The sequence below is a fragment of the Lutra lutra genome, chromosome 5 (assembly GCF_902655055.1).
Source record: "Lutra lutra chromosome 5, mLutLut1.2, whole genome shotgun sequence".
Classification (NCBI taxonomy): domain Eukaryota; kingdom Metazoa; phylum Chordata; class Mammalia; order Carnivora; family Mustelidae; genus Lutra; species Lutra lutra.
Genome location: NC_062282.1, coordinates 84,200,109 through 84,488,466, shown reverse-complemented (window position 1 = coordinate 84,488,466; position 288,358 = coordinate 84,200,109). Strand labels below are relative to the sequence as shown.

At 40.4% G+C, this 288,358-nt stretch overlaps 3 protein-coding genes across 8 annotated transcripts; 1 reads left to right on the top strand and 2 right to left on the bottom strand.

The window, feature by feature from the left end:
• Window positions 1-63,846: 63,846 nt before the first annotated feature.
• Window positions 63,847-65,179, bottom strand: POU4F3 (POU class 4 homeobox 3). The gene is made up of 2 exons (XM_047731335.1): window positions 65,060-65,179; window positions 63,847-64,743 (listed from the first exon to the last, which is right to left on the bottom strand). Exons 1-2 carry the CDS (start codon window positions 65,177-65,179, stop codon window positions 63,847-63,849), a joined length of 1,017 nt encoding a protein of 338 aa, XP_047587291.1.
• Window positions 65,180-115,085: 49,906 nt separating this feature from the next.
• Window positions 115,086-193,094, bottom strand: RBM27 (RNA binding motif protein 27). 5 transcript variants are annotated; one of them, XM_047730041.1, is made up of 21 exons: window positions 192,847-193,093; window positions 179,648-179,766; window positions 178,059-178,183; window positions 170,121-170,212; window positions 169,261-169,454; window positions 168,270-168,533; window positions 165,362-165,655; window positions 163,772-163,906; window positions 155,374-155,538; window positions 153,566-153,715; window positions 150,003-150,147; window positions 149,161-149,314; window positions 146,325-146,621; window positions 144,913-145,053; window positions 138,282-138,401; window positions 137,276-137,350; window positions 136,968-137,132; window positions 134,986-135,090; window positions 134,676-134,867; window positions 119,600-119,710; window positions 115,086-118,372 (listed from the first exon to the last, which is right to left on the bottom strand). In XM_047730041.1, the coding sequence occupies exons 1-21, from the start codon at window positions 192,903-192,905 to the stop codon at window positions 118,289-118,291; spliced, it is 3,186 nt and encodes a 1,061-aa protein (XP_047585997.1). In that variant the 5' UTR covers window positions 192,906-193,093; the 3' UTR covers window positions 115,086-118,288. The 5 variants fall into 5 exon arrangements, with proteins under 5 accessions (XP_047585997.1, XP_047585998.1, XP_047586002.1 ...); XM_047730042.1 differs by having other exon boundaries at window positions 168,270-168,530; XM_047730046.1 differs by lacking the exon at window positions 155,374-155,538 and having other exon boundaries at window positions 168,270-168,530; window positions 192,847-193,094.
• A 14,738-nt stretch (window positions 193,095-207,832) lies between these two features.
• On the top strand, window positions 207,833-280,070 carry LARS1 (leucyl-tRNA synthetase 1). Of its 2 annotated transcripts, none has more exons than XM_047729727.1 (32): window positions 207,833-207,997; window positions 218,650-218,768; window positions 221,657-221,744; window positions 222,109-222,189; window positions 224,184-224,321; window positions 225,197-225,358; window positions 225,900-226,012; window positions 227,034-227,097; window positions 229,118-229,185; window positions 229,285-229,510; window positions 232,470-232,557; window positions 232,640-232,716; window positions 235,340-235,393; window positions 236,175-236,315; window positions 238,126-238,203; window positions 241,875-241,960; window positions 242,060-242,125; window positions 242,228-242,310; window positions 242,722-242,860; window positions 243,202-243,414; window positions 245,328-245,385; window positions 248,383-248,446; window positions 259,135-259,318; window positions 260,358-260,448; window positions 261,799-261,939; window positions 262,950-263,090; window positions 263,339-263,449; window positions 266,252-266,362; window positions 269,499-269,603; window positions 271,150-271,245; window positions 274,475-274,607; window positions 279,671-280,070. In XM_047729727.1, the coding sequence occupies exons 1-32, from the start codon at window positions 207,992-207,994 to the stop codon at window positions 279,874-279,876; spliced, it is 3,531 nt and encodes a 1,176-aa protein (XP_047585683.1). In that variant the 5' UTR covers window positions 207,833-207,991; the 3' UTR covers window positions 279,877-280,070. The 2 variants fall into 2 exon arrangements, with proteins under 2 accessions (XP_047585683.1, XP_047585682.1); XM_047729726.1 differs by lacking the exon at window positions 207,833-207,997 and adding an exon at window positions 210,303-210,321.
• The last annotated feature ends 8,288 nt before the right edge of the window (window positions 280,071-288,358 follow it).

Sequence of the window (288,358 nt, the reverse complement as noted above, 5' to 3'; positions counted from 1 at the left end):
AACTTTATTGATAACTTCAGTTGTTATTGGCTTAGCAGCAACTCTCCTCAATATTTAAGTTAAGTAAAACATGAGAATGCAATGATTTAAGAACTGGTGACTAATTTGGCATTACCACCGTTAGATCACAAGTTATGTAAAAATCCTTTATAACAATGTAATTAGTAATTTAGCTGAAATAAAAGATGTGAAAAAAATTGAATTTAGGTAATAAGTCATAGTAATGTGTGGATTATGCATGTGTTTATTACAATGTATTCAAACATCAGGCAGATAGCAGAACTCCCAGATATGTGTAAAAAAAGTAAAGATTGGTCAGCTTTCAAGTTTGCTGATTTTCAGTCATACAAAAATGTTTTCTAGATCTCAGGTTCAGTGTTCTTATCACAATAAAATAATTTTTGTTTAAAAAAAAGGACAAAAAAAAGCTGTATTCAATTGTGTTATAAAAGTAGAGGGATAGAACATATTTTATTATATTTAACAGTTTGTTAGCTTGTTTATAACTTTTTTTAAAGATTTAGATGCTTCCCCATTTATATGTTTGCACCAGGTCCACAAATTTCAGGGGTGGATATGAGTGAGGACGTATTAATTTTATATTTAATGCCAATAATAACTAGTATTTATTAAGTGCTTATTATGAGCTAGGCACTGAGCTTGTTACCGCTTATAGGATGGCTCACAACACCTCCATGAGGTAGACATTCCAATTTCACTTTATAGCTAGGGCTGTAAACTGAGGCTCGGAGAAGCACAGTTGCTTGCCCAGTTGCTGTCAAAGCTGAGTCAAGTGCATAGTCACTGTGCCCACCCCGATGGGGACTGGCTGCTAAGGGCTGATGGAACACCAGGGAATGCAGGGCCTCTCCTAGGAAATCTCTCTCTCTCTCCCCCTGAAAGGCCATCATTAGGCACTGATGGCTTTTTGTTTCAAAGACTTCCCAGTCTACAAAAGAAACCAGTGAAACTAGAAATACTTCCAGGGGGCCCAAGATGATAGCATGTAAAGCCAGTAGTATTTCTCGTACTTTTTCCACCAAAATAACCCATCAGACCAAGAGTGAATTCTTAATTCTTTGGATTCAGCCCAAAAGATCTGATCAATTTCTGATCAATTTCTTGTGCTGTCTCCTTATAATCATACATAGATTTTTCTCCATTCTGTGTATGTGTGTGCATGTATAATGTTCTCCTTCAGATCGTCAAGTAAAAATGAGGCTTTAGAAGGGATTCTATGTTCGTCTTAGAGCTCAAGGACTCCAGCATTCTGTCTGCTCCTCCAGTCTGAAAGGCAGAGCCCTCAGCGGCTATCAGTGGCTACCTCAGTAGGGTTTACTTGACTGTTAAGTGAGCTCATAACCCTGCAAAAAGGGGAAGCTAGATTAACTCTTTCCCCGTTTAGTTCAGGACCTGTCCTGTTTGTCTTTTACTCCAATCATCCTCCTAGTCTAGGGGCGCCTAGGTGGCTCAGAAGATTGGGCCCCTGCCTTCAGCTCTGGTCATGATCTCAGGGTCCTGGAATCGAGTCCCGTGTCGGGCTCTCTGCTCAGCAGGGAGCCTGCTTCCCTCTCTCTCTCTGCCTGCCTCTCTGCCTACTTGTGATCTCTGTCTGTCAAATAAAGAAATAAAATCTTTAAAAAAAAAAATCATCCTCTTAGTCTACCTCTGGCAGCTTTGAGGCAAAAGTGAACTCCCTGCCCTTACAGTTGTCCAGCCTGCTTGCTTGGAAAGCTCTGGTGGGTAAGGCATTGAGCAATGAATGAAGGAAACTTTCGAATTTGATATCCTATGATCCTGTAATTTTCTAAGTCTTCTGCAGCAGCAATTTCAAGAAAAACATACCTGAATCAGTAAACACTTACTCGGCTCTTTTTAAAGGGCCAGATATTATGTGAGGCAGTGATGAACAGGGCAGTCTTCTTGAAACTCAGTTTCCTAGGAAAGATATGAACAACCAGGTCACTATAACACAGCTCTCACAAGAGGAGCTCGGAAGCTCTGAAAGCTCAGAGGAAGGCCACCAAGCCCGGAACAGCGGAGATGGAGCCCAGCAGGCTTCTAGGAAGAGGTTCCAAGAGGTTTGAAGAATGAGCAGAAGTTTGCCCAGGTCCTTCTGAAAGGCCCTGGAGCTGGGATCCATTTCAGGGAGTTTCGGGTCCCTTCTCTGCCTGCTGCATTCTGTTTATCCATTCTGCTGGTCAGCTAGGATATCTGGAAACAAAAGTGCTAACTTTTTAATTATCAGTTGTAACCACTGAGGTGAAGAGAGAATAAAGAGCCCATCCCATTACACAAAACTCCATGAGAAAGGGGGACCAGACTCCAGGTTTTTGGCATCAAGGTTACTGGGCAGATCCTAAACTCGCTTTAGCCATTCACAGCTGTTTAACCGAGGGAAAGAGAGGGGTGATTCAGGCTGCATCTGCCTCCTATGAACACGAAGGGAAGAAAGTATCGTTCAGGGAAGAAGCAAGCTTCTTCTAATAGTACGTTTTTTGGTCATCACGCAGCAGACAGCCAAGCCAATAATCCAGCCTGCAAAATTGCCAGCTCAAAAAAACCAAATCCTTTGTAGTGGCTAATGAATACACTCTTTTTAACTTACTCCGATCTCATTGCTGAGAGCTGTGCAGTCGCTCCTGGGCAGAAGTTTCACTAATGTAGGGATGTTGACTGGCCACTGCATCAAATATTTATCAAGTCACAGATGGGAATCTACAAAGAGTTTGCAGAGAGGTTTAGTGTCTCCCTTCGGTTCTCGGGGAAGCACGTCAGCACCGCAGAATGCAAACCCACAAACACACAACTTTAAGCCGGTGCTGACCATGGCAGACCCATTTTAACCAGGTGACATGAAGCCCCACTTAAAGAAATCACTGTTTTTTCTTAAAGTGAAAGTGGTATATCTTCACTGTCACCATCTTTACAGAATACCTTGACATCATAAGAAGAAAAGAGAACTCACCCATAGCTTCACCATCCAGAAGTCTTGTGCCTGTCTTTTTTTTTTTTTTTAATTTATTTATTTGATACAGAGAGAGAGATCACAAGTAGACAGAGAGGCAGGCAGAGATAGGAAGGGAAGCAGGCTCCCTGCTGAGCAGAGAGCCCGATGCAGGGCTCCATCCCAGAACCCTGGGATCATGACCTGAGCCGAAGGTAGAGGCTTTAACCCACTGAGCCACCCAGGAGCCCCTTGGGCCCATCTTTTAAATGAAACAAATGATACTGTAACCAATGTTTGAACCCGTGTCACTGTTCCGCTTTTCTTGTTTAACAATAGATTCTCAGCATCTTTGCAGGACATTGAGGGCTTTTCTACGGAATGCTTTTATATATTTATACAATAATCTAGTGTATGAATGTACCATGATTAACCCAACCAACTTGGGGTTGGCTATTTAAGTTGTATCCTGCTTTCTGCTATGGAAGCGATGGTTTTGCTGAACATCCTTCTAATTAATTATTTGTACCCAGTGATGAATTTTTTTTCCAGGCAAATGAGTGGAAAAGGAATTGCCAGGTCAAAGAGTTAGTCTGTAATGCTAGTGGACGTTTCCAAGATCGGAGTTTGAGAGCCGGTGGGGCTGGCACTTTCAGGGGGCTGTCAGCTCACCCGTCTCAAAGCAGGATGGTCTGTGAGGTCACTGAGAGCTACGAATTGGTCCAGGAGTTTGGGGGTCAGTCGGTTTTTACATTTGTTTGTTTTTGTAACTGCCTCCTTGCAACCTAAACTTTTTTCCTCTTTAATTTAACAGCTATCGTGTTTCGCTAATCTCCCATCTTTATTTAGTGACACTGGAGAGAAAGAAGGATCTCTTCAATGATAAAGAGCACAGCTGGGCTCAGCAAGGAGTTATGGCTGGCTGTTCTGCATTACTGTCAACCACAGTTATTATGCTGGGTCCATCAATATCTTTTTCCTCTAACAATAGAAGGCAAGCTGTTTCCTGCAATTGAAGTCTCCCGGAGCAGAGGTTCAGCCATGTGTAGAAAAGAGTCAAAGGAGTTGTTAAAATAAAATTGCCACCTTTTTGTTTGGCCAAATTAAGATATTAACAATAAACAATGGCCATTTATTATCATCAAGTAACACTAAAGAATGAGCATTTAACATCCAGGCTCTTGAACCAAAAAAAGGAGGATGAGGAGGGAATTCCAGGATAAAGTGCATTCTTCCCTAGGACTGAGCAACTGGCATTCTTGCACTGATACTCACATGGTCCTTATTTTTCTTCTCACGGAGGATCTGGAGACAGCCTTTTGGACTTGCATCAATCTGTGGACCCTGGTTTGAGAACCTGGTGACCATGTCTGCTACACAGAGTGGGGTCTGACCCAATCCTCTTCCTCCCTGGACAAGAGAGAAGGGTGAGGAGCCCTCTGTTCCTTCCAGGAGTCTCTTCCTCCTCGCTTGGTCTATGTGGCATTAACTTGGGTATCATTTTCATAGCTTCTGCATCTCCACAAACCGCCTATGTTGTTACTTATTTAGCATTTGTTTTAAATCAATACTTTTGTAACTTGAAAAATAAATTTTTGGATAAAGAAACTTCACGAACGTTAACACCAATATCATTTGTCTTCAATAAAGTGAAATGATGTTATTAGATTCTAGATCTAATTGGCCTGCCAAAGATTCTGACATTGAGTCCTATACCTTCTTGGTTTCAAAAGAGAGAGAGCAATGAAAAAAGAGAGAGAGATTTACTAGCACGTGAAAGGTGTTAAAGATAAATTAGCACAGATATGAGACTCGGCCCTTGGCACAAGTACAAGCATTGAAGGAAAACTGGAATGGAAGTAAACTTCTCACTACGCGAGGTCATGTATTCATGGATACTCTGTGTGACACTAGTAGGTGTCCCACAGTTTAGAAAGTACCAGTGAAGGAGAAAGAGAACCAGATTTGGTTTTGAGCCCTAGCCTGGCTGTTTGCGGACTCTAAATCCTCAGGTGAATCACGCCAACTCTTCTTAAAACCTCAGCTTTCCCAGCTGTAAAATGAGATGATAATAATCATCGCCATCGGGGATATCTCGAGAATAAAGCATTCTGTAATCTCTAAAATGCTATACGTCATGGAGGATTAGCCTCACTTTTGAGAGCATTTTTATTTATAGGAATCGAATCTTTTCTCCAGAGGCCCAGAATACATTTCCAGGCTAAACATGTCACTATAACCTAAAAGAAGTAAGTGGATTAAAGCCTTTAAAAATGAGATACTGGATCCTGTATGATGTGGGATAGTCCCCAGTAGGACTGAACTAAGCTTTCTTAGGAATTCTGATGACTTTGCTCTGTGGCTCGAATCAGGAGGGCAGGGACCAGGCCTGTTTCTTTCACTTCTATGTCCCTTGCACCTCGTTCAGTGTGTGGCACGTCCTGAACACTCAGTACATAGGCGAGTGCATGGATGAGATAACATCCCTATGTGACACTTCGGTCTTCGCAGTAGATATCTATGGCTTTTTGCCACCCAGCAGAATATTAATCATGTTTTAATTTTCTGTATTTTATGTTGCTTTGCCATCTTGGGACCTTGCAGACCCAGCAAGGGACTGCCCCTCCCAGGGGTAGCTAATTCCTAGAATTAATGAACAACTTGCCTGTGAGCACCCCTTTAATATGCAGACAAATCCATATACCCCCTCTGCCTCTTTTTATCAGGCTTCTTCAGTGGATACCATCTCCCTGCCCTATGTTAGCTAGGGACCACCCCTGTAGCCCAGAGCCCACCAAAATAATTCCATTATTCCAACTACCCAGTCCCAAACCAGGCCAGCTGTTGACCCTTTCCTGCCCATTCCTTCCCATGAAAACCACAACCGAGGCTTTGGCCCCAATTTCTTTTCTTTACTCTTGCCTCTGCTCCAAGGCATTTCCTCCATGTGACCCCCCTTGGTGTGGCTGGTCCCCTCCTCTTGGGAACTGTGGATAACAAACTATCTTTTCAGTAGCCATCCTCTCTTGCTGTGTTGGTCTGGCCTTATCACAATAAGCAACTCCAGGTACCCCCCCTTTTTTTTTAAAGATTTTATTTATTTATTTGAAAGACAGAGTGAGAGAGAGCAGGAGTGTGGAGGAGAGGGAGAAGCAGGCTCCCCGCTGAACAGGGAACCTGAGGCAGGACTCGATGCCAGGACTCTGGGATCATGACCTGAGCCAAAGGTAGACACTTAACTGACTGAGCCACCAGGCGCCCTCCAGATACATTTCAAAACAAAGATCAACCTTGAAAACACTCCAGTCTCAATTCATGGTTAAAGGGAAATTATTCTCTCCTCCTACTCAGGGAGGAGCATACGGCTCATGGCTCACGTCTGAGCCAACCAACTCTTGGCATCAGGATAGTCTCAGAGATGAACACACGAGCACATTAAAGTTGCAACGAGCATTTTGCTAGGACAAAACCTCTTGATTTTTTTTTTTTTTTTTTTTCCCTGCTGGATTAGAAACTGGGAAAGCTTTAGGTCTGGAGCTATGCAGCCATTTTGCTAGCTGGAGGCAAAGAGCCTGTTTGAAATGGGGCCAAGCTGGGAAAGCGGGGCCAAGAGAAGAGAAATCATTTCCTCTCGGCATTGTTCGAACCAACCCCCCTCCTGCACTTTCTAGCTCACTGTTTTTAAGCCAGTTTAGACTGGGTTTTCTGTGCTTACAAATAAAAGCATTTTAACTTACAGGGTTTTCTTTCCCCTCTTCTTGCTACCCAAAGCCACATTCGGGGGTATTTATAATTGCAGTTGAATTAATTAAGTTCCACAGTCAGTGCATGCCAGGCAGTGGGCTGGGCCAGGGTACCACATCTACTAGAAGACCTTCAGTGTAGAGAGGCGGACAGACATGTGAACAACCAGAGGACAGTGGGATGAGAGCTCTCACAGAGGCACATGCAAAGACTGCGGAGCAGGCAAGGAACCATGAAATCTGCCCAGAGGTTCTCCCTCTTCTGTCCTGTATGAGTCACAGCCGTGACTCCGCCCAGTCTTGCGGGGCATGTCTCCCACTCAAGGAGCATCAGCTCTATGGAATGCTAATGCTGAGCGAGGGCTTCCTGCACCACTGTGCCCGTGCCCGTGTCATCGTCCAGTCGCTTTCTAGGGCAAATAGAATCTCTATTTTCGCGACAAAGATTCCTTTCTTAAGGGGCTTACCTAGGGTGAACAGCCCTAGTCAATGCCGCAGTAGAACCCAAACTTACACGTGGACTGTCGCCCCCCGACCCCCACCAAAGGCCATGCACTCTATTGTCAACCCACTCAGTATATGCCCGCCAGGCTCCTCCCAACCCATAATTATAGAAGAGCTTTCCAAAATCATTCCCTATTTTTACAACAGAATTTGCTGTAAGATTAGTTTATATTATAGTACATGAAAAGAGGTAGTCCGTGCAGACAAACCTTGTTTTCCCCCATGTTATTTTAAGAACCCCAGCGAGTGAGTAAAATGAGGTGCGCCTGTGGATGGGCACATCCTTGCTCAAGACCCCAAACTCTCACTTGAGATGTCTCTGCCTGGCGGTCCTCTGAGAGGTGGAACAGCCAGATACAGCACTAAGTGGAGAGGAACTCCCTGGGCCCCAGGATCGGGACCGCCCGCGGTTGGAAGGGTGAAGCGGGACTTCCGACTGCCACCGGTCAGCCCATGGTGTCTTTGCTTCCGGCAGAGCATGTAGGGCTTTGGAGAGTTTCACTGTGCCTGATGGAGGCACCAGAGGCAGCCGGAGCCCCAGGCATATCGGCCACCTTGGCAGATTTCCTTTTTAAGCTTCATGTTGGCTTGTCAGCCTCATCATCCCAAAACCAGTTAAACAAACAATTTATTAGAATGGCAGCCCCTCTGGATGTTGCAACTTTTATCAAAGGGACTGTTGGCTTTGCCACTTTCAACTACACTGTAACAATTTTCTTTCCCGAGGAAACAGGGTGGATCCTTCCACTTGGATGAGAAGGGTTTATTATATGGATAGTAGATATGGACTTCATACACAGGCTATGAATATGCACAGGCTTTCCTAGACATAACACATCAAATCTGTGCAAGGGAAAAAGTATTTCACTTTAAAATCAAAGCTGAATAGGATGCTTTTAAATCATCATTAGGTTCCTATTATAAGTGAATGCATTTACATTAAATTTGGATTCGAGTTAGGAGTAATTCACACAATGCATAATTAGATAACTCGCTTTCTTCCCTTCGTGGTATTTCTCAAAGATCTCTTTATGATCATTTAATTTTGAGTCTTTTGAAATAGATGCGAATAGACACCCTGGATTTTGTAACGCATTACTGCCTCCTTGATTTCAAAATTGCTATTTTAGATTTCTTGACAACTAAGAATGGCCTTATTTCTTTCTGACAGTTTTTCCAATGATTGGCCAGGGTGACTGGGATTTCACTGCCCTGTTTCATTTTATTTTATGTATTCACAGATCTCCTTGCAATTCCGTTTTTACGCCTATGAAATCCCAATTTTATTGTTCATTTTACTGTTCGCAAGAAACGTACAAGTCTCCAGAACGACACTAACTGCCATCTGCCCGAGCTTCCTCCATGTCCTTCACTGTGCCGTGTCTGTCACAGCTTGTCCACCCCTCGGAACAAATCGGGGAGCAGTATCCCATTTTCTTTTCACATTAGAGCTGGGGAAACTGCAGCTCCAAAAGTTCAAGATATCTTGCCTTCAAAACTCTGCTTATGAGAAAAGGACCCGGATTATCCGAAAAGCTGGCGCAATTATCCTGCCCACTGGTTCTTTGGTTCCTCACACACCTGAGCCCCTCCAGCTCCCAGCCACCATTCTCAATCCCGCAGAGACAGTGGGGAGGAGCGCTGACGGCTTGCAGGCTCCCCAGCATCCCGATCAAGGCCGAATCATAAATGTGGACTTCCACCTGCACGTGAGCTACAAGGACCATGTCCCCAGCATGCCGGTACTCCCCCGGCCGGTCTGAACCCTCCACTGCACCTGCCTCAGTTTGGGGCTGGGATTTATTTCGATGCTAGTTCAGTGTCTACATCAATCCAAGTTCTTAATAAATATTTGTAGTTGCTGTTGGATATTTGGGGCCTCTGAAAGAGGGAGAGGGAGAGTTGCTTCAGAGGAAAACACTTTATTTGAATATCCCTTTAAAAGGGTTCCCGCTTTGATTTTCATGCTGACCTGAATTTGCTGTCCTTCTGCCTTCCCTTGCAAGTGCCTGCCAGGACTCTGAGGATGGCTCAGAAGGCAGGGACCTCTCCCGGCCAGGTGGCCAGGCGCACAGGAGCCTCTCCATCCTTTCAGAGGACCAGGGCTTCCCTCCCTCTGGCCGGATCCCTCCCCTTCTGAGGCTGCCACCTTCCAGGGGCCTGGGTGGCTTCCCACCCCTTGGGGTCTCCGGAAAAAAAACAAGAGGGGAGAGAAGGAAGGGGGCTGCTACAGCGCCTGCCTCTTGATGAGCAAAAAGCGGGAGATGAAAAGACCCGTCAGCCCCGCCCGCCCGCTTCTGTCTCTGTCAGAACTACTTCTTTAGCCTCTAAAGCACTGGGAGCTTTCCCACGGCAGGAAACTAAAATGCTTTTTTCCCAGACATGATAGCCGAGGTTCTTCCCAAGCCGTGGGACCTGTCTGTCTTCCGCTGGAATCTTTCATCTTCGTTTCCATTCCCTCCTTTTGAGTTTCTTCAATAATTGATGGCGTTCTGAGTGGCACAGCCGTGGCATCTGCGTGGCTGAGTCGGGCTGGGCAGGATGGGGAGGAGGAAGGTGGCTCTGCTGTGGCACCCTTCTCCGCACTCCTCCTCCAGCTCCTGTGCCCAGCGGCGTCCCCGAAGAGAGTCCACTCAGATCAGGAGGTCTAGACGCAGAGGCCGAGATGGGGATTCTTGTGCAATTGACTTCTTGAGGGGCCGCTTTCAGAAGAAACCTTCGTGTAGGAAAAAGGGGAAGAGAGAAGCGGGGCGGGGGGAAGTGTCGGACAAAGATGGGACTTAGGAAAAGTCTAGCCTAGAGCTGATCCCACCCCCCACACCCTCAGCCCCACTCACCCCCCACCCCATTCCCCCACCCCCAGGAGCACTGCAGGATAAACTGCATCTCACAGGTGATTCTTCCCAGGTAAAGGGGCTGGGCTGTGATGGTCCCTGCATCAGTCCGCCAAATGCCACACCTGCCCTTGGGATGGGTATGAACTCCCAGGTGTGCCCCACCAAGAGGCTCTCTGCAACCGAAAACAGCCCTTTTGTGACAAGTCCAGATATGTGGGACAGTAGCCTCCAACAGGTGCCGCAGCTGGGGTGGCCGGCCGGTAAAGGGCCCCAGGCCGGGTACCACCAGCAGCTGCTCCAGGGCTCAAGAATTAGTTTCTAATGATGTGAGGATGACTGAGCAGTTCCATTCACGCTGGAGATACCTGGGCTCCCTCTCCCCTTCCTCCTTCCTCCTTCCCTCCTCCCTTTCTAGTTTCCTTTCTTCCTCCCCTCCTTCCTCCCCTACTACCCTCCCTTCCTCCTCTCCTCTTCCTCTTCCCCCCTTGCCCTTCCCTCCTCTCCCAGTGAACCAGTCCTCAGGGAGCTTATAGTCTCTGTAAGGAGACAGGCAGTGGACAAGCAAATGAATAAATACACAAAATAATTCCAAACTGAGATCACTGCTCTGAAGGAAATAGAGTAGCGGGCGAGAGGATAACAGACAAGGCAGGGAGAGACCCATTTTGGGTTAGGTAGTCAAGAAGGCTTCTCTGAGTAGATGACTTGTAAGCTGAGCCCTGAATTTAGAGGAGGGCCCAGTAGCGAGAACAAGGGGCGAAGGGGGTTCCAGGGAGGGCAGGCAGCGATGCAAGTCCACAGGAAGGAGGTGCGTGTGCTCTAAGACATGACACAAGGCTGGAGAGGACCTGGGGGAGTTCGACTTGGTCCAGATGATGCCACGTCTTGTAGGCCATAGGAAGGGGGCCAGAAATGACTTATTTGCAGTTGGAAACCTAACTCGGCTCTCTTCAGATGTGCAAAGAAAATGTAGTCTCTTTAGTTCCTCTCATGGATCCAACCTTAAACTTCTCTTAACTCCAGTAAAAAGCTGACTTTTCAATATTGTATCTCACGCTCAGAAAATGCCAGAATGCACTTGTCCTCTTCCTTCTGAAGATGGCCTCTGGGCCATGAGCTTACACTTGGATCCTCGTGATGGCGGGGGAGGGCCTGGGACCTAACGTCGTGTGTCCTTCTGCAGGTCTCAAAGTCTTTTCTAGCCCCCTGTAGCACAGTGCTTGCTCTCCTCATAGGACCTCCCTGCTGCAGAAGGCCATAAATGCTGAGCATTCCTATTTTATCCCTAGTTATGTTCTCCATCCTCTTAACACCCCAACCTTGATCTTGCTCATATTGCAGACCACAGCCTACCCTTGACTCCCATTCATCCCTGGACTTGGGGGTCAGCTTTGCATCCTCAGCTTTTCGGAGGTCAGTCACCTTTCCAAACATCTCTACCACATCCCTCCACAGCATCCATGGAAGCTTCTGGACACCTTCCATGCTATAAGGGACCAATGCTAGATTTTTTGTGATTTAGCTCTTTGCATTCCATGACATCAGTTTTACTCTGATGTGGCAGTCTCACTGGATGGAACCCTGCAAAGTAGGGGCCCTCCCAGGGTCCAAATCAGAATCTGGAAGCTACGGATGAAAATGTCATGAAAATGTCCCATCAAGCTACCTAACAGGGGAGATCGAGCACACGTTTTACCCTCTCTGCCCCCTAATTCCTCCCATGTGGATTTCCTGCCTCACTTTTTCTTTCCTCCAGAATTGACATCACCATTCAGTCTTATACAGAGGCCACAGTAACAGATTAGTTCTTGGAGACAGTTCTCCACGGAGAAAAGAATGATACCTTGGTTTCATATTTTCACATTATTATTCCTCTTATAAGTGGTATAAAAAGATCACAGCAGTTGCAGTATAGAAATCCAAGGGGCCAAGGATAGAGACAGAGACCAGAAGCCAGTATGCAGTTCTCCAGGCCAGTGTTAGCAGCCTGAGCAGGAGTTGTAGGCAGTGGAGGGAAGGGAACAGGTGTGATACATTGTTAGGGTGTAGACCAGGCCGACAGACTACCTACCTAACAAGCATCTACTGAGCGCACGCTCTGAGGAAGGCCCTGGAAAGACACAAAGATGAAGAGGACACCATCTCCGCACTCAAAATGCTTGCAAAAGAATAGATAAGAAAAGCAATTAATGTCACACTAGGTTGGCACTGGAATCGTGGGTAAGGGAGATGAGAAATAGGAATCTGTAAAAGTCAACTCCGTAGGCCAGGTACTGGCTAATGCATTTCAATACCATCATTTCCATAATAGTCATGTGACCTTGCGTAAGTTACTTAACTTGTCTAAGCCTCCATTTCCTCCAGCCACAAAAAGACAAAATCAAACAAAGCATTTAAAAAAGGGATGCAGGGGTGCTGGGTGGCTCAGTGGGTTAAAGCCTCTGCCTTCCGCTCAGGTCACGATCTCAGGGTCCTAGGATCGAGCCGAGCCCCCCCCCCCCCATTCAGGTTCTCTGCTCAGCAGGGAGCCTGCTTCCCCCTCTCTCTCTGCCTGCCTCTCTGCTTACTTGTGATCTTTCTCTCTGTCAAATAAATAAATAAAATCTTTTAATAAATAAATAAAGGGATGCAACAATGAAGTCTACTGCATAGGAGTGTGCGAGGACCCAGAGATTGTATGTAAGGCACTTAGTATATCGACTGGCTCATAACATATATTTTCTTGTCATGCAACAACTTAATCGAGCACCTGTATTACTTCACTTTCCTGAAACGCACTTCCCTGACTGTATACCTCCCTTCATCCATGGGAGGGCTTCCAGATGGTGCACTCTTCCATGGCAAAGACAATGGTAATCAGCCACTAGTGTCCCCTTGACACTTGTACGGAACATGCCTAACACTTGTACGGAACATGAGAGCAGACCCACACCATTGGAGTCTCTGATCTGATAGGAAAGATAAGGCATAAGTGTGCGAATAAGGCACAAGACAAGACAGCATTTGAGTTAGTGATTCATACAAGAGATCATTTTTGAAGACACACAGAGTGATAGGAGACTTACTCAATCCCCCCAGATGCCCTCCCAGGGAGGCATTATCAATCTATTTCACAGATGAAGAAACCAAGGCTCAGGAAGAGTAGGTCATTTGCCTAAGATCACACAGCCAGTAAGTTACAGATGTATGACTCCGTAGCCCACTCTTACACGTAAGTATCATCAGCCAGTCCATAGCTACCTCTTAAATGCCAGCAGTGTCCCGAGCCACTGTGCTGAGTTCAAATGTACTCGATTTGGACTGGTTGCAGACTGGTTATAGCCCTTGCAGAAAACAGAAAGGTTAAACATGTGCCACCGTGGCTAGGAGGAGCAATGGGCATTGAAGGGGCACAAAAGAGCCTCTTCGCTGTATGAAACTTGAGGCAGGTCTCATGACTTCTGTTTACTCTTCAGTAGCTTTGGTCACTTTAATTTCTAAAACGGTGCCCCGGGACACCTGGGTGGCTCAGTCAGTTAAGCCACACTGCCTTCAGCTCCAGCCATGACCCCAAGGTCCTGGGATCGAGTCCCGCATCAGGCTCCTTGCTCAGGGGGGAGCCTGCTTCTCTCTCTGCCTCTGCCTGCCACTCTGCCTGCTTGTGCTCTCTCGCTCTCTCTCTGACAAATAAATAAAATCTGAAAAAAGAAAACAAAACTGTGCCCCAATTTGGTAATTAAAATGGCCAGCCCCCATGTTTTAATAAATGTGTCTAATATGACTTAAAGTTAAGTGTTGCTGCCCCCTCCCCCTTGTCCCGGAGCTGGGGAATAGGATGTGATAGGCTTCTGTAAGTACCTCTCATTCTCCACTCCCCACCCCAGCTCCTGCAGGGCCCGGCAGGCTGAGGAAGAAGAGGTAACAGAAGTAACATCCTCACTCTACAGTGCTAATGTTAGACTTGGCAGAAGTGTAAGGCTGACTCTCTTGAGGGGCTTTCAATGTGTTCTTCAGAGATTCCATCAATGTAGGCTGCTCCTTCGGTTTCCTTGAGTGAATGAATGTATTCCTATTCTGACTGATTGCTTACAGCTCCCTCCATAGCCCTGGGTATCCTGGATTCCACTTCCTGCACCAAGCTCCCGTTGCTTATTTTGCTGGTCCTCTTGGCCAAAAGTCCAAGATGGTCCCACACTGAGGCTCTTTCAAATGTGGTCCATATCCGATCACAAAACACTCACACACTCCACTGCACTCTGGGAGAGAGATTACTTCCCACGTTTCAGCCCTCCATTCAGCACCAGAGGCCACTTCAGCCAACCTCAGGCTTTTAGATTTCTTGGATATGGCTCATACCCATCCACTGTACATCAGAAGCAGCAAAAAACTCATTTTAAACTCTTTGAGTGGTCTCCTCGTAGTCTTTTTCCTCGTGCTCAGATGAAGTGCAGCCCCAGCCCTCCCCTTGGGGTGAAGAAATCCTCTTCAAAAATCCTCTCATCTGGGGCGCCTGGGTGGCTCAGTGGGTTAAAGCCTCTGCCTTCGGTTCAGGTCATGATCTCAGGGTCCTGGGATCGAGCACCGCATCTGGCTCTCTGCTTGGCAGGGAGCCTGCTTCCCCCCCCCCCCCCCCCCGCCACCCCTGTGCCTGCCTCTCTGCCTACTTGTGATCTCTCTCTGTCAAATAAATTTTAAAAAGAAAAAAAAAAAAAAAGAATCCTCTAATCCCCAACTAATGGTGCTCGTATCCCCTTGAGGTAAGTGGGGAGTTTCTCAAGCACCTACTTTGAAAATGTTTGTATCTGGTTCCAGCGCCTCACTTTAGAATGTGCCTTAGCCAAAAGTTTCCTTTTAATGTCTCATTACACTTACAACTCAGTGAATGAGCTAATGACTCATTCTCCCTTGGGCTGGGTGGGAAGGCGCCCTTAAACAGCCATTACAAGCCCTTGGTTGTTCTTCTGACCTCAGCCCGGTTCCTCCAGGTGACCTTGGAGCAGCCCTCTCGTTGCTCTGGGTCTCAGCTTCTCCTCTCAGTGAAATGGAAATCAAATCTCTGTTCTCGCCCTCTCTCCAGGGAGGTATTGTGAGGAATAATAAGGCAATGCCTATAAAGTGCTTTAAGTACTTCGGGGAAAGACGTTGGCTAAATACCAAATGATAATAATAACACCGGCATCATCCTCCACATTATTATTCATGGGTCGAGAGGAGAAAGTGGTTGCTGATGGTGTCTTTGCTCTGTGGGAAGGAGGACTTGAGGCCCCAGGATGCACCATCAATAAGTCAAATCCAATAAACCCAGAGCCCGGGAGGTGGGAGTTATCATAAAGCCTGAATGTACATACCCATTTGTATGTGAAACGACAACAACCAGCTCCATTTCTCACTTTTTTATTTTTATAGTTAGTACTCAGAGCAGCTAGAGTTGAGAGGAAATTGTGCTCCTTTTCTGGGAGATGAGGGAGCAAAGAGACTTTTTTTTTTTACAGCTTCAATTTTGCTACTCATCCTTCTTCTTAACATAGCTTTTACACACACACACACACACACACACACACACACACACACACACACATTTCCCTCAGCTCTACTCTCCATCCCACTCATTTCTGAGCCGAAGTTTGAACCAGCAGGCAGGATGTCAGTCTGGTGGGAGATAAGGAGCAGAGAGGAAGAGAGGACCAGAGGTGAGCCTTACAGACAACCAGACCCAGCATGGGCAAAGGAAAGAAGGTTGTTCCCTAAAGCTCCCCTAGAGCTGATCTGAGTTCATTCATTCTTTTGTTCCTCAAAAAAAAGTGTCACAGTGTATCAGGCAGTGCCATATACACACTCAGTGCCATAGCCACACCCAGAACAAGGGACAGCCAGCCCCTGCCAAAATTTCAGTCCCTTAGAATCCTGTGAATCTTCCCTGGAGGTCCAATAGGACAGCACAGTTCGGTGAACATCAGCTCTTTACCCAGGAGTGCATCTAACGGGGGCCGATAAGGCATGACCCTCAGAATCCTTCGCCCCAAATGATTCCCGAGTTTACACTTCCGGTCCTAGTCCGGGAGGAAAGTTTCTTTTACACCACCACCCCAATGAGCAGGGCATGTTCAGGTTTTCACAAGATGGTTCCCAAATGCACACTTAAATCTTAAAGTATGGGGTGTTAGGTGTGGTGGACTTCCAAGTCTGAAGACAAGCTTTCAGTCCAAGGCGACCACCCACCTCCTAAGCTCTCTGAGTCTCAGTATCTTTACATGCAAATCGAGAAAAAAAAACCAACAAACGTGGCTGCTCCGTATACCTGCCCAAGTTGCTGTGAGATCACATGAGAGGACGAGATCGCTGGTGAACAGTGCAGCTCTATTCAGAGGGAAGCTGCGGTTACTGAGCTCCCCGCTCACGATGTACCCAGCACGCTGCTGAGTGAGCTCGCCCCTGAGCCCCAGACAGCTGGGCATTTGAGCAATCAGCCCAGCTGCCCAGGCATTTGAGGACTTGTTATTTTCAATTCTAGGAATCTGTGGGCTCTGAGGGGACAGGAACCCAGCTGTGCTACCCTTTAAAAATTTTTGAATTCTACTTAAATAACATTTTAGGGTTTATAAAATTATAGGATCTTTGAAAAAAAAAAGTCAGACAACAGAGAAAGACATAAAGGAAAAATTTTAATACGATATAATCTTACAAGTATGAATTTTAGGGGTATAGCCTTCCAAACTTTTTGCTGTGCATTCACACACATCCTTTTTTCCAAAGATAGCACCTTTTAGATACATAGTTTCACAAACTGCCTTTCTGTCACTGAACTTCGCACTGAACAGAACTGGACAGTTGTCCACCGGCCTTTGTTTAGAAGGCTCTCTGGAGGTCTCTTCTGGAGACGTAACATCCCCTTTGAGCTCCTTCAGCGTCCCTGAGGGCCCCTTTCATGCGGTAGAATCACTTTCACAAAAAACGAGAAAGTGATAAAACTTCCCCCCTGCTCAAAGCAATCCGGATTGGGTACATTTACAAGCCCTACTTGCTAGGTTCCAAGACATTGACATCTTGTCATTTTCCCCCTCTTTTTCAAATTTCAAGTTGAAGTTTGATGTTGAATTAAAAATGTTGCCAGGGGCTGCCTGCAGGGCCCTCAGGCTAAAACAGTGGCAGCATCTGCCAAGGGAGACCCACAGGTCCTTCTTCGGACCATGGCAACCTACAGCTGGCATCTGAGCCCAGCAGAGGAGGGGAGAAACGTGCCTATGAAGGGAAATTCAAGGATCACTACTTTTTAAAAAGCCAATCTTGGCACGTGCTTCTCCACTTTATTTGGTTTTTAGGACTAAATACCTGTGAGACGTTTAATGATTTTTCCAAGAAAGTGGAGAAGGAGCAGTGACTTGTGGGACAAATGCCAGACCTTATTCACTGTCTCAGGGCCCTGGAGGAATGCCGTGAAGGGGACACACGTGGAGCTGATCAGTAGATTTCTCTCACACAGTTGGGCTGTTTGCTGAGAGATCAAAAGAGAAGGGCGCTGTGCTCTGGAAACAAGAAAATCCTCTACAAATGGAGGCTTAAATCCACCTTGGTGCCATTTTAAGCAGAGAACTGAGTGCAAGCACTCAGAGAACTCGAGAGCAGAGGTACCTCTAGAAAGAGGAACGGGGAGACTAGAGAGGGATAGAAACTTACTTTTCACTCCAGATCCACCCTTCCCCTTTTAAATTTCATATCATGTACCTGATTTGCCTTTCGCCATCAGAAACAGACTGACAGACTCAAAGGAATCTTGGTTCTTGGGACCCATCCATGAGCAAAAATACTCCTTGGTAAGGCCAGCCTTTCCTTCTCTATGAAATTATGCTAAAGCCCACAAAGTGTTTTTGCTGAACAGAACTGAAGGCCCCATTCTTTCCTACAGAGTAGTCTTCCTTTGAAAATAGAAAACAACACTCAAATCAAAGAACCAGCAAAAAGTCTAATTATTATTGTCTTCATGATTTGGTGTATTCTATATTTTCTGATTATGGGGAAAAAACTGATAGCTCTCAACTAAGGAGACTGACTTTTGCATGGGTCTGTGATTATACTATCTTACTATCCCTATTATTTATAAGTAATGTTATGTGTAATATACTCGTAATATACTTAAATTACTATACTTACTATATCGTTTCAGCTCATTCTCAATCCCAGCTGTGTCACACTGGACAAATTACTTAACCTCTCTGAGCCTCAGTTCCTTCATATGGAGAATGGGGGCTAACAATAGGACCAGCCTCCCAAGGTTGTCATGAATTAAACGATAGCATATTAGGCCTGGCACATAAATGCTCAGCAAACATTATTCTTATTATTAATATTTTCTTTATTACTAGTATTTTAGAGAGAACCAGCTGTTGAAACTGGTTCCTAGGTATATTGAGAAACAAAGATGGCTGTAAAAAGGAAATGGAAGCAGTGTGGGAAAGTGCTAAGTGTCCCAAGATCTAGAAATCCCACTGAGTATATCCACACAACTCTCACAGACAGTACTTTCCTCGGCACCAAGCCTCTCAGTGTGTCTTTGTTCTGATGCATCATTTTATTTTACTACCCTTAACTTTATACCTTTCTCCGCCACATGCCATCTTGCACAAAAACAATAATAGTGTCAGCCATGGAGTCCTTCACGTGCTCAAGATTTAGCTTTTCCTGCTCTAGAGTGAAAGCTTATCCTGGTGATGCCTATCGTGAACTATAAATGCTGGGAGAATCCAGGAGAAATAGATGTACCTAAAATTCCTCATCTTTTCTTCCTTTCTTTCAACAAATAATCATTAAATGTGGCAAGTACTCTTCTAGAACTGTGGTTCTCTGCTGGGGACTATATTGCCCCCCAGGGGATATTTGGCAATGGCTGGGGACATTTTTGGTTTTCACAATGAGGAGCTACTACTGACAGCTAGTGGGTGGGTCCTGCTAAGCATCCTACAGAGCACAGAGCAGCCCACATCCCAAGGTTCTGCAGCTCAAAGGTCTTAGTGCTAAGGATGAGAAACGCTGCTCCAGAGGTTTGGGAAAGTTACATCCCCAAAACAGACGATGATCCTTGCCCTTTAGAATGTAAATTCTACAAGGAGTCAGAAAATAGAGTATAAAAATAATAAGTAAATTAGAAAATTATTGATACTTTTGGAAAAAAGACAAAGTTGAGCCAGGTAAGGAGAATCAAGAACAATGGGTAGGGAAGTATTGTACAGGGTGGTCAGAAGTTGAGTGCGTGGAATTTGAGTAAATCTCAGGGAGGGGAGGAAGACGGGCATGGAAAATAATAATAATCATGGAAATAATAATCATGGAAAAAGCATTCCAAGCAGAGGGATTAGTTATAGCAAAGACCCTAATTCAGAGTGGCCTGGCATGTTTGCCTTACTAGGGAACAGTGAGCCAGGGAACAGTAGTAGAGGATGAGGTCAGGGAGGCAGCAGGAATCTAGATCATGCAGGGCCCTGTGGGCCACTAGGAACATGGATATTTACCCCGAAGGAACAGTTTCGAGCACAAATGTGACGTGAGCTGACTTATATTAGCAGTTTTGTTGAGAGTGGATGACTGACGGGCAAGGGTGAACACCCTTTTGTCTCACCTTTTTGTTCCTTTTACAACACCCAGGGACACCCATTTGTCAGGAGGCTGTTGTAAGACACAATGACAGCCTGGATCAGGGCGGTAGCTGCGGAAGCCATGAGAAGTGGGCAGAGAGACTCTGAGGGAAGAGCGAACCAGATTTGCTGATGAATTAAACTGAAGAATGGCTCTGAGGTTTTTGGCCTGAGCAACTGGAAGGATGTAATTACAACATACTGGGATGGGGAAAGCTGGGCTAGAGCAGATTTAGTGAGGAAGATCAGGAGCTCAGCCTTGCACAGATTAAGTTTCAGGTGTCTCTCTGACATCTGAGTGGGGATGTCAATCAGCAGCTGGACATAGAAGTCTTATAGAAGCTCAGGAGAGAGATGAAGGCTGGAAATGTACACCTGTGCATCACAGAACTGGGTTGGGCTTTGATGCGATGACCAGGAGAGTGCATGTCGATGGAGAAAAGGTCCAAGGCACTACAACGAAGAGCTTAGAGAGAAAAGTAGAAATCTGCAAAGGGCACTGTGAAGGATTAGCCAATGGTATAGGAGAAAAACAAGAGAATGTGCCGTCCTGAAAGCAAAGTGGGAAAGTGTATCAAAGAGAAGGGAGCAATCAACTGGTCAAACACCGCCAATGGGTTTAAGATGCTGAGAACTGCTGGGCGCCCGGGTGGCTCAGTGGATTAAAGCTTCTGCCTTCAGCTCAGGTCATGATCCCAGGGTCCTGGGATCGAGCCCCACATCGCATTGGGCTCTCTGCTCAGCGGGGAGCCTGCTTCCCCTTCTCTCTCTGCCTGCCTCTCTGCCTACTTGTGATCTCTGTCAAATAAATAAAATCTTAAAAAAAAAAAAAGATGCTGAGGACTGCTTAGTAACCACAGAACTTAGCCAAATGGCGGTCACTGACAAACATGACAGAGCAATTAGTGTAGAGTTTGACTGAACCAGGTTTTAGAGAACCTGAGAGAAAAGGAATTGAAGACAGGAAGCACAGACAACTCTTGAGAAGTTTTGATGAAAAGGGAAGCAAAGAAAGGGGGCCTTAGTAGCTGGTGAGGGGAAAGGGGTCAAGAGAAGACTTTTGTAAGATGGGAACAATATGTTACAGAGAGCAAAAACTGATTGTGTGAGGAGACAGGACAAATTTGCTGGAGTCATGTCTTGAAGTAAGTGAGACAAGAAAGGATTTAGTCCAGAAGCAAAGGTGTTGGGTTTAGGTAACAGCGTAGAAAGTTCATCTATGGAAACAAAAGGAAAGTACATGAGGTGGGTGAAAGAGTTGGGAGGTTTAGGTTTGGTTGCAGATGACTTCAGTTTTCCTACTGACTTACCAGTTGAAAATGGGGGGTTGTAGAGGGGGTATTAGAGACTTGGAGAGGACAGGTGTGAATGAATTGTCTACGTTATAAGAGGATGAATGGACCAAAGACAAGCACTGTGGTTGCCTGGGGGCCACGTGAGTTTCAAAGTCACCCTTTGGAAGTGAGACTTTGAAGTGTGTTTAGGGGGTTTTCACTAGCACATTCTGCTACATGGATATGGGCTCAGAGTAGGTCGGCATTAGAAGGAACCAAAACTATAGTTTTCACTGAGTATGATGAAGTGGAAGAAGAGTAAGGGAGTTGAGGATATATGAAAAGGAGTAATTATAATAATTCCTCTCAGAATTTAAGCTATTCACCTTTTAATAATATATGTCTTTATAATGTAGATATAATCTTGTAACACTTTGTTGAGTCAGCCAGATTTCAAATTTGGCAAGTTTTTTTAATGAATTTGAATGTCTAGAGACATCATCCAATCCCTTTTTCTGCCTGCTTTTCTTAGCGAGAGAATTTTCTATTTTGTATCTCTCAAGGAGATGTCACCTTTCCCACAGAGGAAGCAACACTAATGTTTACTAACCCAAGTTTACAGAAATATTTCCCAAATAGCTTAATTAGACCCTCCTTGCTCCCATTTAAATATTTCTCTTCTTGCATTCTTGGTAGTAATAAAGAATGATTTGCCCACTTTTCTTATTCTCTTTTACGTTATTACTTCATTCATTCATTCAAGAAATGTCAAATGAGTACTGACTATGAAGTAGGTGCTGGCTGTAGAATGGTGGGAAACCATGGTATTTTATCTCCCAAAGACACAGTCATGGGCTTCAAACAGGTGATTTCAATACATTGTAATAGGAGATATGATTGAAGAGAAACAGAAACTTACATGAACATACAGCACCGAGTTAGAGGCACTATCCCAGTCAATGGGAAGAAGGAGGAGAGAGGAAGCTCATGGAAGCCTTTCAAGAAGAAGAGATGTGGAAGTTGCGTAGGGGAGACAAAGTAGGAGAGACAAAAAGTATTCCAGGCAATGCGAACATGTGCGGAAGGCTGATGGAGAAAAGGAACAGAATGCGGGAATTTCACTGTGCAAGGAGCATAAGGGAAGCAGGAGAAAACAAATAAAATTGGAGAGGCTGACAAGAGACTATAAGGAAAGGCTAACTAACCATTTGTACCAAGAATTGGGGCATTATCCTAAGGGAAGTGGAAGCATTGATGGGTTTTAAACAGAGGAGAGAGATCATCAATTTGTACTTTGAAAGGTTGGTTCTGGCTGCCTGTTATGGGTAAAGAGCTTCAGGATAGCATAACTATCCAGAAGACTATGGTAGCCAAGGAGTGAGAAATGATGGTGGACTAGACTAGAGACATGGCAATGGAATGGGAGAGAAATGGATGGATTTAAGAGATATTTTAGTTGTTTGAGCTAATAGGTCCTGGTGACTTATTGGCTTTGGAGAATCAATGAAAGGGAAGAATCACGGAAGACGCTCCAGGTTCTGATTTGAACACTGGGTGGGTGGTGTTGCCATTTGTTGAACTATGACACACAAGGGAATAAATCAGTTTTGGAAGTGCTGGGTTTGAAGTGCCCATGACATAGCCAAGAGAATAGTCTTGAGGGATGTTATATAGAAGGATCTGGCACTGAGCGAGTGCTGAAAGAGAAAGAGAGAGAGAGATGCACTTTTAAGAATTATCTGCCAAGAGACAGTAATTGAAGCCATGGGAGTAGATAAAATAACAATCACCTCCGTGGAACATGAAGAAATGAACACCTAATTCAAACCCCTGAAGACACGCAGGTTTAAGGAACGGGCCCAGGAAGGGTCTCCAAAAGAAGCGGAGAATAATCAGCCAGAGAAGTAAGAGAGAAACATCAGGAGAATGGGGAGTCACAGAAGCCATAGCAAGAAAGTACTTTAAGAAGGAAGGAGTGGCCAACAGTGTCCAACACAGCTAAGAGGCAGAGGTAAAATAAGATCGGGAAAAGGCCCATTGGATTTGACTCTGGCAGCCATGATCCCAGACTGCAGGGAATGGAAAAGTGAATTGAATAGGGAAGGAAGAATTGTAGATGACAAACAGAGACAATTCTTTGCAAAAATTTGTTATGTCTACATGCAAAAAAATAAAATGGAGCAGTGGGTGCAAATCTGCACCTGAATTATCTCAAAAGACACACTGGTCCGAGGTGTCATCTTCTTTAAAAGCATAGACTCACTCAAAGACAACTAACTTAGCTCAAATTTCCTTTCTTGGGACAGAGCTGTATTTCCTTAAGAAGGCCCCACATATCCATCACCTGCTAATCATTCTTAGGACTATCCTCACAATGCCTTCCAAATTCTTCAAATTTCTCTTCAGTCATGGAAACATCATAAAATGGGAAATTTAAACAGCAGGGAGTCATCAGCTAGGTGAAAGAAACTGACTGGTTAACTTAAGGAAAAAAATGGGGAGGTTTTATCAGAAGGCTATGGAGGAGCCCATATAAATACACAAAGCTAAAGAACCAAGAAGGACAGAAACCAAAGCAGCTTCGTATGTCTATGTAGCAGGAAGTGATAAGAACTATCTCTCAACTGAGGGTTGTGGGGGGGGTGGGGAGAGGTGGTTGGGTTATGGACATTGGGAAGGGTATGTGCTATGGTGAGTGCTGGGAAGTGTGTAAGCCTGACAATTCACAGACCTGGGGCTATAACCTGGGGCTAATAACACATTATATGTTAATTTTAAAAAAGAAGAAGAAGAAGAAGAACTATCTCTCAAGGGTAGCGCTCTCAGTGTGCAGTGTGGCCCACTTTTGGCCAGGAGGAGGAAGAATACCTTGATTGACAGTCCCATGGGAGAATGGATGCCCAACCCCAAGAAAAACTGGACATTTACTATATATATGTGTATATGTATGAATTCCAGGCCCCCTGGAGTGCCTAGCTGAATACAAGACCTATAGCTGAGCCCTGAATAATAATCATTCAACCCGAGATTCACTACAGTGTAGCTTTCCCCACCAGCAACATTCATTCTTTGGCTATGATTTCTATTTGGCTCTTTCTCTTTCCCCTTCATAGGCTTAACCATATAGACAAACCTTCGTGCACTACAATAGACCATGCTGTTGCCATCTTTCTGGCCAATCTTCCTTCTTCCTCCAATAGAGTTTCAAATCCCAAAATTCAGCCTATGACATTGATGGATGGGGCATCTGAGTTCTACACCTCCCTTACCTGCCCATTTGATTAGTGGCAACAGCTCAAATAGAAAATTCAGACCCCGAAGTATGTTTTGAGTCTAGATGATTCCATTTGGCTGAGTCCCCAGACAGGAACTGGAGAGCTATCAAATACCCACTTTCCTTTGTGCTGGGCACATGCAGCAGGCTGAGAATCCTAATGCCTTTACAGTAAGTAACCTCACACCCTTCATCCTTATCCCAAGCTACAATTGTCCTTCATGCATCCTGTCATCACTTTATCATGTATGAAAAAAAAAAATGTCAAGATCTTTCTCTTTTTAACACAATCATAGAGAAATAGTTGCTGACCAAAAAGGTTATAGGGATATGTGACACTTCCTGAATAAGAGTATTTTTTTAAAGATTTTATTTATTTATTTAACAGAGAGAAAGCACAAGTAGGCAGAGAGGCAGGAAGAAGCAGGCCTCCCGCTGAGCAGGGAGCCCAATGCGGGGCTTGATCCCAGGACCCTGGGATCATGACCTGAGTGGAAGGCAGACCCTTAATGACTGAGCCACCCAGGCAGTCCCCTGAATAAGAGTCTTATTTTGCAAAACAGATGTGGTTTTTGGAAACATACATGTAAATGACTTGGGGATTTGTTTTATTTTGTTGTTAGATTGATTAATACCCATTTCTCCCACTGGCAAATGAGTTCAGAATGGCTTCATTTCCAGCTAAGCTTTAGTCTTTAGAAGTATGACAATATGGCAGTTCAGTGTTCTTGGCTTGTGAAGAAACCAACCTGAGTTTGGATTCAGACTTAATGTTTTCAAATTCCATTTTTTATAACTGTTACAATGGAGTCTGTCCTTCTCTCAAGTGAGTAATGCAAGACAACACATGGTGCTTGGCACAAAGTAAAAACCCAATGAATTGTAGCAGTTATTATTACTTTGAGCTCTTCTTGAAATTTCTGATAAACCCCACTTGAAAACAATTCTTTTTTAGAAATTTTCTACTGTAAAATTAGAAAATGTCTGCTGTAGAAAATTTGAAAAATGTAGAATAAAAATAAAGAAAAACATATGCGCAAAAAATGACCCTTGGAGGTGCCTGGGTGGCTCAGTAGGTTAAGCATCCAACTCTTGGTCTCAGCTCAGGTCATGATCTCCCGGTTGTGAGTTCAAGCCCTGCGTTGAGCTCCACACCGGGCGTGGAGCCTACTTAAAAAAGAAACAACAACAAAAAAACCAACCTAGTCCCACTTCTCATAGATAACCATCCCTAATATTCTGATGTTATCTATGCATACAAATGCTTTTTCTTTTTTTCTTTTTCTTTTTTTTTTAAAGATTTTATTTATTTATTTGACAGAGAGAGATCACAAGTAGGCAGGCAGAGAGAGAGAGAGAGAGAGAGAGAGAGGGAAGCAGGCTCCCCGCTGAGCAGAGAGCCCGATGTGGGACTCGATCCCAGGACCCTGAGATCATGACCTGAGCCGAAGGCAGCGGCTTAACCCACTGAGCCACCCAGGCGCCCCGACAAATGCTTTTTCTTGTACTCAGTTCTTCAAAGTACTAAAAGAACCATCAATTAAAGGGACCCTGCTCATAAGTGTGTATCTTTTTTTAGATTGGGATGTAATTCACACACCATAAAATCCACCCTTTCAAAGTGTACTCTTCACTGGTTTTTAGCACATTTGCCAAATTATGCAATAATTACCACTATCTAATTTCAGACCATTCAGACCATCACCTCCAAAAGAAACCCCATACCTATTAGTAGTCATTCCCTATTCTTCACTCCCTCCAGCTCTTCGCAGCCAACAACCTACTTTCTGCTATAAAGATTTGTCTACTCTAGACATTTTATATAATGAAATCAGACAATATATGACCTTTTGTGTCCGGCTTCTTTCATTTAGCAAAGTATTTTCAAGGTTTATCCATGCTGAAGCATGTATCAGTACTTCGTTCCTTTTTATGACTGAATAATATTCCATTGTATGGGTATAATATAATTTGTTTATTCATTTGTTAGTTGATGGACATTTGGGTTGATTTCACTTTTTGACTATTACGAATAAAGCTGCTGTGAACATTTATGTACAAGTTATTGTCTAAATATGTGATGAATATTTTTAAGAATAAAAACTTTTAAAAATCTAGATCTCTAAGATGCTTTCTAGAGAGAAGCTTAAATTTATTATTAAATATTTCAGAGGTGCCTAGGTGATGCAGTCAGTTGAGCCGCCAACTCCTGGTTTTGGCTCAGGTCGTGATCTCAGGGTCGTGAGATCAAGCCCCAAGTCGGGCTCTGCACTCAGTACAGAGTCTGCTTGGGACTCTCCCTACTGTCCCCACCCTCTCTCTCTCTCTAAAATGAATAAATAAATCTTTTTTAAAATTTTTGATCACAGGGGCGCCTGGGTGGCTCAGTGGGTTAAGCCGCTGCCTTCGGCTCAGGTCATGATCTCAGGGTCCTGGGATCGAGTCCCGCATCGGGCTCTCTGCTCGGCAAGAGGCCTGCTTCCCTCTCTCTCTCTCTGCCTGCCTCTCCGTCTGCTTGTGATCTCTCTCTGTCAAATAAATAAATAAATAAATAAAATCTTTTAAAAAAATTAAATTAAAAAAATAATAAAAAAAATTTTTGATCACAGAGAAAAGCACAGAGAATAATATGGTAAAGCCAAGGACCTACCACACAAATCAGCAAATTGTACTATTTTTTTTAAAGATTTTATTTATTTATTTGACAGAGATCACAAGTAGGCAGAGAGGCAGGCAGAGAGAGAGGTGGAGGCAGGATCCCTGCGGAGCAGAGAGCCCAATGAGGGGCTCGATCCCCAGACCCTGGGATCATGACCTGAGCTGAAGGCAGAGGCTTAACCCACTGAGCCACCCAGGCGCCCCAATAAATTGTACTATTTTAACATACTTGTGCCAGACCTGAATGTTACACTGGGCATGACCTTTGAGCTCACCTCACATCCCCTTTCCATTCAGGCCCCCTGAAGTAATTACTGAACTAAATTTAGTAGTTTTTCTATAAAAGTATCCTCAATACTGTATTTTTAAATTTTACCTGTGTTGCTACAGGTTGCTGTGGTGCATTTATTTAATCTGCTGTCCAGAACCTATAATAGAGTTATCCATTCTCCTACTGCTGGAGTTTTAGGCTGTTCCCTGGGTTTGTTAACATAAATGATGATGCAGTGAATGCGCTGTGCATGTCTGCTAGTGACTCTAGACATGAACTGGCTGTATTGTAGGACAGGCACACCTGTCCTACCTCAACTGATTTTGCCAAATCGCTCTCCAGGTCATCTTTTTGGGATACAAGGCACACTTGTATATGGTCCGGCTGTGTCAGTGTTGTTTACATGGATTGTAAACTCCTTGACTGCAGGGCCAATGCAGTCTTTAACACACTGAATGGGCAAAACTGGTTTGTGTATTGTGGGAAAGTACAGAAAGAACACAGTTGACACTGTTATGGGTTGATTTGTGTCCTCCAGAAAGATGTTGAAGTGCTAAGCCCCTAATACTGTGAATGTGACCTTATATGGAAGTAAGAGCTTTGCAGATAATCAGGTTAAGGTGACTGTGTTCTCACCACAAGGGAAAGTCTGCACACAGAGACACAGACACAAGAAGAACACCGCCATGAAGGCAGAGATGGGAGTGACGCGTGTCCAAGCCAAGGAACACCACGGATTGCCAGGAAACCACCAGAATCTAGGAGAGGGGCCTGAAACACATTCTCCCTCCCAGGCTTCAGGAGGAATCAACCCTGCTGGCACCTTGATCTAGGACTTCTAGCCTCTGGAACTGGGAGACAATGAATTTCTGTTGTTCAAAACACCCAGTGTGTGGTAGTTCATTATAGCAGGTCCGGGAAACTAGTATACATGGGAATGAGTCATCTTGGCATCCAAACTAGGTATCAGTGATGCCAGGTTGCAGATATCTGCTTTGACATCAATTTCTCTTCTTCTTGTCACCCTAGATGGTTGCTTTCTGATTTTTGTTTTGCTTTATCTTTTTTAGCTCTTTCCTGTGGTAATTTTTGTTCTTGAGGCTAATACCACACATTGAGCCCTTGAATTTCCTTTGATCTTAAAACATTGGTACAGCTCTTCCGTGATTAGCTAATATTCAATATAACTGAGAGCACTTCCCTTTTCCCTGCTTAATATGTAAGACTGTTTTTCCAATTTGGGTACTCAATAATTTATGTTGCTTATAAGGAAGATATATTAGGCTTAAGAGACACCCTGATTCCAAGGAGCCCCTGGGTTCAAGGGGAGACTCTTAAGAGAAAACTTTCCTACAGAATGTGTGCAGGAAGAAAGTTTTGGTCAAGTATTTTTTTTTTTTAACTTCCCATGCCGAAGACATGTTGATCCAGTGAGAAAGATACTTCTGGGGGTGTGGTGTGGGCTCCTTACTAGAAATTTGATAGAAAAGTCCATAAAAGAGGGGCACCTGGGTGGCTCAGTGGGTTAAGACCATCAGTGGGTCATGATCTCAGGGTCCTGGGATTGAGCCCCATGTCGGGCTCTCTGCTGGGCAGGGAGCCTGCTTCCCCCAATCTCTCTCTGCCTGCCTCTCTGCCTACTTGTGATCTCTGTCAAATAAATAAATAAAATCTTTTAAAAGAAAAGAACTTAAAAAAAAAAGAGTGGAGGGGAGAACAAATTGATGGTTCTCAGAGGGGACAGCTGATGGAGGGATAGGGATGTAGGTGATGGGGATTAAGGAGGGCCCTTGTGATGAGCACCTGAGGCATGGAAGTGTTGAATCACTATATTGTACACCTGAAACTAGCATTACACTGTATGTTAACGAAGTGGAATTAAGATAAAAAACTTAAAAAAAAAAAAAAGGAAGAGTGGAGGCAAGTTCAGACAGAGTAGGGCCACGCAAAACAGCAGAATTAGAAAGGCCTAATTATCATATATTTTGAATAGCTATAGAAGATTGGGAAAATGGGCTATGGGATTCTGTACGGCAACTCCTAAATGAGCCAGCTTGGCATGAAGCAACACGGATAGATCTCAAAAACATAAAGTCGTTCCTGGATACTTAACAGCACAACACAAAAACCGTGTTTGTAGTGCGCACCTGTACATTTCAGGTAACTGCAGCATAGGGGCCACTTCTGAGGAACCCCAAGAGCAGACCGTGAAGGTGGAATTTGGAGGCACCTGGAAAGGGTTAAAGGCTCTGTGCTGACCAACAACCACACACTCTGTTGGGTAAATTTATGTCCATTATTCCCGAATATCCCAACAATCTCAAGAGGGAGATAAGATTATCATCTCTGTTTTACAAGGGAAGAAACAGAGGCACCTATCAAGTAGTAAGTAGGTGTCCAGGATCTCACGGATGCTGAGTCCCAACTCCGGAGCCCGCGCTCTTGAACTCTGCACCGCCAGGCCCTGTACAAAAGTCACAGAGTCTGAACCTCCTGCCCTGCGAAACAAGAGAACGGAGAGGCTTTCCATTCTTCTGCAGGAAACTCCTTCTCGGGAAGGATGAGATGCCCACTTGAACCTCAAACAGCACACTTGGCTGGCAGGACAGCTCAGCTCCTCCATAAAGCCAGGAGAGGAGGGGTAAATGGCAGCATTTAGCTTTTGTGACTGAACTGTGGGGGCCTTGGAACCCTTCCACCCACTTGAAAAACGGTCGCCCATCTGACATTAATAGAAAAAGACCATTAAAAAGCTTTATGCTATTCTATTCTCCTGGTTCTGGTCCCTCTTTGCCTTTGTTGCTGCTGGCATTTTATAAATTATGGATGCGCCTAGGTGCTGCTGGTCCCCCGTTTCCTCTGTAGTGCCGCTCGCTCCCCGCGCCTGCATCGCATCCTTCCTCTGAGCAAAGGACCGCGCGGCCCAGACCCCACATCAGTGTAATTAGCGCGCCGCACACAGCTCGGGTGTCAGGACCGCTTCCACTCACTGCCAGCCCGCCGCCAGCCCCTGTCACTCACCGCAAAGTCAGCCAGGGGGCCCCACAAGGCCAGCGGCGCGCATGTCCGGGCTGCGGAGAGGGAACGCTCCGGGTTGGTGGGGGCGGGAAGCTCGGGCCCCCACCTCCACGGCCACCTGGGTCTGGGGATATCTCTGGGGGTTGGCAGCAGCCTCGGACCATCTCTGATCACAAAGGCAGACAATGTGGAGAGGAGGGGCCTTCGTGTCTGCCCCTTGACTGGCTACGGAAGAGGTTGTGGAGCAGGTGAGGGAAGGTGGGTGGCAGGCTCCTAAGGAATGACAGCTGGAAGGGTTTTGGGAGGGAACCACTGGACGGACCAGTGTTTTCCCAGAGACGCCGCAGGGGAGATGTGTAGCGTGGGAGTAGAGAGTATGTGGGGTGGTATGCGAGGGAGAACTTTTTATTTAACGGCTTTGGGTTTGTTTTTGGTTCTGTTGTTGTTGTTGAAGTAGGTAGATAAGTAGAGAGATTTGCTAGAGAGTATCTCGCTCCTCAAACCCACACTCACAATTCATGGAGACTGTTGCTGACGTATGTATCCTCTTACATCCAGTTTTAGTTTAGAGAAAAATTGTGCACAGGTGAAATGCAGATATGGCAAATAGGACAAAGGGCATACAAGTGACTGAGGTCTGGGAAGAGATGCAAGAGGGCAGGGAGGGATTCTTGGTTGGCTGGAGGACCACGGATCCCTGTATGAACTTGGTGAAAGCAAAGGACTCACACCACTCAAACACATACACAGCCTCACAAAGTTAAGTGCAAAGGAAAGGGTTTTTTAGGTGCTCTGCTCCTTGACCTTGAAGGGACACACGGACACCAGGCGAAGACCCTCAAAGGGCTCCACGGTGAACTCCTCCCAGGCAGGAACTGGGCCTCTTCTCTCACAGCATCACACACAGGGGCTACACAAAAATGGTTGCTGGAGAGGTCTGTGAGCTCTAGTACAAATCCTCATTTTCCCCCCCAGAGCCAGAAAGATCAATGGATTTGCCCAAGATCACAGAACTAAAGGCACAAACCCATGCTTCTGAGCCCCAGCAGCTTCGCTACATGTTCCTGCCTCCCATCCACCTCTGTTCTCTCCTTAAGCACCCCACTACTTCTTCTGCCTCTTGTCTGTACCCACTCCTGAGGATCCAATACTTGGGGATTCCAGAGACTGAAGAAACAGTAGGAGGTAACAAGAAAAGGGTCAAAGATGGTGTCAGGTTTAGCCCTGAGCCCTGCCCCATCCTCCCTGGCCAGTGGCTGAGGAAGGGCCTTACTGAGAGGGCGGTGGCCGCAGGGCAGCCCTCTGTGCCATTTGTCAGTGATGGCAGGGAGGAAGGAGACAGGCGTATAGATTTAATTTCCTTGGAGTGCTCTACCTAAACCCCTTTCCCGGATGGTTATGAGATGCACAAAGTTTACATAAGAGATCCGTTAAATGCTCTGTCTCTGGGGTTAATATTTAATTAGACAGTTTTAAAAAGTGCACACTATTACTGCTTCACTGCTTGTCTCTTTCCTCTGGGATGCAGTGCACAGACACAGAATTCTGAGCCCCTCGTGGTTTCCATGGAAACCCTCACTACTGGTGACTCCCAGCCCCACACAGGGGCCAGCAAAGGCCCAGCGAACACCCCAGACATGGAGGACTTACAAAGCTCTTGAATCTCCTCCAACGGTTTGGTCAGAAACCATCCTGCTGACTATACATACCCCAGGTCAGGGACCTCACGTTCCAAAGGCAGCCTCTACAATTTGGGGGGCATTCTGATGGTAACAGACATCTGACACAGACTAGGATCAAACTAGTACTGAACTAGTGGCCTTAGCTCAGTAATTTGCAGCCACAGGGACCAAATTTAATTCCTCTTTTCTGTAACTTTCTAATTATCATCATAATTTGTGCTCTTATATGTGGGTAGGTACCGTGTTAAGCAACTGACGTACACATCTCATTTGCTATACACACAACCATGTGATGTAAGGATCATTAGCATTTTCATTTTACAGATAACCTGACTGAGCCTATGCAGCAAGTTAACATCAGAAGGGGAGTCCACCCAAGGCAGGTGTGTCTGACCCTCTCTATACCATCTTCTCTCCACCACATGCCACACTGCCTCCCACTGCTTCCCCTCAAGAGCCTTTAAGACATTTGAAGTAAGCACTCATGTTCCCCCCACCCCCGGCCTCCTTCTTGGCTAAATACCCTCTGTCCCTCTAGCCCAAAGTATGTGATTTGTGCCTCTTCCCCACTGGGGCCAGCCCTGGTGGTTCTCCTGCACCCACGTTCCACCTGGTCTATGTCTCACTTGGAGGGGGTGCCCACAACCTAGCTCAGCACCACTGCTGGCTAGTTCAGAGTACGTGGGCCTTTTATCCTGCTTCTTCAATGCACACATTGCAGTGCAAGATGGAATAAAATTTCCATTGGTTCATATTTCAGGTTTAGTGTTAACTCAAACCCAAGTGTATTCTATCGCATGAAATTTTCTCTGGTTAAGTCACGTTTTCCAGTCTTTTGCCTTTGCCTTTGTTTGGAGCAATGTATACATTTTTAACTTTCATTTCTCATTATTTAAATTCTATCTTTAAATGTGATCTGTCATTCCAACCTCTTGAGATCTGTAAGAACTTAGTACTCATTGCATTTGTCCTCAATTTCCAATTCCCCGTTATTCTCAATTGTGAGAGACCTGCCTTCCAGGTTTCCACTCTGAATGGAGCAGGGAGGGAGCCTGGAAGTTGAGACATGTTTGAAAACCTCAGCGGCCTGGCGTGCCCAGCCCGTGCCCTCTGCACCCCTGTTATCAATGCAGTGCTGGATCGCTCCATGCTCACAAGAAGCGTCTAGCAACCCCTATGCCATCTCTCTGCTAGTCTGCCTCCAGACCTCTCCAAGGCTGAGGATGGCCACTTAACCCAGGCACAGCCCAGCGGGGATGCTGGGGAGAGTCCACACTTCCAAGAGCAACCCTCAATTACTGGGGATAGGAGCCAGTGGCTAAGGGGCCAACTGGCCTCCCGTCTTTCAGAGGGGCAGCTCAGCAGAGACACAGATCACGTGGTTCTGCAGAGGCTGCCCAGTGAGGCTGTGCTCCAGTCGCTCCGGTGGTGAGCAGCTCACAAGGGCACCCCAGGTGCATCAGCTTCTCTTCCCGGTGTCTCATCTTCCTCATTCTTTCAGCCGGCCTTCCTAGGGTCTCCTCCCAAAGAAAAACCCTGCACCCAAGCTCATGTCTTGGTTGTTGCTTTCGGGAAGCCTGAACTGAGACAGATATTGGAGCTCGAGATAGCAAAGAGATAGAAGATGGGTCATTCCTGTTGTACTTCAGGATACATTTTAAGGTGTTTTATGTTTAAATTTTTCATTAAGAAAATAATGTATCAAAAAAACAGAGGGGCATCTGGGTGGCTCAGTCGGTTAAGCATCTGACTCTTGATTTCAGCTCAAGTCCTGATCTCAGGGTTGTGAGATCAAGCCCCGCATTGGGCTCCATGCTCAGCAGGGAACCTGTTTGAGATTCTCTCTCTCCCTCATTCTCTCACTCTCTGCCCATTCCCTGCTCATGAGTGCAGGTATGTCCTCTTTCTCAGATAAATAAGTCTTTTTAAAATTTTTTTTTAAAAATTAAAAAATAGAGAAACTTTGGGAACTAGAGAACAGAAGGGGAAAAAAATCTAGCCATAATACCCCATCTTCATAAAATTATAGCTGTCGTTTTTATATACTGTATTTCTTCTCAGACCTTTTTTGGGCATATTTTAACATTAAGAGAATTATATTCTATTTGCCACTTTGTATCTTACACTTTCAACTTCATATCTCTTTATTTTTTCAATTTTACCAAATAGTCCTAAAGCCATTACTTTCAATAGTCCTATTTAATAGTGATCTCTAGTTGTCAGTCTCCCCAGGGGTTTCTGACCTCTGACAGGCTGGGTCTATGTCTTGCTTATCTTCTTCAGAGCATTGGCTCAGTGCCTGGCTCATGTTAAGCGTTCATTAAGGCTCATTAAATTGATGAGATGACACACTATAGACTACTTTGGCATTTTTGTATGGCTGCATGTGAATCATTTTCAAATTTCCAAGATTGTTGTTCATGAGATTGTGAACATGTGGTATTTAGAACATCTTGGATTTTCTATTACCCCTTCTCTCCCTGCATCCATGGTGGCCTTATTCCTATAACAAACTCTGGCAATCCTTTTCAGATGAAAAGTTGTGAAGCAAATGTTACCTATTTCAATGGCCCTGCAGCTTACAAGCAGGAAGGAGTTCAATGTAGAGAAATAAGCCAGGCAGGTAACACTAAACTTAACCATCCTTATTGGAAATTTCCATTAAGGTTATTCCAAGGAGTAGTACTATTCCAAGGAGTAGTACTCCAAGGAGAGGCACATTTTAATTCCTTCCACTGGTCACAGACCTGAGCATGTCCAATTTATTTACCTGCTGCCATCACCTACTTTTCAAACAGCTTCCAAACACTACACCAATGAATAAAAGATAATTCAATAATAGTAACGGGCTGAATTTATTTTTCACCTCTAATGTACCAGGTACTTTACACGTGTCATCAACCACATATAACAGTCACAGAACAATCCTCTCAGGAGGGTACTACTATTATCCCTATTGACTAAAGGAAGAAATGGGTATTCAGAGAGGTTAAGTGGTTTGCCCAAGATTGCACAGAAGAATAAAGATAAAATATAATTCCATTTCATAGAATAAAATTTTTTTTAATCAAGAATGAAACATTAAACTGCTACAACTGGTTTTATGCATGGGTGGAAAAGTCACCTGCTTGACTGGTATAGCCTGAGGGCTATTAAAATGGTGTCCTGGGGAGCCTGGGTGGCTCAGTGGGTTGGAGCCTCTGCCTTCGGCTCGGGTCATGATCTCAGGGTCCTGGGATCGAGCCCCGCATCGGGCTCTCTGATCAGCATGGAGCCTGCTTCCCTCTCTCTCTCTGTCTGACTCTCTGCCTACTTGTGATTTCTGTCTGTCAAATAAATAAATAAAATATTTTGAAAAAATAAAATAAAATAAAATAAAATGGTGTCCTGACCCCAAAACTTTATCTATCACTTTATCCTGCCACAGGGCCCTAAGATGCAGCTATGAATTTTCTTTTTGAGTTAATGGCATTGCCTGCAAACAGTCCTAATTAAAGAAAAATAGGACTGCCCTATCTGGGACAGTATATTAAGACAGTTGTACCCACTGGCATAGCAACTCAAGTTAGACTATGCCACGGCTCTCAACCCTGGCTGCACATTACAGTTATTGTTTCTGGAGACCTTTAAAAACTACAGTTGCCGAGACCTCACCCAGAGCCCCTGAGATTCAGATTCATGTGACCTGAGCGGAGGCCCAAACAGGCTTGAGAATCCCTGAGCTAGCTAGTTGTTTTACAAGACACTGAAAAAAATGAGATGTAGAACAAGCAAGGTTTGTAGAGAATGTCTGTTATGATCCCAAGTAAAAGAGCAACGGGTGAGTTCAATATTTAAGTGGGAAACACTTGGCAACAACAAAATGTGGGTTGGAAGACACTGAAGATAAATTTTCTCTCTGTATTTGCCTCAGAACAACCTGTTTGGGGGTGCCTGGGTGGCTCAGTGGGTTAAAGCCTCTGCCTAGGGCTCAGGTCATGATCTCACGGTCCTGGGATCGAGCCCCGCATCGGGCTCTCTGCTCAGTGGGGAGCCTGCTTCCTCCTCTCTCCCTGCCTACTTGTGATTTCTCTCTGTCAAACAAATAAATAAACTCTTAAAAAAAAAAAAAAAAAAAAAAAAAAAAAACAGAAAGAACAAGCTGTCTGGTTGGAGCTTTATCTTGGAATTCCCAGTGCTGTCTTTCAGCTTCTGCCTGATAATTCCTTTGATGACAAGTGCGGTCTTAGGCTCCATCCTTAGTACAAGGTTCTAAGCCTGGGCTGAGTGCGAAGTGGGTACAGTATTAGTCAGAGATGAAACTGAGACCAAACCAAGCAAATTATTCTATTCAGGTCTCACCGTGAAATGGGCAATCAAAGAACTCGAAATTTGGCCTGAAGGAGCAGGATAGGAACTGTAGAATCTGGAATGGCGGGGGAGGGGTTGAATGGGAAACAGGAGGAATGGCCTGGAAAGTTACCCTGGAGCACTGACAGATGACAAGGAGGGCTTCTGTAGACACCTGTGCTATGACCTCAGGTCATTGGGAGGGAGCCAGGGTGGTGGAGAATTCTCCCATCCTCACAGGAAATTCAGCCTGGCATCTGAAGAAACAATGATTCCCTTTGGGTCCTTTTTTAAAAGATGTAGCAATGAATCCTACTATAGTAGCAGTGTTGGAAATCATTAATTTTTTGATTGCCTACTTTTTTGTTACATAGCCTTAAAATCATTTTATTACCTTATTTAAACCCCACAATAACTCCATAACATCATTACTACTCTTATTTTCTGGCCTGGATATGTTAAGTCAGTACTCAACGTCAATCTCCATCTTCTTTGCAGTATCCTTAAGCTTTTAAGAGGCTGGAAAGTTAATAGGTCATTTCCAGACTCCCTTGCAGCTAGGGTTCTAGATGTGAGAGATATTTCATAAAGTAGATGTACTCGAGCGAGTTTTGGAAGGCAGAAATGAAGTGAAAGGTAATCTTCTGCTATGGCTGCTGTTTTCAAATGGTCAAGAAAAAGTATAGAGATGCTAATGTCTCATCTCCGTCTTCCAGAGGTAGTGGTAATGGCAGTGGTCTTAGTGGTCCAGTGTTCGGACTGGACACTACATTGGCAGTGGAGACCTTCCTGATCTCTGGATAGCAGCCAAGATGGTATGTTCTAGACTTTACTTCTTCCAGAGGTGAGCTGCCCGATTATGACAAAGGCCATAGCTTCCATAATATCCTGGTGTCATTCCTACATGCTCAACTACAGTCCTTACAACAATTCTACAAGTACTTAATTCCCAATAGTAGATCCTTGTGCTTCAAAATTGCTAGGGTGATTTTAGTTTGTACTAAAACCTTTCTAACGGATAAGGAAATTGAATGGATAAGAAAAATTATACTCTCTTAAGAGAATATAAATAGATGTACAAGACTGCATAGCTAGTAAAAAATAGACCCAGAATTCTATACTTCATTAGACAAAAAGTACTCCAGAATTTAGAACAGGAGTGAGGAAATCACGGGCTATATTTCTAATAGATCTGACAAAGCGAAGTACTGCAAAGCCAAGTTCACGTAAACTCTCTTCCCACTTTTAAACCTATGAGCTGCAGTTGTGATTGCGGTAAGTGCTTAACTTAATTGGTTTGCATCCATGCCGGGACCTCTGGGATGCCACTTACATAACTCATCCACAGGAGTCTGTCTTGCCAATAAGTACTTGCAGAGGCCCTCACTCAATAGCCACATTAAACACAGAGCTCTGTTCTCTGTAACTAGCTACTATGCCTACCCCAGTTCTCGGGGGTCAAGGGAACTAAGGGCGAAGGAGTAAGAGCAGTTGATACATATACATACTGAGCGCTTACCCTGAGCCAGGCATTGTTCTGCTACACCATGTTATTTTCTGCTGAAATCCTAACAACCACCGTGGGAAGTAAGCATCATAATTATCCATGCCTTCAAGGGCAGGAAACTGAGGCACACAGAGATGATGCACTTGCCCATGGTCCCGCCAGGGAGGGGCAGGACTTAAAGACTAACCCAAGTGCTCTCTTATCTATAACGCTATCCTGCCTTCTGTCATGCTCTGAACGCTTTGTTTAATTTTATGGACCCCAGCGAACAGCCTGAAATCTTCCCTGTAGTAAGGTCAGCTCTACATAAAACCACGCCCAGAGCGATGAATTAGTTCCTTTGTGTGAGATCAGCCCTCAGGCCCCTTGCCTCACCCCATCCCTGTTTTTCCCTGGTGCAGCGTCTTCCAGGTGCTGTTGAGCTTGTGTTTCTAGCTGCTCCGAACCAGCCAGACCAGGCACGCCAACCTTACTAGGAGAGTTAAGGTGGCTACCCTGGCTGGCTCCTCCGTTCGTCTTTCCGGCAATATGCGACATTTGCCACACGAGCAGTGGCTGTCCTCTCCATGGGCATACGGGGCACAGATGTGTCTAGTTAGAGCACCAGCGTGTGGGCGCAGAGAAAGAAATCAGAGACAGTACTAGAAGCTGGTCAGAACTCACCCTCAGCAGTCTCATGAAAGTTTAAAATCAGAGTAAACACAAGGCTCTCTAATTAGACAGTCCTCTCTCTCCTGACCAGCGTTTCCACCCGACTCCCATTTCTCCTAGAAATAGATCATCATGAAGGCGAACACCTTTTTAAAATTCTGTGCTACAGAGAGCCAGACTAAGATGGTTCTGTCGAAATTACAAAACACTATACTTTCAAATAGCTGCTGAATTATTTAGTGACTTTACACTGTCCAAATGCTAGGCTCTTTGGGTAGGCTATGTCTTGGTTTTCCTCCTATCTCTTTTGTTATGACATTCAGTAAATGGAGAGATATTGCTCTTCTTAATAATTTATAAAATAATAATCCACATTAAGGATCAAGCTCCTCTGATAGATTTGGGGTTTCAAATCGGGGAGTCAAGAGAATGAGCAGCTCAAAATTCTCTTCTAGTTAAGTGTTTGGTCCTGGCATACCCCTGCTTAACTTTGCAGCACTCGCTTCCTTCTCATGTCCACTTTTTCTCCTTCCTGTAACTTTTCCTTTACCTTATTGTGATGGCTTGGTCTGTAAACTGCACTTGCTCTCTTCTTCTTCAGAGATATCTGATCTGGTCTTATAGTAGAATATGTCTTCTTAGAAGCAGAAAGCAAGACAGTGTGTTTTTATCATGTACCTGATATTTCAAAGCTTCCCATTCACTTTGGCAAAGCCAGTTTTTCCTCAGTTGTTCCTAAAAGAAAGGAGGGAAAGAAGGAAGGAAAGAAGGGAGGGGGGGACGGAAAGAAGGGGAGAGGAAGTAAGGGAGGGAGGAAGGAAAGTGGGAGGGAGGGAGGAAAACATTCAAGATGGGGATGGGCTTGTGTGTGTAAACTGTACTTGCTCTCTTCTTCAGGTCTATCTGATCTGGTCTTATAGTAGAATATGTCCTCTTAGAAGCAGAGTAAGACAGTGTTTTTATCATGTACATATTTCAAAGTTTCCCATTCACTTTGGCAAAGCCATTTTTTTCCCTCACCTGTTCCTAAAAGAAAGGAAGGAGGGAAGGAGGGAGGAAGGAGGGAAGGTTTCTTTCCTTCCTTCTTCTTTCCTTCCCTCCTTCCTTCCTTCCTTCTTTCCATCCATCCTTCTTCCCTTTTCAAATGGTCAAGAAAAAGTATAGAGATGCTAATGTCTCATCTCCAGCTTCCAGAGGTAGTGGTAGTGGCAGTGGTCTTAGTGGTCCAGTGCTCGGACTGGACACTGCATTGGCAGTGGAGACCTTCCTGATCTCTGGATAGCAGCCAAGATGGTATGTTCTAGACTTCACTTCTTCCAGAGGTGAGCTGCCCGATTGTGACAAACACCATAGCTTCCATAATATTCTGGGAGTCATTCCCAGGAAGGAAGGAAGGAAGGTGGGAGGGAGGGAGGAAAACATTCAAGATGGGGATGGGCTTGTGTGTGTGTGTTGTCTTCTCTCAAGGGCACATACACATTCCCTCACCTCTGTTCACTGCACGGTCCATGTGAATTCTGGGACATCAACAGAAATTATGAAAATGACCAAGTGCCCATTTTTTCCAGAATCAGAGAATTCTAATAAATCCTGCAAGTTCCTTGAGAGTAGGGATCCTGCTTTTTTTTTTTCCCCATCGTTTCCCTGACCGAGTTTAGGGTAGTATCTTGCATGTCCGTCCAGTAAATAGTAACTCAGAGCTCCCAGTTCTCACTGAGGATACACAGATGAGTACGCACTGACAAGAAGCACAGAACCAGATCTGACTTGTGTGGTAGGCGCTGTATAAACGGGGTGTGGTGTGGAAGAACACAGGAAGGAGCTACTGACGGAGTCCGCATAGGAGCACAGGGAAGCAACACAGAAGTAGCATCAAGGGAGGACTTGAAGGATGATGGCGTTTCCCAGGCAGAGGGGGAGCGGGTGAAAGTTATGGCGCTGGGAAATCGGAGGACATGATGGGAAACACTGGTACTTCTGAATGTTTGGGACACAGTATCCATGAAGATGCCCCGGGAGGGTGGGCCAAAGTGAGGGAAAGAGGCGCTCTCTCGTGCTACCGCTGGCTGCGTTTGAAGAGAGCAAATTGGCAATATCTAGCAAAAGTAAAAGTGCACATCCCCTTCGACCCAGCAATTACACATCAGTAATTGATTCTAGAGATGTATTGGGAAGTTACACATGTACCTCGTCACTCATCACCACTGTGCTCATAAAAGCAAAAGTCTGGGGGAGAAAAAACCCAATTCCACTCACAGTGATGGGTCAAATAAATGCTGGTACATCCCTAGAATGGAATACAGCGGGCAGCTGTTAAAAAAAGCAAATCCTTATCTCCTGACAAACCCCTTATCTACTGAATAAGCATAAGGATATATAAGTATAATATGAGAAGTGTAGACCTGTATGCATAGTCTGCTACCATCTTGAGAAAAAAAGAACCCATGGAGATATATATACATAAATACATATTTACAAGCACATATATATGCTTATAATTGATAAACCTTCCCTGGAAATATATAAAAGAAAGTGATCCTCTGCTGGACAGATGGGAAGAGAAAGCAAAGGAGGAATGCTCACATCTTCGACCTGAGCCATGTGAACGTACCACCTTGTCAAAAAACTGAATACCAGGAAAATTGATGACAACAACCAGAAAAAGGTCTGACATCATCAAACATGCCTTTCAGAGAGGGGACAACTATGAGGAGCGAGGACCAAAGAGAAGAGGCCGGAAGACTAATTAGGAGCTATGGCCCCTGGCCAGTCACAAGACAGCGAAGCCCTGAAGGCAGCGGAAGTGAGCATATGGCACAGATTTCAGCTGTCATCAGACAGGGTGACTCTGCCTACCTTAGTTTTTTTTAAGATTTTATTTATTTATTTGACAGACCGAGATCACAAGCAGGCAGAGAGGCAGGCAGACAGAGAGGAGGAAGCAGGCTCCCCGCTGAGCAGAGAGCCCGACGTGGGGCTTGATTCCAGGACCCTGGGATCATGACCTGAGCCGGGGGCAGAGGCTTTAACCCACTGAGCAACCCAGGCGCCCCTGCCTACCTTATTCTAAGTACTTACTGTATGCCAGCCTCTGTATACACATAAAGTAGTGTATCCTCTCCTACCAGCTTTAGAGATTTTGCCTGGCCCATTTTACAGATGAGGAAACGAAAGCTCAGAGCGATGGAATGACTTGCCAAGAACCGTACAGGGAGAGCCCAAGGGAGAACCAGGATGCAAAGCCCTCTCCCCATGCCATTCTGGGGGCTTTTGTCCCACCAGAGTGAGTGACCAGCTCTGGGCGCATCTTGCTGAGAAAAGAACAAGGGAGGAATCTCAGACAGGGCATGGCCGCCTTTTTGACATCTCCGAAAGCCCTCTGGAGCTCCTGAGGCCAAGGACAGCTCCGGAAAAGTACAAGGGCATGTACCCAGGTTGGGTACATAGAAACCGGGCTGATCTTGGAGAGGCAGATGGTTCCAATGCCCCGAGGTGGACTCTGAAACTTTGGAAGAAGCCCAAACCTCACTAAGACCCAGGAAAGCCAAAAGCTCCATAAGACACCCCACTCCTGGTGCTCTCCCCAGGGATTCAGCAGACTGGCTAGGGCAAGATGTGCCTCTCCCTCCCCAGCAGGAAGTGCTTGGAAGGGGTTCCCTGGGGGGCCGTTTAGCTGGAAGAGCCTCCATATTTTCCTCTCCCATCTCCCTACGGTATCAAGTGTGTGACTATTGATTTCCTCCCTGCATTTGTTTTTGTTATCCATTATTTATGGGATCATTTTTCCATCCTTCGTGCATGAAGGCAAATTTTGTGTAAAAATCAATTGAGCAAGCGCCGCCGATGGCTTGTTGCATTTTCTTGGCTTTCATCTCTAAGGCACCGGTTCTCAGGAGATGCTGAGCAGGATATCAGGGAGCACACCAGCATAGGAAAGGGAGCTGAGGAGAAATGCAGGGTTCAGACACCTGTCTTAAGAGACCTAGCCCATCAGTCGTTTTTGGCCCTGGAAGAAAATGCTCTGTTGAGTTCACCTGGAAATCCAGAGAGGGATTAATGTCTTCCTGCCCTGATCTGATCTCTATTTCTTACCCATTTGCTGGCCTGCAGTCAAGAAAGGGGTAGATTCTTCCATTTCACTTACATTTATTTCAATGTAGAAATCCACAGGACTCTCCAGGATAAAGGCTTGGGGGCCCGCTCTCTAGCAGCTTAACTCTCAGATTCCAGGAAAGTCACCCTGAAGGATTCCACTCAGAGGAGCGGGATTCCAAGGGAAGGACTGACATTGATAAGCACCTACTAGATGTCTGAGCATATTTCACTTGTGTTCTTACTCGAGCTTCAGCCTACCTGGTAAGGTAAGTAGGGTGTAAAGGAAGGAACAGGGGATTTGGTGTCAGAAGGTCCTAAAGTCCCTAATGGCCCCTTCTTAGCTGTATGCCTTTAGGTAAGATACTTAGCTTCTCTGTGCCACAGTTTTCTTACTTCTAAAATGTGGATAACGTATTTATCTCAAATGACATCACACATTTAGGAAGAGTAGGTGATTGGCTCATGGTAAGGATCCAGTAAATGAAAACGTCTTCAGCTGAAGTATATTTCCACATTTTACCCCAAGTAAAGGGTTACTTCCAACCCTGGCAGTTACTGTCTGTCATACTTTTCTGCCTCCATGAGGACCGACATCTCGCCGGTCTGCCCAGAGCCTGGTAGAGTGCCGGCATGGCACCTAGCGGATATTCAATCGTGTTAGTTACTGTTTTCCAGATAGAGGCAGAAGGGCTAAGCCACGGTACCTGCCTAAGGTCACATAACTACTATAGCATAGCTGGTGTTCAAGCCCATCTTCCTGATTCCAAAGCCTATGCCTTTCCCACTCTCTCCACTTTCAAGGTCATGAGGTCAAATTCAGGTTAGCGGCTGGCAGAACTGTGGCAAGGTTATCTGCTGTGGTGCTGCCTCCTCTATCCGGCCTGCTGCCTATTTTTGTAAACAAAGTGTTCTAAGCATGCAGCCATGGCCATTAGCTGGTGTATGATGTCTGCCTCTGTACAGGGATGACAGAGTTAAGTGCCTACAACAGAGACTGTATGGCCGCAGAGCCTAAAATACTTACTTTCTGATCTGTAGGGAAAAACTAGGCCATGTTGTTTCCCAACTAGGTTCTAAGCAACATCCCTCAAAACAGTGGATGCCCTGGAGAAAAAAAAAAAAAAAAGGACAGGAGTCCTTCCTTCTTACAACAGGTGTTAGAAATGCTATATTCTACACCCTTTTCCTGGAGATTCACATTCATTCTGACTTATAAGAGACTCTGAAAAGTTCTGCAGTTAAACAGCAACAACAGAGTTGTTTGAAAACTGTCCAAACTGATTTAACTTGTCAGTGGGATACTTCTTACTGTGAAACCACATGAGTGACCAGTGCTATGTGGAGCACAGTTTGGTAAATATCCATAAAGATCTTTGATTCCCAAACTTCAGTCATTTGCATGACCTCTATGATAACTGCCTATGTATATACCCCCTAAATACTATTTATTAAATATGTTTACTAAAAATGTTTCCTAAACATTTTTCTTAAATGTACTGCCTTTTTAAACTTGATCCCAGCCAGGCAACTGTAGCCATGAAATCATGGGCTCAGGGTGTGTGTGTATGTGTGTGTGTGTATGTGTGTGTGTGTGTGTGTGTGTGTGTGTGTGTGTGTGTGTGTGTAGGGATGGGTGTAGCTACAAAAATAGACATTTTTCTCTGTCATAATTATCCACATGCCACCCACGAAGGAAGACATAATGCATGTTGGGATAACTGGTCCATCCTGCCTGGCCCAGTGTGGTAGCCAGTAGCCACAGGAAGCTTTCAAATTTTAATTAAGCTAAAAATTCCCTTCTTCGGTTGCATTAGTCTCATCTCAAGTGTTTAGTAGCCACATGTGGCTACTGGCTACCATACTGGACAGTACAGATACAGAAAACATTTTCATAATTAGAGAAATTTTATTAGAGAGCACTGGACTTCCCTAAAATATCTTAAAACTACACAGCAGTGTTGCCCACCCAATCTCCACCCACCCTATCCCCCTATTTTGTATAACTCCTTCCATCAAACTCTGAGAAGTAGAGCTACTGGGGCCAAAACCAACTCTGTCTCTTCATCTTATCTCTTCACGAGAGTCTTGCCTTCCTTCCTCCTACACTCGGCCTCCCTTTCTGTCTCTCCCTCTTTCTTTCTCTCTTTTCCATACACACACACACACACACACACTCTCTCTCTCTCTCTCTCTCTCTCATGCCACCAGTGTCCACCTTTTATATAGGAAGACCCAAGGTTCCCCTCTGAGATCCAAGAACCAATCTAGATCCTTTTCTTGGGCAACAATGACATGGAAACATCCTTCTTCTGGGCTCCCAGTATGCCAAAGAAGATTAGAGCAGAGGAGATACCACAAATTTGTGGTCTGGAAGTTAAATCTGGCCTGAATATGTGTTGAGGTGGGTCTCTACATGATTTTTTTTAACTTTTATTTTAAGGAAGAAGAGACAAGTAGGTATCGTATCACTTTGTAGAAACCTAGATTTCCAGCTTCTCTTGAAAAACAGATTTGCTTACTTGGGGCTCATTTTCCCACACAGCAGTCATGGGCTATGCTGGGTACCTTCTGCCCCTTTCAGGCCAGACATGTGCCCGCCGGTTCACCGCCATCTGCACCACTCTCTGCCACCCTGTGGGTGGCTCATTTTCTCATTTACTTGACTTTCTGACATTTGGGTCTGTTACTCTGTAAGAATCATCTCAAAGGTTTCACCAGTTACTTTCTGCCTCTGATTTTTTAACATGTCTCAGGCATAATGCATGGTTCTTAGGACCCAGACAACAACTATGAGTAGGAATGAATTGGTCTTCAAGGATTGTTCTGCTCTAGTGACTGAACCTTCAACCGTTAGCAGGGTTGAAAAGTTGGTCTGGCCTGATCTTTCCCTAAATTTGAATATCTTCAAGCTTATGCCACCTTCTTCCCAATGTAATATATACTTGGCCTCTGGAGAAACGGTACCTAGATTTTGAGGACAGATCGCTTTGAAAATTTGATAAAAGCTCCAGACTCCAGACTCAGTAAGGGTGAGGATATACACATAAAGACACACAATTTTGCATACAGTTTCAAGGGATACAAAAATGCCCTTCAAAGCACATGTGTGACTCTACCAGGAGTCCTCGGACCTTTGTCCAGAATCTCTGCTCTGGAGATTTCCAGTTAAAATAGGAGACTGAGCATGTATTTCAGCCCCCTCTCTCCCAGAACCTGGCCTTAAAATCATGATTAAAGGATATTTAAAGCATAAGCCTACATGGCTTATGAGAAGAGAACAGGAACAAAGACAAATAAAAAAAAAGAGGTTTTTCTTGAAACTGGAGAGCAAGCAAGAGGTAAGTGATAACAGAGTCAAGAAAGCTGAATCCTAAGTTTGGTGGGGGGGAGGGGAGAGTTGAGAACGAACCCAAAATGCCCAGCAAATTCCCTAAAAGACTTGCAAAGTGACAGTACCTCATATCTCTGAAAGTGGGAGTTAAGATGAGGCTGCAAACCGGTGACTTGGCAGAGAGCTTGTTTAAAAAGCAGTTAGACCTCCAGATGGGCAGTTAGAGCTACCACAACAACTTGGCCCAGCTGGGGAACGGCCTCATCCAAACCCCACAGAACGCTGGTGATTTGCGCACTGAAAAGAGAAAAATGTGGGGTTCTTTTTTTTTTTTTTAAGTGACTCTATTTGGAACACCAGCCACAGTTAAGGGTGGGAAACTATATTGAAAGCAGTGGAATTAAATAAAATTTTACATTCTAAATGTTGAAAATCATTTCCCTTTTCTCTCACTCAGCACCCTGAACATGAATAGCCAGACACAGATGCTTCAAAGGGATACTGAGAGATTCTCAATTCCCCCTCTCTGGGAATTAACCCATCCAAAGAAGAAAGACAAACAAAAAAACTAGCATTGGAGACTCTTCAAGGAAGCAGCCCAACCAGGTCACTCTAAATAGAAAACCCAAGTAAACAAAGCCAATTTATGTGTGCAGAGCTTCCAGTAAACCTTTTACCTAATCAAACAATATCAAGGCACAGAGACCATAACAGTAATATTGAAAATAAAAACACTTTCGAGGAAACAGACACCGAGGAAAGAAGAAATTTAGAAATGATTAGTAATATTAGATATGTAATTGAATATAACTCAGAGCTACTATCACTAAAAAGATAGCATCCATGAAATAAGAAAAAATTAAGAGCAAAAATATGTTAGAATTTTTTAAACACGAGATGCCTGGGTGGCTCAATCAGTTAAGCATCTGCCTTCAGCTCAGGTCATGATCCCAGGGTCATAGGATCAAGTCCCACATCAGGCTCCTTGATCAGCAGAGAGCCTGCTTCTCCCGCTGTTTGCCACTCTCCATGCTTGCTCAGTTTCTCTCTCTCTGACAAATAAATACATAAAATCTTTTTTAAAAAAGAATTTTTTAAACAGGAAAACAGTAGGATAAATTGAAAGAGAAAACAAAAACAAAAAGAGAAAAATAGTACAGAAATGATAAATAAATCAGAGAACCAATCCAGATGGCTCAGTATCAAAACAATAGGCATTTGAGAAATACAGAGGGGGAAAAAAAAGAAAGTTTCCAAGAAATAATGTAAGGAAATTTCTAAGAATGAAAGTTGTGAATCTCAAGATGGAAATTGCTCAGCAGAATAAATTTTTTTTAAAGATTTTATTTATTTATTTGGGAGAGAGAGACAGTGAGAGAGAGCATGAGCGAGGAGAAGATCAGAGGGAGAAGCAGACTCCCCATGGAGCTGGGAGCCCGATGCGAGACTCGATCCTGGGACTCCAGGATCATGACCTGAGCTGAAGGCAGTCACCCAACCAACTGAGCCATCCAGGTGCCCCAGCAGAATAAATTTTATTTTATTTTTTAAGATTTTATTTATTTATTTGACAGAGAGAGAGATCACAAGTAGGCAGAGAGGCAGGCAGAGAGAGGGGGGAAGCAGGTTCCCTGCTGAGCAGAGAGCCCGATGGATGCAGGGCTCCATCCCAGGAACCCTGAGATCATGACCTGAGCCGAAGGCAGAGGCTTTAACCCACTGAGCCACCCAGGCGCCTCAGCAGAATAAATTTTAAAAATATACCATACAAGCTTCCAGAGCGAGAATATAAGTTTCCTACACAAATTGAGAATGAGAATGGCCTTGAACTTTCCAATTTTCAGCATTTTCAACACCAAATGCTAGAAAGCAATGGAGCAAACTCTTCAAAAGGCTTAGGGAAAATTAATTCCAACCTAGAATTCTATAGCTGTCAAATAGCCATTTATGTGTTAGAATAGAATAAAGACGTTCTTAGACCTGATGATTTTCCAAAAAAGCTATTTCCATCACAGTCTTTCTCAGGGAGCATGTGTGCCACCTAAATGAGGCACAAACCCAAGAAAAGATACTGATTCTGGAAAACAGAGGATTCAGCCCAAAAGACAATCTGTAGGCTGATGGCAAAGGGGGCCCCTAGGACGACAGCTTTCAGCTTGTGTAGAGAGCCACTGCTTCATCCTGGACAAGTCAGAAAGCTCCAAGACTTAAATGTCTTCTTCAAGGAGAGTAAACTGATGGAACACTTGGTGTGTTCAAAAGTCTTGAGACAAGATTTACGTCCATGGGGAGAGTTTGGGGTTCCTAAATAAAAGAGAAAACAAAACAGGAAACAGCAATAATTACTAATGCCAAGAAAAATAAAATATGGTGTGGAAAAGGAAAAGGAACTATACCCTCTTACGTGGCTCAGCAGTAAACGTTGTTTGAGAGTAAAACATATGAACACTGAATACTGATCTAACCAAAATTAAGATCTATTCTGGAATGGCAAAGGGGCAGAAATTAGGGTAGGGAACAAGAGACAGCTAAATCTTCACCTCATTCCTGGACACTGAACACACAAGAGGTAGCCACATGAACATGGTATTTAGAGACAGTGAGGTCAACAGCAAGAGATCCAGCCGAAGGGAATGAAAGTGATCGCCCCGAGAACTGGAGGAGGCGGGGAGGTGGTCTGCAAGGATATGTATAATCGTGCCAAGCCTTGCTAAATTACTTGAACTTTGAAATTATGGACACATATAACTTTTACTTTAAAAATAAATTTGAGGGGCACCTGGGTGGCTCAGTGGGTTAAAGCCTCTGCCTTCGGTTCAGGTCATGATCGCAGGGTCCTGGGATCGAGTCCTGCGTTGGGCTCTCAGCTCAGCAGGGAGCCTACTTCCTCCTCTCTCTCTCTCTGCCTGTCTCTCTGCCTACTTGTGATCTCTGTCTGCCAAATAAATAAATAAAATCTTTTTTAAAAATTAAAAAAAAATAAATTTGAAAGAAAAGAAATCTTACTGTGACTCCCGGGAGGAACATGAACATCACGTGATGTCTAACTAACATAGTTTCTCACTAACTCTCCTAGACATACACTTTATTGCCTCATTGGCATCAAACCTCTCATCCTTCAGAAAGGAAGCGGCTCTTCTCATCCTCCCTCCCACCCTCTGAAATCATTTTAACTGGGCTTAAGCTCTGCAGAGTCCAGCTGCACACCGGTCAGTAGCTGGTTTGTTCTAGAGAAGATGTGTCCATCTCAACGCGTCATGTACACAGAGGGGGGCCCCATGAAATCTGGATCACGCAATCTGGCTCCCAAAACAGGAGATAGAGGAAGTGGCTTCGTTGGTAGAGTGGCCAACTGTGACTGCCAGGAGCACACACCATGCTCTCCAGCTGTTACTTCCTCTTATCTTTGTTTTTGAAAAAAATCAATGGTGTAGCACCATCAACTTGGTGCCAACTGATGTTCAGCTAGGTCCCAAGTGTTTGTGGGTTATTGTTGGTGTCTTCTTTTCAACTTCCATGACTTTTCTCTCTGCAGAGGGGTAAGGAAGGAGGAGGTGAGTATTCATACACCACACACTATGCTAACAGAGATAGTCAGAAAGATTGGGACTGGCTCCCAAGAACCACAGACAGGTAAAGGTCAGATTAACTTGGTTAATACCTAACAAACAAATGGCTCTGGAGTCCCAGGACTCCTATACTCCTACCAAAGACTAGTCGCAATCACTAGTCTTTGGTAGGAGTATAAGCTCCATGAGGACAGGCAGTGAACCTCAAGTTCTCTGCTGAGTCCCCAGCACCTTAAGCAAGACCTGTCACAGAGTAATAACATAAGACCTATTTGTTATCTTAATTCATTATATATCTAGACCTCAGCTATTTCTTCCTTTCTTTCTATTTTTTTAAAAGATTTTATTTGTTTATTTGACAAAGAGAGAGATCACAAGTAGACAGAGAGGCAGGCAGAGAGAGAGGGAGAAGCAGGCTCCCTGCTGAGCAGAGAGCCTGATGCGGGGCTCAATCCCAGGACCCTGAGATCATGACCTGAGCCAAAGGCAGAGGCTTAACCCACTGAGCCACCCAAGCTTTCTATCATTTTCTAGACTTCAGCAATTTCTAATGAAGCCAGGCAAAAAAACAGAAATCAGAAGAGACCCCCCACTTTTCTTTAGTTCTTGATCAACCTGTGCTACAGAATGGAAAAAAAAAAAAAAAAAAAGCACAGTTCAGGGTATTCATGATCAGTTTTATAATTGTATTTATTTTATGTTGGGTCAAAGGAAGATCTTTAGAAGCTTTAAGAACTTAATGTTTTGTTACCCTTTGCCCATATGAAATTAAAAACACTGCCTCAGGAAGTCTAACACAATTCGAACTTGACTATTAGGATGCTTTTTTTAAAAATATCAGATGTTGACGTCCCCCAAAACACCTTTTCTGGTTCTGGTGTGTCTTCACTTGGCATGTTTGGTCTACCTTTTGGAAGGTGAGCCCTGGCTGGGAGCACGGATGGCCTCCATAGCCTGTTGCCTCCACGACACGAAGGGTCCAAATGAGAAACTGAAAAACAGTAACCAGTCCTCCCAAGCACTAGCACACTGTGACTGGGGACAAGAAAAGGAGACTGGGAGGGAAAGAATTGAAGGAACAAAGGAAAAGAAGCTTTTTTTTTCCTTAAGAAGGAAAAGATGGAAGAGAAGAGAAAGCTGCGCCAGTGGGCAAAAGGCAGTCACAGCCCCTAGTCTAGTCCCTACTCTACTAAACAGGTCTTCTTTCCTTTTTTTTAAAATTAATTTATATATTTGAGGGAAATAGGGGGAGGGGCAGAGAAAGGACAGAGAGAAAATCTCAAGCAGACTCCCAGCTGAGTGTGGAGCTCCACGTGGGCCCCCGCCTCACCCTCTCAGGACCCTTAGATCACAACCTGAGCTCAAAACAAAGAATCAGGCACTTAACCAACTGTGCCACCCAGGCGCCCCCCTACAAAACCATGTTTAAATAACAAACCTCCAATGACAGCTCCCATTCCCTCAAAGTCTCTAGTGACTCTCAGTGATAACACTAGAGACGGAGGCTGAGTGACCCTGAGTTCTTCTAATATGGTAAGCTGGTAAAGAAGCCGAGCCTGTTTTTACTGTTATTAGCTTCAAGTACATGTATCAACATTCCAGAAGGCAAATGCAAGAATAAAAATATTAAAATAACATTTAAAAACATATTAAAATAATAAAAATATTAAAATAACATTTAAAAGTATCAAGATAACATTTTATTTTATTTTTTTTAAAGATTTTATTTATTTATTTGACAGAGAGAGATCACAAGTAGGCAGAGAGGCAGGCAGAGAGAGAGGAAGGGAAGCAGGCTCCCTGCTGAGCAGAGAGCCCGACGTGGGACTCGATCCCAGGACCCTGAGATCATGACCTGAGCTGAAGGCAGCGGCTTAACCCACTGAGCCACCCAGGTGCCCCTCAAGATAACATTTTAATGAAAATATTAAAATAACATAATATATAGAAATAACATAAAAATATTAAAATAACATTAAATATTAATATAACATTATTATATATAATAAACGATAATAAATCAATTTGTTAAGTACTTGCCAAAGTAGTCTTCAGACTCGTTGCTTGTTTTATTGATATTTGTGATATACCTACTAAAATAACATTTCTTTTCTATGCTCCTTTAAGGAAGTTGTACATTTTTTGGAGGAGATAGTCCCTTTATATTTTTCACTAGAGGTATCTAAGAATGAACAAACATCCAGAGCAACAGTAGCTTTTGGACCAGAATGAGCTGTGATCTCATTCAACCAAACACCTGATGCTGAAACCCACCCTCCACCCCACCCCCCAAGTCACTCTCTGAAATCTCTCCTTGAATCCACCAGGACAGGGGCTCACAGCACAGCTCACTCCTTGGACCATGTTGACTGCCAGAGCTTCTTCCTTGTATGAAACGAAATTTTTCTTTCTGTGACTTCATTTCTTATCTAATTATACCCCCTTGTGCCCCATTGAACAAGACTAAGCTTCTTTCACATAAAATCCTTCTGATTTCACCCCTAAAAATTTAAGTCCAATTTATTCTACAGGAGCAAGCATGGCATAGTGGCAAGTCCAGCTCTAGAAGTAGATAACTCTGGGTTTAACTCCTAAGTTCTATAATTTATAGTTGTGTGACCTTGACCAAGTTGTTTAATCGTTCTGATACCTCATTTTTAAAATATGAGTTAGGAACGCCTGGGTGGCTCAGTGAGTTAAGCCTCTGCCTTTGGCTCACGTCATGATCTCAGGGTCCTGGGATGGAGTCTCGCATCAGGCTCTCTGCTCAGCAGGGAGCCTCCTTCTCCCTCTGTATGCTGTTCCATCTGCTTGTCCTCGCTCTATCCCTCCCTCTCTCTCTGATAAATAAATAAATAAAAATTTAAAAAATAAAATATGGGTTTTATTATAAGTACTTCACCTAGGTCTGTAGAGCATCTTAGAAGGAGCAGTACTTTTAAGCTAGGAACACACTGTACCCTAAAATTTCCTCCTTTCCTCCCTTCACCTTTGCGGGGAGAGATATGGATGGGAGGATTATTATAAGTAAGAATAGCTCATTCAGGGGCGCCTGGGTGGCTCAGTGGGTTAGGCCGCTGCCTTCGGCTCAGGTCATGATCTCGGAGTCCCGGGATCAAGCCCCGCGTCGGGCTCTCTGCTCAGCGGGGAGCCTGCTTCCTCCTCTCTCTCTGCCTGCCTCTCTGCCTGCTTGTGATCTCTCTGTCAAATAAATAAATAAAATCTTAAAAAAAAAAAAAAAAGAGGGGCGCCTGGGTGGCTCAGTGGGTTAAGCCGCTGCCTTCGGCTCAGGTCATGATCCCAGGGTCCTGGGTTCGAGCCCCACATCGGGCTTTCTGCTCAGCGGGGAGCCTGCTTCCTCCTCTCTCTCTGCCTGCCTCTCTGCCTGCTTGTGATCTCTCTGTCAAATAAATAAATAAAATCTTTAAAAAAAAAAAAAAGAATAGCTCATTCATAGATTTAATTTCAAAATTTGTTAAGTACTTGCTAAAGTGGTCTTCAGACTTGTTGCTTATTTTACTGCTATTTGTGATACACCTGCTAAATTGTTTTTAGGTCTCATTTTTTGCCTTTTAATAAAGAGGCTGCACTAGAATCTGCTGGCAATCTAAGCTACTGGTTCTTATGAGCCACATATCATTGTGCAGGGTGTGGTTACACCAAAGGTTCTGGGTGCTGCCCCAATTAATTCCTTAAGTAAACTAACGTTGCAATGGTGGGGAGGGCAAAAAGAATCACTGATACCTTGTGAAATGGGAGGCAAATTTTATCTCACCTTAAATGCAACAAGCATTGAAAGTAATTTTGGGTTTCCGGCTATATACCCAAACTCTAATGTGGGGCACTTTGGTGGGGGAAAAAGTATACGAAACATCTTCCTAAATCCAGGCATGTAAGCAGAGTCAGCTGGACAGATTGTGAAAAATATAGATTCCTGGACCCCTACAAATAGAACATCATGTCCACCAGCCAGAAAATCTCCATGAATTCTTCTCCCTTCATATTCTAGGATTTCATGTGCCTAACAATGACAATGTAAAGTGTTTGAGGAAATAGTATTAAAACTCTTCTCGTGATGGAAAAACCCTACTGTGACAAGAGATACAGATCTTCCTCTCAAAGACCTAATCACACCAGAAGTCAGAGGGCTATCCAACCCAAAGCCATAAGCAATATCAAGATACTACGGGAGAGGGGCTTCTGGGTGGCTCAGTGGGTTAAGCCTCTGTCCAAGTCCTGGGATCGAGCCCCATTTAGGGCTCCCTGCTCGGCAGGAAGCCTGCTTCTCCCTCTCCCACTCCTCCTGCTTGTGTTCCCTCTCTCGCTGTGTCTCTCTCTGTCAAATAAATAAATAAAATCTTTAAAAAAAAAAAAGATACTATGGGAGAAAAACTTGAGAAGTAAAAACTATAGGACACAGGAATTCGGTGAAGGTTGTCAAATGGTGCAAACTTCCAGTTATAAAATAAGCTCTGAGGGTGTAATGTACAACATGATGACTATAGCTAGCAAAACTGTATTACATATTAAAAGTTGCTCTGGGGGAGATTGTAAAAGTTCTCACCATAAGTAAAAAAATTGTAACTATGTGAAATGATGGGTGTGAACTAGTCTTATTGTGGTGATTATTTTCAATAGCTCAATAGCATAACAAATCACTATGTTGTACACCTTAAACTTACGCAATGTTATTTGTCAATCATCTCTCAATAAAACTGGGGGGGAAAGTCTATAGGACCAGAGAAACTTCAGGAAGTTGGAGCCGGAAGAGTTGAAGGTGGCCGATGTTCTTATCATTTTACATGAACCCCGTGACCATACAGCCCCTCATATGCTAAGTGAGCTAGCAGTTGCGAGCATTGTCCCCAGTCAGAGAGGGGGAAAAAAATGAAGCTCTGGAGCCCTGGTCAGCATTCTCTTATCTGTGGATTCCAGACAAAACTGGAATGGGCATGGGGGGGGTGGGCACACACTACCCTGCCCAGCCTATAACCACCCACCTCCTGGTCCCTCTACTCCTCACTGGGGCTCCCCAGGCCTGCTGATGAACTGGCTTGTCTGAGCCAGGACTATTTAGTCTAACAAAATGTTTTAATTTCATCCTGCCTCCTTTACCCCACCCCCACCTTTAATTTTTAAACTTACAAACTGTTGGTGTTTTTATTTTTTCATTAGGACATGGGGTTATGTTTCTGCCCCATGGTTTTAGAACCTCAGTGCTGGGAACCCAGCGGACACCACACTTGGCAACCTCTCCTTCCAATTCTACTTTGATTGTACAGCTATCTTTTTGAAAGCAAGACAGAAAAATAAAATAAGCTGAAACAAATATTAAATGTAAGACATGCCAGTGTCTACACACACAAGCTCACTAATGTCATAACTGGAAGCTTCGAAAGTCATCTCGCCGCTTCTCATTTTACCCATAAGAAAAGAGGTCGGGGTGCCTGGGTGGCTCAGTGGGTTAAAGCCTCTGCCTTCGGCTCACTTCATGATCTCAGGGTCCTGGGATCGAGCCCCACATCTGAGCTCTCTGCTCAGCGGGGAGCCTGCTTCCCCCACCCCTCTGTCTGCCTGCCTCTCTGCCTACTTGTGATCCTCTCTCTCTCTGTCAAATAAATAAATAAAATCTTTTTAAAAAGAAAGAAAGAAAGGAAAGAGAGGGTCAGAGCAGGGAAGCCACCAGCTAAAAATCTCAATTCTAGCTGTTGGCAGACTGGTTAAAACAAAAACAAAAACACGAGATTCTGACCCCTAATGTAGGCTTTTTTCACTCCACCACACTGTCTCTTGGGAGACTACTGATCTGAAGAATAATTTTGCCAAAGCCATTTGGATTCTTTATTGACAATTGGCTCATACTCTAACTGACCCTTTATTTTCACCTTCAGTAAAGTTCTTCCCAGTTTGCTACACTGGTTTCCATGCTTATGGGTATTTGACCATATACTCAGATAGCCACATGAAGAGTAGCCGTTACAGGACCTGTTCCAGGGGGTCTTAATCTGGGACTCATAAATTCATGGGATGAATCCAGCAGATACATGGTTAACCTTCAAGAAGTTAGCAAAAAACCTGACTGTACAGAGCTACATTTTTCTGGGTTAGGGAAATAGTTTTCTTCAGATTCTCAAAGGAGTCCATGAATCCTCACCAAAATTGAACTACTACCGAATTCAGTTCCCTACCTTAGAGTTGTGGAAACTGAGGCACTGAGAAGTGAGCTGAGTTGCCAAGAACACATAGAACAACGTGCCTGAACTCAGACCTTTCTGTGCACATTTCAGATTCCTTCCCACTGCACCCTGTGGCCTGTATGGTGACCAGAGATACCAGGATTCTCCTAGTTAAATCTTTCAATCCACGCTTTGCACTACAAAAAAAATTCATTGAGAGAGTATGCAAGGCTCAGTACAAATCAATCCTGCCTCCGAAACAATGGTTCCCTGTACATCGCCCATTAGTCAATCCAGATCACCACCTTCAACTGCTGTCAGAGATAAAATTTACGCTCTGACGCTAGTAATTCCTTCACACACAGGAGCTTGGCTGGAATTAGGTAGATTATTAAATGATGTCACTGATGTTCTCTCCAGTCCCATCACTGCTATTACACACCACAGAAAAACTCTTCTTAAGGCAAAAAACGGGCTCACTGATCCCATCGTACTTACAGATAGGCTGCTTTACATTCTATTTGGAAGGAGATGGGATAGAATGCAAATCAGTCCATAAACACTCTTTATGTTTGTGAGTAGGCAGTTTTTATATATCATGGAATCTTGAATCTTCAAATTAATTTTTAGCCAAAAAAAAAAAAACCCCAGAATTTTCAACTGCCCATCCAGTTCATATTTTTTCATTATTGATTTTTGTATAAAACTTCCAAGGTTTCTTGGTATGGAAGATTATTCAAGATTATTATTATTCTTAGTTCTCTGATACCATAGCAAGAAATTAGTGCACAATGACTAAAAATGACAAATCAAAAAAATGACAGCCAATAAAATCTCTCTGGAGTGTACACAAGAAATGGATAATGTTACTTGCCTTCAACAGTGGGAACTGGCTAGCTTTGGGTCAAGGGTGGAAGAAAGGCTTTTCACTGCAAATCTTGTAGTTCTTTTGAATTTGAATCATGTATTATTTAATCAAAACATGAAGACACAAACTCTCAACTTTAGAAGGAGAAAAATAGTACGAAAACCATATAATTTAGATTTGCAATTAACTTCCAAAAGAAACAGCTAAAAGTGGCTGAGGGTGGGGATTAGTCAAATTGTCTTTCTGTGTTCAATTTTTTTTTAAAGATTTTTTATTTATTTATTTGACAGAGAGAGATCATAAGTAGGCAGAGAGGCAGGCAGAGAGAGAGAAAGGGAAGCAGGCTCCCCGCTGAGCAGAGAGCCCGATGCGGGGCTCGATCCCAGGACCCCGGGATCATGACCTGAGCCCAAGGCAGAGGCTTTAACCCACTGAGCCACCCAGGCGCCCCCTGTGTTCAATTTTTAACTATATGCGTGAATTAATTCTGACAAAATATAAAAGTAGTTTAAAAAAAAAAATCACCTCCAACCTATAGGTAAAAATACTAAGGCCCTAAGAGTGGAACAGACTAGTCTCCCAAGGTGGCAGAGCATAGACACATACTCAGTTTTGCTGTGTCTCAGGCCAGATCTTTCTTTAACATGGAGAGATTCTTGGAGTGGCTCATGTCTAAATGCCTTCCAATTATTGTTGTTGTTTTTGTTGTTGTTATTGTTATTATTAGATTAAGACATTTTTAGAATATTTTAATAAAATTGACCTCTCCTCATTCTGATCCTCTGTGCTAATAATTGTACCTTTTTTATTCATTCAATTACAAGCAAATTGACAGGAGACATTTATATGAGGCAGCTTAAACCCCAGCTAATGGAGTGCCTAATGACTAATTGATCAGATCCCAACCCAGAGAGCAGCCCTGAGTGGCCTAAAGGAATTTATGCAATTAGTTTAGGTTTGGTAGAAATTGAGTGCATATGAAAGTAAGCTTTTTATGGTCTTGATTTATGAGGGCTGGACATTAACTATATCTGCCAAGAGGTGAGCTGCCTAGCAAAGCCCCAGGCATAGGGAGGCTCTGTCGCAGGAGGAAACGCAGGGGTTTTTGGAGCTGGGCTGTTGTGCGTGTGCCTGTGCGTGTGTGTGCGTGTGTGTGTGTGTGTGCGCGCGCGCGCGCGCGCGTGGGATGGGTGGAAGGCGTGTTGAGTGGAAGAAAAAAGATAGGGTATCGGGGGTAGGATTCGTCCGGAGACTTCTTGAAATTAGGGTGATGTCCCTCCCTATGTAATTCTAAGTAAAAACATCAGTCCTAAATAGGTATAAGAAGTCCAACAAAATTTTGATTTTCTTAAGATGAACACTAGGATTTTGTGTGTGAATCCTAAAACTCAAGAGAGAGTGCTGCTTCGGTTCCAGTTTGCCTCCAGCGTCAGGCTGGGCAATGCTGGACTGAGGCAAAGGGCTGAGAGAACTGACGCTTTCTGGAGACAAGTCCTCCACGCGCTGGAGACGGAAAGCAACGGATGGGGAGGACACCCCGGGAGGAGCCTGGCCGCTCAACCCTCTCTTCGCAACGCCACCTCCCGCAGTCCAGGGGGCTCCCCAAGCCGGAACAGCGCACAGAGGAAGCCCCCTCCGGAGGCGCGGGGAGGAGCCGGGCGAACCCTGACCCGGCAGGGGAGCCCTGGGAGCCCGGCGAGTGCGGAAGCGCCGTCGGGGGGCGGAGGGAAACCTGACCTGATCCGAACCGAGCGATCGAAGGGGCGGCTAATTCGTCTGCCGGGGTCCTCGCTGGCTCCGTCCGCTCGCCGGGGCGGAGTGACCGCAGAGGGCTCCCGCCGCTCGGCGGAAGAGAGGGAAGATGGGAAGGGGGCTTTCTGCGCGCGCAGAGCTCGCGGCCCGTCTCGCCCCTGCGCTCTGGGGTCGAGTTTTGCGCCTGCGAGGTTGGAGGGGAGCTGAGGGCGGGTTGCGTGGGAGACGAGCGAACGCACCCACGCCGATAGTGGCCGAGACTGGGGAGGCGGCACGAAACCACGAGGGAGAGACCCGCAGCGCCAGTGGAGGGCCCCGAAACCCTGCGAGGACAAGGGACGTCGTCGGCTTACACCACTTCCTTTGCTCGCGCCGCACCTTCAGCCAAATCCGACACGTCTACTCCGCCCGCAGTCCAGGCGGCCGCCCCTCGCCTGCCCCGACAGAGCTGGGTCTCGCCTGGGGACCGGTGAGACGAAGAAGTGGGTGTTATGCCAGCTCTCCCCCAAATTGCTGTGTCACAGCTTGTCCCCGGCAAGTTACATAAACACTCCGTGCCTCCACGTTCTCATCTGTAAAATGGGGTTTAAAATGGGACCGGCTCGTGTTGTTTAAAGATTCATAATGCATATAAAGAGCTTGGAACAGTACCTGACATCCAGGAAGCCCTTGATACATGTTAGATTTTATTATTCGCTTATCCAACAAACGTTTGTGAAGCGCCCCTCTGGGAGGCTCCGCGCTGGGTTCCTGGAGGGGGGTGGGGGAAGGGTACTGTGCCGACCGGGTACTGGCCCTGAGCGCATTTACTGCTAAATAAATAAACAGAGTGCGGTCAGGGAATGATTAGGACTAAGAAAGAAATACAACAGGGTAGTAAGATAGCAGGACTGGAGAAGAGAGGAATCTAGGGTAGAAGGAGCCACTAAGTCCCTCCGCCCCTCTCCGGGCCTCAGTCTCTCCTTCAGTTGAGGAGGGGCTTTCGTCAGCGAGTGTCACCCTAGGCTGACGCTTGGGGACACCAAGTCCAAAGGCGGAGCAGAACCCGGGAGACCGAATCAGAGACCCCATCCCCGCTTCCTCTGCTCACTGGAGCCCACTCCTTGGGAGGGAGAGCTGCGCTGAGTCTTCCAACAATCAAGACGTTGCTGCTTGCCAGGATTCCGCAAAGAAGGAAGGCTTGAGTTCAAGGAGCCGCCATTGGGGTCCAGCTTCTCAGCGGGAACTTATTCACACCGTGGACTCCAGGAGAGCGAATTACATGATCGCTTCGGTTCCTGAGCCACTCGGTGTGCAAAGAGATTACTTGTACACTTTCTGATTTACCGCTGACAACCGCATGGAGAGCTGGTAGTCAGTGCCGCTGCTCTCATTTTATAGATGGACGCTGTGGCTTCCAGAGGGGAAAATGTTGATCCTAGCGGAGGCCAAGCCCTGATTTTGCCCCTGTGACAGTAACTCTCACTTCTCTGAGCATAACAATGTTTTTAAAAGATTAAGTATCCATTAATGCCTACTATGAGTCAGGCCCTAGCCTGTGTGATGCTCATCACAGCAATCCTGAAAGATTGTCTTTTTTCCTACTTTACAAATAAGACCACCGAGGCTCAGAGAGTTAAAGGCACTTCATCTAAAAGATGGAGTAGGTTTTCCACCCAGGACTGTCTACTCTGGAGCCAGAGTTGTTTCCTTCTCGGTAAGAAAGTAAAATAACCCAGGCTCAAAGGCCGAGAGTTTCAGGAACATGCGGCAGGGCAGAGGTCACCCCCTGATCCTCTCCCCGGATTCCTCCTCTAGGTTCTGAGGGCCCATATCACAGAGCATCTCCTCTGTACCCATGATAACTACAGAGGGAGGCAAGGTTTCTTCTAATTTAAACAGGAAGGAAACTGGCTGCCTCTGAATGGAAGCTGGGGCTTCAGATCATCACCTTGACCCTGCCCCCATTCCCCTGATGTCTCTTCTTCGCTATGGTGCCCAGAATCTAGGAAGGACAGGGCTGGAAAGGATCCTTTCATTTTACAAAACAAAAACCTCATTCATTCCTTCATTCCTTCATTCCTTCATTCATTTCACAGATACCCATTGTCTGCCACTCTGGTCCAGACCCTGAGTTGGACACTGGGTATAAAGCAGTGAACAAAACTGATACTATCTTAAGCACAGAGAGAGAGACAGTAAACTCCTGGCCAGAGATCTGCACAGGAATCCAGGAGCCCAGGATTCAAGAGGAACCCATGACTTCAGCCATGCAGGGCTCTGCATGGGTCATGCTCATTCCGGGTCAGACCCTAATTCCAGACAGCCAAGTGCCTAGAATCCTCTCCCTACTCCACAGAGTATTCTCAAAATCCCACCTTGAAAGGCCCGGTGCAGCTTTCCATACAAACAGCCCTGAACACTGCCCCTTCCCAGCCCCCTTTCTCTTCTGGACTTTTAAAGAAACTCCCAGCTGGGCCAGGACAGTTAATGTTTCAAGTTGGTGGTATTTTGGAACGGAAAATCTGCTCCGAAGTGTTTTCCAGTTGCTCTTCAAAATTATTCTTGTGAGGTTTTGCAGTCATCAAGAGAAGCTTACAGAAGTGATGTGACTTGCCCAAGGTCACACGGTTAGGAAATGGCCCACCAGGATGCAAAAGAGGCCTATGTGAACCCCAAACCGGTTGGAACCTACCCACCCTCCGCTCTTGAGAGGTCTGTGCCTCCGCCTCGCAGAGGCGACTGCACAATTCCCGAGAAACCGCAGCTCCCGAGGCTTCCTGAGAGAGCCCAAGGAGAGAGGCAGCGGCGCCGAGCCGTCGCACTCAGTGGGTGGGAGAGGGTGGGGCGCGTCGTGGACAGAGCAGCAGCTCCCGCCCCGCAGGTAGAAGCTGGTCAAAATACCAGTGCGCTAGGGCAGCCTAGGCATCTGAAGCAGACCAGTCGCAGAGGTGCGGGTCAACTCATAACCCAACCAGTCCAGTTATGGAGCAGATCTTAACTTTCAGGCAGCTCATCTCTCCCTCGCCTTAAAAAAAAAAAAAAAAAAAAAAAAAAAAAAAAAAAAAAAAGTCCTCTAAACTTCTGAGGCTATTAATTTAAATGTATATTTATTTATTTATTCATTTATTTATATTTATATATATAACACAGCAGGGAACTTTTCAGAAAGGAGATGGAGGCGGATATCGGATTCTTTCCCGGGCCAGTAAAGCTGAAGGCTCTTACCTGCAGGAAACCTTGCAGCCCGCAAAGGCGAGTCTGTCTGGAGCGCTTCACTTCGGCGCGGGACGCTCAGGGCCGCCTCCTCTGCAGCCCGGCTGGGCTCCGGCCCTGTGTTTTATACCACTATAGGCAATTAATATTGCATCAGCCGTATTTTAAATTTTCAAAACCCACAATATAATGTAATGGCATAAGGGCATTTATTATTAAAGGACACCCGATGGAGAAGGAGGTGGAGGCATCGCTGGGTCTGTTGCGCTAGGCGGGGGAGAGGGGCTGGGGCCCAGGGGCTGGGGGCGATCCCCAGGTTTGCTTGTGCAGCAAAGGCGGTGCACCGAGCCGAGGGGAGACCGACTCTGCTCCGAATTTCAGGCCGGAGGTGATGACCCACTTCTCTTTGAAGACACAGAGGGAAAATGTGCTGCCCACTCCTAGACTTGGAACATTAATTTTTAAGTCGTGAAGGTGTTTCTGCGGCTCACAAATAAAAGGGTTTCTTAGTCCTTTAGAAGGGAGTGAGAAAGAAGGAAACTGCCATCTCTTGAGCACCTACTGTGCTCAAGGCACCATGCTAGGATCTTTGCAGCAGACCTATCGTTTAGATTCCCACAGAGAAGAGGAGACAGACCTTGGGGTAAGTTCTTGTATGACAGTTTTAAATAAGTTTCTAAAATGACCCCAAAGGGGCCCCAGCGAACTCTGTCCCAACAAAGAACACTTTTCTCCCTCTTTGCATCTATCCACTCACTTCCTATTCACACATTTGAATCTTTTGAAATGTTTCGTCTCAAACACGAAACACTACCAGATGCCTTAAATAAATAACTTTACTTAATCTTGACAATAAACTTGTGAGGTAAATATTCGCCTCTTCATCCTACAGACAAGTAATCGAGGCTTTTAGAAAAGGGTAAGAAACTGGCTTCAGGGTTATTCAGCCAAGGAGTGGAAGTACTGGGCGCTCCTGTTCCCATCAGTCTGGCCTCAAAGTTCGCAATGGGTCTGAATCAAAATGAGCAAACAGAGGCTGATAGATTGGCATGCAGGGAAGCGTGGGGTGCTGGGGAGTGCCTTGTAACCCTGAGGTCCGGAGAAGAGCTGCCAGATCTCCCTAAAGGAGATCAAAGTGAGAAGGTGAGACTGCATGGAAGAAGGAAGAGATGGCCAGGCATACTGGAAGTGAGAACACAGCCTGTACGGGCTCTTGATTCTAAATCCTTTCCCAGACTAGTACTTCTTATCCTCCGAGAAAGAAAAGCACTGTGATTCGGGTTGAAAAATAAAGTATTTATTTTAGAAGTTCATTCAAGGGGTAAAGAGAGAAGGAAACTTAATATTTTATTTGTATCTATTTGGAGAACAAAACCAAAGGTCACACAGCAACACGCAAATTACATGAAGCAACGAAAGATAAAATGTGATGGGGCCAGAGGGACATGGGTGAGAAGGGTCCAGGCCGGCAGTCTGGCTCCTTTTTCCACCCAAATCCATAAGTGAACCTCCACCAGGAGACACCCAAATAAGGGGATGGAAAGAAGCAGAGTTAAATAAATCATAGGAAATAACAATGCTAACAACAATAATAAAATCACAACAAGGTTAGACATGTTGGAAGGAGTTGCATATGATTCAGAGAAGTTACAAACACTTTTGAAAAGCCGCCTCTACACTGCGCTGGAAATCTGGCTGGAGAAGCGAGCTGAGGTCAGAGAGTCCTCCATCCGTCCAGAGCACTACCAATCCCCCCTCGCTCTCCAACAGGCAGTAATTACCCACTCAAACACCATCAGATCAGGGAGGACGGGCCCAAGCAGTTGACAGCTGTTGTTTGCAAGGAGGTATGCGATCCCATTATTTTCAGTCACTGAATTGGGCGCATCTTTTCTGGAGCCCAACTTACCGCAGAGAGCAGCTGGGATCTCGAAACTCCACGAACACTTTCCCTGAACCTAATCCATGCTACCTTAGAGAACTTACAACAAACCGAAGGATGAGATGGACAAAATTTAAGAGGGGAAAGGAGTATAAGGCTATCCTTTGGAAACATACATGTATTTTATATACTCTAAATAAATCTCCAGTACATGTTTGTGCCCCAGTTAGACTTTGTATTATTATTTATCACTGCCTGCGCATCCTTTCAGCTTTTGTCTAATCGCGCTTAGCAAAGTGGCGCCTTCACCCCCAGAGTCGTGCTGTCAGGCCAATTCACTATCCCCCGCATTTGGGCTCCCACCCTGAGGTCGCGCAGCCCAGCGCGCGAAAGCTATTTTCAGCACCAGGGACAGAGCTAGTCCCTCCAGGCCTGCCCTTCATAAATTTTTTTCTTTGCGCCGTAATTTTCTGGTGGGAACAGAAAGGAAAGATGAGAAAGAGAAGGCCGGGAGGCAACCAGGTGGGATAAAGGGCAAAGTCTGTGGCTTCGGGGGAGAGAGCCTGACCTGCCAGGAAACGTCTTGGGGTCCCCCATAACCATTCCCCCCTCCCACCCCCACGTGGGGAGTGGTGTACACTCAGCTCTCCCAGACCAGGAAGCTGCTCCCCACCGCAGTCAATGGACAGCCGAGTACTTCATTCGTTTCTGTTTCTGTCTCTGGTTGCAAAACCAGACCCTCACCACGTTCTTTTTAAGGTCCAGTTTCTCGGCGATGGCCGCTATCTTCTCAGATGAGGGCCGCGGCTGGATGGCGAAGTAGGCCTCCAGCGAGCGCTTCTCTGGCGCGGCGATGGACGTGCGTTTGCGCTTCCGCTCGCTGCCGTTGAAGAGCTCTGGCTTGCTGTTTTTCTCTCGATAGGCGGCCTCTGCTTCCTCCAGCCAGGCCTGGAGCACCGGCTTGAGCGCGATCATGTTGTTGTGTGAGAGAGTGAGAGACTCGAACCTGCAAATGGTGCTCTGGCTGAGCGAGCCTACTCCGGGGATCTTGAGGTTGGCTAGAGCCGCGCCCACGTCCGCCTGAGTCACCCCCAGCTTGATGCGCCGCTGCTTGAAGCGCTCGGCGAAGGCCTCGAGCTCTCGGGGGTCCGACTCCACGTCGCTGAGGCATGAGGGCATGGCGCTGTGAGGCGCCACTGCATGTGGGTGACTCATGCCCATGGCCTGGTGCAGATGGCCCATGGTGCCCAGGTGGTGCGGGTGGATCTGCGCCGGCATCACCGAATGCTCTGGGGCGCCCAAACCGCTCACGCTCAGCGTGGGAGAGATGTGCTCTAGCAGGTCGCCCTCGAGGCCCTGGTGCACAGCGTGATGCGGGTGCGAGGTGAGCGCGGCCGGGTGGGATATGGGCACGGTGGACGAAGTGGACGTGCAGGGCACGCTGCTCATGGTATGGTAGGTGGCGTCGGGCTTGAACGGATGGTTCTTGCCGTGGGAGACGATATCCACCGCCGCCAGAGCTTCGGCGCGTGCCAGCAGGCTCTCATCAAAGCTTCCAAATATATTACCCTGCAGCTGCAAGCGAGAAGGCGCACAGCACGGTCAGTGGGGAATACTGTCAACTCAGGATTAAAACACATTTTCAAGCAACCGAGATGCCTCTCCTCAAAGCCCAGGTCATAAAAATTAATACGGAGACAGAGGCTCTGCTGGAACAGACGTGTGGATCAGAGAGACATGAATGAGAGAGGGAGCGCGCAGGGAGAGAGCGCGGGGGAGACAAGGAGAGAGGTTCAGACAGCGGCGATTGTTCTGGGCGACATGAAAAAAACATGAAGCTAGTGCCTGTCAAAAATGTGCCTTAGAGCGGTAATTATGCTCCACTACGTACCTGCGGGGCTGGGAGACAGACTCGGCGCATGGCCTCGGAACCGGAGTGCAGGCTGGAGAATTTGGGTTCTTGAAGCACCGGGTGCATGCCGAAAGGCTGCTTGGCGTTCATGGCCATCATCTTCGCGCGCCTGGCAGGGAGGCAGCGAGGGACATGGATCAGGCTCTTCTCGCTCGCTCGCCGCGCTCCAAGTGAGCGCCGCTCAGCGCCCGCGCTCCCCTCGCCCTCTAGCTCGCTGCCTCCCCTCTCCCCCACCTGCTTCTTCACTCATCTTACAAGCAGCCTGCCAGGAAAGGCCCGGGCGCGCGCAGGCGTGCTCACGCGCCCGGGACTCGCAGGGGCGGCCCGGGAGGCGAGGCCAGGCAGCAGCTCTAGGCGCTCCTCTGTGCGCCCGCCACGGCCGCCCCCGCCAACAGCATTTATACCCCGGCCCAGCCTGGCCTCTCCAGACCCGCCCCTCCCCGCCTGGCTCCAGCGCGGCCGACCTTCCGGATTCTTTCTTCTTCTTCGAGGACTTGTTTCCCCCAAAGTCTCAAACCTCTCCGTCCTGTCCCAACTCAGACTGCCCCATCGAAGGGCAGCCCCGGGCTGAGCTTGGCCAGGAAGCTGACCTTACTACACACACACACACACACACACACACACACTCCCTGTCGGCCAGGCTGCCGCCAAACTGCCCATTTCCAGGGCGCTCCTGGCCCCACGCCCGAGCGGTCCACGAGAGTCCGGCCCCGCCGCTCAGCGAAGAGGCGCCTCCAAGCACCCAGACGGGCTCCAGAGAGGGTGAGGGGCTGCCAGAATGAGCCCCAGGTGACCTCAATCGCCCAGCGGGGTGGAGATGGGGGAAGTAACTGCCCGCCCGGTCCTGGAGGCCTGAGGCTTCCTCCCCAGGCTCGCGGTTCTTGCCTTCGCTAGAGAAAGATAATTTGCCCCCCCCCCCTTTCCCCAACCCATCAGTCAAAGGAAGCTTCCTGAGTACTGTTTAGTAACAGTTCGGCGCTGCACATCCGCCTTAGATGTCAGTCACTACACTTCTGCTGGGCTGCCAACGCTTAGGAGCCCCATTCCCCCAAAACAATAGCTACCATTTTTGAGCTCCTAATAAGTGCTAGGTTGTTCAGAGACTTAGCTCGTGGTATTCTCACACCCTACGGAGTTCGGAGTTCGTACTGTTACTCTGTTTTAAAGTTGAGGAGAACGAGGGTCAGAGGAGTTAAGTGATTCGCCCAAGATCACGGAGCTGGTTGGGAGCAGAGCCATTCACTCACTCTTCGGTTATCCATTCCACGAATTTTTACTGATGGCCTACTGTGTGTGAGGCTCCACGTCTGACTTTCCAGGCTCTTCACGATTCTGCACTTTGTCTTCCTCACGAAGTTTCAGGGAACGAAGTGCTCCCGGGGTTAGTGCCCCGCGGTCCCGTCCCCCCCCCCCCGCCCCCGCTTCCCCTCTGCTCTGATCCCCTCTCCTTCCCTCTCCTTTCCCCGCGTTAGTAAACATCCTGAATAATGGATGGAGAGTCTTGGTACCGGGGCAGCGCCGCCCTCCGGGGTTCGGAGCGGAGCCCTGCGCGCCCAGCTGAGCCCACCTCGCCTCTGACGCCCACCCCGCCTCTGCTCAGGAGCGGCTTTTGGGTTTCGTTTCGGAGTTCTCACCAGCCTGCGGGCTAGGCCTGAGCGCCCGCCTGTGAGGGCCGGGTTTCCCAGGCGTGAACGTAGTGGTTAGGCGTGGAGGGGTCAGCCATTGGCCTAAGAGGAAATCCTGCATAGGTCTGAGCTCCCCACACGCGCGGGCCCTGCCAATCCGTCTTCTCCGCATCGCAGCCAGCCCCCTTGCTTGGTTCCCGTCCATCTTCTGTCCTCTAACCGGGGTAGAGGACTCAGCAGGGGTGCCAAAGCCCAAGGGCTGACTTCTAAACCGAGCCTCGGTTCCCTGGACTGTAAAATGGCATCTGTGCTACTGTTTGCCTTCTGGGGTTCTGGTGAAGGTGTTGTGAACTAGAGGAGAAAGGAAGCACTGAGCACTCAGCAAACTTCACAACCTGAGGCATTGGGGAGCAGGTTTTGCCCTCAGATTCAGCATGCATCTCTGCCTCTTGCAGAAAAGGCCACTAGCTACCTCATAACTTATTGTACTGTAGTCCCCGTATGTGTTCAATGGAGAAATCATTTCTCCTCTCCTGACGGCTGTGAGCAATGCACTGAGATAAGCATTCAGCACAGCGCTTGGTGCACTGAAATCCAGAAATAAATCTTCATTCCCCTCTTTCTCTTTCACCTTATAGATAAAGCCATTTGGAAGCTAGAGTGGCCTGAGTAATCTCCCTGGAGATTGGTTAGTCTGGAGGAGCAAATTGGTTCTCTGTTGTCCTTCCTGTGTTCAACACCTGCTTTGTGCCAGATTCCGGGCAGAGGACTGGGACACAGATGTGACTCAGACTCCACCCCTGTCCTCACAGAGTCACCAGTCTGAAATCTACTGCAGGAAATGGACGGCAATCTCGCTCTGCGGTGGAGACAGTGATGCAGATTCAAGAAACAGAGCAAGTCTGGTGGGATTCTTGAAACACAGAATGCACACCAGAACTGTGGGCCTTAGGAGGGCTGGGATTTAGAAATCATTTTAAATATTGGGCCTTATGTGACCATAGCTGGGCCTCAGTTTACCCACAAGAAGAGGGCTGGACTGGATGGTAAGTACTTCCAGGTCCAGCCAAATATTACCATTCCGGTAATTTAAATGAAACACATTTGGAGGCACCTGGGTGGCTCAGTTGTTTAAGCTGTCGACTCTTGGTTTGGGCTCAGGTCCTGATCTAGGGGTCCTGGGATGGAACCCTGCCCAAGGCATTGGAATATGTGCTCAGCAGGGAGTCCTCTTGTGGATTCTCTCTCCCCCTGCCACTGCACCTCCCCCGACTCCTGTTCTCTCTCTCTCTAAAATATATAAATCTTTTTTTTTTAATGAAACGCATGTTAAGTCAAGAGCTTCTTTCCAAGGACTCATAACTTCCCAGAAGCTGAATGTGGCATTATTTGATCATTTCACCAGCATTTAGGATCACTCATTCTTGTTCTCTTCCCAGTGCAGGAAGGCAAAAAGGAGAAAGGAAGGTGGGAATGGTGGATCCTCCAGGGAGAAAAATTTATAACTTGCCTGACCCTGTGGTACCCTAAGACCCACACTCACTTCATCATATTCTAGTTGTCTATGAAGTTGAACCCTCAGAAATAGAAGGACAAGCCCATCCGCATCCAACCTTCCGGGGCTTTGTCCCCTCAGGGGCCTGGGAGACTTGCCATGGTAGAGGTCAGGCAGGGGTCAGAGCCAGAGCAAGACTAACTGGCCCCCTCGGGCTTCCAGTGCTGACTTTCAGCTCACCAGCCCCTGTTCTGGCATCCCCAAGTCTTAAAATCACAATTCAAAAACCACTCTTGCATCAGGTAACCTGTGTTCCCTGGGTTTTTTTCATCCTTCCCTTCAAGAAGGTCTACTGACAGCTCTATACAACCAGTAGTAAGGCGACACCCATCCTTAGGGACCAGTCTTTCTGAGAAGGCCCTGGAGAGAGAGGAGATGAGGTAAACACCACATAGGAAAGAATGAGGAGAACGATGAACACTCTCTACTTTGTAAGATTTGCAAAGCAGTTCTGTCCAAAGCAAGTCCAGGAAAGCAAACTAATTGGGTGTGTAAAGGGGAAGACTGGGACACAGGTAAACTGGAGAGCAAATGCCCCATCCTTCCCCCAACCCCGTATTACATTACAATTAAAATTCATGTGCACATGCCCCCAACACGACCCCACATAACAAAATCTGTCTGAGGGTCCACGTAGGGACCATATGAACTTTATGAAAGTGACACTAAAGGGGCACTTTCTTCATCCTGTGATCATTTCAGAATACCTACTGACTGCTGGGTCTTGTGATAGTTTCTGCAGGCATAGAACACCCTGCTTTAAGAGCTCAGCATCTGGTGGGAACCAAAAATTGCCTCATGTAACTCTAAACTGGAAAGGCAAACCTGGGTCCCCCTGAAGGACTAGCCCTGGGGGAATGCTGGGGCAGAGGCATTTTCCTGTGGGCCAGTGATTTTCAACTTCAGCAGGAACAGGAATCATCTGCAGCCCTTACCATCCAGCATCCTAGGACCACACAGAGAGATCCTTATACCACAAAGGCTGAGGTACTCCCTCATAAGCATTCATGATTTGCATGCAGGTGACCTGGGACCCTCAGCTTGAAAACGTTGCTCTGGAAACTTGTTACCTGACATTATTTATTTTTTTAAGCTCTGACCTAATTATGTAAGATTTGCTAAGACTCAAAGAGATAGTTTCTCTTCTCGGAGTTTTTTGCATCTTCCTCTGTTATCTGTTCAAGAACGTGATGTTTTATCGTCTGAACTCCTTGAAGGACCCTGGGACTTCTTTAAGGATGGGTCTTATCTGTCCCTGTGTCTCCAGTGCCTATTTCGACAGGCCAGGCACCATATAGAAGCTTAATATAATAATTTGCATGGAATGAATGAACGCATGAATAATATCCTTCCCAAGATTCCGGCAGTAGGATGATGGCGACAGCAAGAAAAAACAGTTATGGATGGCTGGGCTCTGGGCTATATGCTTTAGACAAGAATTACAGCTGGATCTCCACATCAGGACTTCGAGATTGGTATTATTTCTCCATTTTCCAGATGAGAAAACTGAGGCACAAAGAGACTGAATTCTCTAAGGCATTGGAGACATTTAAGCCTTGTAGGGTAGGCATTAGAACCCAGGTTTTTCTAACTTCTGAACCCACGTTTTAACTAATGTCCTGGGCTGGTACCAGTTTCCCCACCCTCGGAGCACAGAGGCTGAGCCTGGGAGGGTGAGTCGGGTTTACTTCTCTCCCAGAAGGGAGGCAGCCTCTACCCCGAGGCACAGAGTCTGGCTCTGCTCCAGGCACGCTTCCTGCAGAGGCCACCTGCAGAAGCAGCAGCTCCCTGGTCCCACCTCCATTCCTGGCGGAGCTCCACCTCGAGGTGGGGGTTGGGGAAGGAGGAAGAAGGGGAGGGATGGGAGATGGCCCGATAGGACCGCCTGAACTCAAGATGCCATCGCGGGGAGGCAGCTGGCGGGGCTGCCAGGCCAGGTGTTCGCAGCCTTCCTCTCCCTTTCTCTCTTCTCCTTTCACAAACTTCTCACATGTACCCGCCGCCTGCGCAGCTGCTGCCGGCCTCGCCTGTCGGCCGCTCGCCTCGCATTGTCTGCACAGGCTCAGAAGATCCGAGACGCCCAGAGGGACTGGGGAGCCGGAGGCCAAGCACCCTTGAGGGGTCCGCACGCGCCAGCCCTCCCCTTGCCCGCCGTATCCGCCCACCGAGCTCTGGCCCTCTCTCGGAGGTCTCCAGGCAGGTCCCTGACTCCTTAGGGCCTCACTTTTCCGCACCTGAAAAATGAGGGGACCAAGCCTGGGATCTCCTAGAGCCCTTCGCCATCATGCATTTTTTCATGGAACACAATTATTGAGCATCTACTGTGCGGCAGCCACGATGTTAGCAGGTAGGAATTCAGCTACAAACAAGACAGCCCCCCACTCCCTCCCACTTATCCCCTACCCCTGTAGAGCTGACAGAGGATTCCAGGTCTACTTCCGGTAGCTGTGTAGGAACAGGGTTGCCTTGGTCCAAAATGGATGAGTGAGGCCCCAAATTTTCTGGGTTTAGTCTATGATGATTTCAAGGAGACCCAGTCAGTAGTCTGGATCTAACACACCAGTGCCCAGAACACACTTCCTAATAAGTTCTCACAGTTAGTCCTTGGCTTTTTCTACTCTCCCAGCTCTAGACTTTAGAATAGCGCTGTCCTTGGCAGCATGGCTAGCTCTGTGCTTGTCCTCAAAAATCTGGACCCCGTAATCACATGGTCCTATTCCTGGCCCATGAAGACTGGTTTTGCCTTTCTCTTCTCCAGTTCATAGCCCTCTTTGAGCTCAAAGTCATAAAGTCAACCATCAGGTCACCAAGCTGGTTGTCACCTCTTCCCTGACTAAAGGATTAGGCTGCTTCTCTTATCCAGTCAGGTTGGTTGTGAAGAGGCCGCAAGGGAAAAGGTCTGGATTCAAACACGGATATGTAGCTAACCTGCTGTGAGACCCTGGACACGTCACTCATGGGCTGTGGGCCTCTGGTTACCCAGGACTGCGAGAGGCTTGGTGAGACAGGATTGGCCTTTTCAGTGTGGAGATGTCAAAGTTCTATGTGTGGCTCTTGGAAAGGTGGTACAGGTCAAATCTATCACCATAAATGAAAGCCAAGCTCTAACGGTTCTGCAGGGTGTTCTGCAAACCAACCAGGAAGCTCTGTTGTTTCATGTATCCATCAGGTGCTTGCCAAGCACTTCCTCTGTGCTGGGCACATGCTAGGGCAGGGGGTACAATGATAAACAAGGGCTACATGGTCCCTGCTTTAAAAGCTTAGAGTCTGGCTGTTGTCTTACTCATTCCTCACAATAACTCCCCAGAAGTGAATTATTATTCCACCTTTTCTTTATGTATGAGGGAACTGAGTCTCAGAGAGGTAAAGGAACTTGCCTGCCAATGCACAGCTCATTGTTTCCTGAGATCTTTACTCTGTCTTCCTGGCTATGTGCATTATGTGAGTTAATCCTAACAGCCACCCTAGCTATGGTGTAGATACTGTTACTACGTCTGTTTCACAGAGAGGACTGCCAAGGGCTCAGAGAAGTTGTGTTCCTTGAACCCCAGGGGAATAAGTGGCAGGATTAGGATCTGAATTCAGGTCTGCTGCCCTAAACTCTGAGCTTTCCGACCCACACCAGGCAGCCATCAGGAAAGGGGCTGAAACTTCCTGCAACTTGTTCACTTCCCCTTCAGTCCTCTGGATGAAACAAAGAGAAGCAGAGCCATCAACCAGTGTCTGTAAATTAAAAAGAAGGAGGATAGGAAAGTGAGGAGGAGGAGTGGGGGGAATGAAGAGGAGGGTGTAGAAGGAGGAAAAGAAGGAGGAGAAGGAGGAAGTGGAGGAGGAGGAGGAGGAGGAGGAGGAGGAGAATGGGAAGGAGAAAGAAACGTAGCAAATAAAAAGAAAAAGGGAAAACAAGCAAAGGCTTTGCTCCCATCAGGGGGGAAATCGGCGTCTTGTCGCCTAGCTCCATGCCCTGATTTATGATAAAAAATTTAGAGGAAATCATTTATATTTTAAAGGACCTAAATAGCTGCATGAAAGTTTTATCTAAAGTGCTACTGTATTTATAGGCAGTTCTTCCATGCTGGAGGTAATTAATAGATGTATAAATCGCAGGGCTCTGAGCTCCCCTGCCCGGCAGGGCTGGAGGGCGGCACGGGCCTTGGCACTTGGGGATGGTGCGGGAAGGGGGAGGCAGCCGGAGAGAGACCCGAGCCATCCCCGCCTCCCACCCATCCCCGCCCTTGGGGAAGGCTTTGCTGGGACCGCAGAGCTAATTCACCCCAGAGTAGGGGATGCAGTTCGAAAGTGGAAGTTGAGCTGCAGTTCCCAGCTGCCCAACTCCTAGTCCCCTTCACGAGTTTGTCGCTAGGGAGCTCTAGTGGCGGCCCTCCTTCCCTCTTGCCCACCCCCCAAGCCAGCGCCAGGGAATTTGCTGGCTGTGCTTCGGCCAGCCCGTAACTCCCGGAGGCCTTTGGTAGGTGAAGTCCTGGGCTTCCTCACCCCCCCACCCCAACTTTAGCCCAAGTCCCATTTCTTTCTCTGTGCCCCCTGCTCAAGATGCCAGGTGCTTGTTTTGTTTTGGAAAAGGAAGCCAGTTGTGAGAGGCTGACAGCTCTCGGCTTACTTTAATTAAGGCTGTGAAATATTGATGGTTTTGGCTCTCTCTGTGGCTGCCACACCTTACAGGCTGGGAGAGAAGCCCAGGGATGAACAAGTTAACGTAGGCCAGATGGTTTCCCTTCAGAAACGCCATTCAGACCTACAGAGATGTCACTGCCTGAGATCATCACTGAGCCTACATAATTGATGGATCTCCTGAATGTGAAAAATAAAAATCTACCAAACTGGAAAGAAACAGTGAGGATTCATTCTGGTTGAGGAGAGGGTGTGCCTGCGTACTGGGCTGAAGGTGGATGGGCTGGGGGTAAACAGCAGCTACCTTGGCCCTTTTCTTTCATTGGGTTCCTCCCAGCTGGGCCATATTGAGCCATTTTCTGTCAGGATGTAGCACAGAAAGAACCCTCCCCATTTAAACACCCTCCTTTAGCTTTCCTGGGAGACTAAGAGCAGGCATTTCTCGATGAGAAGAAACTATCCATCTTCCCTTTTATTTTATTTTTATTTTTTGAAGGTTTTTATTTAAGTAATCTCTACACCCCTTGTGGGACTCAAACTCACAACCCTGAGATCAAGAGCCATGTACATGTTCTTCCAACTGAGCCAGCCAAGTGCCCCATCCATCTTCCTTTTTAAAGTCCTTTAATTTCTTATGCTTTGATTAAGTACCCCCAAAAGTGCATTTAAAAGAAACTTACACACTCACCTCTTTACTCCACCATTAAGTTTGAGCTAGAGTCTGTGTTTTTCCGCTGGTCCTGTGGCTCTAAACAACACTACAAAAGAGTTGCCATCCTGGCACATCAAGATATTTTGATCTAGTGGATTCATGCTTTTATGGGAGTTGGAAGGGGGTGTGTTGGTGTTGTTTGTGGTGGTGTAGTCGTGGTGGGAGAGACTCCGTCTTCCAAGACCCATGTCCTGCATGTGCATGAACAGGGGTGAAACATTATTTTTGATATATGATGACCTTGCCATTGACACATTTTAATATGTCAGTTCCAAAAGGGTGTTATGGACAGTTGCTTCTCCTTACTAAAATTCATCAAGTTACAAACAAAATACTATCAATATCCTCTGCCCCAAACCCTTTCTTCCCATGTGTATTTAACCATAATTTATTATATTTCTCAAACATTGTTTTCCTAATATAACAGAAAGGACAATGAAGATCTGGCTTTATCCCTGGGTTCAGAATCCAAGTTCTAGTAGATTAGAAATACAGAGAATCTTGGAGTGCCTGGGTGGCTCAGTGGGTTAAGCCTTTGCCTTTGGCTCAGGTCATGATCCCAGGGTCCTGGGTCCTGGGTCCTGAGATCGAGTCCCACAGAGGGCTCTCTGCTCAGCAGGGGGCCTGCTTCTCCCTCCCCCTCTTGCCTGACTCTCTGCCTACTTGTGATTTCTCTCTCTGTCAAATAAATAAAATTAAAAAAAAAATACAAAGAACCTGGAAGCTCTTCTCTCCTTTTCTCCCAGATGCTTTTCTCTCTGTGAATATGACAGTTCATCTATTTCTTCTGCTCTAGCATCCTACTTCCTGAACAGGGGGAAGATTTTGCATGCAATTTGCAACTCAGTCTTTCAGAATTCGAACAAGAGCAGGTCTGGTGGTAATTAGAAGGATCTGGAAGTGAACATCATATCCAAAGCGCTGTACACAACACAATATGGTAGGTGGTACTGCCAGATTTCACTCCACGTTTATAACCTCCTTTTCTTCCAAAGAGCGTGTGTCACACATAACCAGTCAGTTTCAATGTAGTGGGACAGGACCACATCCTTTTTGAATAAGCCGTAAGCGTTTGATAACTGCTATCAGTGTGTGGAGGGGCTGTGTGATAGGGAATGGTAGGAGTGTGAGGGGGAGGTCAGGGAAACTTCCTCTGTGTTGCTAAGACCTGAATGAAGAGAAGGAACTGGCCATGTGACAATCTCTGACAAAAGTTTACAAAGGCAGAGTAAGTGCAGCACCCCAGGCTGGGAAAGAGGTTCTGTGTTCAAAGACCAGGAGGAAGGAAGCTCTTCCTGGGCTCAGTGAACAAGGGAAAGGAAAGGGATGAGTTTGGAGAGGGGAAGGGATTAAATAGGACCTTATGAGCCATGGTAAGAAACTGGTGCTTTGTTCCAAGAGCAGTGGAAAGTTTTCAGCAGGGGAGTGATAAGCATTTTGATAACAGTCTCCTAAAAGGGAACACAACCTACCAGGCACACAGCAAGGAGGTCTTCCAGAAAAAAACTGGTACTCCCTCTCTCTGGAATTCTCTTCCCACAGACATCATGTGGCTCACTTGCACATGGTTCAGATGTCAACTCAAAGGTCATCTTCCCAGTGAAGCCTTCCCAAAACCTTCTATTTACTATTTCAGCTATCTCTCCCCTATCACATTGTCTCTGCCCTTCTCTGCTTTGTCTCCATAGCACTCATTATCTTAGAAACTTCATAGATGTATTTGACTTTCTTATTAGTTTGTTGTTTATTTTGCTAATAGAATGTAGTTTTGATGGAGGCAGGGGCTTGGCTTTAGTCATTTCCACTTACCTTGTGTCACAAACACTGCCTAGAGCTAAATAAATTTGCATGGAATCAGTGAACTAACTGAGCTGAGTTTTGACAACATCTGGTTTAAAACGAAGACACTACCAGTGCCATTGGTGAGCCATCTATTTGGGTCCCCTCATTCAGGGGGACCACAAAGTCATTTTGTCATCTTGGAAGGTATGAAAGGTAAGTAGCCAACATGGGTATCAACCTCATCTCAGACTGTGCTCCCCACGATTCTGCTCATCATGCTAAGCCCATTCCCATCTCAGAGTCTTTGTCTTCATGTTTCTCTACCTGGAATCTTACCCTCCCAATTCTTCCCCTGGCCAGCTCGTCCTTGTCATTCACTTCACACGCTACCTCTTCAGAGAGGCCTTCCCTGCCCTTCCCTGACTATCTAATCAAAAATTACCTCCATATACCCCATCCCCCCAAATGGTCGCTTTCTACCCCATTACTCCGTTCTTGCTTTTCAACCTAGCACTTAGCACAATATGAAAATTACTTCTCCCTTGACTTGTTTATGTGTTTATGACCCACGTGCTTTCGCTAGAACATAAGCTCCATGAAAGCAGACCTGGCCAAACTTGCGTTTCATGGAATCTCCAGTGCCCAGCACACAGGGCGGTGCTCGAAACACGTGTTGAATGAATGCATAAATGAATAAACAAGTCAGACAAGCTAACATTGGCCAAGAGCTGCGGAGTGAGTGATTGGCATTGCCCAGGAAACCCAATTCCCAGTTCCCTCCTCCCCTTTAGACCACATTGCCTTCCCGATGTATGTGGGAAAAGATAACTGAGAAGATATACAAGAAGAGCCGAAACTTTTCTAAGCCCACACTGACGGGGAAAGGCTGAGCTCTTGTGGAGGAAAAAGGAAGCATGTCCCAGCTTTGGGAGGATCACTGCTTCTATTGTTCATCTGAGCCTTTGGGTCAATAAAGCAGATTTCTGACATCATAAAGCCAATTAAGACAAAAAAAAAAAAGAACAAACATACACAAAACTTGACACTGGCTATGACATGACTGTTCCATTGTACAATCTGATCGAGGAAATGTATCTAGGATTACCCAGACAGTCAATTATTCATGAGCTAAACGTCCAGGCATCAATTACCTGGCTTGAGGCTCTTATTCATTAAGGAGATTGAACAGCCCAACTTAACAAAGCAGGAGAAAGTTGCTAAGTAACAGAAGTTACCTGACCAGCCTGCAACACTGCAACTTCCACAATATGAGTCTTTTCATGGCAAGAAAGGGCCCAAGGATCACCAGCACCAGAGATCAAGTGGTAAGCCCCAGTGGGACTAGTTTCAGCTTTGACAAAGGGAAGGGAGCTCAGCGGCTCGGAGCTTGATTTAGACAGCTGGAGCAGTGGACAGATATAAGCTAAGTTCCCTTTACCAAATGAAGGGGATATTTACCAAGAGGAATAAGAATATTTCACAACAGTGCTGTGAAGTGTGTAAACCTGGTGATTCACAGACCTGTACCCCTGGGGATAAAAATACATTATATGTTTATAAAATAATAATAATAATAATAAATAAAATTTTTTAAAAAGAATATTTCACAACACATACTAGTCAACATTTTAGTTGAAAGTCAAAGATGTGGGACGCCTGGGTGGCTCAGTTGGTTAAGCAGCTGCCTTCGGCTCAGGTCATGATCCCAGCGTCCTGGGATCGAGTCCCACATCGGGCTCCTTGCTCTGTGGGGAGCCTGCTTCTCCCTCTGCCTCTGCCTGCCACTCTGTCTACCTGTGCTTGCTCTCTCTCTCTCTGACAAATAAATTAATAAAATCTTTAAAAAAAAAAAAAAGAAAGTCAAAGATGTCTCTCTAGCATATAATTGAGCAAAAGTAGACTGCAAATATAACAACAATTCCCCTGGGTGCTACAAATTCTTAGAATTCCTCTTCAGGGGCCTCCTGGGTGGCTCAGTGGGTTAAGCCCCTGCCTTCGGCTCAGGTCATGATCTCAGGGTCCTGTGATCCTGGGATCGAGCCCCTGCACTGGGCTCTCTGCTCAGCGGGGAGACTGCTTCCCCCTCTCTCTCTACCTACCTCTCTGTCAAATAAATAAATAAAATCTTAAAAAAAAAAAAAAGAATTCCTCTTCAGGTATCCATCTGACAGTCAGTCTAAAAATCATTCTAAGGATAAGAAAATGTATAAATAGGATACAAAAGTTTATGTAGTGGACACAGAGCTTTATATACCCAGCCTAATTAACTTTCTCCTTTGAAAAAGCTTGTTCCACTACAGATAAAACGGTAATTCCCTTGGCTACTACTTCTAGTACTTGTCTGTATTACTTTTACAATCAGAAAAAAAAGACCCCGGTGTTCTCAGATTTGACCACACAGATCGTGAGGGAAGGGGTTTCTGTTTGGGACTTCAAGAGAATATAGCGGTTGACACAGGGTTTTCCAAAAATTGGGGTGCGTTACCACACCCAGTGTATTGTTTCAGGACATAGTGTGAGGTAGGCAGACCAGTTATGTAGTTTGCAGGGCCCAGTGCAAAATGAAAATGTAGATCCCCTTGCTCAAAAATTATTAACAAATGAGAGGGGCACCTGGGTGGCTCAGTTCGTTAAGTGACCAACTCTTAATTTCAGCTCAGGTCGTGATATCAGGGTCGTGGGATCGAGCCTGCATCAGGCTCCACGCCTGGTGGGAAATCAGTCTGAGATTCTCGCTCCCTCTCTCTCCACCTCTCCCACCCCCCTCCCAGGATAAATAAATAAATATTTTTTAAAAAAAGAAAGAGAATTTCAAGATGGCAACAACAGAACATTAAACCAAGCACAGGGCCCTTCTCAGCACCGAGCCATCAAACCAGCCCTGGGTTGGCTGGGTTAGGAACACAGGCTTCCAGGAGAGGCAGACTCCAGTATGAGCCTTGACTTCACCTTTACTAGCTGGAAGGCCTTGATGAGTCTTCATTTTCTCGGAGATAATAATAGGAACAAAACGAGGATGAAGTGAGACCATGCCTGGCACATGCCAACCACTCCATAGGGGATAATTATCTCTAATGCTGTGGAAATATTAATGACAAGTTAGTGACAATGGAGCAAGGCTGCTTTTGGCCCTGCTGGTAAGTATCTGCATGGGGTAGCTTGACTCATGCATGTGAACTCCAAAATAGGGCAAGCCGCAACTGACGGACACTTCGTTCTCTCTGCCCGTGGGTATCACCTGGTCCGGTCAGTGGGATTCCTTTCTTCCCACAGCTATTAGCACCTGAGAAGGGCGTGATTTGGGTTGGTGTGAATATTTCATGTGAAGTGAGGCTGTTGCAAGTTTGATAACTGAGGTTTATTCTGAGCCAACATAATCTGGCTCATTCATTCGTTCATTAAATACTTTGATGGTCATTCGCTGGCACTGGGGGAGCAGATAAATCATAGGCAGCTCCTAACCTGGAAAATACTGCCACGGTCCTTTGAGGGACTGACTTGTTTTCATCTTTTTAGGTCTCAGCTCAAATATCAGCTCCGCAGACAGGCCTTCCTCTCTGCTCTCCCTACAGGAGACTGCCAATGACTGTCTCATCGCCTCACGCAGTGCCTTCATATAACCTGTTGATTTATTTGTCAGAAACAGAGTGGGTATCTTGTGCGTTCTATAACTCTAGAATGCAGAGGAAGTCCTGGCTTGCAGTAGGAACACAGTCCATATTTTTCAATAAATTAGTGAACAAAGGAGTACAGAAATTGGATGGTGCTGTGGGAACATAGAGAAGGAGCACAGTATTCTTGCCTGAAGTTGTTGCCGATGGCTTCCCAGAGGAGGTGCCATCTCAGATGAGTCTTAAGAGACGAAAAGGAGTGAGAGAGGCAAACAAAGGTGGGTGGATGCTCTAGACTGAGGGGGAACAGCATGTGCCAAAGCAAGAGGCCCAAGAGAGTTCAGGGACCGCAGGTGTTTTAGTGGAGCCCAAAGGTAGGGTGAAGTTCACAGGAGGGCAGGAATTCGGCCCAGAAGCTGGAGTGGGAACCAGATCACTGAAAGCATTAGATGGCTAAGGAAGTGGAGTCTTATGCCGGAGGCAGTCCAGCAAACTCCATTTATCTGCCTGCTCCGTGGCCAGCACGGAACCAAGTGCAATGCGTATAGCAGTAAGACATCCATAGTCCCTGACCTCAGAGAGCTTACCCTCTAACAGGGAAGACAGACATGACACAAATACAGAGTGTTTTATCACTCCATCATTAAACAAAGACTACTGAAAGCACTGTGATCAAATATTATAGGGTGGGGTGAGAATCCCTAACAAGGATATCTGATCTGGGTTAGGGGTTGGAGAAGCCTACCCTTTTAAAAAATATTTTATTCATTTATTAGAGAGAGAGGGAGAGCGCTCGAGCATGACTGGGTAGGGGGAGGCAAAGGGAGAAGCAGACTCTCTGCTGAGCAGAGAGCCCCATGTAGGACTCAATCCCAGGACTCTGAGATCATGACCTGAGCCGAAGGCAGATACTTAACTGACTAAGTCACCCACACGCCCAAACTTTCTCTTTTTGACTCTCCAGTCAGGCCTGGAAAAATCCATTGTTTGGTGTTAAAAATCAACTTAAACTAAATGTACTAATGAGAAAAAAAATCTCACATATATACTGAGGATTTTAGTGAACCCATGCCCAGAAAGACTGATTTGGTTTGATGCCATTTATATAATATTTTAAAGCATGCAAAATATTATTATCATCTGTTATTATAAACATAAAGCATGAAGACATGCATGGGAATGAGAAAAACTAAAAGCAGTGTAGTGCCTCCCTTGGGGCTAGGAGTCAAGTTTGGAGTAAAAAATACTACTGGAGAGGTTCAACTTCATTTATAATGGTTTATTTCTCAGCTGGGTATAGATATATGGGTTAATTTTATTCTCCATACCTTTTCATATTTTTGAAGTATCTCACTTTTTAAAAAATAAAGTTAACTGAAATCTATATTAAGTATTTTTTAATAGTCATCATTACCACAAAAGAGATTGTAACAGGAGCGCCTGGGTGGCTCAGTCAGTTAAGCGTCCCAACTCTTTTTTTTTTTTTTCTAAAGATTTTATTTATTTATTTGACAGAGATCACAAGTAGTCAGAGAGACAGGCAGAGAGAGAAGAAGGGAAGCAGGCTCTGGCCAAGCAGAAAGCCCGATGCGGGGCTCGATCCCAGGACCCTGGGATCATGACCTGAGCCAAAGGCAGAGGCTTTAACCCACTGAGCCACCCAGGCGCCCCAAGTGTCCCAACTCTTGATCTCAGCTCTGATCTTGGTCTCAGGTTTGTGATTTCAAGCCACATGGCTTCAAGACAGAGAGAAAGATTATAACATCTTTTCTTTAAGACAGAATAGGAAATGGAAGTACGTATGTAGTACCCATTTTATCAGACATTACAGAGTAAATAAAGTCCACAAACATTTTTATTAGGTCAAAAACTCTCCCCCATCCTAATTTCTTCTCAGAAATTCCATATGTAAAACAAGAAGTAAATAAAGAGTCTTAGCTAAGACGCTTTAGGGACTGGCTGGACTTCTTGCAGATTCTGTTTATCTTTATTTGGGAAAGAGGCAACCAAAATGAAAAACAATCCCGAGAAGGCAGAAGGAACTAGAACCTCACATTCTCACCAACAGTGCCAAAAGTCTAGGCACCAGTGGAACAACACCGTGATCGATGGCTAAGTGCATGGGAATGGCTGGTCTTCTGCCCCATTGTAAATGGCTTTCAGTGGTACCCCTCTGAAAGGACACCTGGACTTGTGTACATCTCTGGACATTGCGACCAAGGTCAAAGTTGGTATAGGGTGGAAGAATGGGCTTTCTTGTTTCAGGATATCTCTTCATGAGCCTATGGTGGGTCTCTGTGGCAGTTTAAAAATAGCCAGGGAGGAGTAACTGGACTGGCAGCCAGTTATTGATCACTCAGCAGAGTGCTGGCAGCTGTCACCAGGCCAGAAGAATAGAGAGACCATGTACCTGCCCTCCCCTGGCAGAACACATTTCCCCAAAACTTTATCAGAGACACAGAACTAAAAGCTCTACCTAATTTGCTACCTCAGCAGCCCAGTGTCTGATAATATCCTCTGATAAATGGAGATAAATAGTGTTTGGAAGGTGGACAGTGCTTTCTAGATTGACAGCCCAATTCTAGGAGACACAAAGGCATCAAGCCATCATCTGAAGTGGAAGTCTATAAAACCATCAGTAGTGGTGGCTCTTTTCCACCCTAGACATGTTTCTATGGGTCTACCCAATTGCTAAATCCATCCATCCATCCGTCCGTCCATCCATCTATCCATCCATCCATCCATCAAAACACGGTTCAATGTCTATCTGTGTCGGATTCCATTTCAGGTTATGGGATATGAAAATGACCAAGATTCAGAGCTGGAGGAGCACACAATCAATGTTGACCGCATACCTGCTGAAAATAGGACCTGGCACTAGAGTTCCTAGGAAAAAAAAAATCTCACTCCCAGCTGTATCACTTGACATGCCAAGTGAATGAGATGATGAGCTCAGTGGTGAGACTCAATGCTGAAGGCTAGCCAGTCTTGTCCAGGAATGGCCAATACGTTTGTTATATCCCTGTGTCACTTATATTCAACTGGTGACAGCTATCTGGAACACTGTAAGAATAACTCTGAAGGTAAGTTCGGGTGCTGGGAAAGAATACTGAGGTTGATTAGTGATGTCTGTTGCAAGCAAAGAATAGGGGAGTGACTGCACAGACTGGCTTTCTCTGGGGCAGTGGAAAGACAATAGGCAAGAAGCCTATCCAGAGAGACTCTGATTTTATTTCTACCAATAGCTGTGCCCCTTAGGCAAGTGAGCTACTTTCTCTCAGTTCCCTGATCTGTGGAACGAGGATCATAACATACTCTTTGCTCTCTTTTCCTCCCAAGTTTGCTAGTAATAATTGAATGAAATAAAATGTGAGAAAGTATTTGTCACCGTATAATTACATCGTAGGTTAAGATTGTACTGAAAGAATTAGGCTTTCATCTGGGCAGGGGCATCAGAGAATCAACCAGTTTGTTTCCCTTTTTTTATGAATTCGATTTTGTTTTCTATGCGGTCATACTACAGAGAGCACTTCTGTAAGGTAGGTCTTTTTGATGTTAAAGAACATTCTATTCAAGATAGGAGTAGAGTATCACAAGAATTCCTTAAAAATGAGGAAAACAGAGTTCTCACCAGAACCCAGGATAGTGGGGGCTCATGGAGACTGGTCCCCCGTTCAAGATAAGGAGTGTGGTTTATGATCCAAAGTCGCCCTATGGCCTTATCACTATCTCAGCAGCTGTAGCCTGATCCCCGATGTCATGACAACTCTGTCATGCTTAGTCCTCTGCGTGATGTTGCTGACAATAATTATGGTGATAAAGGTAGTTATTGACGCTGTCAGGCACTTCACCCATGGCTTTACTAAGATATCTTCATTTAATCCTTCCAACCATCCCATGAGGTATTTGTATTTTAGAGATGAGTTGGCCAAAGTCTTTAGAGGCTAAGCAACGCCAAGGGCAAAGAGCTAGTGAAGATCACCTGAAAGCAAAATCTGGGAGGAGTTAAGATGGCGGAGTAGTAGGGGGACCCTAACCTTGCCTTGTCCCTAGAACACAGCTAGGTAAATATGACAGCAAAATCTGTTGAGGTCTCACCCTTTGCATTCCACTAACTCCCATCCTGCAAGTCTCTGATGGAGACTATTTGACCACACAACAAAGAGTAATTCACCCAGGCTGGGAGCTGGATTGAGACTCCCAAATGCCCCAACAGCTTGGAACTCTGGAACTTGAGCCCTATGAACTCTGGTGGAAAGGACTGTCGTCTCAAGTACAAGGGTTATTTTTCAGGAAGAGGTAGCCTGATAGAGTTAAAAGGAGCACAACTGACCCAGGGACGCTGCAGTTCTACTATTCATGGTTTGTTTGTTTTTGTTTTTGTTTTTTTTTTTTTAGTGTTTTGAATTAAATTCTAGCAAGGCAGAAAAAATTAGAATTTTCTCCCATTTCACTCACATCACCTATTTCTGTTCCCAGAACTCGTAAAATTTCCATTTTCTAATATCACATTTTACAGAGCCTTTGTCCATAATGTAGACCACATCCTTTCAGCATTTACATCCTAGCAGGTAAATAACATTCATTTTAAGAAGTTCCCATCATATGCTTCTTAAGAACTAGCTGAAGTCTATATATAGTGCAAGTGCCTGGGCCTGTCTAGACCGCCAAAAGGAACTATTCCGCCATAGAACACTGGCTCAAGTTTGTTGAATTAACAGCCCTCTCAGTCACCGGTTTCAAAATATCTTGTCAAAACGTCACAGCTTCAATTGGGTCCACTTTGCCCACAAAGTGATCACAGGAACTTACGGATGGACAGTCTAGCCAGATGGAGCTCAGCTGTTTAGTCCCAAATTCAGCTCAAGTCCACCCTTAGGTAGAAAATTGACAGAGAGTAATTTATCTGCATTTAGAAGATACTATTTGGTATCTAATCATCAGGGTGTTTAAAGGGAAAAGAATAAATTAATGTGCCCAACATGTTGTGTGCCTGAAGTATTTACACCCTCATTAATGGTAGTTCCAGCCATTTTCATGCTGGTGGCAGGTGTGGCCACGTTGGCATTGCCCTGTGCAAATGTAAAGCTCTGTCTTAGCCTTTTCATGATGGCACAGCATTCCATTACAAGGACATTTCATTATTTGCTTGTTCATCTGTATTTTCTGAATTTCTTAGAGTGATTCAAATGTATCACATGGGGCACCTGTGTGGCTCAGTTGGTTAAGTGTCTGCCTTCAGATCAGGTCATGATGCCAGAGTCCTGGGATTGAGTCCCAGATGGGGCTTCTTGCTTGGTAGGTAAACTGCTTCTCTTTCTCCCTCAGCCTGCCACTCTCCCTACTTATGCCCTCTCTCTCTGTCAAATAAATAAATAAATAAAATCTTTTTAAAGATTTTTTTTAAATTTGACAGACAGAGATCACAAGTAGGCAGAGAGAGAGAGGAAGGGAAGCAGGCTCCCCGCTCAGCAGGGAGCCCGAGGCGGGGCTCGATCCCAGGTCCCTGGGATCACGACCCGAGCCGAGGGCAGAGGCCTTAAACCACTGAGCCACCCAGGCACCCCAAGTAAATAAATAAAATATTTTAAAAAAATGTATCAGGGTGCTTGGGTGGCTCAGTTGTTAAGTGTTTGCCTTTGGTTCAGGTCATGATCCCAGGGTCCCAGGATGGAGTCCGGCATTGAGCTCCCTGCTGGGTGGGGAGCCTGCTTCTCCCTTGGCCTGCTGCTCCCCCTGCTTGTGCTCTCGCTCTCTGGCAAATAAATAAATAATAAAATCTGTAAAAAAATATATCACATAAGTAATAAGCAAAATTTTTAAAGGCTGTCACTTGTTCTTGCTGCTAAGCAGATAATCATCAGATATTAAAAGTCTTCATTAAAGACACACATTTGTAGGACTGTTAGAAAGTTTCTCCTAGCTGATCTTTGAATAACAAAAAGAACATTTCCCCTATTACTACTAATTAAGCATCTCAGAGAGACCTAGCCCAGGTGATACCTTTCTAAACTGAGAAAATTAGATCTCTTTGTTTATTCTTGGCCATGTTTAGCCATATTCAGACTGCAGGCATGACTGTTAGGTTTGGCTATTAACCAATGTCATTAAGTCACTAAGTCACCAGTGTCACTAAGCATGAGCTTTAGCCCCAACCCTTGTATTTAAGTGTGATGTTCTCAACAGTCTTTTTAGAGTGGAGAGGGCAAATGGGCTGTTTAAGAATTCACACATACAGGGGCGCCTGGGTGGCTCAGTGGGTTGAGCCTCTGTCTCCCGCTCATGTCATGATCTCAGGGTCCTGGGATTGAACCCCGCGTCGGGCTCTCTGCTCAGTGGGGACCCTGCTTCCCCCTCTCTCTTGCCTGTCTCTCTGCCTACTTGTGATCTCTCTGTCATATAAATAAATAAAATCTTTAAAAAAAAAGAAATCACACATACAATTTGGGGTAAATATAACAGTGTGCCACCTTCATTTTGGGAGCTAGGGAACATGGAAGAGAAGTTCCTTATGAAAACCACACATTTAAAATGTCACATAACCTTTTTAAAGAGATATAATAATTTCAAATGTATTATAATGGATCTCTTTTCTCTCAATTACATATATATGTATGTATGTGTGTGTGTGTGTGTATATATATATATATATATATATATATATATATATTTAAGGTAGATAGAATTATTGCAAAGCTGGTTCTGAAATGAGGCAAAAATCTTTCTTTCTCACTGGAGGGCTGAAGTCTTTTTCCAAAATCACTGTAGTTAGAATAGGGATGTCTGTGTTTCTCTTCCAACTAGGTGAGTAAGTTATAGCTTTGCTCTACATTTTGCTGTGTCTTCCCCTTACTTACCATGTGATGTTTGCCTTGTTCTAAGTATGTGATTACCCTAAGATCTCTGGAAAGTAGGAGTGTGGGGGAAAGAAGGTTTTCGGGAAACCTAAGCAACTCTTGCAAAATACCGTCCCAGTCCGCCGAGGGGGCACAGAGGCCAGGAGACACGCTCATGCCTCCTCTAAGGTGCCTGTTATTCGCAGATTGTCAAGTAATTACGGTAATCATGGTCCTGGAGAACGGAGTCTCCACCTGGACTTGCACCAGGGTCTGAGCAACTTCAGAGTCTGCCCAACTGAAGAGAGTGCCGGGGAGCCTGGGTGGTTCAATGGGTTAAAACCTCTGCCTTCGGCTCAGGTCATGATCTCAGGGTCCCCGCATCAGGCTTTCTGCTCAGCAGGGAGCCTGCTTCCCTTCCTCTCTCTCTCTGCCTGGTTCTTTGCCTACTTGTGATCTCTGTCTGTCAAATAAATAAACAAAATCTCTAAAAAAAAAAAAAAAGATACTGCCTCCAGTGGTGGATAAAGCTGTTAAAATAGAAGAAAAAAATTGTACATAGTTGCTGGCCTCAAGTATGGGCTGGCTATGCTTAAGGAATTTGTACTTAAAAATTCACTTTGGGGCACCTGGGTGATATAGTTGGTGAAGTGTCTGACTCTTGATTTCAGCTCAGGTCATGATCTCGGGGGTCCTGAGATTGAGCCCTGTGTTGGGCTCAGTGCTCAGCATGGAGTCTGCTTGAGGATTCTCTCTTTCCCTCTCCCTCTGCCCCTCTGCCTGCTCACTCAGTTTCTCTCTCAAATAAATCTTTTTTTAAAAATTCACTTTTACCTTGAAAAATAGTATTTCTCTACATAAATACATAACACTTTCTTCCTTTTTATGCTGTAGTGGTCACTCCCTAGGGGTACTGCTGAGAAAGTGGGTGTTGCTACAACACCCTTTCAAAGGTTATAGGACTCTGAGGGTTCCCAGAGAACTTGTTGCTCTCTCACAGTCCCCAAGGTATAATCAGAAACAATGGCTCAATTAAAAAAAAATTGTTAACCTGTGCTTATTATAGGAACATTAGAAAATATAAAGAGGCATAAAGAAGGCATAAAAGCAATTCACTACCACAAATACTCTACCATCTTTGTATATATCCTCCTACTGTTTTTTCCCCTAGACACCTGGATGCATTCATACAACTGTTGATTTCACCCACCTTCACCCTAAGCTCTCTCCTCCCTCAGTGTGGCCTGTCGCCAAAATAGTACCATTTGCCTAGTTGCTCAGGGCAGTATCTAGGAATGATGTTTGAGTCCTCTCTTGTTCACCCCACATCCAATCCACTGACATATCTCATCTCTCTTGCCTTCCAAATATAGCTACTTCCAAGCCAATCACCATGTCCAGACCCCCACCCCTCTTGCCCTTTGACCTCCTGACTTCTACTTGCAGCTCCCTGTCTCTCTAGCTGATTTTCAAAACAATAGAATGATTCTTTTCTTTTTTTCTTTAATTTAAAGATTTTTATTTAGTTAGTTGACAGAGATCACAAATAGGCAGAGAGGCAGGCAGAGAGAGAGGGGAAAGCAGTCTCCCCGCTGAGCAGAGAGCCCAATGTGATGTGGGGCTTGATCCCAGGACCCTGGGATCATGACCTGAGCCAAAGGCAGAGGCTTTAACCCACTGAGCCACCCAGGCACCCCCAACAGAGTGATTCTTTTTGAAAGAGTTTCATCATATCATACCCCTGCTCAGAACCTTGCAATAACTTCCCATCACATTAGAATGAAATCCAAGACAGTCCCAGGGCCTACAAAGTCCTTTGTGACCTACTCCTCTCCCTCGCTGCCCCTCTGATCTTCTTGGCCCAGACACGTCCTACTCCCCACACTGCTTCCTATACCCCAATTCAGGAAGAGCAGGACCCCAGTGGAGCCCTCTGCTGCCAATCTGAGCACACGACTTATTTTCATGCGGGTCTTGGCTTCCTCTCTTTATGATCTCTCACCAGAATGAAACTCCATGAAAGCAGAGAACTTGGTTTATACCTTGTTCTGAAGCCTCACATTCTAGTACACTGTCCATCACCTTAGAGATGCAGATCATACATGAGACTAAAAATTAGACATGTGAGTGTAAAGCCACAACTTTGATAAGAGAATACACTAGTCAGGAGAAGCAGGGCTATGCTGTGATAACAAACAATGCTTGTGTCTCAGTCACCTCAAATAACAAAGAACAGCTTATCTTTCACACTTGTCCATCACATAACGGTGGGGACAGAAGGTGTCTCTGCCCAGGGCACCCTCACTCAGCGATGAAGGCTGATGGAATCTCTGCCCCTGGACAGTTGCAAGACCATGGCAGGGAGGAAAGGTTAGAGCAAGTTGGACTGCTCCTTGCAGGCTTCTGTGGGGAATTGATATATGTTGTTTCTCACCCATTGAACATACCAAAGCTAGTCTCATGACCACCCTTAATTCCTTGGAGGCAAAGGAAGCGTGGCCAATCATGTGCCTAGACAGAGGGGAACCGGAAGTACAGGGTGTCCACAAAGTCTAAAAACATAGGAGAATATATTTTGAATAGTTTGTTGATATTATAATTCGTGAAAAAAATTATATTTTCTTGTTTCCAGACTTTAAATACTCTCTATTTGGTCGACAACATTGGTAACTTCCACAGTGCTGTGCAGAAAATGTCTTTCTCGTCTCAGGTACCCCTGAGAATGTAAAACAGGGTTCTGACCCCTATTTGTGGGAAGTGATGTTTGAGCTGAGATCTGAAGGATGAGTGGCGAAGGAAGATGGCGAAGGGAGATGTTTCAGGGAGAGGGAACATCTCAGGCCATGGGTCTGGGTGTTGTAGGGGGAGTTAGGGAAAGAGTCAAGGGTGAGAAGAGCTGGACACGGAGTAAGAGAGGCAGTCAGGACTCACAAATGCACAAATGCTCTGTGTGCATTTGGATAAGGGTGAGGCTGTGCATGCCCGTATTATATTTCCAAAATGGGCATTTGACTCAAATCGTTTCAGAGGCTGTTTTTTTTTTAACCTACCATCATATCATAAACAACTTTCCTTGTCATCATAAGCCTTAATACAACTTATTTTTAATGACGGGCACAGAACCATTATACAACCAAATCATAATTCATTTAACCAATCTCCTACGGTTCAGTTTTGAAATGGCTTCAATTTTTTCACCACTGTGAACGGTGCTAGGGAGAAGACCCTTGTAATTTAGTGTTGTCTCTTCCACCATCATTCACTTGGGATGAATTGTCAAAGCACAGTAAATGCCGGGTAAATGCGTAGGCACATTTGTTAAGCTTTTTCTTTTCTTTTTTAAATGAATTAAAAAATTCATCCTCTGGGCAGCTTGTGCCACTCTCCACACACACCACAAATACCACTTTACTTTAAATGCTAAGACATTTACAAGTCATTTTCTTTCACTATTTTCTAGCCCCATACACCATACCGGAGCGGTGGGAAGGCGTAGCAAGGAGGGAGATCTCCAAGAGCGCGGGGCATACTTTCATTGAGACTAAACGGCCACACTCATAAATCAGGCAACAGTTTCCAGTAAGTACCATCATCTCGTCCACAATATAGATCCCTCTGGCAGCAAACATTTAGGGGCCATATAATTCAGGAGTCACTGTTGAAACAGATCAATGGGTCCTGCACGTGATAACAAGCTTTCACCCGCAATTGAGAGCTGGGGAGTGTGCGCGTCTCCCACCGAGCGCCCTGGCAGGTGAATGCGAATCACCATTCAGCCCTCCCGGACCCGCCGCGCTCGCCTTTCCCAGCCCCGCTCGGAGGCAGCGGAAGGGGAAGCAGTGCGGCTCTGCGGTGTGACCAGAGGACTGGGCAACTAGAATTTCTCTTTTGGGCTCTGCCACTGACTTCTCCCGTGGCCTCAAAGCCGTCTGTCTCCTTCTTCCTAGTGGTGAAAGAGCAGTGCTAGCGCCTCCTTAAAGAAATGTTGCCCCGGGGCAATTAAGAGAGAGAGAGAGAGTGTGTGTGTGCGTGCGTGGGCGTGCTTGTACACATACACACACCAGTGCAGAGGGAGAGGGAGATGGAGCACCTCAGAAAAATCTAGATTCCATGGTCATGGAAAGAGGGCAAACCAAAATCAAGGCCGCAATGAGATACTGGAAATGTGGCAGGGCGCCTAGACGGTTCAGTGGGTTAAGCCGTCTGCCTTCAGCTCAGGTCACAATCTCAGGGTCCTGGGATCCAGTCCTCTGTCAAGCTGAAGCCTGCTTTCCCCCCCCACCCCCACCTCTCTCTGATACTTGTGATCTCTCTCTGTCAAACAAATAAATAAAATCTTTTAAAAAGGAAAAAAAAAAAAAGAAATGTGGCAGGTTGTCTTTTTCTCTGCAATGAACCAGTAAGCTCATTGGAAGTCTGAAAACAATGTAGAGGAAATATTTTTTATAGTTATGGAAAGATAGCAACTTTTTTTTGGAAGAAAAAGATAATGAAAGCAATATAATCAACATGATTCTATTTTTTGAAAATTGCGAGCATAAATCCTTTACAGAATGTATGTACATATATTCACTAGAGATATATACACGGAAAAGCAGCAAGTGGTTGTCTGCGGGTTTTCATTTTTCTTCCTTTGGCCAATCTCTATTTTTGTATTTTTTTACAATGAACATAAATTACTTGAGCACTAAAAATTACTTTAAAGTAACTGATGAATATTTTAGAGGACAACGATCTCTGTAAACCTAAGTAGAAAATAAACCGGGAAGCTTTCATATTATACATAAGGACATGATCCAAAACTGAGTAATATGAAATATTTGTTCTCATTGAAAAGAGGTAAGGAAGTCAAGGGGAGGGGCCATTTTCGGAGTTGAAGTAAACATATTTGGGGACCTGATCAGAAATAATTATTGACTTTTTAATCTCCACTTAGAAAAATTCTGTTCCTAAACGTTCCAGATCAAATTCTCCTTCTCTGCCAGCAGTGTAGGTTTTAGTTCCACAGGATGGTTTATCTCTTCAAATTACACCAACTCAACATCTAGCAGATGCAGCCCCAAAGTATGTGCTCTACTGGCACATCACGACTGTCCGTGTAGCCCAAGTACACACCTATTGCACCAAGTAACAGAGAGCTAAGTGGGGTTCATCCAGGACTATGATGATAACAAACCTATATATGGCAGCTCCTCTTATAGACCCCTTGCTCATACTACTCTTGGGGAGGGATCAGATAAAATGTTGAGACAATATAATGTTAATCTGACCATCATCCCTTCCCCCTTCCACTATCAGACACTCCAGTTTTGCTTTGGGGAACTAGCCCTTTTTTTTTTTTTTAAGATTTTATTTATTTATTTGACAGACAGAGATCACAAGTAGGCAGAGAGGCAGGCAGAGAGAGAGAGGAGGAAGCAGGCTCCCCGCAGAGCAGAGAGCCCGATGTGGGGCTCGATCCCAGGACCCTGGGATCATGACCTGAGCCAAAGGCAGAGGCTTTAACCCACTGAGCCACCCAGGCGCCCCAATTAGCCCTTCTTGAATGGATACAATCTTGGTGGGTCTGTCAATCACGAGTCCTATCCTCCTCTGGCTAATGGTTTGGCATGTGACCAGGGCTGACCAGGCAAGTGCTCTCAACATGGACACTGAATCCTGGGTGGACTGAAAAGGGCTGAAGGAGCTCATTCACAACAGTCGTGACACATTATAGTATGGTCCCATTATTCCTGCTGCATCAGAACTGCCTGGCTCGTGTCATTTTCCAAGATTTTCAGCCTTTTCCTCAATTCTGTATGCTATTCTATATCTTCAGTAAATTCCTTTTTTTAATTAGCTAGATTTATTTTCTATGACTCATAACCAAAGAACTCAAAAAGATACAAAGATCCAGCCTCCGAGTCTCTGCAAAGTCACAAGATGATACTGGACGATTACACCTGTATGCCTGGAATCAGGTGACAAGATACAAATATCTATTATTCCCTGGAAATGAAAATGAAATGAATACAAATACACACACACACACACACACATGCGTGCATACATAGAGTATACATACAATATGTAAATATATTGTATTATGAATACTACAAATGTATATAAATATATTTATTTAGTTATAAAGTGCTCTGAAAACACTCTTTTAAGATTAAATGAGTCCCCAACACCACCATCCGCTATAAGAAGAGAAAAACATTCTGAATTATAACTAATGCAAAATAAACTAAAATTCTGGAAAACATAATGAAGTCATGATGATGTAGCAGCAAAAGTTTCAGTGACCCCCAGGTCAAGAGTTCGGAGAAGGGAGAGCAGGATAAAAGAAGCAAAGATGGGACAACATAACACATGAATGGCTCTAGGCTGGGAATAAAGGGGGTGGTCTTTAGATGTAATTCTGAAGCTGATGACTCCAGGCATTTCTGGACATCACTCAGATCTAGGAAGGAGAGAGCATTATTCTGCAACCTTCTCTTTCTTTGTCCACCCACCAAGGACTGCTCTCCCCTAGGTCACATGTCCATCTAGGGTTCAGTTACCTGAGGTCACAGAAGGTCAAGTTCATGTCATATAAAAAAAGATGCAGAAGCCCAGACCTGAGGGAAGAGAGGACAGTTTTGAAAGTCAGGGACAAGAGCTGGGAAAGGCTTGTCTGCTGCAGCAGGATAACTTTAGAACAAGAGCGGGAATCGAAAACAGGTCCCTCATTCCCAGACCAACATTTTAGCTACCAGAGCACATTATCACTTCAAATACAAGTTTTCTAAGTGAGAGGCTCATGTTAGATAATTTCCAAAGCCCAACAATCACTAGAGCACTGTGGTAAAGTTTCAGTACAGCATGAGGATTATTTTGTTAGTAAACATAAACCATTTCTTTGAAGTGTTTGTTTCAGTGGGGGGAGGTATACTGTGTGGTGATAGAGTGTAGGTTTTGGAGTTGGACTCCCTGGGTTCATCCTTGGCTCTCTGGGGTCCCTCCCCATCTACTCACAGTCTCTGAGCCACCTCGTATGTTTTTTATGAAAGATACATGAAATAGCCAATACGAAGAACTCATTGCAATTCTTGGCATTTTACTTTTATGAGATGTAAAAATACCACTGCTGTTATAGCAGGAAAGGATGGATGAAGAAAAGCCTTTCTCTCGCTAAGCCTGATATCAGTCTTTCGTCCACAATAAATTTACAATCTGATATTGACCTTTTGTGATATCAACCCAATCCCAGAAAAAAAATTATTTATCACGATGACCTCTTAGGATAAAGTCAGATGAACAAAACACAAATTATTATTTCATCACATAAGCATTGATCATTGATTTTTTTTAAGTGATGAGGGAAAAGACATTTCTCAGTAAACCCTGGTTCACACAGTGAAATTAACATAACCTCCCGTCCTCCATCCTCCTCTCCCCACTGCCCCCACCTTCTCCTCCCTTCATCCTTCCTGTGAGCATCTCCTTAGCATTGTCCTAGCTCCTGTGATGTACCCTCCCAGGACTCTCTTCAATAGAGGAAAAAAATGCACTTTTTATTGATTTCATTTCATATACATTTATGCTGTTGGTTGGCTGCTTTTATGTTACATCCAACCTTCAGAATTTGGGTTGAATATGTCATGCCATGATGTGCAGGGGGCCTGCAGAGAGAGCGCCCCTGGACATTAATGGGAGCCGAGTACATTCAAAGGAAGAATTTTGCTTTCAGTGTATTTAACACTGTTTGCCTAGAGTTCCGTCTCCACAGGGGCTAACATCTGTGTAAAACAGCAGGGAGGGGAGCTCCTGGCCTAGGCCCTGCTGAGAACAAAGCCAGGACACCTGAGAATTAAAGAGCTCCCGTCCTTCAAAGCTTTCCCAAGACCTATCATCCTCCTCTCTGTCTCGACACTTTTACTACCCACCTCTGCACCACTAGACAATTCACACCCAGAGTCGCTGCACAAGTGGATAAACTTGAATAAACGGCATCAGACCGTTTACATCTTATTGTCACTCACTCTTGTTGATCAGAACGGCGTTCCTGAGATGTATCCGCCTTGCTCTAGCTCATTCATTTTCATAGCTGGAGAGCATTTTGTTGTTCCTAATGTTTTATTTCTTAAGCTGAGCGGTGGGTACCTTTGATGTTGGTTATGTTTGTTTCTAAACTTTACCAGAAGTCAGAGATAGTTTATGATTTAAAGAATAAAGTGAGTGCTGTCTTGCAGGTTCTCTGGGGGCATACAATGCTTCTTATAGCCATGCTTGGCTGTCCTGGTGGTTTGCAGAGGGCCGCTCCCCACTCATTCACGTTCCTGGGGCTTGAGTTCCACAACTCATACTTTTGTAATAAGACTAGTTGTGTTTACTGAACCCTGATGCTGTGCCAGGCACCGTACCAAGTGCTTTGAGAGGGTGATCTCACTTAGTCCTCATAACAATACTACAGGGAGGGGGTGTCATTATTAGACTGCATTTATAGCTGAGAGAGATGAGGCTCAGCAGTTTGGTGACTTGGCCAGCGTGAGATGGCGAGGAAGGTGCAGAGCCAGCATTCGCAAGCAGACCTCTCTGACTGAAAGATCCACGTTCTCATGACTCACCACCTCATGTTTTTCCACAGTTGGGGGAGGGAGGGGTGCCTTTGGCTTGGTCTGGACTCTGTCGGTTGGCCTGGCCCCTCCTCAGAACACTTGGTCCTCACCCAGCAAGATGGCAGAGAAGTAGGAGACCTAAATATCATCAGGTCCCAGGAATTCAGCTAGATAGTTATCAAATCATTCCAAACACCTACAAACTCAACAGGAGATTGAAGAGAAGAAGAGCAGCAATTCTATGAACAGAGAATCGACCACTTTCTGGAAGGTAGGACATGGTGAGAAGTGAATCCGAGGTGACACATGGGAAGATAGACCCCCGGTGGTTGGGGGCAGGGGTTTGGCTCCTGACAAGCAGTGGAGCAGCGCAGCACAGAATCGGAACTTTTAGAAGTCTGCTCCGCTGAGGGACGTTGCTCCAGAGGCTAAGTGGGGATGGAGTGTTTTCAGGGTGTTCTCAGGTCCTGCGGGATCACAGAAGGATCAAGGGTGTGTGAGTGTAGCAGAGCTCGCAGGTATCAGAGCAGGGAAGCTGGCTACAGAGAAAGATCGAAGTGGGGGTCTCAGCTCGGGTTTACCTTAAGCCATGATCCACAACACAGTTGGGTCACTGCTGTTTGGGCAGGGACCCCACAAGTGGCAGATCTGGAGAGACCCTTTCCTTCCTCCTCTGGGAGATCCAGGAGCGTACAACAGGAATTTCCTGGGTTTGGAGACTCCAAACGGGGCTGTGCGCCAGAGATAAAAATGCTTGGTTACAGGCCGGGTGAGCTCAGAGAGCGGCTGGAGACCAGGTAGACAAGCATGATTGACTGCTTTTCTCTGAAGGTGCACTGAGGAGTGAGGCCCGAGCTCTCAACTCCTCCTGGCCAGAGACTGGGAGGCCGCCATTTTCATTCCCATCCTCCGGAACTCTATGGAAAGCGTTCAGGGAACAAAAGCTCCCACAGTGAACCGGAGCAGATTACTTAGCCCAGCCCCTGGCAAGAGCAGTGCATTTCCACCTTGGGCAAAGACATTTGAGAATCACTGCAACAGGCCCCTCCCCCAGAAGATCAGCAAGAACATCCAGCCAAGACCAAGTTTACCGTTCAAAGAGAACAACTGCAAAACTCCAGTGCTAGGAGAATATAGCACATAGATTCATGGCTTTCCCCCCATGATTCTTTAGTCTTTCAAAGTTAAATTTTTTTAATTTTATTTTTTTCTTTTTCTATTTTTAAAATTTTTCCTCTTTCCTATTTCAACGTCTTTTAACTATTTTATCTTATCAATACCTTTTTTTTTTTTTAAGATTTTTTTTTTTTATTTGACAGAGATCACAGGTAGGCAGCGAGGCAGGCGAGACAGGCAGAGAGAGAGAGGAGGAAGCGGGCTCCCTGCCGAGCAGAGAGCCCGATGCGGGGCTCGATCCCAGGACCCTGGAATCATGACCCTAGCTGAAGGCAGAGGCTTTAATCCACTGAGCCACCCAGGCGCCCCTTATCAATACCTTTTTAAAAATCTTTTTAATTTTCATTGTTATAGTCATTCTATCCCTTCATTGTATTTAACCTTATTTTTTGTATACATATAGGTTTTTCTTTCTTTAAAAATTCTGGGATACAGTTTCTTCTAATAGATCAAAATATACCCTAAATCTAGCTCATGACTTTGTTCTAGTCTCCAGCCTGATCACATTCTTTCCTTTTTTTTTTCTTTTTTAACCAACTTCTTATCTTACCAATTCTTTTTATAGAATCTTTTAAAATTTTCATCTTTATGGTCATAATCCATCCCTCCATCATGTTTACCCTTATTGTGTGTGTGTATAGGTTTTTCTTTCTTTATAATTTTGGGAGGTAGTTTCTTCTAACAGACCAAAATATGTCCAAAATCAAGTGTGTGGTCCTTTTCTATTCACCAGTTTAATCATATATATTCATATATATGTATACATATATATGAATATTTTCCCCCCTTTCTTCTTCCTCCAGTTTCAGGTCTCTTCTGATTTGGTTGGGGTCATTGCTACCCTTTTAGTACTTTGTTCTCTCATTTTTCTATTCTTATCTGGATAAAATGACAAGGCCGAAAAACTCACCTCAAAAAAAAAAAAAAAAAAAGAACAAGAGGCAGTACCAACAGCTAGGGACCCAATTAATATGGACATTAGTAACATATGAGAATTAGAGTTCAGAATGATGATTATCAAAAAAAGCATGGAAGATACTAGAGAATCCCTTTCTGGAGAAATAAAATCCCTCTCCAGAAAAATAAAAGAACCAAAATCTAATCAAGTTGAAATAAAAAAAGCTATTAATGAGATGCAATAAAAAATGGCGGCTACCAGGGCACCTGGGTGGCTCAGTGGGTTAAAGCCTCTGCCTTCAGCTCACGTCATGATCCCAGGGTCCTGGGATCCAGCCCCACATCGGGCTCTGCTCAGTGGGGAGCCTGCTTCCCCCTCTCTCTCTGCCTGCCTCTCTGCCTACTTGTGATCTCTGTTAAATAAATAAATAAAATCTTAAAAAAAAAAAAAATGAAGGCTCATACTGCTAGGACAAATGAGCCAGAAGAGAGAATTAGTGATATAGAAGACCAAATGATGGAGAATAAAGAAGCTCAGAAAAAGAGAGATAAACAACTTCTGCACCACGAGGGGAGAATTCATGAGATAAGTGATACCACAAGATAAAACAATATTAGAATAACTGGGATCCCAGGAGAAGAAGAAGAAAGAGAAAGAGAGGGGTCGAAGGTATATTGGAGAATTATAATATAGAATTTCCCTAATTTGGGAAGGGGAACAAGCATCAAAATCCAGGAGGCACTGAGAACCCCCGCTAAAAATCAGTAAAAATAGGTCCGAACCCCATCATCTAAGATTAAAACTTACAAGTATTAGTGACAAAGAGAAAATCCTGAAAGCAGCTCGGGACAAGAGATTTGTAACAGAGAATGGTAGAAATATTGGATTGGCAGCAGACCTATCCACAGAGACCTGGCAGGCCAGAAAGGACTGGCGTGATATATTCAGACCACGGAAAGAGAAAAATATGCAACCAAGAAGACTATATCCAGTTAGGCTGTCATTGAAAATATAAGGAGAGATAAAAAGCTTCCAGGACAAACAAAACTAAAAGAATTTGCAAACACCAAACCAGCCCTACAGGAAATATTGAAAGGGGTCCTCTAAGCAAAGAGAAAGACTAAGAGTAACAGACAAGAAAGGAACAGAGACAAAATACAGTAACAGTCACCTTACGGGCAATACAATGGCACTAAATTCGTATCTTTCAATAGTTACCCTGAATGAAAATGGGCTGAATGCCCCAATCAAAAGACACAAGTTATCAGAATGGGTTAAAAAAAAACAAGACCCATTGATATGCTGTCTGCAAGTAACTCATTTTAGATCCAAAGACACCTCCAGATTTAAAGTGAGGGGGTGGAAAACTATTTACCATGCTAATGGACATCAAAAGAAAGCTGGGGTGGCAATCCTTATATCAGACAAATTAGATTTTAAGCCAAAGACTGTAATAAGAGATGAGGAAGGACACTATATCATACTTAAAGGGTCTGTCCAACAAGAAGATCTAACAATTTTAAATATCTATGCCCCTAACATGGGAGCACCAATCATATAAACCAATTAATAAGAAAATCAAAGAAACACATCAACAATAATACAATAATAGTAGGGGATTTTAACAACCCCCCTCACTGAAATGGACAGATAAGCCAAGCAAAAGATCAACAAGGAAATAAAGGCTTTAACGGTATATATAAAATATTTATTTATTTATTTATTTATTTAAAGGTATAGTATACAATGGAATACTATGCAGCCATCAAACCGCCCCCCCCAAATCTTGCCATTTGCAACAACATGGATGGAACTAGAAGATATTATGCTCAGTGAAATAAATCAATCAGAGAAAGACAATTATCATATGATCTCTCTGATATGAAGAATTTGAGAGGCAGGAAGGGGGATTGTGGGAGGTAGGGAGGGAAAAAATGAAACAAGATGGACTGGGGAGAGAGACAAACATAAGAGACTCTTAATCTCAGGAAACAAACTGAGGGTTGCTGGGTGAGTGGTGGGGAGAGGGATAGAGTGGCTGGGTTATGGACATTGGAGAGGGTGTGGTATGGTGAGTGCCTACCGCAGGGGTTGGCCAAGAGACTCTTTTGGGAAGGGCCTTCTGACCTGTGAGATTTTTCTCCTAACAAGATTATAAAGTCATTGTCGTTTTTCTTTTCTGTTTTTTTCTCCTTGCTTCCCTTTCTTCTTCCTCTTTCTTAAATATAAAAAGCATTTACATTTGTTAATGCAGGGATTTTAAGTATGCCAACTTCATATTCTCATTTTTTTTAATGCATCAGGAGCCTTTAAAGCATGGAAGTGGCTGGGCCACTGAGAAATCTCACTTGGGCTCTGTAGGAGGGGAAGGGTCAGGATCTTGTAGGTCACCCCGCTGTGTGCTCAGAATTCCCTCTGATACCCTGGAGAACTCTCTGAGTTGCGACAGCCAGACAAAATAAAACCTCTTGTATGGGTCTGTACTCTCTCTAATAGAAGATAACTTGAGGGGCACCTGGGTGGCTCAGTGGGTTAAGCGTCTGCCTCCAGTTCAGGTCATGATCCCAGAGTCCCTGGGCTGGAGTCCTGGGATCGATCCCTGCATCGGGCTCCTCTCTCAGCAGGGAGACTGCTTCTCTCTCTCCCTTTGCTGCTCCCCCTGCTTGTGCTCTCTCTTTCTCTCTGACAAATAAATACATAAAATCTTTAAAAAAAAAAAAGAAGAAGAAGAAGGTAACTTGAAAGATAACAGGATTTGTTTGTCTGCTTGTTTTTACCAGATTTCCAATCCAAATTTGCACTGGCTGTGGATGAATAACTATTTAAGATGAGTGTTACAGGACCGAGCTGACAGGTGGCACCTCTCAGTTGCAACCTTCCCCCAAAACCTATTCCAAGAGCCCCACAGCCGGGGGAGTTCTCTTCTGGGGCTGTGCTACCAAAACCCAAACCAGCAGGTGAAGAAAAAAAAAGAGAGAAATCAACTCCACGCCTCCGAAAGAACCAGCAATGTATTCATCAATCCTAGCCAGGAAGCTACTCCGCTGTTTGAATAATTCCAAATGTTCTGAGGGGGACCGCTGCTCCTTGGAAAAGGATGTCGTAACTTCAGGCACTTGTGACAAAACCTGGGTGAATTATTAGACAATTTCATGCTGGTTTGCGGAGTGATTAAAACAAGTGGCCTTGAATGATAGCACATGTTATAAAGAGATGGAGCCTTTCAGTTATAAAAGATGTATCAATCAGGGGAAAGCAAATACAAATTAAAGTTTGATGAGCAATTGGATATTAATTGCTACTAACTCCGCTTTTTATGTCATCTTGATGTGGAGTGGATCATAAACATGGTAAGCGATACTAATAATGTATGTTCACTTCAATACAACTTTATGGCGTCATTTATTAAGGAAACCAATATTGAGTTTGAGTTGTTGGTGCAATGGTATGTGCTTTTCCTATTGTATACCTTCACCTCGCTCTCGTCACGCAGGCTCTCTGCCGCAGCCTGTGGGGGACATTGCAGTTGGTTAGACGCAGAAGACCCATTCCCTGGTTTTCGCTTTATGCACCGATTCTAAATTATAGTGGAAACAGGTTTAATAGCAACCTAGAGCCTTATGCTTTTTTCCAGAGTTGTTGTTTTTTGGTTTTTTTTTTTTTGTTTTTTTCACAAGTTGCCCGCTCTTTTCTGAATTTAGACAGCAAGTTCAAGAAAAGGAATGTCATCTTAAGGTTATTAAATAAACACCAAATGGACACTGTAGCATATGCCTATAAATAGCCACTGTGTTTTACCTCAAGAAAAACACATTTTATTCTAAATATAAAAGTAATTTCCAATTAAAAAATACAAAAATGATACATGATTACTAATAAAAGAAGAAAATAAAAATTATCTTCTTAAAAATTAAAATGGAAGCATGCTGGATAATCAGGTTCATAACATCCTTGTTTCCTTTAATAATCCATTTGGACAATTTTTCAACTTCATTTTACCTGGATTCATAGCCCAGTTCTGCCATCTCTTCACTGTGTGACCATGGGCAAGTTACTTAACCTCTCTGTGCTTTCTCATCTGTAAAATGGAAATCACCAAATGCACCTTAAGGAGTATTGTAATCGTAGATGAGACATTTTTTAACACATCCTTTAAAGCTACTATTTAGTGCTTAGCACTGTGCCTATCATGTTCAAAAAGTTATCTATTTTTATTAAGACAGTATTGCTTCTAATGGATGAGGTCTAATCGGCTGCATTGCCAAACTATAATATATTTAATCAATCATTAATGCTGATCTTTTTTTAAAAGATTTTATTTATTTATTTGACAGACAGAGATCACAAGTAGGCAGAGAGGCAGGCAGAGAGAGAGGGGGATGCAGGCTCCCTGCTGAGCAGAGAGCCCGGTGGGTGCGGGGGCCTGATCCCAGGATCCTGAGATCATGACCTGAGCTGAAGGCAGAGGCTTTAACCCACCGAGCCACCCAGGTGTCCCATTAATGCTGATCTTTGAGGTTGACACCGCCATTTCAAGAATACCCGGTGTTAATTACCTTGGGATAAACATTCAGGAGCCCACAAGACTAGAAAACATTGAAGAAATATGGCTTCTCTTTGCTGCACTGGTTGCCATGACTTAGAACTTCAACAGAGTGTATAGAAGACACGATACTTCATAACTACGTTATTATTACATACTAATGTACTGCATACATTACTGCATTATTACTACTTGCCTCCCTATGACAAATTTACTAGTTCTGTTCTTTTGTTTTAAAAATCAACCACAGTTTCCCTTTGGCTGATTGAAGGATAGGCCAGCTTAGATGGAGGCTGGAAAGTCGCTGGAGATCCTTGGGAAGTCTCGGACAGTATTTTGTTGATATTTGGGAGATAAACTTTGCCTACTCTGGGGGTCAGAAGCAGACAACGCTGATGTGCATTGGATTTTTTCATGGATAGAAATCTATTAATTAGGCTAGTGCTCTGAGAAACACAGACTGTTTGCCTTAGAACCTATATATTTATTTTCTGCCCTTAATTTAAACAGATTATTCAAAGGGGATGTGCATTAATAAATAGCAAGGTGAAGGACTGAACCTAATCTGGGGCGAGGCTTTCACCGTATGTGTATGAACTTAGAGGAACGCCCAGCAAGAAGTGAAATGCACTCTTTGCACAAAGCAAAAGGAGGAGGCAGGCAAGTGCAGAGTGCAGAAGGGATCCTTCTGTTCCAGATTTGTTTGATGAAAAGACAGGTTTGCTGTCATGGTTTGTAAATACGTCAGGACCATAATTACTACTCACACTGCCCTGGGGTGGGGGGCTGGGAAAGGCAGGTTTATGTGAAAATTAGAGAATCAGATCTCAGAACAGGCACCCAGTGATGGCAGGGCAGGCTTTTAGCAAACGAAAGACATGTGTTGCATCTCATTAAAAGAGGAATTTCCTTTCACTGCCATGGAGGGACTCAGATGTCAAAATTCCCCTCCAAAGTACATGGACTATTTTCAAAATAGGCAGAGTCCCCGCTCCTTGTATCTGCTCTTAATTCAAGAGATACCTAACGGTAGTCTAACAAGAGTCCGTTTCAGAAGAAATTAATGAGGAACATCCATTAATTATGTATGCTCTGAAACAGTAGGTCTGCTAATGTTTCTGCTAATCACCAAAGCTAAACAGATGTATCTTCATAAAGACAACCTTGAAGGATGGAATGAGTATAAAAAGGTGCAAATAGGAGAAATCCGCCCGTGTACAGGGATGGCAGGAAGCAATAGTTGTGGAAACACTGGCCCTGCCCAAGACAGTATTTGCTTAAACTGCAAGGCGCTGGAAAATCGTCGGAGCAGGTTCTGTTCCCGTTTCCCAGTGTTTAAGTATTCTATCAAGCAGTAAAGATAGGAGTTGGACGTAGGGGTGGAGGACGAAAAGAACGAGACCGCTATTCTGAAACAGCTTTGAAAGCTGCCCCCTTTCTGGAACCGTTCCAAAGGCAGCTTCTTCCATGGCAACTGAATGAGGGGCAAGGCTGGAAATGTCAACACCATCGTGTACAAATCTGGATGATTCAAACCTTCGTTTTTGCTTTCACATTGATTCGGACAGAATAAAATGTGTCGGTCCCTTTTCTGAGTTGCAAAAGTCTTGTCAGATACGGAGTGGCAGTTTGTGTGGGACCACGTTTTTTCCTTTTTAAGGTTTTATTTATTTATTAGAGAGATTGAGAGAAAGAAAGCACAAGAAGCAGGGGCGGCAGTGGGAGCAGCAGACTCCCCACTGAGCAGGGAGCCCAACACGGGGCTCGATCCCAGGACCCTGAGATCATGACCTGAGCCGAAGACAGACGCTCAACTGAGTGAGCCATCCAGGCGTGCCTAAATGGGGCCATTGCTGAGAGCTGGCCCATCCAGCTTGAAAATCTGGCTCTTCCATTCACTAGCTTTGTATTGGCGGGAGTGACCTCTGAGTACCACGGCTTCCTGACTCACAACATGGGATGGCAAGAGGACCCACCACTAGGTTGTAAAATGAGCTCTTAAGAGCCCAAAATACATGCTCAGTTTTTGTGAGGTATTATTATTATATATTGTTATTCCATATAGTTTTTATTTTCAGGACAGCTTTACTGCAGTCAATTTATGAGTATGGTAGTAGTGGGTATTTCACCCAGAATTCACATTCTGTACGGCCACAGCTTTCATGATGGGATGACAGCGATAGGTTCCACCTTGCCTTCTAACTCACACTGTCCGTCATGATGATTTTGCATGATCCTTTGAGAACAGAATTCCCTTCGCGATCCTATGAGGAGGAACAAGATGCTTGATATCAACTTGGGGACCAAAATGGCAGCCACAGAAGACTGGCGTGCTAACCCTGTGCCTTTTCCAGGGCTCCTCTTCCCATCTACGCTGGAGACCGAGGATTAGTTCTTTTCAAAGGCACTTGTAGCCCTCGGACCTTGTATCCAAAGGGTCACAGGGAACGACCCTTCTTTGGGAAGGTCATCTCTGTCCTGCCTGTTGAATCATGTGTCATCGACATGTGGAGGGATCCTAGGAAGCATTTCTCATGCTGCATGCAGAATCACCTGGGGAACTTTAAAAAATATCTATGCATATTTACATATGTATTTGTTTATACTGAGTGTGCAGGTGCAAGGGAGCATGTGGTGTGTGTGGTGTGTGTGCATGTGTGATGTGTGCACATGTGTGGGTGTGTGTCTACACAAGCCCCTCTCTAGCACTCCTGAATTAGAATCGTCTTGCTGAGGCCTAGTAACCGGCATTTTTAAAAGCTTGCTAGGAAAGTTCTAGTGTACGGTCAGATTTGGGAGCTACTGCTCAAAGGCAGGGGTTCTCTACATCGCGTGTCACAGCGCGTTTGTCTCTCATCATTTGCTGTGATTAAAGAGTATCAATATTTACGAAAGACCTGCTGTCATGAATTAGGGTGGATGTGAGCTTATCTCCATAACACCGACACTCTCCCTCACTCCCCTGCTCTAACGCTTTTCTTGCACAGCTGGAAGAGGGAGTTATGTTGCTAGTGCAGAAACCAGAATCCTGTCTCATCTGTGCAGGAGTCTGCCGTGAGCGAGGGCCACTGATGGGCCGTTAGTCCATGCGGTCGAAATAATGCTTTACTTATCAGAAAGAAATGGAGGGTGGAGGGGAGGACTATTTTCAGTAGCTAGTATAGTTCACTCCTGAGCGTGCATTACCCACCGAGGAGGTCTACACCAGACTAACAACATGTTCTCCTGGGGCCAGAGTGCCTGGCTTACCTCTCCAACCAGAGCCTGTCCCTGGTGCGGGTCCACCTTCTTTCCACCGGCAACCTCTTTTAATGCCTGTGAATGTTCTCCGCTCAGTGCCCGGTCAGCTGGGATGGCTGCAGTCAAGGACCCACAAGAGACTCGAAAGGAGTCATGAAACATGACAAAAACAATAGATTCCTTTAGTATCCATCCCACCCTCCTGCTTCCCACCATCCCCTGGGCATACTCCCTTGGCATCAATGATCCCTGCACCAATCATTAGGCGGTGAAATTAAAATAGAAATACCACAAAGAGAGGAGAGCCTATTACCTAAAACCAAGCTCTCTGGAAGGAGCACATGAGCTCATTTGTCCAAGTGCGGGGAAATGGACAGAGGCTGGGCAAAGTGCACACACCATTGGCTGTTTTAACAAAATCAAACCCAACAGGCAGCCAAAGCTTTCTGTGTCACTTCTGTGTTTGATTAAACAACACGACCTGTCAGGCCAGGTGGCCGACGCTCCTTCCCGCACAGACCAGCTGAATTCAGAGAGCCCCTCAGGTGTATGGCGACAGTGTACTTAGGTCTTTCGATCCACACTGGTCACATTTTGATTCCCTCCACACACGTTTCTGTAGCCAAAGGACATGCTTACTCGCTCTGTGATCTGTAAAAATACATAAACGCTCCCATAACTGAATGCAATTAATCTGAAGCAGAGTCACAGACAACTTATAAACCATAAAATGAAAAAAGGTGTTGGAGGGGAGTAAAGAGATGAATTCAGATAATTCTTACATGTTTTGTGCCACATTGCAACAAAAAACTTTTTAATTTGCCTGTGAAGGCTTGGAAAAGTACAATTTCCAGACCACTCTTCCATTTAGCTGGTCGGCACAAACTTCGGCTCAGCTATTTTTACTTTAGGATAGATACTAGTACCTTTAAAAAGCAGCACCCAGAAGAGTACCCACTACTAAAATACCTGCAGAGTGCACTATAATAACATTTAAACCAACTAGTGGGAGAAAGGAAGAAAATGAAATCATTATTCCAGGATTTCTCTTCTTCCCAGTGCTGCCAGCCTCTGAATGCTCAGGAGGAGGAAAAGTCCTTAGAAAAATCTTAGCTAGTAAGGTCAAACAAAAATCAAGTTGTATGGGGGGAAAGGGCAAGGTTGTTTCCTCTGTGTTTATCGTATAATTTAACAGACTCCTGAAACAAATGGGCAGATGACGCTCATTTGTTCCCGATGTCACGTAATCAGTAAGTTCTTCAGAATTTGCCCAAATTGATTTTCAGTGTTACTACCAATGCGGAGAGTGACTCAAAACGTTCATGTCAGGGGCGCCTGGGTGGCTCAGTGGGTTAAGCCACTGCCTTCGGCTCAGGTCATGATCCTAGGTCCTGGGTTCGAGCCCCACATCGGGCTTTCTGCTCAGCAGGGAGCCTGCTTCCTCCTCTCTCTCTGCCTGCTTCTCTGCCTACTTGTGATTTCTCTGTCAAATAAATAAAATCTTTAAAAAAAAAAAAACAGGGGCACCTGGGTGGCTCAGTGGGTTAAGCCACTGCCTTCGGCTCAGGTCAGGATCTCAGGGTCCTGGGATCGAGCCCCGCATCGGGCTCTCTGCTCAGCAGGGAGCCTGCTTCCTCCTCTCTCTCTGCCTGCCTCTCTGCCTGCTTGTGATCTCTGTCTGTCAAATAAATAAATAAAATCTTTAAAAACAAACAAACAAACAAAAAAACGTTCATGTCATCTGGGACCCCAGGGTGTAAAGTACTGTAACACTGTAATGATTTGAATGATTACATAATCCTTAGGTTTGCTGCCTTTGAAAAAAGCTCCTTGTTTATTATAAGACAGGCTCATTTCTTTCCCTGCAAGGGTTTACTCTTTTGGGTTACAGCATACTGTAAGAACGGAATCCACAGGTAATATTCATGACCCAAGTGGAAAAGGCCCCTTGGCCTAATGTTCCAGATCGAGTCCGGATAAAGCCATTATCGAAAATTTTACACCTGCTCTCCTGTTTTGATTTTAAATTTGAAGCACAACTTCGCCTCTGGCTTCTGGGTAGTCACATTGAGTTAATCATTCCAACAATAAGAAAGAATAAAGCAGAAAACAAAGGAGAGGGACTCCCAGCGAATTACATACACGACCACTGGTGATCCACAACCTCCTTTCTCCTTAATACGAAATACTTTGCTATAGGAAAGTAGAAATAGAAATAGAAATAGAAATAGAAATAGAAAAAATCTTGCCCTTTTATGAACAGAGAGATGATGTCCTGAGGAAGTGTAAATAGAGATATAAATACACCGTCAGAGAAGAATAAGTCCCCCCCTGGTTAATGGTGTGGTAGGCTAGACATGAGGAGGGAAGCAAGCTAGGGGAAGACTCTATCCTTTCCAGACAAAATGTGTCAGTGTATTTTCAAGTTGAGTGTCTAAAACATTTTTATCTTCCAGAATGCTCAATAAATCAATACATTTGCTTAAATGGTAACAAGAGAACCAGTTAAAAAAAAAAAAGAGAAATGTTTAATAATAACATGACTCTTTTCAGAGTGTATCATCTGAAAGATAATTTTATGGAGAGATGAGGAAAACGATAGCTTGCTTTTAAATATTTATCTGCCTTTTACCCAGAAACACAAAATCCATGAAAAATTTGTGCAATAATTTCACATACTGTGTACTAACGATGTATCTATACAATAGTTAATTCTTGTGTTCCCCAAATATTCTCATTACGTAAAATAGTTTCACTGACTTTTCTATTTTAACTGTTTTCCTTTGGGCTCCCCATAGAGTGTAACTCATTGACCACCTTTTTACATACAGGTATACGCACTGTACAGAAATGTGACAGCAAGGAAAAAATCTCATTTTATGCAACTAAGAAATTCACACTAAAGGATTTTTTGGGCTGGAGCAAACTGTGTAGCAAATAACACAACAGCCCATGAGACTGATTCTGAAGTATGCCCTCTAAATTCCCAAGTCACAGGGCTTGAGACTTTGGGGTGATACTTATGCTTCTCTGTGATAGACTGTCAGTACACACACAAAAAAATACTTATTTTCTTCAGGGGAGACTGGTAGGGATCCTGGTCAGGAAAGCGAGCTCCTTCTTTCTTCTGCAGGAGGTCACTTGGACAACTGTCAAAACATACAGTATTTGACTCAGCTCAGGGGTACGGGTAATGTGTATTTCCAGCTGCTAAGTTATGAGAAAATGTCATTACCTAGAATCCAGTTGATTAATGTGGCATGTTATAGAAATATAAAAGTGCAGACTCAGGTGTGAAATATTCCCTTGTCTCCAACATCACTAAACACATGTAAGTAAGTCGCTAAGATTTAATAGCCCAAGTAGGAAATTCAATGGTAGTTGAATCTGACTCCATTCAGACCATTTGATGAAGCTTAGAAGATGTGCTAATAGTGGTTTACATTTCACAAAGTCCTTTCAGAGGTTTTATCTCACTTAATGCTTATTGCAATCTTGTGAACATTAAATGGGAACTAATATTAAAATGCCCATTTTATGCAAGTTGAGCAGTTAAGACTAATTAATCCAAGCTGGCACAGGTAGCAGGAATTGGGATGTGAACACAGCATCAAGCAATGGTTAAAAGCCTTACTGTGAAATCAAATATAACGTGACTTTCAGTCTTGGCTTTGCTTTGAGATATGGGTGACGGATCCCGTCTGTAACTCTGTTTTCCCTTGTACAAAAAGGGAAAAACCAGGGACGTCTGGGTGGCTCAGTGGGTTAAAGCCTCTGCCTGCCGCTCAGGTCATGGTCTCAGGGTTCTGGGATCGAGCCCCACATCGGGCTCTCTGCTCCGCAGGGAGCCTGCTTCCCACTCTCTCTCTGTCTACCTCTCTGCCTACTTGTGATCTCGGTCTGTCAAATAAATAAATAAAATCTTCAAAAAAAAAAGAAAAACTAGAATATACCTCCCAGCCTTGTTGAAAGGACTAAATGAGAACGTTTGAAAACAAATAAGTCACATAAGAAAACACTGAAATGGGGGCACCTGGGTGGCTCAGTGGGTTAAAGCCTCTGCCTTCGGCTCGGGTCATGATTCCCAGGGTCCTGGAATCGAGCCCCGCGTTGGGCTCTCTGCTCTGCAGGGAGCCTGCTTCCCCCTGGAGCCTGCTTCCCCCTCTCACTGCCTGCCTTTCTGCCTGCTTGCGATCTCTGTCAAATAAATAAATAAAATATTAAAAAAAAAAACAAAACACTGAAATGGTAGCCAGGATTACTGTGATCCTCATAAAGGCTGGAGCTCTCTTGGCCACTATAGGGTGAGGAATACCCCAGCTGTGGGAGATGAGCTGCCTGCCTCAGACATGTGGGTCATCAGGTCCTGACCTGCTTGCCATCTCTCTTAGCAAAGGTAATATTGACAGAAAAACCACTGCACACAGAGTGCCTGGCTGGCTCAGTTCGGGGGAGCATGTGACCCTCGATCTCAGGCTTCTAAATTTGAGGCCCACATTGGGTGTAAAGATTACTTAAAAATAAAATCTTTTTAAAAAGTACTACACAAAAGGGTACCATGCTTTAAAGAAACGAACACTAAATTTAAAAAATAATTCATAGAAAACACAATCAGGAAGTAGTTAAGTCTTCACAGTTCTTTTTCCATGTTGACCATAATTTCTTAGTGCCATTAAAATGGACTGTGGTGGGGCGCCTGGGTGGCTCAGTGGGTTAAAGCCTCTGCCTTTGGCTCAGGTCATGATCCCAGGGTCCTGGGATCAAGTCCCGCATCGGGCTCTCTGCTCTGCGGGGAGCCTGCTTCCTCCTCTCTCTCTCTCTCTCTCTCTCTCTGCCTGCCTCTCTGCCTACTTGTGATCTCTGTCTGTCAAATAAATAAATAAAATCTTAAAATAAAATAAAATAAAATGGACTGTGGTGAAATTAAATGAAAATGAATCAAATAAAAAGCAGAGATTATTATCCGCCCTGGTTCTTCCAGTCACTTACTCAGTTATTACGGGGCTTCTGTGTGCGGAATATTTCACTCTCTCTGACCAAATATGTTTTCTTAATTTCTTATTTATGGCACACAGAGACGCACGCGCGCGCGCACACACACACACACACACACACTAATGGGTCATGTTTCTGGGCAAGCGTCCTCAAGGAGTCCCTATTAAAATGTTGAACAGAATCAAAACTTGTACTTTTCTCCTATTTTTAGTGTGCAAATTCTCTTTGGAGTCTAACCCACTCAGGCCACAAAGAAAGAAAAACAAGTGAAATCATCTACTGACACCACTTCTGCCATTCAAAGTCTAGGAAGCTAAGAGTGCTGCCACTGATGATCACTGCAACAGCAAAAGGCAGGAAAACACAATCCTCCCGGACTGCAACACACGAGAGGAAAAATCGGCTATGTGCTGTTTTTACAATGTTCAAAGTCTTCCGAACATGTCATAATGTACCAGTTAGGGTTTGTTTGTTTTTTTTCCCCCGAGATACGGTCATTTCTGAGAAACTGATAGGTGCCTACAAGTCACAGATAGATTCCCAAAAATATGAAGGTCTCAGCACAGAAGCTTGCCATAAAAAAGAGTTCCTACATAAGTCCTCACTTCTGACAGATTTTAATCCACTCAAACTTTAAAGTCTTCTCTTTAGCTTTATCTGACTTACAAGAATAGTCACCAAAAACATAAAACTAAGAACAGATGAAACTTCTTTGACATACTTGGGGTCTCAGGAGACTGCATAGCAACATTCTACTGAGATAACTCCAAATAATGTTCACATGAGTGGCTAAAGTGCAGAAATGTATAATTTATTAGGATTTAAATAAATCACAGGGAGAGAAGTGCTTTCAAGTCATTGGTAGATTTTCAAAAAAAATTTTTTTAAATGTAATTCTAAGGAATTAAGTTCTGTGTATAAAATTCTTGCCCATCTTTAATCAAAACCAAGAATGCTGATAATGTTTTAAAAACAGCACACCTGCTTTTTTAGCATTTAATGACAGTGAAATATTGGTTAATGGCAGAGTCCAATTTTTAGGCACAAATACCTAAAAATATGTACTGTTATCACTGTCTTTTGTCTCAGCCATTTCCCTGAGATAGTTGTTATAGTGGAAATATTTCCAAAGGCTACTAAATTTGTCAAGAATAAAAATCTTTTTTCTGTTGAATCTAGTGGAACATCCCTAGATTTCATGGGCTGTCAAGGAAAAAAAAGTCCTCTTTCTCCCAAGGGTGCTTACATCTGCTTTTTTTTTCTTTTTGCAGGTTATAATTACCACCATACCATTAGTAGTCAATAAACATTCCATAGTTGCCAAAAGAGCTAAAAGTAGAAATTCCCCAAGGATCTAGAATAACTTTACTAAAATAAGAAATCCAAACATGTAAAAAAAAAAATCAAATAACTGTATAAACAATAGAACAATGACATGAACATCAGTTTTATTCACTGCGAATATATTTTTTAAAAAATCTATGGCATAAACATAACTATAAGCGAACACTGCTATTCTCAGCACTTTCTGCCTAGAAAATTCAGTATACTATATGAAAACATCATTAAATTAAAGCATGTAAACTTATTTATGTACAACATGATTTTTTTAATGCCAAGGTTAAAAGGAAGAAGGCACCAGAAATATTGAAAAACACAAAGAAGCAAGGTAGAAATACTGTAAGATTATCATAATCCGGTTTGCCATGGGGAAAATATTTAAGATAAAATTGAAAATAAAATAAACATAGGTTATGATATAGCCAAATTAGTGTGAAATGTATCAAATTGGCTGGCTGCACATTATGGAGGTCACAGAAAATTACTTTAAAATGTTTCCCCACAAATTAGCATATATAAGCTGTTCTCTATGGTTTCCAATATGCTACCTAAAAACACAGTTGTTGCTCCCCAAGGGAGCTTGATTCCAATCCAAGGCAGATGAGATAGATGGAGCCAGAATGGCAGTGTTTGACAGACACTGATAAAAAAATCCAGTGACATTCTACAGACTTGCAATATTCCATTTTATTAGAAGCAGCAAAGAGGTTAATAGTATGAGCTCTGGAGTCAGACCACTGTTCAAATTCTGGTCCCACCACTATAGGCTGGAAGCCACTTAACCTCTCCAAACTCAGCGTTCAAAGCTGAACAAGAGGTTAGAGCACTTTCTTCAAAGCTTGTAGCTCCAAGCGAGAATGCAGGCAAACTTCTGAGCCATTATTGGGTACAAAGCCTGCATTCAATGCGTGCCGGCTATTATTTTTTAGAAGTGAATAGCTCAAAATACCAATCAGTTTCATTGAAAACATTTACTTGGTACCATTGGTATTATAGGAAAAGTCAGGCTTTCTTGCTTAAGGAATCCCACAAGGGATGTAGAGAGAGACAAGAGAACAGAAATACTGAAATGTACAATACTTGCATGATTAGTACTGGTTTCATTACTTTGCGGGCTTCAGGGCTTTTCTCTGTGGCTTTCTGAAGATATGGCAACATTCTCATCAATATGTTCCCAATCTTTCTCTTTACATTTTAGAAACTGAAAAAGCTCAGGCCCACAAAGCTACAAATGACACACTTGCCCAAAATTAAGAAAAGTAGCATGGAATGGGTAGTTATTTTTCATACAGGGGTTTATCAATCAGAAACCTACAGGGCAATGCATCTGAAAGGATAAAATTCAATAGCACAATGTTGGAAATATGTACAATGTTCTCACAGGGACAGTGTACTTAATTTGTTTTGAATGGTTGATAGCTAAGGTAAACTCCATAAGCAAAGTAAAATTCAAAGCCAAATAACTTTTATTGATTCACAGCCACTAAGTAATTGCAAGTTGTATGGTCTTCACAGGGAGATCTTTTTTTTTTTTTTAATTATTAAGTAATAATGTCTGCAAAGTCACTTGAATTTTGTAAAAAGTAGCACCAGTGTAACAGTATTCCACTCCATTCCCTACACAAATGACAAAAATTTAAAACTGCAGGCAGGTTTAAACCCTCTCACACTTGTCTATTTAAAAAACTGAAAACTACAGGGGCACCTGGGTGCCTTAGTGGCTCAGTTGGTTAAACATCCAACTCTTGGTTTCAGCTTAGGTCATGATCTCGGGGTAGTAAGATAGAGCCCCACATCAGCAAGGAGTCTGCTTGAGATTCTCTTCCTCGTCCTGTTCATGCGCACATGCACACACGCTAAAATAAATAAAATCTTTTTAAAAATGAAAACTAACACCACCTTCATGTTCAAGAGCATCCACTAATCAATAAAGATGTCAATGTATGTATTACTTCCACCTTTAAGGCAATGTTCATCAGTACGCTCCAGACTACTTTCACAAGCAAAACACAGAAGATAAAATTTTATCATTTTATATTCAAAATAGTAGTGATGATGTGACAGCAAGGGAGAGAGTGGTTTAAAATTCCAATTCACCCTGCAATTCAAAAGACTACTCTTTGTCAAACTGCAGTTCTAAAAGCCAAATAGTGGATCCTGACAAGAATTTTTAATAGAATAAAAAATCACCAGGTGCATACTCCGTTGTAAGGGTACACATTGGCAAACTTTTTTTCTCGTGTGGGTGTATGCTAGGTAACAATGCAAAATGTGTTTTTCACTCTGAGTTGCTGTCAAAGATTTAGTCATTGCTCTAAAGCTAACTAAAGTTTGGCTGCTGGCGCCCCCTACAGGCTCTCAATGTTAAAAACTTCAATCCTAGAGTAAACAAATAACCCTTTTGTTCAGAAACTAGAACTCAGTAGTTTATAGAGGAACAGATGTTTCCATAGATAAACAGGCAGTGTTTGACCCAAAAACATAAACCAAACATGTGGGCAAACTCATTATTGAAGCCAAGTCATCCTCAAGAAACTGAACGAATTTAGCAAGGTCTGTATTAATTAGCCCTTAGGATCTAATTTCATTTAAAACTGGGAGAATATATATCCATATTTCACAGTAATAGCTGAGGGAAAACTAAGAGAAGGAATCACAAGGACCTTAGAAAACTGTTAACAAGACATCCACTTTTACGAAGTTTTCACAAAACCAAAAGAAATATGGCGAGGGCCACTGAAAGTCTTTTCACACCTCTACACCCCAACAAAGGATTGAATCAAAGAACAATTTTGAAATATCTAGTCTATATTTAATAGACTCTATTATTTTAAGAACTAATGGTTATTATACCAAAGTAGTAGAACTCTATGAAGTAGAAAAAATAGGCTGATGTTCATGGAAAATAATTTAATAGAGTATTAGATTAGGACCTTCCTCCCTGTTCCTCTTTCATAAAAGTAAAGATAACAAATACAAAGAAAAATTAACAGCAATGTTTATAATGCATAATCACCACTACCATCAAAAACAAAACTGCAGAAGCCCAAGGAAAGAGTAGCCTCCAAATACAAAAACCTTGCCAATAATCATCAAACACTAGTCTGACCTTAATTTCAACTGTATCAAGTCACCTCTATCAGAACGCTGGGGTGGTTTAGTTAACCTAAGGTCGAATGCAGAATCAGGTTAAGAGGCCAAATGGTAGATGATCCTGTAGAAAGGAGATCACTTGGCAGTAAGATCAATGTACCATAAATGGTGATTGAAAACACAAGCAATAGCAGTACATTTTTTTTTGACACATTAGCTCCTCAGATATTTGAGACTAAAATTGGAAAAAAAAAAATGCCCTACCAATGTTGGTTCACGTATTTAAAGCTATCCTCTCATCTGAAATGATCCCACACATTGACATACACTCACCCTGCGTTTACAGTAACATTAATTAGATCTAGACTAGGTAGTAGTACACTGGGGATTGGGATTAGAAATTTATCCTTGGCTTTGTAAGAATTAGTACCTAAGTCAGTAAAAACGTCACACAAAACCAGTAATTTCTATCAATGAGAGCTCCACTGTAGCAAAACATTCGCCTTGCTACCATTCAACAGATAGAACTGCGTTTAATAGTGTGCTTGGTCCTTTCCAAACCACCCCAAAACTGATGCTTATTACAAACATAATGCTGGTTACATTATCATCTATTCAAAACAAATGGTCACACAGACCTTGCCATTTACTTAATTTATAAAATAGATAAAATTTATTTGAAATGAATGAAAATGAAATTTGTTCCCATTCCTTAGTATTTTCCTATAAAGTTGAGATCTAAAGAATTCTTCGTAGACAATGCCTAATCTTCTGAAGGGGAATTTTATAATAAGAAAAGCAATTTTAAAGTGAGAAAAGAAGCCCAAGTGATGTATCTCCTCTTCTTATCACCATCCAGTCCTTAGTGTGTAATATCACTTCCTTCTCCTGTTATTCTTTACAAATACTCATCACAGAGCTGACCTATCTGTAAGTCATCTCTTCACTGTGTTCTTTCCCTTCTCTCTACTCCACTTATGGAAAATGTCCTGCCGATTGACTGGGAGGCATACTGAAAAATCTCAAGATAACATTCAAGTAATTTTTTTCATAAAGCTGTTTGTGCTTTTGTATCTGGGATACTGGGATCCATCCATGACCAAAAAAATATGGGTATCCGAGGTTACTCACAACTGCTCCTGCAGTACTCTTCTCACTCATTTTAAAGAACACCCTGTGGATTACATCTTCTTGAATTCACTGAATATTTGACAGTCAGGGACTTCCGTACCCAAATGCATATTGAGTGCATTCTCTCATGTACATGAACCCAAAATGAAACACACAGACATATCCACTGCTCACTCATTCTCACACACAAACAAGCAAACACACACATTTTCTTTCTTTCCAGAACAAGCCAGAATTACAGCTCTTTTGGTGATTGTTAGAATTTTTGGAATGGTTCATAAAATTTCCAAATTATTTTAAATTTGTAATACTTTTCTTTTTTTTTCTTTTTTTCCAATTGTGAACCATTCCATATTGCATCTTTATTGCAAAAGTCAACATGCTTCTTAGAAATTCAGATTGTAATCGATAAAACAAACATTACATATATGAATTTAAATGTATAAACAGTTAGAAATTCAACAATATCTCCTATTATACTATTACACAAGTTCACAATTTTGTAAAAACTATAATACAGGCATACTATACATCAAGAGGAACCACTATTCCTTTTCACATGATTTTTTTCTTCTTTTTGAAATAATGATCCATCACCACGGACCCACCTAACTAGACTGTTTGCCAATTTATCATCTGAGCTGGAGACAATGTTTTCCTGATATTACAACATGAAGAAAGTGAGGGAAATTCTGTCTGCCCTAGGGTTGCTTTGTTAAGCCTGGGCAACAATCCATTAGTAAACCAGGCTAACCTAGCCAGACCGGTGGCTCTGACTGCTCATTAGCTTCTTAGATGTCATACTCATTTAAAAGAACAAAATTTGCCTCAGATGGAGTATGTTATTTTCGTTAAGGGAAGAGGCCAGGAAAACAAGCCATGATAGTTACTTTTAAGAGAAATTCTAGGGCTTGAGGATTTGCGGGTGGGGGTTAAAAAAAATTCTAAAGGAAAAAAATACATACATTCAACTATTTTATGCTAGCCTTAACTAAATTTTCTAATAATATATTCAACCCATATTTTGAATTCATTTTAGAAAGTCAAACATGTCTTAGAATTCTTAGGACATTTATAAATTATTTTAGTCCTACTTTAAGGTGTACTGAAAATTACACTATTTTAAAGAAAGGGCTTCAAATCTTCCTGAAAACAGTGTCCGTTTATTCTTTACTTGAACACCCTTTTCTTTCACCCCCTCTCCCCCAGAAACTAAAAAAAATCAAACAAATCTTCTACTCTCTCTACACTGAGAGTATTATCATACGATGTCAATTTTGAAGTTCAAAAAAATCATATGAAAAGGAATCTCATTCTGCTGAACTGTCAGTCCACTGAAAATTTTCTTTTACAGCTCCATTAATTTACTGTAATTTTCAGTTTCCAAATACAAAAATACAACAATTCTTATTGAAATCTATACGCTGGTAGTTTTAGTACACAAAAAAACCAAACAAATTATTTACAAAATTATACAGTTTAAGAAAAAACTTTGTACAAAAAATATATAAATCCTTTGTTCCCTCTATCACGTTTAAACTGTCAGGACTCAAAATATTCACCACAATGAATCTTTCAAAATATATACCAACTTGAGCCACAGACATCAAAATTTCATTAGAGATGATGGAGGAGGAAGGAGCAAGATTGCTTATTCTAGGTACCCCATTGTAAGGTTTTCCTGCTTTTATGAGCTTATTTTAGCTTCAGTGTTATCAGAAATATAATAACCTAGAAAAAGGAACTCTTTATTATTGTGAAGGGAAAATTACATCAACTTAAAAATGATCCTGGTTTGAGACATCATTCCAGGAAAATACGTGGAAAAGAAAAGATAATCACAACGTGGGATTTAACTTCTTACAGCTAAGTAAATCTAGAGTCCTGATGGTTTTAGGTTTCTTAGCGAACAGTTTCTATTTTGAGAAACAGCCTTTACCTCAGGAAACAAAATCCTTGATATAGTAATCAATCACCAAGAACCTTCTGAAGCCAACAGGAAGTTTCAAATTTTCACACCACACATATATAATAACATAGATGTGTATATCCTTGAAAAAGTGACATCCTATGTACATTATTTATTTTATTTTCCCAGGGGTCAATACAGTGTAGTGTTGCTCCTCTGCTTTTCCATCTAACATTCAGAACACAAGGACATAAATTCACATATATATTTTACTTAACAGATACTCTACTCTATACAGTGTACAGTAAAAATGCACACAGTGAAGGAAACTGTCTAATGAAGGATGCATATGTTCATGGATAGCAACAAGCTACAAAATTATGAAAATATAAAGTCATCTGATCAAAGTCGTTATGACTCCCATTTATTACTAGCATCCCCATCCCCCTATCCCACCCCACCCCCACCCTATCCCCAGTCACCTCATCATCATGGTTTAAATTTAGGTGAAGAATTTCACTTTTTAACCCTTTTGTATAACTATTAACTAAACTGAAGCTTCAAAAAAGAAAAAAGTACAGCTGGTGACTCTCTTCCCCCCACCCCCGCAAACCTTCCATTATTCTCATCAAAACATCACTTATTTATCAAGGTGCTGGTTTAAACTTTTTATTGGGGACTGACTTTGGGTGGCCCAGAAGAATCACTTATCTCAATAGTGGGTAAGTCAGGGCTATTAATATAAAGGCAGGAGAAAGAAAATGGGGACAAGAAAGGGGCAAGAGGTGAAAGCCTTTTACATTCTGAGAGTATTTTTAAACAGGACCAACTGAACCAATATTCACTAATTTCAAAGCAAACTAAGGATCAGTAGCATAAATCCAGGACAGTTAATATGATGACAGAATGGAAATACCATGGAGCTAGCTACCACTGCCTTACAGCATTTAATACGGAGTCTGTTATGATTTACACTAAAATAGTACTTGTACTGCACATAAACAGCCCCCCCCTCGAAAATTTAGATTGAATACAAACTGGGCTCCTCCATGGTAAAAAAATTAAAATAAATTTACTTTTCTTCTTCCAAGACAACTCTTGAAAGCAAAAGGGTATTTTAATTACAAATATCTCCTGTCTGACGACCCATCCATAATAGTTGAGAGTTAAGAGATTCCAGGCGATTTTGACATTTAATGAAATTTTATCAGCAGATTATAATCCAAAATAAAATTTCTGAACACCCTGTCATTTACATCATACTCCAACACCAATAGCAACAAAACAGGTGGTGTGGAAAATAAGGCTCTAGAGATTATCCATATCATTCCTGTGGATCTTCACAACTGTGTAAAAGTCACTAGGCCTTTGGTGCTTTAATATCATGAACAGTTATGAGATGTGTTTAAATAGCAAACTTGCTGTCCTTAAACCTACTGTGTGGAAAAGAAAAATAAAAAAAATTTTTGGCTCATTGACTTCTTTAAATAATTTTAAAAAGTTGTTCTTCTAAACAATATTCCTAAAAATTACACAGCTCGCATCAGATTTCATCTTCGCCATGAACGAGACTCATATTCATCTTCATCTTCATCATCATCATCATGCAAAAACAAATCTGAGGTCTCTGTTTCCTGAAGAAAGAGAGGGTAAAATCTGCTTAGTAGTACAAGCAAGTTAAGTTATTAGGCCAAAGGACAAAAAGACTAGTATACAAAACCCAGGCTGGAGTTACAAGTGATGCAGTCAGAGAGTATCCTTCAGGGCAAAGACACCCCAAACAGTTTTTTAACATATACATATTCTCTCCCTTGTTAATTTTGCTAGTTTTAAAAGATTTCCATTCTAATATCATCAGGAAAATAATACATGAATGTTCAGTAGGAAAAATAAAAGAAACATATCTATGAAATGGTTTTAATAAAATTAATTTAATGAAATTAAATAAATTTAAATTAATTTTATTCCATTAACTTATTAAAAAGAAGGAAAATAAATGACCAAGCTCCTAAACCTTTCCTTTAATATCCAGTTATCTGTGATGGAGAACATACTAACTTCCCCATGACACCAACATTCTCAACCATACATAAAAATTTGGAATCTTACATGTGGTAGAAATATCTACAAACATTCCCAAAACACCAAGATTTTTCTTTCCTTTTCTTCTTATTAAACATGGGAAATGTTTCTGCTTTTGTTTTTTAAAAATTACCCAGTCAGAGGACTCTTGATCAATCATGAATGCTAACATCTTATAAAACCAAAATTACAATAAATCAAATAACTTGAAACATTGGCTAAGTGTCCATTTTAACAAAGAAATTAGAAACAGGGAGTAAAAAAGCAAAATTATTTTTCATGTATTTTAAGAGTTTCATTATATTTAATAGTTGTACTATGTTAAGTCCTTGGTTTTTATATTTCTTCCCTTTTATTCCCACTTCCTTACTCTCATTTTAATCAATTGCACATAGAAGGAAAGTAAGAAACTCAAATCTATTACTTATGGAACATGAATAAGCAAAAAGCTAAACAATCAGCTAAAATTAAATTTGTTCATGTAATCCATGTCCTCACTTAACAGAATAAAAATTTCTAGAGCACAAAGCCAAATAAACGCAAAGAAAAAAGAAAAACAAAAACAAAAACAGTCTCTCCTATGCCAGAAAATATCTCCTGCAAAGAACTTTTTATGTCTGCAACTGTTCTGGTTCTTTAGTAAACTTGTAGACTAATCTTAAGTTACAGCGTGCATAAAAGAACAATATTTAAGATTTATTTTATTTACTTTAATGTCAAGAAAAATGCTAATTGAGAAACAGTCTAATTGAATGTTTATTTTCAATCGTTAAATTTACCTCCTCCTTGACTTCTTCTTCCTCAGTCTCAGTGGATACAGAAGGCACCTTGGCCTTGTGCCATGATATTTGTAGCCGACGGTCTTTGAATTTTGACCCTTGGTTTGCAGGCTAAAATAGATTTTAGAAAAACACGTAAGTTTGTATTCAAATTGTATGCTATTTAAAAAGTGTAATGATTGGGGAGGAAAATTAAAGTGGATCTATACAATATCTAGTAAGAGCTAGAAAAAGTAAAATCCCTTCTCCTCTTCTCCTCTTTCTAAACTTATTTTATTTAAATTCAATTAGTGAACATATAGTCTATCATTAGTTTCAGAAGCAGAGTTCAGTTATTCATCTGTTGCATGTAACACCCAGTGTTCATCACATCACGTGCCCTCCATAATGGCCAATATCTAGTTACTCAATCCCTTCACCCACCTCCCCTCCAGTAACCCTGAAGTCCCTTTTAATTAAAGAACCACATGTACTATTTTGCCCAGATAGTCTATGACTTGTATTTGTCATGTTAACTTTAGAATTTGTCTTGGTTTAGATTATACTGTCACTCCACTTACAAAAGTCATAATGAAAAACAAATACTTTTTTTCTTCTGCTCATGATTTTACTGACATCAGTATTGAACAAGGGCACCTGGGTGACTCAGTCAGTTAAGCGTCTGCCTTCAGCTTAGGTCATGTTCCCAGCGTTCTCGGATGGAGTCCTGCACTGGGCTCCCTGCTCAGCGGGGAGTCTGCTTCTCCCTCTGTCCCTCTCCCCTACTCATGCTCTCTCTCTCTCTCAAAAATAAATAAATAAAATCTTTTTAAAAAAAGATTTACAAAAAGATTATTGAGCAAGATGCTGGGATTAAAGTCTCGATCCAGCTTTACCATTAACTGGCAAGTAACTGAACATAAATGAGCCTCCATAAGTTGCTTAATTAATATCAAAGTATCTCAGCTTTTTTTTTTTTCATTTTTTTTCTGTTTCAGGATTGCTCTAAGGAGTCCATTAAAAAAATGTGAGTGTTCTATCCAAATGCACAAAAATCACGGTTAGCACAATTATAAATATTAAAAGGCATTAAACAAAAAATAAATTAATATACACCCTAACATACAAATTATTAAAGTGTGTAGCAAAGTATACAGCTATGCAAATGACATTCTTGGTTAATCTCATGCTTTTTAAAATTTAAATTCAATTAATTATCATAATTTATTATTGGTTTCAGAGGCAGAGGTCAGTGATTCATCAGTCTTACGTAATACCCAGTGCTCATTATACCACATACCCTCCTTAATGTCCATCACCCAGTTACCCCAACCCCCTACCCCCTCCCCTCCAGCAACCCTGTTTGTTTCCTATGATCAAGAGTCTCCTATAGTTTGTCTCCCTCTCTGATTTTGTCTTGTTTTATTTTTCCCTTTCTTTCCCATGATTTTGTTTCAACAAATACTATCTTAAAACGATTGCTAGTCTTTAGCTTTGATAATCTACATAGACTGAAAACTTAAAAGTATAATTTTTTAAATGCCTACTGATGTCAACTACTCCACCTGTAGTTGATAAAGCTATTCCCACTTCCTCCTCTGAAATGCCATACAACAATGGCAAGTACCAGCCATTCTATACATTTAACAAACGTTAATTAAACACCTACTTTCCTAACTCAAGGTAAAATTGCTCAGTTTCAAATGTATTTCTTAGGACTACCACCCAAACAATTTCTTCCTCCTCAAGAAACTTCATAAAGAGAAAGCAAAAATTTTAAAGAAAGCGACAGAGATAAAAAGAATAGGGACCTAAAGTATCATTAAAGTGAAAGCTCAGTCATTCCTACAGCTTTTCTATCAATGATGCCACATTGCAGAATATCCCCAATTCTGGGTTTAATCCTGAAAAATGTAATAGAAATGGTTCTTTTAAAAATACGGGTTCACTCTAGTTTTTCCTAGAAAAAAATGTTGATAAATGTCATTAACCATTTGCCAAATGTTTCCACAGAACACTCAGATCACTGCATGTTAAAAATGTTATGTTCTCTCTCTCTCTCTCTGTCAAATAAGTAAATAAAATCTTAAAAAGATGGGGGGCGGTGGTGCATAGGTTGCTAGGTCAGTTAAGCATCTGCCTTCAGCTCAGGTCATGAGTCTGGGGTCCTGGGATCAAGCCCCATGGTGGGCTCCCTGCTCAGCAGGGAGTCTGCTTCTCTCACTCCCTCTGCTTCTGCTGTTCCCCCTGCTTATGCTCATTCTCTCTGTCAAATAAAAAAATAAAATCTTAAAAAATTTCTAAAAAAATTAAATAAAAAGTTATATATTATATATATTAAGCCAGATCCATAACCCATTACTGTCTGCACAGAAATCAGCCTGTGATCTAAGGGAAAACTCTATTATCCCTGTAGGGGACTGCACATTTATAACCTGGTACCAAACATTTTAACTCATGGGACATACTAAAATGATGTATCAAAATGGCCCCATCCAAATATACATTTACCATCTTCTAAAAAAAATCAGGTGGATGCTGAGAGGAGATCTCATCACAAGGAAAAAGAATTCTTACTATGTGAGGTGATACATGTGAACTACACTTATTTCATAGTAATCATTTCACTATATGTACATCTATCAAACCATTATGTTGTCTATCTTAAACTAATACAGTGTTGTACATCAATTATATCTCAATAAACTTGGAGAAAAAAATCTGGTAATGCATGTAATAGACATCTTTTGCCCTTATTCGTTTAACTTACACAGCCCAATTAGAGACTTTTTCACTATTTTGTTCACTTTGGTATTATCTGAATTCTTTCCAGGATTACTGAGATAAAACATAAACCGAAGGATATTTATAAGTGTAAAACACGATGATCTGATATACATATAAAGAGTGAAGAGTCCCCCTATGTAGTTCATTAACAACATGTTCATCACCTCACATATTTACCTTTTTTCTGATGAGAATATTTAGGTTCTACTACTCTCTTAGCAAATTTCAATTATACAATACAGTGTGGTCAACCACAGTCACCTTGTTATATATTAGATCCTTAGACTTTTTTATTTAAAAAATTTTAAAAAGATGTAGTACTTCTATAACCACAGAAAGTGAGAAAGACTTTTTTAACCTGTATTTACTGGGTTGCCCTCTGAAGAGGGTAGCGGTTCTGTCCTTCAAGAGGAATTTTAGGGCATTAAGTGTACTGCGTATGAACTACTGAAGGAAGAATTAGAAATATAATTTGCAGGCAGTCAGTAGTTAAGAATATATAACTCCCACAATCTAACTTACAACAATAAACAAGATTAGTGATTAGAATAAAGATATATTTTAATAATACCAAGTCAAGAATTTTCACACACTACTGGCAGTGAAACTGATGTAGTTCATTCAACATTACCATGTATATCCAACATAAATTTGTACACATATACACCGAATGATCTAGAAGAATCCTATCAACAGTGTTCATAAAAATAAAGCGAAAATAACCCACATACCTATCCACAGGAGAAATGAAGAATAAACCATGTTATAGTTATACAACTGAAAATTATACTGAAAATTATATGACGTTCATTGCAAGCAAAGAATCAGCAAATACTCAATCACTGCTCCTAGGGCCAAGAGAGGGTTAGGTTCCTATGAGCCTCTGATCAAAACGTTTTCTTCAACTAATCATTTGTTTTATATTTAAAGACACCATATTTAAAATATGCTGTTGATTGACCGACACTGAACTCATGGCTAAAAGCACTCATGCCTGAACAAAGCTTAGGTAATGCATGGGTCTTCACCATAAGGCACATCACAGCCTTCTCGAACTTTCAACAAAGCACCTGAGAACTATATTTTGGGGGTGGGGGGCATTTCAAATAATGAAACTACCAGTGAAAAGCACAAAAGTGAGGAAAATGTGGTACTAAAAAGACTGCAAAAAGAACAGCTGTTTATAGTATGAAAGCTGAAACAAGAAGGACAGAGCATCACCTTAACTGACCTGAACTGGGAACATGGGCATCAGGTAACTCAAATTTTTCACAGCTCCATCAAAGTCTGAACTGACCACAAAAGCACCTTGAATATTGATTTTTGATCTTACAAATAATATTGCTAGGTAGGTTAATGTGCAAATATGAAATCCATGAATAATGAGTATCAACTGTGTAACAAAAGCAAGGAGGTGATTATCATAAAGTGAGGATAATGGTCACTTTACTGAGGAGGACAGAAAACAATGACTGGAAGGCGGCTGGGAATATTCTTTTTCTTGACCTGAGGGTTAGATATACACAAGTTTACCTTCTGATAAATCACTGAACTATATACATTTCTACTTGGTATAGTTTGTATCAATAAGTATTTTAAATTGAGTATTATCCTTATAATTTTAAGAAAACACCAAACAGCTAAGATATTTATGTTGAAAAAGCAAGGCCTGGGGACGCCTGGGTGGCTCAGTTGGTTAAGCAGCTGCCTTCGGCTCAGGTCATGATCCCAGTGTCCTGGGATCGAGTCCCACATCAGGCTCCTTGCTCGTCAGGGAGCCTGCTTCTCCCTCTGCCTCTGCCTGCCATTCTGTCTGCCTGTGCTTGCTCTCTCTCCCTCTCTTTCTCTGACAAATAAATAAATAAAATCTTAAAAAAAAAAAGAAAGAAAGAAAAAGCAAGGCCTGAAATGTAGCTCTATATTTATAATATAAGCCCACTCTGATAAAATTTTTTAAGTGAGAGACTTTTAATAACGTTTTTCTGTAAAGATGTCTAAGAGTACAGACTACCTTTTAAGAGTAGGCAGAGATCAAGAAAAGAGGGGCGATTTTTACTTCTGATTAACCATATTTTTAACTGTTTGCATGTACTCATTTTTTTGTTGAAAGTACCTTAACAGCTTTAAAAAGTCACATATCTATTATAAATACATAATTTCTCTATACCCACATATGTACTATCTCACACACATATTTGTAATATGGCTTGAAATAATGAAATAGTAGGTAAAAGTTAGCTGTCCATTACTACAGGACTGTTGAAATCCAATGCGGTACATCGATGCAATGAAATACCAAGAAGCCACTAAAAAGAACAGAGCAACACCACGTGCACTAGTATAGCATCATCTCTATTAACAAGCTAATACATAATAAACGAGAAATGCACATGCAAGAGAGTACTGTGTAACATACCACCATTTGGGTTAAAGAGAGACAAAATAATACATATACACAGAATATTTTTGAGAAAATATATCAGAAACAGAAAACAATAAATGCCTATGGGGAGTGAAATTGAATGGGTATAGAAGGAAATCTTATTTTTCACTGCATACATTTTTATTTCTTTTATACTTTGTACATGTGTGCTGCCCTTCAAAATAAGGTAATTCAAAAAAAATATATATATATATACACCAATATATACATGAACATGAGAAAACTGATTATATGCCATCAATGAAAAGTTGTATGTGGTAGGGGCGCCTGGGTGGCTCAGTGGGTTAAGCCGCTGCCTTCGGCTCAGGTCATGATCCCAGGTCCTGGGTTCGAGCCCCACATCGGGCTTTCTGCTCAGCAGGGAGCCTGCTTCCTCCTCTCTCTCTGCCTGCCTCTCTGCCTACTTGTGATTTCTCTCTGTCAAATAAATAAACAAAATCTTTAAAAAAAAAAAAAAAAAAAAAAAAGTTGTATGTGGTAACTCAGGGGTACTTGGAACCTTAGAGGCAGAAGATACTCAGAGAGAAATTTATCTAGCCCCACCATTTTCCCAGATCAGAAACTGATGCCAGTTCTGTCAGTCATTATTCATCAATCACCTGACTAGCAAATATGAAAACACAAAACTCAAGTGCTAGTGAGGATATAAGCAAATAGGTACTCTTATCCAATGTTACCACAAGTATGAATTAGTACAGCATTCCTGCAGGGTTATTTGGCAAGCTATCCCAAAATTTTAAATATGCATGCCTTTATCTAGTCATCACTCCTACAAACTAATGTCAAAAAAGGGTTTTCACCTGAGATAGTAACATTACTGTGGGGGCATTCTGGGTGTCATACAGACTGAAGAGCACTTCCTGGCATATAACAGCAGTGCTAAAGATGTTGACATGTGTAGGACTGTCCTGGATAACAAATTATTCTACTCAAAATCACCAAATCCAGTAAGATGTATATTAACATTGTTTGTAACAGTGAAAAAAACAGAAAACACACCAGCTATCAAATGGCAGTAAGTTATCAGTAGGTTCACAAAAGATCTAAAATTACTAAAAGTTTTTTTTTACATGGTCCAAGGAAGGGCAATAACTGAAGTGCTATTCAGAAAAGTTTCTCTGAATGTTAAATGCAGAGAAAGGGTAACTTTTATTCTGGTAAATGCAAAAGCGTATTATTACTTGTCAAATGATAAGGTATCCGTTTCATTTACAGTAACACTCTCAAATATTTCCTTCTTCTTGGAAGAAGGAAAGTAAAAACCCTATCTAGAGAGGCTATAGGGAAAAGCTAACTGTATGTGAGAAGTCTACAGTAATTACAACAGAAGTATTCCATTGTCTTATATGAAGTTCCAGGAATGAAGGAGCAGGCAAATTAGAAGTTTCTTGCTAGTAAGAACACAAAAAATTGAATGAATTACATAAATATTTCGGGGAGTACAGAAACTCAGACCTCTTTCTTAAGACTCAAAATGCTCTCTGGTTACAAAAGAGAAGACTGCATTGCATCCATAGTATGCAATGATACTAAAGTGATTTTTTTTTAAAGGCATAAATCCCTAAGAAAAGAGAAAATAGGACAGAATACAACACAGCCAAAAAACTGGGGAGCTGAAAAGCAAAGGATTAAGGTCAATATATAGTGCTTACAATTTAAAAATCAAGAAGTAACAGTAAAATCAATTATTTAAAAATGAAAAAATACCCAGAAAATCAGCTGAAAGATTTAAAAGTAGACATCCTTAAAGAACAGAAAATGAGAATACAATCGGAGAATGTTTAACAATTCGGTAGCTATTCAGTTCACCTGACTCTTCAAATGATGTACACGTAACTTTTAAGAAAACTAAAACATTCCTATCAAAAGAATGTAAGGTACTTAGGTGTTTTCTTCTTTCTGTAACTGAATGGTTTCCAAGTCTTCTTCAATGAACATCACAGAAGACACTGTCTTAGAGAAGAATGAAACTCAACCATTCTCTTCCACCAAACATAAAGTCAAAATGGATTAAAAATCTAAATTTGAGACCTGAAACAATAAAAATCCTAGAAGAGATCCAAGGCAGTAATTTCTCTGCTATCAGCTGTAGCAATGTTTTTCTAGATAGGCCTCTGGAAGGAAGGGAAATAATAGTTAAAAAAAACCCTACTGGAGCTACATCAAAATAAAAAGCCTCTGCACAATGTCAGAAACAATCAACAAAACTGAAAGGCAACCTATGAGAGAATGGGAAAAGATACTTGCAAATGACATATCTGATAAAGGATTAGTATCCAACATACATAAAGAACTTATAAAATTCAACACCTCCCAAAAACAATTAAAAGATGGCCAAAAGACATAAACAGACATTTCTCCAAAGAAGATATCCAGATGGTCAATAGACACATAAACGGTGCTCACCATCACTTATCATCAGGGAAATGCAAATCAAAATTATAGTGAGACACACCTGTCAGAATGGCTTAAGTCAATAACACAAGAAACAACGGGTGTTGACAAAGATGTGGTAAAAGAGGAAGCCTCTTGCACTGCTGGTGAAAATGTGAACTAGGGACAGTCACTGTAGAAAGGAATATGGAGGTTCCTCAATAAGTTAAAAATGTAACTATACTTCTGCATCCCCAAAATACAACTATCCTACAATCCAGCAACTGTAACTCTGGATACTTACCCAAAGAATACAAAGACACTAATTCAAAGGGATACATGTACTTTGATATAGCAGCATTATTTAATAACAGCCAAATTATAGAAATAGTCCAAGTGTCCACTGACCGACAAATGTATAAAGATGTGCTGTATATACACATAGACACACAGACAATGAAGTATTACTCAGTTATAAAAAAGAATGAAATCCCTGGCGATTCACAGACCTGTACCCCTGGGGCTAATAATACATTATATGTTAATAAAAAATAAATAAATAAATTTAAAAAATAAAAAAGAATGAAATCTTGCAATTTGCAATGACATGGGTAGAACTAGAGAGTATTGTGCAGAGCAATTAAGTCAGATGAAGACAAATACCCTATGACTTCACTCATATGTGGAACTGAAGAAACAAAACAAATGAGCAAAGGGAAAAAAAAAGAAAGAGGTAAACCAAGAGACAGACTTATAATGTAGAGAACAAACTGATGGTTATCAGATGGGAGGTGGGTGGGTAGGTGGATGGATGAAGTAGGTGATGGGGATTAAAGAGTGCACTTGTCTTTATGAGCACTGGGTAATGTATGGAAGTGCTGAATCACCACATTGTACACCAGAAACTAATATTACACTGTATGTTAACGAATCTAAATGAAACTGTAGGAAAAAAAAAGACACTGTCTTAGTTGTCTAAACCAACTACCTAACCTCTTTCCATTCTAACTGATCCTGATTTTTACCACTGACCAAATGGCATATGGAACCATGACTGATTTAATTCAATCAAGATAACGGTTTCCTCAACAGGGATTAGCTTACAAATGGGTAAGTGACAATTCCGGCTAAGACACATGAGGGCAAGAGTGCTCAGAGAGAGTGGTGCATGTTAGGAGTCGGGTGGGCATGGAGGGTGAGGGTTGAGGCAGGGATATATTTTTAGAAGGTTATCCCATGATTTTTAAGAATGTCATAAGAAAGGTACTATTCTTTTTGGCCTTTGGACATCCTTTTTAGAGGCCATGAAGTTTGTGGTTGCTGCAGACATCCTGGTGTCACACCATGAAGAAAAGGCTTAAGGAAAAAAGCCAACATACTAGGATACTAGAAGAGAAATATGAAAAGAAGTTGTGTGCCTGAGTTTCTGAATAAATTAAACCTAAAACCTCCATACTGCTAGATTTCTTGAAAAGAAAGTAAATGTTCATATTTCCCAAGTTATTCATGTTTTACTTGCAGCCAAACACAACCTGACATGTATGTATTACTTTCATAATCAGAAAGAAAAAAAAAAACCAAGTTTCACCCTGTGTCACTGAGTGACACAAGCTAAAACATACTAAAACAGTTCAAAAATCTTGTAACTAACTGATGCATACTACTTGAAAATGCGAAAGTGCAGTTCAAGTATTCCAAACATTTAGTTTAAGTAACTCTTCTGTTGAAACTTGCCAAACTTCTCTTTAATCAGGGGCAAAGGAATGTACCTTAGCTCTTGTCCTGTGCCCTCAAGCAAAGCTCTATGATTTAAAATTTTCATCTTCTGACCTAAAGTTTAATATTAAAATACTTAGAGGGAATTCTTCATAAAGGTCTTTAATATCCTCAGATCTCTGTCAAATGAAAGATACATAAATAAGGACTCTTTTTAAAAGTTCTTTCCAAACTCACTGATTTTACCTTAAAAATACATAAAATTATCTTTATATGCTACATAATACTACTTTATATTTTTAAACTTAAATACTTAATATAAAAAGTAATATGGGGGTGCCTGGGTGGCTCAGTGGGTTAAGTCTCTGCCTTTGGCTCAGGTCATGATCTTGGGGTTCTGGGATTGAGCCCCACATCGGGCTCTCTGCTCAGCGGGGAGCCTGCTTACCCCCCTCTCTCTGCCTGCTGCTCTTCCTACTTGTGATCTCTCTCTCTGTCAAATAAATAAATAAAATCTTAAAATAAATAAATAAATAAATAAATAAAAATATGGTAACATATACCATCTCTCAATAAACTAGAGTCATCAGGCCAAATGTGGTCCAGCAACTTATGTTTGATGGCCTGTGAGATAAGAATGGTTTTTATGTTTTTAAAAGGTTATTAAGAGTGAAAAAGAAGAGAGGTTCCTGTGTGGCTCAGTAAGTTAAGTGTCTGCTTTCTGCTCAGGTCATGATCTCAGGGTCCTGGAATTGAGCCCAGCATCAGGCACCCTGTTCAGCGAGGAGTCTGCTTCTCCCTCTCTCTCAGCCCCTACCCTACGTGTGCTCTCTCAAATAAATAAATAAAAATCTTAAAACACAAAACAAAACAAAAAACTGGGGTGCCTGGGTGGCTCAGATGATTAAGTGTCTGCCTTCAGCTCAGGTTGTGATCCTAGGGTTTTAGGATTAAGCTGTACATTGGGCTCCCTGCTTGAGAGGGAGCCTGCTTCTCCCTCTCCCTCTGCTGTTGCCCGCTTGTGCTCTCTCACTCTCTCTGTCAAAAAAATAAATGAAATCTCTAAAACAAACAAACAAACAAACAAACAAACAAAAAAACTTAAAAAGAAAAGGAACACCACCTGGCTGGCTCAGGTGGAAGAACATGTGACTCTTGATCTCAGAGCCCTGAGTTTGAGCCCCATATTGGGTGCAGAGATTACTTAAATTAAAAAAAAAAAATTTTTTTTAATTAAAAAAAAGAAAAGAAAAAAGAGAAAAGGAGCAGATGAAGGAAGAGGCAAAAGAAAACCTGAGAGAGACTGTATATAGCCCACAAAAACCTAAAATAGTTACTAACTGGTCCTTTACAGAGAAAGTCTGCTGACCTCTGATATAGGCTATTAAAATATTTATATGTGGGGCACCCGGGTGGCTCAGTTGGTTAACCATCTGACTCCTGGTTTCAGCTTAGGTCACGATCTCCTGATCATGGGATCGTCATGGGATCAAGCCCCAAGCTGGGCTCTGTACTTAGTGAGGAATCTGCTTCAGATTCTCCTTCTCTCCCTCTCTGTCCTTCTCCATGCACATGCACGCGCTTGCACTCGTTCTCATAAATTCTTTAAAATATTTATATATAACATGTTTAATGTTATAATAGTTCTCACTGTACATTAAATAGATTACGTATTTTAAATATGTATATACTTTTACACTTTTTTTAAAAAAAAATATAAGCACCTGGGATCTAAGAGCCCAACATTAACACATCTCCTCTAATTTGGTTTTTAAATAAACAGTATAAAAACACTAATATGGGGTGTCTGGGTGGCTCAGTCAGTTAAGCACCTGCCTTATGATCCCAGGGTCCTAGGATCAAGCCCTGCATCAGGCTCCCTGCTCAGTGGGGAGTCTGCTTCTCCCTCTCCCTCTGCTACTCCACTCCACTCGTGCTCAGTCGCTATCTTGTTAACTCACTATCTCTCTCTCTCTCTCTCTCTCAAATAAATGAATAAAATCTTTAAAAAATACTAATATTGGGGGAGCCTGGGTGGCTCAGTGGGTTAAAGCCTCTGCCTTCAGCTCAAGGGTCCTGGGATGGAGCCCCACATCAGGCTCTCTGCTCAGCAGGGAGCCTGCTTCCTCCTCTCTTTCTCTGCCTGCCTCTCTGCCTACTTGTGATCTCTGTCAAATAAATAAATAAAATCTTAAAAAAAAATACTAATATTGGGGTGACCGGGTGGCTCAGTCAGTTAAGCATATGCCTTCAGCTCAGGTCATGATCTCAGGGTCCCGGGATCAAGCCCTGTGACCAGCTCCCTGCTCAGCGGGGAGTCTGTTTCTTTCTCACCTGCTGCCCCCCACTTATGTGCGGTTGCTCTCTCTGCCTCAAATGAATAAATAAAATCTTTTAAGAAAACAACAACAGTAATATTTCACCCTAAACATGAATGTGATATTAAGAAGACTGATTTAAAAAGTAATATATGTTCATTTGGAAAACAAAGCAAATAGGTCCTCAGAAAGAAAACAATGAAAAACCAACTTGAATTCTGCCAACCTAGAAATAGAAATTTAATGAACTTTCATTCCAAGTTTATGGATAATCTTGTATCCCACTTTTTTTAACCTAAAAGTCAATCCTGAGAATTTTCTTGTAGCATTATTCTTTAAAAACAAGTTTTCAGGGGCGCCTGGGTGGCTCAGTGGGTTAAAACCTCTGCCTTCAGCTCAGGTCATGATCCCAGGATCCTGGGATCGAGCCCCACATCAGGATCTCTGCTCAGCAGGGAGCCTGCTTCCCTCTCTCTCTCTGCCTGCCTCACTGCCTACTTGTGATCTGTCTCTCTGTCAAATAAATAAATAAAATCTTTAAAAAAAAAAAAAGTTTTCAATAGCAGCAAAATGCCATTGAAAATTTAGATTGTTCCCTTTTCACTATTATAAGGGGTGCTATACTAAGCATCCTTATAGCTCTTATTTGCATACAACCATAATTCCCTTATGATAAATTCTTAGAAGCAGATTATTGGATAAAAGAATAAACTGAAGGATTCCAGAATTAGGTCCTCATACTGCAAAAGAGCTTCACTGAACCTATCCACCATCTTTTCATACAGGTATGGTTCATTCATGATCCTTACAGAATCATTAAGGACAATAAAAGAATACTGAAAATATCCATTTTACCTTTGCCTTTGTGGGATATAAAATACTTCAAAGAAGTTTACTAAATCTATTTACAATACCGTCTAGGCATATATATGTTTGCTTAATCTATCTACAATACTGTCTAGGCATATATATTTCTGTAGTTCCTTCAAAGAAAACATACTACACTGCCCAATTATCTACGACTAGGGTATGTTTTAGCACTCAAGACTAATAGCACCCTATTAAAACAAACAACAAAACACCATCAAAACTGATGGCAAGGGCGCCTGGGTGGCATAGTCGTTAATGGCTGCCTTCGGCTCAGGTCATGATCCCAGGGTCCTAGGATCGAGGCTCACATCGGGCTCCCTGCTCAGCAGGAAGCCTGCTTCTCCCTCTTCCCATGCTTGTGTTCTCTCCGTATGTGTCTCTCTGCCAAATAAATAAATCTTTAAAAAACAAAACAAACCCCCCCCCAAATTTGATGGCAACGTCTCCTTCTCAAAGTTACCTCATCTGCACTGCTTTGTTTGCTCCTTCCCCAAATGTTGGGACATGCCCCTTTTCACAAACCAAATGCCATCATTTCAGACTTATCAAATATATGTATACATGAAAATTGGTTATCAGATGCTCTAAAATGACCCTACTTATGAGAAGGAAAGAGATACATGTGAACATGAGTTCTGGGCTAAACCTTACACATCTACATAGTCTCCAGAGACCCTCAAGATACAACACACAGTCTCCTACCTAACAAAGATAACCTTGTTTTTGTAACTAGAACTCTCTGCAAATTCAAATTTAAAACAATTCTGCTTTGCTTCAGTACTGCCACACCAGAGCTCACAATGGGTTTAAATGCCCAACGTATTTGGCAAGAAGATAGTAATTTTATATACTCAACATCAAAAGACAAAAATCACATTCTCCCAGCTCCCCAAGAACACCCTGCACATGGGTAGCTCTCCTCTCCATATGTTACTCCTCAAGAAGTCACTTCAAAGCTAGTCTCTCAGTTTACTATATATATATTGGTCAGGCTGGTGAAAGAAACTGGCTCAAGAATGAACAGAATGGGGGTGCCTGGGTGGCTCAGTGGGTTAAGCCTCTGCCTTAGGCTCAGGTCATGATATCAGGGTCCTGGGATCGAGGCCCGCATTAGGCTCCCTACAAGGGAGCCTGCTTCCCCGCCCGCCGACTGCCTGCCTCTCTGCCTACTTGTGATATCTCTCTCAGTCAAATAAATAAATAAAAATCTAAAAAAAAAAAAAAAAAAAAAAAGGAACGAACAGAATGCAGCCAACATAGCTCTCAAATCTGGACACTTTAACAACCCACTATTCTCTAAACGTCAGAATGAGAAAAGATTAAGGGGCATCATACTAATAAGAAACAATGTCTGAGGTCTTGCTGTTTAAGACTTCCTTCACCATCTTGAACACATAATAGGGCTGAAAATGGGGGCAGCCCTCAGTCGGCTTAGAGTCCAACTCTATAGATTTCAGCTCAGGTCATGATCTCAGGGTCCTGGGATCAATCCCTGCATGGGGCAGGGCACTGGGCACGGAGTCTGCTTGAGATTCTCTCTTCCCCTCTGTCCCTCCCCACAATTCATGCTCACTTGCTCACTCACTCACTAAATAAACAAACAAACAAACAAACAAATAGGACTGAAAATGTTTTCTCTCAAAAAAGTTGTTTGAGGAGCAGGGATTCCAGATGTTAAGTCAACTGTGTGTATTTTTATTTTGGTTCTACCACTTACTAACTGTATGATCTTGGCTGGTTTACTCTTAAGTTTTATTTATTTATTTATTTATTTATTTATTTATTTATTAAGATAGATTTTTTTCTTTTAAGATTTTATTGATTTTTTTTGACAGAGAGACACACGGAGAGAGAGAACACAAGTAGGGGGAGTGAGGTGGGAGAAGCAGGCTCCCCAATGAGCAGAGAGCCTGACACCAGGCTGGATTCTAGGACCCTAGGATCATGACCTGAACCGAAGGTACACGCTTAACAACTGAGCCACCCAGCCGCCCCTACTCTTAAGTTTTAAACTTTCATTTTCTCATCTGTACACACAGAATTTCACATGCACTTTATACAGTTATTTAAGATTAAATGAGATCATATATGAAAATGCTCTAGCACAAGTAACACTCAGTATTTATTAAATGAATGAGTGGAAAGAGAATATACTCAGTTAAAGGAGCAAATTAAAGACAGTCACCTGTAACAAATCTCTGTATACATGTTTATCTAAAAGTGTTTGCCACTATATACAAAATATAGCGATACATGTCTCTTATTCTAATAAATTCCTCCTTTGAATTCTGCCTTCATCCCAAGCTATTTTCACTTATTGACTATAAATACCTGCTAAACCATGTAATAACCATAAAAAAAAAAAATCAAATATTTGCTTGGGAACAACCTGTCAGTACAAACACATTTATGTGGAGCATTATGGAAGTACAAAGCATGAGCTGCTTCTTGACCTTCAAATATATTAATAAGAATCTGCTAATACCCATTTTTTTACAACTTGATTTTCTAATCTATAAAACAGAAGGCAGCAAGAAAATGCTGAATACAGTGTTTTTAGAGTTGGCACCTGCCTACTTTAAAAACTTACTGAGAAATGCTGAAGTAATTCATCTTTTTCCTCCTCAATGAATGCCCCAACTGACAGTGCTTTAGGGCGGTGGTCCACCACCATGTGATTCAGTGAGCCCCTTCCTCTTCCTCCACGGCCTCTGCCTCTTCCTCGACCTTGAGAGGACATGGTCTTTCCTCGACCCACAGGTAAAATACCTAATCGTGCAGCCTGAATAACAAAAGGTAGAATATAATACACATTGTCAGACTGAACCTTGGAAAACAGAGATAGAAAAAAGTATTATCTGAGGCGTTACCCATAGTGGGTAGCTCCTCTTAAATCTCACCTCAACCTGTAATTGACTGAGTTTTTTCCGTAACTCTGTTGTGTCTTCTCCTGAGGATAGCCTCTTGTGAAGGTCCAGTTCAGTATCTAATAGTTCTTTCTGAGCCTTTGGAAAAATTAAGAGTAAAAATGTATTTGTTTAAAAAAAATGTTAGATAACATCTAAGATCTTATTCAGAATATTATACTTACAGGATGACACATCTCTTTTGGCAAAATGAGAATAAGAGGATGCAATAAACCTGAGTGTTTTAGGGAAGGTTAACTGTACAAAAACACACAGAGTATACTGATACCAGTAAAAAATAATAAGCAGTATTACTGCTTAAGATGGCCTAAAATTCAGACCTTGGAAACAGTCAGCTGAGAAGAGGGAGCTGAGACTAATTTTCTAATAGTAAAGAGTCATGAATGAAACACAGGCAAAATAGATTACATAGGAAATACTCATTAATGATACAAACATAAATAATAGCTACATAATGCTTCCAGATTTGAACCCTACAACTATTGTCATTCTCTTTTTGGTATGAGGGACAAACTATCTGTCTTTAGATGGAGTGACTGTGAGAGAATTTCTTTCCCCTTACATATACTCTCTAATTTTTTAAATGTGTATATGTTGGGCGCCTGGGTGGCTCAGTGGGTTAAGCCGCTGCCTTCGGCTCAGGTCGTGGTCTCAGGGTCCTGGGATCGAGTCCCGCATCGGGTCCTCTGCTCAGCGGAGATCCTGCTTCCCTCTCTCTCTCTCTGCCTGCCTCTCCATCTACTTGTGATCTCTCTCTGTCAAATAAATAAATAAAATCTTTAAAAAAAAAAAAATAAAAAAAAATGTGTATATGTTCCTTCTATAACTGGGGGACATTTCAATAAAAATATTTTATTGTATTTTTTCAAAATAATGTTGATGAAATACTTTATATCCCTCTAGTAATAAAGAGCCACAATTTCAAATCCATTATAATACTGTACATAAAAATTTGCATTCTATATATCTGATAAATTTTTTATTCCGAGTTCCTAAAGGGCCAGAAATGAATCTAAAACTCCACTCAGGGATGCGGTATAATAGAACCACTGTGTACAGCAAGTATTCTCCTAGGGTAAGGAACAAATGGCAATTAATAAAATAAGACTTACATGGATCTAGAACTTCTGATTAATCTTTTCAACAGAATACCACATTTTTACCCATATAAAGCCGATGATACCTTTTGAATATTAAAAGAGATAGTTCCATTGTGCTGTAATATTAGAAAAACAATTCATGTAACAGGAAAACACACTTTTTTCTTGCCATCACTCTAACAATTTCATCTTCAGGAAAGGGAGCCAAAAATCCAGTTAAAAAACACATCTTTGGGGCGCCTGGGTGGCTCAATGGCCCTGGGACCATGACCTGCCTTCGGCTCAGGTCATGGTCCCAGGGTCCTGGGATCGAGCCCCGTGTCGAGCTCTCTGCTCGGCAGGGAGCCTGCTTCCTCCTCTCTCTCTGCCTGCCTCTCTGCCTACTTGTGATCTCTGTCGGATAAATAAATAAAATCTTTAAAAAAACAAAAAACAAAAAACAACAAACCCCACATCTTTGTTTAAAGAGGGTATTAGCACCTCTTTCAAAGAGAGTACACAGAATATATAGAAACATTAAAAAAAAAAAAAAAACTGTCACTGGGGCGCCTGGGTGGCTCAGTGGGTTGAAGCCTCTGCTTTCAGCTCAGGTCATGATCCCAGGGTCCTGGGATGGAGCCCCACATCGGGCTCTCTGCTCAGCGGGGAGCCTGCTTCCCTCCTCTCTCTCTCTCTGTCTACTTGTCAGCTCTGTCAAATAAATAAATAAAATCTTAAAAAAAAAACAAAACCTGTCACTCTAATTGTCTCCCTATTAGACTATTAGCTACCTAAGGCTTCCAGTGTATTTTCAAAGGCCAAGCATGTAACAGATGTTCGACAGTACTATGCTGAATGGAAAATACAAATAGATACCTCTGTTTTTGTCTTTACTTTAGATGGTGTGGAGACTGCAGAAGATGTTTTTAATTCATCTTTCAACTGTGAGATCTTTTCACCAAGCTCTTTCAAAGTCTTCATTATATTTGCTCTCTCTTCTGGTTTCATGTTTTTGTTCTTTTCTAGCTTAGATATTAGCATCTATAAAATAAACAGAAAAAAGTAAAACTATGCTTAGTAAATTTTCATATAAATAACGCCTTATAAACTTTACGATGAGGGATATCTCTGTAAAATCCATTGTATCCATCAATTCCAGCAGGCAAATAATGAGCTCATCTCACCTTCTGGCATTCTATTTGTTTTTCTAGCACTTCTTGCCTCTTTTTCCTCATGTCTTGTTGTAGCTTCAATGCTTCCTATATGAAAAGATTAAAAGAATCAGTAATGGGTAACAAAATTTGCCAACATTTGCATACATCTGATAAAAGACCAACTCAATTCTTCCAGGTCATCCCTATGCTGTTCAAGAAAAATTTTGCTCCTAATCAAAAAACAGCTGAAACCAGAAATGAAACCTTTAAATATATTTTCTGTATGAGAGTTTATATTTATAACTGTACTTGAAAAAATATTTAAAATGCTGAACACTGTATCTATGACATTTACATTCACTTGAATAATGTAAATGTATTTATGAAGAAAAACAAGATCTGTTTTCGTTTGCCAATGTAAAAAGCCAATCTTTATTTTCCAAGTTTCACGTTTAAAAAATGTGAGATGAAGCTAGAGGACAGAAATCATAGCAAATTCTATGGATCTTTGCCAGGAAAAAATTGCCTCTCACCCCTCTCTATTAATCAAATCTCCAATTATGCTGGGATAATACATATAAATATCTATTTTATTTGAAAAACTCATACGAGTTTAAAATCTAAAAACATAAAGCAACTCAGAACTGAGTCATATGAGTAACAACGACATAAATGTTTTACTTTATGTGAAATATTTTCTAACTTACAAAGCAAGAGAGGAATTAAAAGAGGAAATAATGAAATAAAACTGCTTCTTTACCTTGTAGGAAAAAAACAAAACAGGACAACTCAGTGTTCTTTATTTCTAAATGAAAAGAATTCTTTCCTTGTGATTCATGCAGCCAGTGAAAGAAAGGCAACAGCAAAATATTTTTTGTCTCTTCTTTTTTTCAAATATACACTACATCCAGAAGCAGCTAAATAAACATTTTAATGTAGTTCCATAACAACATGAACTATTCAAATGTGTTAACATAATCACTTAGGAATTCAACGGGTCATTTCCTCTTAAGGAAATTAGAATCAAGGCTGTTACCTGCTTCTTTTTAAGAACTTCTTGAACATCATGAGATTTAGACCCTGAACAAAGTTTTGAAGGTGTCTTTAAGTTTGAGGAGCTGTAAATCATTTTTGGATGGCCTGGAGCTGAAAATATCTATGAAACACAAATATAATTAAATTAAATTTTAGAAATGCTTTCAAGTAATTTTTTAGAAAGTCTGCATGTATTTTTTTTTTTTTTAGGAGTTAAAACTTTTTTTACATTTAAAAACTTCACTTATGAATTTTTTATGTATACATAAATTCAACTGTCACTCAAATATAAAAACAAAAATTAATTTTAGCAATAATGTGTTTTGGGATGCAATCACATTATTCCTCTTCTCCTTATATTTTTTTTAATTGAGAGAAAAAGAACTGTAGCCCCTTATTATCTAGGAGCAGGCCAACTACTCTGGGTGAGGCCTTACTCCCCTGTTAAACAAAAACACTTTCACAGAGTACCAACCTCCAACAAGGCCACTCTCGGGACCAGGATGGGTCAAGACAAAAACAAGACCACTCCACAATCACGACTGAACCGACACAAAAGAGAGGAATACTAACTAAACAATAAAAACAAATAAAGATCTCTCTAACCTAACAGGAATGACTGCAGCTTCTTTACCAATTACAGCTTTAGCCTCATTCTAGTTTTCCCTCCTTCTAGGTTAAGACTAACTGAGACATCTAATCACAGAATTACTCCTGTTTCCTTAAACCCTCCTCCAAACCCCCAGCACAGGATTAAAGTACTTTGTAAACATAATCTTATTGTATTTAATAAAATGCTACATGAATTTATAATCAAACATAAGACAAGTAGTTAGTTCACAGATCTGAGCAAAGTAGTGGTCATCTCTACTGTGCTAGTTTTGGTTATTTAGATTCCTTTCCCCTTCTGAACAGACCACTGTCCAGTTAGTCTTCCCTTAAGGCACAGAACTACATGGTATAATACAATCTTTCTGGTTCAAGTCTTTCCTAACATACACTCCTTTTAATTATTAATTATTAATTAAATATATAAGGGACAAAGAATATAATATCAAGAAATTCACAGAAACTTCAATTGTGTAAATATCATTAAATATTCATAACCATATATAAAACTTCTCTCCATCATACTTCTCTCAAGAGTTAACTGTTGTTATTAACTATTAATTAATTATTTATTATTAATTGAATATATGATATAAGGAACAAAGAATGTAATATTGAGAAATTCACAGAAACTTCAACTGTGTAAATAATATCATTAACTATTCATAACCATATACAAAACTTCTCTCAATCACACAGTAGTCAACTATCCTCAAAATTAAGCTACTTTAACTATACAAGAGTCTCTAAAGTACTGCAGGAACCCTACATGGCTGAAATTCATGTTATTATTTATTAAAATAAAAATGGCAACACCTCCAATTTATTAAGCACTATAGTACATATTAAAAACTCCCCTTCCATGCTTTACTAACACGAAACTTTTCAACTCCCACAGCAACTCAATTTATTGAAAACATGACCATGTTTTAACAACATGAAAATTTTCAATCCCCACAGCAACTCAATTTATTAAAAAGGAAACCAATGCTCCCGAGTTATCTAATACACCAGTAAAAGGCAGGTCAAGTCAGTCAGGGCTGTCTGACTTCCAAATCTGTAACTGTCTTTGTTTTGATATCTTTTTATAGGAATTTTTAAAACAAAAGAGTTATATTACCAATGTGATGTATCCATCACTAAGCACCACCGATTATCAGGACATAAAATACAGTAGTTTCCCCTTATTCACAGTTGGGCTTTCCATGCTTTCAGTTACGTGAGGTCAACTATAGTCTGGAAACAGATGAACCTCTGACTCATCAGGTCATCAGTAGCCTAACACTACGTCACAATGCCTGTATCGTTCACCTCACTTTAACCTCAACATATAGGCATTTTATCACCTCACACCATCACATGAACAAGTACTAGTATAGTACAATATTTTGAGAGCAACCTCTCTTTTATTAAAGTATACTGTTATAATTGTTCCACCTTATTATCGTTGTTATTCATTTCATTGTGCCTAATTTATATATTAAACTTTATTATGGGTAGAAATATACAGAAAAAACATTAGGATTTGTTACTTTCTATGGTGTCAGGCATCCACTGGGGGTCTTGGAAAGTATCCCCTGCAGCTAAGGGGAGACTATTATAATCTTATTTTACTTAAATCCCCAACTCCACATTCATACCGAAACACCGCATTGTTTTATCTATAAATATTTCAGTTGTATCATTAAAAAATAAGTACCTCTTTTTTAAACATAACCACAATACCATCATCACACTTAAAAAACAGTAACTCCTTAATATGATTAGATATTCACATCCTAAGATTGTATTATAATTTTCTAAACATTTTTTCCCATTAAGGTCCATCTACTGACACTGGTTATATCTCTTTTTTTTTTTTTTTTAAAGATTTTATTTATTTGAGAGAGAGAGAGATCACAAGTGGGCAGAGAGGCAAGCAGAGAGAGAGAGAGGAGGAAGCAGGCTCCCTGCAGAGCAGAGAGCCCGATGTGGGATTTGATCCCAGGACCCTGAGATCATGACCTGAGCTGAAGGCAGGGGCTTAACCCACTGAGCCACCCAGGTGCCCCTGGTTATATCTCCTTTTTTTTTTTTTTTTTTTTTAAAGATTTTATTTATTTATTTGAAACAGAGAGAGAGATCACAAGTATGCAGAGAGGCAGGCATAGAGAGAGAGAGGAGAAAGCAGGCTCCCCGCTGAGCAGAGAGCCCGATGCGGGCCTCGATCCCAGGACCCTGAGATCATGACCTGAGCCGAAGGCAGAGGCTTAACCCACTGAGCCACCCAGGCGCCCTGGTTATATCTCTTTTAAGTCTCCTGTAAAACTGTTTCATTTCCCATCTCTTTTTCTTGCAAAGTGTTAAAGAAAGCACGTCACTCATCCTGCAGTATTCACCACAGAATTACTATAATACTCTGGTTAAGACATTCTGCTATCCTATGAATGTCCTTTAAATCAGTGAGGAACAGATTACAGCCTTTATGACAATTTCTCATTCTTTGACAGGATTCTAGAAATCTCTCACAACTTCATTTTCTGGATGGATAAAATATTCTAGGATCATCTAGAATACTGTCAGCCCTAGATCTGGGGATAGCCATTTCTTCAAGAACCCCTGGCTCTGAGTGCTTGGGAGGGGGCAGGGGGTTATCACCCTTGGAATGATTATTATTTCCAGATCTTTTCAGTGAGCAGAATTAAGCAATGTTCTAGAGTTTTTTTATTGCTTGTTTTTTAAGATAAAACAGTACCTGAATTTGTATCAATACAGTTGATCCTTGAATAACTCAGGAGTTAAGGGGTGCTGACGCCCCACCCCACAGCCAAAAATCCACATATTTAACTTCTGACTCCCCCCAAAACTTAATAGCCTACTGTTGACCAGAAGGCTTATTGAGAACATGAACAATTAACACATACTTTGTATGTTACATACTGTATTCTTATGATAATAAATTAAAGAAAACATTTAGAAAATTGTAAGAGAAAATACATTTACAGTCTTTACTGTAATTATTTTAAAAATTCATGTTTAAAAGAGCCCAGACGTCCATCAATAGATGAACGGATAAAGATGTGTGTGTGGGGGGGGTGTGTATATACACTCAGCCATCAAACAGAATGAAATCTTATGGGACACCTGGGTGATTCAGTTGGCTAAGCATTTGCCTTTGGCTTAGGCATGATCTCAGGGTCCTGGGATTGAGCCATCCCTAGGGCTCCTTAATTGGCGGGGAGCCTACATCTTCCTCTCGTCCCTGCTCGTGTTCTCCTTCTCCCTCAAATAATAAATAAAATCTTCAAATAAAATAAAATAAACTTATCTGAATAAATTTAAAAACATAATCGTGTACCAGAAAAGAATTCTTAAAAAAAAAAATGAAATCTTGTCATTTGAAACAATAGGATAGAACTAGAATGTATTATGCTAAGCAAAATATAAGTGAGATAAAGATAAATACCATATGATTTTACTCATATGTGAACATAAGGGAAGTGAAGGAAAAATAAAATATTATAAAAACGAAGAAGGAGATAAATCGTCTGGGTGCCTCAGTGGGTTTAGCCTCTGCCTTTGGCTCAGGTCATGATCCCACTGAGCCTGGGATCGAACCCTGCATCGGGCTCTCTGCTCAGCGAGGAGCCTGCTTCCCTCTCTCTCTGCCTGCCTCTCTGACTACCTGTGATCTCTCTGTCAAATAAATAAGATAAAATAAAAAAACAAGGGAGAGACTCTTAACTACAGAGAACAAACTGAGGGTGGCTTGGGGGGGGCAACAGGGTGATGGGCATTAAGAAGGGCACTTGATGTAATGAGCCCTGGGTCTTCTATGCAACTAATGAATCACTAAATTCTACCCCCAAATTAATAATAAACTACATGTTAACTAACTTAATTTAAATAAAACCATAAACAGATAAGTATATAGAAAAGTAAATACTAAAGTTCCATGTTCAGGCGGACCTGGCACAATTCAAATCCAAGTTGTTCAAGGATCAACCATAGTTTCAATTCAAAGCAGGACTACAGTGTTTTTACTTAACCTCATCTACCATATACTCCTTTTCAACCACATTAAAAATCTCAGTTGTCAGTGACAACAATATAATTCATTTGATTTAACCTACAATGCTCACAAACCAGCTTCAGAATGCTAACAATGCCAACAACATGATTGTTAAAAAATACTTTGCAGGGTGGGTCAGGCCTCTGCCTTCAGCTGAGGTCATGATCCCAGGGTCCTGGGATTAGGCCCCGCATCAGGCTCTCTGTTCAGTGGGGAGCCTGCTTCCCCTCTCTCTCTACTTGCCTCTCTGCCTACTTGTGATCTCTGTCTGTCAAATAAATAAATAAAATCTTTGAAAAAAAAAACTTTTTAAAATTGCTTTTTGTGGGGGGGCCTGGGTGGTACAGTTGGTTAAGTTTCCAGCTCTTGGTTTCAGCTCAAGTTGTGATCTTAGGGTTGTGGACAGGCTCTAAGCTCAGTGCACAGTCTGCTTGGGTTTCTCTTTCCCTTTCTCTGTCTATCCCCCCAATGTGCTCATATACACTCGTGTGTAAGCGCTCTCTCTCTCTCAAATAAATAAAATTTTTTAATTGCTTTTTGTCCTCAGGGTTTATCTCACTATGAATATATAGTCAAGTAACTGTGTTTTAAAGCCTTTTATGCAAACACCAGTCAATGTCTTTTCTTTTTAATTTTTAGAGATGAATTTTTTCATTTTATTTTATAACTGCCTTCACCATTTACATGGTTCCAAGACAAATTTCCAAAACAAGACATAGTCAAAGTTGTCTAGTTTCTTCTTTTCTTGTTGTAACCATCAATATTTAAATTTTAGAAATTAAAATTTTTTTTCAAGTTAATTTTAGGAATTTTTGTTCCTGTCAATAAGCAAATATTTATATGTGTTCATTGGACCTACTTGTTTATACTAACAGGGCTGACTATATATGTTTTGTTCCATTTTACTCTTCTTTTTACCTAGTACATACTGATGATCACCTCACAGTTCATATGAAGATACTCCTCCTTCCATTGTAAAGTTGCACATATGCTATTCTATGAATGTACAACTACATTTTAAGTAACTAGTCCCCTACTGATGGATATCTGGGTTGTTTCCAGTCTTTTGCTATCATAAAGAGCTTACAACTACTAGTCTTGTACATATATTTTTTTCATAGTTTGACATATACTTTTGGCATACATTCTGAGGAGGAGGATTACTGATTTAGAATAAACGTATATATAATTTTGCCAGACACTGCCAAATTTGCTTTCATGGCATTTCCATCGGCATCTAAATATCAGATCTTTTTGGAAATTATCCTAGCTTATTATGTAACTTAAAAATGGATCTAATTTTATCTTTTTTATATGGCTATCCAGTTATCTATATACCATCAATCAAAAAGTCCATATTTTCCCCACTGGCCTAAGATACTGTTTTGACATCTAAAAATTCCTTTTTGCAAGCGAGTCTGTTTCTTGTCTTTTATTCTGTTCTCTTAGTCTATCCATGTGCCAGTATCAACTGACTTGGTTATACAGACTTCATAATATTTCTTACCATCTAGTAGGGCTAGTGCTAGTACCCCCTTGTTCTTTTTCAGAATTTCTCAGGCCCTCTTTGAAATAATCACCATTGTGGAAAGTCACCATACAGATATATTCCTAAAGCAAAGAAACTTCTTAAAATATATTCCAAAGTTAGACTTCCGATTACAACAGAATCTTCTTCATTATGTTCTTATTTAAAGAGGAAAAGAAACGGACTAAGAATGACATCTCCCTATTAATAAGTGGTTAAAATTCTCAAATTCCTACTTCACTTTGAGTAGGAAAAAAAATTTAACTGCCCATTTCTAGCATAATCACGGAAATTAGAGAAGTCTACCTGCCACACTCAGGTTAGCTCTCACATTTACCTTGATTGAAGAAACAAGACATTACAAATCTGGATGAAAGTCAATGTCTTAATTTCTCTCTGTCACTAAACAGCTTTAAATAATCTGAGAAGCACAGAAATACGGACCTGACAATCCTCTCCAGCACCACCTGACTGACTCAATAAGTGTGATGCGTCAGTCTGGTTACCACTTGCATGTCCAAGACGATGCTTAACAGGAACTTTGTTAAGAACATAGGCACCCGATGTCTGCGGTTTACTCATCATCTGCACACAAAATAAGCACATATGTGGTCAAAGTTTTTAAAATGCCCAGGAATAATACAAATTCAGGGTGGTGATTACCATGGGGAAGAAAATAAGGAAATGAGAAGGGAGGGTGCTTCAATTACCCACAGGTTTTATTTTTTAAGTGGTAGATATAGAAATGATTGCCATTATCCATACTTCTATGGATATCTGAAAAATGTCATACCAAAATGCATGCATGTATGTATATATGCTCATACAGATAAAAATTTCTAATGATTTTTTCAATGTTCCCTTTCAGGGATTTGGGAGTTTTAACTAATGGTAGCTTTTAACAATAACAGAACTGGGTCTAATAGATCACAAAGGTGACAGTATCACTTTAATACACCGTGTGGCCAACATCCAGGGGAAGCACCTGCCTTTGAGCTCTAACATGAAGTGGGAGAGAGACAAAAGAAATCCAGGTTTAGGTGCAAATAAAAAGGATGATGAATGAAGACTATGTATGATAAGAACTCCTTTTTAAAAATCTGAATGCATTTAACTGAAACAAGAGAACACTAGGAAAAGGTTTATCATTATCAATATTGGAATAGCTCTACTGCATAGTAGTTTGTTCTTTCCTTCCTTCATCTAGTCATTCAAGTCTATCAAACAATATGCGTCAGGCCTTGTTTTAGGCATGGAAGACAGAATGAGTAAAACAGACAAAAATCCCCATTTCCTTGGAGCTTACATTTCAGTTCTAGAAAGTTTTAAGGGCTTTTTAAAAGAGTTTTCTAAATGGAAAAATTAAGACAGAAGAGTGGGTACAAGGATGACTGATTCTAACACAAAACGAAGCAAAAGTTATAGATCCAAAGTTGTTTGGTAGTGGACAGTTACTACATTTTAGTGTTGAGAAGAATCACTAAGCATATTTCTTTAAACATGTAGATTTATGGGCCTCATACCTGGAGACTGACACTGTAAGTTTGGGGAGATAAGGCCCAGGAATTTGTACCCAGGTAATTAACACTAGTAGAAGAACACTTATCAAACTTCACAGTTCCTAAAAATCATCTGGAGCTTGCTTAGGCACCAACCATACTGATTCTGACTGAATACGGTGGGGTGAGGTCCAAGAAAATGTAAGTCTAATAAGTTCTGAGGAGATGAGAAGCTGCTGTCTGCAGATAAAACTGAGTGCTTTAATGTAGAAGACCTAAGGACCCAAACTGAGAAACAATGATCTAGATCAGGGTGGGACTAGAGGACCTGTCATTCTCTGTGAATCAATGGATTACCTTCTGGATACCCCCATGTACTGTTGAGGGAGGAGACTGGGCCACCAGCACCTGCTGCTGATGAAGGTGCTGTGGCAGATGATGGTGCTGCTGTGACAGGTGACTAAGTGTTTGCTGTTGCTGCAGGAGTAGCTGTGTTGGAGACTGTAGTGCTGGCTGCTCGTTATTTTCTCTATGCCACAGAACTCGAATGAATCGGTTGTTTAGAACTGCTTCAGTGCTGGAAATGGCTTTCCTGGCCTCCTCATTGGTAAGATACTGGATGAGGGCTGCTTCTGGATCTCCCTTAAAAGCAACCTGTAAGAAAAAACAAAAGCATCAATAAAAAACCCCACAGAAATTAACAAACAGTTAAATTCAAGTAAACTATTGATAAATAATTCAAAAGTAGAGAAGAGGAGTGCCTGGGTGGCTCGGGTGGTTAAGCATCTGCCTTTAGCTCAGGTCATGATCCCAGAGTCCTGCGATCAAGTCCTGCATCGGGCTCCCTGCTCAGCAGAGAGCCTACTTCTCTCTCTCTCTCTGCTTCTCCTCCTGCTTGTGGTTCTCTCTCTGTCTCTCTCTGTGTCAAATAAATTTTAAAAATATTAAAAAAAAAAAAAGTAGAGAACAGCCTGCTGAAATCCACTCTGAATGCTTTCTAAATAAAGTTCTCCATCCCTCTAAAAGATAACATGCATATTTTCCAAGATTATACATAAAAGATTATTATTCACCAAATAATCCTAATAATGTTACCTAACCACTTGGGGAAAAGTTGTTAGATCCCTTCTGGATATCTTACATTCAAATAAACTCCAGAAAAAGAAACTATTTTACAATAATAAACAAAAAACCTAATAAAAACACAAAAGAAAAAAAGGTGGGTATGGGTATAATCTCAGTGTTTGGAAAACCTTTTTATGTATTCCTATAAAAGTAGAATCCATAAAGACAAAAGAATAGTAGATTCTACCACATAAAATTTTAAAATCTGTCATTCCAAATATGCCCTAAACTAAATGATGAATAGAAAAAGTATTTTTAATATATATGACAAGCTGTGGCTTAGAAAAGCACTTATTACTATAAATGCCTTCATAAAAAAACGGGCAAAGACAATAGATATATCCAAAAAAAAAAAAAAAAACTGCAAAAGATCTATACAAATTAGAAACCTATTTTAAAAAAGCAAATTAAAACAAGTATAATTTTTCACTTACAAAACTGGCTAAAAAAATTTTAGTGGATCCATATTACAGTACTGATGAGGCCTCATACAGTGCATTTAGGAGTATCAATTGGCACAACCCTTTTGAAGAACAATTTGGCAGCTCAAATAAAAAGTCTTAAAACTCCCTTTAATTCAGCAATGCATCATAAAAAAATAATGAAGGTTCAGCGACAAGGAGGCTCACCACAGCATTGTTTTTATATAAAGCAACAAAACCAGAAATTCCCAAAAATGAAGAATAGTAAATAAATTATAGCCTAATGCTAGGGACTGATTTATGACCCACCTCCCAAATTCTTACGTTGAAATCCTAAGCCCCCACAGTATAATTACATTTGGAGATAGGGCTTTTAGGAAGGAATTAAAGTTAAAAATCATAATAGTGGGGCCCTAATCAGATGGTACTGGAAGCCTTATAGAAAGAGAAAGAGATCTCTCTCCCCTTCCACAATTCAAGGACACAGCAAGAAAGTGGCCATCTGCAAAGCAGAAAGAGAATCTCTCAGGAACCAAATTGGCCAGCACCTTGATTTTGGACTTCCCCCCCAAATAAGTTTTTATTGTTTAAACCACAAAGTCTGTAATATGTGTTAATGGAAACCAGGCAAGACTCATTTACCAAACTACATTAAGCCATCTTATTTTTCTTAATGCTATAAACAATCATGACCTAGGAAACATGTAAGAGATAAAAGGTAGTCAGAGACATTTGGTATGTATTCTTAAAGTGTGTATTTTTAAAAAGAGAACATGTGTATATGTGCGTATGTGTGTTCTTCCATACAAACACTATGTCTTTTCATTAAAATATTAGTAACTGTTACTGCAAAAGTAATAAGATTGAGGTGATTTTTTTTTTACTTTTGTTTAATATATTTCCAAATCATCTATAAAACTAAACATGTACTATGTTCAGGGACCAAAAAACTGCTTTAAAAAATCTCCAAAAAAAAAATTCTTTCAAAAAGATTGGAGTTCTTTGAAATATCAAAGTTCCTAATACTATTTTTTAAACTTCATTATACAAATCACATTTTGGTTTGAGGACAACATTAACCAACAGGGGTGACTAACTGAAATGGAAAACTAATGAGGCCTTCAAGTACTCTCAATTACAGCATAACACTCAACCACAAATTCATAAATTGGAGACAGAATACAAAAGCTACTATTTATGAGATATTAGACAACATGTTCCACTGCCAAAAATTCTTAAGAGTAGAACCATCCTTAACAAATTAGTATTTCACTACAATATGAGTCATTCAATAGACAAAATTACAACCTTAGAAATTAACAAAAATCTCACCTACCTAATTAGAATACTAACAAAGCAGATTAAAAAGTCATTTGTCCAGTGATAGCACTATGAACAAAAATACATCAACTAGCCTCTGTGTCTTTCAGGAAGAAGTTGTGGATAAGAAACAAATGCATTAAAAAAAAAAATCGGCTTAACAATTTCATCATTGAAGTTGGGTTAAGGGCTATACAGTGGAGTTTAAACACTCACCAGAGATAATCACACTAATTACTGGCTCATTTAAGCAAAGTGAACGGACAAGAATATTTCAAAAATGCATAAAACCACATTAATTCTGTCACCAACCTAGCCACATTTACCTGGATGTTTACAATAGTTCCAAATTTGCTGAAGTGTTCATTGAGCTTGGTAATGTTGTTCAATTCCTGAGGGATTTTCTTGACTTCTAATTTGGTGTTTGTATACTGATTCTTTCTCAAGAATCCTGGTTTACTCTGACTGTTATTCCCTTGCCTGAAAAGAATATTAACAGATCCTGATTAATTCCCCCACCTTATGCCTAGCCACGAAAAAGGTCAACAAATAATTCAAGTTTATATGTATTAAAGCATCATCTGGAAGACATTCTTATATTCCTGGGAAATTACTTAACGTTCTTCAGTAGAAATTACTAAATAATTTTCGTATCTTCCTTGTTACATAGGAACAGAACAGGTAGAGAGAAAGAAAGAAGACTGAATGGCAACAGATCACAAAATGAAAGAGGCCCAAATGAGATTTAAAATTATATGCTAAAAAGAATCACCACAATTACCAAGGAGTCTAACGTTAAAGCAAGGAAAGAACATCATTTTTTTATGAAGTGTTTTACAGCTTCCACAAAAATACCTAAGTTTTTCTTCTTTTCTCTTCACTTCCAGTGTCTTGATAATTCTCAGTACTGGGCTAGACCTATTTGTAGCAAATACAAATTACTAGTATCTATTATTAATATTCTGTTAGCTCTTCCATTTTTTAAGATGTTCTAATGATGTCTCTGAGAACCCTAACTTTTGAGACACATAGTTTGAAACTCACTTAATGACAACTCATAGTTTGAAACTCATTGATTAATGACAACTCTTAATTTTACGAATTTACTAATGCACACAAAAATAACAAAAACACCAAGTAGATGTTACTAAGTAGCAAATTATCTTACTTTCCCAGCCAAGGTTTCTTTGTGAGCGGCCCTTCCAAACCACTTATAGCTCTTTTTCGGCTATCTGGTTCAAGAACTACTCTGGTTATGTTGCTATTAATTGAAACAGGAACTGGTGGTTCAGTCTGGATGACAATGTTAGCAGCTGTTGGAAACAAAAATTAACATTATTAACAATGCGCAATATTTGGGGGAATTTCAAATGATTAAAATATTTAGCTTAAAAGCTAAAAAAGCAAAGTGAATAGCACCCAACTACCGTTTCCTTTTCAGAAATGCTTAACAGCAAGAAAAAATTTTCAATGGCCTCCTTTTTTCTCCTCTGTTAAAAATACAATATCCAAATTTAAAAAGTCATTGGCAACTCCAATGTAAAAACGGATTCAGTCCTCCTCTCTCTGCCTGTCTATTTGTGATCTCTGTCAAATAAATAAATAAAATCTTTATTAAAAAAAAGGCGGGGGGGGGGGGGCCTGGGTGGCTCAGTGGGTTAAAGCCTCTGCCTTTGGCTCACATAATGATCCCAGGCTCTCTGCTCAGCGGGGAGCCTGCTTCCTTCTCGCTCTGCCTGCCTCTCTGCCTACTTGTGATCTCTCTCTGTCAAATAAATAAATAAAATATTTTAAATAAATAAATAAATAAATAAATAAAAACATTCAGGCAAGGATCCTCAAAGAATGCAAAAAAAAAAAAAAAATCCAGTGGAAGATTGTTAGAGAACAAGATTTCTTTTTTAGAAAAATTTTTTAAAGAATTTATTTATTTGAGAGAAAGAGAGAGAGCACGTGTGAGAGAAAGAGAGAGAGCGCACGTGCGCATAGAGCACAAGCAAGGGGGAGGGACAGAGGAGAGGGAGAAGCAGACTCCCAGCCACCTGGGTGAAGAGGGAGCTGGATGCAGGCCTGGATCCCAGGACCCTGGGATCATGACCTGAGCTGAAGGCAGACACTTAATGACTGAGCCACGCAGGGGCCCCTGGAAGCACATCATTTAGAAGAAAGAATACAAGCTTTGGAGTCAAATACCTGAATTTGAATTCCAGCAGAATTGACTGAGCCACTCAGGTACCCTGAGAGCAAGATATTTATGTGGTGCCAAAGTACCACTCCACAAATGATTACACTACAAAGGACAGATCTAATATTTATCACCTCAGGCAAGCAATCAAAGGACTTAGCACCATAAATATAGTGAAATTATTTATATTCTTATGTGATTTAACAAAACGTTGAATCACTCAGACAGGATATTACTATGGAATTATGATTTTCTTAAGTGTAGCAAGATACTATTATATAGGACTACACCTTACTCTTGGATGTAAAATAAAGGATCCAAAGTGCTCAATCTCTACAATATACTTTCGAGTAGTTGAAGGAAAAAAAGTGAAGGGAGAAGGGAAGAAGAAAGAGAAGAATGTGCATGTATACAGGCAAGCACTCACACCCAAAGGTGACTACACGTAACAAATGCTGAACCTAAGCGAAGGTATTCGGATGTTTATTTTATTTATTTTTTATAGGTTTAAAAGTTCTCAAACTCAAAAGTTGGGAGGAAAATCCAAAGCCAATACTATAAACTGGTATATTTCATTCACAACATTTACGACTAAAATACTTGGATTTTTTGGTATTTGACAGAGAGACACAGTGAGAGAGGGAACACAAGCAGGGGGAGTGGGAGATAAAGAAGCAGGCTTCCCACCAAGCAGGGAGCCTGATGCAGGGCTTAATCCCAGGACCCCAGGATCATGACCTGAGCCGAAGGCAGACGCTTAACAACTGAGCCACCCAGGCATCCCACAACTAAAATACTTAGAGAAAGTGAACTTACAATGGCCTATCTGTGGGTAGGAAGAGGTGTGTTGAATAAAAAATTAAGTAACACAAATCTATGCCTGATATAATCTCAATATTCTCCTTAACTTTATTAACTCCACCAAGGTAAAACACAGCAAAGAGTAACACGTAGGGCTAAAAAGTTAGGGTAAGAATGAGGGGTGGGAGTAGTATATACCATTTCACTGTGTGACAGGGAAATTGTGAGGCAAGTTCATTCATTTTAACATTTATTTCTTGAGCAGTTGCTAGAGCTCCAACAATTATATTAGACCTTATGTGTAAATCAGTGAATAAAGTAACTATGGTCTCTGCCCTGTTATAGCCTTTGTTTTTAGAAGGCTAATGGAGGAGATAGCAATTGTGATGGCATAAAGCATTCTAGAATTTGAGATGCCATTATATTTTCCCTAGAACACTTATGATTACCTCTTAACATTGCTCAGTGCTTTTCTTTACTGAAGTATTTTATAAGAAAAGGAAAGAGATATATAGCTAGAATTCTGATGACTTGACATGACAAACCAAGCCTGTTGTACAAAAACCACAAGACTTCTATCTGAGTGAGATTATCCATGAATTACTATACATGAATGTGCACAAAGACCAGACTACTGGCAAAAGGAAAACATGAATTTCTGAGGATATGATCTTCCCACTAATTTCAAGTAATCTGGTAATAATTTATGCATTATAGCACTGAAGGTAAAAGCACATTCTTCATTAGATACGCCTGGGTTCAAGTTCCAGTTCTGTCATTAATAGCTGTGTAACCTGGGGCAAGATCTTTAACCTCTCTAACCCTCGGTGTCTTTGTCTATAAAAAGAGAATAAATATAGTACCATTTTTCAAGGAGTTATAGGAAAGGAATAAAAGATAATAATACATATAAAAGCATTTGGCTTCATGTTGACACAAAACTGTTAGTCTGCAGTGGTAACACTGATATTAATGCACTAAAGAAAAGTTAATAAAAGCAAGATAAGAAAGAAGGTAAGAACAGGAAAATGGATAACCATATAATTAAAACAGAAAAATACTATTAGGATGGCCCATGGCCAGTCATTCAAATTCAAATTAAATATTACAAATCAAACTATACCAAGTAAGAAGAACTGGAATGTCCTTAAACTTTCTAGCCTACCCTTTTTGAGGGGAGGAGAAAGGACGACATCAACCCATATTTAAGGTAAATACTTGCATTTATCTTTATTTTATTTTTTTGCATTTAGTCTTTAAAGGTTTGCAACTATTCTTTGCAAAGGTCCGGACATAGGGTTGTAATCAGAAATACTAAAAAACATCAAATGATAATTTTACTGCAGTGTTTCATATTCTCAGTTATTAATGTGAAGCACAGCTCATAGGATACAACGTAGGCCCTTAAGTGATCAGTTCTTTGAGGGCAAGGGACCATGTCATTTCATCTTTCTTTACCTAATATTTAACACAGTGCCCAGTAAACAGGTAAACCAGCCTAAAGGTCTACAAAAATAAGAATTAAAAAATATGAATATTACTTTTATTTTAAAATAAATATATTCTAATTATAGCTTTAAAATAAAATTTGGAGATACAGTTATTCAAACACATTTATCTGATATAATTATATAGCACTCTTCAAAAAGACAATGTATACATAACATCGGACTTTAGTGAGGTCTGAATGCTATACTGAACTCCTGTGTAACAGTAGCATCAAAGTAAGTATGAGGCAGTCTCACCTCTTGGATTTGCATCCATATCTCCAGATGTTAGGCCAATCAGGTTTGGGCGCTGTGTCTGTGTTCTCGAAAAGAACTGTCTGTACTGAGATCTACCAGAACTGGTAATACTAGGAGCTTCTGGATTATAACCATCTGGTTCATATGTATCTGTGGGAAAACAAAACAATAAAACACGTAACAAATCAGAGAGAAGTTAATTTCTCATTAATAAAATAAACAACTGCAAAAAATGATATTTTTCTTCAACAAATATATGGACCTATACATACATATCTGAATTACAGTATATAGATATACCTGGTAGAAGTGAAAGAATTGAAAACACTCCTGTCCCAAAATACAGATACACAGATTCATTCTTGACTACGGAGAGAGTTCCATTTATTTACCTATTCATTTTTATCCTCTATATCAATCACCTAATCCTTAACATCAATGAACATTTTTAAGGGAAGCATGCACATACATAAACACCATATATAAAGGACTGGTTGGGTTTCCTCAGTTATCATGTCTCACCAATTTCTAGGTACTCTTTTAATTAGGGGTATAAAAACAATCTGCTAATTTGGTTATCTACACTTTAAAATGCAGATACAATAGCTGGTTTCATACAAAGAATATTTCAAATGCTTTCTTTCAAACAGCTAAATAAGTAAGATGAATTTTGTATGTCTAAAAGTAATCACGATTCTACTCCCTACCACCACATCAATGCCATCTTTATCATGTTACCTTTGTTTTCTGTAAAACTAAATACTTAATTTTTACAATTCTAATGCTAAATAATATTTTGTTAGTGTTAAAGAAATTCTAATCTCTAAACAGTATACATCCTCTTTATCCTACATAAAATCAAAGAACAGTTAAGATTAAGTGAAGACATTGGTTTTCGCTACTGTTCTTTAGAAGTTCCTGCACCTTTTTAAAAATTTTCTTAGTGGAAAAATTCTCTATGACATTCATAGGAAGTTTCAGCTACAAGGTAAGAGACATTCAGATCCTTATTAATGGCCAATCGATTCTATGATTCAAAGCAGAAGATCGGCAAATTATTATTAAAAAAAGTTTTCAGTTACCATTTGGTAGTCTTGACAGAAGATCTCCTATAGTTAAATCTCCTACAGCTGCAGATAGTTTTAAAGAAGTTACATAATCAAATGACCTTGTTCTCTAATTCCTGAGAATATACAGAACTCCTAGAAACTTCAAAGTCCTTAAGTTAGTTACGATGAACGGAGATCCAAAGGCAAAAGGAGAAATGTTAAAAACCTCATGAGACACCCACGAAGCACTCCACATAGGTCTTCAACATGTACATGTAGGTAGGAGGGAAGAGTTTTCAAGAAATCACTACGTTATACACAGCCAGTCCATACATGGAGCAGAGGGGGGAAAAAGATGTTCACCCTTGATCACCAAGAAATCAGATGTTTGTTTTTGTCTTGTTTTTAAAAAAATTAACCGAGTTTTTCTTGAAATATAAAACTGATTAGAAAACATTCAACTAGATATCCTCTTCCTATTTATTGGATTAGAAATTAGTTCAAAGAACTAGCATGACTTTTGTTCCTGAGGCACTAAAACTCAATATAGAGGACACCAGAGGTAACAGACACACAGGAGGCCTCATCATCTAGCAACCACTAGGGACAAATCAAAGAAGCAAAGAAACAGAAAGAAAACTACCTAAGAGGTTTAATGGGAATTGGTGACAGCAGATCAGTAGGCCAGTCACCACTTAGGCTGGCAAGCTGTGGTACAAAAGATCAGAAAGGTGGATGGCCATTTGTAGCAAAGCTTACCTGGGACCAGAGGGGTGGGGCTGGAGACTGAGGTATGGTACCCAATGGAGGATCCCATGAGGTTTCGAGGTGGCACCAAACGAGCTGCCAACAGAGGAGGCGGTGTCCCCAACTGAAGTCGCTCAGATGCAGCAGCACCATGTTCACGAGAGTACATGGGCTGTCCTACAGAGGAAAGAATAGGAGGGCAGCTGGGAATGAGAGTCACAAGCTTCTCAGGTAATGCCGTACTTCCTGAGACCTCAGCCAAGAACAGAGAAAGTACATCCATGGGAACGGCAGTCGAGAAAGGTATTACTGAGATTCTTCCTAACTCAAGAAAAAGACATTCAACTGGGCTGGGATGCACTGAGGTATAAAGAAAGAGCAAGAATTAGATAGTATGACTGCATAATCTCCATCTTTTGTAATCTAAAGTGAAAAACTATGTGCTAACCATACCCAAAACTAAACAGTCAACCATATCACACTATCAGACAAAGGTGCCCTGAAACCCTGAGACGGTAGAGACTTGTATCCAATAAAACATGTAGTTGTGAAGACTGTCATAACCATTAAAAACAAAAACTCTTCTCCTCAAACTCACATAATTTCAGGTTCACACAAAACATACTCCCATTTCTGACAGCAGAAAAAAGATCAAGAAGAAATTAAACACACGCACACATATACACCACAACAAACCCTCACAGAGAATAAGAAACATTCAAAAGAAAAAAACTAAACAAGATAGTGAAAACTTGTTACCCCTTAGCAGATGGATAACAAGTATAGTCAAAGAAAAAAAGGACAAAACCCCAGATACACAGACCAACCAGTGTATATATGAAATTACCTCAGATATTAGGAATGACTTTTTGAAAGAAAGGACATTTAGTGCTCACATTTATTAATGGAAGAATGTCTGACAAAATGAAGTCAAATTTGATACAACAGGATTTAAAAAGAAGTATCGAGCAGCAGTTTTTTTCATCACTTACTACTATTACTCTACTGAGTACCCCCACAGACCTATTTACAATATTTACTCAGTACTTTATACTTAAATCATACACTCACAATGTGGCAAAAGATAAAATAAAACGAATTTAGAAGTTTTTTTACACCCAATCAATGTCCTTAAAAGTTATAGATTTCCAAAAGATTTTTAATAAACTTTAACAGAACAAGCCACAACCACCTGATTTCATAGGAAATGTAGAAGGGAAACAGAGGTACTAAATTTTACCATCCTTCTACATGCGAAGCAAAGGGGCAAGTGACAAATCATACTGTATAGCAGATCACAAAACTGCATTTAGCACCAATTCTTTCAATATTTACATTTAAAAAGTCTCTTTCAATCATTATATTACAAAAACAATCTAATAGATCAACAATCTAATAACAGTTGTAAGAATGACCTATTGGCAGAATTTCTTACAGAATTAAGGAGTATACTAAAGAGAAAAATGGGGAAGTGCATTCTCAGTCTATAGGAGAACTAAAAGTTAAAGACTAATTTGCACAATGTCCTTTCAACATGCATGACAACATGAATTCCATTTCAGGAAGAAGGCTGTTTATTCAAATGAAGCCTGACGTTCTTCAACACTACTGAAATCTCTAAATACTATTTAAAAATAAAAAGCTTCCTTAGATAAGAGGCTGATTCTAAGTCTGGCCAGAAAATTAAGATGAACCTGGTATACCGTCATATATATATACCTTGTGCTTCCAGAAGCAAGAAAACTATCAAACACTAGGTGTGTCAAAAAACAAAATCTGCAGGAGCCAACATGAAGAGGCTCCCATGGTCAAAGATGAAACAATGTGAACACCAAAAAGGATGCAATGGGGTGAAACATATTAAACATGTTAAAAATCCATGAGTTTGGGGGAAAAAAAAAATCCATGAGTTTGGGCTCCTGGGTAGCTCAGTTGGTTAAGCAACTGCCTTTGGCTCAGGTCATGATCCTTGAGTCCCAGGATGGAGTCCCACATCATTTCCCTGCTTCGCGGGGAGTCTGCTTCTCCCTCTGACCCCCCACCCCACCCCCATGCTCTCTCTCATTCTCTTTCACAGAAATAAAATCTTTTTAAAAAATTAAAATTAAAATAAAAAAAATCCATGAGTTCATAATGATTCCTTTTGGAAGATACTGAAAGCAGGTCATTATTCTGAAAACTGACAAATGAAAGGAAACAAGTATTTATCCTGTCTTTCCAATAAAAACTACATTTCAGGTTAACCAAATGGTTAACACTACTGAGTTTCACTTCGCAGAATGCCAGTCAATAAACGTACAAGACATTACAGAATTAGAATCACACTTTTTAACCCCTAATGAAACAACATATCTAAGCAGTGGTCATAAATGGCTGCTGAAACCATGAGCAACTTTTAAAGTGGATGAATCAGAATGAAAACACCTGTACACACTGACCAATATTTACAGCAAAGGAAAAAACTCCACATTATGTACACCGTAAAATATTGAATTAGGAAGTACATCAATAAAATATTCATGACAAAAAAAAAAAACCGACGTAAATCTAAAGTCTCCAAATTTAGCCCCCCATTTCCAGGAAATATAGAGGACTGAAGAAATGTGTTAAATGACATGAGGGGATACAATATGCTAAGCCCAGAATGTGAAAAAATTATTCAGGACAATGATTTGTTTCTTAAATAAATGTCAAGGAAAAAACAAAAGCCAAGGAAAAACCAAAAAAGAGGTAAGGGAAATTGTTATAGATTTAAAGACTTAAGAAAGGTATCTTCTAAATGTAATATATAACCTTGTTTGGATGCAGTTTCAAATGAACCAGCTGTGAAAGGACACCTATGGTACAATTTGGAAATATGAATGCTGACTGGATATTTGACAACAGTAAATATAAATATTTTGGGACTATGAGATAAAGTACTGTGATGGTGTACGATTAATCCTTATCTTTGAGAGATACATACTGAAGTTTTTACTGATGAAATGTTACATTTGGGGGTGTTTCTAAATTAGTCGAGTCAGGGTGAGTTATAGATGAAGCATGATTAACCATATTATGTCAAGGAGTATTGAAGCCTCAGAGTACCTAAAGATTCCTGCAGTATTTGTTTTCCTTTGGTGTATATTAGAAATTTTCCAAAATAAGTTTTTCTTACATCAACTAGGTTACAATATCGGTGAAGATGAGCTGGTCACAATTTATATTCATTCAGTTTAGTTCCGATCGGGAAAGAGAATGACTAGATAATTTCAAACTGCAAACATCCCAATTTATGCTCCTATCTTAAGTTTTTTGTACATCTTACATGCCTGAAAGCAAAATTTTTACATTCTTAATGTTAACTCTAGTCAGGTGATGACAGTCTTTAAGCACACTGAAATTTTAGCTACTCTGTAATTTCCTGATTTTGTCATTAATAGTATTTCCAGGAGAAAAATCTTAAGTTTTAAACTAAAACCCCAATTAGAAAACAAAAAAGCTACACCTTCCAATTATTGGCCATATTTATCATGTAATCTTCTGTATTAGAATCCAAGGTACCTGGCACACCATCTAAAGCTCCAGGGCCTAAATGGTGCCTGGTGCATAGTAGGAACTCAATAAAGAGTCACTTAAAGAAAGGATGAAAGCTTATTTATTACAAGTATCCCAATGACAAGCATTTTGGATGAAAGTCTGTATGTTGAAATATGGCAGTAAGATACTGAATATAAGACAAACCAAAGTAAAACATATGGGGAGAGAAACCCCAGACAATATTCAGTGACTCTACCAGATATCGATATACTTTTCTAGACATCAAAATCCATGATTCTGCCCTGAGAAATGTTCCACAGAATTAAATGAGGAATCCTAAGCTTAGTAGGAATATAGTGTTTCAGTAATTTTACATAGTTGATAACAGGAAAATATATTGTCAGAAACATAAAGATAATTTATAGAAATTTATTTGAAGACTAATAACTACCTTTAACCTAAAAATCAATCTGTAGAATATAGGATATTATACTCTATTACTTTTTCACACACTCCTTAGAGTGCGCTTAGCAATCATAAAATATTTCTACTATGTCTTCTTCAAAGAAACTTAAGAAACAGGTTGAATTTAAGGGAAAAAAGGAATATACTTGAAAATGGTACTGTGAAAACAAAAAATGTACACAGTGAGGTGGTTAATTCAAATTTAGGTAAAATATTTTAAGTACTTCAGAGGAAATAGCTGATTTTTTTTTTTTTAAGATTTTGTTTTATTTAAAAAAAAAAAAAAGATTTTGTTTTATTTATTTGACAGACAGAGATCACAAGTAGGCAGAGAGGCAGGCAGAGAGGGCGGGGGAAGCAGGCTCCCTGCTGAGCAGAGAGCCCAACACGGGACTCGATCCCAGGACCCTGGGATCATGACCTGAGCCGAAGGCAGAGGCTTTAACCCACTGAGCCACCCAGGCGCCCCATAATAGCTGATTTTATTTTTTTTTAAAACATTTTTTTTAAAGATTTTCTTTATTATTTATTTGACAGACAGAGATCACAAGTAGGCAGAGAGGCAGGCAGAGAGAGAGGAAGGGAAGCAGGCTCCCTGCCGAGCAGAGAGCCCAACACGGGACTCGATCCCAGGACCCCAGGACCATGACCCGAGCTGAAGGCAGAGGCTTTAACCCACTGAGCCACCCAGGTGCCCCCATAATAGCTGATTTTAATAGGTGTTATGATATTGCTCTCTTTCCATACAATTTCAATCACATCTATTATTTAAGTCCTTTTAGAATATCTGTGACATTTTTAATTCCAAGAAACAACAAAATTTCAGAGTTTTTTCTAAACTATATCCATTTGATGTCACCTTTTAAATAGCATTACCAGGAGCCACTGATATCCTACCCACTTATATGGTGGAAATAATTTCTTATAATCAATGGTCCCATTCCAGAACAAGTAATAACGGCAGCCAAAATTATGGTTTTATTTTTTACAGAATTAGTTCCTTTGTCACCTGTTATTTCTGAGCCACTCTGTTCATCTAGTCACAACAGCAAAATATACTGTACTTGGTGTTTTTTTTTTAATAAACACATTTCTTTTCCACTATTAGATTTTTAGCTTCTTGGAAGAGTCATTTCTTATTCATCTGTATATTCCCAGTACCTAGCATTGAGCAGATTATTTTTACCTCTAAAACTCCAGATTTCATTTTTCTCTGTATATTTGGGTCTATACTGACATATTTTTCACAAATAAATACCATCTGATACACTATATTCCACTTATAAACATTTTCTATGTTATGAATTTTAAAGATAATTTTGATAATAAAATATCCATAATTTAAACTTTCCCAACCTATTAAACTTTGAGAGCTAATACATTGTAAACATAGTTTTTTTACTTCATCTGAAGTCAAGTTCTAAATTTTTTTAGAAATTACCGATTATACTATTGAGGAAAGTATACCTGAACAACTTGAAAGATTCAATTTATCTGCAAAGAATGAACTTAAAAAAAAAAAATTTAAATCAAGTGAATAGAAAGATATAAAAAAATTTATGAATAACAAACTATATTATACCCCCCCCAAAAAAGTTCTGTTTACACTGAGATCAGAAACTATCCCCTACATTTTCAAATTCCTCTATAAGTTTTATATTAAAAATTTAAGTTTTAAAAAAGGAAGGGAGGGGCTCCTGGGTGGCTCAGTCAGTTAAGCATCTGACTCCATTTCAGCTCAGGTACTGATTTCATGCATTTTGAGATCAAGTCTAATATCGGGTTCCACATTCAGTGGGGAGTCTGCTTGAGATTCTTTACCTCTCCCTTTGCCCCTCCTCCCACTCACATGTGTGTACTCTCTCACTCTAAATTATATAAATCTTTAAAATAAATAAAGAAGAGAGTAGTTTGCATAGTAGGAAGTTTTAAATTGTCTGATACAAATAATTCTGTAATTTTCAAAACATTCAGTTGCCAACCAAATAAGTCTCTTTAAACCAGTGATTCAATCTAAGAGACTATCCTCTAAAGCAGTAATTCACAAATGCTGAAAGGATGTTACCACCTTTCACTGGTCTGAGACAAAAAGAGGGAAAAAATGTAATTAATATTTCTCAATTGGTTGGGCGACTGCCTTCAGTTCAGGTCATGGTCTGGAGTCGCAGGATGGAGTCCCACCTCGAGCTCCCTGTTTAGCGGGGAGTCTGCTTCTCCCTCAGACCCTCCCCCGTCTCGTGCTCTCTCTCTTTCTCTCTCTCTCATTTTGTCTCTTTCAAATAAACAAATAAAACCTTTTAAAAAAAATGAGAGAAGCAGTGAAACAAATGCGTGCTGCAAAAAAGACACTACAGTAGTTAGAAGACTGAGATACTATGATGTGGTTCCTGTTCTAAAGCTCAGCTGAACATAAAATTAACATACATGAAAAGAAATCTAACAGTAGGCCTGTGTACAATTATATGTCATATATGTAATAAATTCTTTTTAGTCCTGTAGGAGTTTACAACAGAGCAATAATGTTTCCCATGTACTGAGAAGATTTAGGCCTTGAAAGACGAGAGAGAGCAAATTACTAGAATGAAGACAAAAAAAGTTGAGTCACAATAAGGGGGCAAAGACAAGGTATAATTGGCCTAACCAGAGAACATACATGTGGGAGTTGAGTGAAAAAAGAGATTACCAAGAAAGGCACGGTAGCTCATAGAAAGAGAAACTATAGGGAGGGGTTCAACGATCATCTCGGAGGGGTACCTGGGTATCTCACAGTGGCTGAGCCTCAGACTCTTGATCTCAGCATGGAGCCTACTTATAAAAAACATATATGTGCAATTCAGGGGAAAATTGTGGCCACTGCAGAGTTCTCATGAGGTACTGTTCTGATTTGTTTTCTCAGGAAAATTAGCATCGCAGCATTATATGATGTGACTGATGGGGACTGAAACATAATGGAGTCAACAAGATTATAGCAATAACCCAAATGTCAGGTGATTCAAGTGTCGATGAGGGCAGAAGCCACAGCAGAAATAGAAAGGGATATTTCAAAGAAAAAGAGAAAGGATTTCTTAATTAACCAGATATAAATAAAGCAAAGCAATTAGTCAATCATGTCAATGTTTCAATTCTAGGTGATTAATGGGTGTTATTTCAATTTATAAAGACACACAGGAATAATGGAGGTAGACAAAGAGAAGATAATTATGAATGATTTCAGCGAAGTCGCAATTTAAGGAGACAATAGTAACCACAGTATTATAAAAACTAACCTTTATATTTAGCTTACTAGATGCCAGGTTCTAGTCTAGATAGATGTATTAAAGCATTTATTCCTCAAACATGCTTTTTAGGTAAGTAATGTTATTATTCCTATTTTACAGAAGAGAAAACTGACATTCTATGAAGTTAAGTAACTTGTCTGAGATGACAATGAAAGTAAGTAATGGAATAGGATTTAAACCTGGGCTTCATTATGTTGCTGAATTGCCTTACATTATAAAGATGAAGAAATGTTTACGATAATACACTGCACAAAAGATGAATTTATTCATAAAGCTACACAGCTCTGTTAAAAAAAAAAAAAAATCTCACAGCACCTGAGTGACTCAGTCGGTTAAATGTCTATCTTCAACTCAGGTCATGATCCCAGAGTCCCGGGATCAAGCCTCACATCAGGCTCCCTGCTCAACATGGAGTCTACTTCTCCCTCAGACCCTCCTTCTTCTCATGTTCTCTCTCTCACTCTTTTCTCAAATAAATGAATAAAATCTTAAAAAAAAAAAAGCTCAAAATCTAACACTTTTAACAACCAATCACCTTGTTTTTATGTTTTTAGAGAAAGGAATATTTTAAAAAGCTTTAAATAAACTAAAAATAATGACAAAAAATACCTAAGAAATCAGAGAACCAAGATTTAAGAACAAATTATTATAGTTAAAAATAAATGTTATAAATAGCATAGCCACTAAATATTATAGTTTAAGTGATGCTCTCAATTGTCACTCCAGCATACAAGTTAAATAATTATTCAGCATATTTTATCCAACCTTTTGTATACTCTTAGAAGATAAGCCTTATGTTTTGGAAATTCAATCAGAGTTCAATTTTTTAACACAAGCTCCAAAATAAATTTCATTTAGATGAGATTAAAGCTTCAAAATACATGTCCTTCAGAAGATACTAAATGTTGCTGCTTCCTCTATAGCAGAAGGCCTTACTCTTTCCTTCCACTGGCACACAAGTTAAAATACAGCCATAGAGCATAACCACAAAGGTAACTGCCTTGTGAACATAAATATAAATATAAATGTAATTTTCATATGGCATAGTCCATAGTCCATAAGAAGAAAAACTGTATTTTTTAAAAGTATGACACTGAAACTTAGCTTTTCTAACCCCAGAAATTTTAAGATAAGCAATGTTTACTTACGTTCTGATACTGTATAAAGGAGGTTCTGGGGTAAAGGAGGAGGTAGTCTTGCTCCCACTGGTGCAAGATTGGGCACTGCACTTGTCCCAGGCTGGTCACGGTTGTTTATCAAGCTTGACTGTGTTATGGGTGGTCCTAAGAATTAAAAAGAAAAAAAAAAGAAGAAGAAGAAGAAGAAGAAGAAGAAGAAAGAGATAGAGCATGAATATTTCCTAACTAATAAAAAGTAACCTACTATACTAAAACTAATTTGGAATAGTCATAATTGAAGTACCCACTTTGGCACAGAACAGAATTAAGGAATTTGATATAGGCAGGCTTCAGCACAGTAAGTTGCATAATTAAGAGGACATTTTAGTTCTAGAACAGAAAAAATAATTCTAGGGTGAAAAAAAAGCAGGATGGTTACCTCTGGGGAGCAGGGATGAAAAATAACTGACAAGGAACTTGAACAATCTTTCTGGCATAATGGTAAGCTCCTTTTTAAAAAAAAAAAAAAAGATTTACTGATTTATTTGAAAGAGAAAGAAAACTTCAGTGGGGAATAGAGAATCCTCAAACAGACTCCCCGCTGAGCAAGGATCCTAATGCAGAGCTCCATCCCAGCACCCTGAGATCATGACCTGACCCAAAATCAAGAGTCAGACGCTTAAGACTGTGCCACCCAGACACTCCTAGAATAAGAGTAGAGTTCTATAGAACCCTTAAGTTCTACATTAGGAACATGTTTAAATGCACTGATGTCTGCAACATACTAGGAAATGAATAAAAAATAATAATGGGAGAGATAAAAAGATAATGTGAAAATAGAAATATAGTAAAATATTAATCATAGAACCTAGATGGTGAGAATATGGGTGTTCATAGTTATTTCAACTTTTCAGTTAGCTTGAAATTTTTCATAGCAAAATGTTGGGGGAAAATGATACTTTTGGATTTCATTTTTAAACAGAAATATTCCCACACTTCACATCTTTTTATAAGTTCTTCTAGAAATTAAAATTTTTATAGTCTTTTATCTTAGAAATTTTCAAATATACACAGAAGTAGAATAATAGTTTGTATACTATACATACCGTCATAAGATCTATTTATTTAAACACGCGAGAGAGAGGGGAGGAGGTGCATGAGTGGGAGGATGGGCAAAGGGAATTTCAAGCAGATTCCCTGCTGAGTGTGGAGCCCACTGCAGAGCTCTATTTCATGACCCTAAGATCATGATGTGAGCCAAAATCAAGAGTCAGAGGCTTAACCGAAGTGAACCACCCAGACACCCCCAAAGAGATATTCTTTAAAGACTGGGAAATTTCATGTTCTTCTTTCTGACATCTTCAAAACAACTGGATTTCTTAAGATGTCATCAACCAGCAAGATTCTGTCACCCAAGATTTTTTCAAGGTACTATAAATAATGTAATAAAACAATGGATAGAATAAAGAATAACATTATAATTACAGGAATATATTCGAAATTCTATTATTAATTTATCTTTCAAAAGCTTTAAATCTAGTGTCAAGTTAGTGAAGAGGTAGGTTCTTCTAAATACAATTCTTTGCTAAAGGACAAAATATTTAATGAACATGTACTTACTTGGTATGGGAAGCACAACAGAAGGCGGAGGCTGGCCATGTCCCTGGGGGACAGGAAGTCTCATACTGTGGCCAGGACCTGGACCTGGACCTGGGCCTGGGCCAGGGCCTGGGCCTGGACCTGGGCCTGGACCTGGCATGGGAGGCATTAACATTCCAGGAGGTGGTGGAGGAGGAAGCCCAGGAGGAGGTGGAGGGAAAGGAATCATGCTTGGCAGAGCAACTTCATCAACAACGAGGGGATCATTTCCATGATCAAACTGACAAAGGTCACCAAGTACACAAAATCCTCTTTCTGAAAGAATATAAGAAGAATCTTATTATGATCTTAGAGTTCAGAAAACAAATAAAACAAGACCCTGAAAAGCCTACCAATCTGATTTACAAAGTAATTTTTCTCTAAGGAATTTAGAAGCCTTTTTAGTATTATTGTTAATCATCACATATCACTGAGGTAAGGCCAGATGGATGTACTCTACTTTCTATGAGACCATGCTTTGTTGAGGTAGCAAGTAACAGGATCCAAAACAGGATACTAGCCACTACACACCTATTTGCCATTATGTTTTCATAATAAAAATTCAGATTCTGGGGCGCCTGGGTGGCTCAGGATTAAGCCTCTGCCTTCCACTCAGGTCATGATCTCAGGGTCCTGGGATCAAGCCCTGCATCAGGCTCTCTGCTTGGCGGGGAGCCTGCTTCCGCCTCTCTCTCTGTCTGCCTCTCTGCCTACTTGTGATCACTCTCTGTCAAATTTTTTAAAAAACCAAAAACTTAAATAAATAAATAAATAAATAAAAATAAAAATTCAGATTCAAGGTGCCTGGCTGGCTCAGTTGGTAGAACATATGACTCCTGATCTTGGGGTCATGAGTTCAAGCCCTGCACTGGCTGTAGAGATTACTTAAAGGAAATTTAAAAAAAAACATTCAGATTCATTTTAGCAAAGGCAGGATATGTGTGTAAGGGATTTAACTGGACAATCTAGGGGCGCCTGGATGGCTCAGTAGGCTAAGCCTCTGCCTTCGGCTCGGGTCATGGTCTCAGGGTCCTGGGATCGAGCCCTGCGTCGGGCTCTCTACTCGGTGGGAAGCCTGCTTCCCCCGCTCTCTCTGCCTGCCTGTGATCTCTCTCTCTGTCCAATTTAAAAAAAAAAAATCTAAAAAAAAAAATAACTGGACAATCTAATTTCAATTACCTATTTTCATGGTATTATTCTAAATTCTACATTCTTGTTGTATATGTAATTTGAAATGTTAGTTTAAAATATTTAAGTTAGAGGTCAGCTGGGTGGCTCTATGGTTTAAGCATCTGACTTTTTTTTTTTTTTTTTTTAGGATTTATTTATTTATTTGAGAGAGAGAGAGAGCACGACCAGGTGAAAGGGGAAGAGGGAGGACAGGGAGAGAGAATCTCAAGCAGACTCTACACTGAGCATGAAGCCTGAGCAGGGTTAGATCCCACAACCCTGAGACCATGACCTGAGTCGAAACCAAGGATCGGACGCTTAACCAATGGCACCACTCAGGCACCCCAAGCATCCGACCCTTGATTTCGGCTCCAGTTATGATCTCAGGGTTATGAGATTGAGCCCCAAGTCAGCTCCACACCCATCTCCTTTTGCCCCTTCCCCCTTAAAAATAAAATAAAATATTCAAATGAGAAAGGGTACCTGGCTGGCTCAGTTGGTGCAATGGGCACTACCAACTCTCAAGGTTTTAAGCTTAAACCCCACATTGGGTACAGAGTTTACTTAAAAATAAAATTAAAAAAAAAAAAAAAACATTCAATTGGGAATTATTTACTAGGTTATTCACGGCAGCACTGTTTATAACAACAAAATATTAAAAACACCGCAAAAGAACACTAATAATGAATTAAGTAAAACATATTTTCCTACATTCACAAAATTAAGAAACCTAAAAAAGATATGAAGGAAGCCCTAATGTATTAATAATGGATAATTGCCATAAAATACCACTAAGTGAAAAAAACATGCAGAAGAGTGTGAAGAGTATACTAGGGTTTATGTAGAAGAGCAAACAGGGGAGACTATACATATCTGTTTATGTAAATATATATAAGACTATGTTTGGAAAGCTACACAAGAAATTAGTAACATTAAATTGGCCTTGGGAATGAGAACTCAGTAGCTAGGAGACCAGGGTGAGAATGAGATAATGCCTGAGTTATGATTTGATTGTATTTCCTACTTAAACTAAATAAAATGTAAAAATAGATATTCTGTATTTACAGAAAAAAATGTTACAATGTCTACAATTTACTTCATATGATATGGTCTGGGAGAACAAGGAGAGAAGTACAGATGAAAACAAAATTGCCCATGATCTCCTATTGATGTGAGATCATGGATACATTAGGATTAATTACATTATTTTGCCAACTTTTACTAATATTTAAATATTTCCATAATAAAAAATTAAAACACACATAAACACATAGATTCATTCAAGTGGAGAGTCAGCAAATCAAAATTTTAAGTAGGTTATATAAAGCTTAACAAATTCCCAGCACCAAACACTACAAAAAAAAATTACAATTCCTAATGTCTACCAAATTTTGTGGTGTACTTACAGTGTTTAAAGTAATAAGAACAACAAGAAACAAACGAATGGGTCAAATTTGAACATTCTCTTAACCAGAGCCAAACTATTAAATCAAGAAAGTAAATAAGCATATGCCAAAGGCAGTTTTCTTTCTCACTCATCCCTTTTAACAAAATCTGGACTATAATGAAAAGGTATGCAATACTAACGTTTGCTTTACTAGTACTTTTGGGTATAAGAGAAAAGAGACTTTTTGCCATGATAAGTTCTGCATACACTAGCAATATTAGCAACATATGCTTTACTAGTACTTCTGGGTACAATAGAAAAGAGAATTTTTACCATCATAATCTCTGCATCGCCTCTTTGGTGGTGGGTTTCGACCAAAAGAATTGGAAGAGCTATGATTGTTATAGTAATTAGACCAACTCTCCGTTGTGTTTTCAGAGTGGTGTGCAGGTGCGATCACAGTAACAGTGCTGGGAATAGACTGTGCCCCAGAGGAATACTGCTCAGAAGAGCTCGGAGGTGGTGCAGACACAGGCACATAGGAACTCTCCAAGTCATTCCTTTCACTCTTAAACTTTGATCTTTCCCTGTGCTCTGCTTCGGAGACAAAATAAAAACAAGAAACAAGATTAGACACTTATGTTCTTAATGATGTTTGTTTTCTCACAGAACAAGGAAGAGAATATTGCAATAAACTCACTAAGTTGTCCATATTTCAAAGTGTTTTCATTATTAATATATCCTAAAAGAAGGAACATCAACAACATGACATATCTTGACCAGTAACTTGTGTAAAATCATCTTTTATAACATTGACACCAATACATAATGAAAAAAGCCTCATATTTAATAAGGAAGGTATCTAAGAACTGACTTCCAAACGGATATCCCGAGAGATCAGTGGTTGGGATTTCAGTTATCTACTTATCTGTTTCCTTTTTAATTTTATAAACTCCAGACCACCTTAAAGCAAAACAATTATTTTTAGTGAGGGGGTGAGGGACGGAACAGGTAGTCCTTTTCCTCCTGTGATAGCTTTGTTGATTAAAAGACATTAGTTTCAATTACACAAAATGACTTTAAGTCCAGACATGTACTATGATATCCTTACAAAGAGCATTTTAGTCCAACTCCTTTGACTCCATCCTGACAACAGAGCCCTGTCTTTATAACAAAATTAGCATTAGGTTTTTTGAGACAATTCTAGATTTTGCATTGCTGAAACACGTAAAGGTACATGTGCTTTTAAGGGGCAATCTGGTATCCTCAAGACAGAGCAAGATAAGGAATACAGAGATTTTAGGAGGAATCCTCATCTCCTCACCAACATTCCTATTTGGATCTCGGTCTTTGCTGCGCCCTCTACTTCGGCTTCGACTTCGACTCAGGCCCCGGCTCTTACTCCGACTCTTACTCCTGGCCCTTCTCCAGTCGTATTTCTCACGGTACAGTTCATTCCGCTCATAGTACCGGTCATAGTCTCTCCACTTGCCATCTTCTCTTTTTTTCTCACGTGTCCTGTAATACACAGATATAAACGCCATATGTATACTATAGAAACCAAGTACGCCAACAAATCAGGAGTACGAAATACCCTCGATTCATCAAAAGTCATAGTGTCTGAGCTTTTTCAGAAAGCTGTAAAACCACAACATAATTCCTCTGATGCATTATATAAAAAGAAAAAAACATTCCCTCAATTACACTGGGTGGGGAGAAATGACAAAAAGAGGTGAAACCAAAGTATGGAGAGGGGTAGGGGAAAAGCAGAAATTTAAAACTAGAAAAGAAGAAAGGCAGAACCGAAGTTTTCCTAAACAAAAGACTAATTTTTTAATCATAGGCTGATAATCAACATATAAACTGAACTATTTGTAGTATAAAATACTATGGATGATTTTAATAGTGAGCACCCCTAACCAAATGGAACATTTCATTAATATCCTCTAAGGAGACTACTCCCACCCCTGTGCTCTTGGGGAAAGCACATAATGATGACTGTTTATAAAAGGAAGAGAAAGTATGACAAAGACAAAAAACACGGAATGGAGGGAAGATAACCACCTCTTTCTTTAATCAGTTTAGAGAGAGGCATCAGTACATATGTTAAAAATCCCATTAATGCCCTTGCAGTAACTAAAAAGCAAGTTATCAGTGTCTCCCTAATTAAATATAAACACACACCTTCGCTCACTAGATTCTGAACGAGTCTTCTGGGGACTAGGATACTTCTTTTTTCTACCATCTCGTTCTTCCTCTGCTGGCTCCTGAAATACCTATATGAAAGCATTCAATAGGAAAAAGATTAGTCCTTCTATTATTTATGAAACACATCTATCTGATAATTTTTCTAGTACAAGAGAGGGCACAAATACAATAAAATACTGCAGTCAAATTATATACAAAAAAGTTGGGCAACAGAGAGGAGTAAAAAAGATGCTGAAATTACTTTAAAAGTAATACACTTATTTTTAAATGTTAATTTCTCTTTTTTTAAGATTTATTTATTTGAGAGAGAGAGAACACACAAGCAGGAGGTGCAGAAGGAGAGAAATCTCAAGCAGACTCCAGAGCTCAGCATGGAGCCTAAAACAGGGCTCGATCTCACGACCCTGAGGTAACAAGTGAGCCAAAACCAAGAGTTGGACCCTCAACCGACTGTGCCACCCACACACCCTACATATTAATATAAGGTAAGAATAGCAGTGGAGAAGGAAAACAGCAATTCATCCCTTATAATGAAACCACAGAAAGAGGAAGTCTCTAAGTATCATACAGTAAAATGATTTGTTTCCCTAATTGTAAAATATATTCATAATTTCAGAACTGTAGATTTCACAGAAAAGGTTTCAAGAATTAATGGTAAAGTTAATAAGTGCCATAAAATTACACATTTCACAAGATTTACAGAAAAATGGTATTGGGATTCACGAAATACTGTCTTCTCTTAAAGCTTAATAGTTAAGACTGACCAGAAATCATCTGTGATTTTATTATTTGTTTTAAAAAAGTTAATCTTGGGGCGCCTGGGTGGCTCAGTGGGTTAAGCCTCCGCCTTCGGCTCAGGTCATGATCCCGGGGTCCTGGGATCGAGCCCCGCATCAGGCTCTCTGCTCAGTGGGGAGCCTGCTTCCCCTCTCTCTCTGCCTGCCTCTCTGCCTACTTATGATCTCTCTCTCTGCAAATAAATAAATAAATATTCTTTAAAAAAAAAAAGTTGATCTCAAAACAAATAAATAGCCTCTACTAGAGAAAGGTGAAATAAAGTCATTTGCAAGAGCTAAACAAATGTCCATCTAATGGAGAAGCTCACTTAACAAATAGGAGTCAGTGAATGGAACAGATGATAACAATTTAGTAAATCTCAGGCAACCTAAAATGATAGCCACAATATGGCAAACATATGGCACTGGCTAAAACACGAATCATTTGCTTAGATTATATTTAAAAATCATTCTTTCTACCTATTTACAGGAAATAAAGAGTATATATTACTCCCCTGGGATACAATCTGCAAATATAGACAGTAAAAACTCTACAGCACAAAAGACTAAGTTCCTTCAACAAAATAAAATTTAAGGGAAAAAAGGGGGTGAGGAAAAGAAGACCGAGAGAAAGATATAGGTAGGTTTAAAGGGGGATTTAAAGATTAAGAGAAACTTAAAAGACATCAACTTGGAAATCTTTTTCCTTTTCTGTATTTTGCAAGGATTTTTTTGATGGATGTGTATTAACTTCTAGTGGAGAAAAAATATTCTTAAAAAGTTAAAGGATCAGGAAGCTGGGGTGACTCTGTCAGTTGAGTGTCCAACTCTTGACTTCAGTTCAGGTCATGATCTCAGGGTCATGGGATCAAGTCCTGCATTGGGCTCTGTACTCAGTACGAACTCTGCTTGTCCCTTTCCCTCTGCTCCTCCTCCTACTCATGCTCTCTTTCTCTCTCTGAAATAAATAAATAAAATCTTCAAAAAAAAAAAAAAGTTAAAGGATTAAAGAGAAATAAAAACATAACATCATCTAAAAACTTGGGCATAAATGTTCACACCAGCATTATTCCTAAAAGCAAAATGTATTAACCGCTTGTCTATCAGCCCAAATATGCATCAACTGATGACCTAACAAAGAATATGTGAGGTAATGGGTATTAAGGAGTGCACATATTGCATGGAGCACTGCGTGTTATACACAAACAATGAATCATGGAACACTACATCAAAAACTAATGATGTACTATATGGTGACTAAAATAATGAAAAAAAATTAGAAGGAAAAAGAAAAGAAAATGTGATATATCCATAAAATGGAATATTATTCAGCCATTAAAAAAAGGAATACATGATACAACCAAATGAACTCTAAAAGCATTATGCTAAGTGAAAGAAAGAAGCCAGTCACAAGGCTACAAATGGTATCACTCTATTTACATGAAATATCCAGATCAGCAAATCCATAAAGAAATAAAGATTAGTGGTTGCCTGAGAGAGGGGGAGGGGCCTGGAGGAGAAGGGTTGGAGGGTGAGAGATTAATGGGTACACTATTTCTTTTTTGGATGATGAAAATGATTATAATGGATCATATCAATGGCTGTACAACTCTGAATACAATAAAAACCATCACATTTGTACACTGTAAATAGGAGAATGGTATAGTAGGGGAGTTGTATTTCAATAATGCTATTAAGAAGTCAAAGGCCCTGCAAAATATGGATGAACCTCACATAATAATAAGCTAATGGGGGGTATGTGACCAGCTCAGTTGGTGAAACATGCTACTCCTGATCTCAAGGTTTTTTTTTTTTTTTTTTTTAAAGATTTTATTTATTTATTTGACAGAGAGATCACAAGCAGGCAGAGAGGCAGGCAGAGAGAGAGGAGGAAGCAGGCTCCCCACAGAGCAGAGAGCCCGATGCGGGGCTCGATCCCAGGACTCTGAGATCATGACCTGAGCCGAAGGCAGCGGCTTAACCCACTGAGCCACCCAGGCGCCCCTGATCTCAAGGTTTTAAGTTCAAGCCCCACGATGGGTGTAGAGATTTTAAAATAAAATCTTTTTTTTTTTTAAATATTTTATTTCTTTATTTGACAGAGAGCACAAGCAGGCAGTGGCAGGCAGAGGAACAGGGAGAAGCAGACTCCCCACTGGGCAAGGAGCCTGATACGGGGCTCGATCCCAGGACCCCAGGATCATGACCTGAGCCAAAGGCAGCCACTTAACCAACTGACCCAGCCAGGCGCCCCAAAAACAAAAACTTTAAAAAAACTAAAGAAAGGCAAAAACTGTGATTCCTTTTACATAAAATGGAAAAAACAGGAGAAACTAGTACATGGTACTAGAAGAAGGAATAGTGGTTACCCTAGAGAGAGGGAAGTGAGAGGGAATAAGGAAAAGGACATTTAAAAAAAAAAAAGAAGAAATTTCAGGGGCTCCTCAGTAGCTCAGTCAATTAAGCAGTGAAGCATCTAACTCTTGGTTTTGGCTCAGGACATGATCCCAGGTCCTGGTATAGAGCCTGACGCAAGCTCTGCACTCCCCACACAGTCTGCTTTGTCCCTCTTCTTCCCTTTCTGTTCTTCCTCACTCTTGTATACATGTGTGTGTGCACACGCACATGCACACCTTCTCTCTCAAATAAATAAAATCTTTTAAAAAAAAATAAATATCAACCAACCTGGTTATTTAGATCTTGATTAAAACAAATGGGGAAAAATGGACATTTATGAACAATCAGAAATTTAAACACTAACTAGGTAACTGTTAATATTTTAAGGAATTACTTTTATATAAAATTTTTAAAAATATCACTTTTTAAATATTATCTTTTAGAAATATGCATATTAAGTATTTATAGATAAAATGATATCTTTGGGATTTATTTCAAAGTAATTTAAGAGGATAAAAACTGGCTGAACTATAGTAAAAGATCACTGCTCGTAGATCTGTAATTATTGAAGGTGAATGATGGGTACATGGAGACTTCTTTCATTATTCTGGCTTCTTACAAATACATTTTAAAAGTTAAAAAATAGGGCGCCTGGGTGGCTCAGTGGGTTGGGCCGCTGCCTTCGGCTCGGGTCATGATCTCGGGGTCCTGGGATCGAGTCCCACATCGGGCTCTCTGCTCAGCAGGGAGCCTGCTTCCCTTCCTCTCTCTCTGCCTGCCTCTCTGCCTACTTGTGATCTCTATCTGTCAAATAAATAAATAAAGTCTTAAAAAAAAAAAGTTAAAAAATAATAATCTGCATTCTTCTCCATTTTATAAATTTTCTAGAACTTCCTGGTGGCTAAGGATATGTTTTTCCACAATTATTTCTAACTTAATCTAAAATAAGTTATTTGGGGGGTGCCTGGGTGGCTCAGTTAAGTATCTGCCTTCAGCCCAGGTCATGATCCCCGGGTCCTGGAATCAAGTCCCGCATCAGGCTGCTTGCTCAGTGAGGAGGGCTGCTTCTCCCTCTCCCTCTGCCTGCTGCTCATCCTACTTGTGATCTCTCTCACTATATCCCTCTGTTAAATAAATAAATAAAATCTTTAAAAAATACAAATAAATAAAAAAGAGTGTGTGTGTGTGTGTATACATATATGTGTGTGTGTGTATATATATACATACTATATCTGGCATTATAATGCCTATATATTCTTGAATTTAAACTCTATATGAAGATTTCAGGGCACCCAGCTGGCTCCATGAGAAAGAATACGCAACTCTTGATCTCAGAGTCATTTAGTTCAAGCCCCATGATGGGTATAGAGATTATTAAAAAATAAATAAACTTAACACTTCATAAACCAAAACCTCTCATCTACTTCAATCTTACTATTCTAAGAATATGAAAAGTAGATTTCTTTACAGAATCATGGTATTACCAGGCACAGTAATTTTTAAAGTTTTTCTCCTATGTTGTCCACCTGACTTAAATCTTTCTACTTCACATTCTCTATTAGAAGTCTAATCATTGCACATTTAGGTTTTAATTATTCATTATCTTGATCTATCACAGCTACACAAGTCTAAGAGCCTCCATTCTATTAAACAATTTTTGATATATAAGTATACTAAATAAGGGATCCGTGGATGGTTCAGTCAGTTGAGCATCTGACTCTTGATCTCAGCTCAGGTCTTAACCTCCATGCTGGGTGTAGAGCCCACTTAAAAAAAAAAAAAATGTATACCAAACAGGTATGGTATTTGGTTGGGCAGGACTGGCCATGGACTGATGGGTTGTTGGAGTTGAATGATGAAAGGGTAAGAATTCATTATACAATTGTCCCTTATGACGTATGCTGAAAATTCTCTACAATATAATAATATTTTTAAAAAATTAAAATATATTTTCAAACAAAGGAAGGAAAAACTGTGCTACAGGTTCGCATATTTCCAGTCAAAAATCCAAATCTAAGAAAAACTGCCTTCTAACATTTCAGATGATCAGGCATAGTGCAAATCAGGAATTATAATACTTAAGATCTTTTAGCATAACGGATGATTCTTTTGCTTGTTCATGAACTCAGGGTAAGGGTTTAATAACAGCCAATTGTAAGAATAGAAAATTCACAAGTCATCTTCCAACTACAGGTAAAATACACTGTGCTTCATAAATATGGCACATATATACCAAAGGTTTTTCCAGCACCGGAGTTGTGGCAATGATCCAAATTCTTACATGGTTCCCCATGTGACAAGTAATCTGTTAAACTACTGATGGTACAATGTTAACTGGGGAACCAGGAATAAAGTTAAAATGGCTAGGTCTTAGGTGGATCTGAACCTCTGTACGCTGTTCTGAGCATCAACAGCACAGACCAGAAATACAGCCCATTAGCCAAAGGTGTGTGGTACTTCAAACCCCTTTCATTCCACACTAACAGAATTACTATAAACTACTTTATATACTATCATATGAGCTATTATTTATGTCAATGATGACAATTAAGTTGTGTATAAAAATCTTAGAAAACAAGAGAAATGCCAGACACTATCATTTGGGATATTTACACACAGAAGCTGATAGCCACTTCAAACTTCTCAAAATTAGGATTTACTATAAAGATACAAAATGAAATGGCATAACAATGTGGTGTTTTTTCAAACTGTCCTTCCAAACTCAAAATAATGCAATTTTTCTCTTATTTTCAAACCAGCTATCTTTCAAACAGATACTTCTGGTCCGCTGAATTTCAACAACTATAGAAAAGGACAGATAGCACAAAGATTTTAACTATTTCTTAAAGATTTAACATATACACATAGACCGAAAATTATACATTATCAAGTATGGTAGATAAGTTTCCTCTTATTTCCATTACTTGAAATAACATACCAGGAGCCTTTCCTATTTTAATAAGATTTTATGAAACAATTACAAGGCATGAGGCAAAACCAAAACTGTGACAGTGGTTTCCACTGATCTTAAATATAGTCATTTAATGACTTCTTTTGTTTTCTTTTAATGATGGATCCATTCAATCAACCTAGCATTTTAAGACAGAGCAGAAATGACAACTAAATGCAATACATGATCCTTAGATTGAATCCTGTATTGAAGGAGAAAAAAAAGCTATAAAAAAGGGGAAACTTTTTTGGGGACAGAAAAAAAAAGGCAAGGGGGACACTAATGTGTCAATTGATAAAACTGAAATACAGATATTTTATTAAATTTAATGAAACTAGTAATGATATTATAGCTATCTAAAGGAACATCCTCAGAATGAGCAGATGGCTCCGTCGGTTTAGCATCTGACTCTTGATTTCAGCTCAGATCTTGATCTCTACACTAGTGAGTTCAGCCCCACGCTGGGCTCCATACTGGGTGTGGAACCAACTTAAAAAAAAAGTAATAGGGGCACCTGGGTGGCTCAGTGGGTTAAAGCCTCTGCCTTCGGCTCAGGTCATGCTCCCAGGGTCCTGGGATCGAGCCCCGCATCGGGCTCTCTGCTCTGCGGGGAGCCTGCTTCCTCCTCTCTCTCTCTGCCTGCCTCTCTGCCTACTTGTAATCTCTGTGTGTCAAATAAATAAATAAAATCTTAAATAAATAAATAAATAAATAAAAAGTAATAGAACATCCTTGTTCTTATGAAATGCAGAATATTAGGAGATCATGCTGTATCTAACTTACTCCTAGATTCAGAACATGATGGTCTTGGGTGTTAACATATAAAGAGAACAAATGGGGCTAATTTTCAATAGGTGAATAGAGAGAGACAGTGCATTGAACTTTTAGGTAGAATTCCTGTCATTTTTATGTAAGCTTAAAATCATTCCTAAATAAAAAGCGTATTAGATACTCATAATAAAAATGAAAGTTAATAAATATTTCTGTATAATAACCAACTTTTATGTACCAGGGAGTTGATTAGGATGTGTAAGTATACAAAATCTCATTTAAACCTCAATGAAGTATTACTTAGTAGTACTACTTAGTAGTACTTCACCACTACTTAGTAGATCATAGTAATGATCATTTTCCTAATTTGAAAAGGAAGCAAATAAGTAACTTATTTTGGAACAACAATTTTAACTCATGCAACCTGATTTTAGAGCCCATATTCTTATACAACACTGTTTTGTCTATATATAAAAAGAATTACAAATGAACTCTGTAAACTTTTCCCCTTGGTTCAAACAAATAGATTACCATAAATAATCATGTTTTTGTACTTCAACATTATAAAAACATTTTTTTTTCTTTTTCTTTCACGCATTAACAATATTTATAACTACATTAAATATAAAAAAATACTCTGGTTAAAAAAGACAAAATGCTTTGTCTAGTATATGGAAATGTGTTACTTAATAATTTCTCTTAAGGTTTTATCAATACTTTACTTTAATCAAACCTCTACATTTAACCAAGTTTTCTGTTTCTAAAGTCTCTGAATAAGATTTCTCTAAATTCCTCAATATTACTAAACTTTTTCTTGGAACACTAAATACGCTATCTGAAACTCTTCCAACATTTCAAGTCCAAAGAACTTAGAAGCCCTGATAAAGAATCTGTATCATGTGCCAAACACAGAAATTTCAATCAACAGATGATTACTTTTAAGAGGTCAACTTCCAACTAAGAACGATACTAGTAATAGGATCTTAAAAGCCCCCAAAGACAAAGAAAATTTTGTATTACCTCTTCTTTAATTTCTTCTTTTTCTTGAACTGGTGGTTTTGGCTCAGGCTTAACTGGTTCCAGAGGTGGAAGGTAGTTCTTAGTATAGAGACTTTCAAACAGTTTATCCACAAAACCTGAAGTTTCTAAGGAGAAGAAACACTATTTAAGTGTTGCACAAACAAAGCCAGATGTTCGAAAACACTCTACGGCAAAGGTGAGGAAAACAGAACATCTCAAATACTGGTGGTAGAACTAAAAATGAGTCTAACCCTTATGATGAAGAATACCATTTCTGGATTTTGAAACTACTATAAAGCAAATAATACAAATTAATAATTTCAAAAGAAAATATTCATATATGTGAATAAATATTCTTATATTTATAATATATATTCATACAATATATTCATATATTCATATAAGATAATATTGATATATATGTGTGTGTGTGTATATATATATATATATATATATATATATATGAGAAATTACTGGATTTTTTATGTGTAAAAAAAGCCCTAAAATTCACCCAAAACTATGTAATTCTAACTTTTCAAGTGAGAAGCCATACTTACTATCTTTCCCTTCTAAGGAGATATTTGAATTAAAGGATATCTTCTCATACCGACTGTTAGATCAACCAGTAAGTATGCATTAACTACATTCCTTTCATATATTCAACAATATTTATTGAATACATTCTATGTACCAAGCTCCGTGGGATCCAAGTAGCCATTCTCAACAAAGGAAAGACAAACGATGGGGCGGGGGAGGCGGGGAGACACAGATAAAAACACAAACAAACATATAACATGGCAGGAAGTGACAAGTGCCATGACAAACAAAATGAAGCCAGTCTGGGAAGAGGAGAGGATGAATAGGGGCATGAGGTATAATACACTGTATATAGGGCACTCAAAGGAAACTACTCTAAGAAGGCACCTTTGAGAAGACACCAGAAACCATTAAAGAAACCATTTCAAGCAAGAGTAAAATGAGTTCAAAAGCCCTGTGGTGGGAACATGTTTGCCACTCTAAAAAAAAAAAGGCAAGGAAAACAAGGTGGCTAGAATGGAACAAGTGAAGAGGAGTGGGAGGAGATGAGGTCAGAGCATTAGCACGGGAGGACTCCAGGAAGTTCTGCACATATGGAAAGGACTTTGGTAAGAAGATCGGAAGTTAAAAGCACAAAGAGAAGATCATGCCCATCTCTTCCTGGACAGGAAGGGTCAGGAAGGCTCCAGCCAAGAGGGGGAAAAAGAAGTAGCTCAGTGTCCTAATAAGCAGTAAGTATTAGAAGCTACATTATCGACAAGTTGTCACACCGCCAACCATCAACCAGACTCTGCTACAAGCTACAGAGGACCCATTCCCCTAAAAAGCAGTGGAGTTACAACTGCTTCAACACAGGAAAGAAGCAGAGAAGCAAAGGAAAGGGGGAAAAAAAGTCTTCCAAAATACATGATAAATAATTAACAGGAATGTATATATTCAAATGTTAAAGGATGATGACTGATTTCTTTCCTTCCAAACTTTAATTTCCAATATTTTATACAAAGTTTTAAATTTAAAACGTAAATATGTGGCTGGGGGCACATAATAATTACCTTTTTGTAAAAAGACGTCAAGTTGATCAGCACAAAAGGCTTTCAATTCTTTCTCAGGTTTGTCCTTCTTGACCAGCGCTACAACATAGTTGGCTAAGGCTGAAGGGTCAGCATCACATCTAGTTAGACAAAGAGAAAACAAAAATTTTCAAACTTTTTTTTTTCAAATAGCGATGTCATTAATAAAGTCACCCCTATTTTGGAAAAATAAAGGTTTTTAAAATAAAGTGATTGCAAACAAAGGTGATTTGTGTAACAAAGAGCATATACATAATGCAAGCAACACTGTCCCTTTCTGCTTATTTTTATAAAACTGTGTCTCCTATGTTCAATTTTCTAATTATACCCAGAATTTTGAACCAAATCTGCATTTGTTTGCTCTCTCAATGGTAACAGGGAAAGGGTGGCAATCAACCCCTGAGTTACACTGCTCTAGAAGCACTGTTGATATCCTCATGAACTATCTGTTGTTCCATGTAACCAAGGATGAAGAACCAGGGCAAGTGGGACACCTTTCCCTCATTCCCTATAACCCAGGCACCAGCATCTAAAAATAGTGATCAAGTCCACTTCTCAATATCTTAAGGCTCTCTTTAAAAAATAAGAACACAAGAAGGTTAACACCTTAAATATTACTGACAAATACTCTAGCAGCTACAAGCAAGAAAGAAAAAAATCTGGGACATAGAAGAGAAAGAAAAGAAGTGGTAGAAGGGCAGCAAAGACAACCTCTATCTACTTGTCTCTCTTTTTCTTTTTTCCTAGGCAGTAGTAACTTGTCTTTTGGGTTTTGTTTTGTTTTGTTTTTAAGATTTTATTTATTTGAGAGCGAATGAGAATGAGGGAGCACAAGCAGGGGTAGAAGCAGAGGGAGAAGGAGAAGCAGGATCCTCGCTGAGCAAGGTGCCTGACGTGGGGATCAATCCCAGGACTCTGGGATCAAGGCCTGAGCTGAAGGCAGACCACCCAGATGCCCCAGTCACCTGTCTTTCAACATTCAAAACCATCTATGCCAGGGCAGCCCACATTCCCTGAGTTGTCAATTCCTAACATGTAGCAATCTTCAGACCTAATATTTTATCTACCCTACAAGAAAGAGAAAATTTTTGTGCTCTATATATAAATTATATAAATATAAATATATATTAATATATATTAATATATAAAAATATAAATATATTTAAATATATTTAGATATTACACATATATCATATATATACATATGTATGTGTGCATATATATATATGAAAAATATATTTTTAAGTACATAAAGCAAATTTTATAAAAAGAAAACCAAGCATCAGCACCTTTACTTCCTTCTTGTGTATATTTTTAAAGTTCATATTTCAATAAAATAGAATTTTTTTATTGCCAAAACGTAAATATGTGGCTGGGGGCACATAATAATTACCTTTTTGTAAAAAGACATCAAGTTGATCAGTGGGAAAGGCTAATTCTTTGAACATCAATGCACATTTATGCACCAAATCCAAGGGAGCAACTTTCAGTGACTGTCAATCTTACAAAACTCAGAGCTAATGTTATGGGTAAGGATCAAAGTGCACTAGGAGAGAGCATAAGTGTGCAAGATGAGGAATTACACATTAATAAAAAAATGCAATTTAGGGGCGCCTGGGTGGTTCAGTGGGTAAAGCCTCTGCCTGTGGCTCAGGTCACGATCTCAGGGTCCTGGGATCAAGCCCCGCATCGGGCTCTCTGCTCAGCGGGGAGCCTGCTTCCCCCTCTCCTTCTGCCTGCCTCTCTGCCTGCTCGTGATCTCTCTCTGCCAAATAAATAAATAAAATCTTTTTAAAAAAAAATGCAGTTTAGCCAGGATTTTTCTTAAGTAAAAAATGTAAATTCCATTTTCAAACATTACCTTGGTAGACCCAACTGCTAAATTCTCAAATGGATAGACAGATCAATATCAGAAAAACAAACAATCTGATCAAAAAATGAGTAGAAAGCCTAAAACAAACAAACAAACAAAAAACCTGTCAACTATGCTTTAATTAAATCAAAGAAAAAAATCTTCAAAGAAGAAAAAAAAGAGAAAACTGGCAGAGGACCTGAACACATATTTTTCCAAAAAAGACATGCAAATGGCCAACAGGCATTTAAAAAAATGCTCAACATCACTAGCCACCAGAAAATGCAAATCAAAACCACAATGAGATATCACCTCACACTTGTCAGAAAGGCTATGATCAAAATGACAAGAGGGGCACCTAGTGGGCTCAGTTGGGTACATCTGACTCTTAATAGAGTGATTTTGAGTTCAAGCTCCATGTTGGGTATAGAGATTATTGAAAAATAAAATCTCAAACAAACAAACAAACAAACAAGACAAGCAATAACAACTTGGTGAGAATGTAAGGAAAAAGGAACCCTCATGCATTGCTTGATAGGAATGTAAACTGGTGCAGCCACTACGGAGAACAGTATGGAGGTTCCTTAAAAAATGAAAAATAGAACTATGTATGACATGATACAGTAATTCCACTTCTATTTACCTGAAGAAAATGAAAACACTAATTCAGAAAGACATATGCACCCTTATGTTCATCAAAGCATAATTTACAAGAGTCAAGATAAGGAAGCAACCAAAAAAATCCACTGATAGGTAAATGAATAAAGAAGATAAGAATGACATGGTATGGGCGCCTGGGTGGCTCAGTTGGTTAAGCGACTGCCTTCGGCTCAGGTCATGATCCTGGAGTCCCGGGATCGAGTCCCCCATCAGGCTCCCAGCTACACGGGGAGTCTGCTTCTCCCTATGACCTTCTCCTCGCTCATGCTCTCTCTGTCTCTCTCTCTCTCTCTCAAATAAAAAAAAAAAAAAAAAAAAAAAAAAAAGAATGACATGGTATATATAGACATAATGTATTATTACTCAGCCATAAAAAAGAATGAAATCTTGCTATTTGCAAAAACGTGGATGGACCTATAAGGTATATGCTAAGTGTGCTAAGTCAGAGAAAGACAAATACCGTATGACTTCACTTACATGTGGAATCTAAAAAACAAAAAGAAACAGAAATGCTCACAGATACAGAAAACAAACTGATGGCTGCAAGAGGAAGGGGAGTTGGTGCAGGGGGGTGGGGAGAGAAAATGGATGAAATAGGTGAAGGGGATTAAGAGACACAATCTTCCAATTACAAAATAAGTCAGACGTGGGGATGTAATGTATAGCCTGAGGAATACAGTCAATAATATTCTAATAACTCTGTATGGTGACAGATTGTAATTTGACTTATTGTGATGACCACTACACAATGTATAAATCAAATCACTATGTTGTATATGTGAAACTAATATAACATTGTATGTCAATTACTCAATCTAAAAAGAATAATAAATAATAAAACAAATAATAGTATGTTCAAAAATGTTACAGAGGCCATTCCCACCTTGGCTAATCCATAAACCCCTTAAAACAGAAATGTGTAGAGAGATTTAATCTCACTCCTGAAAACAGCAAGGTATTTGATCAGTATAGTTCTAATCAACATTCGAATGGGAGAAGATTAAAAAAAAAAAAAAATCTATCAGATTTCTACCTTTACTTAGAAAGTTCAGATCCTGGAAAAGGAAGATATTTTAAACAGAGAAAGAAAAGGATTTTTAAAAATAAGAATGACAGGGGCACCTGGTTGGCTCAGTCGGTTAAGCAGCTGCCTTTGGCTCAGGTCTTGATCCCTGGGTCCCGGGACTAAGCACCTCATTGGGCTCCCTCATCAGCGGGGAACCTGCTTCTTCCTCTCTCTCTGCCCTTCCCCCAACTTGTGCTCACAGGCATGCGAGCTCTCTCTCTCTCTCTAATAAATGAATAACATTTTTAAAAGTAAAAATAAGTGAGAATGGTAGAAAGAGACAATCTCATTTTTTTCTGCTGTTAGGAATTTGAGGAGTCTCATGACCCAAAAAATAGAAAGCTGGGTAATACGAGGTTTCTAGCAAGAAGCAGGCACAACATTGAGATTACTGGATAAATGAGGGGAGTTAAACAAACCCAGATATCTTAAACATGTATTTAGTCTTCACACTCTGAAAAACAAACGCAGAGTAAGGTTGCTCCTGAATGAAATATATTTTGATGCGATGTGTTAAGCTTCAAGATGAATAGTTACAAGAAGGTAAAAGAGCAAAAAAAAAATCTAGACTCTTAAGAAAAGAGAGTGATCACAGATATTAAGTATTTGTGCAATATAAGTGATTGTTAGTAACTGATAGTTAGAATTCTGTACCAAATACAAAAAGCATGTTTACAGCCAACGGAATGGGACCATTTAAATTTAACAATTCTTAATCTGTATCCATAAGGTGCACTATGAAGGAAATTGGTGGTCTAAAATAGTAAGTCACACCAATAAAATGGTGAAACTTAAATACAATGGGGAATTTCATGCTGTAATTTTCTGTACCTTTATGATTGTTCTTATTTATTCTTTCATCACCCCCTACTATATAATCCTTAAAAACTGACAATTATAATACTGCAGTAGCTACGGCACCAATGCTAACAGTAGCCCAACCAAACTTCCAGAAATGAATTGCAAAAATCCGAGCATGAGTAAGATCCTTGATAATTTACACAACAAATGCAGGACTACTTCTTATTTCTCTTACCTCAGAGTATTTAAAATCCTTTAGCTATTTATTTGTAACCAAAGCTTATGAAAATTCACTTTAAGTAACTACAGGGACAAGAATATTTGGGAATGAAGATGATTTTAAGATTTTGGATCCATGGCTATATTAAACACACACATTTCTAGATAGAAAGGGGCTTCTGTTATAAAAAGAGATTAGAAAACACAGGAATATCCATCTAAAATTACTATTCTAGTATAGTCTCTAAAAAGCCGTAACAGTACAATCAAGGAGTTACTATTCATTTTATAGATAACCTAAATTTGTAAGTATGTAAAGACAAATTAAGTGATCCACTCAAGATCAGGCAGAAAGCACACCTGTGGAACGAAAACTCAGCTACAATTCCACAGAGTTAAAAATCTATTTTATACCACATATACTTTCCTACTGTAAATCCGCATTCTATGGCTCAACCAGTAGTTACGTTCTAATTAAAAGAACAAAAGAAATCTCTGTAAGTTTAATGGAAATTAGAAATATGAGGACTCCTTAAAATTCACATCTTGCATAATAATGTTCTAAGAGGGGCGCCTGGGTGGCTCAGTGGGTTAAAGCCTCTGCCTTCGGCTCAGGTCATGATCCCAGGGTCCTGGGATCGAGCCCCGCATCGGGCTCTCTGCCCAGCGTGGAGCCTGCTTCCCTTCCTTTCTCTCTGCCTGCCTCTCTGCCTGCTTGTGATCTCTGTCTGTCAAATAAATAAATAAATAATCTTTTAAAAAAAAAATCAAAGTCTATTTGTTTTAGGAAAAACCAACACTACTTAAATCTTTTCCACTTTCAGAAAAATCTACATTTCTGAATATGGGTTCAATTTTAAGTTCTACCTTGGTGTAATATTTGTTTTAGAAGTGAGACAATTATGCTCATTTCCACAGCACATATACTAAAAAAGAAGTGAGACAATTAATGAATATGCTATTGAGCCACTGGGAGAAAAAAAAAACAAAACATGATCTCAATGTATATCAACAACCAATAAAAATATTCTCGGGGGGCACCTGGGTGGCTCAGTGGATTAAGCCTCTGCCTTTGGCTCAGGTCATGATCTCAGGGTCCTGGGATGGAGTCCCGCATTGGGGCGGGGGATTGTCTCTGCTCAGCAGGGAGCCTACTTCCCCTTCTCTCTCTGCCTACTTGTGATCTCTCTCTCTCTGTCAAATAAATAAATAAAATCTTAAAAAAAAATATTCACGGGGTTCATATTCTCGAGGTGCCTGGATGGCTCAGTTGGTTAACTGTCCAACTCGGTTTCAGCTCAGGTGGTGATCTCAGGGTCCTGGGATCAATCGGAGTAGGGCTCCACACTCAGTGGGGAGTCTCTTGAATTTCTCCCCCTCCATGTGCGGGTGCGCCCAGCTGCACGTGGTCCCCCTCCCTCTAAAATAAATAAATAAATCTTTTAAAAAAGTTCATGTTCTCTGACCAGTAGTTGTAGTTAGTAGTCTCAGGAAATAAAGCCAAACACAGAAAATACTGATACCTAATTAACACTAGATAGATAGATATATGTATGTGTGTGTGGTGTAAAAAGAACTTTATATTTTTTTTAAGATTTTATTTATTTTAGAGAGAGAAAATGAGAGAGAGAGCATGCGCATGAGTAGGGGGAGGGGCAGAGGAAGAAGCAGACTCCCCACTGAGCAAGGAGCCCAACAGGACTCAATCACAGTACTCTGGGATCATGACCTAAGCAGAAGGCAGACACTTAACTGACTAGCCACCCAGGCACCCCTGAAAACAGCATTATTTTTAACAGAAAAAGTAAAGCCAGCACAGCCATTCTCACTGTTTATGAAATATTAGGCATCCAAAGTGATGGTTATAAAAACAATACACGAATATGAAAAATGTTTCTGATAATAAGGTCAAATGGAAAAATACAGATAAAAAATTCTACATTTGAGTCTGATTATCGCTACCATATGGAAGCTATCACATGGAAGTTCATATACACAAGAGAAACTAGAAATAAATACAAGTAATTTTATCTTTTTTTTCTGCATTTTTATACGAAAAAAAGTGTATAAAAAAACAAAAAGTCTGCTTCTGATCTGTGTTCAGATTGATTATTCCTTCAATAAAACAACACTGGAAGAACAAGTAAAGGTCCAGGGGGAGCAACCAGCGGGCTCAGCTGATGGAGATTGAGTTTTTTTATTTATTTATTTTTTAAAGATTTTATTTATTTATTTGACAGAGAGAGATCACAAGCAGGCAGAGAGGAGGCAGAGAGGGAGGGGAAAGCAGGCTACCCGCCTAGCAGGGAGCCCAACGCAGGGCTTTATCCCAGGACCCTGAGATCATGATCTGAGCTGAAGGCAGAGGCTTTAACCCACTAAGCCACCCAGGCGCCCCTGAGAGTTTTTAATCTTGGGGTTTTAAGTTCAAGCCCCATGTTGGGTGTTGGCATTACTTACAAACAAAATCTTTAAAAAAAAAAAAAAAAAAGAAAGAAAGAAAAAGAAGTAATATCTGAGTTGACATTTTCAAATTGTTAATGTGAATAACTATTAAGTTCTAAGAACCTGTTAACAGATATTAAAAAGAGAAATAATGGTACTTCTACTTCTTTTCTTTTCATTTTTTTTTCTACTTCTTTTCAAATAAAAGCTTCCATCTTCCCCTCAGAGGCTTTCATGAACTGAAGAAATTACCCCTAGATTTATTTTGGGTAAAAAAAATACATACATCTGTCATATGCAAACACCATTTTGATATTTGGACTATGGGTCACAAAGCAGCAGTCACCACCTAAGTATATCCTAAAAATCAGACTATTTAAAAAGAAAAATCTAGGGGCACCTCGGTAGTTCAGTCAGTTAAGCCTCTGCCTTCGGCCCAAGTCATGATCCCAGAGTCCCAGGATTGAGGCCATGTCGGGGAGCCTGCTTCTCCCTCTCCCTCTGCCTGCCACTCCCCCTTCTTCTGCGTGTGCACTCTCTCTCTCTGTCAAATAATTAAGTAAAACATTTTTTTAAAATCTTATGTTTTAAATTGTCAACCGACCTATCTGTACATACAAGTATAATGATTCATTTAAACATTTACTGACCATTCATTAAAGGCCAAGCATCTTGCTTGGTAATGAAATTACTCTGAGCAAGACAGACCTTGCCAAGCAGTCTAGTGGCCAAAAGATGAACATGAAAACAAATAATTATAGTGCAAAATAACGAATGGTTAAAAAAATTAACAAAAAAGTAAGTAACAGCCCTGTACGAGGATGAGACAAGGCAGTAATAGGAAACATAGAGCTATAAAAGCAACTTCTGGCTTCTAGCCTATAGCAGTTGGGCCAGGAAGAATGAAGTCAGACATATTTAGGAGGCAGACCAAAGGACATAAGAACAAATATGTCCTTAACTTAGTATACTAAAACTTGCCAAGAAGTCTTCTGATCAAAATAAGCCCTTTTCTGTGAAATAGGTAACTGTCTCCTTAAACAAGTCCCACAGCACTTTCGAGGTATACTAACTCTTTGAAGCCGCTAACTACATTATCAGAACTACTCAGTCTCAAGAACAAACCTCCAAAATACTCATTTCACCTTTGTAGTTTATTTATCTGAGAGGTCAGGTCTCACAGCTGGCAGGTGACAATTTTTCCCCCCATTTGAGCAGCCGCAGACATTACTAATCAGAATTTAATGTGATTAAGGACTGCAAATCTATGGCACCATGTAACTCCAGAGTTCAACCAAAGTATAACCCCTCCAACGACCACTGAACCAATAAAACGATCTTAGTATGAGAAGCTTATCGCTGCCTTATCCATCATACACTCGGAGATGACAACATATTCAATCTCCTAGTGCACTTAAAAAGATCTTGAATTCACTGAATTCACAGAAAGTGCACCTCATAGCCATGGCTTTCTCTAGCAATTCCCAGTCCTACCTACAGGGCCTGCAATGAGACTCTAGCTCCAGCGTGCCTTAGATTATTATGAAAGTGACAGTGGAGCTTAACATTAATAAGTAAAATATTTTTGCAAAAAACAGTTTAATATATTTTCATATTTCAAAAGCCATAAAATTTCATTTATATTTAATGATTCTAAGGTACACAGGCCCTTTTTATAGCCTACACATTAATATTCATATCATATCCGTGAGGTAGGTAGAAGGCTAATATGATTAACTGTTTAGAGAAAATTTGGAGAATTTCTCTAAAGTCACACAATAATCAGACATAGAGACAAACTAGAAACTAAATAACCTGATTCACATAAAGATGTTTTATAATAGAGCAAATGTCCAAAAAGTATTACAAACACCATCACTCTTTTTAAAACTTACGCCAAGACAAATTTTTATAATAAGCCAAATGAGCAGCCTTGAATTATATATGTTTATATATATTTAATATATCTGGTATAAATAACTTAAAACATTTCCCACTAAAGACAACGTTTTTGGGCAGAAATGCATGTTTGTTACTGAAAAATGCTTGCCTGAACTTTTTCTAAACTTTTAATTTCTTCAGTGATTAATATATCCCCTAGATTTACTTAGACGTTGCTCTTAAAGGATTCACATACTGAAAAATGAGAAGTTATTTCTGATAGAAACCATGACATCTCCCAATTGCGCATAATCCCTACATAGTCTCTATGACTAAGATATCTAGGATATTTTGGAAGTGAGGCAAGATAAAGACATCGAACAAGACTTGTGAGTTTGTCTATCCACGTAACAGTAAGAAAAGAAATATATAAACTTCTTGACTAAGATGGTATCTCTCCCTGAACTGCACTGACAACAAAAATGGTACTAGATTTTTCTCTGCCTATTAAAGCAGTCATTTCTTCCAGGCACCATCCTTCTGTCTTTCCTCTAGTAAAAGTGATAGATACCACCTCTACAAAAGTAGTGGCCAGTAACAGGTAAGTTCTACTAGCAGATGATATATCTAATTTGTCTAAAGGGAATAATTACATAGAAAATGGATTGGTTCAGAAATACCTCACTGTATGCCTTTGTTTCACCAGTGACTAGACACAACATGCTTAAAAATCTTTTATAAATTTAGTTAACTGTAAACTAAGCTAAATAAAACAAGCAATAGTGGATCATGCCCAGGGATAGTATGAATTCAACATATCCACTGCAACTCCATTATCTGAAAACCTAACAACTGCTCCAAAATGCTATGTTGTAACAACATGCCAATCTGCCATGAAAATTTTCTTCAATCTGGAATATGCAAAAAGTGAATTTACAAATACAACCCATTTTAGCATATCATTTATTACATTTTAGGGTATCTAAACAAAAAATAATCTCCCATGACAACATACTAAGAATGAAAATATGTATGATATCAGCATTTGCTCTTTCTTTCCGTTTTTTGTTCTGTTCTTTTTTTTTTTTGCATTTGCTAATTCCTATTAACCATTACTTTTATGAACTAAAAATTAGTACGTTTGGGGCGCCTGGGTGGCTCAGAGGGTTAAGCCTCTGCCTTCAGCTCAGGTCATGGTCTCAGGGTCCTGGGATCGAGCCTCCACATCGGGCACTCTGCTCGGCAGGGAGCCTGTTTCTCCCTCTCTCTCTGCCTGCCTCTCTGCCTACTTGTGATCTCTCTCTCTCTGTCAAATAAATAAATAAAATCTTTTAAAAAAATTAGTACTTTTATTTTGTACTTCTAGAAAAGCTACCTATATTATTAAAATCTAAACAGCGATTTTTAGCTCTTTTTAACCCTAAAAAGGTAACGATTAAAAAAAAAAAAGGCATGATGTGTGCTTTCAGTTGAACATGTAACTCAAAACAAATACGGAAACCAAACTGAAATAATCACTTTCATTTTTTTTTAAAGATTTTATTTATTTATTTGACAGACAGAGATCACAAGTAGGCAGAGAGGCAGGTGGCGGGGGGGGGGGGGGCAGGGGGGCAGGCTTCCCACTGAGCAGAGAGTCCCATGTGGGGCTCAATCCCAGAACCCTGGGATCATGACCCGAGCTGAAGGCAGAGGCTTTAACCCACTGAGCCACCCAGGTGCCCCTCAAATAATCACTTTAAAAATACTTTTTACCCATGAAAATACAGAATATCTATAAACTTAAAGTATAAATAGCCCAAAAAAAGTCAAGAGAAAACACTATTGGGAGGTTTAATAAGTTCCTACCCATACTAAATTTTCATATTAAGAAAAAACCAGAGGTGCCTGGGTGGCTCAGTCAGTTAGTGGCTGCCTATGGCTCAGGTCATGATCCCCGGGTTCTGGGAGGTCCTGGGATCAAGCCCCTCATCAGGCTCCTAGGTCAGTGAAGAGTCTGCTTCTCCCTCTGCCCCTCGCCTCACTCTTGCTCTCTCTTTCAAATAAATAAAATCTTTAAAAAAAAAAAAAAAAAAAAGAAAAGAAAAGACCACTACCCAGAATAAAACATTTTAGGGAGTTTACAAAAGAAGGGCACTTAACTATAACGTTAAAACTTGTCACCTTCTATCAAAGACACACATATTTAACTAACAAACTCAGAGCCTGTATGCAAAATTGTCCAGCACACACACACAAGGGTTTATGTTAAATAACATGAAGGTTAAGAATTTTTTAAACACAGACCTTTTTCTTTTCTTTTTTTTTAGTCTGTTCCATATATGGTCAATTTCCCTAAATCTATTTCCTTCATTCCCCACCTTTGTCACAATCCATCTCCATCACTGTGCTCCAAAAGTATACTGTAGAAAAAGTATGATGAATACTCAAGAGGCCCATATTCTTCTACAAATTTTCAAGTAGACCACCGCTAATATAAAACCCAAAAGCCCCAGTGTACTTTCGCTAACACCTGTACTCTACTCACATATTCCTCATCCTCAGAATGTAAATAGCACTTCAGATATCAAAACTCCCCTAATAAAAAAACAAACAAATAAATAAAAACAAAAAAACCTCCCCTAATGCTATCTCCTTTAACCAGCCTACCTTCACAAGGCTGATACATTGGACTACAGGTGCATCTCTTCCTAGACGTTAACGTCCAAGAAATCAAAGGAGCAAAACGACAACAAACAAAGTTAGTTAACAAGATTTCTCAAAGGGACCAGGTAATAGATAATCGGGGAAGTAGCTATCTCCGAAGAGCCCCAACGTCACCATACCTCCATGCCTCCCACACTATCCCTTATTTCCACTTCTGAAAAACTGTATTTTTTCACTAAAGCAATCTAATCTAATGAAGCATGCCTGCCCATCCCTTCCTCTTGTACCCCTTTACTTTAGCAGTCCTTTAAGAAGTTTTCCTTTATAAGTCCTCACCTCTAATAGAATAACTAAGTAGTAGAAATGAGAAGAGGGCAGGAAATGATCCCTTCCCTTTCCCTTCCATGCCTTCTTTCCCAGGAGAGTTAGGTATCATCTCTCTCCAATCCTCCCTTCAGCATTCCCTCTCTTCCCTGTATGAGATGTCTCAGAAACTACCTATACCCGGGTATCCCAAATAAACACACCACAATCCTACCCTCTTACAATGGTTACAAAACAATCAAACAAAACTGGTACCTCTGCTATCCCTTTGAAGCCTCCCAATATTTCTACAACTAATACTACCCAAAATATTTTTTAAAAATGAGCCCTTTTCATTCTTTTTAGCTCAATATCCTACACCTCACTATCCTCAGTTGCCCTCACAATCCTTCAACAATATTTACAAAACTCTTAAGTCTTTCTGCTATACCTTTTATTCCTCCAATAGCTATAACTAAAAATGCTTGCATGCTTCAGATATCCCCCTTTCAAATACTCCTCCAATAATACTGAATACCAGGGTAGCCCTTTCAACCCTTAAAATTTAAAACCCTTATTTTTTCCAACCCTTAATGGTATTTAGAAGTTATTAGTCCTCCTAGCACTATCAACTCTTGGATAATATTTTAAAATCCCTTCATATCCTTGTTATCATATTTCACAGCTTTCCAGTAATTCCCAAAAACACTTCAATGCCCACATATCCCTTTCAACTACCCCATTTCTCAAATCCTTCAAAATTCTTGAACCCTTACCGCTCATCAATAATCACTATAAAGCCCTCAATGTCCCTACTACTCCTTTCTGCCCTCACGTTTTTTAAAGGCCCTCCACACTCCGCTTCTGGATCTTAGTCCCATACTAATATCGGTTAATAAAGCCCTCGACATCCTGCTACACCCTTCAAGATCCCAATATTCAGTTTAAAAATCCCTCGACAGCCTTGCGATCTCTCGCAGTTCTCAAACAACAAAATTTTAAATTCCCTCACTATTTCTGCTACCCCTTCCAGCACCTCAATATTTATATTTAAAAAGCCCTCGCTGTCCTTGCCGCCCCCCCCACCCCGTCCCACAGCCACACCGCCTCTACGCCCCAGGCTCTCGCTTCCCCCCCGCCACTGCCCCCCCCCACAATGGTGATAGTACTACAAACAAGACGTCGCCGGGACCTCCCGATCGCGGCCCCTCCGCTCCGCCCTCCCCCACGCCGCCTCCCCTCCCCCCACACCCCCGCGGGCCCCCAACGCCCACGTTCGCCGGCCCTGGCCCAGGCTGGCTCACTCACATCGGCTCCAGTAACTTGGCCAGCCAGGACTTGAGGGCATCCACATCCTCTATGAGCATGGTGCAGGGAAGGCGGGCTCGGCCGCCGCTCTTGTTCAAGCCTGCCGCGGGTCTCCCCTCTCCGCCTCCTCACGCCCTCTTCACAGCTCCCGGTGCCCCAGCCCACCGGGCATCTTAGGAGACTTCAACCTACTCCCCCGGCCGGGGCCTAACAGGAACTAACCCAAGAGCCCTCACTCAACCTAACACGACGGCTCAGGTGGGCGGGAGATAGCGCCGAGTGGCGGGCGCAAGAACCAATAGAAGTAAGAAGGCCGTGCGCGCAAAGCCAATGAAAAGGCTCGCTCGCCCCGCCGGCCGGCCGTACCCAGTTAAGGAGGAGGGGATATAGCAAGGTAGGTGGAGAGCTTACGTGAACTCCTGGTGCAAGATGGTATCTTGGAGAAGGTGCTGTGCCTCTTAAAGGGGCCGCGGCTCCTTTTTTGACCACGCCGCCGCCCGCCGCGGAATACCGGTGTCTGCTACTGGGAGTGCTTGGGGGAACCCGGCGAGCCCCTCAGCCTGATTCCTATCTCTCGTTTTTTCCTGGAAACACACTTGTGTCCCGAAATGACTCAGCTGTAGTAAATCTGCAACACAACGTGCAATACGTTCACGTTCGACACATTGCACAGAACGCAAAATTTTACTTTTTTTTTTCTTACACAATCATTTTGCTCAGCATACATGCTTGTATTTCTCGCCGCTATGCCTAAGTTACGCAGAATGTTTCTGACAACCATGTCCTGGACTCCAATAATCGTCATTTTTAAAACGTGGCGCACAGTTGTAGAAGGCTGAGGCCATTTCAATTTTACCAATCTTTTTAACATATGCTTTATTTAGGAAGAAGAACGATTCTAATATTTTTTAAAATTCTCCTTTCACTAGATATCTAAAATTCAGTAGGGTTTTGTTTTGGTTTTGTTTTTGTTTTTGCAGGGAGAATTTTGGCCAGCAAAAAAGTTTTTAGAAATATTTTTTTCCAATCGAAATTACCAAAATAGGCAACTTAGTTTGTACTGAATGAGAAATTCCTTTTGAAGTTTTGAAATTCCCAGCTTGGCACTGGTCTTACAATGCTTATCCAACAACAGATACTGAGCACCTGCTATATGCCAGCACAATGTAAGGCACTAGCACTTGGATTCCAAAGGTGAGCAAAATGGTTTCTCCTCTTAGAAAGCTGAACAGTTTATGGGATTTTGCATTACAATAATAATATTTTGAAAAATACCTCATGAGCACACCCCTTCTATAAGAGAGATGAGTCAGCCTAAAATAAACAGGTATGCTATCTATACATAGAGCAGGAAAAAGCAAATTTTTCTTAAAAGGGCTAAATAGTAAATATCTTGGGTTTTGTGGGCCAGGAGGTCTCTGACACCCACCCAGCTCTGCCTGCTTGGCATGAAGCTGGCCATAGGTAATATGTAAGCAAATGATTAAGACTGTATTCACGTAAAACTTATATAAGATTTTCAATTTTGGATAATTTTCAAATGTCACAACATATTTTTTTTTTAAAGATTTCATTTATTTATTTGACAGAGAGAGATCACAAGTAGACAGAGAGGCAGGCAGAGAGAGAGAGAGGGAAGCAGGCTCCCCGCTGAGCAGAGAGCCCGATGCGGGGCTCGATCCCAGGACCCTGAGATCACGACCTGAGCCGAAGGCAGCGGCTTAACCCACTGAGCCACCCAGGAGCCCATCACAACATATTTTTTTGATTAAAAAAAATTTTTTTAAGTGCAAAAGCTATCATTACCTTGCAAGTAAACAGAAGCAGGGGCCAACCAGGGTTGGCTTGCTGCCTGCAGTTTGTGGGCCTCTTAAATATAGTAGCAAAAAGCACTTAGAAATCATCTAAAGAACTTCCTTCATGACATCTTCTCCCCAACATTGCAAATGAGGGGAAAAGGCCAGAGACTGAGTAGTTTACCCAGAATCACACATATTTGCAGGTAGAGCAGAATTTGCATCTAGATCTTAGCAAGCCCATAGCTTTCTCATATCTAACAGTTGAAGCTTCCCTCTTTCCTCCTCCCTTTCCTTATGCTTATCCACATGTTTCCTTTACTACTTCCTACTACAGAGATGAAGTGTTACCCAAAAATGACAAATTAAAAAAAGAGAAATGTGAGTGATGTGATTAGGCCTCAGGCTAGGAAAGAACTTAATAGTAGTGTGATAGAAATGGAATAGGAATTGCTTTTATCAAAAAAGTTTGAAAAGTTATATCCATTTATATCGATCCAGCCTTTTGGGAGTTCAGATTCCGGGAGCCTAACAGTCAGGCATTGTAATAATAATCCTAGCCACAGTTTTTGAGTACATACTCTGTGCTGGCCCTCTGCTAAATATTTCAATGTATTGTTGCTTCTCCCCTTCACAGGCCCCCTTATAGTAAACAATATTCACAGATGAGAAAATTGCATTTCAGAGAGATCATGAAACTAATGAGTGGAAAGGCCCAGCCTCTCTTTGTGTTTGACCATAAAGTCCACACCTACAACCTTCACTTAAATATCTTGCAAGCAAACACTGAAATATTAACCATGTGGTTCATTCAAAATTCATCCAACAAATATGTATTAAGCCTGTTACCATCTATTAGACACTGTTCTTGGGATAGTAGAGAATAAGGCTAATATCAAATAAATGTTTTTTCCTTAATTAAGGTGGATGTTAAAAATGGATACTTTACAAAGTTTGGCTTTTCTCTCAGTTTTATCTTCACAAGAAGAGAAAGAGATGTCAGTTGATCTGAGAGAGGTTATTTATATAAGGCATTGGAAAAAGAGAGTGACTATAGGAAGAATATACATCTATACCATCCTTATTCAAACCAAGTTCCCTTTCTCAGCTTTAGGGTAACTGGGCCTCAATGAGGAAGAACTATTAACTATGCAATTTCACACAAGTGTTGCTAGAGGTGGATAGGCCTTCTATAATCAAAGTGGATTTGCCCACAATTTTTTTTTTTGTCCTCTCCTTTAACCTGTGGCTGAGAGCTGTCCCAGGTATATAAGAGAGGTTAAGAGTAATTTTTCAGATTTAAATTTCTGTGTAATGTATAATCACAATCTGTCTTCCCAAAATGCAATTAGACAAAGCTTTGGTAGAATTTCAAACCAGAAACTTCATAGTTACAAACAGACCCTCTCATGCCTCTACGTTTATATATGATCATCTAATTAAACACACATCCATCAAAATATCAGTCTCGGCTGAGTCTGGGTCACCACTAGCAGCCCATCTGACTCAGAGAAGAGTCACTTCCGGGCACCGGCTGACTCAGTCAGGGGAGCATGAAACTTCTGATTTTGGGGTCCTGAGTTCAAGTCCCACATTGAATGTAGAACTTACTTTTATTTATAAATAAATAAATATATGTCACTTGAATCTTGGCTATGCAAAGGCAAGGTGAGTTAGCAGATATATAGCAAGACGATTGGAATCGTCTCTCTTCATTATGGAAATATAGATTTGTTTTCTTCGGAGAAATATGTTTAAGGGTTTGTTTGGTTTTTGTTTTCTTTTTTAAAGGTTTTATTTATTTATCAAAAAGAGAACACAAGCAGGCAGAGTGGCAGCAGAGGCAGAGAGAGAAGCAGGCTCCCTGCTGAGCAAGAAGCCCCATGAAGGACTGGATTCCAGGACACTGGGATCATGATCCGAGCTGAAGGCAGACACTTAACCAACTGAGCCACCCAGGCGTCCATGTTTGTTTGTTTGTTTTTAAGATTTTATGTATTTATTTGACAGAGAGAGACAGAAAGAGAGGGAACCAAAGCAGAGGGAGTGGGAGAAGGAGAAGCAGGCTTCTTGCTGAGCTGGGGGGAAAGGCAGAGTGAGAGGGAGAGAAAAAAATTTCAAGCAGGCTCCATGCCTAATGTAGAGCCTTACACAGGACTTAATCTCATGACCCTGAGGTCATGACCTGAGCCAAAATCAAGAGTCCCATGCTTAACCAACTGAGCCGCCAATATGCCCTCAGTTCCTACATTTATTTATTTGTTTGTTTATTTGTTTATGTTAAAGATTTTATTTATTTATGAGAGAGAGAGAGAACATGCAGGGGGAGCAGCAAGAGGGAAAGGGAGAAGCAGATTCCCTGGTGAGCCAAAGGCAGATGCTTAACCAACCGACTCACCTAGGTGCCCCTCGGTTCCTGCGCTTAGCGTTTCTTTTCTTTTTTTTTTTTTTAAGTATATTTATTTATTTTTTAGTTATCTTTACACCAATCATGCAGCTCAAACTCGCAACGTCAAGATCAAGAGTTATATGCTTTTCCCAGCTGAGCCAGCCAGGCATCCCAGCCTTTCTTTCAAGAAATACCGGGAGCACCTAGCTAGCTCAGTTGATAAATCATGCAACTCTTGATCTCAGGATGGTGAGTTCAAGCCCCTTTGGGCGTGAAGCCTACTTAAAAAGAAATACTTATTGAAAATCTATAATATGCAAAGCACCGATACAGTCCCTGGAGTTCTAGCAGTGAAGAAAATAGGTATTCTCTTGGAGATCTAGTTTAGCAGGAGGAGAATGATGCCAAATGAACAGCTATATAATATGTCAGGTGGGATATATTCTATAAAGAAAAAAAATTAAGTGTGGGGAAAGAGCATGATGGGGAACTTTAAAGCACTCTCCGAGCAGTGGTCAGGAAGCAGTAAAGGTGTTAGTCACATGGGTATCTGGGAGAAGAGCTTTCCAGGGACGTGCAAAGACTTGAGGCAGGTACTAGATCGGCACATTTCAGGAAAGTGGGGAGCAATGGGGCTGGAGTGGAGTGAGCCAGGAGGAAAGTAATGGTAAAAGAGTTTACAGAAGTCGTTAGGGGCCAAGTCACAGAGGACTCTGTTGGTCATGGTAAGGACTTCAGGTTCTTATTCTGAGTGAGACTGGAAGACACTGAAGGTATTAAGCAGATGAATAAAATTATCCATTCTAGTTTTTAATTTTTAAAAATAGGATTGAAATGGCTCCCTTATGGTAATCAGGCTGGAAGGGATAAAAGTGGAGGTAGGGAAAACAGTTAAGAAGTAATAATTCAGGCATAGGATGATGGTGGTTTGGCCTAGAATAGCAGTGAAAGAGATGGTAAGAAGTTGGATTCTGGATATATTTTGAAGGTAGAATCAATGAGTCTTACTGACAGACTAGTTGGTATAAAACACAAAGAGGAATCAAGGATGACACCAAGGGGTTTGACTTGAGTAACTGGACTGAGGTGGGGAAAACAAGTGGGAAGCAGATTTAAAGAATGATTGGTAGATCATACATTCAGTATTGGACATAAATTAGACAGTACGTATTTTCTTAGACATTATACATTGTGGTAGCCAGCCTCCAAGATGGCCCCCAATGATGCTCACCTTCTAGTATTCACACCCATGTGTATTTTCTCCCATATTGGATCAGGGCTTATCTTTGTAAGCAACAGAATGTTCTAGAAGGAACAGCCGTTGACTTCCGAGTCTAGCTTATAAAAAGCACTGTAGCTTTTACAGGGATCTCTTGTTCTAGGGAAAGCAAGTTTCCATGTTGCATGAGAATCAACCCTGTGAACAAGCCCACAATTTGAGGAGCTGAAACCTCTTTACCAATAGCCACAACCAACTTTCTAGCCTTATGAGTAAGCCATGTTAAAAGTAGATCTTCCTCGGGGTGCCTGGGTGGCTCAGTGGGTTAAAGCCTCTGCCTTCGGCTCAGGTCATGATCCTGGGGTCCTGGGATCGAGCCCCACATCAGGCTCTCTGCTCTCTGCTCAGCCTGCTTCCCTTCCTCTCTCTCTGCCTGCCTCTCTGCCTACTTGTGATCTCTCTCTATCGAGTAAATAAATAAATAAATCTTAAAAAAAAAAGTAGATCTTCCTTGGGGCGCCTGGGTGGCTCAGTGGGTTGAGTGTCTGCCTTTGGCTCAGGTCATGATTTCAGGATCCTGGGATCGAGCCCCACATCAGGCTCTCTGCTCGGGGAGCCTTCTTCCTTCTCTCTTTACCTGCCTCTCTGCCTACTTGTGATCTCTCTCTGTCTGTCAAAGTGAATAAATAAAAATCTTTAAAAAAAAAAAAAAAGTAGATCTTCCAGCCCCAGTCAAACCTTTGGATGACTGCAACCTTGGCCAACATTTGACTGTAATCTCAAGACCCCACTGGCTAGAACCACCTGGTCAAGTTGCTCCCACACACCTAACCCACAGAAACTGTGAGGAATAATAAATGGTTATTGTTTGAGGCCACTAAGTTTGGGGGTAGCTTCTTAGGCATAATTGATAAAAAATATAAAAATCCAAGTGGGGATGTCAAGTAGACAGTTTGATCTGTGAGTCTGGAGTTCATAAGAAAGATTGGGTCTGGTGTTAAAGATTGAGGATTCATCAGCATGTATATTTTGTTTAAAACCATAGGCCTGGATAAGATCATCTAGGAAGTGACTATATCTAGAAGGGCCATTAGGGCATTCCCCTATTTAGAAAGTCAACTGAGAAGGCATGGCCATGAGACAGGAGAACAGAGAGAAAAGAAATAGGTCTCAGAAAAGATGGAGTTTTCAACAGTGTCATATGTATACGTATAGTTCTTGGATCAAGGAAAATGAAGATAAGGAATTGACCACTGAATTTGGCAGCGTGGAAATCACTGATGTCCTGGATAGTTCCATGGAGTGGAGGAAATGAACGCCTGACTGGAACAGGTTCAGGAAAGGAATTAGAGATAGTAAGACAGTTCTCATGAAGGGTTTTATTGTAAAAGGGAGTGGAACAATGGTGGTACTAGATGGCATTGTGAGATAGAGAAGATAGGGTTAGCTTGCATTTTGTTCTGTTTTTCTTTCACTTCTTTGCTTGCTTGCATTAGGTAAGATGATATGTATGGATTCAGATGAGTATGATGTAATGAAGAAAGAAAATCTGATGATGTGAGAGGTGAGGTGAGCAACTGCAACAATAAAATCTCTTAGTAGGAAAAAAGAGCGGGACTTAGTGTACAAGTGTTCGGTAGGTCTTAATTGGTGCTCTGATTGTTCATAATATGTCAAGAAAAGAACACCTGTTGATGGAGGTAGGAAATGTAACTCATGGATGTTCTTTACTGATAGCTTCTGTGTTTTCAGTGAATTAAGAAGAAATCATTAGTTGAATGTGAGGAGGGGATCCTGGATGTTTGGGAAGAGAGGAGTGAGGACAAAGCATCTTTGGTTTCTCAACCGTTTCAAGGTCCTTCCCACCTCAGGGCCTTTCTGGTCCTTTTGCCTGGAACTCTTTTCCATACATATTTGCATGGTTAACTTTTTCTTGTCAGCTCAAATCCACCTCCTTAGGAAGGCCTAACCAGACCATCCCATCTAAAATGACACCTCACGGGGCACCTGGGTGGCTCAGTGGATTAAGCCTCTGCCTTCGGCTCAGGTCATGGTCTCAGGGTCCTGGGTTTGAGCCCCACATCTGCCTCAGCATCCCTGCTGAGCGGAGAGCCTGCTTCCCCCTTTCTCTCTGCCTGACTCTCTGCCTACTTGTGATCTCTGTGTCAAATAAATAAATAAAATCTTTAAAAAAAATAAAATAAAATAACACCTCACTTCCCTCCTCTGGTTATTTTCTATCACATAATTCTGTTTTATCTTCCTCAGAGCATTTTTCATAGTCTGAAATTTTTCATTTATTTATTTTCTCTACCTCATCCTAACTAGAATATAAATTTTCATTAAGTCAAGAATTTTGTCCTCCTTTTTCCTTAGCACTGAAAACAAACCTGATAGGTAAAAAATGCTGAGTAAATATTTAAAAAAAATTTTTTTAAAGATTTTATTTATTTATTTGACAGAGACCACAAGTAGGCAGAGAGGCAGGAAGGGAAGCAGGCTCCCCACTGAGCAGAGAGCCCAATTTGGGGCTCGATCCCAGAGGATCCCAGGACCCTGGGATCATGACCTGAGCTGAAGGCAGAGGCTTTAACCCACTGAGCCACCCAGGCGCCCCTTGTTTAAAGATTTTTAAAATGTATTTGTTGGAAAGAGAGCATGCACAAGTGTGGGGAGCAGCAAGCAGAGGAAGCAGAGGAAGAAGCAGGCTCCCTGCTGAGCAAGGACCCAATGTGGGACTCGATTTAAGACCGTGGGATAACGACCTGAGCTGAAGGCAGACGCTTAACCAACTGAGCCACCCAGGTGTCCCAATCCTCAGTAAATATTAATAAATGACTAATACAACATTACAGCAATATTACCAAATAAGTACTATCCTAAAGGGGTCAAGTGATTGGCCCAGGGTCACACAACAAGTTTGGAATAGAGGTGATGGAAGGGGTTCATGATTCAAAGCCAGGCAATCTAACACTAGAGCCTGCATTCTCAGATGCTATATGGAAGAACATCTAGAAAAAGATACTGACTTCTGGACACTAAGATGTTGAGAGCTTGACAAAAAAAAAAAAAAAAAAAAAAAAAGCAGGCCTATGGTTGTGCCCCCAATTTACATAGTTCAGAGCAGTCCCATTTCATTGATACTATAAAATAGGGATCTTAAATGTCATAAATGTGCAAAACAAATTTTCAAAACATAGTCCTTCGTGGGCACCTGGGTGGCTTAGTTGGCTAACCATCCGACTCTTGATTTCCACTTGGGTCATGATCTCCTATTCCTGAGATGATGCTCTGCATCAGGCTACTGCTGGGCATAGGGTCTACTTGAGATTCTCTCCCTCTGTCTCCATCTGCCCCTCCCCCCCAACTCACTCGTGCTCTCTTGCTTTCTTCAAAAAAAAAGTATATATATAAATATATGTGGTCCTCAAAATTGGAATCTCATTAATTAATAATTGTTTATATTTATTAATAATTTTTAAATTAATTTGTATTTTTGTATTAATTTGTATTTAGTTTGTATTAATTAATAATTGTTTGTTCCTTTGCTTTTTCTTCTCCTTTTCTTTCTTCCTTTCTTCCTTCCTTCCTTCCTTTCATTCCTTAAGGAGCCCTAGGACTGCTCCACAATGATGATGGTGAAGGTGGTGACAATTTGAATAGGTAGGCTATTTAGGAACTACAAGCAGTGTTTTGATGACTCAGGTGTCACGTTTCCCATACGAGCCCATGACACAGCTGGCAATGCTTTGTGGAATGTTGACAAGATGGCAGGCTGAAGCTTGTGGTTCCTGAGTCTGGATTGGTATAGCACGAGTGAGTGATTGCTAATTCCTGAGAATTACAGGTATCACCACTTCAGGAGAAATCTAGGGAACAGAAGTTTCTAAAAATTTTAGTACCTATGAAGTGCAACTTCTCTAATTCGGGTACATTTGTCTTAATATCTAAGTCTCCCTAATTAACATGGCTACACGTTCTTAGCTCATGTCAGTCAGATTTAGAATTTCCCTTTATTATTTCCTTTTGAGCTGCTATAACAAAATACCACAGGCTGGGTGTCTTATAAACAATAGAAGTTTATTTCTCATAGTTTCAGAAACTAGGTGTGAGATCAGGGTGCCAGCATGTCTGGTGAAGGCCCTCTTCTGGGTCCTACATTTTTGTTTGTTTACTCACAAAGTGGAAGTGGGTGTTGAGCTTGTGGGTTATCTTTTCGTTTGTTTTATTTTGTTCAGGTTCTTTTTTTTTTTTTTAAAGATTTTATTTATTTCTTTTAGACAGAGAGTGGAGAGAGGGGCAGAGAAAGAGGGAGAGGAAATCTCAAACAGATCCCCTGACGAGCTTGGAGCCTGATGTGGGGCTTGATCCTAGGACCCTGAGGCCATGACCTGAGCTGAAACCATGAGTCGGATGCTCAAGCAACAGAGCCACCCAGGCACCCCTGGATTCTCTTTTATAAGAGCACTAATCCCATTCATAAGGGCTCCATCCTCCCAAACTAAGCACTTCCCAAAGGTTCTACCTCTTAATACCTTCAGACTGGGCATTGGGATTTCAACATATAAAGTTTGACACAAACATTCAGACCCAGCACTGATCAAACTGGCTTCCAGTATTCTCCACTTCTATTTCTTCCTTCCTTCCTTCTCTTTAGCTTAAAATCCTTGAACATTCTCTTGCTATGAACCAGGCACTGGACTAATCAGCTTGCTTGGTGTAGCTCATTTTATTCTCACAGCAAGCTCAAGAGCTAGGTATTATCATTATCCACATTATACACCTGAGGTTCTAGAGTCCCAGGGTTGAAGGAGCATGAGACAGAGCCTCAATTTAGACCCAGGCATCTTACTCCAAATCCTTTGACCACAACCACCACACACTCTTCCTCTGCTGCCCATTCACTGTCAAAGGCTGCACACAGAGCAACTCCAGGAACAGCTAATCCCAGAAGTCCTAGAATGATTCTTCATTCTTCTCTTCATACTCATTGCTTTTATCATTACAAAAAAAAAAAAAAAAAGTCCATTCACCATTCAGAAAGTATAAAAATTAAGATAGAATACTAGTATAGAGGTTTAAAAAAGCTTTTTTTTTAAAGCATTTTTTTTTTGGTAAAGATATTTATTTATTTATTTATTTGACAGAGAGAGTGAGATCACAAGTAGGCAGAGAGGCAGGCAGAAAGGGAGGGGAAGCAGGCTCCCTGCCGAGCAGATAGCTTGATGCGGGGCTTGATCCCAGGATCCTGAGACCATGACCTGAGCCGAAGGCAGACGCTTAACCCAGTGAGCCACCCAGGTGCCCCTTGAAAACCATTTTTAAACCAAAAAAAAAAAAAAAAAGAGGTTTGAAAAATCATTTTAAAAATAAAAGGTGTCTGATAGGATAGGGAAGTAACCGTATTTGTTGAATGCTGCACACCTGTAGAATAGAAGTATTAAAAGAAGTGCCCAGGGACGCCTGGGTGGCTCAGTTGGTTAAGCAGCTGCCTTCGGCTCAGGTCATGATCCCAGCGTCCTGGGATCGAGTCCCACATCGGGCTCCTTGCTTGGCGGGGAGCCTGCTTCTCCCTCTGCCTCTGCCTGCCATTCTGTCTACCTGTGCTCGCTCGCTCTCCTCTCTCTCTGACAAATAAATAAAATCTTTAAAAAAAAAAAAAAAAAAGAAGTGCCCACAATTACTTCCTCTGACTCTGTAATCTCAAGATAGGGAAGTCAGGTACATATGCATGAAAAACAAACACAAAGAGACTCAGGGACAAGCTAAAGGTAATTATAGTTTTATGGATCTAAATTGAGATGTGGTGATTCAGTTGAATTTACTAGAGTGACTGGTGGGGTGAGTTTGGACAAAAAAAATTTAAAAAACAAAACAAGAGGAGGCGAGTTCTGTTGTGGAGTTTTGAAGAATGAGCAGATTGGTCCGACAGTTGGAGAAGATGTATCATACTACTCTATGGTGATAAGTAGCTCAGTTAGGTTAGGGAAGAGATTAATATAGAGAACAAGTAACCTTTTCTGTTTTTAATCAGACTAATATGTATAGACCAATTTTCCTCAAATAATAATAAAATAGCTGACATCTTAAAGTTCTTACTATATGCCAGGTGTATACATATATAAGTATATATGGTTTATATACATATTATTATATTACATATTATTATATTACATATTATTATAATACATATTATATACATATTATTTCTTTAAGCCTCATAGCGATCCTATGAGGTACTTATTTTTATGACCCTTGTTTAACAAAGTGGTTAATTGAATCACCTGAGGTCACCCAGCTAATAAAATGATGAACCCGGTCTGATTCAGAGCCTGAATTCTTTTCCACTATGCTACCTTTCTAAGTTCATTTATCTAGAAAGGTTATTCCATATGGCATAGCAAAGAATTGACAGTTCTCAATTAAAAAGCTGTATTACTAAGGTGTAATAAATTTCTTTCTCTAAATATCTTGAATCTGTTTACCTTTCTCTACGTTGACTGCCATCACCATAATCTAAAATGTATTCACCCGGGCGCCTGGGTGGCTCAGTGGTTAAAGCCTCTGCCTTCGGCTCAGGTCATGATCTCAGGGTCCTGGAATCGAGTTCTGCATCGGGCTCTCTGCTCAGCAGGGAGCCTGCCTCCTCCTCCTGTCTCTCTCTGCCTGCCTCTTTGCCTACTTGTGATCTGTCAAATAAAAAAAAAAAATCTTAAAAAAAAAATGTATTCACCTCTTAGCTGGACAATTGCAGAAGCCTCCTTCTTCCACTTTTGCTTTCTTCCAATCCTTCTTCAGAATGAACTCTATAATACATGGGACCATGTCCCTTCCTTGCTTAAAACACTTCCATGGGCCTGCATCTTCCATTTGCTTCAATGTTTGCCTCTTCCGCTAGACTGCAATCGCTGTGAAGAAGGTGACTGCACCTGTCTTGTTCAAGTGTTGTCTTTCCAGGGGTGTCTGGCTAGTGCAGTTGGAGGAGCAAGCGACTCCTGATCTCAGGATAGTGGGTTCAAGCCCCATGCTGGGTGTAGAGATTACTTAATAAACTTTAAAAAAAGTAGTGCATCTCCAGCCCCTACTGCCTTGTACATAGTAGAAGCTACACACATTTTTGTTGAAAGAATGGAATCCAAATGACCCTTTTTAAAAAAAAAGTATATTACTCATTTACATAGGAAATGGGTTATTAGGGGATAGGAGACGGAACATTTATTTATTTATTTTTAAAGATTATTTATTTATTTATTTATTTGACAGAGAGAGATCACAAGTAGGCAGAGAGGCAAGCAGAGAGAGAGAGAGGAGGAAGAAGGCTCCCTGCTGAGCAGAGAGCCCCATGCAGGACTCAATCCCAGGACCCTGAGGTCATAACTTGAGCCAAAGGCAGAGGCTTAACCCACTGAGCCACCCAGGTTCCCCATGGGTATGGGACATTTAAATAGGGGATAGATTTTTCATAGTTTTTAATCATGTAATGCCTATTTATTTTCTTTGACGTCTCATGCCCTTTAGCCTGTAGGCTCCATAAGGTCAGGAACCATGTCTGTCTTGTTCCCTACTGTATCCTAGCTCTACGTCAGGTTCACGGGAGGTAACCAATGAATATCTATTGTATTAATAATTTCAATTACCAGTGTGAATTGAAAGCTGATGAATCAAAGATGACAGTACTGATAAAGGCAGAATTGGAACAGGAAACTATAACCATAGTTATGGGAGCTGTGGAGGATGAGGATTCTTTTATTCATTCAGTAAATGTTCATAAGGCCCCTACTATGTGCCAGACTCTGCTAGGTAGCCTCTGCTGTCATGTAGCTTCCAGTCTAGTGATAAATAAACAGGCAGTTAAAATTCAATGAGGGATGCTTTGGTGGCTCAGTCGGTTGAGTGTCCAACTCTTGATTTTTGCTTAGGTCAAGAACTCAGGGTGGTGAGATCAAGCCCTGCCTCAGCCCCAAGCTCAGCAGGATGCTTCAGATTCTCTCTCTCCCTCTTCCTTTGCACCCCTCTTCTGCCCCCTGTGAAGGTGCATGTGCTCTCTCTGTGTCTCTCAAATAAATACTTGTTTTTTAAAAAAAAAAAATAGGTGGAGAAACTTCCCAAGGGAAGGCAGGAAGTGTGTGCTTCAGGGAACATTTAGGAGGGGAGGACATTTAACCCAGACTTGGGCTGTTAGGAAGTATATGTCTAAATTGTTAGTAGCTAAAGTATGAAGATATGATGGAGAAAAGTGATGGAGAGTACGTGTGTGTGTTAGAGCTCAAAGGCAAAAGAGTTACTGGTAGTTTCTCCATAGCCTGTTTCCTTGTTCACATCCTTTCATGCAAAAAATTTTATTTATTTTTTTGAAAAATTTTATTTAGTTATTTGAGAGAGAGAACGAACGCACATGCAGAGCAGGGGGGAGAGGCAGAGGGAGAGGGAGAGGGAGAAGAAGACTCCCTGCTGAGTTTGGAGCCCTATAGGGGACTCAGTCTCAGGACCCTGACATCATGACCTGAGCCAAAGGCAGACACTTAATGGACTGAGCCACCCAAGGGCCCCTCGTGCAACAAATTTTATCAAGTCCATACCATGTGCCAGGCATTATTAAGCTATTATTAAACTTTTGTCTCATAATTAGTTGTTGAAAAATATAAATATACATATACACATATAATTTTAAAGTAATTAAATTTATTAAAGTTTTTATTTAAATTTTTTTTTCTTTCCCTTAGTCCTTTAGGAAGACACATTTCTGGGCTTGGCGCTGCACCTGTCCCCGGTAACGGCTTTGTAAATGTTTTATAAATGTTTACTGAATAAATAAATGCACGTACCTAATCTGACCTCAGAAAGTAAAAACTTTGGATCATTGCTTGTCAATTCCTTTTTCTTCCTATGGTGGAAATGTTCTGCATCTGCGCTGTCCAATGATACCGTAACCACTAGCCACACGGACTATCCAGCACTTGAAAAGTGGCTAGTGCGATTAAAGAACTCAGTTTTAAATTTTACTGGATTTTAATTTAAACGTGAATAACCACATGTGACTCGTGAATATCGTATTGGACCCCTCAGTCTTAGATGCTAGTACAGTTGAATAGTGTGAGCTTGGCACTGAAACTCGGTAGGTTTCAAGCTTCCGCGCTTAAAAACAGAGATTGTTAATAAATGGTTATAAAATGTCTGGATTCCGGGCTGTTGAATGCCACCGAGAGTAGTAAATATCTGTGCACAGTGGCAAGCCATAATTAGCGTCTCAGTCACTGAAGACTAATAAACCTTGCATTCTGGCATCCGGACAGACGTCCAACCCAGCGCCGCAGGGTGAAAAGGTTGAAGGTCGGGGAACTCAACCTTAGCCAGGGCGCGCTCTTGGCAGCCTGCAATCCCGAACAGCCTCATGGACTTTGTAGTTCAACATGCCAGTGACATCACTACCTGTGTGTCACCATAGCGTGGCCCATTGCGACAATTTCCGGTAGCCTGTTGCTCTCTGGGAATTGTAGTCAATAGATGTCTGCTGGACTTGGGGTCTAGCTGTCTGGAAACTACAATTCCCGGCGGCCTCCGCGATGCACGACGCAGTAGTTCTCAGTGAGTGGGCGATTGCCTCATCAGGTGTTAAGTGTGTGCTTCAGTGTCGTGGGAGGCCTTTCTGCCCCCCAAACGGAAGGGAAAGGTGGTAATCTCTGCTTTGACAGGATCACCGAGGTCACTGTCGTGGGCTTGCAGAGTTGGCTGGGCGGTGCCATGGCGGTGAGTTCTGGCGGGAAGAGAGTTGGCTCAGCCCGGCGGTGGAACCTGGCTGAGCTGTCGGCTTTTTCCAGAAGCTAGGGGCTCCATGTGGTAGACGTTGTCCTGAAGGGAAAAATCCTTCTCTAAAGAACGGGAATGCCTTGACCCCACGCTACGGATGTGGATGTTGTGCGGATGTGCCTTTTCTTCCTAGCTGTTGAGCCAGGAACTGATGTCTTCAACTTTACATCCTACTTAATTTTATGTGTGTTGATTTCACCGAAGTGTCTAAAACCTATTTGGAGAGAGAGGAGTAGGTAACCTTATTCCTCCTTTTAGCAAAAAATTATTGAGCGCTTCCCCGTAAAAGAGTCACAGATCTCTACATTCATGGTGTTTTCATGTGTCTGTGAGAGTTAACATAATAAAATATGTCAGGTGCCCATAAGTGCTATAGAGAAAAAAAAAAAAAAGAACAGGAAGGGGGAGACCATTGAGTGTGAGTGGGGTAGGGTTGTAGTTTTAAAAAGGTGATCAAGAAAGCCTTTGCTAAGAAGGTGGCATTGTGGCAAAAAGGAGGTAAGGGAGCAAGCCAGGCAGCTATATGGAGGAAAAGATTCGCAGGCAGAAGCAACAGTATTAGTGAAAAGCTAACGGACTGAGCCACCTGGGTTCCCAGAATATGGACAACTCTTGAGGAATTTTATAAAGGAGAGTAGAGGAGTGGGGTAATAGGTGAAAGTCAGAAGGGGACTTTCCCTCCCTTTTTTAATGGTGGAAGAAATTACACAATGCTTCTATGTTTATGGGAATTACCCTGTAGAAAGGAAAAATTGATGTGCTGTTCCAGAATAGAGTAGAGGGGTTGAGATCAGATGCATCAGTGGAGGGGTTAAGCAGGACTACACTCATTGTGTAATAGGAAAGAAGACAGATTGGGTACACATGCATGTGGGTAAGCAGATGTGATGAGGAAGACTGAAAATTTTCTGTTCGCTTCTGTTTTCTCATTGAATTAAGAGGCAAGATTACCGGCTGCAAGTAAGGATGGGAGACGAAATGTTGGAGGCTTGAGAGAGAGGCTTGTTTGGGACATTGCTGTCAGTAGAACTTCCTGTGATGAAAAGTTCTGTATCTGCACTAATTTGGTAGCCACTAGCCACATGGCTCTTTAGCACTTAAAATGTGGCTGGTGCAACTGAAGGACTGAATTTTAAAATTAAATTTTAAAATTAAAAATTTAAAATTTTAAAATTAAAATAACTTTAAAATTAAAAAGTTACATGTGGGGGCACCTGGGTGGCTCAGTGTAACTTTTTTTAAAAAAAAAAGTTACATGTGACTAGTGGCTACTGTATTGGACAGTATACACATTAAAGCTTGAGAAGCACTAGTCTAGAAGGAGTTAGTAGGTTGATTTCAGAAAGTAGTATTGCTGGGCACACTTGACATTAGTGGACATGAATTTAAATTGAGGCCAGTCAGCATGGTTGAATTCCTATCTCCTGCCGCTTTCAGCTGCCTGCTTGAAGGAAAAGAGCAGGTGCCTAGGAGGGTTGGAATTTTGCCATGCAGGAATGGTAAAGAGAATAGTGAAGGAGTGATTATATAGATGGATTTAAGGGATGGAAATAAGGATTTGGGGTGGGAGGGACCTAAGGATTAGTGAAAAAAGGTCATGATCAATAGGTCCTGTTGGGGTTGAAGAATTATTGGAGTTGGAATTCTAGCAGAGTTAAGACCAATAATATCAATAAGTAACATTTCTTTTTTTTTTTAAAGTTTTTTTTTTTTTAAGATTTTATTTATTTATTTGACAGAGAGAGATCACAAGTAGATGGAGAGGCAGGCAGAGAGAGAGAGAGAGGGAAGCAGGCACCCTGCTGAGCAGAGAGCCTGATGCGGGACTCGATCCCAGGACCCTGAGATCATGACCTGAGCCGAAGGCAGCGGCTTAATCTACTGAGCCACCCAGGCGCCCCAATAAGTAACATTTCTTATGTGTCATGCTTTGTGTTTAGCATTTTTTGGGAATTGTCTCATTGAGTCTTCACACTAATCTACTTGAGTTAGGCACTCTTATTTGCAGTTTATAAATGAAGAGACCCGGGCTTAGATTGCTTAATGAACAGGTCCAATTTCTCATAACTAGGGCATGAAGAAAGTGGATTAGAAGTCAAAGAGATTGACTTACTTCTCAGTCACTATGTTACCCTGCTTTTCAGGAAAATATGTGCCTTCTGAGTCCTGGTCCAGGGCTTTTTCTTCTAGAACATGTTGCTTGATGACTCCTCACCAGCTCCACTCCCCCACGGTGATATCCTTAGCTAATGTGGAATTTGCAGGTTTTTCTCTTTTTTTGGTGTTAATGGGAATGGCTTTTCAGTTTGAAAGATTTTAATACACTCTTTTCTTCTTTTTAAGTTCTATATATGGAAACTGGCAACATTTCTGGTAGATATGATTGTTTTACTTTATTCACTTCTTTTTAAAAAAATTTTTAAAGATTTTTATTTATTTATTTGACAGAGATCACAAGCAGGCAGAGAGGCAGGCAGAGAGAGAGGGGGAAGTAGGCTTCCCACTGAACAGAGAGCCCTACGCGGGGTTCGATCCCAGGACCCCGAGATCATGACTCGAGCCGAAGGCAGAGGCCTAACCCCCTGAGCCACCCAGGCGCTCTGACTTTATTCACTTCTTGTCCTCTGAAAATATTCAGGTTTTGCACTGTCATGATATGGGACAGACATTAAAGTTTGTTTTATTGGAAGAATCCAACAAGAACTCCCTTTAGAAAGAATAAGTAATAATAAAAATAACAAAATGTACTGATTGCTTATTCTGTGCCATGCATTAGTGTTTTACATAATTTTTCAACAAAACAACCCTGTAAAATAGGTGCTGTTATTTTTTTTTTTTTAAGATTTTATTTATTTATTTGACAGACAGAGATCACAAGTAGGCAGAGAGGCAGGCAGAGAGAGAGAGAGGAGGAAGCAGGCTCCCTGCAGAGCAGAAAGCCCGACGTGGGGCTCGATCCCAGGACCCCGGGATCATGACCTGAGCCGAAGGCAGAGGCTTTAACCCACTGAGCCACCCAGGCGCCCCAATAGGTGCTGTTATTATCCCCGTTTTACTGGTGTGGAAAATAAGGCATCAAATCTACTCAGAGGAGGAATTAGAATTCATTTGATCCCATTCTGGAGCCCATTCTCTTAATCTTTGTGCTACCGTGCTACGCCCAGTTGTAAGCTAATTTGAAAATTTCTTTTGCAAACCCTCCCATAAAGAAAGTTTTCTCTTTGCAGTGGAAATCTTACCAGTACTGAAGTGTGTAAGACAAAGAGCATGTGATAGCATGGATAGAATATTAGTTTTTATTTTAGAATTGAGTATATAAACACCAAACTATAATTTTCTTTATATCAGAATAGTATTTATTTTTTAGAGCTTTTGACAGTTTTAATTCTTCTAATTATATATCAGACTTCTAGGGGTTGCGATATAATAAACATAATAGCCAACTTAAAAAAAATACTGTTTTTAAACTTGCATCTGCAAAGTTTAAATAGTGAACAAAACAGATAATAATAGTACTAAGTATTCCGTATACTCATCACCCAACTTCAATAATTGGCAGTTCAGGGCCATCTTGTGTCATATATCCCTCCCTTGTATCCTGTCCCTGCACCCCTCAGGATTTTTTAGGGAAGTTCCAGGCATCATATCTACATGTTTGACATATTTTAGTATAAGGTTTTTACATCAATACATAGTTTAGTTAGTTTTTTTTTTTTTTAAAGATTTTATTTATTTATTTGTCAGAGAGAGAGAGGGAGAGAGAGCGAGCACAGGCAGACAGAATGGCAGGCAGAGGCAGAGGGAGAAGCAGGTTCCCTGACGAACAAGGAGCCCGATGCGGGACTTGATCCCAGCACGCTGGGATCATGACCTGAGCCGAAGGCAGCTGCTTAACCAACTGAGCCACCCAGGCGTCCCAGTTTTTTTTTTTTTTTTAAAGATTTTATTTATTTATTTGACAGAGAGATCACAAATAGGCGGACAGAGAGGAAGGGAAGCAGGCTCCCCGCTGAGCAGAGAGCCCGATGGGGGGCTCTATCCCAGTACCCTGGGATCATGACCTGAGCCGAAGGCAGAGGCTTTAACCCACTGAGCAACCCAGGCGCCCCTTAGTTAGTTTTTTTAATGTAATGATAACTTTCCTTAAAACATAACCCCAATGCCATTTTCTTTTCTTTTCTCTTTTTTTAAAGAGTTTATTTATTTATTTGATAGAGAGAGAGAGATCACAAGTACACAGAGAGGCAGGCAGAGAGAGGAGGAAGCAGGCTCCCTGCTGAGGAGAGAGCCTGACATGGGGCTCAATCCCAGGACCCCGAGATCATGACCTGAACTGAAGGCAGAGGCTTAACCCACTGAGCCACCCAGGCGCCCCCCAAGGCCATTTTCATACCTAATAAAAATCACATGGTGTTTAGATGTCTCTCTCTCTCTCTCTTTTTTTAAGATTTTATTTATTTATTTGACAGACAGAGATCACAAGTAGGCAGAGAGGCAGGCAGAGAGAGAGGAAGGGAAGCAGGCTCCCTTTTGAGTAGAGAGCCTGATGTGGAGCTCAATCCCAGGACCCTGGGACCATGACCTGCACTGCAGGCAGAGGCTTTAACCCACTGAGCCACCCAGGCGGCCCTCCAGATGTCTCTTTGTGGTATTTTTTTTTTTTTTAAGATTTTATTTATTTATTTGACAGACAGAGATCACAAGACAAGAGCTAGAAGATGGCCAGAGTCCCAGGAGAAAGCAGAAACAGAAGTCAGAAGTTGGGGGTTTTTGTCCTGCTTGATCAATTGCTGACACCACGACCTCAGAGCTTCCGATTTATTATCTTTGAAATGATAACTGTTGGTCTGCCCACTTCTTAGGGTTGTTGTTAAGATCAAAAAAGTTAATATTCATTGAAGTTTTAAGCTGCAGGATACTATGAATATAGGAAAGAGTTATTACCTAGTTTAGGGGTGATTTTGTCCCCCTGAGAAAGTTTGGTCTGGAGACTGTTTGGATTGTCACAAGCGGTGGGTGTGCTGCTGGCATCTAGTGGCTAGAAGCCAGGAGTGCTTCTAAGAATCTTACAGTACACAAGACAAAAACACAAAAAATTATTTAGCTTAAGCTGTCAATAGTGCCAATGTTTAGAAACTGATCTTGGCAAATAACCTTTTAACTAATTATTATAATCAGTTGTTTAGCTAAATAGCCACTGAAGAAATTAAGGCTCGGGGGGGTGGGGTTATGGATATTGGGGAGGGTATGTGCTATGGTGAGTGCTGTGAAGTGTGTAAACCTGGCAATTCGCAGACCTATTATTACCCCTGGGGATAAAAATATATGTTTATGAAAAATAAAATAAAAAAAAAAAGAAATTAAGGCTCAGATTGATAAAGGGATTTCCCAAGGTTATACAACAAATTGGTGCTGGGGCCAAAATCAGATTTCATTACAATTGACTTTGATGTTTTGAGGAGCAACTTTTTTTCTGAGAAGCAGAAACCTCAAAGAAGAGTTTTTGTGTATTTAGTGTGATCAAAACAATGAAAAGAAACATGTAGTTCTTTTTTTTTTTAAGGTTTTATTTATTTATTTGACAGAGATCACAAGCAGGCAAAGAGGAAGACAGAGAGAGAGGGAAGCAGGCTCCCTGCTGAGTAGAGAGCCCGATGTGGGGCTCCATCCTAGGACCCTGCGATCATGACCTGAGCCGAAGGCAGAGGCTTTAACCCACTGAACCACCCAGGCGCCCCAGAAACATGTAGTTCTAAATAAAATTTGTGAAGACTTTTGCTTTCATGTTTTTCTTTAAAGTGGGTAACATGGTCATTTTTAAGGAGAAAATATTTGTCCTGTAACTTCTTTGTCTGTGGCATTGTACTTGGTGCTGAGGTGACCATGAAAGTTCTGGAAGTTGCTGTCTGCTGTCAACTGGGTAAATGTCTTAGGAATCATTTGGTTGCATTCAGTGGAAGCCAACTCAGGTTGGTTAAAGAGGAATTTAGTAACGATATAGTAGGATTTCTTGTCATTCATGACTATCGGGTGGAAGGTACAACTAGGCTTCGCGAGCTACGCTGCGTTGGTATAAAGGCAAGTATGTTAATATTATATTTATAATAGTATATGTATTTGCTAAATACATATATTAAATATGTTAAAGTTTTATTAATATATTAATATTAACATTAATCTGAAATAATAAAAATATTAAATGTATTAAAGTTTCTTCAACCTTAAAGTTTGCTTTTTATTTCTGATTTTAAAATAAATTAAAATATTTTTGTGAGTCCCTATAGCCTAGAGAGTTTAAGGAATTTGTCTAGGGTTCTATGGGAAACCTATAGACAAAGGGTTCTGTAGGCAACCTAGGCACTTTATTTACAGGTTAAGTCAACTGTTAGGAGTTGTACAGGCTGTTTTTTATTTTTTTTTTAATTTTTAATTTTAAGATTTTATTTTTAAGTAATCTTTACACCCAACATAGGGCTTGAACTCCCGACCCCGTGGTCAAGAGTCACATGCCCTACAGGCTGAGTCACCCCACTACCCTGGAGTTGGTAGGCTGTTGTTGTAAGGGCTAGGTGGAATCTTCTGCCCAAAACTCCTTTGCTGGAACATAGGTCCAATCTACCCAGTAATTAATCTGGAAACAGAAGAGTACCTAATGCACTACCTTAAATAAGACTGGGCATTTGTTGTTGAGGAAGAAAGAGAAGGAACAGGTATTGGGTAGGTGACCTGCTGTCTCTGCCATAGCTTCTTTTCAGATGGTAGTCTTTGTATATTATTATTGAAAACCAGTTTGCCCGTATAGAAGTAGAGAGGCTTGTAACTTACAGGTTACTTATTAGGAGGAGGGTTTTGTAGTAAGAAGGAGCAAAGGATGAGGGTCTGAATGAAGGTGGCTAGCCACAAAAATTGAAAGGAGTGAATAGATGAAGGCCTTTATTCTTTCCTGGAAAAGGAAATCACCATATGCAACCACACTTACTTCTGTGGAAATTCTTGGGAAAGAGTCCAAATTGCTTAGTACCTTGATTCACATGTGCACCTAGTTCCTAGACTGTTATTTTTTTTTATGGCCATAATATGCAAAAGCGGGCAGTGTATTATTATTCACTTCTCTTTTAAAATTTAAATATTCAACAGATATTTGTTGAGAACCTGCTATAAGCTAGACCTTGAGGGTATAATGAGATACAAGTTACTAGTCCCCAGCATGACCAAGCTCTAGTAGTCCTGTGAGGAAGACAGACAGATACCAGTACCACTGTGTGATTCGTGCTAGCATAGGGGAAATATTGGTAGGTAGGAACATATTAAGAAGGGCATATCATGACCTCTTGGTGACCAGTGCAGGTGATTAGCTGAGACCTGAAGGATGAGAGAGCAAGCTAAAATGATTGGGGAGGCATGAGGGCAGAGAAAATACTATGAACAGAGAGGCTCAGGTGAAGGAAGGAGCTTGGCACTTTTGGGAAAATGCAGATGCCTTGATGGGCCTGTAGTGGGGGAATAAAAGAAAGGGGAGGAGGGTGGGATCTGGCAGAGATCAGACAAGAAGGGCCTGGAGTGCCAGATTTTACAGACTAGACTTTATCCTGACAGCTGCAGAGAATCTCTGAAAGGGAATTGACTTGATCAGATTTGTGTTTTGATAACATTTCCACTTACAGCAATTACGATCCGGTCAGGATTTATAGAAACAAAAAATTTCCTTGTCACTTTCATTTTCCTTTGGTTACTGGAGAAACTTGTTATGTCCCTGATTTTTTTTTTTAAGATTTTTTTTTTTTTTTTTTAATTAAACTCTACACCCAATGGAGGGCTTGAACTCACAACTCCAAGATCAGGAGTTGCATGCGCCACTGACTGAGCCAGCCAGGTACCCCCATAACTTTGCAAGTATGGAATTCTTTCTCATTTCCTCTTTACCTTTGTAGCAGCGTCCTTCACCTCCTTATAAGCTGACTTTTCATCTTTCTGTTGCTTGTCCTTGTCCTCTATCTTAAACATGCTTGAAAAATAGTAAATCATTCTTTGGTTTAAAATGTAGGGACCTGGGGCACTTGGGTGGCTCAGTTGGTTAAGTGTCTGCCTTTGGCTCAGTTCATGATTCTGGGATCCTGGGATAGAACCCCTCTATGGGGCTCCCTACTCAGCGGGGAGCCTGCTTCTTCCTCTCCCTCTTCTGCTCCCTATTTGGGTATGCACTCTTTCTCTCTGTCAAATAAATAAATAAAATCTTTAAGAAAAATTCAGCAGCTTTTAAAAAAATTTAGGGAACTGAAAATAGTAAAACAGTTGACAACTTTATAGTAGATTTCTACTAAATTTAAATTTTAGTACTGTTATTTTTATTACATAATACACAAAGTATATTTAAGATTGTTATTGGAGAAATAGTGTTAAGGTTGGGGTTTTTTTTTGACTGCACAGAATTCCTTTTTGCAAAGTGCTCAAATTGTGTAACCATTTAGAAAATAACCAGGAATCCAGTATATCTGTGATATGACTAGAAAGCATTTTGTTTTTTAAGTAAACGCTACATCCAGTGTGGGGCTTGAACGCATGACCCCTAGATCGAGTCACATGCTCTACTGACTGAGCCAGCCAGATGCCCCACTTTTTTTTAAGTAATTAAAATATATGTATAAATATATATATATATATATATATTTTAAAGATTTTATTTATTTATTTGACAGAGAGAAATCACAAGTAAGCAGAGAGGCAGGCAGAGAGAGAGGAGGAAGCAGGCTCCCTGCTGAGCAGAAAGCCCGATGTGGGGCTCGAACCCAGGACCTGGGATCATGACCTGAGCCGAAGGCAGCGGCTTAACCCACTGAGCCACCCAGGCGCCCCTATAAATATATATTTAAGTAAGCTCTCTGTCCAGTGTGGGGCTTGAACTCACAACTCTTAAGATCAAGAGTTGCATGCTCTACTGATTGAGCCAGCCAGGCACCCCATTGGGAAACATTTTTTAAATTGTTTGAAAGGAGAGAGGGAGGCACGATTAAAGGAGACTGAGTTGTAGGTGTTAAGGGACTTGGCAAGGTCACCTGTTGGGTAGGTTGTAAAAGTATGAGTAGAGTCCAGGGGCGCCTGGCTGGCCCAGTGAGTGGAGCATGCGACTCTTATCTCGGGGTTGTAAGTTTGAACTCCATGTTGGGTGTAGAGATTTTTCAGAAAGAAAACAACAAAAAAACCCCCAAACTTAAAAAAAAAAATATGAGTAGGGGCGCCTGGGTGGCTCAGTCATTAAGCAACTGCCTTTGGGTCAGGTCATGATCCCAGGGTCCTGGGATTGAGCCCTTCATCGGGCTCCCTGCTCTGTGGGAAGCCCGCTTCTCCCTCTCCTACTACCCCTGCTTGTGTTCCCTCTCTTGCTGCCTCTATCAAATAGATAAATAAAACCTCTAAATAAAAGTACGAGTAGAACCCAGATATTTTCTCATTTGAAAATGCTGCAGAGGAGCGCCTGGGTGGCTCAGGGGGTGAAAGCCTCTGCCTTCGGCTCAGGTCATGGTCCCATGGTCCCAGGGTCCTGGGATTGAGCCCCGCATCAGGCTCTCTGCTCAGCAAGGAGCCTGCTTCCCTTCCTCTCTCTCTGGCTGCCTCTCTGCCTACCTGTGATCTCTGTCTGTCAAATAAATAAATAAATAAAATCTTAAAAAAAAAAAGGAAATGCTGCAGAATCTGGAAATGTTAGCATATAAGAAGGGGAAGAAAACCTGATTTCGCTCAAAGTAACTTTATGCCATAAAATAAAATTTTGGAAACGAAATATAAGTTTCAAAACAGAATTAGATTTGTGGATGGTCCATTGGTATTCGGCTTTCACACTTGCCTGTTCTGTGAATGTTTATTCCACTCCAGCTTTGGCGTACTTGGTTTTAACAGCTAATTTTTTCCCCCTAGAATCAAAACTGAGAAAGAAGCTCTAACCTTCCTTTTTTTCAGAGATAGGGTGATCATGCATGTGCTTTGCTTTCGGTTTCCGTTGAAACTGGGATGATGATACCAGTGTTGCTGTGTGGATCTGATATTAGTAGAGATATGCTTGCTATTCTCTGTTTCATTTTAACTTCACATTAATAGTCTATTAACCATTTGGAGAGAAGTTCTTCATCAGTTTCCTTGAGGGGGGAAAAAAAAACATATAGATGACTAATCCTCCCTTAGCATCTTCCCACTGGGTCTCAGCATCCTTCTTTGGTGGGCATAATTGCAGCTTGCCAGCGTGTACTGCTCCATCCTGTACTTTTCTAAGTATTTATACATTTTAACTAAATAGGAGCAGTATCTGTTTGACAACCGACTCTGTTTTAGCATCTGATTTTTCGACTCTGTTTGAGTAATCTGATTTTTAAAAAGTGTTTCAGAGCTTTTTATATATTTAAGTAATTCATTAACCATCCCTTTGTGGTTTAGTGTGGACAGATAGTGATAACCCTAATTTTTAATCATGTTTAAAATTCAAGATAACCGTGGAAAAATTGCCTCTCAGTAAACAGCTTAGTTCTGTGGAGCCCACTTTTTTTTAAAGCAAGCCTGTCAAAGTATAGAGTGAATAATTCTTTCTCTTTTGTGTCCAACAGGAAAGAAAAGGAACAGCCAAAGTAGACTTTTTGAAGAAGATTGAGAAAGAAATCCAACAGAAATGGGATACTGAGAAAGTGTTTGAGGTCAATGCATCTAATGTAGAGAACCAGACTAGGTGAGTAATACTTTGTGAAGTTCTGCACCTTGTGTTTCCAAAACCATTGGCTGCAGAAACCACTTTGTGGAAATGATAAGGCAGATTGTATTTATAATGTCTGAAACAGGCTGAAGGAGGTAACTTCTACGTCTGCATTTGAAATGAGGATCCTCTTTCCTTTGGAATCTTTTTTTATTTTTTTTAATTTTTTTTTAAAGATTTTATTTATTTATTTGACAGACAGAGATCACAAGCAGGCAGAGAGGCAGGCAGAGAACGAGAGGAGGAAACAGGCTCCCCGCTGAGCAGAGAGCCTGATGTGGGGCTTGATCCCAGAACCCTGGAATCATGTCCTGAGCGGAAGGCAGAGGCCTCTACCCGCTGAGCCACCTAGGCACCCCTGGAAATCTTTATTTATTTATTTATTTAATTAATTTTAATTAATTAATTAATTAATTTAATTTATTTGACAGAGAGAGATCACGAGTAGGCAGAGAGGCAGGCAGAGAGGCAGGCAAAGAGAGAGGAAGGGAAGCAGGCTCCACGCTGAGCAGAGAGCCCTATGCGGGACTTGATCCCAGGATCCTGAGATCATGACCTGGGCCGAAGGCAGAGGTTTAACCCACTGAGCCACCCAGGCACCCCTGGAATTCTTTTTTTAAATCCATTTTTAATTTTTTTATTTTGAAAGTGAGCATGGGGCACGTGGTTGGTGCATTTGGTTAAGCGTCCAACTCTTGATTTCAGTTCGGGTCATGATCTCAGGGTTGTGAAATTGAGCTCCACATTGGTCTTCCTCAGAGTCTGCTTGAGATCCTCTCTTTCCCTCTCTTCTGCCCCTCCCTCTGTGCTTGTGCTCTATCTCTCTCTCTCTCAAATGAATGAACGAATGAATGAATGAAATATTTAGAAAAAAAAATAAAGTGAGTTCTATGCCCATTGTGGGACTTGAACTCACAACCCGGAGATCAAGTGTCCACATGCTCTACCGGTTGAGCCAGGCAGGTGCCCCTTCCCTAGAATTCTTTTTTTTTTTTTTTTTTTAAGATTTTATTTATTTACTTGATAGAGATCACAAGTAGGCAGAGAGGCAGGCAGAGAGAGAGGGGGGAAGCAGGCTCCCCGCTGAGCAGAGAGCCTGATGTGAGGCTCGATCCCAAGACCCTGAGATCATGACCTGAGCTGAAGGCAGAGGCTTAACCCACTGAGCCGCCCAGGCGCCCCTCCCACAGAATTCTTAAAGGACTTTTTCTACATAAAGTTTTTTTTTTTTAACTTATATTTTTTGTGTTTAGACAAAGGAGAGTGTTTTCAAGTTTTGTCTTTGATGACTGATGAAATCATTCTATTAGAGATTCATATTCTAGTGATGATTATCTCCAGAGACACAAAGTATAAATTTTGAAGGGTTTCTCTATTTGAAGGTCTTAGTTCAAAAATACTATATTGCCTTGATGTTAAGCATCAGTTTTAAGACAGTCCACAGATAATGATTATGATACTGGGAAAAGCAAAAATAACTGCTGTAAAACAGTACTGTAATAAATATATGCATCTTTTATAAGATGTATCTCAATTTCAGGTATTTTGAGATGTAGAAGAATGTCTTCTTATAATGAGAAAATACATTGACAACAATTATAGTAGTAGCTAATCTTGAAAAGTTATTGTTTAGTATGCAAAGAAATTAGGAAATATGACATTTTTAACATATTCTCATTTAATATTTTTAATCCGTTAAGGTTAGCAATACTTTATCCTTATGTTGTAGATGAGGAGACTGAGGTACAGGGAGGCTAAGTAACCAATTCAAGGTTGCATAACTAGGCATTGACGGGGTCTGGACTACTTTTCAGGACTTTCTAATTTTCTCCTTGTTATGCAGCAATGCTCTAGTGAATTTTTTCTTTTCTTTTTCCTTTTTTTTTTTTTTTAAAGGAAATTAAGAGTGTTGTAATGTAAAGTCTTGATATTATTTAAGCTATTGTTTGAAGCTTTTGTTGGTTTTAGAATTTTGGACGATTTTAGGAAAGATACATATGTATCTTGTAATATTGAGGGTATTTTACTATTTTTTTAAAATTTTTTTTTAAAGATTTTATTTATTTATTTGACAGACAGAGATCACAAGTAGGCAGAGAGGCAGGCAGAGAGAAGTGGTGGGGGGGCGGTTGGGGCAGCAGAGCAGAGAACCCAATGTGGGGCTCGATTCCAGGACCTCGGGATCATGACCTGAGCCGAAAGCAGAGGCTTTAACCCATTGAGCTACCCAGGTGCCCCAAAAGGGTATTTTATTTTACCTGACGGACTTTGACTTGCTTTATATATATGTCTAATGAAGGCAAATCTTGTTCATTCACTAAAACATTAAATTAATCCAGTTTCCTAAGAGTTTTAAGATTATCTTCAGTAAATTATCTTTACTCAGCATTTTGGCTTAAGTTAAACCTCCATTATTTGCTGCAAGGATATTTATTTCTTTAATATCTACCTGTAAATATATTATTCTTTCTAAATCAAAAGTAAGTTTCAATTTAAGAGGGCTTTTAATTTCCAGACTTATACATTTAATTTAATTTAATTTTTAATTCTTTAGTTTTGAAGATTGTATTTATTTATTTGAGAGAGAGAGAGAAAGAGCAAAATCAGGGGAGAGGGGCAGAAGGAGAGGGAGCACCAGACTCCTCGCTGAGCAGGGGGCCCCATGAGGGGCTCGATCCATCCCAGGATCCCGGGATCATGACCAGATTCCAGGGCAGATGCATAACCACCACGTGCCTCTTAAATAATAAAATTTAAACAAGTTGTTTGTAGTTTGCAAGGGGTGTAGTTTGCACCCCTTCACTATAAAAGGAACTTAACATTTTTTTTCTCTGTACTTTGTTTTTTACATGATTGTTTTGCAGCAAGGGCAAGTACTTTGTAACCTTCCCATATCCGTATATGAATGGGCGCCTTCATTTGGGACACACATTTTCTTTATCCAAATGTGAGGTAAAGTTTCCTCTGTGTTTAATATAATGGGGTGGAAGGTCTTTGATAAATACTATTTTGAAGAAAATGGCATATGTAGAATTTATTTCCTGTTAAGAGAACTTAGAATTCCTTAATTTTAAACATAATTTTAGTATTTTACTTCTATTAAATATTATTTAATTTGCATATGTGGTATGTAATAAGTAATTCCTAGGATGGTGAGAAGACAGAAAAAAGGAATAGTGGGCAGAATTTTGGAATGACTTCCTTCGAAAGAAGGAGAGGAAGAGGAAAACTAAGCTGATAATCTTTGTGAAATGTCAACATTATGTATTTGTCTAGCATTTGAATTTGTAATTTAAATTTAGTTTGCTTTCTGTAGTTTGCTGTAGGATACCAGAGACTGAAAGGAAAAACTTGTCTGTTTCCCTTTGGTTTACACTGTACTGGAATGCCTATTAAGGTAAGATTGCTTTTGGGATTGGTTTCTACTCTTTTTAGCTTAAAGCAAATGTAATGTCCAATTTAAGAGCTTGAAATAGGATTTTCAAATACTTATGTATCATATTGCAGTGTTTTTTGAAATTAGTTGAATTTACTATTGTGAAAATTAATTTTTAGAAGACACTTGAAGAAGTGCATAGAAGACACACATTAAGGTCTAAGTGATTGCTAAGTAATTTTGATATCTCTGTTGGTGACCTTACGTATTAATATTTCAAGTTAGATTGTAACTATTAAGTAAAATAGCATAATGTTTTATGCACTTGTGATATATAGCATATCAGCATCAAGTAGTAGTTTTTTTAATGTGTATTAGCTTTTGGTTTTTGTCATATCATATTTTCATCCTGTTTACAAAGGTCTTCATTTGTGATAAATGTGTATTAGAAATAATTCTAAATAAAGATGGGGCCAGACAATTAGAGTTGAGAGGATTTCCGAAATGCAAGAGGGTTGGGAAATGTAACTGCCATTTCTTTTGCTTCTCCATCCTTTTATTTTGAAAAATGCAAAAAAGATGCAGAAAAGATGCAAATGTTGGGAGAATGAACACCATATACCTTTCACACGTCATTACCAACTGTTACCATTTGCCATAACTGCTTTAGTTCACACACGTAATACGTGCACACTTTTTTCTCTGTCTATAAACTCACTGAAAATAGGTTGCACCCATCATGTTGTGCCACCTCTAAGTACTTTAGTATGTATCTTTGTCTCATTGTCCCATCCAAGAAATTTAACATTCATATAATATTACTATCTTCATCTAATCTCTAGTCAGATGTTTCTAGTTGTTCCAGAATGTTCTTTCTGGCGGTTTTTTACTTTGTGTGCTGTGGATCACACGTTGGATTTTGTTATCAGTTCTTCTTGGTTTCTTTTAGTTTGTCATGACATTGATATTGTTTGAGGGTTTAGGCCAGTTATTTTGTAGAATGCCCCATCATCTGAGTTTTCCGATTGTTTTTTCATGATGAGATTTGAATGAAATATTCTGACAAGAATACTATATTGTGAGGTATAAATCTTCTGCTGTACCATATCGAAAGGCATATTTTGACAGTTTGTATAACCTTGGATAAACCCCTTCGTCTCTCAGTGTGCATTTTCTAACTTATTTATTTTTTAATTTTTTATAAGATTTTGTTTATTTGTCAGAGAGAGAGAGAGAGGGAGCATGAGCAGGGGGAAGGGCAGAGGGAGAGGGAGAAGCAGGCTCCTTGCTGAGCAGGGAGCCCCACACAGGACTCGATCTCAGGACCCTGGAATCATGACCTGAACTGAAGGCAGAGACGTAACCGACTGAGCTACCCAGGCGTTCCGCGTGTTTTCTAACCTAATGCCTCCTGTCTACCTTGGAGGCTTGAGATGATGAGAGAAGATATAAGACAGTCATCTTTAAATTGAGAAATACTATTATTCATGTTATTCAAAATGATAACACTATATCTTATGTATCTTGGTGCCTCTGATGCCTAACATACAGTATACTGCATTGAGTACTTTGAATGCTGAATAAATACTTGCTGAATAAATGAAGTAAAAATACTAATTTATAAATTAGTGAATTTTTACACACATAAATTATATCATTTGAGGGGCGCCTGGGTGGCTCAGTGGGTTAAGCCGCTGCCTTTGGCTCAGGTCATGATCTCAGGGTCCTGGGATCGAGTCCCGCATCGGGCTCTCTGCTCAGCAGGGAGCCTGCTTCCCTCTCTCTCTCTCTCTCTGCCTGCCTCTCCGTCTACTTGTGATCTCTCTCTGTCAAATAAATAAATAAAATCTTTAAAAAAAAAAAAAAATTATATCATTTGAGTTTTCTGTAATGAATCACATGTGTATAGATGTGTTGTAGAAAATCTCAGTCAATTGTAGTTAGCCAAAGAAATACCAAAAAAATTGTTTCTACCTTGAATGATGAACTTCACTCTAATGTTGTGTTTGTTATAGGCATGTGCTGATAAGCTGAAAAGAGAAATAGAGCTTTATGGTTGCCCCCCTGATTTTCCAGATGAAGAAGAGGAGGAGGAAGAAATCAATGTTAAAATAGAAGATGTAATAATTAAGGATAAAGCTAAAGGAAAAAAGGTTTGGTGGTTACTAGTGTTTATTTTGGGTGAAATTTCAAACTTACATTTGTTTAATTTACATTTTGTATTCCCAGTACCTGACACATAAAAAGTACTCAGTAATTTTATTTTTATTTTATTTATTTTTATTATTTTATTTTATTTTTTTTAGTATTCAGTAATTTTTAAAAAGTAACAAGTCAAAAATTATCTGGTGTTTTGATGGCCTTTTCCCCCTTTTTACTTTATTTTGAAGTAATTTAGATTTAGAGAAGGATTGTAAGGTAGAGCAGAGTTCCCTCATAATCTTCACCCAGTTCCCCTTATTTAACCATGTATAGTCCTCAGAACTGAGATATTAACATTTGAACAATACTATTCACTAAACTACAAACTTCATTTGACTTACAACAGATTTTCATTGACATCCTTATTCTGTTTGCAGGTCCAATCCAAGTTTCCATATTGCATTTACTTGTCATGTCTCCTTTGTATGTCTCCTTAATCTCTTCTATCTTTGGTTGCCTTTTTGATACTGGTAAATGTTAGAAAAAGAGAAAACTCTTAGTTAGTAGCTTATTTGTAACTAAAAAATAATACATGTGGTATTAGAAAAAGGAAATAGAGATTGGTGCTGACATCTTATCTTTGATGATAATTCTTTATTGTTCCAGTGATTTAGTTATTTCTCATATCAGAGTCTTAGTTTTAGACTGTAAAATTTGTAAAAACTGTACATCTAAATTCATTAGTATTCTGACATACCAACAGCATGTTTTGGAATGTAAAAAATTGCCAAATCAAATTATTCACTTAAAATTATTGCAGTCCTAGAATTTGCTAACCAATTTTTGGTTGATCTTAATGGAGTTTGCTTTTACTGGTTATTTTCAGAGTAAAGCTGCTGCTAAAGCTGGATCTTCTAAATATCAGTGGGGCATTATGAAATCCCTTGGTTTGTCTGATGAAGAGATAGTCAAATTTTCTGAAGCAGAACATTGGCTTGATTATTTCCCACCACTGGCTATTCAGGATTTGAAGAGAATGGGTTTGAAGGTATGTCCATCACCCCCATAGTTTAAGAAAATGTGAAGAATACATTGTGTTTATGATTATATGAGACTTGGACCACCTCTTAATTTAGAATACTATATTCCATCTGTATTGCACTAATGAGTTGGTACCGTTATTGTTATGGACCTTGATGTAAGCAGTGAAGTACTTTAATATTTGTTGTATTGGAATATTTGTTAATAGCAATTAGTAGAAGGGAATTCCATTCAAAGAATATGAAGAAGCCAAAGTTTAGCTTACATATTTAGGAATACATAAAGGTATTATTTAAGTGTTCTTTCTTAATTTGTTGTAATCCCTATATGCTTATTATATGACTATGTGTGTTTCAAAATTGACAAATTAAACACAAGTTAATATAATTATATATTTAATAGAACCTGAAAGTTGTTTTCTTTTTAATGTTTGATATGATTATAGGTTGGAACATAAAGAGCGAAAGAGTAAATAATTGGTTCATGGGAATTCTTATTCATAGAAACTCTATAAATTTCTCAAAAATTACCTTTTATCTTTTCTATAGGTAGATTGGCGTCGTTCCTTCATCACCACTGATGTTAATCCTTACTATGATTCATTTGTCAGGTGGCAGTTTTTAACATTAAGAGAAAGAAGCAAAATAAAATTTGGGAAGCGGTAAGTTTGTTATCTTTTGATATAATAAAGCAAGAATTATAATTCTTGCATTGTATTTCACTGCTTGATTGATAGCCTTCTTTTTCCCATTATACCTTTTTCCTTTTTGTTCTCATGTCTCAGTTGTTTCCCTTTTTGTCTTAACAGTATTTTAATGCCTTTGAGCTGCTTACTGTTACGACAAATAAAAACAGGGAGAATGGAAGTTTTGGCTTTTTTTAAAAATATAATACCCAGTGTACATTATGTCATATGCCCTCCTTAATGTTCATTACCTAGTTACCCCATCCTTATACCCCTCTCCTCTCCAGCAACCCTGTTTTTTTCCTGTGATTAAGAGTCTCCTATGGTTTATCTTCCTCTCAGAGTGTTGGCTTTTTTGATCTCCCTAAAGATGCTGTTCAGTATTTCCAGCCACGTTCAAAAATAATTTTATTTATGTGTTAGTTTGTCCTTTTTTTCCTATAAATTGTTTAAGATTCTTCCTTGATTCTGGGACGCCTGGGTGGCTCAGTTGGTTAAGCAGCTGCCTTCGGCTCAGGTCACGATCCCAGTGTCCTGGGATCGAGTTCCGTATCAGGCTCCTTGCTCGGCGGGGAGCCTGCTTCTCTCTCTGTCTCTGCCTGCCACTCTGTCTGCCTTTGCTCGCTTGCTCTCTCTCTCTGACAAATAAATAAATAAATCTTAAAAAAAAAAAAAAAAGATTCTTCCTTGATTCTGTGGATTAATTAAAAGCTACTTGTATTTCATAATTGAGATTATATTTCATAATCTTGTTTCATACCACAAAGCCAAGTTTAGTGCATATTTTTCAGAGGTACTTTTGTTGAAGGCAGAAGAGTTTCATTAAATAACTAGGCTGGCAACTACTCATAAAAGCATAAATAATTGATACAGACATTTGTTCAGTTAGAAGTTTTAGTTAGAAGTAGTACTGAAAGATATTAGCAACAAAGGCAAATATGTTAGGGTAAAACTTGTATATTATAATAATATTTGTCACTTATTGTTTATTTTTTAGGTATACCATTTACTCTCCAAAAGACGGACAGCCTTGCATGGATCATGACAGACAAACTGGAGAGGTAATTATTTGTGACATAGAGTAGCTATTATAATAATTCATAATATAGCCATAGAGTTAACAGAGTAGATCAGAAACCTAAAAATAAATTTTTTTTTTAAAAGATTTTATTTATTTATTTATTTGGCAGACAGAGAGAGGTCACAAGTAGTCAGAGAGGCAGCAGAGAGGGAGGGGGAAGCAGACTCCCTGCTATGCAGAGAGCCTGACACAGGGCTCGATCCTAGGCCCCTGAGATCATGACCTGAGCCGAAGGCAGAGGCTTAACGCACTGAGCCACCCAGGTGCCCCAGAAACCCAAAAATAATTTTAAAATATTCCATTGCTGAGGTGTATTCTGGTGACTATGAAGAGGGAGGCAAAATGACACTGTAGGTGTCTGCGTCTCGTGTACCACCTTGTTACTCCAAAAGCGGTGCTAACGACCAGCTGCATATGCTTGTGATACAGAAGCACATTCTTGAGCCTTTCCCCCAAATTGCTGTTTCAGAAGGTCTGGGGTGGAGCCCAGAAATCTGTCTCTAATATGCTCTCAGTAAGATTCACATGCAGACTAATGTTTGCAAAGCACTGCTTGGAGAATATGCTGTTCTAAAATAAGAGAGCATGGGGCAAGGTAATGAGATATGTGGCTAACTGATGTACACAGATTCTGTTTATACTTGTTCTGATCATGTGCCTACTTGCCTCTTTCCAAAGTACTTGTAGCCATGCATGACATCAGGTCACTCTACATTCCTGTGAGACACGTTAGTAGCATTATTCCTTGTAATACTTGAGTGAAGCCAGGGTGATTTACCTAAAGCCCTAGCACAGTGAATCAGTAACAGTGACAGAATCTGACCTTAGGATTCCCTATGCTGCATCTTCCTCTATTGCCATCTCTGAATGCGTTTGTAGTCTAGTGACTACTTTTCAAAGACAGCTTTCAATTATGATGCAACTTGTCTAATAGAAGTGAGTGTTGATTAGAATTTTGAATTTGGAAGACCCAGTTTACTGACTCTGTTAAGTTTTAATGTAGTCAACACCACAGCAGTATCCTAAATTCCAATAGTATGTCATAGTTTTTCAAAGCATTTTCTTGTTCATTGTCTTATGTGTTCCTCAGGACAATCCCATGTGAGTCACAGGACAGTTATTTTACAGATGAAGAAATGAAGGCTCAGAGAGATTGTGACTCCCTTGGGTGAAGCCATTAGTAATAGCCTTGGTTAGGTTTTGAATGCACATTATCTGAACCTCAGGTCCAGGGTATTTCTTTGATGCCTGCCTGCTCTTTGGAATTGTTCAATTACATATTCTGACTCCCATTTTGGTAAACACCATTTTGGGTGATTACTCTAACTTTTTCCTCCGTCTTCCATTCTTAAGTGAGCTCTTAGCCAACTGTGTTTTTACTTAGTAGTGTCTGGGCTTCCTTTACGGGTTCTAAGCTGGTGTGGGGTGGGAAGGTGGTCTTTCAAGTCCCTTTTTTCCCCAAAGATTTTTATTTATTTGAGAGAAAGAGGATGAGCTGGAGGGGATTGCGGTGCAGAGTGAGAGGGAGAAGCAGAGGGATCATGACCTGAGCTGAAGGTAGTTGCTTAACTGACTGAGCCACCCAGCACCTCTTTCAAGTTACTTCTTTCACATTAGACCTTTATTTATTTTTTATTATATTTTAAAGATTTATTTATTCATTTGAGAGAGAGAGAGCACGAGCAGGGGGGAGAGGCAGAGGGACAAGCAGACTTCCACTGAGCCGGGAGCCCTTCCGATGGGACTTTATCCCAGGATCCGGAGGTTATGACCTGAGCCGAAGGCAGACGCTTAATGATTTGAATCACCCAGGCGCCCCCGCATTAGACTTCTGTGTGAATATAGTTATCTCCTGTCTGGCAGTTTCCTCATTGGAAGAAAGAATTATTCTAACAATGTGAGAATCCATCTAAAAAAATTGACTCAGATCTCTCATGTAGATTAGTGGGTTTAATCCAAGTCTTTTTTTCCTCAAATTTTTGTTTTGTTTATTTGTTTAGGGTGTGGGACCTCAGGAATATACTTTAATCAAGTTAAAAGTGCTTGATCCATACCCATCCAAATTAAGGTAGGTTACCAGACAGTTATTGCTCTTTTTGAAATAACAGATAAATGTGATAGAATCCACAACATTTTTTTGCATAAACATGTATTTTTTTCTCCTTAGTGGCCTGAAAGGGAAAAATATTTTCTTGGTCGCTGCTACTCTCAGACCTGAGACCATGTTTGGACAGACCAACTGTTGGGTTCGCCCTGATATGAAGTACATTGGGTTTGAGACGGTGAATGGTGATATATTCATCTGCACCCAGAGAGCTGCCAGGAATATGTCATACCAGGGCTTTACCAGACACAATGGGGTGGTGCCTGTTGTTAAGGAATTAATGGGAGAGGTGAGTTGGGTAGGAGATTTTTTAATTTAGTGCTTAAACTGAGAGGAAAATTACAGCCGTAACACTTGAGGAAAGGACATTGAAAAAAATCTTTTAAATTAAGGTACATATACAACGCAGTGTGTAAATTCTATCTTTTGTATTTTGGTGCATTTTTATATGTGCGTACACTCATGTAGGCACCACCCAAATCAAGATATAGGACAGTTCTAGTAGTCTAGAAAGTGCACTCTTGGCCATCTTGAGTCAGTACTCACCCCTCTCCTGCAAAGGTAACCACTGCTCTGATTTAAGACCAAAGATTAGTTGCTGTTCTTGAACTTTTCATTCAAGTATGGCATAGACAGACTTATATAATCTTTACTCTTTTGTGTCTGGCTTCTTTTGCTTGAATTAGGTCTTTGAGATTCATACATGTTGTGTGTAGGAGTGGTTTTGTTCTTTCTTACTGCAGTGGAGTATTCATTGCGTGACCATATCACCATAGCATTTTCGAGTCTTTTTTTTTTTTTTAAAGATTTTATTTATTTATTTGACAGAGAGAGATCACAAGCAGGCAGAGAGGCAGGTAGAGAGAGAGGAGGAAGCAGGCTCCCTGCTGAGCAGAGAGCCCGATGCGGGGCTCGATCCCAGGACCCTGAGATCATGACCTGAGCCGAAGGCAGCGGCTTAACCCACTGAGCCACCCAGGCGCCCCGCATTTTCGAGTCTTATGTTTCAGTTCAGTAAGTACCTGGTTGAAAAACACAGACTGTCCTCCCCCAAGAGATTTAAGGGCTGCAGTAGAAGATGACTACCTGCATTCCTGGTGTAGAATTGCAGCCATTTTTTTCCTGAAGAATCTTGGTTGATAGTAACTAAATCTGGATGATTATGTAGCTTTTATCTTTACAGTTTATTTACTTATCAGTACTTCAGAGTATATTTTATTCCCTTTGGTAAATGCTGATCTTAGGTGTCTTAATAATTAACATTTATTTATTTTTAAAGATTTTATTTATTTATTAAAGAGAGAGATCATGAGCAGGAGAGGCAGGGGGAGAAGGAGGGAGAGAGAATCCCAAGCAGACTCTATGCTGAGCACAGCCCAATGTGGGCTGTGATCATGACATGAACCAAAACCCGAGTCAGATGCTTAACCAACTGAGCCACCCAGGCAGCCCAATAAATAACATTTTAAAAGAAAAAGATGAGTAGAATACTATCTTAGTTCTTTTTTGAATTGACCTTTTATTTCTTGCATATTTTGTAAACCAACTTACTTTTGGACTGGATTGTTACACATTAGCAGGACTCAAAATTCAAAAGACAAAATAGAAAGTACATCACTGGTCACTCAGTTTCCCCTTCCATAGGCAGTCACTAAAATCAGTTTTACATATCCTTCCAGAAATATTTCACATAGCTACAAGCAAATGCTTATGTATATATTCTTTCTTCCTCTTATTACTTATTTATTTATTAAGATTTTATTTATTTATTTGACAGAGAGAGACACAGTGAGAGAAGGAACACAAGCAGGGTGACTGGGAAAGGGAGAAGCAGGCTTCCCGCTGAGCAGGGAGCCCGATATGGGGCTTGATCGCAGGACCCTGGGATCACGACCTGAGCCAAAGGCAGATTCTTAATGACTGAGCCACCCAGGCACCCCAATTTATTTATTTTTAAAAAGATTTTACTTATTCACTTGATATTGAGAAAGAGCGCATGGGTACAAGCAGGGGGCAGAGGGAGAGGGGGAGAGAGAGAGAGAGAGAGAGAATCTCAGGCACATACCCCACTGAGTGCACAGCCTGACTCAGGGCTCAATCCCACCACCCTAACATCATGATCTGAGTCAAAATCAAAAGACAGATGCTTAACCAATTGAGACACCCGGGCATCCCGCCCTCTTTTTCGTATACAAAAGGCAGTATACTTCTTTACATTGTTCTTCGTCTTGCTTAACAGCACAGAGCTTCCTTGTATCTTCTGTTTCACCGTTGCATGGTATTCCATTGTTGGGCTCTATCACAGTTTATCTAGCCATTCTCTATAATGGATATTGCAATAGGTTCCTGTCTTTTTCTGTATAAGCAGTGCTGCTGCATCTCATTAGTTACTGATGTTTGAGTTCTGTCTGAGACGTTTTTTGGAATTGTGTGAATAACATAGATTTTTTTCTGTTCCTAACACAGTTTCTTTGCATGTAAACTTGAGCAGATTCTGGAGTGTGTGGTATAATTAAAAAATAGTTTTCAGCCCTTACAACTGTCATGATATTTAGCCTTCATCCACGTGACTCTAAGTAGCTGCTTTATGAATACAGCGGATGGGTGGGAACTGTGTGAAACTGAGACAGCGCATTCCTTGGCTCAACAAGCCGCTGCAAGCTCTTTGTTGCCATTCTGAGAGTGTGGGCTCCCTATTGTTGAATCTTTGGATTTTTTTTTTTTTTTTTAAAGAGAAACTGGTTATATTCTTTTTGTTAAATTGGTCTTCGTAATCATTGTTTTAAATGGCTATACAGTATTTTATTTTGTTGCTATCTCATTTTGTTAAATGATTTTTCTCTTTTTTAAAGTTGTAGCTGTCTCCAGGTTTGCTGTTACAGTTAACACAACATTGGGCGGGCTCAAAGAGGAAAAGTTATTTTTTTTCTCTGAGCTCAATTCCTAGGATTGGATTGCTGGGTCCAGGTTATGTGAACATTTTGTATCTCTTCCTATGGTTCTTGTATTGTTTTCCTCAAGGAATACACTGCCACAAACAATACATTAGTGTACTAATTTCCTGACAACCTTACCACACCACATTATTTATAATGATTTATAGTCTAGTATGTATAAAAATGTGTTTTGTTCTACTTCATTTATTTTTGAATACTAGCTTCTCAGGGCGTAAAAATATTAACACTGTTTGAAATTTTAATGGTTAAAATACATTTTTTCACCTCTGTGTTGATTTTTTTGTTCCACAGGAAATTCTTGGTGCATCACTTTCTGCACCTTTAGCATCTAATAAGGTGATCTATGTTCTTCCAATGCTCACCATCAAGGAAGATAAAGGTAAAGAGTTTCTTTCTTTCTAGGTGTACTTTGGAAATTGCATTCTGATTGTACTAACTAATTCCACACTTCCTTATGTAAGGCACTGGTGTGGTCACAAGTGTTCCTTCTGACTCCCCTGATGATTTCGCTGCCCTCAGAGATCTGAAGAAAAAGCAAGTGAGTATCTGAGTTTTATGTTCTTATTTCTTCTTAAATCATCTAATTAAGTACCACTGAACTATGAAATTAGGCTAAAAAGTTATCATGTATCTTTGAACTATTATCTCTGCCTTGTTTCTTGATGTTTATGTATTTTCCTTTGTTTTAATTTTAAGTATAATATTTCATAGAATCTTGTTTTAAAAAACTTTTAGAGCACTTTGAGGTTTGCAGTAAAATTGAGAGGAAGGTGTAGAGATTTCCCATTTACTCCCTGCCCCCACACATGCACAGGCTCCTCCATTGTCAAATTTCCACCAGAGAGGTACATTCGTTACCATGATGAATCTGCATCGACACCTTAGAATACACCGAAGTCCATAATTTACCTTAGGGATCACTCTTGGTGGTGTTATTCTTTGGGTTTGGACAACTGTATAATGACACAGATTCATCATTATAATATCATAGAGTATTTTCATTGCCCTAAAAATCCCATGTGCTCTTTCTGTTCATCTTTCTCCCCTGCGACCTTTGGCAATCACTGATCTTTTTAGTGTCTCCACAGTTTTACCTATTCTGGAATGTCATATAGTTAGAATCATACAGTATGTAGCCTTCTCAGATTGGCTTCTTTCAACTACTCATGTGCATCTGAGGTTTCTCTGTGTCTTTTAATCTGCATTTTCCTGATGACATGATGTGGTCTTTTCATACGCTTATTTGCCAGCTATATATTTTCTTTTGTTGAGGTGTGTCAAAGTCTTTGGCTCATTCAAAAATCAGATTTCTTTTTTAAGATTTTATTTATTTCTTTGAGAGAGCGCAAATACGCACGTGGGTGTGCACACACGATTTGGGCGGGAGGGGCAGAGGGTGAGGGAGAACCACATTCTCCACTGAGCAGGGAGCCTGATATGGGGCTCCCTCCCAGAACTCTGAGATCATGACCTGAGCCAAAGGCAGACAGGTGCTTAACCAGCTGAGTCACCCAGGTGACCCGGATTGTTTGTTTTCTTATTATTCTGTTTTGAGAATTCTTTGTATATTTTGGATAGTAGTCCTTTATCAGATGTGTCTTTTGTAAATATTTTTTCCTGATCTTTGGCTCGTCTTTTAATTTCTGAACCTGTCTTTTGCAGAGCAGTTTTTGATTTTAATAATGTGCAACTTATTATTTCTTTCATGGATTTTGTCTTTGATGTATATGAAAAGGCATTACTGTACCTATGGTCATTTAAGTTTTCACCTACGTTATCTCATAGGAATTTTATAGTTTTGGTTTTACATCTAGGTCTGTGATCCATTTTGAGTTAATTTTTATGACAGTGTAAGGTCTGTGTCTAGATTCATTTTTCTTTTTTTTTTTGCTTGTGAATGTCTAGTTCTTCAGTAACATTTGTTGAAAAGACTGTCTTTGAATTATTGTATTGCCTTTGCTCCGTTGTCAAAGATCAGTCGCTTATATTTTTGGGGTCTGTTTCTGTCCTCTTTGTTGTTCCACTGAACAATTTTTTTTCTTTTGCTAGTACCACACTGTATTCATTACTGTAACTTTATAGGAAGTCTTGAAGCCAGAAGCCAACTGTGTTCTTCAGTATTGATTTGATAATTTTTGGCCTTTTTCAAATTTTGCAATAAGTTTGTTGATATTCGTAAAATAACTTGATGGGATTTTGGTTGAGATTGTATTGAATCTGTAGGTAAGTTGGGAAGAATTGACATCTTGACAATACTGAATCTTCCAGTCCACGAACATGATGTATCTGTCCATTTAGTCAGTTTTTTTATTCTGTTCACAGAGTTTCATAGTTTTTCTTACATAGATCTTATGTATGTGTTGTTATTTTTGTACCTAAGTATTTAATTTTGGGGGGTGCTAATATTAATGATACTATGTTTTAAATTTTGAATTCCATTTGTTCATTCTTAATATATTCTTAGTATACTTTTGTATAATTAACTGTGTATCCTGCAACCTGCTATAATTGTTTATTAGTTCCAGGAGTTTCTTCTATTGATTCCTTTTGGCAAGGACATTCGGAATGATAATTGAAAAGAAGCGGCGAGAGGGGACATCTTTGCCTCATACCTGATCTTAGTGGGAAAGCTTTGAGTTTCTCATCATTAAGTATGATATGAGTTGTAAATTTTTTGTAGATAGTCTTTATGAAGTTCAGAAGGTCTGCATCTGTTCCTGTTTATTAGGAGTTTTTATCATGAATGGGTATTAGATTTTGTCGAAAGCTTTTCTTGCATATCTTGGTAGGATCATGTGACTTTTCTTTTTTAATCTGTTTTGATGGGTTTCATAAAACTTCAAAAAAAGTTTTCTGATATTCACATTTTCATTGCAGCCTAGGGTATGAACCTCATTTTCGTGTGTGTGTGTGTGTGTGTGTGTGTGTGTGTGAATTTTTGCTTTTGACTCACTGTTTTTTCATTTAAGCCATTCGTTTGAACTTAAACAGTTGAGTTTTTGAAAGTCATAGGTCCGTTCTTGAGATATTTGGCAAAATTTTTAAAATTCTCTGTGTGGAGAGGAGGACAAATAATTTTAAAAAGTTTTGGTGTTGGTTCTCTCAGTGATTCTTCCAGTAAAGTGCTGATTATTGTGTTAATTTGCAATATTTTTTTGTAGGCCTTACGAACAAAGTATGGAATTAGAGATGACATGGTCTTGCCATTTGAGCCGGTGAGTACATGGAAAATTCAGAATAGTTATACTCCTCTCTTTATCAGTGAAAAAAGAGCTAACATTTTCCTTGTAACAAAATTTTATGGTTGGTAAATATAAAAATGAGAGGGAGTTTGTGTAAGAGTTTACTTATTTTAATTTGATATCTGCTGTGGCAGTTAGGAATGAGAAAAAGACCAACGATAAGCATTTTCTTAGCACCTATCACCTGTAATTCTGGAATAAATGACTTTCTTAGCATCACCAATTTTATAATCACTTATTTTGCTAGTATGGCCAATTTTCAAGCTTCTAAAGACAAAATTTTTGCCATATTAGTCATGAATGGCTATGTTTTCATATTAATGCCTGGAGAACAAAAACATTTTAATCACTAGCAAATAACTTTCATGAAGAATCTGGAAGACATCATAAACCAGGAATAAGACCATCCTTAAATTTAGTTGTTTACATCATTTTCCTAATTTCAGAATTTATAATTTAGTTAATTATATGCCAGTGTAGGGTTGTGAGCTGGAGAAGGTGTGTTCTGTAGTGCAGGAAGGACAATTCAGGGCTTGGTGCAGAGAATTTGGGTAGTTCCTATGGAGGAGAGTAGGAGGACAAATTCACAACTGGGTGTTAGTCACTGTGATTACCTGATGTGTGGTGCTTCTGTAATGATATATAAAATCTGAAATGACTTCATTAGACCATAGAGGCAAAAGGATTATGCCCCATGGGGCTGTTTTTGTGTTCATTCAGTGTGAATAAGTTCCTGACATGCTGTTCTTTGCAGGTGCCAATCATTGAAATTCCAGGTTTTGGAAATCTTTCTGCCGTAACCATTTGTGATGCTTTGAAAGTTCAAAGCCAGAATGACCGAGAAAAACTTGCAGAAGCAAAGGAGAAGTTATATCTGAAAGGGTTTTATGATGGTGTAAGTAATAATTTTTAAGTTTTGCTCTGTAATTGTTGTAATGATTTAGAAAAAAATAGAAAAATTCAATATGGTTTCAACTATATACTGATTTGAGAGAGATTTATATGAGACTGTTCTTCCGTTTCCAGATTTATTTTTTAATTATTTAATTTATTTATTTAAAATTTTATTTATTTAATGAGAGAGAAAAAGAGCACAGGCAGGGACAGGGGCAGAGGGAGAGAGAGAAGCATGCTTCTGAGCAGGGAGCCCAGCACGGGGATTGATCCCAGAACCCCGTGATCATGACCTAAGCCAAAGGCAGACATTTAATGACTGAGCCACCCAGGCGTCCCTCCAGATTCCTTATTTATTTATTTATTTATTTGAGAGACAGAGATCACAAGTAGGCAAAGAGGCAGGCAGAGAGAGAAAGGAGGAAGCAGGCTCCATGCTAAGCAGAGAGCCCAACTCGGGGCTCGATCCCAGGACTCTGGGATCATGACCCGAGCTGAAGGCAGAGGCTTTAACCCACTGAGCCACCCAGGCACCCCGATATTAAGTAATTTACTTGAGATCAACCAGATAGGTAGCCAGTGGCAGAACTGGTACTCATACTGGTCAGCTTGGCTCTAGGATTTGTGCCTGCTTGCTTATTTATTTATTTATTTATTTGAGAGAGAGTGAGCTTGGGTGTATGCAAACGGGGTCAGCAGAGGAACAGAGGGAGGGGGAAAGAGTGAATCTTAAGCAAGCTCCATGCGCAGCACAGGGCCTGAGGCAGGGCTCAGTCTTAAAACCCTGAGATCATGACCTGAGCTGAAATCAAGAGTCAGACACTCAACTGACTTAGCCACCCAGGTGCCCCTGGGATTTGTGCTCTTAACCACTGTACTATAATGATCAATAAGTATAATTTCATAATGATGAATTAAATAGATAAAAAGCATTTTGGCATGTTAGAGGGTTGGAAGGTCAAAAAAAGAACTTGTGTCTTTTCCATTTAGGATAGAAGCTATTTCAGAAAGAAACAGGAGTCACATAGCTGAAGATCAGAGTGCCACCTAGAAGGGGATTGTGTGGCTTAGATCTGTGACAACAATGGGCAAGCTAATACTTAGCCCTAGAATTAAATTTCCTCACTACGTAAAAGGCAGAGTTGAAAAACAGGCCTTCCGTAAGGGCCAGGTTTTTTTGTTTTTTTTTTTTTTTTAAAGATTTTATTTATTTATGACAGAGAGACACAGTGAGAGAGGGAACACAAGCGGGAGGAGTGTGAGAGGGAGAAGCAGGCTTCCCACTAAGCAGGATCAAGCCAATGTGGGGCTCAGTCCCAGGACCCTGAGACCATGACCTGAGCTGAAAGCAGGAGCTTAACGACTGAGCCACCCAGGTGTCTCAAGGGCCAGGTTTATCATATGGCCAAGCAAAGGAAAATGCTCGCTGGCAGCAGGCATAGTTGGAAACAAGTCTAGATGGGGCTGAGCTGCATGTACTCAGTTCATTTTCCCAAAGCCTTCAGGAATGAGATGAGTGAGCATATTGAAATTAGCTCCAAATGGAAATCTGAGAAGTGGGAAAGAAGTGAGGACTTCTTCCTAATCATGTTATCCTACTTACACCAAAAGAAAAACAAGTGTATTATAAATATTAGTTATCTAAGCTATGGCAGAATAAAAACTTAAGACTATAAGTGTGATAAATTTCACACTAAAAATATCTTGGTTGTGGATGGAAATAAATTTAGTTAGGAAAAGTTTGGAGGAAACACAAAGCAAGTTTTAATCATTTTGTCTGTTTTTTTTCCCCCGACTTCTCATCCTTTTAGGTAATGTTGGTGGATGGATTTAAAGGACAGAAGGTCCAAGATGTAAAGAAGACTATTCAGAAAAACATGATTGACGCTGTATGTGATAGGCTATCCTCTGAAGGCTGCTTTAGGAGAGAACCTTTCAGTTAATAGACTTCATGGTGTTAATTAGTACTGAGTTCTATAATAAAGCCTGGAGCTGTATTAAAGATAAATAATTTTATGGCAGGAAATAGGAGACTTATTTAGCAATTCGTTTAACTTGAACATCCCACCTGTAACGTTGATGGCATGTAGACCTATAAAATGGGCATGTGCAAAGCACAGAGAACTTAATGATGTTTCCTGGCAGCGGCCATTTGAAATACTGTAGTTACAGTTCTCTTTGTGTAGTGCTTTACTTTTAACTTCATCCTTTTTCTTTCCCTTCTGTCTTCATTTTTTTTTCTATTTAGTGACTTAATTTTTTTTTTTTAAGATTATCTATTTATTTATTTGACAGAGATCACAAGTAGACAGAGAGGCAGGCAGAGAGAGTGAGAGGAGGAAGCAGGCTCCCTGCCTAGCAGAGAGCCCGATGTGGAGCTTGATCCCAGGATCCTGAGATCATGACCTGAGCCAAAGGCAGCGGCTTAACCCACTGAGCCACCCAGGTGCCCCCAGTTGTTTCTTTTAAAAGAAGTCTGTCTCTCTTAAAGATCTTTAATCTTAGTGCTAGTACAATCATTTTTAATTTTGTTTTTCAATTTTAGGCATTAGCCATTAACTTCCTATTGTGGAAAATCAAGATTTAACTCTTCCTTCTACCTTGTGTCTTTCTTTCTAACCTCACTATTTATATATACTCTTCTACCTCCTGTCTTCCTAGCCTGGGTGTATTAAAACTTTCATGAGAGCAGTAGTCATTGTGTACATTTTTGAGGCATCACTGATCCACAATGAAGTGTACAATGAGAACTTTTCTTCCCCAGCTTTTGTTTTCCCCTGGCATTAGTAATTGTCTTTTTTTTTTTTATTTCCTCCTTTTTTTTTTAACTTAATTTTTTTTTTTAATTTCCTTCTTTTAAAACATAATAATCAATACTCCATCCCCAACTCTGGCCTGTTTATTTCTTCTCATAATACTTTCACACATCAATATGCTGTTGGTTCCATTTTAGAGAAAGTTCTTCCAGACCCTTCTTGCCTGTTTTAGTCAGGACTGGTTGCATACCATCTTGGTGGACAAATGTCATCTGGGAAATTTCTCCACTATTACTAAGAATTTCCTTTGTTTTTTTTTTTGTTTGTTTGTTTGTTTTTGAGTTGGAGGTCTTCTATCCTTGATCCCATCACTGCTGCTTTATTATTTTCGTTCTCATTTTGGTGAAACTCTGCTTCTAGTGGCTTTCTTGAAAAAGCATACCTGGAAGGTAAATTTTTGTGAGCTTCCATATCTGAAATAGCTTTAGTCTGTCTTCATACTTGATTGCTTGGGGACAGGACTTTAAATTGAAAATAATTTTGCTTTAAAATTTAATGGGCATTACCCCAGGTGTTCTTTTTCGGTAATAACTGATTTTTTTGTGAATGACCTATATTTTCCCTTCTCTGGAAGCTTGTGGAATCTTCTTTTTCTTCTGGGTATTCTAAAATTTCATGATTTATCTTGGTGTAAGTCAATTTTTATTACTTTTTCTGAGTGCTTGGTGGATTCCTTCAGTTTGGAGATCTTTGTGGTTTAATTTTGGGAGAATTTCTTGACCTTTTCTTTGATTGTTTCATCTCTTTCTGTTCTTTATTTTCACTTTCTGAATTCTTTTTATTCAGATATTGGTTGTCTTAGATTTTAGAAATCCTTTTCTTTCTGGCAGAGTCCCTCAGCTTTTTCTTCCTATAAGATTTTGTTAACTGTGGAGGTTTTTTTATCTGCTATTTGTGAGCATGTAGAAAATTGTTTTTCTTAGTATGGAAAATTTCAAATATATAAAAAGTGGAGAGTAGTATGATGAATTTCTATATACTATTACCCATCTTTGAGATTACCAACTCAGGGCCAGTATAAGAGCTTATTCTTGTTATCTGATGGATCCTTTTTTAGAGGATGCTGTTCCTGTTTCATGGATGTGAAATCTTAATCTCTTATTTCTCTGAGAAAAGTTGTTGATATTTACGAGTGGGTACGGAAAGGTGACCAGAAGCATTTTGCTTGTGAGTAGGACTTCACTGGGGAAGATCTAGAAGGGCTGTTTGGCTTTTGGGGAAGTCTTTGTTAGCCTTGATGTTAGTTAGAGCTTCTTGCATTTGTTGGATTTCTCCCAAAAGATTCTTCCAGTTTCTGGCTTAAAAGGTCTGAGCAAACTGAGCATTCTGGGAGTTGAAAAGGTTGCTAGGGGGAATACCAGTTCCCAATGTACTTACTTTCCAATTAGTTCATCTATTCCCACTGTGATACCTGTGCCCTCAACTTTGTTTTTGGTTGAGTCATTCTCTCCTCCTCACCAGAGAAGAAACCTTCATTGTTCTGCTGGCATAGGGAGAGCAGTTGTGAGTCTGTATCATGTGGGATTAGGGTGTCTGGGGCTCTAACCTCTTCTTTAAAAACTTCAGTTAGTTCTCTTACTTTCAGCCTCATATTGCCTCCACTTCCAGAACCATCTTATACCACAAATTGTTGAGTTTTTTGGAGGTTCTGCAATGCAAATTGGATTGCTTTTCACCTTCTCTAGTGCTGGCTTAGGATTCAGCTAGCTTTCCTCAATCTGCTAATGCAGTTGTCGTTCATCCTGGTTTTTAGTTTCCAAAAGTTGGTTGATATTATTTCTTCTTCTGTTCTTTTGTATCTGTAAATTCATGCCATTGGAAAAAAGAAAAACCCTCTTTATTGTCATTTTGCTGGAATTTTGAGAGGTAGTAGAGTTAAATGTTTTTTAATTTATCATCTTTAGAAAGTCCTTGCTAGGGGCGCCTGGGTGGCTCAGGGGTTAAAGCCTCTGCCTTCCACTCAGGTCATGATCCCAGGGTCCTGGGATCGAGCCCCGCATCGGGCTCTCTGCTCAGCAGGGAGCCTGCTTCTCCCACCCCTCTCTCTCTCTGCCTGCCTCTCTGCCTACTTGTGATCTCTGTCTGTCAAATAAATAAAATCTTTAAAAAAAACAAGTTCTCGCTATTTAACAGTATGAAGAATTAAATTAAAAACACAGAAAAATGAATCATTTTATGAATAAAAATGTTGGATTTATTTTTAAAAATAGGCTTAAAAGTTTGAGAACATAATATGTTAAGAGGTACTTATATTTGGTAAATAATTAAATTCATGGTTAGTTTACTAGTGAGCATTTTTCATGACACCATAAATCTTTAGCAACAATATTTTCCATGTTTAATTTTTGTGCATCTTTTTTTTTTTTAAAGCAGTGGTTCCATGCATTTAACTTCATTTTTTTTTAACATTTTTATTCTAACAAGGATAAAAGGCTTACATAGGCAATCTGACCTTCAAACCATAGAATTAGAGACTATTGAACATCTTTCACATTCCACTGAAAAGGAATAATCTAATAATCCATAGGAAAGATGATCTGTTGACAAAGATGTTCACCTTTTCAAAAGCAAATGTGTAGAAAGAAAGGCGGATAACTTCTGCTGGGAAGAGGGAAGACATAATGAAAATGTGGGGTTTTGGTTATTGGTATAACTTTTTTTTTTTTGAAGTTGTTTTTATTATCACTGAGGAATAGAGATTGACTTGACATAACACCTGATATATTTTGTTTGCTTTTGTGTAGGGAGATGCATTTATTTACATGGAACCAGAGAAACAAGTTATGTCCAGATCCTCAGATGAATGTGTCGTGGCCCTGTGTGATCAGTGGTTCGTCTCTCTCATAGCAAGAAATTTCCTCCAGTCACTTTATTTATCCTTTTGACTTTTATTATTGTTATTTTTTTAATCAATCTTTCCTCTCCCAAGGTACTTGGATTATGGAGAAGAGAACTGGAAAAAACAGACATCTCAGTGCTTGAAGGGCCTGGAAACGTAAGAAAGAAAGGGGAAAAGTGATGAGGGAAGGGAGAAGAGATGAGAAACATGGAAGACAGTGAAAGTGAAGAAAGGCGCTTTATCTTTTACTATCTCCAGATTCTGTGAGGAGACCAGGAGGAATTTTGAAGCTACCTTAGGTTGGCTACAAGAGCATGCTTGCTCGAGAACTTACGGTTTAGGTAACGCATACTTTAAATTTTTCTGTTTGAATGACTTTGCCAATTACACGGCAAACTAACACTTTTACCTTGTCTCCCTCTTTTGTATTATTTTTTCTGAATTGGAAGTGAGAGTTTTCAGTTAGAGGGTGAGGGAAACTAGGATGTGGTGCCCTACCATCTACCTGGTGGTAGAAATATGACCTCTCTAACCCAGATAGCTTTGTGGATTTTTTTTTTTTAAAGAAAGTTTCCAGTGCTTCAGCTGTTTGGTTTTTTATGTACCGGTTTATTTTATTAATTATTCAAGCAAATTTAAGACCTTAAAATAAAGAGCTTTGTAAATGCTATATGCCTAAAAAATGTGGATTCTGTGGATGACGTGTCTCTTGAGTTCCTCATGCATTAATTTTTTTTCTTTTTATCTTGCAGGTACCCGTCTGCCCTGGGATGAGCAGTGGCTGATTGAATCGCTCTCTGATTCCACTATTTACATGGCATTTTACACAGTTGCACACCTGTTGCAAGGGGGGAACTTGCGTGGACAGGCAGAGTCTCCGCTGGGCATCAGGTGGGTAAATGGATGAGGCAAAGTAGCGTAGTTTGTTAGCAAGAGATATGATCTTTTGATAGACGCATTGAAAATTCTTTTTTTTTTTTAATTTAGTTTTCATCAGAATTCCTTTAGCAGAGTTTTGTTACGATGTTTTTGGTTTTTTGCTGCTACACTGAGAAAAAGTAATAAATAGCTCCTCTGTTATCGTTACCATTCTTTATTCTTACCGAAGTCTTTTGTCATCATTTGTTAGTGTAGCTATATTAAGAGATTCCTACTTCATGATTAGATGAATATTTTGATTCCTTCAAAGAAATTATCTGTATGTTTTGTTGTTTGTTTTATTTTTAATACAGATCGCAACAGATGACCAAGGAGGTTTGGGATTATGTTTTCTTCAAGGAGGCTCCATTTCCCAAGACTCAGATTCCAAAGGAAAAATTAGATCAGTTAAAGCAGGAATTTGAGTTCTGGTATCCTGTGGATCTCCGAGTGTCTGGCAAGGATCTTGTTCCTAATCATCTTTCATATTACCTTTATAATCATGTGGCTATGTGGCCAGAGCAAAGGTGAGTGCTAAAAAGGCTGCAGACTAAATTTATGCCTTGTGATGTCAAATATTTAAGAAGTTACTCTGCAAGGCATGGTTAGGTTTGCCAGTTGCCGTCTTTTTCTTCTGTTGAGCGTATAAATGAAGCAGAAAGCACGCCTTCTCCTCTGTTACATCCAGAAATCCTCCTATTTACCTTGGGCTCACCAAAGCACATCACATTTCAGGTACCTTGACAGCCTTTCAGTACTTTACTTGACCTGTTTGTGACTCTTTGACCTCTTACATGCAGAAATAAAGGAGGTTCAGGACAGAGCCTAGAATGTTAGAATTGGAAGGAAACATCCCTTTAGAGCTGAGAGCCGCAAGGTTACAGCATTAGTTGGTAGTGATGTTCTTTTTTTTTCTTTTTTCCCTTTGAGAGAGAGTAGGGAGGGGAGGGGCAGAGGGAGAGGAAGTGAGAGAATGTTCAACAGGCTCCACACTCAGCACAGAGACTGACACAAGGTTCAGTCCAATGATCCTGAGATTATGACCTGAGCCAAAACCAAGAGTTGGACGCTTAATTGACTGAGCCACCCAGGTATCCCTGGTAGTGGTATTTTGAGCAGAGTCTGAATCTAAGTGTCATTTTTAATCCTGTATGCTCAAAAGTAATACTTCTATCATCTTCCCTCTTGATCCAAATATGTCTCTGTGCCTTTCCTTTAGTCTCTCAAGTAGCCGAGGAAACAGACCCCTCCCTCTGTTTAAATTTTATTTTGTATCACCAGAACAATCTCATGTGACCTCCTATATTTAGAATGAGATTGCATTTTCTTTCTCAAGAATAAGAGGAAGATTTTGAAGTAGAGGAATAAAATAAATCTTATGTTATCCAATTATTTTGTTGTTATTGTTTAAAATGTATTTTTGGAGAAACTGGATATCTCAGAAATACTTATTGGGAATATAGTTGAGTAGTGTTCATCCCTTTGCATCAAGTTTTTGAACATGTATTAGATTTTATAAATTATAAGGAAGTAATAATGTCAAGTGCTTGTAAGTAATAATTATCAGTAACACCCGGCACTGTTCTAATCACTTATAACAACTCATTTCATTTTCATTACAACTTTTCCAGGAAGTTCTGTAATATCCTCGTTTTACAGACAAGGAACCTTATTGAGGCCTAGAGAGCTCAAATAATTCACCCTGAGTTACCCAGCAATGGCACAGTGAGGATGCAAACCCTACAGCCTGTCTCCAGGACTCTTGTTCTCAACCACTATCCTCGCATAGTCTCATTGCTAGAATGAATGAGTGGTACTTACATAGTTCAAAAATTCAAACAGTTCATTAAAAAAAAAAAAGGGAACTTTTACCCTTTCCCCTACACCACTCTACTTCCTATAGGTAATCCCTGCCACTACTTTGTTATGATTTCTTCTGGATGATATGTTTATGAATAAACTAGCATCAGATTATTTATTTAAGGAATAAATATTGAACTCAAAATCCAGCGTGGGCCTTGAACTCAGAATCCAAAGACCAAGAGTCACTTGCTCTTTGGACTGAGCTAGCCAGGCACCCCATGCTTATTTATTTTTTAATTATACAAAGATACCACACTGTGGACACTCCCCCCCACCCCGCCATGTAATAGTATGCTTCTAAGATCTATTTATATCCACATATTTCTTATATATTCTTTCCTATATTTTTAAAATACCTATTACATAGTATTTCAGTGTATGCCTGTGCCATAGTTTATGTAACCAGTCCTTTACTAATGGGCACTTCTTGTTTTCATTTGTTTTCTATTAAGAGCAGGACATTTGTACATTTGTCTTAGCAAACTGTTATAAAGCTTTCAGCATTTACCTCAACTTCTTAACCTTAGACTCAAACCTTAAAGTTTTATTTTCTGTCTTTAAACATTTACCTCTGAAGTGACAAATGGCCCGCTGCTGTGAGAGCAAATGGACATCTCCTCCTCAACTCTGAGAAGGTAAGAAAGTTTAAAATTATGCCGAGAACTTTGCAGATGTAGGAAGTTGTACATTTTAAAGAAATAGAGAGTGTAAAAGTCATTGTTAATCTTCCATTTAAAATGTTTAGGACTACCAGCATAAATTAGGGAGTAAGTGGAGTAAATAGTAATAACGGAGGGGAAGAACTGGGAAAACTTACCCATTTTAACATTTGTAGTTAGAATGGTAGAAGGTGATACAAATTGTGACTGGAGGAGACAGAGAGAGATATAAGAAATATAAAAATCTGGGCTCCTCGGTGGCTCAGTGGGTTAGGCCTCTGCCTTCGGCTCAGGTCATGATCTCAGGATCCTGGGATCGAGTCCCGTGTCGGGCTCTCTGCTCCGCAGGGAGCCTGCTTCCCCCGTCTCTCTGCCTACTTGTGATCTCTCTCTGTGTGTCAAATAAATAATAAAATCTTTAAAAAAAAAAAATCGGGACGCCTGGGTGGCTCAGTTGGTTAAGCAGCTGCCTTCGGCTCAGGTCATGATCCCAGCGTCCTGGGATCGAGTCCCACATCGGGCTCCTTGCTTGGTGGAGAGCCTGCTTCTCCCTCTGCCTCTGCCTGCCATTCTGTCCACCTGTGCTCGCTCTCTCTCCCTCTCTCTCTGACAAATAAATTTAAAAAAAAATAAAATAAATCTTAAAAAAAAAAAAAATAAAAAAAAAAATCTTGAAAAAAAAAGAAATATAAAAATCCTACGTTGTGACCCTAGAATATCTTTCTCATTAAGTTGAGAAAATACTTGGTGGGATTTGTTTTCTACTGTGATCAGCCACTGAATTAAAATAATAGAATTTTGGAATTTGTAGGAATCTTAACTGTTATTTAATGCTTCTTCCAGGCAGTATAACATATATCTCTCTATGCTACTACTGCTTTGGCTATTGTTAAAACTACTAATATATATGATTTTTTTAATAGGCTATATAAGACTTTATCTCATTCATCAGTGTCTTCAAACCCCATTACAAAGCCCTTGCTTGCCCCTATGATGCTTTTGTGCACATTTGAAAAGGGTACCCCTCCTCACATAAACTGAATATTGCCATGTTATTTATTTCTTAGTGAGAATATTTGTAGCAAGTTGATTCTGTTACAATCAGTGCATTTTGCTACAACTGATGGAATATTAATTGGAAAAGAGTATTATTTGCTATGAATGTCTGTCATAATGAAAATAGGTGTCGATATAAACAAATAGCAGATGGTACGAATTGCAAAATGAAACATCATTTTTAACTGGTGCCCTAATTTTGAAAGGGAATATAGAAGTTCATTTAAAATAATCTCTGGGGGCGCCTGGGTGGCTCAGTGGGTTAAGTCTTTGCCTTCGGCTCAGGTCATGATCCCAGGGTCCTGGGATCGAGCCCCCATCGGACTCTCTGCTCAGCGGAGAGCCTGCTTCCTCCTCTCTCTCTGCCTGCCTCTCTGCCTACTTGTGATCTCTGTCTGTCAAATAATAAAATTTAAAAAAAAAATTAAAAAAAAATCTCTGTATTAGACTGAAAAACAGCTCTTTGATTAGAAGCATGTTAGATCCACAAGGACTTTTGACTATCAAATTCATTTTTTACTTTGTAAGGTGAAGTAGAACTATATATGTATTTACATGTATGTATATATGTGTATAAATATAAATTGTGTTATAATGTGATATTTTCTTTGGTCTCAAAGCTGTCATACTGTACATTGTACTGATTTTATTAGAACTAGATACTTCATTGCAGTGTGGTAGAAAACTAGATTATAACCTCTCTTTGGTATCAGCAAAGTTCTGTTAAAGACAACAAATGCTGGGGCGCCTGGGTGGCTCAGTGGGTTAAGCCGCTGCCTTTGGCTCAGGTCATGATCCCAGGTCCTGGGTTCGAGCCCCGCATTGGGCTTTCTGCTCAGCGGGGAGCCTGCTTCCTCCTCTCTCTCTGCCTGCCTCTCTGCCTACTTGTGATTTCTCTCTGACAAATAAATAAATAAAATCTTTAAAAAAAAAAAAAAAGACAACAAATGCTTTTTTTTTTTTCCTTAAGATTTTATTTATTTGAGAGAGCGATGCCTAGAGAGAGCTAGAGGGAGCAAGAGAGCACAAGCAGGGAGAAAGGCAGAGGGTGAGGGGGAGCCCCATGTGGGACTTAATCCCAGGTCTCTGGGATCATGACCTGACCTGAAGGCAGGAACTTAACTGCCTGAGTCACCAGGTACCCCAAAGACAACAAATTCTTAAATAGTAAAGATTGGCAGGCTGTGCACAGTGTGTCCTTAAATGTGGTGCCCTCAGGTAGAGCACGACTTGAAACAACCACTTGTTTTTGTTTTTTTTTTTTAAAGATTTTATTTATTTGACAGAGAGAGATCATAAGTGGACAGAGAGGCAAGCAGAGAGAGAGAGAGAGGAGAAAGCAGGCTCCCTGCAGAGCAGAGAGCCCGATGTGGGACTCGATCCCAGGACCCTGAGATCATGACCTGAGCTGAAGGCAGAGGCTTAACCACTGAGCCACCCAGGTGCCTCACAACCACTTGTTTTAAATGACATTAGTGAAGTTCCCTAAAACCCTAACTCTGACGTCATATGCCAGTCCATTTGTTTCTGAATGATTCTAGTTGCTCTAAAGCTCTTCTTTATGACCCCAGAAACGTTCCAGAGATACAGTGGAATCATTATACATGTCTAAACCGATTCCTAAGGGGCAGTATAATCTACTGGAAAGAGTAGTGCATTTAATACCAGACTGGAGACCCTGTCCTAGCTCCATCCCTGCCTAGCTGAGTGACCCAGACAAGTCACTATGTTAACTGGATTTCAGTGTCCACCTCTGTAAAATTAGTGCAAGATATTTTTTCCTTTTTCTCTCTTAAATTTTTTTTTTTTTTGTCTTTATCTGATTGTGGCTAACCTACTTACATTGATTTGGCTGATTTGGTTTATTTTATTTATATATATTCTTAATAATAACTGATCATTGACTTTCTATTTCAGATGTCCAAGTCCACAGGCAACTTCCTTACTTTGACCCAAGCAATCGACAAATTTTCAGCCGATGGTGAGTATACTTTTTTATTATTGCTCTTATATAGAGTCTGACTCCTTCCAGATTATAGAAGGCAAATTAAAATTATTATTTCAGTTTTATTGCTCTTTTCTTTTGCTTTTCCAGTACTTTATTTTATTTTATTTTTTTAAAAGATTTTATTTATTTATTTGACAGAGATCACAAGTATGCAGAGAGGCAGGCAGGGAGAGAGAGGAGGAAGCAGGCTCCCTGCTGAGCAGAGAGCCCGACGTAGGGCTCAATCCCAGGACCCTGGGATCATGACCTGAGCCAAAGGCAGAGGCTTTAACCTACTGAGCCACCCAGGCGCCCCTCCAGTACTTTAAAATACTCATGTTTTCTTTGTGTATAAACAACGTAAGAATTGCCGATGGGATCTGTTTAGGAACACATTCAAGCTAAGATTATTAGAGTCTTTTTAAAAAAGAAACTCACTGTAATTGCTATCTGGCTTGTTTCTAATTTCTTACTACTTACAAGGTTAAAGAGTTGGTTTGTAGAGATATTGATTATGAAGCTTTTGCAAAGTATTTCCTTCATACATGATATACATATAGGTGACTTGATCCTGGAGCATTCGTTTTTTTCAAGAAATATTTTCTCCTTGGCCATAGTACTATTCCATTTCATCATTACTTTTTCAAGGGAGGAGATGCACTGTCTGACCTGTAGGAACCCTTGATTGCTTTGGTCCTCATGGCATGTTTTTTTACTGATCCTGGCTAGCACAGTTTGAGGCCATGCTGAAGGGATTGGGAAAGAACTAACCTAACTAACCTTAAAAACAGTGTTTTGACTGGATGCTGTAAGCCAAAAAGAACTACACACAAATACTGTAATTAGTAAAACTGTTTCTTACATGAGGTGTAGGTTAGCAATTCTGAAGCTAATTTTATGCTTTTACTGGGATTGAACAAATAAATCTATTGTAGATGAGAGCTCACTGTTAAAAAGATACAGATAATAAAGGGGGAATGCTAGACTGTACCCTATGGTGTTGGATTGGAATTGGCAATTTCCAAAGGTTTTAATTTTATATATAGACAGAGTGATGTAAAAATAAATATAGATATGTGTGGTTGGTTAGTATACATGCGTACATATCCCTAGCCATGTCTGCCGAGAAGGCTTATGAGCAGTGACACACTAGTAACAGGGACACACCTGGCATTTAGATCTTGGTCTCCAATAAATGGAACTCAGGTGCCTGAGAGAAGTGATTGATTGGTGGGCTAGAGTAGGAAAAATACAAGATGAGCATGAAACATCTTAAGGTGCCAGAAAATAAGGAAGTGTTTCAGTAAGGATGAGGACATTTGCAAGGACAAAGATTTATTTAAGACAGAAGATCGTGGCACTATCAAATCATCCTAAATAACCCAGAAATCTGTCTGAAGGCTAGCAGAACAAACTCCACAACTAAAGACAGAGAAGATGCTATACTGAAGAAGGTAGGAAATGCCGAGATATAGTTTGAGAGAGAAAAAGGTCATGACCACTGAACCTTGCAGGGGTGAGGGTGGGGGGGCAAGTGTGGAGGTAGGAGCAGTTGCAGAGAAGGGCATATGACAAACTAGTTCACAGGGGAGTGCATGGGGAAAACAAATCCCCATAGCAATCGGCTTGGAAAGTGAGAGGGCCTGAATTTCATGAGTTCTTGAAACCAGTGGCACTTAAAGCCTGGAGTTTTAAAGCTCACTGTGCTTGGTTCTGGGAGAGCTTGAAGGACATTGGGGCTGCTCTTGGAGAGAAGGCTGGCAAACATGGTGTAGACATTCAGCATGGAAGGTGATCTGAAGAGTGCCTGGAGCACACAATAGGGAGGTTAGTTGCTCATCTCAGAGCATATCACGGAGAGGCTGTGTTCATTGAGAAAACCCCTCTAGGAACAAAGGAATTGGCAGGCGCCATTTCCCTTCCCCACCCCTTAGCATATGCGTAGGGCCCCCTGCTGGAAGCAGCACAGTGCTAACACTTGCCATCTAACTTGCTTACACCAAGTCCCACCCCTCCATGCTCTGGTAAAACCACTCCTCCCAGTCTTGTTTGCCTCAGTCCCAGCTTGGTGGGCTCCCTTCCCCAGAAGACCAGCTCAAACCCCTGACCACACTGTGTTTCTCAACCCAAGAGTTTGATGTGGCCTTGGTTCTGGCAGTGACAGATCTCATTTCACAAGCAGACCCGAGCACACCTAGTTAAAATGCCACCACTTTCAGGCCAGGGACCAAATTGCTCACAACAAGCAAAGAGAGCCTTTGCAAACCACTGGTCTGAAGGGTAAAGTGGCCAGGAGAAAACAGCATATGTAGCACATTGGAGACTGTCCTAGGAGTGCCAGGCCCTGGGGAATGGGATACTACACAGTAGGGCACTACAGAACCTCCTCATCATAAGGCCATCACCCTCAAAACAGGAAACATAGCTGACTTTCCTAACATAGGCACAGAGATTTAGACAACATGAGAAGACAGAGAAACTTGTCCCAAATGAAAGAATAGGACAGAGCCACGGTGGGAGATCTAAGTGAAACAGATGTAAGTCACTTGCGTGATAGAGAATTTGAAGCAGTGGTCATAAGGATACTCACTGGACTTGAGAAAAGAGTGGAGGATCTTCCTGAGACCGTTAACACAGAGATAAGGAATAACATCACAGAGAAAAAGGGCTCAATAGACAAAATGAGAAAGGTGCTTGATGGAATGACTAGCAGATTGGAAGAAGCAGAAAAATGAGTTAATGGCCTAGAAGACAGAGTAATGGAAAGTAATTAAACTGAACAAAAGAGAAAAAAAGAATTATGCAAAATGAAAATAGACTTAGGAAACTCCGTGGCTCCATCAAACGTTAATGACATTTGTATTTTTATTTATTTATTTATTTATTTTTTAAAGATTTTATTTATTTGACAGAGAGAGAGAGAGATCACAAGTAGGCAGAGAGGCAGGCAGAGAGAGAGAGGTAAGCAGGCTCCCCGCTGAGCAGAGAGCCCGACGTGGGGCTCGATCCCAGGACCCTGAGATCATGACCCGAGCCGAAGGCAGAGGCCCCAACCCACTGAGCCACCCAGGCATCCCAACATTTGTATTTTTTTTAAAAGATTTTATTTATTTATTCAACAGACAGAGATCACAAGTAGGCAGAGAAGCAGGCTCCCCGCCGAACAGAGCCTGATGCGGGACTTGATCCCAGGACCCTGAGATCATGACCTGAGCCGAAGGCAGCAGCTTAACCCACTGAGCCACCCAGGCGCCCAATAACATGTGTATTTTTTTTCTTTTAGAGATTTTGTTTACTTATTTGAGAGACAGAGATCACAAGTAGACAGAGGCAGAGAGAGAGAAGCAGGCTCCCCGCTGAGCAGAGAGCCCGATGCGGGACTCGATCCCAGGACCCTGAGATCATGACCCGAGCTAAAGGCAGCGGCTTAACCCACTGAGCCACCCAGGCGCCCAAACATGTGTATTTTAAAATAAGAGTGGTATGGGGCTTGAACTCACAACCCTGAGATCAAGAGTTGCATTCTCTACCAGCAGAGCCAGCCAGTTGTTCTTACAAGAGACTCATTTTAGACCTAAAGACACCTGCAGATTGAAAGTGAGAGGATGGAGAAACATATGTCATGCCAATGGATGTCAAAGGAAAGCCAGAGTAGCAATTCTTATATCAGACAAAATAGATTTTATTCTTTTTTTAATATTTTTTTTTTTTTAAGATTCTATTTATTTATTTGACAGAGATCACAAGTAGGCGGAGAGGCAGGCAGAGAGAGAGGAGGAAGCAGGCTCCCTGCTGAGCAGAGAGCCCGATGCGGGGCTCGATTCCAGGACTCTGGGATCATGACCTGAGCCGAAGCAGAGGCCTTAACTCACTGAGCCACCCAGGCGACCCCCGGACAAAATAGATTTTATTTTATTTTATTTTTTTAAAAGATTTTATTTATTTATTTGACAGACAAAGATCACAGTAGGCAGAGTGGTAGGCAGAGAAAGATGAAGGGAAGCAGGCTCCTTGCTGAGCAGAGAGCCCGATGTGGGGCTCGATCCCAGGACCCTAGGATCATGACCTGAGTCGAAGGCAGAGGCTTTAACCCGCTGAGCCACCCAGGCACCCCACAAAATAGATTTTAAAATAAAGACTGTAACAAGAGTTAAAGAAGGATACCATATAATAATATAATAAAGGGGACAGTTCAACAAGAAAATGTAAGAATTGTAAATATTTGTGCACCCAAATACATAAAACAGCTAGTAACAAACATAAAGGAACTGATTGATAATATGCTGTAATAGTAGAGGGCTTTCACACCCACTTATATCAATGGACAGATCATCTAAACAGAAAATCAACAAGGAAACAATGGCTTTGAATGACACGCTGGAACAGTTGGATTTAACAGATATATTCAGAACATTTCTGTTCTAAAGCAGCACAATACACATTCTTTTCAAGTGTACATGGAATATTCTCCAGAATAGATCACATATTACACCACAAAGAAAGCCTCCACGAATTTAAAAATATCTAAGTTGGGGTGCCTGGGTGGCTCAGTCATTAAGTGTTTGCCTTTGGCTCAGTTCATGATCCCAGAGTCCTGGGATCAAGCCCCACATCAGGCTCCCTGCTAGGTAGGAAGCCTGCTTCTCCCTCTCCCATTCCCCCTGCTCGTGTTCCCTCTTTCCCTGTGTCTCTCTGTCAAATAAATAAATAAATAAATCTTATTTTTTAAAAAAGGTCAGATTCATACCATGCTTCTTTTCTGACCACAATGCTATGAAACTACAAGTCAATTACAAGAAAAATCTGGAAAGACCACAAATACATGGAGGTTAAATAACATTCTGCTAAACAATGAAATGTGTCAACCAGGAAATAGAAGAAATAAAAAAGTACATGGAGGGGTGCCTGGGTGGCTCAGTGGGTTAAGCCTCTGCCTTTCAGCTCAGGTCATGATCTCAGGGTCCTGGGATTGAGCCCTGCATCGGGCTCTCTGCTCAGGAGGGAGCCTGTTTCCATCTCTGTCTCTGCCTGCCTCGCTGCCTACTTGTGATCCCTTTCTCTGTCAAATAAATAAATAAAATCTTAAAAAAAAAAAAAAAGCTAAGTACATGGAAACAAATGAAAACAATGGTTTAGAGCCTTTGGGACACAGCAAAAGTGGTTCTAAGAGGGAAATTTATAGCAATACAGGCCTACCTCAAAAAGCAAGAAAAAGGGGTGCCTGGGTGGCTCAGTGCATTAAAGCCTCTGCCTTCGGCTCAGGTCATGATCCCAGGGTCCTGGGATCGAGCCCCACATCGGGCTCTCTGCTCAGCGACAAGGCTGCTTCCCCCTTCTCACTCTGCCTGCCTCTCTACCTACTTGTGATCTCTGTCTGTCAAATAAATAAATAAAATCTTAAAAAAAAAAAAAAGAAGCAAGAAAAATCTGGGGCGCCTGTGTGGCTCAGTCAAAGTGGCTGCCTTTGGCTCAGATCATGATCCGAGGGCCCTGGGATCGAGCCCCATGTTGGGCTCCCAGCTCAGCAGAAAGCCTGCTTCTCCCACTCTCTCTGCCTGCTGTTCTACATACTTGGTCTCTCTGTATCTCTCTGTCAAATAAATAAATAAAATCTTAAAAAGAAAAAAGCAGCGAGAAAAATCTCCCATAACCAACTTGACCTTACACCTAAAGGAGCTAGAAAAAGAAAAACAAAACCTAAAACCAGCAAAAGAAAGGAAAAAATAAATATTAGAACAGAAATTAATGATATAGAAACTAAAGAAACAGTAGAACAGATAATGAAACCAGGTTCTTTGAAAAAAAATAAAATTGATAAACCTCTGTCAGACTCATCAAAAAAAGAGAAAAGGCCCAAATAAAATCACAAATGAGAGAGGAAAAATAAGAACAAACACCAGAAACAATTAGACTATTATGAAAAACTGTATGCCAACAAATTGGATAACCTAAAAGAAATGGATAAATTCCTACAAACATATAACCCCCCAAACTGAAACAGAAAGAAATAGAGTATTTGAATAGACTGATTACCAGCAAAGAAATTGAATTCAGTAATCAAAAAACTCCCAACAAGCATTAAGTCCAGAACCAGATGTCTTCATGGGTGAATTCTACCAAATATTGATTGATTGATTGATTTCATTTTTAAGTGATCTCTGTACCCAGTGTGGAGCTCAAACTCAGAATCCTGAGATCAAGAGGCACATGCTCCACTGGCTGAGCCAGCCCGGTGCCCCTCTACCAAACATTTAAAGAAGAGTTAATACCTATTCTTCTTACACTGTTCTGAAAAATAGAGAAGGCAGAACATCTTCCAAATTTATTCTATAAGGCCAACATTAATCTGATACCAAAACTAGATAAAAACACCACAAAAAAGAGGGCGCCCGGGTGGCTCAGTGGGTTAAGCCGCTTGCCTTCGGCTCAGGTCATGATCTCAGGGTCCTGGGATCAAGTCCCGCATCGGGCTCTCTGCTCAGCAGGGAGCCTGCTTCCCTCTCTCTCTCTCTCTGCCTGCCTCTCTGTCTACTTGTGATCTCTCTCTGTCAAATAAATAAATAAAATCTTTAAAAAAAAAACAAAAACAAAAACAAAAAAACCACAAAAAAGAGAACGAGAGGCCAGTATCTCTTGGTGAATATAGATGCAAAAGTCCTCAACAAAATATTAGCAAACTGATTCCAACAATATAGTAAAAAGAAAACAAAACAAAAAACATTCACCATGGTCAAGCGGGATTTGTTCCTGGGTTGCAAGATTGGTTCAGTATTTACAAATCAATCAACATGATACATCAGTAAGAGAAAGGGTAAGAACCATATGATTGTTTCAGTAGATGGAGAAAAAGCATTTGACAAAGTACAACATCCATTCATGATAAAAACTTTGAACAAAGTAGGTTTAGAGGGAACATACCTCCACATAATAAAGGTCTTAAATTAAAAATCCACAGCTGACATCATCCTTAATGGTGAAAAGTTGAGAGCCTTTCCCTGTATGGTCAGAAATTATACAAGGATGTCCATTCTCAACCACTTTTATTCAATAGAGTACTGGAAGTCCTAGCCTCAGCAGTCACACAACTTGTAGATGACGTGGTACTGCATAGAGACAACCTGAAAGACTCCACCAAGAAACTGCTAGAACTGATACACAAAGCAAAATCTCAGGATACAAAATATATGTACAGAAGTCTGTTGTGTTTCTATATACCAGTAATGAACCAGCAGAAAGAGAAGTTAAAAAAACAATCTCATTTACAATTGCACCCAAAATAATAAGATACCTAGGAATCAACCTAACCAAAGAAGTAGGAGACCTGTACTCTGAAAACTCTAAAACACGGATGAAGGAAATTGAAGATCGCAGAAGGAAATGGAAAGATATTCCATGCTCATAGATTGGAAATCTACACATATAGTGCATTCCCTATCAAAACCCCAACAGCGTTTTTCACAGAGCTAGAACAAACAATCCTAAAGTTTCTATAGAGCCACAAAAGACCCCCCAGTAGCCTTGAAAAACCTTGAAAAAAGCAAAGGTGGAGGCATCACAATTCTGGACTTCAAGTTCTATTACAGAGCTTACAGAGTAATCAAAAGATCATGGTACTGGTACAAAAATAAGTATATAGATCGATGGAAAAAAATAGAAAACCCAGAAATGAATGCAACATTATATGGTTATTTAATTTTCTACAAGGGAAGAAAGACTATCCAGTGGGAAAAAGATAGCCTCTTAAACAAATGGTGTTGGGAAAATTGAATAGCAGCATGCAAAAGAATGAAACTGGACCACTTTCTTACACCATACACAAAAATAAATTCAAAATGGACTAAAGACCTAAATGTGAGATCTTGGATCATAAAAATCTTAGAAAAGAGCATAGGTAGTAATTTCTCTGACATTGGCCATAACAAATTTTTTCTAGATAGATTCCCCAAAGCAAGAGAAACAAAAATAAACTATTGGGACTACATCAAAATAAAAATAAAAAGCTTCTGCACAAAGAAGGAAACAATCCAGAAAACTAAATGGTAACCTACAGAATGGGACAAGATATTTGCTAATCATATACCTAATAAAGGGTTAATATCCAAAATACATAAAGAACCTATAGAACTCAACACCAAGAAACAAATAATCCAGTTAGAAAATGGGCAAAAAATATGAACAGACATTGCTTCAAAGAAAACATCCAGATGGCCAACAGACACATGAAGAGATGCTCACCATTACTCATCATCAGGGAAATGCAAATCAAAACAATGAGCTATCACCTACATCTGTCAGAATGGCTAAAATCGAAAACACAAGGAACAAAAGGTGTTGGTGAGGATGTGAAGAAAAAGGAACCCTTGTACACTGTTGGTGGGAATGGAAAGTGGTGCAACCACTGTGGAAAACAGTATGGAGGGTCCTCAAAAATTAAAAATCGAACTACCATATGATCCAGTAATCACGTTACTGGGTATTTACCCCAAAAACATAAAAACACTAAATTCGAAGGGATACATGCACCCCTATATTTATAGCAGCATTGTTTACAATAGCCAAGATATGGTAGCAGTCCAGGTGTCCATCGATTGATGAATGGATAAAGAAGATGTATGTATACACACATGCACACTGGAATATTTTTCAGCCATAAAAAGAAAAATCTTGCCATTTGCAACCACGTGGATAGAGCTAGAGAGTATAATACTAAGTGAAGTAAGTCTGAGAAAGACAATTACCATATGATTTTATTCATGTGGAATTTAAGAAACAAAACAGATGACTGTATGACGGGGAGGGGGATGTGGAAAATGAGAGGGGAAAAGAAGACATAAGAGACTCTTAACAATAGAAACAAACTGATGGTTGCCAGAGGGGAGTGGGTGAGGGGATGGGCAAAATAGATGATGTGGATTAAGGAATGTACTTGTTATGATGAGCACTCAGTGATTAAAAGAAAAAAAAAAGTACAGGAGCTAACTGGAAGGAGCTCTCAATTATCTAAGCTAGAACAATTTAAGGAATAAATGGTAGTGTTGGATTGTAACCCAGTGAATGGGTTGAATATTTGTGAGTTCATACTGATCTAAATAATAGTTGAATAAATGAATAAGTGGGGGTGTAGGGACAGCTTTTCCTTTCAGAAGAATTCATATTAATAAATGTATGAAGATTGACTGAAATACAAAATCACCATTAGGCAGAAGTCACAAATAATTGTTACAGGCGAGATCTGCCAATGGTTGCCAAAATCAATGGGTGTATATTTCTGGAAGAAACAAGATGTTTGTATATTCTCAGAGTATTTCTGCCAAGATTTTTTTTAATCACAAAAGGAAAAACTGTTCACAGTTGAGAAAACTTGACAGACTACCTAAGTAATGAAAGCTTGCAACACCAGTAATAAGTCATATCAATGTCATGCACCTCCCTAATAGTGATGTCCTGAGAGGACACACAGCATCACTTTAGTGATATTCTTGCCAGAGGTTCATAGGTTCAGTCTAATCATGAGAAAACATGAGACAAACCAAGTTTGAAGAAATTCTGTTAAATAACTGACTAGTACTCCTCAAAAATGTCAAGGTCATGAAAGACAAAGACTGAGGAACTGTCACAGATTTGAGGAGACCAAGAAGATAAAATGATTAAATGCAATGTAGTTTTCTGGATTGGATCCTGCAACAGAAATAGGAATTAGAAGAGAAACTGATGAAATTTGAGGTCTATAGTTTAGTTAATAGTATTGTACTATTGTTAGTTTCTGGTTTTGAAACCATGGTTATGCAAATTAACATTAGAGAAGATTGTTAAATCATTTATGTCTATTTTCTTGCTGTCTTTGGACCTTTAAGTATAAAATTATTTCAAGTAAAAACATATGAAATGTTTTGAGCTTCTTGCGTATCGTAAAGCATATTAAATCCATCCATAACTTAATGTTACATATTCTCATCTCCCCACTTTAGGCGCAGATGGTAGAAAACAATACAGTCTTCTGAACTTTTCCTTTATCACTTAACAGTTCATATTTGAGATCACTCCATATTGAAATGTAAAGAGTTTTCCACACTCCTTTGTCCTAATATAGTGTCCCTTTGTAAGGGTGTCTTGTAATTTAATTACGCTCTTATTAATGTTTTTTTTTCAATATTTTAGAATGGAAGATTTTGGTTACAAAAGTACAATTTTCTTAGAAAACTTAGCAGTACCTGCTTTTAGAAAGAAGAAATTAAATATATTTTTGTATATGTAAGGCACCAGCGTGTTCTCTCATGTATTAAAATATTTTGCTGCCTCTGAATGAGGCTGAGATGTTGATAGGGATCTGTATTTCCAGTTTATCATTTTCTTACTCTCATTCATTCAGGACCACTTCATCTCATTAACTCAACCAGTTGCCTGGAAGAAACACATTTTGATGCTAAATGTATGCAAATCAATACATTGGTGATTCCCAGATTTGAACAACTCTGTGGATCCTACTTTTGGTGGCTCTTATTTTTGTTGTTGATCCATGGCAGTCCTGTAAAGCATCTGCTATTTCTTAATTTTGATGTAGGTTTTGCAGTATACCTGGTTGGACACATCGTTGATAGTCACTAACCACATTTTAAAATCATCACTTGATCACCCTCTTCTTCTTCTTCTGCTTCTTTGTCCTCCTCCTCCTCCTCCTCCAGGAATGCGTTTGGCTCTGGCTGATGCTGGTGACACTGTTGAAGATGCTAACTTTGTGGAAGCCATGGCCGATGCAGGGATCCTCCGTCTGTACACCTGGGTGGAGTGGGTGAAAGAAATGGTGGCCAACTGGGACAGCCTGAGAAGTGGGCCTGCCAGCACCTTCAATGATAGAGTTTTTGCCAGGTAATCCGTCGACTGCAGCCCATGGTACTTTAGAGTTGCCTAGTCCTCCTGCATTTTTAAGTTTTCTTTTTTCCTGTCCTCCTAAAATAAATTAGATGTTAATAATAGCTGCTATTCATTACAATTCATTTTATTTGTTCTAGGTACTCTGCTAAGCACTTTGCATCCATTATCTGATTTTAGTTTCACAGCTTGTATGATAAAGCTATTATTCGCCCTATTTTATAGTTAAAGAAATCGAAGCGTAGAAAAATTAAATATTAAATGCCTCAAAGCTAGTAATTTCAGTTGGGGGTTATGAATTTGCTTCTTTCTCCAAAGCCCTTGCTCATAACCACTTTACCATGCTCTCCTGCATTAGAGAAGGACAGAATGGTTAAATGAAAAATAGATTAGGAGAAAAAAAGAAATGCCAATTTTTTTCTTTTAAAAAACACTTATCATCATCTTTGTATCAGGAGCCATCTTAAGAACTGCTGTTACAAAGATGAATGGGACTTGGTCCTTCACTCTAGTTCAGCAGCAGAAATCACTCATTGAACCCATTGCAAGTGTAGTTATAGGGATGGAGGGAATTTACCGGAGATGGCATGTGCATTCTGGGTTTCTTGAAGAATGGATTTTTACAGGGAGAGGAGAAAGCCATGGAAAGAGATGATATTTATTTGGGGTACAGTATATGGAGGGTAGAGTAGATCAGACACATTGGGGCCAGATCAGGCTAAATTATGAAGGGCCTTTGGTAGCAAGAGAAGATTTTTTTAATATTCAATATCACTTGTTTAAATGCAGCAAGTAAACTTGACCACCTTTGTTAAGCTGTTTTCATGTTGCATTTTGGGCTTCCTAATAAAGTTTCCATCCAGAAATTTTTAGGCAAGAACATTGTTAACTATGTTGCGGTTAAGTGGTTTTGTGGTTGAGCAGCCTTAAATGTTTCAGGCATTCCTGTTTTACTGTTGACTAGTATATGTGGCAGTTTTTTATATCTTTGTGTACTTGATTTAAACTCAGTAACCTTTTTTTCCCTATTCTATAGTGAGATGAATGCAGGAATTATAAAAACAGATCAAAATTATGAAAAGATGATGTTTAAAGAAGCTTTGAAAACAGGGTTTTTTGAGTTTCAGGTAGGCTCTTCTTTTAGTGGCTATAAAGTACATCAGTGTGGCTATGACGTATTTCACCCTTTTCCCCTCTGCTATAATGTTAATTCACCTAAAGTAGAGACTGAAAATATTGCCAAGCAGTTTTTAAATTATTCAGTGAATTGTGGTTTTAAATAATTTTTTTTGATTCTCTTTTGTATTTATTTAATATAAATCTTTCTGTTTCTAGTTCAGCTGTGAGTCAGTAAAGAGGTTAAATCTAAAAGTCAGCCACATTTTCCAGGAGAACATTTTTATTTTTTTATTTTTCAAAGATTTTATCCATTCATTTGACAGAGAGAGAACCCAAATGGGGAGTGGGAGAAGGAAGCCAGACCCGGGGCTCTATCCAAGGACCCTGGGATCATGACTGAGCTGAAGGCAGACGCCTAACGGACTGAGCCACCCAGGTGCCCCCAGGAGAACATTTTTAAATTGATAAAACATAAGGCAAATTGTAATTGATTACCCCTAGTTTGAAATCAAGCATTTTCTGATGTTTTCCACAAGGTGTCAGTGTTTCCTCTAGTTTGGCAGTTCTAGGGCTTTAAAAAAAAATGTAGGTTTCCTCAATCAGTTTTGTAAAATATCACATTGGGATTTATGTAACTTGGTTTTCATAGATGTGGTTAAATAAGGATAAGTGCTGAACATAGCAATTGTCCTATTTATAGCCTTTTTTTGATACTTAATATCTTTCTTATAGGCTGTTGAGGGTATCCTCAGCCCTTAACACACAACTTTTATATCTGTTAGAAAATGTCTTCTTGGAGCACCTGGTTGGCTCAGTGGGTTGAGCCTCTGCTTCTGGCTGGGGTCATGATCTCAGGGTCCTGGGATAGAGCCTCGCATGGGGCTCTCCGCTCAGCAGGAGGCCTGCTTCCCCCACCCCTCTCTGCCTGCCTCTCTGCCTACTTGTGATCTCTCTCTCTCTGTCAAATAAATAAATAAAATCTTTAAAAAAAAAAAAAGAAAATGTCTTCTTAAAACATTTTTCTTGAGAGTCATTAATATAAAGCCATAATATCCTTTGACAGAGACTGATATGTATTTAATTGCAAGTTGTTAAAAATGTGGAAAAACCGGGGGCCTGGCTAGCCCAGTTGGTAGAGCTTTTGACTCTTGATCTTGAGGTTGTAGATTCAAGCCCCACATTGGGTGTAGAGATTACTTAAAAAAAATGAAGTAAAACCTTTATGAGAATTCATTATGGAATTTTGAAAGACTAAAAGCTTAAAAATGCATTAAAATAGAGGCACTGGATTTTTTTCTTTTAATTTTATTTTAAAGAAGTATGGGGAGAAAAATGGCAAATAATTTCAAATCTTGCAGGCTGCGAAAGATAAATACCGTGAATTGGCCATAGAAGGGATGCACAGAGACCTTGTGTTCCGCTTTATTGAAGTTCAGACACTTCTCTTGGCTCCGTTCTGTCCACACTTGTGTGAGCACATCTGGACACTCCTGGGAAAGGTACCTATATGTGGTTGAGATGTTGTGGGCTGTTTGATTTGGCCTTATTAAATAAATACAGTAATAATGCTATTTAAGAGGAAAAGACTGAAAAAGATATTTCAGGAGTAATGTTGGATCCATCATCTCCTAATTATTACAACAGGTTGTACTGAAACTGCCTCCTGTTTAGATGGACATCTCGAGTATGTCTTTATTTATATACACACAGTGGAAGTATTTTAAAACCACGTGACTGCATTTTATCACCTAATGCTTGTTAGAAAATGTTAAAATACATTTGAATATATTTTAAAAATACATTTGATTTGAATACTATATAACTAAGACTGTTTTCCAACTGTTAAAAAGGTGAAAATATTGAGAAAGATATAAATGACTGTTAGGAGCAGCTTATAAACAAAGAGGGAAGTGTATATTTGCATATATTTTTGTTTTATATAAAATTTCTGGCATATGTAGGGCTGCATATTCGGGGATATTATATTAGCATCCTTACTGTGAGGATAAATGCAATTATTTCTCCTAGGGTTGCAGATAAACAGATTGGCTGGTTTAATAATTTCTTTTCATCTTTATTAGCCAGGCTCTTTTGTATTTTTTAACACATGAACACTGTAAAAATGTGCTTGTGATGCATATACCGAATGGCTATACTTTCAATACTGGATGTATTAATAGGATAAAAACTGAGTGTATATAATTTATGTAATAATGATTAAATTTAGGCAAATTAGCATTACATAATTTTCTTTGAAAGCGAGCATATGTGTGTGGGTATTAATATGCTTGTACAAATGGATGCTAATTAGGAATGTAGAGTCAGACTTCACAGCTTGAATTCTAGGGAACATTAGATCAGGGGCTGTGGAAGTGTGTTATGGGTAGTCAGGTTTGAACTCTGAGCACGCAATTACAGATGGTAGGCTTGGTATGGAACTGTAATCATGAACCATAAAATAGTTGCGTGGCTTTGAGCCCACTGAACTTTTTTTTTTTCCCCCTTAAAGCGTGACTCCATTATGAATGCTTCATGGCCTCTGGCAGGTCCCGTGGATGAAGCCTTGATACATTCCTCACAGTATCTCATGGAAGTAGCACATGACCTTAGATTGCGACTCAAGAACTATATGATGCCAGCTAAGGGGAAGGTGAAGGCATTTTTTTTTTTAAAGGTTGTTGCTTTAAAGTGATTAGTCAGGTAACATTTACTAGTAATGAAAATTAAGGCAACTGTCATTCACATGTGTCGGGCTCTCTTCACCGCTAATGCAGTTTTGTAGGATGTGTATGCTTCTTAATGTTAACGGCAATAGTGGTTTATACCAGGAGAGGGATCTTTCATTTTTGGTGTATACAAGAGTGATAAAATGTTTTTTCCCTTTCTTTTGCCCTGTAGAAGACTGACAAGCAGCCACCTCAGAAACCTTCACATTGCACCATCTACGTGGCAAAGAACTATCCTTCTTGGCAACATACCACCCTTTCAGTGCTGCGGAATCACTTTGAGGTGATGCTTGCAGCAGCCGTTCCGCCCGCGTTGTTGTGTGCTGCCTGTGCCCTTGTTGTTTTTAGGATGTTGGCAATGTCTTAGAGAAGGACACGGGCAGCTTTGTGGGATTACTCTTAGACATGGAGTGTTTTTTTGTTAGCGGTGCTGGCTCTGAAATAGTTACTATAAAAGTTGCCATCTTTTTTATCATTTCTGAAACTTCCATACAAAAATATAGTGAATCTAGTCCCACGTAATTAAAAGGTGTGGGACTTTCTCATATGTGGTAGAAATCATGAAGCAAGAGAACTGAGTTTGCCTTCGGGTTTGTTCTGACTTGAACACTGGGATTCATGAAGCCTTCACCTCATTGTAATTTAAAACAAAATGGTCAGTTTAATAATTACCCATAGAAATGGAGAGCTCAATGTATTTGGCTTTGTCAGGTAAGTAGCTATTAAATATGATTGTTGTGTTTAAAGGAAACACAATACTTAAGCATAGTTCTAAGTTTTCCTGAAGAAAAAAATCCATCTACCTTTTTCTTTCACATTCAAAATATGGAAACAAAGTATATGTTGTGGAATTTTTGCTCAGGCTTTTAAGAGTTACTGATAGACACAAATTGTTAAGGTGCACTGAAAGAAGAGGAGAGAGGAAAAAAAAACAGAAATTATGGGCAAAGCATAAAGTGATAACTGAAGGGAAAATCCTTAGCTTTGTTTTTGAGAACTTTATTGAAATTTTCTTTCAGAAGTTTTCATAGTTAATTAAAAAATACTCAGAAAAACTTTTACATTTGGAAATTTAATGGAAAGAGAAGAGTAAGTATTTTTGTATTCCTTGTGAGCTTATTTTTATGGAAAGCTACCTCCTCATTTGATTGTATATGATAGAAATAGAATTTAGAGGCACTTGCGTGCTCAGTTGGTTAAGTGTCTGCTTTTGACTCAGGTCGTGATCCCAGGTTACTGGGATTGAGCCCTGTATCAGGCTCCCTGCTCAGTGGGAGCCTGCTTCTCCCTCCCTCTGCAGCTCCCCCTTCTCATGCTCTTTCTCTCTCTCAAATAAGTAAATTTTTTAAAAAAAGAAAGAAAGAAATAGAATTTAGTACTTAGAATTGCTTACAGATTTTGACTTATGGCAAGTGAAAAAGTAAAAGCCGCTTTTGTGGGTAGAAAAATGATGTCATGCCTTTGTGGGTTACATATTAGTAACAGCATTTTCAGGGAAGCAGTAGGAGAACCAAATATAGAATGTATGTCCCAGATATTCAAAAATGCATCTTTTATTAAAAACTGCTGTTCTTTTTGAAGTTATAGTTTTTTTTTTTAGTAATTATTTACTAGATACATGGTTTCAAAGTAATATCATCTTTTGGCATTATTTGGAATGATCAGCGTTCTTTTAAATTTTTGTTTTCATCCAAAAGAACGGAAAGAAAGTTTATGATCAAAGAGGATATTCTTAAGTTGTATGTGGCACCTTTTTGGTGATATAAGGGGAAGGAGCGTTTCCTATGCTCTTCTCTCTTTCATATATATTTTAAAGCAGCACATTGATAAGTGGAGAAAATATTTTCCCAGTGTACTTTAGTAAAAGTTAGAATTAAAAGTAAACGTTGACTGAAGTCTTACTATACGTTAATTTTCATTTAGATTCATTCCCAACCTTTGGCTTTGATGCCATGCTTTTATAGGGAGAAAATAAGTCACCCAAAATTCTGAGGTCACTTGCCTCATTTTACACTCTGTCGAAGGGGACAGTTGTGTTTGCAGAAATGAATTTAAATTCAGGCAGCACATTTGGGACTCTGTGCATATTAATGATACATGATACAGGCATTTATTTGTGGCTAGAGAGAAGTGATACTATTTTTAACAGGTAGATAGCCAGCCAGAGACTTTTTTTTCCCCACATTTGTGGTAACAGTTTATAAGGAAGAGTGTTCAAAAGCAGACATTCTAGGGGGACTCCTGGGTGGCTCAGTTGGTTAAGCAGCTGCCTTCGGCTCAGGTCATGATCCCAGCGTCCTGGGATCGAGTCCCACATCGGGCTCCTTGCTCATCAGGGAGCCTGCTTCTCCCTCTGCCTCTGCCTGCCATTCTGTCTGCCTGTGCTCGCTCGCTCTCCCTCTCTCTCTCTGACAGATAAATAAATAAAATCTAAAAAAAAAAAAAAATCTTAAAAAAAAGCAGACATTCTATAAATCTTGTATGATAGTTACATAGTTTCCATTTTGATATGACTAGTGAGTGTTTTTACAAGTTTGGAGACAAACAAGATCTCTATAAGACTATTTTGTTTTTTTACCCGATAAGATCTAATGTTACAATCCTAGAAGTGTTCTTAGTGTAAGAAAAAATTAAATATTCAACAAGATGCCCCATTTTCTCCTTTACCATAAAGAACATCTATCTTTTAACTTTAGAGGAAATGGGAGACTCCCTTCTGTATTACACGTTCACCTTTCACTTTCCTAGGATGCATGGGGCTGCTCTTTTTTTTTTTTTAAGATTTTATTTATTTGACAGAGAGAGAGAGAGAGAGAGAGAGAGGAGGAAGCAGGCTCCCTCCCTAGCAGAGAGCCCGATGTGGGACTCGATCCCAGGACCCTGAGATCATGACCCGAGCTGAAGGGAGAGGCTTAACCCACTGAGCCACCCAGGCAGCCCCACTGCTCTCTTTTCTACTGTTTTCTATCAGACTGGTCGAGGCCACCATTCTGTGTCTGGCCGACTTCCTATGGGCACATCTACTATTGTGCGTTATCTTTAAAATATTTTTCTCCACATTCTTCCCTAATGTTTTTTTTTTTAGGCCAACAGTGGAAAATTGCCTGATAACAAAGTCATTGCTAGTGAACTGGGCAATTTGCCAGAGTTGAAGAAATACATGAAGAAAGTGATGCCGTTTGTTGCCATGATTAAGGTAAGCTATGGACTTCGTGCAGCTATTACTCTGCGAGTAATGATTAGATAGGATAGTGGAAGGGAGGGGAAAACTTTGGATATAGTCTCTCCCAGGAAATCTGCTAAAAATAGTACTTTTCGATCACTAGTTGTGAGAAATGAGTGATCATTTCGGGGGTTTATCTGTAAAATTGCTGAGTATTTGGAAATATGCATTATGGAAGAAAAACTGATTTAGAATTGTTCACTAAATGAGTCTCTTTATGTTCTACCTTCTTTTCTGTTTGGCAGGGAGGCATGTTCTTTTGGCTTACATTGGGGTGTTTTTATTAGATCCTGGTACTGGAACGAAGATACTACATTTGTATAGGTTTAGCTTAACAGGATAAACATTGTTTATCGTGGTTGGACCAGAGTTTCTCAGCAGTGGTTCTATTGATATTGTGGGCCAGTAGTTCTCTGTGGTGGGAGGCTTCCCTGTGCGTTGTAGGATGTTTAGCAGTGTTTTTGTCTTCTACCCACTAGATGCCCATAGAATGTCCTCCTCACCCCCTCAAGTTGTGACAACCAAAACTTCTTCAGTCATTTTTTTTTTTAAAGATTTTTTTATTTATTTATTTGACAGAGAGAGATCACAAGTAGACAGAGAGGCAGGCAGAGCGAGCGAGAGAGAGAGAGAGAGGCAGGCTCCCTGCCGAGCAGAGAGCCCGACGTGGGACTCGATCCCAGGACCCCGAGACCACGACCCGAGCCGAAGGCAGCGGCCCAACCCACTGAGCCACCCAGGCGCCCTCTTCAGTCATTTTTAAATTTCTCTGGGGACGTAATCTGCTCCCACCCCCACCTCTCCCATTGAGAATCATTGCATTAGACTCAGCTTTCTTCATAGAAATAACAGATTTATTTGATTTCTTAGAGGAACAGAAAGAAGGCTATGTGTTGCGTAAGAGCTCAAGCTCTGGGGTCAGACAAATCTTGTTCTAAATCCTTTTTGTCTGTCACTTCTTAGTTTTTAGACCCTCGACAACTCTCTTAAATTCTCTGGGTCACATGGTTTTTCATCTATATGAGGAAATTAATAGAACCTAAATTTTAGGAGTGCTGTGAGAAGTAAATTAAATAATATATTTAACACACTTTAATAGTTTCCATCAAAGAATAGTCTCAGTAAATGTTTTTTTTAAAATGTAAATTAGTGTCTTTTAGGCTACTAGGAACATAGTTGTTTGTTTGTTTTTTTAAGATTTTATTTATTTATTTATTTGACACAGAGAGAGACAACTAGAGAAGGAACACAAGCAAGGGGAGTGGGAGAGGGAGAAGCAGGCTTCCCACTGAGCAGGGAGCCTGAAGCTGGACTCCATCCCAGCACCCTGGGATCAAGACCTGAGCTGAAGGCAGATGCTTGACAACTCAGCCACCTAGTCACCCCGTTAGTGGTTATTTAGATTCATTCTTAAATCTTCTGGTCTACAGATGCCTGCCTGATGATGACCAAAACTTTTAGCTTGTCCTGTATGGGGGCAAATTGTATTCTTAGGAAAGCTTTTTTGTTCTCCTACACCAGAATCAACTCTCTGAGCCTTATGGTCTTTGAAGTTTCAGAAATAATTTAGAATCTTGGATTGACCTACACCAATCAAGTTATAACACATCTGCCGATATCCTCGTAATTCATTGCTTCCCTACTTTAGCTAGTGCCATTGGTCAGAATGCCAGATCCATTGTCAATATGTGGATTCAACAAAGTATTTCATTGTGGTTTTTTCCCCTCAAGATATTATTTATTTGTTAGAGAGAGAGAGAGCAAGAGCGCTTATAAGCAGCGATGAGGGGCAGAGGGAGAGGGAGAAGCAGGCTCCCCACTGAGCAAGGAACCTGCTGTAGGACTTGTTCCTATGACCGTGATTCATGACCTGAGCTGAAGGCAGATGCTTAACCCACTGAGCTACCCAGGTGTCAAAAATATTTCATTTTTTATTGCAAAGGCAATTCAGTTTGATGATGTACTTTACAGATTCCAGTGAAACTGATTTGAAAAGTTCTGTAGTTAAATGACACAGGATTCAAGAATTGGCTTTTAGAAACTAGTGTTAGGGGGCGCCTGGGTGGTTCAGTGGGTTAAAGCCTCTGCCTTTGGCTCAGGTCATGATCCCAGGGTCCTGGGATCCAGCCCCACATCGGACTCTGCTCAGCTGGGAGCCTGCTTCCTCCTCTCTCTCTGCCTGCCTCTCTGCCTACTTGTGATCTCTGTCTGTCAAATAATTAAATAAAATCTTAAAAAAAAAAAAAAAAGAAAACCAGTGTTAGAACTGGTTCACCAATAATATTTTTGTGTGTGTAATATTGGGCATGTGCTAGGCATATTAATGGTTTGAAACTTGCAAAGTGTTTTTTAAATCTGAGAATAAGAAAATGGCTTCTAGGACTTTTTCAAAGAAAAAGAAACAACTTGGACAGTAAATGAGAAGGAGGAATATTAGGAATCATGTGAGGTCACTTTCATATAAGTGCAGCACATTCTATGTAATTAGCAATACTTGTGCATGTGAACTTGGATCTTGAAGGTCATGTTTTGTTTGGCAAATATTTTGTTTCATGTTCAGGAAAATTAAGAATAAGAAATTGTTTTTCATATGCCACAGGATTATCTCAGTACCCATAAGACTTAGAATTTTTTTTATTTGTAGAAATTTTTTTGTTTATTATTAATTCATTCTTCTCTGAACTAGCTTTAAAGATGTATTATTTTAGAAAATTAAAAAAAAATTTCTTTTCTTTTTGGTTACCTAAAGAGATACTTCTGTACATTTGTTTAATTCCTTGTCAAAGTGAATTTTTTGGGTTTGCATATTAATTCATTCTAAATAAACAGTGACAAAATCATATTTCTTTTATAAATGAAAACCTTGTCCTTCCAGTCTTTTCAGGGTTGCCTTAATCTTATCATACTTGAGGTGATAATTATTCTGAGCCAATAATTTCATTAACAAGCAAACACAGATAAGGGAAACCATGAGTCCAAGGCCTTTCCTTTAGCTGTTCAAATTTGAATATTTTATCAATTGAGAGAAGAATGATTGCTTTGGAGGAAGTGGATTCTTTTCAACATATCATTAATGTGATTTTTGTTTTTCAAAACTTTTGGCTATTAGGAAAATCTGGAGAAGATGGGACCTCGTGTTCTGGATTTGCAGTTAGAATTTGATGAGCAGGCAGTGCTGATGGAGAATATAGTCTACCTGACCAATTCCCTTGAGGTAAGACGGGCCAGAGATTTAGTTAACTATAGTAAATATAATCCAGTTCTTTCATTTTATAATAAAGCTTTTTGTAAATATCTTCTGTGTTTAATACCTTTGCCAGATACACTTGTCGAAAATATTTTTGGAGGGAAACAGAATGGGTGGGTATAGAAGTTTCAGGAAGAAAAAATAGTGTGATCTTATTCCATTTATCAGTTATTTTATACATAAAATACTAACTATATGCGTCTATATTTTCCTCCCAGAATTCTCTTTTAAAAATATGAGGAGAGATCTTATATTCAAATGCGTTAGAAAACTCTCATGTTATGGAAGAATTGCTTCTTTTTTCTCTCTTCCCGTTTATACCTCAGATTTACAGAACTGACTTAAGAGTCCTTTCTTCATATCTTATCATAGGTCCATGCCTCACGCTGTTTTTTGTTTTAAAGTTAGTAATGTAATGAACACCCATGAATCTTCTACTCAACTCAAGAACAAAAAAATTACCAATATCTTTGACTTATCTGGGGAGTTTCTCCCCATTCCATTTTTATGCACCAATCACTTCATATATAGATTCTAAAAATGCTGTCTCTCAGGTTGGGGAGAAGGAAAGAGAATTTGCCCTAGGAAACTGTTAAAGGACTAAAAAAACCTGGTTCTTGTTATAATAACAAGACACTTAACTTAAAAAATACAGGTTTAGGTTTTGGATAAAGTTGTTCCATGAACTATGGTAATGGAAGAAAGTTATTTCTAAATAAGCATTTTATATCATGTAATTATAAATGAGTTAAATAAATTACTAGATATTGGTAGATACTTATTTTGTTTATATTTCTATTTAATTTAATTTTATTTTTTTATTTTGTTTATATTTCTAAATGTTCATATATACTCCTGGAGGTCAAAAAAGTTTTCTAATTTTTTAAGTGGGACAATGGGGACCCCTTATATTGAGCGTCATCTTATAATCAGGCATATACAATATGCTACATTTCTGAGTTTTTTCATTTAATCAAGTGAAAGTCTTTTATTAAAAAAAAAAATTAAGCAGAAGTCCTTTATCCTCAAATGCTAAATTTCTGAACTTTATTCAAGCAGAAGCCTTTTATGCTAATTCTCATTTTCTCTTATACCGATAGATGCCAGATTTCATTATAGAAAGTGGTAAACATGGCAATGTAAATAATACTATGAGACATTTAAGATCAATGTTAATTAATTATAGATTTCATTTTATGTTTGTATTGAAAATAATAAAATTGCACAAACCATTTTCTTAAAACTTGTAATTAAAGAATTTATTTTTTGGTGGACATTTAAACCATTTAGTCTCTTGCTCTTCAAACAAGGTTTTGCTGTGGGAGCATTTGATCCTGAGTTTCAGAGTGCTTTCTCACTCCTGTCCTGTGCTTGGCTGGCTTTCTGAAGAATGCGTAGACCATTTAGTGTTAAGTGGAGAACCTAGTTTTGCTCTTTGGGGAAATGAGGTGATGATTAATTTCAATCATATTAAGTGATACTAATGACTTTCATTTTCCCTCCTTCTATTTAGCTAGAACACATAGAAGTCAAATTTGCCTCCGAAGCAGAAGATAAAATCAGGGAAGACTGCTGTCCTGGGAAACCACTTAATGTTTTTAGAACAGAAGTAAGTTGAAAGACTCTCACTGAATCATTGCACTTTATAGCTAGAAGAGACCTTAAATGTTATATCCAAGCCCATCATTTAAAGATGGAAGGAAGTGAGGTACAGAGACATGAAGTCATTGCTTTGGTCTAGGCCACAGAATTTGTTAGAATGAAGCTGGGTTTGAGCTCTTCCCTGGTTGGCACTCTGCTCACTTTACTTTGCTCTTATGGGTGGCATCGGATGTTATTTGTGGGTTTAAAAAGAAAAATAATGATTGTCAAAACCTGATTTTTTTAGCCTGTTTTTTCTTTTCGAATTTTAATTCCAGTGCAGTCAATACATAGCATTGTATTAGTTTCAGGTATACAGTATAGTGATTCAACAATGCTATACATTACTCACGGCTCATCGTGATAAATATACTCTTAGTCCCCTTCACCTCTTTCAGCCATCCCCTCACCATGTCCCCTCTGGCAACCATCAGTTTGTACTCTACAGTTAAGAGTCTGTTTTTTGGTTTGTCTCTTTTCAATGTGTTCATTCATTTCTTAAATTCCACACATGAACAAAATCATATGGTATTTGTCTTTTTTTTTTAACTGACCGACTTCACTTAGTTATACTCTTTAGAGCCATTCATGTTGTTGCAAATGGCAAGATGACATTTTTTATGGCTGAGTAATATTCTGTTGTGTATATATACCGCATCTTCTTTATCCATTCATCAGTTGATGGACACTTGGGCTGCTTCCGTAATTTGGCTGTTGTAAATAATGCTGCAATGAACATAAGAGTGTGTATATCCTTTGGAATTAGTATTTTCATTTCCTTTGGGTAAATATCCAGTAGTGGAATCACTGGATCATATGGTAATTTGATTTTAAACTTTTTGAGGAACTTCTGTACTGTTTTCTAGAATGGCTGCAATAGTTTGCATTCCCACCAACAGTGCACAAGGGTTCCTTTTTTGTCCATATCCTCACCAGTACTTGTTTCTTCTGTTGTTGATTTTAGCCATTCTCATCACAAAAAGATGGTTTCTTGTGGTTTTGATTTGCATTTCCCTAATGATAAGTGACGGTGAGCATCTTTTCATGTGTCTGTTGGCCATCTTGATATTTTCTTTGGAAAAATGTCTATTCATGTCTTCCGCCCATTTTTAATCGGATTATTTGTGTTTTTAATTGTGGTAATTATTTCTGTTGAGTCATATCAGTTCTTTATCTATTTTAGGTACTAACTCTTTATCAGATATGTCATTTGCAAATATCGTCTCTCATTCCATAGGTTGCCTTTTAGTTTGGCTGACCGTTTCCCTCTCTGTAGAAGCTTTTTATTTTGATGTAGACCCAGTAGTTTCTTTTTGCTTTTGTTTCCCTTGCCTCAGGAGACATACCTAGAAAAATATTGTTAGAGCTGTTGTCAGAGAAATTACTGCTTCTACTCTTTTCAAGGATTTTTATGGTTTCAGGTCTCACATTTAGGTCCTTAATCTATTTTGAGTTTATTTTTATGTCAAAACCTGACTTTTATTAAAAAATAGAATGAAATGTAAGACTTTTTTTTAAACAGTGAAGAGGAGCTTTCATACTTCAGATGAGTCTTGGTTTGATAATGTTATTCAAGACTTTTTGGCTCCTGGCATAAATCAGATTGGTGAGTCATCTTATACTATACTAGAAATACTTTTTTTCCCCCTAATTTTTTTGGCCAGTATTGGTGAAGTTAAACAGGTTTTGGAGTTTTGGGAGATTCTCTTTATTTAGACTCAAAGAATCCGTTGCCCAATGTAGTGCAATTATAAGACTCCATAAAATGCCCTACTTTTCTTGAGAAGTGGAGGATTTATAAGTATCCTATTACTTTTGCCATATTTAATTGAAAATGCAACAAAGAGGAAAAGCCTATTTTTAAAGAATAAGGTAATCAGGGACGCCTGGGTGGCTCAGTTGGTTGAGCGGCTGCCTTCGGCTCAGGTCATGATCCCGGCATCCTGGGATCGGGTCCCACATTGGGCTCCTTGCTCAGCGGGGAGCCTGCTTTTTCCTCTGCCTCTGCCTGCCACTCTGTCTGCCTGTGCTCACTCTCTCTGACAAATAAATAAATAAAATTTGAAAAAAAAAAAAAAAAAGAATAAGGTAATCATGGTCATGAATATCTGCTGAATTTATCATTGTGTTATGAATATACTCATTACATTAGAATATGGTGGCTTTTTAAAGTGCAGTCCTTTGGCTCATGGATAAGTACATGAAATAGAGTTCCCTATACAAGTGTTTCTTTTTTTTTTTTTTAAGATTAATTTATTTTAGGGAGTATGCATGTGCAAGTGGGGTAGGGTCAGAGGGAGAGAAGTAGACTCTCCGCTGAGCACAGAGTCTGACCTGGATCTCCATCCCACGACCCCGAGATCACAACCTGAGTTGAAATCAAGAGTCAGGTGCTTAACTGGATGAGCCACCGAGGTGCCCCACAGATATGTTTCTTTTGAACTACATATTCAAATGTTCTATTAAGCTACTATGTCTTCAAGTCTTCCATAAGACTTAGTTGACTTTTTCCACTTAAAATAATGAGCAGGGTCTTTTACTATGTAGCTTATATAATATAGGATGTAGTATGACATATAACTGATTTTTTTTTAATTAACATATAATGTATTATTTGCTTCATGGATACAGGTCTGTGAATCATCAGACTTACACAATTCACAGCACTCACCATAGCACATACCCTCCCCAATGTCCATAACCCAGCCACCTTATCCCACCCCTCCCACCCCTCATATAACTGAGTTTAATCCTGCCCCTGCCTCTTATTGACTATGTGACCTTGAAATGCTTTTTTAAATGTTTCTGGTTCTCAGGTTCTCATCTGTGAAAGGGGTTTTAAAGAGCTACCTTGCAGGATATAGGAATAATGTCTATAAATTGGTTAGTACAGTGCCTGGTACATAGTAGAAATTCAGTAAGTGACGGGAGTTGAAGAAGAGAAAATATAAATAATGTTGTTCTCCATCATTAGTATTGATATATGTACTCAGAGTTGTTTTTATCTAGCATTTGGTTGTAAGCATGAGTTTTTGTACATTTTTTTTCTTTTATACTTGAGTATCCCTTGGTCTTGATTTTAGAATACCGGAATTAAATTTTTCCTTGGGCATTAAAAATTTAGCAGAGATTTTCTCTCCCTCAGCAGTATTCAAGTTTGATTTCGTATAACAGTCATTTTCTCTTTATTTTCCTAGCCTGGTGTGGCAGTTTCCCTAGTGAATCCCCAGCCATCCAATGGCCACTTCTCAACCAAAATTGAAATCAGGCAAGGAGATAACCGCGATTCTATTATCAGGCGTTTAATGAAAATGGACCGAGGAATCAAAGGTAAATGGTTTCCCTGAAATGCACATTTGGCAGTAGTTTGTGGATACGATGAGTTCTAAGCAGAGGGGAGAAAGAAGAGTAACTGGTCTGCTTAGGGACAGCAGTGTCATGTTGTGCAAAGAATATTGGACTCAGACTCAGGAAGCCTGTATTTTCTTTGGGACATTGTGGGTGTGTAGCTTGGTGATTTGGCCATGTCTCTTAAACTCTAAACTGATCTCTCTTTCAGTAAAATGAGGATGGTGGATTAGAAATTTTTCTAAGTCTCCATCCAGCTTTCAAATTGTAACAAGCAATTCCTATCTCTTAGCAGTTTTTATACTGAAGGCACACATATACTTAATATTTTAAACTAACCTGCCTACTAGGTCTGTTCCTGGGGAAGGAAGAGAAACAGTAAAAACTCGTTGAGTGTCTGCCATGTATTAGCCATTTAATCCTTTAACTGCCCTAGAATGCAGAGGGTATTATCATTCCCTTTTTTTTTTTTTAAAGATTTTATTTATTTATTTGACAGACAGAGATCACAAGTAGGCAGAGAGAGAGAGAGTGGGGGAAGCAGGCTTCCTGCTAAAGCAGAGGCTTTAACCCACTGAGCCACCCAGACGCCCCTTATCATTCCCTTTTACAGATGATGACACGGAGCTCAGAAAGACTAAATGACTAGGAGATTTCATTCAGGTAGTAAATCCTGGAGCTGGAGTTCAAATTCAGGTCTTTTTGACTCCAAAGCTTGTATTCTTCTAAATAATGTGCTTCCGGGGGCGCCTGGGTGGCTCAGTTGTTAAACATATGCCTTCAGCTCAGATCCCATGGTCCTGGGATCGAGCCCCGAATCGGGCTCCCTGCTCAGCGGGGAGCCCGCTTCTCCCTCTCCCATTCCCCCTGCTGTATTCCCTCTCTTGCTGTCTCTCTCTCTGTCAAATAAATAAAGAAAATCTTTTAAAAACAAAAAAAAGTGCTTCCAGCTCAAATATATAAATAATCTTAATTTCTAATCAAGATTAAGTCTAGATCTTCCATGATTTGATTTAATATAATAATTTATAGCTTCTTTTTTTTTTTTTTTTTAAATCACTCAGCCAGGTCTGTGGCTGAGCAGGGTGTGAAGGGAGTTAGTGTATCTCTATATTATATTTCTTCCAAATTATAAAGACAAATTAATCTTGAGATTCTCTGTTTTGCATTCTCTCTTTCTTCTTGATGGCAATCATAAGTTGATTGGGTCATATTCTATCAGTATAGAAATTTTCTGAAAAGATTTAGAAATCTAAGACAGTGACCTAAATTATGGAACTATATTCAGGTCAGCAGTATTACATCAACAGAAGATTGAATATAGCCCTCTGGAATTCATCCTACAGGTAATTTTTGCTCTCTTGAGGTCATTCATGCATCTTCTGTGGACATTTCTTGAGAGACTCTCAGTATAGCATATTTCGGTGTATATGTAGGGACTCCTATGTAAGTACTAAGGCCTTGGGGAACTGCAAAATACTGTTTTTTTTTTTTAAATTTTTTTTTAAAAGATTTTATTTATTTATTTGACAGAAAGAGAGAGAGATCACAAGTAGGTAGAGAGGCAGGTGTGGGGGGGGAGCAGGCTCCCTGCTGAGCAGAGAGCCCGATGCGGGGCTCGATCCCAGGACCCTGAGATCATGATCTGAGCCGAAGGCAGCGGCTTAACCCACTGAGCCACCCAGGTGCCCCAAAATACTGTTTATTCATTAAGACGCTGTATCTGATGTACAGTAAGGGAGATACAGATAAAGTTGATAGCACAGAGAAAGGTGAGATTATTTCTGGCTATGGTGATCAGGAATGAATCATAGAGAAAATGACTGTTTGGATGAAACCTTGGAAATTAGACCTGGGAGGGAGAAGGGGGACGGGCATGTCAGCAGGAGGGATGCTCTTATGTTTTTCTATGTAGCAGCAGCATATTAGGGCTACGGATTTTTCATTTGTAAACATTTTTTTAAATGTGGTAAAAGACATATAACATGAAATTTACCATTTTAGTCCTTCTTCAGGGTACAGTACACTGGCGTCAAGTACATTTACATTGTTGTACAGCCATCACAGTTCTTCACCATCCCACACTGAAACCCTATGCCCATTAAATAACACCGCCCCATTCTCCCTTCCTCTAGTCATGGTAGCCACTGCATGTTGTACTTTCTGTCTCTTTATATTTGACTATTTTAAGTACCTTGTATAAGTAGAATCATGAAATAGTGAATACGTGGCTTATTTTGCTTAGCAAAATGTTGAGGTTCATCCACATTGTCATAGACCTATATCATATGTCATCCTTAGAACTTAGAGGCCACAGAAAGCAGAACTTGAAAACTTTGAAATATGAATGTACAGGAAGCCGTTTTGTGGCCTTCCTTATGGCTGTTTTATACTGCATGTGTTCGGTCCTGAGAAGATTTTGTAATAGGAAGAACTCTTATCTTTGAAGAACATTATGGTGGCTTTTATTTATTTATTTATTTTAAAGATTTTATTTATTTATTTGACACAGAGAGAGATCACAAGTAGGCAGAGAGAGTGGGGGAAGCAGGCTCCCCACCGAGTAGAGAGCCCAGTGTGGAGCTCAATCCCAGGACCCTGAGATCATGACCTGAGCCAAAGGCAGAGACTTAACCTTCTGAGCCACCCAGGCGCCCCTTATAGTGGCTTTTAAAGAAAATAGATGGTTCCGTGGACTCGGTAGGATTATCATGAAGTTGTAGCATGTGAGAGGGTGTTTTCCTAGATTGGAAATTGTATTTTGTAATGTTACAACTGCCTCCCTTTTAAGTATGCTCAGATCCAGGACCGACAAGGTTCTTCGGAATTGTACTGAAGTGTGTTTTCTGTATCTTGTCTTTTTTCACTGAGCCTCTGGCATAATTCTTACATCCTTTGTCATACTAGCTGTGAATAATATTATCGTAAAGTACTTTAAGTTTGATGTTCGTAACCGCTGTGAATTTTCAAAAATGGAGAGAAATGTTAGGATGGGATTTGAAATTGATATTCCTTCAAGTATCTGCAGAAGAGCTCTAACCTTGAGACTTCTCCAAAGCCCTCAGGATGCTTTGATATCTAAGGGGGCTAAGTATATTGAGTGTATGAGATGGGAAGAGAGTGAAATTCAATAACGTATTTCTCAGTCTATTTGCTGCAGTAGCCAGTAAGTCGTCCAGTTAGTGCCAATTGCATTGAAGGTGATTATGATCTAGGTCCAGGAGGAACTGGAGTGAAACCATCATTCTCTCCACAAAGGCCACTGAGCAACTATTTGATGATAATGACTTTAAATCACTCCCAGCCTGTGCCACGTATGAACTGATAACATGGAGGTGAAAGGCTGCATTTCACAGTATCAATCCCTAGGGACTTTCAGTCACTCTCATCTTTTCTCTAAGTGCCTTAATTCTTGTGTAGTTGCAGTCTTAAATTTCTACATTTCCAGTGATGAGAGAGGTCTGCAGTAAGAAAAGAGAGTAAAATACTAAGAAAGCTCTAAGAATTATTGGCAGTAATGAGCTACATGGTGAAACATCAAAGCAAATATGTTTTGTCACTTAGATGGCCGATTGAGTATTAAGTCTTCTTTGAAATAGTTTGATTCAGAATTGCTGGGAATGATAAGAGAGGTCTGTTTCAGAGAGGAAGAGGGGGGAGAGAGAGAGAGAGAAGGATAGAGAAGGAGAGTGAGAGAGGGAGGGGTGGGGGGTGCAGATCTGCAGTAAAGGCCTCATGCATAAAATCTGCTGGCAGAACTTCTCACTGCTTCCGTAGCAAAATATTTAGTATCACCAGTGTGCATGTTGAAATGTAATAGCTGTTAAAATGAATTGTATTCTCTTCCCGAAATAAGACTCTTCAGCAGGGTTTGCCTTCCTGGTAGTCTCAGTAATTATTCCGTAAGCTTCAATATCCCTATGCTAAACTTGTAATCTTTCGGTCTTTGTTTCCCAAAGAGAATATAATGCCTGGATAACTTGTACTCCTGGCATAGCCACCAGCTGCATTAATGTCTGCTTTTATCTCTTAGCCCTCTCATGCTAAGCTTTATACTCTTAAGGCAGCATGAGGGAGTGTAGCTCATGGACCACCTAGCAATCTGCTTTAGAAAGGGGTGGGAACTAATTCAGGAAATAACTTCTACTTCTGCGGATCTGGCTAAGTATAACTAGTCATGCCACACTCAGAATGAGATTTAAACCCAGAATCAGCATTGGTAGTCATTTACGATGTTTTTCTACCATATAAAATAAAAGCATTTGATGTCAGAGTGTCTCAGAATTGCTGAAATAATTTTTTTTCAGGCTCAGTTGTTGGCAGGATTGTCGGATCATAAATTTGTTCAAGGGACAAGTGCTTTCTTTGCCAGGAGCCATCTTACCAGCTTGCACAAGAGCAGATCAGGAAAATCTCAAGCAGGGCAGGGTTGGAGCTCATCCAGAAGCTCAAAACTCAGAAAGCTGTGCCCTTTCCCCCGTCCTTCTCCGTCTTCTTGTCTCTCATCAGCTTGGTAATACAAACACTTTTCATCCTTGGAGCAAAACAAAGAACTGGTAATGCTACTTCTTAAAGTAGTAATTCTTTCTCTAGAAGTATCTTTTGAAAAGAGCTACAACTGTTGCAGTTTTAATATATCCCAGGAACCAAGATAAGAAAGAGAAGGAAGTTTTAGACTTACTGATATTTTGAAAAGTGGTTAATTGAAGTGTATAAAAAGTGATTTGAGAAACCATATAGGATAGTATTCAAAAACATACTCAATCCTTCCTTTTGGTTTATCATTCAAGGTGATGTGTTATACAGAATCATTGTCTCTGAATCTTTGATGTGGGTAGAAGCCATAGGAGCAAGATTTGCTAGATATAGTTCTGCTTTCTGAGATTGAGCCTTATTTAATAATTTCCTGAAAATCTCTTTAATAAACAACCAGTGTGTTTAAAGCTTGAATTGTCAGGTTCAGGCATGGGTTTGAGGCAGTGACTGTAATTAAATGCTCATATTGATTTTTTTTTTTTTTTTTTTTTTTTTTTTTTTTGCTATAGACCTTTCTAAAGTGAAGCTGATGAGATTTGATGATCCACTGTTGGGGCCTCGGCGAGTTCCTGTCCTGGGAAAAGAGCACACTGGGAAGACCCCCATTTCTGAGCATGCTGTTTTCCATGTGGACCTCATGAGCAAGAAAATTCATCTCACTGAAAATGGGCTAGGGGCAGATATTGGTGATACAATTGTCTATCTGGTTCATTAAACTCATGCAGATTGGAGCTACATCCTGGTTTCTGGGGATGTGACTATTCTGTGTCTACAGATTGGGTATAAGAACCGTAGGCTGGACTTTAATAGACTTCATTTCTAACCATCAGATTCTGTAATCATAGTTATACCAGGTCATCTTGGATTCCTGAACCTAATAAAAAAAATTTTTTTTTTTCATTCTTGGGACTTCTGAGAGAAGTAGTTTATACCATAGTTGTTTTTTGTTTTGTTTTGTTTTTGTTTTTTACAACCAGTGGTATTTCCCAGAAGCTTCTAATCTTTCAGATTAACACAAAAATGTCACTGTGTTTCTTTCCCAGGTGTACTTTATACTACTTATGAAGGCTAAGGATCATCTAACAACTTTTTATATTATACCATTATGGAGTTGGTTGTATTTCTTTTTTAAAAAGAAAAACTGAATTAGACAGCTAGTTTTACTTTTTTTTTTTTTTTTAAGATTTTCTGACAGAAAGTGAGTCTTTTTTTTTTTTTTAAGATTTTATTTATTTATTTGTCAGGGACAGAGGGAGAGAGAGCAAGCGAGCACAGGCAGACAGAGAGGCAGGCAGAGGCAGAGGGAGAAGCAGGTTCCCTGCCAAGCAAGGAGCCCGATGTGGGACTCGATCCCAGGACACTGGGATCATGACCTGAGCCGAAGGCAGCCGCTTAACCAACTGAGCCACCCAGGCGTCCCTAGTTTTGCTTTTTAAAGAACAGAACTCTCATGATGATTTAAGAAAATACATGAGAATATTTTGGCATAACAAGTATTTTGTATAAAGAACAAATAGGTCTTACATTTATAAGAATTCTTTTAGCCTTTTTTTTTTTTAAGATTTTTTAAAATTTATCTGACAGAGAGAGAGAGAACAGGAAGGCAGAGAGGCAGGCAGAGAGAGAGGGGGAAGCAGGCTCCCCAATGAGCAGAGAGCCCAATGTGGGGCTTGATCCCAGGACCCTGAGATCATGACCTGAGCCGAAGGCAGAGGCTTAACCTACTGAGCCACCCAGGTGCCCCCTTTTAGCTTTAATATAGTCAATTAACCACCAATAATATTTTTTTAGGGCTAACATCAATAGTTTATAAGGAGTTTATAATGATTTACGCTAAATTTAGGCATTTTAAAAGAGGATTTTTCCCCCCAGAAATCTGCATTTGTCAGATTTGTCTCAAGTCCACTTGTGTTTAAAGATCACGTTCACTGTATTACAGATTTATTGTTTCACTCCCGCTGGAATGTCTTTTGATATTATCTGTGCCATTATGCGTCATATGAGGAAAAATATTAGGTATTGACTGACACTAGAGAAAAACATTTCCATTTCTTTAAGAGTTCAATATGGGCAAAGACTGGGGCATCTGGGTGGCTCAGGTTAAGATCTGACTTTTGATTTTGGCTCAGGTCATGATCTCAGGGTGGTGAGTTCGAGACTGCATTGCCTCCTGTGTTCACAGGGAAGTCTGCTTGAGATTCTCTCCCTCTGTCTCTCCCCATCACTCTCATGTGCACTTGCACTCTCTCTCAAGCAAACAAATCTTAAAAAAAAAAAAAAGATAATATGGGCAAAGACCAATTCTGATAACCGTAAGTAACCTGAGTTCTGATTTTCAGGTTAGGTCAAGAGATTTTACTGAGCTTTATTTTGTAACAGTTTGACATTACTGGGCTACACTGAATGCTTTATCATAGGTTCATTGAAGTAAGTCATTTAATGTTAGAATTGAAAGATCCCTTAGAGGTCAAGTGCAAGTCATCATTTATCTGGTAAGGACTGACAGCACAGCATAGCCGGTAAGGGTACATACTCTGAAGTCAGACTAGCTAGGTTAGATTTCCACTTCTTCCACTTGCTGCTTAGGTGATCTTGGCCAATTACTCAACCTCCGTTTCTTCATCTGTAAAATGGAAGTAATAATGTGTCTATCTACTTTCTAGGCTTCCTGCGAGATGTTTAGGTGGAACATTCTAGGAAAATCAAATATATAACATAGTACCTGGCAAGTGCTAAGTCTTCAGTAGGTGTTACTGATTAATAATAATAACGATGATAATAATAAATTAGTAAACCCAGGATATATTGGCTTAAGATTATTATAAGCTATAGTCATATCTTATGTGTTGGTTTCCATGGGGCCGCCATTTTGTTGCTTGCCCTCTAGATTCTTCTGCGGCTCCCTTTACCTTAGTTATTCCCTAAATCAGATAATCTTTTCTAGTGCCTAAATACAAACTCACTTATGTTTAACTTTGGTAAATTAAACTATATGTGTGTGGCAAAAAAAAAAAACCAAAACGAAAAACAAGGATGGAAAATAATTTTAATATTGTGGATGATTATGTCTATTTATTAGATGAGCCTATGAACGAGAGCTCTCTGCTGCTTTGGATTAAATGTGAGTTGGGATTTATAGATCCTCTGTTCTTGCATGCTCAGTTCATTGGTGTCCCTTGCTGGACTGAATATGTTTCTTGTGTTTAAAGATACATAAATTTTGCACAAGGAAGCCTGTAAGAGTAAGCCCATTGCTTCATCTGGTGCTCAGCTGAAGAAACAGCAGTTTGATGAATTGCTGAAGGAAAAACAGGCTGCGTTGGGCTTACTGCATTGATAGGAGATTGGTATCTTCCTAAGGGATTTTAATTCTTCTTTAGTTGTGAGATACGTACACACACAAAAAGAGTAACAAGAAATATATAAACTCAAAATATAAAAAAAATATAAAAAATTAGACTAACAAAAGTATTTGCAGCAACAAAACAATTTATTAACAGAGCAAAACCTACGTAATTGCCATTCGGTCAAAGAACAGCACAATGCCAGCACCTCAGAAGCCTACCTTGTGCCTCCTCCCATAAAGACAAGCTTGTGTCCCAGTCAGTATACAGTTTTCATATACACTTTTTTTTAACTGACATCTTCTTAAAATTTTTTTTAATTTAAATTCGATTAACATACTGTCAGATCTTTTTTTTTTTTACTTAAGCTAACTATTTTTATACATGTTCTATGTGAATCTGAAAAGAATGTTTATTCTGTTGTTGTAATGTTCTGTATATGTCCTTTAGGTCATAGTTGTAGACTGGACTGTTCAAATCTGTATCCTACTGTTTTATTTTGTTTTCTTGCTTTGTTTTTGAGAGGTCTACTAAAATCTCCCAAGATCATGGATTTACTTATTCTTATAGTTCAGACAGCTTTTTGTTTTATACAGTTTAATGCTGTTTTATTAGGTACATATAAATTTAAATTCTGTTACCTTCCTGGTAAATTGAACTTTTTCTAGTTGGGAAGTGTTCCTCTATTTTTAGAAATGTTTTTGCCTAAAGGCTATAATACTAATACAATATCAGTTTTCTTTTGATTAGTTTTCATGTGGAATATCTTTCTCTATCCTTTTACTTTTAACTTTCTGTAGCTTTATTTTATTTTAACATTTTGACAAATTTTAAACCTGTGGAAAAGTTAGAAGAATTGGCCAATAAGCATCCATATACCTATCACCTAGGTTTATCAATTGCTAACTTTTGCCACCTTTGCTTTCTCTCTCTACACATTTTTTAAAATAAACTTTTTATTTTGGAATACTTTTAGATTTATAGAAAAATTGCATTTATTGTACAGAGAGTTCTTGTATACCCCCTTCACTGTTTCCCCCCATGCTAACAGACTTCTTATATAGCCTTGGGTCAGTTGTCAGAACTAAACAATTAACATTGGTATTTTACTTTAACTAAATTATAGGCTTCATTTGGATTTCACCAATTTCTGTGCTGGTGTCATTTTACATTTAGAATATACTTTTAAAAAATTCTGAACCATTTCACAGTAAGTTGCACACACCATGACACTTCACCTTTTAATACTTTAGCATGTAATTCCTAAGATCTAGGAGATTCTCCTGTATAATCACTATACCTGTGTGTGTGTGTGTATACATATTTTGCTCAAGAAACTTAACATGATGCAGTAATATTAGGTAACAAGCTTTCCTAATAAAAATGAAGTAATAAAATTTCCCCAATAACTCATTATTTTTTTTTTAACTCTTAAGGATCTAATCAAAGATCAAGCATTACATTTTGTGGTCATGTCTCTCCTTCTTCACATTAAGACAATTTCTCAGCTTTCTTTTCTCTTTTTGATATTTCCTGACAGTAACATTTTTGAAGACTCCATGGCATTTGTTAGTAGTTTGCCTCACAATCTGGATTTGTCTATTTTCTCATTATTAGATTCAGATTTAAAGTTCTTGGCAAGCCTGGCTACGTGGGTGGTGTTTCCCATTGTAACACATCAGGATTGAGATACTGATATATTGTTAGTGTGTTCCCATCACTGGTTAAAGTAGTATCTTCAGATTTCCCCATTGGGAAGGTACTTTTTCCCTTTTATAATTAATAAGGTAATTATTTTGAGACTTATTGTGAATATCCTGTTTACCTATAAACTTTTATGAAATGGCAGCCTTCATTCATCATCTTTCTGCCATTTATTATTACATTGGTAGTTATAAGAAGGTGATTTCTTAATTTTGTCATTTCTTTTACATTTATTAGATCTAGTTCTGTAAAGAAGAGGTTTCCCTTTTGCTCTCAATTTTTTTCTTTCATCATTGTTTTCAAATCACTGTGGGCCGATGGGATTCTTTTTTGTTTTTTTCATACATGCTGTAATCTCAATAAATGTACTCATTTGGTCTATTAGTTACTTCAGAATAATCAATCCAGGAGTAGTATTAACAACAGATCTATTAAGTAAAGTTCAGGTTGTTTTTTTTTTTAAAGATTTTATTTATTTATTTGAGGGAGAATGAGTGAGAGAGAGCATGAGAGAGGAGAAGGTCAGAGGGAGAAGCAGACTCCCCAAGGAGCTGGGAGCCTGATGCTGGACTCGATCCTGGAAGTGGGATCATGACCTGAGTTGAAGGCAGTTGCTCAACCAACTGAGCCACCCAGGTGCCCCAAGTTCAGGTCTTTTTGAATAAGTAAAATACACAGTTCAAAAGTCAAAACTTGATCCATCTAGAGAATTTTTACTTTCTTCCACCATATTCCCTTCCCTGCTCTATAGCAAACATTCTCATTAGTTTCTTTCCTGTGTTTTTTTTCCCCCCAAATAAGCAAATATATATATGTACTTTTTAAAAACTCAAGTATAGTTGACATACAATGTTACACTAGTTTTAGAGGTACAACATATGATTGAGCAAGTCTGTATGTTACACTGTGTAGCTACTGTCAGTCACCATACAACGCTATTACAGGCCCACTGACTATGTTCCCTGTGCTGTACCTTTCATCCCTGTGACTTGTTCCATAACCGGAAGCCTGTATCTCCTGCTCCCCTTCACCCATTTGTCCATCGCTCCACCCTCTGCCTTCTGGCAACCATCAATTTGTCCTTTCTGTGTATGTACTTTCTCTTTTTTCTCATACAAAAAGTAGCACATTATATATAATTACTTTACACATTTTTTTTTAACTAATTGGAAATTTTTTTTAAAGATTTTTTTTTTAATTTATTTGACAGATCACAAGTAGGCAGAGAGGCAGGCAGAGAGAGGAGGAGGAGGCAGGCTCCCTGCTGAGCAGAGAGCCCCATGTGGGACTCGATCCCAGGACCTTGAGATCATGACCTGAGCCAAAGGCAGAGGATTTAACCACTGAGCCACCCAGGCGCCCCACACATTGTTTTTTAAAGTTAACATAGCTTGGATATTTTTTCACCTTAGTATATAGAGATCTTTCCTTCTCCTCCTCCTTTTCCTCCCTTCCCCCTTCGGTCTCTTCTTTTCTCCCTGCTTTGTGTCATACTGTTGTAAAAATGTACCACAATTTATTCAACTAGTCTCCTATGGATGGGCAGTTGGATTGTTTCTGAGCTTTTGCTATTTTATAGACTTAGTATAGGATTATGTAGTGCGTAACTTCACGAGTATGTGGTTTTATATTTGTGGCGTTGTCTCTCTCTTTTTTTTTTTAAGATTTTATTTTAAAGTAATCTCTACACCCAACATGGGCTTGAAGTCACAACCCTGAGATCAAGAGTCAGTTACTCCCACGACTGAGCCAGCCAGGCACCCCTGTGGAGGTGTATCTTAAGAGTAAATTTCTAGCAGTAGCCTTGTAGGTCAGAGGGTAAATGAACACGTAATTTTGTTAGCCTATAATCTGGGCAAAAAGGCATTTGGGGCAGAGGGTAGAGCAGGTGTAAAGGCTCTGAGCTGAGGACATGTGGCTGGGGTGCTGATGGAATTGCATAGAGGCCACCTGAAGAAGCAGAGATGAGAAGCGGCCTTGCTGAAGATGCTGTGTACTCTTGGCAGAGCTAAACTAGATCCCTGGTCTCCATACTTCCGGTTCATTGCAACACACTTTAAAAAAAAGGTTTTTTGTTTTTGGTTTGGTTTATTTATTTATTAATTTGTCAGAGAGAGAGAGTGAGTGAGCACAAGCGCATAAGCAGGCAGACGCAGAGAGAGAAGCAGACCCCCCCCACCCCAAGCAAGGAGCCTGATGCGGGGACTTTATCCCAGGACCCTGGGATCATGACCTGAGCCGAAGGCAGTGGCTTAACCAACTGAGCCACCCAGGCGTCCCATGTTTTTGGTTTTTTTTTAAGTACACTCCATGCCCTGTGTGGAGCCCAACATAGGGCTTGAACCCACAACCCTGAGATCAAGACCCGAGCTGAGATCAAGCATCAGACACCTAACGGACTGAACCACCAGCAACCCACTTACTAAACAAAGAATGCATACATGCAAAACAGGAATGTGTTTGACCAAGGCCCGTGTTGTCAGGGCTCTGAGGGGGGGAGAAGTTGATAAGGAGCAGAGGGAGGAGATGAGGCAGAGCCCAGAGGATTGTTAGGACTGGAGTAACAGTTGAAGCAGAGTGGTCTACCTTCCCAACTCTTAGAAGTCAGTGTGGAACGGGCTTGGAAGTGAAAACAGGTGTGTGCTTGTTTGGGGAGATAATGCCAGGAATGGAATGCTGATCTGGGAGAAAGAAGGGGATAACTGGAAGCAGGTCAAGTAAATCAGGCCTTACAAAGATTTTCAGATTCCAGGATGAAATTTGAAGTTGATTTGTCTGCAGAGTCACTGCAGATTTTTGGTGTGGGGATGAGGTAGTATCAGTTTGTGTCGTCTCTAGTTTGTGGTCATCGCGTCCATCTCTTTCTGTCTTGAGAAAATCATTCATTTAGTTGTTCTAATGATTACTTGGTAGAGATCAACTTGCCTGGCCCTGGTAGGGTCTCAGTGTTAGCTGGAATTTGGTTACACGGTTTCCTGTCTTTGCTGTCTTTGGACATAACTTCACCTCTCTATTGGAAAATACTCAGATGCCACCCAAGACTTGCAGGATCAATTAAGTTTTCTTGCCCACTGTTAGGCTTACAGCCTGATTGGTTATAAGGTGGGAACCCCTCGTCTCACTTCCAGAAAGCAAAACAACAGGCAAGGACATGATCCGTGCTCCTAAGGGCTTAGGAGTGTGATAGGGGAGTACTTCCTGCATTTTCACTCTGGAGGACTAAGCCGTCATTTGTTCTTCTGTCCCTCATTGTCCTTATCCGGGGGTTCAGTCTAGAGCTGTTCAATAGTTTAGCCACTAACCACATGGGTCTAGAGCACTTGAGAGATGGTGAGTCTGAGTTGAGGCGTGCTGTTTGAAACTGTAGAACATGCGTTCAGTTTCAAAGACTTAGTGTAACAGAGAGAATGTAAAATATCTCAGTAATAATACTCTCTTCTATTGATTACAATGCTGAAATAATGCTTTGAATAAATTATGTTTAAATAATTAAAATTAACTTCATCCTTTTTTACCCTTTAAGAACATGAAATTTAAATTGTATCTGTGGCTTGCATTTTATTTCTATTGGACAGTGGTCTAGAAACTTGATGAAATTTCGATTAAACATTAGTTCATATTGCGTTGTACGAAGAGGTACATAATATGAGTTTGTCCCACTCTTAATGATACTAGATTTGGCATTTTCCAAAACTATATTTTAGGGATACATTTTGATCACTTTCAGAACTTTCCATTATAAAGGTATGTGTGTGTATGTATATATATATATATATTTTTTTTTTAAGGTATTTTTGAAATCACTTCCAGAGTTTAAATTTAAAGATAGATTTTGAGTATTTCTGGAACTCTCCAGAGCTAAGATACATTTTTTTCTTTTGCAGTGAGAAATCTGTGGAGTGATATTTTGGCACCTTGGGAACTTCCTGTTTCCATTCTTTTTTATCTAATGGTTTTAGTGCCCCTTCAAGATCCCTTCCTGAATAAATTATGTTGGATGCTATTCAATATGGTGATTTTTTTTTTTAAAGATTTTATTTTTATTTATTTGACAGAGAGATCACAAGCAGGCAGAGAGGCAGGCAGAGAGAGAGGAGGAAGCAGGCTCCCTGCTGAGCAGAGAGCCCGATGTGGGGCTCGATCCCAGGA

Excerpts from the sequence above, each read along its gene's own strand:
- POU4F3 (XM_047731335.1), bottom strand. The coding sequence starts at position 65,179 with ATGATGGCCATGAACGCCAAGCAGCCTTTCGGCATGCACCCGGTGCTT. Across the intron at positions 64,744-65,059 it reads TCTGTCTCCCAGCCCCGCAG|CTGCAGGGTAATATATTTGG; the intron begins GTACGTAGTGGA and ends TCTCGCTTGCAG.
- RBM27 (XM_047730041.1), bottom strand. The coding sequence starts at position 192,905 with ATGCTCATAGAGGATGTGGATGCCCTCAAGTCCTGGCTGGCCAAGTTA. Across the intron at positions 178,184-179,647 it reads TGACGTCTTTTTACAAAAAG|AAACTTCAGGTTTTGTGGAT; the intron begins GTAATTATTATG and ends TCTTCTCCTTAG. Across the intron at positions 170,213-178,058 it reads AAGAAGAAATTAAAGAAGAG|GTATTTCAGGAGCCAGCAGA; the intron begins GTAATACAAAAT and ends GCTTTCATATAG.
- LARS1 (XM_047729726.1), top strand. Across the intron at positions 226,013-227,033 it reads AAAATAAAATTTGGGAAGCG|GTATACCATTTACTCTCCAA; the intron begins GTAAGTTTGTTA and ends TTTATTTTTTAG. Across the intron at positions 227,098-229,117 it reads ATGACAGACAAACTGGAGAG|GGTGTGGGACCTCAGGAATA; the intron begins GTAATTATTTGT and ends TTATTTGTTTAG.